The sequence below is a fragment of the Nyctereutes procyonoides genome, unplaced genomic scaffold, assembly GCF_905146905.1.
Source record: "Nyctereutes procyonoides isolate TBG_1078 unplaced genomic scaffold, NYPRO_anot_genome, whole genome shotgun sequence".
NCBI classification, from domain to species: Eukaryota; Metazoa; Chordata; class Mammalia; order Carnivora; family Canidae; genus Nyctereutes; species Nyctereutes procyonoides.
Window position 1 is genome coordinate 5,623,226 of NW_026575131.1, and position 271,347 is coordinate 5,894,572.

Genomic DNA, 271,347 nt, shown 5'->3' on the forward strand with positions numbered 1-271,347 from the left:
TTTTTAGAGAGACAGCAAGAACACACACGAGCAGGGAGGAGAGGCAGAGAGAGAGAGGGAAAAGCAGACTCCCCTGATGTGGGGCTCCATCCCAGGACCCTGGGATCATGACCTGAGCTGAAGGCAGACGCTTAACTGACCGAGCCACCCAGGCAACTTGAATGAGCAATTTTTAAGTAAGCTTACCTAGCAAAAACTCCATAAATTAGTAAAAAGGACAAAGAATATGAATAGATAATTCACCAGGAAGGCTGAAAACACAAGAAAATATTCTCAACCTACTTAGCGTTCAGGAAAATTCACACTGAAACAGTGATAAGATACTATTTTCCCATCAAATTAACTAAAATTGAAAGCCGTGTAGGCAGGGATGCAGGGAGCCCGGCCCTCAGGGCTTCCCGCAGGGAGGTAAATTGGGGTGCAGCCTGCTTTGAAAAGGTATTTCCTTGAACTCAGCAACTTTACTTCTCTGCCCTAGGAGTGCATTAGTCAGAAAAGAAACAATTGATGCATTATCTGGAAAAGAAAAAAAGAGAGAGAACTAACTTCCAAATGAATCCCTCAAGGCTTGGCTGAACTACTGCTTCGTGCAGAATAGTGTGCAGCCATTTGAAGTGTGAGGTGAATTAAACCAAACAGGAGGTGGCACTTCACACCTGGTAGAATGACAGATATTTAGATATCTACCGATGCTGGGTGTCCAGTACGTGAAGAAACACATAGCTGCTGGGAGAGTAAGCTGGAAGCCACTCTAGAAAGCAGTGCAGTGACATCTAATAGAACTAAAGACAGATTCGTGCCACATCGCACCCATAGCACTCTGGGGATAAATATGAGCGAAACTCTTACACTGATAGACAAGGATGCTCACTGCAATCCCACCAAAAATCCAAAACAACCTAAATACCCACCAGGAGAAAAGTGGACAAATAAACTGTGGTCTAGTCACATGGTGGCGTAGTATACAGCAGTGAAAATGAGTGAACCAGAGCGGCACCTGGCTGGCTCAGTCAGTGGAGCATGCGGCACTTGCTCTTGGGGTCATGAGTTCAAACCTCATACTGGGTGTGGAGTCTACTTTAAGTAAATAAACTAATTAATTTTCAAAATGAAAATGAATGAACCCAGAATGTGTCTGTGGAATATGCTGCCCCCCTTCTTTTTTTTTTTTTAAGATTTTATTTATTTATTCATGACAGACACAGAGAGAGAGCCAGAGGCACAGGCAGAGGGAGAAGCAGGCTCCATGGAAGGAGCCTGATGTGGGACCCGATCCCAGGACTCCAGGATCAGGCCCTGGGCCGAAGGCAGGCGCTAAACCACTGAGCCACCCAGGGATCCCTGTTCCTCCCCTTCTGAGAAGAGAGAATGCACGTGTGAGTGTGCGTATGTGTGGGTGTACACACATGTGTTTGTGTATAAGTGAAGGCACAGAAGAAGGTCTGAAAGGATTCATACCAAGGTAATAGCAGTGCTTACCTCTGAGGAGGATGTAGGATTTGGAGGGGACAGATTCAAACAGATCTGCATTCTTCTCCTGGTAGTCTCTTTGTTGGGATTTTTCCAGGGGACTCTCCATGACCAGATGTCTGGATTGAGGGAGGTGGTGGCCATCAAAGTGTTCTAAAGTGAAATCAGATATCGGTCCCCCACCTAGCACCCTTCATAGCTCCCCACTGCCTGTAAGTGGAAGCTTGACCTCTTGAATCTGCTTTATGGACCCCCTTTCTCCCTGGAACCCCACAGTCAACCACTGTGGCTCTTGGAATGGGCTAGATGCTAACAGCTGGGCTCTCTTTCTCCTTTGTGTTTCTTTTATGTGTGTGTTAGATGGATGCAAAAATAGCCCCAATTTCTCATCCCTGCCTGTCCATATCCATGTCCATTTGCATGTAACTTTGCAGCTCCTCTCATACTCCTTGTGACTTGCTTTGATCAACAGACCATGGTGGAAGTTCCATGTGAACAAGCCCTGGCTAGCCTGCTGGATGTTCAGAGGCCCACGGCATGGTCACTCCTGTCACCCAGCCCACAGCTGGTCCACCAGCCAAACCTCCAGTTGACCACAGATGTTTTCATGAGCCCAGCAGAGTTTGACCAAGCTGAGTCCAAATCAGAAGTCCAACCACTTGGTTGACCCACAGAATCACAAGCAACAATACATGATGTGTTGTTATAAGCCATCAGGTTTGCAGGTTGTTTGTCATGCAGCATAAGTTAACTGATAGAGTCTACCTACAAGGCCTTTCTTTACCCTCACTCACCTTCTCTGTATGGTTTTCCATTCATCCTTTTGGACTCAGTAGAGCTCTGAAAAGCCCCCCACCGACCCCTTAGGAGGTGAGGACCCCCTCCACTGGTTCCAGCAGCCCTCAGGACCTCTAGCACCCTGAGTTACAGCTCTCCCACACTAGCCCCTGAGTTTTGGAGGGCCCCAGGGGTGGTCAGGGCTGTCTCTGTCTTGTTCCTGGTGCCTAGTACAGTGCCTTGGCACACAGTAGGCACTCAGCACCCACTGCTGTGGAACCCCAGTGCCAGAGCCTGGCCTGGCCGAGCAGAAGAAGGCCTGAGAACCATCTGCAGGAACCATGTTAGAGCAGGAGACAAGATGAGGCAAAGAGGCACATGGTGCTGGCACAAACAGGGGCAGCAATTTTGATCACATTGTGGGGAATTTCCAAGAATTGAGAAATAGAGAAAGACTCAGAGATACAAACATTCCCACGAGCTTCATATGAAACCCTGCTCCTGGGCTGTGCCAGGATAGAGCTTTGCATTTGGAGGAAAGAAGTTCTAAAATGTGCTGCAGATCTAAAAATTCTTCTAGAGGATTGCCTTTTTACAGGGAAATGATAAGTGTGAGGATCAGACTGCTGGAGAGAAGAAGGGCTGCTCAGTGCACTTATGTGACTCCTACTGAGACCGGTAGGGGATTTAAGTCCTGCTGACAACTGTTTTACCATCGTCAAACATAGAGTGGGGGGTCTCCTCCAGGTGAACTTTCTCATAGGTCTAAAGATTACAGTTCTAGACTTTTAGGAGCAGCAATAAGGTGTTTGTTTTGTGTAACACTAGCCCCATGTAGCATCAGGGCATTTGTGACTTTAGTCAATAAATGCATAGAGGGCAGGGCAGAAATAGTAATAGCCATCATGTTCTATGTCCATGTTTTATATTCACTATTTTATTTATACATGAAGAAGCTAAAGTTCAGAGAGGACCTGGGCTGGAACCCAGAAACCCTCCGTGTTAGTGAAGAAACCAGCTTATGACTCCAAAACAAAAGCGGTTGAAACAAAAAAAAAAAAACCCATGAAATCATTCTCTCATGAGACTCTTCAAGTGTAAGTTGTGGAGGGTGGGAAGGCAGCATGGGAGATCCAGCCAGGCTCCTTCTTGCTTGATGCTGTGCTGTTCTCTGCCCACAGATTCCCCCTCAGGACACAAGATAGCTGTTGTGGCTCTGGTCATCATGACCACACTCCAGCCATTAGACAGGAAACAAGAGAAGGGGAAGATGCCTCCATTCTCTGAAACGTGCAACCCAGAACTGCACATACCATTTCCAGTTATACCCCCTCTGCCAGACCTTAATGTCATGCCACTGCAGATGCAAGGGAAGTGGGGGCAGATGCAGTCCTATGCTGAGTGGCTAGGAGCCCAGCTAGAACTCGGAGTGATATTACTAAAAGAAGGAAAGGAAATGAATATTGGGGGCTGTTAGCACTTGCTTCCACCTCTTCTGAGGCTCCTCCATTATTTTAATCTCTTGACCACCACTCCAGGGGCTGCTCCTTTGAACTTGGTTCACAATTCTGGGAAGGAAACTCACATTTATTGAGTGCCTACTGTGCACTGCAGTTTTCATAGCAATAATCTCATCAGTCTCTATAGACAATTCTACCAACTGGGATGAGTCTCCTTTTTAAAGCCGAGAGGCCTGAGACCTAATTAGGTTGGGGGACATGGTCTGAGGTTGCATGGCTGGGAAGAGCACCCACTGCCTCTCTGGGAGCACCCTGGGGGGGCAGGAGTGCATGTCTCTGCTGGGGGGCATGGGGTAGGCTGCCATCAGGTTTTGCTGACTTGGTGGTGCTGGAGTGGGAAGGTTGGTTCAATGCTCTCTCCTCCAAGAGGCAAGATCGAGGTGGGAAAGCTCTGTGTCCTTGAGGCTGACCAGGTCACAGACCAGAGACTTGCTCCCTCCCATCCATCTCTGAGTCCTCTGCGCACCCTGGCCTGGGGTCTGCTTCCTTAGACTGGGTTGAGTGGATAGATATGAGTGTATACAACAGGCATTCCATAAACCTGATGCTACCTGGAGCCTGGAGATGACGTGGGTCACACCCTCAACCCAACCTAACCTAAGTCGGCAGCTCTTTGCCTTTATACATGGCAAGTGCCCCAAAGTGGCTGTCACATCAATTATAAATTAAAAAGGGAAAGAGAATTTTCTCTCTACCAGGAAAAAAAGAGACTTTTCTGGTTTGAGAGTAAATTTTTTTCTCTGGATGTGAGGCTGAAACGAGCATATTGTTTCTCAGAATAAGTGGGCTGAGGTGGGGCAGTGTGGACACAGGGCTGACAGCCACTGTCCCTTCCACTGCCACGCCTGCCCAACACCCTTGACATGGAGAGCGAGACCTGGTGACCAGCCATGGGAATCTTCTCCTTGGCGTCCACACTGTGGGAAGGAGGCCTGGTGGAGCCGGACATCACCCACTTCGTGGCCAGCCCCTCTGGGCCACTGTTAGCTCTGCCCACCCTGTCTCCCGCCCTCCTCCTTTTGGCAGCCATACCCCCCAGGTATTTTTTGGGCTCTTTCCAGTCCCCACCCTCACTCAGACCATTTGGTTTATTTATAGTTGGGGGGATGATCAGGTGACCTAGGGCTGGCCAATCAGAGGATGAATCCCCCTTGTAGCCTGGTGATGGGTTTTGGGGTGAACAGCTGACCCTGGCCTGGCCAATCAGAGGATGAATCCCCCTTCTAGCCTGGTGATGGGTTTGGGGGTGACCAGCTGACCCTGGCTGGCCAATCAGAGGACAAATCCCCCTTCTAGCCTGGTGATGGGTTTAGAGGTGACCAGCTGACCCTGGCTTGGCCAATAAGAGACCTACCCAGGGAGCTTTGCCAGAACTGTGAGGAAAGAGCAGCTGACTTTGTGAGGTGCTTCCCGAGCCTAGGACTTGCTGGTAGCCCTTTCATGCCACCTCTTGGGAACAGTCAGCCTATGTGTGGAGCCAACACAGAGAAAAGCATAGCCGGAAGGGGGGATACAGAAGTCTGATAACATCTGAGTGCCTGCATCCAGCTGTGCCTGAAGCCCTGAGCTTTTTGTTTACAGAAGCCAATAATTTCTTCCTTTTGCTTCAGCCCTATTGGTTTAGAGTTCCTGTGACTTGTAGCTGAAGAAATCCTGACTGACATCCACTTAGGGAGGCAGAGTAAAGAGGGGTCACAGTAAAGAGCCCAGCTATTACCCACTCCAGCCCCACCATGACACTGAGGACCTTCCATCTCAGGCTCCAGCCACCCTTTGCCACTTTGGAGGTTGAGGGTAACTCTTAGCCCTATATCTCCATCCTTGTTCCCCTTGCAGATGATGTTCTCTCAGTAAGGCCTCCTTCAGACTGAGGCCCAGGAATGTCAGAAGTCTCCCACCAGCTGCAGTGCGCCAGGATGTAGGCTGGCCACATGAAGCTTGCAGTCCTCTTAAGCTCAGTGTAAGATTCCCCTTTTGCAGATAAGGAGACGCAGAGAGATGACAACTTGCTTGCAGTTTCACAGGCCACCTGGGTCTCTGTGACTCCAAAGTTGGGACTTTTCTCATGCCCAGGTCTGCTCCCTCTACCCCGCACCTCCAGGGGGCTCTGCCGGTTGCCCAAACCCAGCATCCTGGGGGTCAGGGTCAGGTGGATGCTACCAAATTTCAGTCCATCCTGCAGATAAAGAGCTTGAGAGCAACAAAAACCACCACCCTTAACACCAAGTATAGGAGCTGAGCTTTTAATGCCCCAATTTGCTTAGTCTCCAGGCTGAGCCAGGGAGAGCTAGAGCTTCATGTTTTGGTTATGTGGAGGACGGGCAGTTATGTAGGCAGCTCAATTCAGATGCCCAGAGTTCTGGCCAGCTTTGCACCAAGGACTCTCCAGAATGGAGAATGGAGTGGAGCTATTAAGACAGGCTCACCCAGCAAAGGAGCTGGAATCTGGGACCTGTGAACATCCCCAGGGAAGGTGAGTCCATCTGAATTTCCTACTTTTTGTTTCTAAGCTCTTTGAGACAAGGGTGACACTGGGGAATCAGCTCTTCATTAAATGTAGGCAGGTGAATATGGCTTCTAGAAGCTCCAAGCTGGCCCAGAGTTGCTGTGGCCTAGTTGCCGGGCAGGAGAGTGGGTGGTTTGCAGAAGCTGAAAGAAAGGCTTGTTTCTCCCTAGGCCGTATCGGGAAGGGGAAGCACCGGGCCTGCAGCTCCATGCCAGAGGTGAGACGCTGGGCCTTAGTCCAGACTCCAGTGCCCTGACATTTTTTCAATCCTGATGACTGCGTTTTGTGTTCCCTTGACTGTCCCTCCCTGCTGCCCAGCCATCAGCCCTGGTCTGGCCTTGACTCCTGGCTAATATTAAAAATTCTGCTCAGGCTGTATGCTCAGGGCTTTGCCCGATCTCAAAATGGTCACTATCAAGAGGAGATGATCATATTAATTAATTATATTGATATTCATAATGTTAACTACAATCTGTACAGCTCTTTACCATTTACAAAGTGCTTACACATGCATACACACTGGCACACACACACACACACACACACACACACACACAAAATCTTGTTTGATCTTCCACAGCAGCCATGTGTTGGCAGGGCCAGGGATTTGGGATTTCCATTTTTCGGGGAAAGAAAGTGTTTCCCAGGGAGGGAAACAACTGCTCAGGGTCATCAGCTGAGGGTGAGCTGCTGCTGCTAAGGTGTTTTCAGAGGATAGATATGCTCTCCCAGCCCACTCATTCCTCCATTCATTCCTCCATTCGTTCCGTCCCTCATCCAGCTAGCATTTATTAAGCACCTACTGTGTGCCCCACTCTGTGCTAGACACTTATCCCTAAGCTGGGACACTTTTCCAGAGAGCAAGAGTTCTTGTGTTCCTGAGAGATGAGTTGGGGGGAGGAGGGGCAGAGATCCCACTGGCCCCTGGGAACTCGACTCCAGATGGAGCATCCTTGCCGAGTGGGGAGCCTCATCTTTCTCTCATTAATTCTTTTTTTGTTTGTTTTCCAAACTCAGGGAGACTCTGTAACCTGGTTCCGACAGGACTGACTCCTGTGGGGCAGCTGTGGCTGGGGGTAGGTGTAGGGAATGGGAGACTCCTACAATCGGCCGTAGAGTCCTTGGCAGGGCTTAGGCCGGTGCCACCTGGCTGGTCTCCGTCTTGGAGGCGCTGGCAGAGGCCTCGTCGTCACCCAGTGGGTTCTTGCCACAGCAGAGGGTGGTGATCATGCAGTTCCGGAACTGGAAGGCAAGGGACATGAGTCAGGGTCAGGGTCCACTGAAAGTGTGTGTAGCAAACTGGGGTTTGCCTCCAACCCCTTCCAAATTTGCCTCCAACCCCTTCCCTGCTTCTGGCACTCACAGGGTTCCACTGCCCTCTCAAGCCTGGCTCCCTGGAGGGAACTTAGTAAAGCACATGTGGCCCCACCCCAGAGATGCCAGGGACAGAACCCAAGGGGGTGTTGCTACTGCTGACATTCCATGATGCCCTCTGTGTGCCAAGGGCTGTCTGTATCTTATTTAGCCCTAGAGTTTGGGATTTTGCCCTCTCTAGGCATGAAGGCACTGAAGGCCAGAGAAGGGAAGTGACTTGCCCAAGGGTCACAAAGCTAGAAAATAAGAACTGAGATTTGAACCTGATATGCCTAGCTCCAGAGATCATGTTTTCCCCACTGGATCATGTATTCTGCAGAGAAGTCACTGGTTGATGTTAAAGAACTGCTTTATCCCTTCATCCCTCAGATTAAGACTTAGCTCCTTGTTCAGCTTTGTGGAGACTGGCATCCCATTCCCAGGCTTAGGACTTAGTCTATTTGACTTTTAAAGTGGGCCTCCAGAACCATCTGGCCTGGCGCATCTCATCCTTGAGCCAGTCTCAGAGACACCTGGAGGGCTTGTTAGAAATGCCAATTCCTGGGCCTACCACGAGCTTCTGATTCAGCAGGAATCTGCATTTCTCCCATATGACTGATGCCCTGGGGGATGCCAGTTTCCCTGCCTGGTTTTGCCAGTGGAATGACTGAGGACACGGCTTGTCCTCCACAGGCAGTGCCTGAAGCCTGGGGCCCCTGGACCCGCCTGTCCCGCCAGCAGGCACCTGCTTGTTCATCATGATATAGATGACAGGGTTGTAGATGGAGGAGGACTTGGCGAAGAACGCCGGGAGGGTCATGAAGATGGGGCCAAAGTCGGAGCCCTGGTGGGTGAAGATGTAGAATGCCACACTGGCATAGGGCACCCAGCAGATCAGGAAAGCGATGACCATGATGATGACCATGCGGGTGACCTCCTTTTCAGCCTTCTGGGTGGTGGCCGATTCCTGCTGCTGGGCAGCTGCCTGCAAGGATACAGGGCCTGCTATCCAGACTCCTTTGGGACAGGAGCTGGGCTCAACCCAACCAGCACATGTGTCCCCAGCACCCAGCACAAGGATCATACCTCCTTGACTGTGAAGACGAGCTGTCCATAGCAGAAGAATATGACAATCATGGGGATGGTGAAGTGGACCACGAACATGTAGATGACGAAGGACTCATTGTTGATTTCTGGCTTGAGTGTGTAGTAGTCGATCCCACATGAGCACTGCATGCCCTCTGGGATGTACCTGAGCACCAGAGGGGGGTGAGACAGGAGAGGGTGTAAGGGAGACCCACGCGTGTAGGACCTGGGAACAGGCCGCAGTTGATCAGAGCCCCGGCTCTGCCAACACACCTGCTGTGTGGCTGGTCTTGCTCTGGGCCTGCTTTCCCTCTCTGTAAAATGGGTATGATAAAATATCTGCTTGGCTACATGACTGTGAGAATTAAATCAACGGAGATGAGAGATTCAAATGCCCTTTGTGAAAACAGTGTGCTTTGGTTGTACGGAGGCTGTGGTATCACAAGATGGCCCAGTCTTTCACCTAGCAGAGCTATACGCTGCTGACCTGCGTTGTGTTTCCCCACCAGACACGCTGCTCCCAATGGCCAGAGACTAGGCCTCAGGCTCTGCAGGGCAGAGGTTGGTGGGAGAAGGAAAAAGCTCCCAAGTTCTGTATCGGAGGCAGTTCGTACAAACCAAGTTCTTACTAACAGGGTAAAAGTATTTTCTAAGTCAAAGATGGGCACACAGAGTAACTAAGGGATCTTTGCACATTTCCTAGAAAAAAGAGGTCAGGATGTTTCAGTGATTTCAGAGGATGATGACAATGGTGTTCATTGGGTGTGCCTCTGTGGATGGGACTGGGCAGGACTGGAAAACATAGGGAAAGAGTCTGGAGGGGGTGGGCTCAGATTCAACAGGAACAAAAATTGACCTCGCAGGCTGAGAGAGGAGGGAGGGGAAGAGAGCTTTCCTGGAAGCAGAGGGACACCAGGCCTCCAGGAACCCACAGGGTCACCAGTCCAGTTTCCCAAACCACTGTCCTCCTATCTCCCATCTGAGCCCCATTTGGGAATGATGGACTAGAGGCTGGACAGGACCTAGTTCCCAGCCCAGCAGCTACAATGTCACCACCTGCACTAGGCAGGCTCGCCCTCCCTGGGTGCTGAGGCCCAAGGTCAGAGGGAACTGCCTATGGGGCAAAGAGGATTGGAATCTGGCCCTGGCTTAGTTGAGGATTAGGGGCACAGCCAAGGTGAAGGGTTGGGGCGTCTTGGATTCTCCTTGACATGGGGGCTCAGGAGATGGGACCAGCCCCCATAGCAACATTAGGGAGAGCAACATCTCTCTTCCCTTGCCCTAAACTCCTCCCTTGGGAGAGCTGTCAGGGTGGCCGTTTAGGGTAGGGGACATATAAGCTCGATGCCCAGAACCAGACAGCACCAGGTTTGAGTCCTGGGTGAGGGACCCTACAGAGGACCCCCCCCCCGCCCCGGGGGACCCTTCTCTTTTGCTCAGTGCCATTACCTGGACCAGCCAGCGAGGGGGGGTGCTGCACAGGCCAGCGCCATGACCCAGGTGAAGGCAACGCCCATGATGGCATGGTTCTCCCCAAAACGGAAGTTGCTCATGGGCTTACACACCACCACGTACCGCTCAATGGCCAGGACCACCAAAGACCACAGGGCAATTTCACCTGCAAGGCAGTCAGGGACCGATCAGTCAACACACCACCTACCTGGACCCCACTGCCTAAGGAGGGAGCACTCCTGGGTGGGAGAGGGCAGCCAGGAAGGCAGCCTGGGGCAGGGCTGGGGCCAGGACTTGGGATGGAGATGGCTTGGACTCTGGGAAGAGGGGTGAAGAACCAGTCTGTGAAGGAGAATGTGCGGAGTAGACTGGGGTGACAGGCAGAGTTCCTGTTGGAGTTGGACATCCTCCCTCCCTCTTAAGCAGTGGCCTCTCCCACCTGGGGAATGAAATAACCTGGGTCTATGGGTCCCGCATATCAGAGCCAGGAAGCTGGGGAATCATTTGCCCAGTGGAAGAAGCAGAAAAGAATGGGGAAATTTGGGGGTGCCTGGGTGGCTCAGCGGTAGAGCATCTGCCTTTGACTCAGGTTGTGATCCTAGGGTCTGGGGATTGAGTCCCACACTGGGCTCCCTGCTTGGAGCCTGCTTCTTCCTATGCCTGTGTCTCTGCCTCTCTCCCTCTGTGTCTCTCATGAATAAATAAATAAAATCTTAAAAAAGAAAAAGAATGGGGGTATTCAAACATTACCCCAAAACTCAATGGGGAGGTTGGCCATAGACTCTATCAACCGAACCAGGATGTTTCTGAGAGACAAAGTGAACACTAATAATTATTACTCCAAAATAATAATTGTAAACTGGTGCCAACCTTGCATGGAAGTGCCCACCTGTACATGGTACCCTCTCATCCCTGTCTTCCAGCCTTTTTGTGTGGGGAAGTTCTTCCCCTCTGAAGAAACTCCTTCCATAGGAAGGCATTACATTGTGTGGTGATCTGTAGCTTTGAAAGATGCTTTTGAGGGACGCCTGGGTGGCTCAGTGCTTGAGCATCTGCCTTCAGTTCAGGGCGTGATCCTGGGTCCTGGATCGAGTCCCACATCATCTCCCCACAGGGAGCCTGCTTCTCCCTCTACCTCTGCCTCTGCCTCTCTCTGTGTCTCTCATGAATAAATAAATAAAGTCTTTTAAAAAGAAAAAAAAAGATGATTTCGAATAGTTTCTTTGGAAAAGTGATGAGGGTGCTGGAGAGACAATAGATCCTGTTTAGCAGCTGAGGAAAGTGAGGCCAGGAGAAGGGAAGAAACACATTCAGGGATGTGGCAGGGCAGTGACCAGGGCCTGGGTCTTCCGGCTCAGATCCAGGACTGGCCCCCCTTCTCTGGGACACACAGCCTCTCAGGCAAGCAGGAGAGAGCCCGGGGTGGCTGCAGAGCCTAGCATCAGCCAAAGAACTGCTCTGTCGCCTTGTCTTCTCTTTGCTTCACATGTCCAGGGTGCTGTCTCAGCCCCATTCCCAGGGAATCTCCAGCCATCACTGGGTGTTTGTCACCCTCAGTGAACACAGATCACCCAGCTTCAGGCCACGAGACAGGGGTGACACAGGGGTACCACATATAGACAGACCCTTCTCTGCAGGGTCAGATGGATGCCAGTGGGGAGAGACTGAGCACATTGCCCAACACAGGCAGAGTCCAGTGGCTGGAGAACTGATCATCTGTGTGCCATCCTGGGCTGAGAACCCTGAGCTCAGGGATCCAACCTGTCCACCCCTATCCCCAGTGCCCGGCATGGGTCTGACCAGCACAGGTGCTCCAAGGAAAACAACATGGCCCGAGGGGCCACAGCGATGTGGAGTGGAAACTCCCCACCACAGTGTGGCCCCAGCAAGGCCATTGACTTCTCTCATGCTCAGATTCCTTGATGTAAAGGAAGAGAGCGACAGTGTCCAATGCCTGCCCTCAATAAACAGCCTAGCTTATCATCACTAACAGTGTGTGTTGATCAAGTGGACACTGCTGGTGAACATAGTGGGGAGCAGCCCTCTTAGACACCATCCCTAAGTACGGGCTGTCTCTCCAGATCCCTCCACTCCTCCTGGCTCCCGTATACGCCCCCCCATCCCACCACGGAGACCCCAGCTCATACCGCCCAGTGTGGCAAAGAAGCCCTCCAAATTGCATCCTGTGGGCCCGAAGACAAAGTATCCATGCAGAGAGGTGTAGAGGGTGGTGGTGAAGCCACCGAAGACCATGAAGAGGTCAGCCACAGCCAGGTTGAGCAGGATGTAGTTGAGAGGTGTACGCAGCTTCTTGTGCTGGACTGTGACGTAGAGCGTGAGGAAGTTGATGGGGAAGCCGAGCACGATCAGCAGAAACATGTAGGCAGCCAGCATGGAGAACTGCCATGGCTCAGCCAGGTAGTACTGTGGGTACTCGAAGGGGCTGCGCACCACACCCGTCTTGTTGGAGAAGGGCACGTAGAAGTTCGGGCCCTCCGTCCCGTTCATGGCTGTGGTCCTGGCGGCTGCCCCGTGGGCGGCTCAGTCCTAAGAGTGCTGCTGAGGCCTGAGCTTGGCCACCCAGGGCTCCGGCAGGACGACTTCAGGCTCTGAACCCCCCCAGGCCATTATAAAGTGACCTCCCCTCCCTAAGCTCCTGGCTGAATCAGCACCTGGGAGATTGGGGGCGTTATTAATCATAATAATCCCCACTGCCGCAACTAGGGGCCTAATTGGCTTCCAAGAGAGGCCAAGGTGACTCTAGACAGAAGCCTGGGGCCAGAGAGGGGAGGTGCTGGGGACCCTGGGAAAGGGCAGAAGGCCCGCCCCCAACTCTTCTGGTCCCCAGGAATCTCTGCCCAGATCAGTCTGGTGGCCTTGGACTGGCATTGGGACCTCTGGCTCCATGCCATGTCTCCCTCACTCATGTGAGCTGACTTTGTCTCCCCACTGGACAACGAGCTCCCAAAGGGTAGAGGCTCTGGTTATTCTCAGTCTCCTGACTCCCCACACAGCCCTTTACCAATTTCTTCCCCACAAGTCACCTCCTGGCTCATCCAGTTGCCAGGCTCTGAGCCTAGCCCACCTCACCAGATTATGAGCTCTGTGAGGGCAGGGGCCTCATCCTGCCAGCTGTCGCACTCTTCATGCCAGACACACAGCCTGCATAGCCCAGGAGCTCACTAGGTATTTGAGTTGGAATCCACTCGCTCTCTCGTTCATGAAACATTTATGTACAGACCATTGAGGATAGATACAAAGATCCAGAAAGGAGGAGGTTATGGACTGAGAAAGACTCTGACGTGGGAAGAGCAGATCCAAGTCCAGGGAGGGGCTTCCGTGAAGCTAAGGCAGGGGAGACTGTCTATGAAAGGGAGGTGTCTGGGAAGGTGGTGTTTGAGGAAGAGGAGTATATTGCTAGGTTGCCAAGTGGGAAAGACGGGAGACTGAAGACAAGAGCTGGCAGGGGCCTGAGGCAGGGGCCTGTTTGGGGGTGAGGCCGCACATGGGCTCTGATGGATCTTGATGCCAGGCTGAGGAGCCTGGTTTTATCTAAAGGGCAGTGGGCAGTGGCTTGGGCAGATCTCAGGGGCAGATTGGAGGAAATGAGGATAAAAAAGGAGACCAGGGCTTGCTGTGCTGGGCACCAGATTACTGACGTGAGCAAGGCAGGCTTGGTTGTGGCCTCCTGGGACTCCAATGTGAAGGCAAAGCCCAGCCTGGAAACAGAATTGGCTGGACACTGCAGCATTCAGGGCACATCTAGGGACGTCTGGTCAGACTGGGCTGGGTCAGTGGGCCTTGGAAGCTATGTGGCAGGTAACCCCATGAGAGGGAGTTCTGGGGGCAAATGGAGGCTCAGCATGTACAGGCTCCCCCCATCAGTGAAAGGAGCACCATGATGCTTCTGAGGAATGAAGTGGAGCAGACGGGAGTGCCCGGCACGAGGATGCTTTAGGACCACCCTCCAGTACATGTGTGTATGGAGCACCGACAAGATGCTCGGTTCTGACAAATGCAGTGCAGAAGGAGGATGCCTGCAGGAAGTATCGTTCTGTGGGGTTGGCAGGGCTTACAAATAAACAAGTATTGAAACAAATGAGATAGGAAAAGTTCAGCTTGTGACCCACTCCCAACACACTGTCATTTGGAGCAGCCTGGGAAGGTGGAGGTTTGAACTGGGAATTTGGTGACAGAAGGAGCCCATGGGGAAGTGTCCCTGTTTCTGAGACTTCCATCCCTAGTACTCTTCTGTGTGTAGTCTCTTCCCACTGAGATTCCCAGACCTGTTCACTCAGACCCCTTCCCTCCAGCCCCGGCTGGTCCCAGTGGTGTCAGGGCTCACACACAGAGGGCTGATGAAATGTATGCTGGTAGAATGAATGAGCGCAGGGGCAGGCATTGCGGGGCGGTGGTGGTGGGGGGTGACCTCTCGCTGTTTAAGAAGCCTGGCTCAGTGATTAGGCCCAACGCTAATGAGGTCAAGGTGGAGGGTTTGATTCTGACGTGGCCCTGGTAGCCAGACGGAGGGAGGAGCACTGGGCCCAGCAGCTGCCCTCCACACAGTAACCCTGTGTAGGCCAGGGGGAGCCTCAACCCTAGACCTCAGTGCCTTGCCTTCACCTCCTCCTAACACTTCTGACAGCCTGCAAGCTTTTATGTTCTGTTCACGTGTTTTCTGTCCATCTCCCAGGCTGTCATGTGAGCAGGTGGGGTGGTCCCAGAGCCGAGCACGGTGCTCAGCACGTAGCCGAACACTGTAAATCATTTCCCCTACACTGGAAAGAGCTGGGATCTCTGTGCTGTTCACTGATGTATTATCCTTAGGGTCTGGCACATAGTAGGTGCTCGGTATTTGTGGACCAAGTGAATAGATCTATGTTATCTCGGTCAGTGCTTCCTTTTCTAAGTCTCAGAGTTTAATGACCCTCCCTCAGAGGGCCATGGCCAGGGGAATTAAAGGCAGCACAGGGTGACACTGCATTGTATTCTGTGAGGCATGACAAAGAATCTTTTTTTAAACTAAAAATGCTTTTTGTTTAGAGCAACAGGCTCACAGGGAGCAGGAAGTCATTAGAAATTACCCACTCTGACCCTCCTAGCTACATTTCACAAGTGGAGAAACTGAGGCCCAGGGTTGGCAGTGAGTCAGTGGCCCAGGTCACATGACAAATCTGGGTTATCACCTGCCTGGCCTGCCTCCCACCCCACACCAAAGACAGCTCTCAGGAAAGATCTGCTAGCCTTTCATACCATGGTATAAATGACTAAAAAGAAAGGATTGTGCTGGGCTGATGGGAAAGCCACTAGCCTGAGTCACACAGGCCTGGGGCAGCAGGGGTGGCCCAGAGGGCAGGGGGTGGCACTGGACTCTCGCCTGGGGCCCTGAGTCACCCTGAGTAGTCCTACCTCCCCTCTCTAGCCTCAGTTTGTTGGAATTAGAAAATCTTGGGGGATCCACACCCATCTGCAGGGTAAATGTGACCTGCTTTCCCACTAGGGCCCAATCACAGACCTTCAGACCTTACAATTTAGGTGTGATGGTCCCTTTACCCTTGTATCTGGACTGAGACTCTGTAGCTACATTGCCTGGGCACAGCTATGCCCTGTGCCTCAGTTTCCTACTCTGCTGCCTGTAAGTGATCAATGACTATTGCTTACAGTGTTAGCCTCTTTGAGTCTAACTCAGGTTACAAAGCAGTCCTTGAAGAGGCCCCCAAATCTATAAACCAGCGCTCCTACTCCATCACATGGGTTTTCTACCCGGGACTTATCACTCTCAGCAATGGTCTTATTCATCTTCTTACTGATTCACTGCCCATCTCTCTCCAGAGTGCAAGGTTGGCCTGGCCTGTACTTTGTTTCATCTGAACTGGCAGCTTAGAGTAGCAACTACATAAATATTTGTCAAATTAATGAACAATTCCTGGCCTCTCGTGAGGAGGTCTCACTCCCTACCCTCTGACCACTGAGGAAATGGGCACAGAGGGTTAATGTTCGTTAGCAGAGCCGGAAGTGAACCAGCTAACTCCCTAGCCTGAGCTTTCTCCTCCCATTCCAGATGCTCCAGAGAGGGCCCGGGAACATACCAAAGAGACAAGCCCCAGTGTGGGTGACTTTCTGAGCCACTGGCCCCTTTTGGGGGTGACCTGTGGGGGTGGGGAGCTGGGGAAGGCTATCTCTGGAGATGGTGGCACCTATCTCCAGGCTTCCCTGAGCTGGCCTCCTGAGCTCAGGTGCGGGGCTCTGACTTGGCCATGGAGGATTAGGGGCTTAGCAGGTAGCACACAAATAGCTCTTAAGCCTCCGCATAGAGGTGCTGCTGGTTCAGCAGCTTCTTCCTCCCTTCTCCTTCTCCTCCTCCTCCCCCCTGCCTCCTCTCCCAGGCTTAGCTCCACCTGGCTGCATCACTATGGCTGAGTGAGGCTGAGCTGAGAATGCCAAAGGGAAGAAAGGAAGGAGACAGACTGACTCTCCTCCCCTTCCTTCCTCTTCTCTAGTCCCACTTCCTCCCTCCCCCTTCCCCCCACTTTCCTCTTACCCCAACATCTGCCAAACAGGCTCGGGGCTAGGTCCTGGGGACACTAAGATACGTTCCTTGCCCTCAGGAGCTCCCAGGCTCAGGGGCCAGCTGACAAGGGGAAAACCAATAACCATGGGAGGCAGGGCTCTGCTCCCAGGTCCAGTGCTATGGGACCCCAAGGATCGAGGTGTGGACCAGGAAGGAGGTGGGAGGCCTCAGCAGGGGGACAACTGGGCCAAGGCACAGGGAGCAATTGGCTAGGTGGCCCTGGGGCCTAGGGTGGGCAGGCTAGGGAGGACAAGCCTAGGAGTCTGGGTGCTAGCTGGCTAGCAGTGGGGAGGAGCATGATCAGGTTCTGATTCTAGGAAGATGTTCTGGAGTCTGAGTGGAGTATTGAGATTAGTGTATGACACAAAGTGAGAGCCCTGCCCAGTGCAGGTCTCTTTGCTGAGGCTCCCAGCTGCCCCAAGGGTGGGGCTGGGACCAGGGGAAGGTCACCTGGTATCTGCCACAGGCAGATGGGGTCTTGGAGACAGGGTATGTCTGTACCGGTGTGAGAGCCACAAGGGGCTTCTGGCTTCAGTAACCTCAACTCAGGGTACAGGGGGACACCCCTGAGGCCAGGTTAGAGCCAGGCCCACCTAAGGTCTGGCCTGGGGCTCTTTCTGAGCCACACAATCTCCCTCTTCCTTACTTTCTCCTTCCAGAGATGTGGATAGCGTTGGGGACTTGGAAGATCAAGTCACAACCTGACCAACCAAGTTGTGCAGCCTGTAGCAGCCATGCCTCTCTCTAGACCTCAATGTCCTCTCAGTGAAATGGGCATCTCAATAGTCCTACAGTGCCTTCCTTGTAGCATGTGAAGGGTTGTCAGGCTCATCGGACAGACACGGTGGCTAGAGCTTCAAGGTCAGAGCTGGAGTATGCCCTTTTGCACACATAAGGAAACTGAACCTTGGAGAAAAAAGGGTCAAGACAGAGGGACAAAGGCGATGGAGAACAGAATGCTTAGGTACAAAGGCTGTGCCTGGATGTGAATCCTGTCTTGGCTCAGTAGGTATTTGTTGAATGAAAGGAGAAAACGTTGTTGAGCCTCAGTTTCATCATCTGCATTACGGGCACTCTTGGAGGCTGTTGAGGATGATGCATGGAAAGTGCTTAGCACAATGTCTACTACTCATTGAGCATTTGATTTAAAGGGAGCTACAATGATTGTTTCTCAGACTCAGACTTCCAGAGCTCAGCCTCCCTGTGGCAGCAGAACTTGGCATGGCACACCCTGGTTTTTGTGTTATTCGGCTAAGAGGATGCATGCTGGAGTCTCAGGCTGGGCCCCCTCCCCCTGCCTCTAGCCATGGACCATCTGATCTGTCATTGTGATTGACGCCTGTTGGGTGGCTGGGGCTGTTTTCTCTCTCTCCTCTCTTCTTCCCAGCCATATGCAAATGATTTTAGTTCAAGTAATGCGCTAATGGAAATCCTAACACATTAATAAATGTTTAGCAAGAGAGAGAGCATGCATGATCGTAAGTAATTATACACTCAACGGAGGAGTTCTGTTGGCACAACTGTCTGGCTCTCTTTATTTTCCTCCATCATCTCCAAAGAGAAATGCAGAGAGAGGCAGGGGGGAAGGAGTAAGGTAGGGGGCCAGCTTCAGCACTCAAAGCCTAGTGGCATCTGCAGCCACTCCCTTCTCTAGGCCTCAGTCTTCATTCCTCACAATGGGGACATCTGTCCTGCTCTGCCCACTTCACAGATGAACTGTAAAGTATCAATATCTAATCACCAGGGCAGTTTTCCTAGCTGACAACCCAATTCTCTTTCCCCTGCTGCCAGGACTTTGCATAAAGCTCTGAATCGTTGCCATCTCTGGGACAGGTAGAGTGGAGGGCAAAGGGAGCAGGAGCTTCTAACCAGGGCTGGGTGAGCCCTTGGGCTCCAGTACCTCCACCCAACCCCAGGGCTACAGAATGGAAATCATAATCCTTCCATCACAAAAATGGTGTGAAAACGGAGACAACATATGAAACTCGGCTGGCACAGAGAAGGTCCCAATAAATGTCAACTCTCCCTCCCCAGCTTCCCACCCTTGCCCTTGAGCTGCTGAATCCGACATTGTTGAAGCTCAGGGACAGGGACCTTAGCAGAACCTCAAACAGGTTCACTGGCTTCAGGAGCTGGAGGGCAGGGCAAAGTGCAGTGGGGTGGAGCCTTTGTGGGGCTAGGGGAATAAAGTGAAGGGGAGGCAGGTGCTGGCCCTAGCCAGGAAGCAGAGGGTGGGCTCCAGAACCTCAGAAAGGTCCTCTTTGCCATCTTCTGTGGAGCCAGGAACCTTATATTCTGGTAAAGATGGAGCCCCACTAAACCAGAATAAATAAATACCCGTTCCCCTACCCATTCCCATATTGCCATTTCGATTAGATTAAATTTTAAGAGCAGGCAAACGTAATGTTCCTCTCAGATCAAATTAGAAACAGGTGCACTTTTGCATAAGGAAATTAAGTTGCAGACAATATGAAGATTTGCTAAAATGCAGACACTGATGAAAATAAGTAGCCCTTTTATTTGTAATTATTGAGGCAATCTGTTCGCAAAGTGTACATGTTAATGGTCTGACAGATCTGTGGACTCCAGCAGGCTGCCACGAACAACTCAGAGCCTTTCTGAAAGTAACAGATTTTTTTTTCTTAGAAAATATATGTACATTCTCTTCGCCATCTCCTGGTGCTATTTACAAGGCACGAATGCCATAAATAGGAATTCCGTGGTTACACAAGGCCCCTCCCTAAAATACACACTTGATCTGGGCAGAAGACACATTCTGACAGTTTAACTCTTTCTTCCTTTGACAGCCCAGCCAAATGTGAGGTGGCCCTGATGGGAGCGGTGGTCCTGAGGGGGCCGGTCATGGGCTGGGGTCATCGATGCGCCTCCGACAGTAGGGGCAGCAGGTGTGCTGAAGCACCAGGAGCTCGTAGTCCTCTGAGTGGAACATCTAAGGAGAAATGGTCATGATCCAGGGCTAAGCCCTGAGCCTGGCAGGGCCTGCTGCCCTTCCAAGGACACTTGACTGAGTCAGGGCTAGAAACACCAGATCCAGAACACCTTTGTCTGAGGACTCAAAGGGAGGGGCATGAGGGTCTGGAGTCTGAGGCCCCTTTTTTCTGAATGAAATTCAAAGGTGTATCAGTTTTGCCTGGCTCTCCCAAATGAAGGGCAGGTACAGAGAGCACGGGACCAGGGGCAAGCCCACTCCAGTATATGGAACACAAGTGAAAGGAGGGAGGGCCTAAGGATGGCTGAGTCTCTTCCCAACTTGGAGCCTTGCCCTTGGCCTTGGGATCACTGTGCTATTCTCAGATGCCAGGTGTCCCCAAGGGGACACCCCAAGGGGACACCTGGGAAATGGAAAAGCAGCAAGAAGAAATTGGTAACCACATGTGAGCTGTAGGCACAGTACCTGGAAGCAGGAGGGGCACATGGTGATGGAAGCATCAGGCAGGAGCGAGCGGAAGTACTGCCACTGCAGGGGCGGGGGCCAGCGCTTGATGAGGACGTCCCTTCGGCTCATAGAGCGCAGCACTGACCGGCTCACCACCACAGGCACAAACTCTGAGCCGCCTTGCTGCAGGGTGAGCAGGTGGGAAGAAGAGGGCACCGGTGCTCTCACACAGCCAGGGTGACATGACATCATGGGTCATGATCCCAGAATCTTTGGGACAACCAGGGAGGATCTAAGAGATTTCCCCTACTGAGTACCTTCATGGAACCCTGCCAGGTCATGTAGCTCCTCTAGCCATCTCTAGTGATAGGGAACCTATCACCTCAACTCTCCTGGCAGCACTGACAGGGAACTAGTCAGCTTCATGCTAAGAAGTGTATATAGGAGAAGGGACCTCCAACACCCCTCCCAACAGGTCTCACATGCCTCCACAGCCCATCACTCAGAGAGGCACCCTCACCTCAAAGCTTAGCTTTGCTGTGAATGGGTCATCATCTCCCCTGGAGTCCATGGTCTCGTCCAGCCTCAGAGTCTGGGAATCTGGAAGGGTCTGGTCAAGGACAGAACCTGAAGCTGAGTGGGAAACAGGCTCCACTCTCCACCCAATGCAAGATTCACAGGAGCTCTACATGGGCCTGGTGTGTTTCTCCATGACTGTCTGTGGAACAGGTTTCTAGATGGAGGAATGGAAGGAATGCAGGCCAGGCCCAGGAGGGGACAGCCCTGGTCACACAGAGGCTGGGACCAGGACCCAGTGCACAGGTAGGAAAGGGGCTACGATAGGACCTTTGCTGCCCCACATGGACCAGGACATGGCCCATGTAGGCCTGATCAGAAGCACCAAGTGAGCAGAAGCTATAAGATTGCTATGGGTGGGAGTAGAAATAATGGGCTAGCTGGAAACCATGGCCAGCAAACTTGGCAATTTCTGGAGAAACACTTAGCAATCAGCAGGTGGTTCTGTAGGCAACTGAGATGGACTCACAGGTCCTATTTCATGGAGAAGGTGATAAGAGCTCCTGCAAATCCGGCCAGCCAGACCAGGCTGAAGGTACCTAAGGAACTGCCCCCTCTGCCAGACAGTGGCAGAAGAGCTGATGTGAGGCCAGGGCAGGGGTTGCTCCCACAAGGAAGGGCCTCAAGGGAATGGAGGCTGCTGGTGCCAAATCAGGTATGAGACATGGTCCCACCAGGCAGCAACAACCCAAAGCATCTGAGAGCTGTGCAGAGGGCTGGTAGGCTGATAGGATTCCTGTCTCCCTTCTTCGGGAGGTAACTCCCTGGCTTTTCCTTTTTCCTCTGCTCCTCAAAATGTGGCCCATGGACCAGTAGCATTGACATTACCTGGAAACTTATGGAAACTCAGGCTCCCAGTCCACCCAGACCTGCTGATCCAGCTACTGTATGCCAGCAAGGTCCACAGGGGCAGAGTGTGCACAGTCACATGTAGAAGCCCCCACTCTTGTGTCTAGCTAGGACACTGAACACGGTCTTAGCCAGAGGGATAAGCTGAGGTGTGGCCTTTGGCCCAAGCTGTCCCAGTGAGGATGTGCCCTTAGGTTTTTTTGCTGTCATGCTAGGAGTATCAGCCCTTTCCAAGGATTTTAATGTTGATAGGATGCAGGGTTGGTACCGTTGGTGGAATGGGGTGGGTGCTGCCAAAGAGTGAAGCCACCCACAGGACAGCAGAGCCAAGAGGACAGGAGATAGCCTCCCACCAGTGCCAAATGAGCACCTGGATCCAGCTGAGTGTCCATCTATGGCTAGGCTTCCTTACACTCTTTTGTTTGCTCAACCTGATTGTGGTTTCTGTCTCTTGTACAGACACAAAAGAGACCTAATTGGAAAAGCTGATAGAGCCATCATATGTTGTGTTGGTTGCTCATCAACTGTGTATGGCCAGAAGCACAGACAGTACCTTTTAGGAGCCAGGGTAGGTGGGAGGCCCTCCTGGAAATGAGGCAAAGGTGAATATCAAGACCCCATCTCCTCCTCCACAAGCCTCTTCTGGGCCTGTGGATATGTACTGTTCCCTCCAGTATCTCTGCACATTGGCCAGCTCTCAGCCCATTTCCAGCCCCTGTCCCTGCCACCATGTGGGCCTCTCCAATCACTCAGCAGTGGCCTGCCACGCCCTTGCCTCCACCGGCCCAGCTATCCCCCGATGCCCTCCGCCTCCCATCTTATACCCAGGCCTTGTGCTTGGCTGACACACACAGAAGTCCAGCCCAGCATCCAGGATACTGTTGCTCGTGATCTCTTGCCATTTGTTCTCACGCTTATGTCTTGGTGCCTCCAGGTCAATGAGGGAGACAGCTTCTTCATCAGTGATCCCCTCTTCCAGGTAGAATTCAACCAGGTGCAGCACCTCTAGAGGGCACAGGGCATGGGGAGGGGCCATGGAGTGGCTGTCTCAGGGGGAGCTAGGGGCTGGGATGCTCTCACCAGGTAGCACGAGGGGTGGTGGGAGGATCAGAGTTCCTTCCCCACCCAGTAGCAAGCTTCTCTGTAAGCAATGAGACACAGCATGGCTGCCTCCTTTTGCTCACCACATGTCTGGAGGAAGCAGGCATGTATGCGTGTATGCATGTGTACGTGTGTGCATGAGAACCTTTAGCCCTTCTCTTCCCCATAATAGCTGATGGGCTCCTCTCCAAGAGAGGAGGAACAGCCTCTGCCCAGCTACCTGGAAGGGGCTTCTGATCCTTTGTCAACATAGAAGGAACCAGGACATAAGAGCTCATCTTAGCCTCCCAGACCAAATGCCTGACCAGTGGCACCTGGAGCATTTGTGTTATGCAAAGCCCCATGCCAGGTTCTGAGGGGTAGGTGCTTCAAGTCTGGGCAGCCCTGATCCTAGTTCTGGGAACCCTTAGTGACTGAGCGTCTGGTGGGGTGGGTGTCACACTGTCCCTAATTTACAAATGAGGACACGTGTGGCCAATCAGCAGTGGAGAGAGTACAGCCATCCATGGCTGCTCCATCTGCATGCCAGACTCACCATAGGAAGAGGCAGAGAAGACGAATGGCTGGCGGCAATTGATGCAAACATTGCCCAGGTTGTTCAGCAATGGGTTGTTGGTGGAGCAGCGGTAGCACAAGGGCACCAGCTCCTACAAAAGCACAAGAACCACAACTGCATGAGGATCAAACCCAGAGTGCGGAAATGCTCCCCGCTCTGATTTCAGTCCCCTGGGGCCTGGTTGCCAAGAAAAAAGGCCACCTGTGTGGGCTAAGGCAGGGGCTCATAGGACGAGGTGAAGGCAGAGTGACCTGGGCATGGAGGAGCAGAGGGAGGTTAAGGGCAGAGCAGTGCGGGCTGGACTGTAGCCAATTCAGAGCCTCAGAGGAGGGCTAGGCAGCAAGAAAAGGGAGGGTTCTGTGGCCCACGGGGACCAGGGACTGTGGCTGGAGCACAGCAGGCTGAGTAGAGAACAGAGGAAGCAGAGAGGAAAAAGCAGGAGCTAGCAAACCAGGGCTTGGGAAGGGGAGGAGGGCGCAGAACTCTGAGAGCATGGTAGCTATCTTTCAAACAGAACCCAGTCCAGGAAAGAAAGCATCAGGAGATGTCCAAGAAGAAAGGAAGCCTCCTGCCTGAGAAAGCTGTGCCCTTACCTCACTGTCATGGAAGGGCTTGGAACGGATGGTCAGGCTACCCAGCTCAATGGACTTCTGGAACCTGGCGGGGATCTGCAGGCCCTGCAGCTTGTCATAGGCATGCCGAGCCAGCTTGTAGGCACCCAGGGCTTTGCTTTGCTTGGCAAGAGTGAAGAGCGTGTTCCTGCAGATGACAAGGTTAAGGACAGCAGAGGCCACACTGGGCCCAAGAGCTGGCACTGATTACCCTCAGAGTGAGCCCTATACTGGAATGCAGCTTATTCTAGTGCCAAGAGGGCATGGGCAGGGCCTGAGGAGTGCTTTGCTCATTTGTGGGATGTAAGTGTACTTCTCAGATATCACGGCACAGGGATTTTTCCAGAGATAAAAACAGTGCAGTTTCCATTAATATTTTAAATTTGCTTAGGTTCTGCTGATGGCTCATCTTGTACCTTGACTAGGCCAAAATGACTCTTCCCAACTAGGCCAGCCTGCCAGCCAGGTCCTAGGATGCCTAGCACCAAATGCCATCCTGCTCTAGCTTCGCCAGGTGGGGCTGGTCCCAGATTGCCTGTGGAGCTCACTCGGAACCAGCTCACAGAGACCATGGGGTATAGAGCACTTCTTTCTGCCCATACTTCACCAGGAGCCACAGTGATTTCTGAGTGACAGGCCTCCCCTACTCTCTGAGACTCTCCTCTGAGCTCCTCAATCTCAGGCCACAAGCCTTTGCACTTGATCCCAGGTCATCTAAATATTAGCTGTGCCCGGGCCAAGCCTGACCTTTCTTCCTGGCCCTGCTTGTGAACTCTCTGCCCCACTTCTCCGTGGCAAGCCCCAAGTACCATGCCTCCTTCCCAGTCTCCTTCCCCCTGATGCTCCTGTTCCCCACAACCCCAGTGTGGCTCCTTCCACTCCAGAAGTTACATGGTGGTAAGTTTCCTTGTCTGTGTCTCCACTATCATTCCTCAAAGTCAGGTACCATGTTGGGATCCATTTCCAGGTCCCTAGTGAACAGTATAAGGTACAGCTTAGGGCAGGGGTTCAATCAAACTCTGTTGACTTGGGACGCCTGGGTGGCTCAGTGGTTGAGTGTCTGCCTTTGGCTCAGGGCGTGATTCCGGGATCGAGTCCCATGGTGGGCTTGCATGGAGCCTGCTTCTCCTCCCTCTGCCTGTGTCTCTGCTTTTCTCTGTGTGTCTCTCATAAACAAACAAACAAACAAACAAACAAACAAAAACCTCTGTTGACTCGAACAGAATTTGCTGGAAAGGTTGGGGACAGGTTCCAAGGCTCTGGCAGATGTGGCCTTGGCCACTCCTCTGCAAAGGTCTAGGTCAATGAAGGCATCATTCGATTCCCCTGAAATGTGAATGATGGGTCTGGAACCCTTTAAAGAAGCCATTTCTTTAAAGTGGTACTGATCCATCCACGACCTCTCCAGCCTGGCTCCAATTTCTCCTGTACACAGTATTTACTTCACCTCTATGCCTTCCCATGTGCTGGGTACTCCCCTGGAACATCTACTCTACTATCTTCCCTGGTAGTCTTATAGGATAGGCATCGGCTTCTCTAGGCAGCCTTCCCTGATCATGGGCCCAGCCTTGACTACATTCCACCCTTGATCATAGCATATATCCCACTGAACTAAGCCCTGACACTTGTTACCTCCTCTACTAGATGGCAGCTTTTTCACATACCACCAATGTCTGAGGTACAGCAGGTGCTCCATCTTCTGGGCTGAACAAATGCTCCCCACCCAGGGAAATGCCCAAGAGTCCAAGTGCTTCCTATATTTGTTATACCCTCATTTATGGGTTCCAGGAGGGCTTGGGCAGTGTGCTGCTTAGAGACCCACTGCTGGGCCAAGTCCAGAGAGCCCTGAAAACTAATCTTCTCTTGGCACTGGCCCCTTAGCCTTCCTGGCTGAGCCGCTTCTACATTGAAACAGTAGCAGCAGGACAAACTCTCTTTCTTCCCTGAGGGCTACGGGAGAGAGGGAAGGTTCTGCCAGTAAAGTGATCTGGAAAGAACTTCACAGGGGCCATTAGACAAGAGGGGTGGGACAGAGGATGGGGGGGTGAGAGAAAGGATACACTTTAGAGATGCCCAGGGGGGTGTCTTTGGTTAGGCTGTGCAGGAGGAATCTGGAGATGTTGAAGAGGGTTTCAGGAAGATGGAAACTGAAGGGCTCCTCCTGCAGTGAAAAAGCAAACAAGGATTGAATTCCCCAACTAAGCAGCTGCTAGACCAGGCCAAAAGGCAAATACCAATAATTCTGAAATATTCAATAAAAGAGCAGTCTCCCTTAATGAGCAGCTATTATGTGCTGGGCACTTTACAGCTGCTGTCTCATGTGGTCTTTATTTTTTTTTTTTAAGATTTTATTTATTTATTCACGAGAGACAGATTCTCGAGAAGCAGAGACATAGGCAGAGGGAGAAGCAGGCTCCATGCAGGGAGCTCGATGCAGGACTTAATCCTAGAACTCCAAGATCATGACCTGAGCCAAAGGCAGACACTCAACCACAGAGGCACCCAGGTGTCCCTTGTGTGGTCTTTAACACAATACTGTGAGGATGCATTTTCATCTTCACTGTACTGATAAGAAAACTGAGGCCCATAGAGATGACTTACCCAAGTCACTCAGCTAGAAAAGAGCTGAAGGAGGATTCAAACCCAGGTCTGATTCCAAAGCCTAAGAATGCCTCTCTCCCAAGTTGCACTGCCTCTGGGGTTAGTTATGATTCCATTTCCCTGAGCTCAAGTTGTCTCCAATTAGCTCTGAGAAAGAGGACCTTTTATGTAATTTAGGACATGACCAGACCTAAGCATGTCATTAAATTGAGGGAGTTAACTCTTTAGAGCCTGAAATTATGTGCTTCTTCTCAGCTCTCCAGCAACAGCCTGGCCGTCCAATGCCCACCAAATGCGCACATGTGCTGGAGCTCCTCAACTGCTTATCCTCGCACTCCTAGAACCTGGCACGGGCCCTAGCAGACCAGGCACTCACACACACAAATGGGTCTTCTGTACATAGAGGCTGCCAGAAGTTCAGCACAGTAGACCACATGGAATTTTCTACCAGGAGAGGGTCCGTAATAGGTTAAGAATACCATTTTGAAGGGATCTGGCACATTGTCTACAAACTAAGACTACTTTAGATGACAAGATGAAAGCAAGCCAGCTCCTACCCCCCCTCGAGCACTTACATGGTAATAAACTGACATTTCCTGAAGGGTCTTACTAAGCCGTACTTGTCACTGTGCCAACAGGACTTAGGCCCTAATTGGCCTAAATTTGTGAGAACTTACTTTATATTACTACTTGGATTTGGAGCCCAGTATTCTCTCTTTAGCTCTCATTTAAATTTCTAGAGCCTCTGTTAGTTCCAAGAACCCAGGAAAACCTGATACTGCATCCTTTTCTGGGTGAGAGCCAGGGAGAAGCTTGCCTTTGGTGTGGAAGCTAAGAAACGTCCCAGGAAGAACAGAATTGGTGGGCGGGGGAGGGGGGTCCTCAGGATTAGTACCTCTCCTCTGGGAAAGAAGCCATTACCTCAGGAGAGGACTGATGCTTCCCTTTCCAGTCTGCTCTGACTCAGAGCTGCTCTCTTGGGCCCTAATGCACCTGATAGAAATGAGGGGCCCTGAAAAGACTATAGGGAAGATGAGGTCCTTTGAAACCACACCATGGTGTAGGGAAGAGATGGAGATGAAGGACTGACAGCAGGTCCAGGTAGAGCCTAGCAGAGTCTTTCTTGCCAGACTTTCTTCAGAGACAAAGAACATGCTCAGTGCTCAGCAAAACTGCGAAATGCTCAGCCGGGGCGGGGGGGGGGGGGGGGGGCGGCGGCAGTGGTCAGAAGCCTCCACACAGGGCTGACACTCACCTGTGTCAGGCTGTCTTCCAAGTGCTCTTCCAATATTAACTCATTTAATCCTCACAAGCCCATCAAGTAGGTACTATTATAACCCCCACTTTATAGAGAAGAAAGCTGAAGCATAGAGGCAAGTAAACAATTTGCCAAGGTCACACAGTGCAGCTGGGGAGGCCAGTGGTTTGCCTTCTCCAATTTAAAGGATGTGGGCGATCAGAAGCTAAGAGCACAGGCTCCGGAGCCAGGCTGTCTGGGTTCTAGTACTGGTTCCCACTTACTAGCTATAGGATCTCTGTGTTTAGTGCCTCTGTTTCCTAATCTGTAAAATGAGGATGACAGTACTTATCTCACAGCATGATTGAAAGGATTAAATAAATTGATATAATAAAGCCTTCAGCACATTGCCTGGTAAATAATAAGTGCTCAAGGGATGCCAGGGTGGCTCAGTCAGTTAAGCATCTGCCTTTGGCTCAGGTCATGATCCCAGAATCCTGGGGTGGAGCCCCACATCAGCTCCCTCCTCTCACTCTACCCCTACCCCTGCTCATGTGCACATGCACTCTCCCTCAGATATATAAAATCTTTAAAAAATAAAACTGTAAATGCTCAATAAAGGTTGGTTATTGGTATTATCCTCCTAGCTTAGCACAGGATAAGCACACCCTGTAGGCGCTTAATCAACATTTGTTGAGTGATTAAAGATAATGCGAATTGAGGAGGCTGATAATAACCTATCACTTGTTCCTCATTGTCAGGAGATAGATTTAAAATGGTTTAATCAAAAAGAATCAGGGAGTAACTAAAAAGAACTATTTGGGTCTCTGGAGATCAAGCTGACCCTCCTTTTATAAAGAAAGAAACAGAGAGAAAATAAATTGCTCAAGGGCACCTAGCAATTTAGTGGCAGGGCCAAGGAGACCTTAGACCTTTGGTTAGAGCCAGGCTTTCACCCATCTAGAGTGGAACATCCACCTCTGAAGATTTTAGAGATAATCCTTTGTCTGGCTAACCCAGAGTCAGCCTGAGTTTTATAAATGTAAAGCAGGCAATTAGAAAAGCTGACTCTAGCTCTGGCTTGCCAATTCAAAAGCCCACATCTTGCAACAGGTCAAAAAGGTAGCTGAGGAAAATCAAAGTCCCAAACTTTGTCTCCCAGGAGCAGACCAGAATTTATTGGAAAGTCATCCTGTTGGCCATTTCCATCCAGACGTCTGCGGCTCTGTAAGACGTGCCCAAGGCCTAGCTCAGTACGCAGCACCCCCCACCAGGTCCCTGTCTCCTGGCCATCTTACCGTGTACCGCTGAATGGCATGGTAACCGTGGTACAGCTCAGCCAAGTGCTGGAAGTGGCGGAACTTGTCAAGCATCATGTCCTTCTGGGCAGGGTCTGAGGAGTGCAGCGGGAGCAGGGAGGGCAGGAGGGGGAAGATATGTCAAGCCATGTCTATAAGGAAAGGCAAGCCAATGGCAACATTGCCAATGTCAGCTCTCCCCCAATATCAGACCTGTGCCAGGGAAAGTGACAAGAGATGCAGTGATGGGAAAGGTGCTGTTGAGGAGCTGGGACCACCCCAAGACAGAGAAAATCTCAGCTGGGCAGAGCATGTGGCCATGGAAAGTCTGAGAATGTTTCTCACAGGTTATCCCAGATCTGACACTACAGCCTACCAGGTCATTCGGAGAGCGCCAGCTGCAGCATGACGATAGTGATCACTAGCCCCCGGTCATACCAGAGGAGCCTGGCGTAAGGGTGAGCAGATGTCTTCATCTCACCTCCAACCTCTTCCCTCTGAGCCATGCCTTATCCAAAGCACAGACCACTGGCCAGAACAGAAACATCCCACCTTACACCTGGACCCAACAGTTTCTAAACTGTAACCACAGCTTCTGTGAGGCTCACAGCAGCCTTATAAAGAAAGCAGGATAGAGAAAATTAAAAAAAAAAAAAAAAAAGAAAGAAAGCAGGATAGGATTACCCCCACGCCACAAAAGGGGGATATAAAGCTTAGGAAGAAATTGTGACTTATTACAAGTCACCTAGCTGCCTCCAATCCTAGTGTTTCTCCCACTCTGGCATGCTGGCCTTGGTCCAGTGAAGAACATTTTCCTGTCCCCTCTGCTTCCAGAACTCTCTCAGTGCATCATGGGAAGTCTCAAGAAAGCAACATTAAAACTGTTTTCCTGCCTGGGAGGAGTGAGAATCTGGAGTGTGTTATTGTAAAGTGATCTCTTTTTCATCTCTCCATTTAATTAAATTTTTTTTAAAGTGCTCACCTGGGTCCAGTTATAGACTCCCAGGTAGCAGGGGAGAGATATGTTCTGAATTAGCAACACAGGCCAGGACCTCCCAACCATAACCCCAGGATGGCCCTCATACCATCATTAAACTTATGGGCAAACTGGAAAAAGATGACACACCAGATTACGCCACTGCAAGACAGGGTTACGGACAATACACCCAATAAACAAGCCCAGGGCTTTAATTAAAACGTCCCGGCTCTTTCGATGTTTATCTTGCTGCCAGAGCAGGGCTTGGGGAAAACAAGCGGCCTGGCTGATGTTTACTTACCTTGAGCTATATCAAGGCACTGCATGGATAGCATCCAGTAATAATAGGCAGCGTCATTAAATCTGCTCTCTACCACGGCATTGTGTGTGAGCTGCTCCAGCACCCTGACCGCTTCTTGCTGCCGCCCGGCCTTGTGGAATGCTGAAGGGGCACAAAAACACACACAATTGGGGGAGTGGGATGAAATTCTGCAGGGCTTGAAAGGGGCTGCTGTAGAAGTAGGACACTCATTGGGAGCATCTGCAGCACTTCGTTGCTGGGATGCGCCTCTCAGGCCGAAGGCTATAAATAACTGAGGCTACATCCTGAAAAAAGTACAGTGAGCTTTATTCCTTTCTGGCTGGGAAAAGGCAACTGACTTCGGAAAAGCACGGCAGAAAGAAAAACCTAGGGGCCAAATTGCAGGGTGAAGTCTGAGGATGGCCCTGCTGCCCGTTACTCATGAGGTTTTACCCTCATCCCGTTCTAGGACAAAGCTTTGTGACATCTGGGGTGACACGAGTAGCACTCGACACTTTAACAGGTTTGGTGGTTTACAAAGTGTTTTTGTTGCTGATTCCACTTTGGATGGTCACAATAGACTTATGAAGGTGGAGGCAAAGTGGCATACTCAAGGTCACAGAACCTAGTCCAACTCAAGTCCTCCATCAGTTTTCAACTGTGTGCTTTTTAATGACAACCTTGAAAAACATGGCTCAGTTCTAGCAACCAAACATTTGTGAAAACATGCAAAAAAAATCTCTGAATAATTCCTATATCCATTTAACATAAATTTTCTGAATCCTCACTATGTGGCCAAACCCATACGATGCTGGGGGCTGCCAGGGAAGCACTTCTAGCTGTGACATTTGCCCACATGTGGGCACTCAGATGATCCAAATCCTCTGCTTTAGAGAAGGAAAAGGTCTGGCCTTTGTTCCAATCTCATCTTCAATCTCTTGTCTGAGTACCAAGTTACTATGGCGATGGATTCTTGGAAGGGCAGACACAGACAGATGGATAGGTTGATGTGTTTTGCCCAAACATGCACATACTTCAGCAACTGGGTGCTCTGGAAATGCTAAAGCAGAAGAGAACATGCTGTCTTTCAATGGGGGCTTTTAGCTGAGGAGCTCCAACAGGGAGACATTTGTTCCGCAATGTGTCCGGAGGTGGCAACTGTTACCATATAGAAGTGTAAATGAGATGCTATGGAATACGACACACCCAGCTTCAATTAGAAGACTTCCTAAGGAGGCAGCAAGACCTAGTCACAGGAATCACGCTCCCAGGCAGACAGAGCCTGGTCCAACCCTGGCTCTGCTACTCTCTCTGGCTTTGTGACTTTGCAGGGCACAGTCAGCCTCCGTGTCTCTGCAGGGCTGCTGGCTAGGTTGAGGATTATATAGTTAAGTGCCCAGCTGCTGCCTGACACAGAGAAGGTAGTCACATTTTAAAATTATTATTACCAGTTAAAGCTCTATGCTTCCTTTCGCTCCTATCTCAGATATTGCCATACTTGGGGTGCAGTCCATTTTACCAGTGGAAATGCCAAAGAACAGAGGACACTGCATTTATCTGAGCCAAGTTACTATTTGCAGTGGAGGAAAGTGGCAGGTGAGACCATGCTTGACACTCTGTGGGAGTCCTCATATTTTGTCCCCACCCCAGCCTGGCTCAAATTCCCTCTCTGCCACTTCCTTGCTGTGGGATTTGCAAATCCCTTTACCTCCTCCAATCTCAGCTTTCCCATCTAGAAAATAGTTCTGACATCATAGAGAGCTACTGTGAGGATTAAGAAAGAAGCTACATTTGAGTGCACAGTGCTTTGCTCAGGGAAGAGACAGGACCTGCCCGAGGTCTAAGGGTAAGTGAGTGATGGACCCCGGTGTGTCCAACTCCAAAGCCCATGTTCTTTCCACTGCTCCCCAGTCTTTCACCAGGAAACACATCTCATCCCCGGGATGAAGTTGTCCATCTTCAGACCTATGATGGGAGGGGCTTGGCAGCCTTCCTGAAATATAAGTCTTGGCAGTACCTTCTCCTCCTTCTGCAAGGTGCTAGTCTGTGTGGCCTACCTTTCTGGGCTTCCTCAAAACGATCATTCTCTGCTAGCCACTGTGCATAGGGCACATAGATGTCATCCTTAAACTCGGGATGCTTCTCGCCCAAAGCAAAGGCCTGGAGGAAGGAGCAAATGCAGTCTTAATAAAGCAGCCCCCACAGCCCCCATGAAAACATGGCACTTGGCTGAATCCATTAGGGATGTGTCATATTTTGCCAGCCTGACAACTCAGAGGGGGAGAGTGCCTCCCCCTACCACCACCCCCAGAAACGCAAAAACAAATCAGCTCTTTGAAAACAAAAGGCAATTAACAGCAATATGCAAGCGACTGGATTCAATAACAACACAGTCTGTTTCTGGACCACAGAAGCAGCACAGAATCGGAAACATTTTATTTTGAGGGTTTGCGTGGGCTCCTGTAGCGCTGCAAACAGATTTCTTTTAATTGCAGATGACACCTAAGGAAACAGAATTGACATTATCATCATCACTGCTTATTAGCTGTCAAAGATGACTGTGGACTTGGTGCTGAATGGGACCCAGTGATTGCTTTATCTAAACCCCAGAACCACCTGTCAGGCCAGGAGAACTGGAAATGAGTCATGGGGGACAGTATGTGACAACAGGGAGAAAGTTTGCCTGATGCACAGTGAGGACTGAGTGTTTCTAAGATGCTCTAATTTATGCTACTTGAGAAATCTCCCAATAAATTTATCTTGAGAAGCCATTATTGCCTCCATCCTTTGCCCCACTTCTTCGCATCAGTAACTTTGTTACCTCACCAAATGGAGCCACTCAGAGGGCAGACAAGAGTCAGACAGCTTTACTCAGAAAAGATCTTGCTATGGCTCTATAAACTAGACCTCAGTGGGTGGTGTGTGGGTGGGGTGGAGTGGGGACCGTGGGTGCAGCCCCTCATCCTCTCAGGAATGAATTTCAGTCCAGGGCACAGGTAGCCAGTGACCTGGGGGGTAGGAGTCAAGCCATGGAGTGGGCAGCTCATTGGCTACTTCGGCCAGCCTGGCCTTAGCCATCTTTCCCTTCAGGCCTGGCTAATTCTTCCCATCCACCCTTCACACCAGAGGAGTCCAGGTTAGGGGAAAAGGGGAGAAGGAGTTGCCTGTGAAATGGCTCTGGTAGCCTGCACTTGAGGAGTATGGGTGGCATTTTCTGTCAAATGGCACCCAGCAGATTTTGAATGCTACACAGGTGTGTCTCCATGTCAGAGATTCATCAGCCTGTGGTGCTTGTCAAAAGCAGCTCAGACCAACAGCAGGCACCGGGCTGTCCTATTAACTCTCACATCCCTGGTGTCTATCCCAGGGCTCCCCTGAAGCCAGCAGTGCATAAAGATTTTCTGAATGAATGAATGAATGAATGAATGAACGAACGAATAAATGGAGAGCTAATATTGAAAGGGCCTCTAAGACACTCTGGTTCAAAGAATTTGAGGGTAGGCTCCTGATTACCAGGCCAATGTTCACTCCCATGATGAGGGCAACTGCCCTCCAACCAAACCACAAAAAGCCCCTTGGGGTCCAGGGCTCAAGTGGGGCCCCCTTGCCCAGGAGGCATGCTATACCCTCACCTCATCCCAGCGCTGGGTTTCCACATGCAGCTGAACCAAGGACTTCAGGTCACCAATCTTCAAGTAGGTTTCAGCAGCATAGCCAGGGTTATCCAGCTTCTTAAAGTAGTAAGCACACATCAGCAGGGGCTCCCGCTCGGCCTTGTCCAGTTTACGGGCAATGTCGATTAACCTGGAGGTGAAAGCACAGGGAGGAGATGGATTCCTGTAATAGGAACCTAATGGAAGAAAGCAGATCTTCTTGGGTCTTCTTGAGGGCAGGCTCCATGTTGATTCATGTCGATGTCCCTAATGCTCGATATGGGGCCATGCCCCTGGTGCTTGACAGGTGGCTATTAAATGAGTAAATATATAATCCAGAAAACACTGCCCAGTGACCAGGAGAAGTCCCCCACTAAAGGACACCGTCTCCCTGACTTTGTGTGCCTTTCACAGAGTCACTATCTACCCAGGAATGTCTGGGGAGAGAAATGAACAGCTACAATCACCTACTGGTCCAAGCACAGTGTCATGAGCTTTCACATGTGTGATCTCACTGAATCCTCATTGCCCTGACAGGTACTATTCTTTTCCTTCTACAGATGAGAAGACTATATAGGCTAGGTAGAAGGTGAAGTGGCTGCTCAAGACTTTGCAGCCAGGAAGCGGCAGAGGCAGAATGCTTTTTACACACCATTTCAGGAATTCTCATGGGAAAGTAGAGGCAGAAGCAGGAGAGTCCTTCAGCCACCAGGACTTCAGAGGAAGAAGCATGTGTGGAACCTGCGCTGAGTTCTGGAAATCTTGGCTGTGCCTCTCCTGCCGGCCAAGGTGCTACCCACGGGTGAAGGGCCCCAGGGACCACTGGGGCTCAGCACTTCTTCCCAGGGGTAACTGGCCCTCCCACTATTTGTGGAGACCTGGGGGGTGGATGAAACATGCTTGTTCCCTCTGGTCAGGCTGAGGTTCAGAGTAAAACCAGCTCTCTACCCAGCTTGCTCTTTGTGAGAAAAGAAGGGGAAGCAGCTGTAACAGATCCCTGTCTCAGACACAGGCAAGCTCAGGGAGGCCTGTCAATCTGTACTTAGAATAATAATGGCATCTAAAAATAACATTTCTCAGCAGAGAAAGAACGCATTTTTAGGGAAAGGTGGCACAGCCAACCCTTTAGAGCCTCCCAACCCCACCCATCAAACCAAATGTCCCTGGAGAAGAGGCACCTTTTACAACCAGACCTGGAAAAAGGATGGAATATACTTAAATATCTCTTTCCTGAACTAGTTAGGCATCTCCAGAGTAACCTGATACATGTCAGTTGTAAATGAAAGTGACATGAAAAACCAGAGGGGAGAGCAGGGCCACAAATCTGCTTGGCTCTCTTCTGTACCACTCCTTTTGTGAAAAGAATAAACTGGTGGGGGAGGGCAAGATCTATGCCTCTACCTTTAAGAAACTTTATTCTTGCACCAGGGAAAGATGGGGTGGTAGGTCACATACGTATGGGGTGTATGTGAGGAGCATACACACTAACTACATGGTGGGGGCTCAGGGAGGTAACTTAGTCATTAACCAACCTCTCCTTACTCAGGTCCTGCCTAGGCCACCACTACCTATGGACCAGTGTGGCTTCCAGAATAACCAACAGCCTTTGGGGCTCAGACTGAGCCCCCTCAGGAGCTGCTCCCTCACCTATTCTTTACTAGCTGTGGCAGCATGCCCCTGTATGTGTACATGTACACACACATACATACACATGTGAATATGAAGTCTATCCTCCTTGACTATGGGAGGAGAAAGCCCTCCCTCTGGAGGTCTGGTGCTCTAGGAGTCTCAAAATTCTCTCTCTGGGCAGCCCCACTGCCTGCCTGCCCCTCTTCTGTTCTCTACCTTGGTGAAAGAACAGCTTTCAACTCCCTTGCCCAGCCAGCTCTGACACTTGCACCCAGCTGGGTCCTGTCAGTTGTGGCTCTTCCATGTCTCTTTCTTTCCTTCAGCCACATGTCCCCCTGGTGCACTGACTGGCCATTTACTTGGCCTCCCTCCCTCTCCTTTTCCCTCCTTCTACATCTACTACCTGTGTGAGCTTGCGGCAGCACAGCACCGATCAGGGTCCTTACCCCTACTGACAAATCTCAAGGCCTCCACGTGGCACCCAAGGCACTTCCAGGGTGGCTATCCCAGATCCCCCTGTCTGGAGCCACCCTCCTGCCCCTACACATGTATTCCATCCCCAGCCAACTCCTGGTTTGTGCTGTTCCTTTGGCCTCATACCCTTCTCCTTCCTACCCTACCTCTTAAAATTCAAGGCCCTTCACTTTACAAAGACCACATCCTAGAAGATGATGTCCACAGTTCCTCCCGTGAGAATTCATGTCTCCTTCCCTGGTGTGCTTAGAACTGTTCTTGTTCTTTAGTTACTACCATTACACATGCTAGGGGTACTGAAATCAGTCAGGTCAGTCTGAAGCTCAGTTAAATGGTTTCTCAGCTATTTTGCCTCCTGTGATCACTTGGTCCTTGAGCCTTGGTTTCCTCATTTGGAAGCTGGGCATGGAAACACCACAGCTTAGGGTGTTGGGGAGCATCAAATACCTGCAAGATATAGCAGTGCCTGGCTCCTAGGAAAGGCTCAGTGAATGGCAGTTCTAATGCTTGGATGTCTCCCCCTACTCTTCTTCCATCCCCCGACCCTTTCCCCAGGGACTCACTAAGCTCCTCAAAGGCAGTGATTGCTTTGTTCAATCTCTGTGTCTCCCAAAAACCTAGTCACTGTAACATTTGGATTATATATTTAGAAAAATACTGTATTTTCCCTTGTCAGTCAAAACCAAGAGATGACATGACATGACATGCTGCCAAATGCTTCTTGGGGCAGGAGCTGAAAACCCACATGTCAACCCAACCATGGTCACCGGTGATCTCTATGGCCTTGACGTGCTCTCCCGCTGAGATGTACATCTCCACGGCGGCTTTAGGCTCGTTGATATTTCTAGCCCAGTCAGCCTGTTTGGTGATTAGCATCTTTGTTTCTTTGGGGTCTCCAGATCCAAGGAAATCCTGAGGAAGCACAACAAACAAAAACACTCCGGATTAGAACTTCCTGCTGCCAGCATTACGTCAGGCTGCCGAAAGCTGGAGCAAGGAAGGGCTCTGTTTGGCTGAAGTAGGCAATCAGGATGCAGGCATGAGCCCATCCCTGCATGGCTGATTGGGGGGCAGTCCCAGGTGTCAGGGAGGAGTGCTCATAGGCCCCACAGGTGTTCCTCAGGGGTATGCGGACAGTGTCAAGGACTATGGCCCTGAACATTTCCTGTCCCTCCCACTAACAGACATTTGTTCTTCAGCTAAACAATACTTTCCGGACTCTTTGGAGTACTGTACACAAACTCTGCAGTGTTGAGGTTTTATGATCAGGTTACTTTCTCTCTCTATCTCTCTCTCATATAGAGTTGGATATATGTGTGACTATTCCCATATAGTGACTCTATAACCTGGTTGCCTGATTTCAAATATCCAGACCTACAATCTTCATTCAGATAATAGGGACGATACCACATGCCTCATAGTGAGGCTAAGCACATGGCCCCATAAACCTAAACAGACAAAATGATGTACAGAGTTCTGGGGGAACCCCTCCATGCCCCCTCTTCAACTACGCTAGAAGTACTTTTCACATCTGTTTTCTGATTCTGCTGCCTGAATTTAGGGCATCATCCCATTGGCTTCTCCCCCCAGTTATGTGCCTAGAGCAGATAAGAAGCACAAGTATTCTTGGTTAGTTACTTTTCAACTGGATGATATCAAACCCTGTTCTGATTATCAGATCTGTAGGGGTAGGGGCAGCAGGAGGCATGGGGTGGGGGGAGTGAGGGGAAAGGCCTAGAGAGAATCTGGAAGGAAGAGATATCCTTCAACCACAACATGTGGCCCTGAAGGTCTATGCCTGGTTTTCCTGGGTTCGCCCTGGAATGTATAAGAAACAGCCTCAAAAAATCACCTTTTTTTAGGATACAGTTAGCCCAAATATATACATGGGAGTTTGCCATAGTTGAGGAAGCTTTGGTGCTGGTATTTTTAAAGGTAGGGCTTTTCAAAAAGGGAAATTAAGAGTGCTTAGAGCCCAGATCTGCATTACTAGTAAGAAGTGGTTTATCTCAGGAATAATGTACCCTGCAGAGAGTGCACTGTGTCAACCTCACAAAGTATAAAAAAAGCATTCCTTTCCCCATGATTAGCACTCATTTGTCAAGAAAGTACAGTCAATGTATGCTAAAAACCCACTTGAACAATTAGCTCTCTCTCTTTTTTTTCCATTTGCTTTCAGGGTAATTGTGTAGTCCCTAAAATAATATATTAGATTGGCCTAAAACAACAGGAGGAAAGGGCATCATTTACCCTGATGCTGGGGAACCAATAAAAGACAGGCCTATCTCGCTGGCCTCTAGTCTCTCTGGAGTTCACACAGGGGAAGAAGCTAGGAAAGCATTCACTGACAATCTGAAGATGCCTAGTTTGGGCCTTTAAAGATATAGCCTTTACTCTTGGCAGCTACTGTAATACATAGTGGTTATGCCAGTACAAAGCTCGAAACTATGCTAACCTGGTTGGTTAAATGAGGTTAGCAGCTGGAGAAAACAGGCACCATAAGAGAACAGAAATGTCCTTCAAAGTGAGTGCTCCAGGGACTCAGGGTGACTAGTGAGGGTCAGAGGCCATGAGTGAGCCATAAATTTGGGTCATCAACAAGGAGACCAACCAGACATATAGCTCACAGGTTTGGAGGAGCCACCTCCAGCCCAACAGCCCAGCTCCGAGAGGTCTGACTTAATTGAAGCTGAGTCTAAATGATTCCTTCGAGGCTCAGCAAACTGGGTTTTCAAAGGTTCTTTGGTCCCATGAAGCTAATTTACATGTTATCTAGGGCCATGGCAAAGACTGTGTCCTAGAGTGGACAGAAAGAGGCCGTGCTGAGTGATGAATGAGACTAAACAGTGTTCTCATGCCTGGTGATTTTGATAAGGACATACTACATAAGAGTTAAGAGCATTATAATTCCCTTTATCACCATATAAACATGTCACTTATCCGGAAAGCATACAATTTATTTGTACGTGGGAATGTAATTTAAAAATTTTCTGAAAACCAGATTGAATCTTGGGAAGCAATTTTCAAGTAAACAAAAACATGCCATGTTAATAAGCACTGTATTTCCCCAACCCCCCAACATAATTTATATGTACACATTTCCTCAAAGTCAGACTATTGGGGGTGGGGGGGTTGAAACAGAACCAACTTACTTGGAATTTTGATCAAAAACTAAAACCAAAACAACCCCCAGAATATTTACCTTCATAGAGGCAAACCAGATGGAGTGTGTAAGTGGGCTGCATTTATGGATAGGAGACTGTGGGTGTATGAAGCCCACCTGAGGTGTGAGGAGGGGCCTCAGTGTAGGGAGAAGAGTGGGGCTGGCTGGGGAGAGGCCTGAAGAACAGCCACTCGGTGGTCACACTCAGCTCCTCTCATTTTCCCAACCTTTCTATAGTTTGGCCTTTGCAAAGGGCTTTCTCATATATTATTTTGTGCAATTCTCAGAAATGAGCTGAGCTGTAGCTATGGTACCCTATGAGAAGAAAATGGAAGCTCAACAAAGTGAAGAAGCTTTTCCTAGGTCACCCATGGGAAGGACCAGGACTCATAGCGGCTCTCCAAATGTCAAGGTGAGCATCACCACTGCCTACTAGGTTTCAGAGATTCTAGGAAAGGCTTCTGGTTCTGAAGAACAACTACAACCTGCTGTTCCTAATGCCTATATTCTACTCCTAGGGATTCAATCCTCTAGTTAAGGTTCTGTCCTCAGTTTAAATGTCATTATCTCCAGAAAAAGACATGATGATTTAGTTGTTCTCAGTATGAAGTTAGTGCTAAATAGTGTGTGTGTGTGTGTGTGTGTGTGTGTGTGTGTGTGTGTGTGGTGGGAGTGTAAGGAGAGGGTAAACAAGTGGAAGAGGACAAAGAGGAACCTCAAGCACTTGGATCTGGGGGATGGGGTGAAGGAACCATCAATGTGAAGAGATAGATTAGGACCCAGGTACTCATTCAGGGCAGAACCCCCTGGGCCACATCACAGTGACCAAGATGCAACCCTCACCTCCAGGATCTCACAGGTGTAAGATGAAAGAGCGTAGCCATCTTTGGAAACAAAAAAGGAGAAAAAAATGGGGAACATTTTCCATCTTGAATTTGTGAGCTAGATAATTACCATTAATAGCCACTAATTGGTTGTGGCTGATGACTCACTTAATAACATTGTGAAGCTTATTCTGACAGTACCAGGAAAGGCAGGTTAACAAAGGCAACTCTGCGGAAGGAAGAACCTGGTTGCTCAATGCACCCAAGGCTCTTTTACCTCGTATTAGCTCCCCAGTGGGACTTGTTCTCACATAAACCATCAGGAGCCTGCTCTCGGAAGACCCCTGTCATGTACCCAGACCTGCTGGGGACTAACCTTAATAGAGGACCTGCAGATGCAAGAGGAAATCTCCATCACTCATACAGATGTACCTCTGGGTGACAGAAAGCACACTGTGCTAGTACCAGAGGGCAAGGACTCTGTTATGGTATTTCCAAGGCCCAGTGCAAAGCCCAGTATCAATCAGAGATCAGACACTTAGGAAACCTTGGCTGAAGTGAACCATATTGTCCCATACGACAATGGTAGAACCAGCTTGTGCCTGAGGATGCTGATTCTCAGTGGCTTCTACAAAGAAAGGTTTGAGAGAATTTGTGGGAGAAAGATCTGAAGCCCTGGACCCTGAACACTTAATGAAGGGACCATGCTGGTTCAGACTCAGTCTACAGACAGTCCATCCAGTCCACTCTGTCACTGACAAAGCTCTGAACTATCATATTCTTGTCCCTTTGATCTCAGCCTTTAGCTTTAGGTCAGCTTAAACCAGTGGCCATCGATGGTTTCTTTGTTTGCCAATTTGCCCAAACTCTTTCTAATAAGGCCATTGCTATTTTTCCATCTGTGTCACTTCTTGAGGTAAACATCTTAGGCAGCACAGTATCAGAACGCAGGTGGGTTCCATGAATCTTGGGCCCGGGATATGGCTGGATTACCTTGGCATACTCAAACATGCGGAGGTCAGTGTACATGTCGAGTGCGAGGTTCTCGTGCCCACTCCTCTTGTACAGTTTGGCGGCTTCATGGAACTTCCCCTGGTAGGAAAATACATCTGCCAGAAACAGGTCATTGTTGGTCTCTCCCCGCTTCTTCCTCTCCTGGAAAAATTAGAAGCACAGGAAATAGCCTCTGCAACCATGGCAGGAAGCAGCCTTTACAAAGGTTAGATGTTGCTATTTCAAGTTAAGCCCCTGGGCCTTTCTACTGAAACCTCCACTTGGCTCCTGGGCTGTTGTGTCTCTCACCTAGGTTTCTGGTGGGAATGCTTGACAACAAAAGCAGATTTGTTTCCCCAGATGAGTAAAGATCAAAAGTAATGCAAACTTTTGTTTGTTTAACGGAAATTCCTCAGAGTGCTTTCTTGTATATTCTTCCAACTGTATAGTTAGGATGGTGTGTATTTTTTTTTAAAGACTTATTTATTTATTTGAGAGAGAGAGAGCATGCACACACACAAGTGAGGAGAGGCAGAAGGAGAGAGAGAATCTCAAGCAGACTGCCCACTGAGTGCAGAGCCAGACACAGGGCTCGATCTCACTACCCAGGAGACCATGAAATCATGACTTAAGCCAAAACCAGAAGTTGGATGCTTAACCAACTGAGCCACCCAGGCACCCCTAGGATGTGTATATTAACCACTTATTGGCAGCCCCCAAGATCCCAAGATTTCCCAAGTCCCCAGGGCTGGTTTGGCCAAGCTGTGACCCATGATGATGCAGATAAGTAAAAATTTAGTGTCTCTTCCCAAGAAAAAGACCAACAAAACAGGATAATGAGTCTTCAAATGTCTCTGTCTCTAAAGAGAAGCTGAGACACATGCTGAGCATCCACTAGGTGCTGGGTATGTACTTCCCACAAGGACCCAAGAGTGAGTGGTACCACCCAAGTTCACACTGAGGGAAGCTGAGATTCAGAAGAGGAGCAGGTGAGGGTCATATAGAGTTGGCCTTTGGACCCAGTCTGGCTGACTCCAGATGCTCTTTGTACCACATAATACCACCTTCGGAAACAAGTGACAGCCCCCAACAACACACCTGCATGCGCACATACACATATGAGCAGCACTGAGGATGAAGAGAAGTAACTGGCATATTCCTTCCTTCCATGTTAGGGAACATTCATTAGTCTACAGCTCAAGTATTTGTAAACACTCAATAGCGCCCAATCTCTCATCCCCAGCAGTTTGCTTTTGCTTGTTTTCTAGCAAGTGTATCACAGTGGAGGAAGATGAGACATTGAATCAAACTCCCAGACAAGCTGGTGAAGTTTTAACAGCTGGAGGCAACATGCTTTCCCACTGACAGAAAAAAATTTTAAAAACCAAAAAACCCCCCCAAAAACAATAACTAACCCCCCCACACACACACAGTTTAGGCTAATCAGTCAAATAAACTAACTCCTAATTGTAGGGAGTGAATCAAAATCTTGCAGTAGATTAAAAAAAATAGGTTTCGCTAGGCATGGAATTTAGGCCTAGGTCACAGAATATCACCATGATTAATAAAAATGATTTACATATATTCAATTTGAATATAGCCATATGAGCAGATTCTCTTCCTCTTGTTATCAGCATAGTTATATCTCCTCTGTTCCAAAGGAGCCTAGCAAGGAACCTTCGTTCTCTGGAATAGCGCCAAATGCCCAGAAGCAAGCTACTAAGGCCTCAGAGCAGCCAAAATGGATCATCACTTGAAAGCAATTTGCTCTTTTTTCAAAAGGCAATTCTTACAAGTTTAACCAACTGCCCAGCTCATAGCACACTAGAAGAGGCAGTAAGACAGGAATTCAGCAAAACATGATACATGGTGAAAGGTGGTCCTCACAAAGGTCAGTTACCTCTGCATAGAGAACACATTCATTCCATGATTCCAGGTTAAGGCTCCTAGATCCAGACCAAGTGTATTCCCAAATGCCAGCCCTGGAGAGTAAGCAGTACTGGGCATTATGAGTAGATGGCTCTGAACAAAGCCTTAACCATCTAGGTAATTAAGCAACGGACGATATGGATGCTTCCTATGACAATTCTTGGGGAAGGGTTAGGAGGGGAGGGGGTGCATCAGAAGCAACTTCTTAGATGGCAATAGGGCCTCAAGTAAAGATAGCCTGAGCTTGGGAATTAGAACTGGCTTTGAATTCCATCCAAGCTTTTGCTTGTGGACCCTTGGGGACGTGACATAGCCTTTCTGAGCCTTTCTGAGTTTCATTATTTATCAAACAGGAATAAGAACAGTATCTCATTAAGTCAGTATGAGGATTTAAAATACAGTTGAGACTTAGGCAACATCAGTGTTAGGAGCACTGATCCCCACAGAGTTGAAAATTGAGGTGTAACTTTGGGCTCCCCCAAATTTAACTACTAATAGCCTATTGTTGACTGGAAATCTTACTGATAAATAACATAAAGTTGATTAATACTGATTTGATGTGTTACATGTATTATATTATCATATGCTTCTGATAAAGTAAGCTAGAGGAAAGAAGATATAATTTTTAAAGATTTTATTTTTAAGTAATCACTACACCCAACGTGAGGTTTGAACTCAAGAGTCACATGCTCTACTAACTGAACCAGCCAGGCAACCCAAGAAAATATTATTAAGAAAATCATACAGAAAAGAAAATATATTTACAGTACTGCTGTATGTATCAAAAACAATCTGCGTGTAAGTGAACTTGTGCAGTTCAAACCCATGTTGTTCAAGGGTCAGATGTGGTATATGCACTGATCGGGCATGGGGCACTGAACAGGTACTCAGCAAGGGACAACTATTATTCGACTATACAGTCTATGAGCTCCTGCAGGCCTATCTTCTGCTAAGCATTTTGCCCACTGGGCTCAGCACAAGGCTTGACCCACAAGCCTTGTGATTATTATGCTGAACTGAATTTCAGGGACAAGATGTTTGCTGATTTCCTCCCTGCTTCCATATGGGAATTCAAATGTATCTCACATTCCCTTAGCCTCACAATAAATCTGTTCAGGAGAAAAAAATATGTATGCCTTTTTACAGACAGTCACAGGAATTAAGAGTATTGTCTACCGTTACCCAGCAAATGGTACCCATGGAGCCAGCCTCTTCAGCATACCCTGTCTACATGCTCCCTCCCCAGATCCCATTGCTGTGGGTAGGGAGCAGATCACGTGCATTTGGGAAATGCTTCCTACACTGGCACATTGTTGGAGTGCTAGAGGATGATAACTACCTAACAACCACTGCAGGAATGAAAACCAGTTACTGAGAACCTATTTAATCCTCCTAGAAACCCTGGGAAATCAACCCATTTCACAGACAGAAACCAAAGCTCAGAGAGACTAGGGACCCACCTGCCTTACCTCATGACCAAGTGACAGACTGCACTCCTTGCTCCCATGTGCCATCTCCCCACCCCATGGTACTCTGTACCCCCAGAGCAAATGGCTGTGGCTCAAATGCTCAGACACCAGTAGGCTCTGTTTATGTGCCCCTCAAGGTTCTTGCCTGCTAGAAGAGCTCCCTATAAGCCACTGACAGTGAGTCTGTGCTTTCTTGAGAAGGAAGAACATTTTGTCTTTTACCTCAATGCTGTTGATGAGCTCTAAATATCGGAGGTCTTGTACTCTGGTGAAGGCCTACAGGGGAAGAAATAAAAGAATGAAATCATCTGCCTTCTGAGCTTCAAAAGTGGGTGATTGGCTGGGGGTGGGAAGTCAAGCTTTAGAAATGAGCCAGTAAAGAGGCAAAAGAAGCAAGCATTGATTAATCGCCATGTGTTCAGAGGGGTTATACCACCCAGTGAGGCACGGCTTTATCCCTGGGATTAGTCCACACAAAGAACAGCAAAGAAGTCCTGGTTGCATCAATCACTTTGGGATTAGGTAAAACAAAACTGTGATACTGCAGTTTGTGATGGTGCCCACTTGGAGGAATCTCTATGCAAAAGAGAAGAACAGGGCGGTCTGATACTCTGAGGCAGTGTCATGGGAGTGGGAGTGGGGGAGATGTACTGACTGAGCAAAGACTGCTATACATCTTGGTGACTGGGATGGAAAGCAGGAGACAGCTTTGCTTACCAACAGTGCATAAATACAGGGCACCCAGAGCCCACAGTACCAGCACAGAGGAAGAGGAGGAGGGGAAAGTTGAGAAGGAATAAAGATGTTTTCTGGAAGGGGAGGGGAGGTTAGGGAATAAATCACTCCAAGTCCCTGGAAGGCAAACTCTTATGTAAATCCTAAAAGTGTAGCTCTTGCCTGGACTCACAGTAAAGCCAGAGACTTTAACCCATAGGCTGCTAGAAGTTTCTAGGCAACCTTCCTCAGGAAGATTGGTGTTAGCAAAGTCTCTTTTGGTGCCTTCTGATTCTGCAAGGGGTTTCAAGGAATATAAACTACCATGTCAGGCTGATCTTCATGTGGCTTTGCTGTCAACATTTATACTCAAGTGTGCTGCTTTAAAATGTCCCATTTGAAATCGGCTGACATACCTAAAGGAGGCAGCAGGTCCAGGAGACCTTAGAATATGAAATGAAGAAGAATCACCCTGACCACTTGCAGCTTCTACTTCGTTGCATGACATCCTCCATCCTCAAAATATTTGAGGAAATGAGCAAGTCATCTGGCCTCTGGCTGCCTTTATAGATGACCACAAGGTGACTTCATCTTTTTATCCTGCAGGGCCAGCCATCCTGTCAGGGACTGAGGATCCAGAGGTAAATATGACCTGTCCCCATCCCCATTCAGGAGCCCATGTTCTTAAAAGGGAGGCAGGTAGATTAAACAGATTATTGAATTTCCATGAGCTAAGAGCTATACAGGTAAGAACTAGATGCCCTGGAGAACACCGATTCACTGTCTGAGCACCAGCAGTGGCAGAGGCAGGATTAGGAAGAGGAACATGGCAAATGCATATTCCTGAAGAGAAATTCTTTGAAAGGGTAAAATAGGCATCACCTGAGCAGAAGAAGGCCAAGAGTATACCTGTGTTCCTTGCTGGAGGTCTTATAAGCTACCTTCTAGCTTATAAGATCTGGGCTTCCTTAAAGCAAAAGGAAAGGGAAAATCTGGAATGTCTAGCAAAGGGGCAGAAAGGAAAGGAGTATTCCAGATCTCAGTCCTAGTTCTGAGATTTTCCAGCTGAGGAGCCCCGAACTTACTACTTCTCTGCCTCTAGGCTCCCAATATCTGCCTTATAGAAAGAGACAAACTAGCAATACCTTCTCCAAGGTCTTTCTAGTTCTGCTCTGCTAGGATTCTAGGATTTGCCACGTTGAGAAATCTGTTTCTGAGTTCCTTCGACCCTCACACATTCTGCAGAGTCAGGGGTGCCCTGGTCGAGTGGTCAGAGTCATGAGGCCGGTGAATAACCTCAGCAGAGGGAAGTGTGGGAACAGGGAAGAATCTGCTGGGCTCTCAGGCAGTGTCCCGGGAGCTAGGCAGCTCTCCTCTGCCATCTACTGGAAACATCAGCCTATTGCTGGAACCACCCTCCACCTCCTCTGTGCCTGAGTGACTTGGCAAAGCAGAAAAAGAAAGGCCGGGAGGGTTGGGATTCAGATAAAATGATCAATCTCTAGTCTACAGTCAAAATCTTGTGCTTTAATACAATAATTTCGGTTCTCAGGGAGTGTTTGTGGAATACAGGCTGGGAGTTAATGGTAAACAAATGAAGGATTATTCCAGTTTTATTTCAATCCATTCAAATATTTGCTGAGTACCCAACCCCATGTTGGCTGAAGTAAGATGAGGTAGGTGTTTAGTTCTTAGGTGTAAGGAGATGACAATCTATAAGGAAGACTTTAAATTTCATTCCAGGCTGAAAACAAAACAGTCTAGGGTATACTTTGTTATTCTTTATCCCTCCTAGCATTTTGTTGAGGGAAGGGGTAGGAGAGGGAAGCTCCTTCCATGAGAATGTTTCCTCCCACCTCAGAATTCTTAAAGCCTTCCTCTATTACCGACACTCAGTCGATCTAAAGATATAATTAAATTGATAACAGCTAGCATTTGTATAACCACTTCTAGTTCTAGAAGCCCTTTTACAACGTGGTGGTTAAGTCTAATGACCCTGTGTCGGGAAGGCAGGGCAGTTAGCATTTTCACCATCCCCACTCAGACATAGGAGAATGGAGCGTATGAGAGAAGAAGCTGGCCTGGGGTCATCCAGCCTATAAACAGCAGAGCTAGTATCTGGCCTTGGTTCCTCTCTCCTTTCATGCCTACAAGTCTTGACCTAGCATGGAGCACGCATCACACACTCCTGTACTTCCTTCCCTATATGCTCAGTAGTAGGCACGAATGAGTATTTGATTAATTGGCCATGGGAAGATAAAGGGGAAAGGGAGGAATAGAGGAAAGACAGTTGAAGGTCATTCCTTTCCCCCACCTCAGGTTCTAGATGAAAACCCAACTCAGATAGAGCTGGGCTTTTTCTGATGTGTGGAAAGGGGGCAAATGTTGTCAGCCAGTTTCTGTAGTTTTAGTATACTGGCCAGGAAATGACACTATGATCAAGGCAATAAAGGTTATGTGGAGAGTGACACTGCTGTCACAATCAGAGAGCTCGACCATCTCTTTGACCATACCTAGCAGGATACAAAGAAAAAAAGCACTGAGTAATAAATGGCTAATACCAGTAAGTGTTTATACCAATAATAAAAGCTACCCTTAATTGTGTCCCTATTATGTACCAGGCTTTCAGCTGGGTGCTTTACATAAATGCTAGCTAATAAGAGTGACAGCTATAATCTATCAGATGTCTCTCCTGTATAAGGCTTTATAGACATTATCACATTAGACCCTTAGAACTTTGTGAGGATGAGGCCAATCATCACTCTAATTCTATAAATGAGCAACCTTAGAAATGAGTTACCTGTCCAGACTCAGAAGGTGACTGAGCTGAGATCTGAACCTAGGCCAGTCTATATCCAGAGATCACTATGGTATGTGTCTGACTCTTCATATGTCACCTGGAGTCCCTTTTGCCTCCTCAAGGGACCCTCTATGGGCAAGATTCCAGTTCAGGCTGACTAGATGCTTACCTTCTTTGCTGTTTCAAATTCTAACCCTTCTAAAGCTTCCATAGCCAGCTCATGCCAATCAGTGTCTGTCACGCCCAAGCAAGCAATCTGGTAGGCTTCTTTGAACATTTTCCTATCCAGGTACTGGTACATTGGAGCAGACTGCAGGATTTCATCAAAAGGAAAGAAGATTGTTTTCAGAGTAATGCAAAGAATCAGATTCATACAAAGCCTGACTTCAGATGTGTGCCACTGACTTAATTACAAATGCGCAGAGAGCAACACTATAAAGATTAATCAGTATACTTCCCATCCCATGTGCCTTCCATTCGCCACCACCTTTCATCACCAAAAGCATCATGTCTTGCCTGTCTTTCCCTCTACCACAGGCTTTCCCCACCTCCAGGTCTCCTTTACCACAAGATAATACCCTCATCTAGAATGCCCTTGCTCTTCCTTACCCTCTAGAAAGTACCTATTTGGTTTTGAAGATCCTGTTAAAATGTCACCTCTTCTGGAAAGTCTTCACTGACCCTTCAAGGAAAAAGAGTCTGAACTTTCTTTGCCCTTTATCCAGATCTCAGTTGTGTTGTAATTACAAGCCTATCTCCCCCACAAGTCTGGGCACAACTGAGGGCAGTGGTGGGGTTATACTTACCTCCCCTAGCAGGCCCTCAGTCTATGTTGAAGGAAGGAACATTACTGTGAGGAAAGGGTCCAGGATGGCCTCTTATAAAGAGGGCTGAGAAACCATCTTATCCAAGAAAGGTAAGTGATTTGCTCCAGGTTACCCAGAAAGGCACACTGTCCTAGTACCCTGGAGCTAGGAAACTTCCTGCCGTCTCTCCTTCCAAATTGGGCTGCCTCACTGTGATACCTGTGAATGGTTCCTAATAACTTCTCTTCTTAAGTTTACATAGTGCTTTTGGATCTGTTCCAACAGGTCTGTGTTGCAGGTTATCATTCACTCCTTGATTATAGTCTGAGGATACAGTACAGAAGTGGCACAGGGAAGAGCTGGGGCTGGAGCCTGGGATGACCTGATCATTTTCCTGGCTCTTGGGTGTGGGCTCTTTGTATGTGCGCATACATGAGAACAAGTCTGAGCTGGGTCTGGCGTCTTGAATAACAAAAGGCCCTGCCCTTGTTTTAGGCCAGTGTGCTGAAGGGAACTGAATCTCTCCTGGGCAGCAGAGATCAATCAGCCAGTACCTCATGCTAATGGTTCCCAAATGTGGACCTGGAAGTGCTGTTTTCTCCATTTGGGGCCTTTATCTTTGAACTTTCCTGTCTCATTTTCTCAGCTTTAGAGTTGAAGGATTTTTTTCTTCTTTTTAAGCCATTCTGCCCTCTGACAGCAAGATGTGACGACTTTGGCGTGCTCATCTTTTCTACCATACCATTCCACCTACCTTTCCTCCCTTCAGTGGGGTGGGCAGGGTATGGACAGGGGAGCAGGTGAGCCAGAATCCAGGCCTAGCTCAGCCATATCCTAGCTATGTATTTTTTGGGGTAAACTGATTGACTTCTGTTTAAATGCCCTGTCCAGGTCACAGGCTACCAGGGTAAAATAAGAGACAAGCTCAGTACACCTCTACAGTATTTTCTAAGCACCAGCTCCTCACCATCTCCCCAATGCTCCAGACTTGTTCCCACCCCTATCTTGCCCCCTATCTGAAACAACCTTACTGTTCCTCTCTGCCTTCCCAGGCCTTTCAGGGCTCAGATCAAGTGTTACCACCTCCTGAAAGCTTTCTCAAACTTCCCATGCACAGTGAGCTGTCCTTTCTAAAATCCTTTAGTCAGCTGTTCCAATTTCATCCTGTTTTGTAGTATTTACTACTTTAAGATTGCTAATAACAATAACAATAGGAATTGGGCCAGACCTGAGAGATAGGTATATTTTACCCCACTGCACAGAAAAGAAGTGAGTCCACAAGGAATGAAAGGAGTTGCTCAAGATCACAGCTGGTTCAGATCCAGAGTCAGAACTCAAAGCCATTGCTCTTTCCCCTAAATGGCACAACTTCTTGTCATGCTAAATGTCCCATGAAGCTGGGATAGGGACTTGGACAGGCACATCAGAATCGAGGATATGATGAATGGTTAACATTTGGGCTTGCCTGGGAGGCACAATCTGAGAGTGGGAGTTTTAAAAATATCCTAACTGAACAAATGCCCTCTGAGTTCTACTTTATCTCACTGTTGCATTCCAAGCATGAAGTCACCACCCGCCCCAAGAAGCCTGACTAGGGCTTACAGCCCTACTTGGCAGCCCTGACAAACCAGTTCTTGCACAAGATGATGTAAATTTCTAAAGGAAACCAGAAATCCCCAGAGTGGATCTGATGCTTTCTCCCTCCTCTCTAGGCCAAAACCACAGGATGGCTGGAGGCAGAGGCAACAGATAAATAGCCTTTGTCTTGAGACTGCCTTTCCTAACCCTTGGCAGTTCTGACCTGCTGCATCAGCAGGATGACCTTGGTAAAGCCATGGTGGGGAGGGGTTCTGGATGGGGACTCTGGCTTCTGAATCTTAAGGGCTTGGCAGAGGAAGCCCCAGGCCGCCCCTCCGGCTCCTCTTGGCCAGCCAAAGTCAGGGAGCAGCAAACTGCATTTATCCTTGAGGTCAGGATGGCAGTCTTGGGAGAAAAACTTTTAATCAGCATAGCTTGTTTGATTAAGGAAGATTGGGTTTCTGGTGGATGTGGTGCATGGGTTGGGATGGGGAGCAGATGAGGACTACAAGGAAACAGTCCAGCGGGGCCGGATCTTGCCCTTTCTCCTGCTGCCACTTCCACCCACTCCCTCTCTTCTTTCTTTCTCTTTCCTTTTCCTCAGGTATGAATTCAACTAACATTGACTGAATAACTGCTCTGTGTTAGGCACTAATAATTTCTGCACAATGAATAACAAGGGTACTATTAGCTAAGAGGGAGTGGATCCAGCCCCACCCTTTAAAAGAAGCCAAGTCAGGCTTTCCATAACTATGAAGATGGGGAGATCCTAGCTGGGCTGAGGACACAGGATCTCACTGTCCTTCCAGCCCTTCAACCCTCCTCTGAAGCCCCTCAATAAAATGGTTTGATGCCCTCTACCCCCACCCAGAGAGAGTAAGGAAAGTGTGTGGAGGGAACATAAAATGGATGCAGCTTTGCTGAAAGGCAATCCAGAAACATGTCTACAAGTCTTTCAATGTACATGGCCTTTTACCCAGCAACTTCACTTTCAAGGAATTCATCATACCAAGGGGCTAAGCTGGGATAGTTACAAAGACTTGGCAAGAAAGATACTATCTACAATAGCAAAAAAGCTGTAAGCAGCGTAAATGTCAAACAATAGGTACTGGTTAAGTTGTGGAACATCTATATGATAGGATAAAAAGCAGTCATTAAAAACAATGTGGAGGTGGGGACAGCAGGGACCTGGGTGTGGTTATAATAAAAGAGCAACCCAACATCGGAGATCTCATGGGTTGGTGGTGGTAGCTGCATGAACCTACACAGGTAATTCATTTATGCCGTAGTTTTATAAAATATTACTAGTGGGGAAGCTGGGCAAGTTGTACACGGGATCTTTGTATGATTTCTTACAACTATAGTTCAATCTACATTCATCTTAGTATTTTTTAAATGCTAGAAAAGTACATTTATGGATGTGGAACCATGCTTCTAGTAGATTGCGGAGAGAAAAAGCTACACTGCAAGTTGACAGCCAATAATTCATACAAAGTGATGGGTCTGCAATATGTAAATGTTAGGTTAAGTTGGAAGATGGTGACAAAGGACAGTGATGAAAAATCTCTCGTTTGTGGGTCCACATTCAGTAAAGGAATTACAGTAAATCTGAGGCTTCATCTATAGGAGTAATACTCATAGATAAACGTCACAAAACAGTATTTACAGTAGATTCCACTTTTGTTTAAAATGTTCATATAAAACAATGTTCCTATAAAACTGTCTACTCATAATTGTATATTCTGCATATATTACATATACATACAGAAAAGGCCTGGGACTTTGTTTAAGTTTGAGAGTGATTCCCTCTTGAGGATGGGATTCTGCGGGCTAAGTCTCTCCTTTGTGCTTGTCTATTTTATGGCAGTGAGCATGATTCACTTGGGGAGCCCACAGGCAGCCAGAACAGCTGGCACTGGGCTAGCCCTGACTTGCATTGCCAATCTCTGCCCTCCCATCAGTGTTTCTGTCCTCCCCCAGGAAGGGGGGCCCCAGGCCCCCATTTCTGTTCTGGCCTCCTAGTTTGAGGGACTTGTGCTGATAGTCCCATGCTCCTTTCTTGGCTCACAAGACCCCAGACTCCCTCCCCATCCCACTCATATTCTCTTTCTTTCATACATACCACCCTCCTCCTGCATCTGTGCATACACCCTGCTGGACTCCCAGTTTTGCTGGCTTACTCCACTCTGCGCTATGCATGGCTCTCAGGGAAACACACTCTGTCTCAAGACAGACAACTCTGAATACCCTCCCTGTCCCAACCAGGAAAGGGGGATCAGAAAGGAATGGAGGCTCAGTGAGGTAGAGCTGTTTGCCCAAAGACACACAGGTTGTACAGGGTAGAGACAAGGTTTCAGGTTCCAGTCCAGAGTACCTTTCATGACATCATAGTTGAAACTCATCTCTCTTCCCTCTCTCCTCATCATCCATCCCCCAACCCAATGCACCAATGAGGCACTTGGCTTTCCCGGTCTTGTCTGCCCTGCCACTGCTGAGAGCTGGCAAGCACCCCAATTACCTGTGGTACCTCCACAGCCGACATGGAGAAGACATGGAGACAGAAGATCTTGGAGCCATTGTAGCCTACCACAAAGCCCTGTAGCTTCTGCTGGTGCACAGGGAAGGTGCTGGCTTTGATGTTGAGGTAGCCTCCTCCTGAGAAGCAGAGCATGTCCTCACACTGGGTATTCCAGGCTACACTGTTGGCATTTGGTTCCTGAGGGACAGGGATAGTGAGGATACTGTGACAACCACCCTGGCCTTCAGCACCATTCCTGCATTCAATCAAGCACTCTTTTTAAAACCTAAATCACACTAAATTGCTAATAGTGGGATGGTAGGAAAGCAAGGAGAAGGGAACCAGAAGAAAAAGATAGAAGCATGGAGGCAAATCCTCTATGCACTTGTTTATGTTAGAATTGTCTTTAACAAGCAAACCATTACTTTTGAAAAAAATTATTACCCCAAATATTAACCATTACATAATGAGAAAATGAGCAGAGTGGCTTTACTTCTGTTAGAAAATGAGTATACACAACTATGTATAGAAGACTTAAAGGGATATGTCCCAAAGACTTAACAGTGATTGCTTCAGAGTGGGTAGAATTGTGGGTACTTTTTATTTACTATGTTTTTTGTTTGCCTGAAGTTTTCTTTTAGTCATGAACATCTACTGTTTTTATAATAAAAACAGGTGTTATTTTTTATATTAGAAAATAATATATTGTCTCTGCATTTAAAATTCTCACTGTAAAAAAATAAATAAATAAAATAAAATAAAATTCTCACTGTAGAGTCACCCTGGGAGGCACCCCCTTCCCACTACCTCCTCTCAAAGTTTTCTGCTTAGCTCTGGAGCCCCAGGGACCAGCAGATGTCCATACCTTTCTACCTAGAATCTTTTACAATGTCTGAATCTTTTATAATGAGCATGGATTATTTTTATAATGAGAAAAAACAATATAGCTGTTTTCATTTGCACAGGGCAGGGGCAGTAGAGAGGAGAAAAAGACAGCTGGGAATGTTTATGTCTCCTGGCAAGGTCTGAGAACCACCTTCCCTGGCCTACTACAGAACCCTCAGTGGGGATGGGGAAGGACACATGCCCTTCCATTCCTATATGGTTCTGGGCTCTGGTACAACTTCACAAACGGGGGCCTGCTAATTCACCCCCAGGAGGTGGTTTTGAGGCTGGGGAGAGGAGAAGTTAACATTTAGCGCCCTGTTTTGTACCAGGCACTGAGCTTGGTACTGTGGTACCTTGTGTAGTCTTATACCAATTCTGTGAAGGGGCATTTACTAGCTCCATTTCAGAGGTAAGGAGAAATTTAGGCTCAGACAACCATACTAACTTACTGGATATCACACAGTAAATGACGAAGGGCAGGACTGGAGCCCAGGTCTGTCTAAAGACAACACCTGTGCTCTTTTTTTACCCCTTAATCACTCTTCCTTGACAGAGATATAAGCAAGTTGTTATTTATTGGAGTCCTCTCTGGCTAGCAGTAGCCGGGCTGCGCTTCCAACTAACTGAGGTAGCTCCCTACACTCCAGCATCCCACTGCCCTGCTGACTACGCTCCCAAGGACAAAGAAGAGGCCTAAGAAGGGCATCTCGATCTGCCCATTAATACTGGGAGACCTGGGGATCCCTGGGTGGCGCAGCGGTTTGGCGCCTGCCTTTGGCCCAGGGCACAATCCTGGAGACCCGGGATCGAATCCCATATCGGGCTCCCAGTGCATGGAGCCTGCTTCTCCCTCTGCCTCTCTCTCTCTCTCTCTCTCTCTCTCTGACTATCATAAATAAATAAAAATTAAAAAAAAAAATACTGGGAGACCTGTTGTGGCTGACGAAGCCAGACAGGGGAGGTTTCAGCTTTGGGGGGACCTTGCTTCAGGCAAATGGGCCCTGACCCCTTACAAAGTCCTGAAGAACTGATGAATCACTAATCTCTACCTCTGAAACTAATAATACATTATATATTAATTAATTGAATTTAACTTTAAAAAACACCAAAAATGTAACTATTAACAGCCTACTGTTGACTGGAAGGAAGTCTTACCAATAACATAAATGGTTTATTAATACATATTTTGTATATTCTATGTATTATATACTATATCCTTAAGGTAAGCTAAAGAAAAGAAAATGTTATTAAGAAAATCATATGGGTGCCTATGATTGGGTGGCTCAGTCAATTAAGTGTCTGCCTTGGGCTCAGGTCATGATCCCAGGGTCCTTGGATCGAGTCCCACATCAGGCTCCCTGCTCAGTGAAGAGCCTACTTCTCCCTCTCCCTCTGCTACTCCTCCTGCTTGTGCTCTGTCAAATAAATAAATCTTAAAAAAAAAAAAAAAAGCATAAAGAAGAGGAGGAAAAAAGTCCTAAAGAGGCAAAGAGTGGCACTGAGTATGGCAGAAAGCCAGGTGCTGGGCATGAAGCCTTTGGGCTCTCTTCTCCAGTGACACACTTCTACCAGCCATAGGACCAAATGGTGTAAATACTGCTTATCCCCTAAATCAGTTTACATTTTGCTGGCTCTTATAGCATCCTTGTGAAATAACTAGCAGGAAGGACTTCCCCTCATCTCTTCCCTTCTTTCCAGATGACAAAACCGGTCCTATTTCTTTACTGTATCTTAGGTCACTTATAGGTATAGGCAGACCTCCAACTGGCAAGAAGCACTTTTGCAGAAGAATCATCATCACATTAACTAATGCACTGAGAGCCTATTACATGCCCCACTTAGATTTATTATTATTCACTTATTGTTAACAGAAAGAAAGGAATTACTTGCCAATCTTACCTGTGGGGAAAGCAAAGTTCAAAGAGGCTTACCCAGCTCCTGCTGCTTATGTGTGAGAGAGGTGGCCTCTTGGGCTCTGTGCCCCTGCTCAAAGCCTACACCCCTACATGTCACTGCTCTTTCCAGAGACCTGCCTGGGAACCAGAGGGTGACTACCATCTGTAGGGACTGGGAAGCTAGAAGAGGAGTCAAAGGACTGCGTCCTAGAAACTCTGTGGGATGTCACCTGAAAAAGCAACTCCTTGGTATGGATGTCATACACCAGGCACGTGTCATTTTCATCCACCACGGCCAGCTTGTTACGGGAGGCACTCATGTCCAAGCAGCGCACAGCTGTGGCCTGCTTCAGCAGGACAATGGCAAAGAGATTGTCCACAAAGATCTTTAGGATCTGGCGAAATTTCAGAGAAAAAAACAAAACAAAACAAAACAACAACAAAAAAAAAAAAAACGTGTGAGTCACCATGGCAACAAGACCCTGGAACTGTGCCAGGCTGTTGGAATCCCATGTGTTCTACAAGAACAACTCCCACTAACTTCAACAGAGGCTCCATGCAGAGAAAAGAACTTATCAAAAGAACGGGAGCGGGGGCTTATCCTTAGGAAATCAGAAGTGCAGTTCATCAGAGGTTGCCAAAGTAATGATGGGCCCAAGACACAACAAATTCACTTGAATATCTGCTTGACTGGGGATCCGTTAACATTACCCAAACTTCAAGATTAGGAGACACCATCAAGCGAGATCTGAATCACAAACTAACATAGGAAGAGGCTACTTTGAATGCTGATAAGACAATCTGGTATAACCACAGCAAAATAATGATGATGAAAAGGATGATGACAGCCATTAGTTATAGACTATTTCCGACAGCACTGAAACATGAGGCATTGTTCCCATGTGTAAAACCTAAGCCTCAGAGAGGCTAAGTGACCTGCCCATGGTCACAAAGCTAATGAGTAGCTAGGCATGAACATGACCCCAGGTCGACCTGCCCCCAAAGTTCACATTCTCAGGCCTCACACTGGAAGTGACAGCTGACTGTGAGAAAGAAGCAGACTTTTCACCCCTTTGGCATTGCTACTGTAAAGCCCCTACTAATTTCATACTCCATGACTTCTGTCCCCAGGAAAGGCCTGACAAGCTTCAGCCATCAGCCATCTGCTAGACAGCTTGGCTTTCAGGCTAATGTAGTTATATTTTCACTTTAAAATCTCCATGTATGTAGCTCACTTAGAACTTTTCTTATTTTGAGCAAAGAACACACACACAAATCTGTTTAACTTTGTATAACCTACATTTTCCACATTTATACAAGCAAAGGGCCCATTTTTCTTATAATATCTAGTAATAGCCTTACGACCGACGCCCTCTAAAACACAAGCTAGAACACACTGCCTTAATCCATTCATTGCCCTAAGAGGGATGTGACCTAAGAATGAGCTCTGCCTCCCTCCCTAGCAGGCCACTGAAACTATACCTCTAACAAATCTCCCATCTCTTAGGTGCCATTAAACCCACTACTCTACTCTATGGGCCGCCTAGAAGCCACAGTGCCAACCCTGCCAGAATGCAGCAAGCTCTAAGTCTAAGGGTCACTGCATCTTTGGCCTGAAGCTGTCCTCAAAAAAATAAAACTCTGGGTTGCCTTCCAATGTACCCATGGGGTGGAGGAAGACCTTTTTCCTGTCCCGGAGATACCATCTCAGGGTCATAATGACTCTAGTCCCTATGTGTGCATACAGTTTATCAGCCTGATGGGAGACATATGTGAGCACTCACCTGTCCATTCTTCAGGCCTACCAACAGACCTTCCCTTCCTGGAGGGCCACCAATCACCTTGATGTAGCGAATGAGAGACTCCATCTGCCACTCCCGTTCCTTCACTCCACTGAAGGACAAGCACTGTAGCCGTTTCTCCTAGAAAGCAAACCCAGCTCTTGTATGGATATTCAACAAAGTAAGTGTTCCCAGCCCTCCCAAGGACGTCTTCCTGCAAGTGAGGAATGAAAAATACCTACACAATCAGTGTCTGTTGAACCCTATCTAGTCCCCATGACTGGCATTATTCATTAATCCTTCACACAAGCCTTCACCACACAGCCCAGCTCAGTCTCACATCTTCTGTGCAGATCTCTGGGAAGCCACAGAGGCAGCATCCAAAAGCACACTTTTTTGCCACACCTATAACTTGTGATACCTCTAAACTGCTTGAAGTTCTAGACTTTCAGAGAGACTTTAATTGTATTTTCTATATAGTGATTTCTAAAGGGTTTCTTCCACTTTATCACTTCCAACAGGCCTACTTTTGTGAAACTAAATCCACCTCTACTTCCAAGAAAGATGCCGGGCTAGCTTTCCCTCAAAGTCTTTCCAAACTTCTCTCGGCATTGCCCTAGATGTTTTGTAGAAAGCTCTAAGTTGAGCTTAGAAACTCTTCAGAAAGTAAAACTTTCTTTACTATTTTTGAGTTGGTATTATACATTTTTTTGTTGTGTAACAGAAAGATATCATACACTTTTATGTGTATATGTTTAACAACAACAAAAATCAATCTTCATTTCTATCAGTGTATACTTTAAGTCATTAAAACATGTATAATCCTAGGATAACAAAGTGCTTTGCAATACAAAAAGGTATTCTCCAGGTTATGGTCCATGATTTTCCAGTAGAATCTAATTCTTCTAGATGTCAATAAAATGAAAGCAACGAACAGCTACTGAATTTGAAGGAAAGGGACTCGCTTCCTAGTGTTCAATTTTAAAATCATGAGTTGGGTACCCCATCCTTGGAGGAAACATGAAGAGGATTCAGCTCGATCCCTCCAACCTGCTGCCCACCTGGCAGAGGATGATGTGATCGGCACACACCACAAGGAGGTTGCATTCAAACTTCTTGACAATCTTCTCCTTCACCCGGTAATGCATATCTGACGAGTCGTCTGAATACAACTCATAGATGAGGATTTTCTCTGGCAGTTGGATAGCTAATCGATTTTTGTAAATGGCAATTTTCTTGACAAGCTCTTTGCATTTAATCCGAACTGTCAAAGAAAAAAACTTCAGCTCTAGCAAAAGATTGTTAAGTAAGGTAGAAGGCAGAGAAATTAAAAGCTGTCATTTACTTAATGTTACTGGCAATTAAAGGAGACACTCTTATCAAAAAATCTTTACAGAGTGTCTAATATGTACAATCAGCTCTACTAAACACTGGGATCCAAAGTCATACACAATCTTTGTGGTCCAAAGCTTACAACTGAGTACGGAAAGTGAAATTCTTAATACTACCATCACTTGCTGAATACAAGCTAAACTCTTCTGCATAGAATATATTGCCCCTGATGATCAGAAGTCCATCTGAACGATTATCTATGCCTCTAACCACTCCCCCGACCCACTACCCTCAACAACAGGGAATTGCATGTAGTTTCTGGTATATACTAGGCTCTCACACTCTAACTGCAGACTAGACGGAGAAAATGTCCCCAGAAGGGAAGTTGGGGAGCTGCCCAAGTGGCTATACCCTCACCAGCACAGCTGGAATCTTCAAACAGAGGTGGTCTCAGATGCCAGCTGAATCTGTAAGACAACACTCAATGTGTATCCCTACACACAGGCACTGGGCAGTGCGCTGTAGTCAGCGCATGTGTATGTGACTACACTTGAAATAAGTGGATCTTTAGCCCATTTTTTTTCTTCTTTTTTATGGGGGCGGGGGGGGGGCAGGCCTGCCTGCGGGCCCTCCTCACCCTGCCCCCGATCTTTAGCCCATTTAACCAGCATGGCAGGCAGCCCAGGTGGCTCAGCGGTTTAGCACCACCTTTGGCCCAGGGTGTGATCCTGGAGACCCAGGATCGAGTCCCACATCAGGCTCCCTGCATGGAGCCTGCTTCTCCCTCTGCCTGTGTCTCTGCCCCTCCCTCTCTCTCTCTCTCTCTCTCATCATCTTCTCAAAAATAAATATTTAAAAAATAAAATAAATAAATAAATAAATAAATAAATAAATCTTTAAAAAAATAATAACCAGCATGGCTACTTGGGTGGACAGTGGATGAAACTGAGGTTCAGATTGACTATGCTAGGCCTGGAGCTTGGATCTTCTGACTAAGCCTGTGGTGACCCACTGCTCCTGTTTACCCCTGGGGTAAGGACCCATCAGGAGGCAAGTGGAGATGAAATAGAGAGAAGCACACCAGTATATCCACACCAAAGGGGAAAGAAGTCCACAGGTCCTTTTTTTTTTTTTGGAGAGATAGTTTATTGCTTTCATTAGATTCTCAAAGACATCTACATCCTCCTCTTACTCTCAAAAAAAAAAAAAAAAGCAAGAACCAGTGGCCAGTGGTCCAACATATTTCCAAAACACTAAGGAGGAACATTTCCTATCATTTCGCTTGTCCTATCAGTAGCCCTCCCAATCTACTTCTCTTCCCAAAGGCCACAGGACAGAGGGGCCATACCTGCCTTTTACCTTTCTGTTCGGTGATCAGGTGCTGCACGATGACATCAGTCATGCTATCCCTGTATGCATACCGGTCCTTGTAGAGCCCATGGACAGTACTGAAAATAAGCTGGTAAAAGGAAATGGTGCCATCTTGGCAGCCTACGACCTGCAGGGAAAGAGAGTTGTTAATCCCCAGCTCGCTGAGAAGAAATAGTCTGCCCTCCTATTTGTGAGGAACAAATGTCAATGATCTGACTAGCTCTACATGGCTAATGTCTGTGCCTACTCAGGCAATGGCCCAACAGAATGAGCTTCCTCTTCTTACCACGTAGTTGGAGTCAGGTTTCACTTTACACGTCCACACCCAGGAGTTCTGCTCCCCAACAGTCCCAAGCCGCACTCCATCCTTGGTGAAAAGGGATACTTGCTTGTCTGACCCTCCCAGCAAAATGTACTCTCCTTTAGTGAAGTAGCTGAGGCAGCAGGGGTCAAAGTTCAGTGACCGATCCTTCCCAATCTGAGGAAAGAAAACACATACCAAGGGAAAAACCACTCCTGAATCCACAGTATTCAGAACACAATTTAGGGCTTTTCCTATCAACTTTATTTATTTATTTATTTATTTATTTGTTTATTTATTTATTTATTTATTTCCTATCAACTTTAATGAGGGATTGTCAAGAAGATAATCCCACCTCCTGTGGGATTCCATCATGAACACAGGCCAGCTTCCTCCCCTACACACAGCTGAATCCTCCACTACTAGGGTCGGCAGCATTTCCCCCAGGCCCACTAGCTGCTCCAGATATGTGTCTTAGATCCTCAGCAATCCAGATCCAGGGATTAGTCTTTCTCCCACAGGCCCTCCTCCATACACAGTCCTTGCAAGGGTTCAATGGTTCCCCTCAGCTTTCTTCTTCTCTTTTTTTTAAAGTATTTCATGAAGCCAAATATATCCAATTTAAAAAACTGTCCTTGGGGTGCCTGGGTAGCTCAGCAGTTAAGCATCTGCCTTTGGCTCAGGTTATGATCCCGGGTCCAGGGATCAAGTCCTGCATCAGGCTCACTGCAAGGAGCCTGCTTCTTCCTCTGCCTGTGTCTCTGCCTCTCTCTCTGTATCTCTCATGACTAAAGAAATAAAATCTTTAAATAAATAAATAACTCTCTATTCTGGAATTACAACCATCCTACTTCTCTTTATAACAACCTTATTGAAGTATTACATACTATGCAATCACTCATTTGAAGTATATAATTAATTGTGCAAACATTATCTCTAATTCAGAACATTTATATCATTCCAAAGAGAAACCACATACCTATTAGCTGTTGATCCCAATTCTCCTCTCTTTCCCTCCCCAGGCAACCACTAATCTGATTTCTCTTGTCTATAGATTTGCCTACTTTCAAGATTTCACATAAAAGGGACCACACAATTTGTGGCCTTTTGGGACCAATTCATTCACATTATAGCATATATCAAAAATTTCACTCCTTTTCATTGCTGAATAACATTCCATTACATGGATATAACACATTTTATTATCCATTCATCAGTTGGTGGCCACACCTAGTTTTTGACATTATGAATAATACTGCTATGGATATATGTGTATAAGTTTTTATGTGAACAGGTTTTCATCTCTCTTGGATATATATACCTAGGAGTGGAATTGCTGAATCTATAGTAACTTTATCTTTAACCTTCTGAGGAACTGCAGATTTTTTTCAAAGTAACTATGCCATTTTATATTTGTAACAGTAGTATATAAAGGTTCCAATTTCTCCATCCTAGTGGGTGTGGTTTTGATTTGCATTTCCCTGGTATCTAATAATGTTGAGAATCTTTTTATGTGCTTATTGGCACATGTATATCTTGTTTGGAGAAATGTCTATTCAAATCCTTTCTCCAATTTTGAATTGGGTTATCTCTTTATTACTGAATTGCAAGAGTTCTTTATATGTTCCAGATACATGTCCCTTATCAGATATATGATTTGTAAAAATTTCTCCAATTCTGTGAGTTGTCTTTTCAGTTTTGGGTGACACTAGGGTGAAGGTCAAACTCCTGAGATCAGCTCCCAAGAGCCTTTTCTCAGGCAAAATGAACATCTTATAGTTTGTTTGCCAAGCAGACCATGTTCTTTCAGGCCTCCACATCCTCACAAATGTTGTTCTCCACACCATCCCAGCCCCAGCCAAAAGTGTCTATCCTCTTCCTTCCTCTTCCCACCAAGTGTCATCTCCTACAAAAAAAAAAAAAAAAAAAAAAAAAAAAAATCCCCCAATCTCTCTGCCCCACCCAAGGCCATTTAGTGCCCGTTCCTCTGTGCTCCCCTGGCCCTGTGCTCACCTCTCCCACAGCACTTCTCTCACTGCTCTATAGTTACAGGTTTAATTTGATGTCCCCAACTCCCCTTACTACTCGTTAAAGCCCAAGCTCCTTATTGTCACTGAAGATTTTTTGCCACCCCTGAAGGAGCTTTTTGTGAATAAAAATATTATTTATGATTATCATTATTAAACTATAGTTTATTAAAGAATTCTAAAACCCTGGTTTCTCATTAAGTTTTTAAGTTCAATTTAGAAATATTTTCCTATTTATAAGTATGACAAAAGTAAACAACATTGAAAGGGGGAATTTATCATTTACTGAATTAAATTTTGAACAGACTTTAAAATCCCTTAGTATTGGGGCACCTGGGTGGCACAGTCGATTAAGCATCCTACTCTTGGTTTCGGCTCAGGTCTGATCTCAGGGTTGTTAGGCTCTGCACTCAGCCTGGAGTCTGCTTGGGTTTCTCTCTCCCTCGCCCTCTGACTCTACCCTTCCCCCTGCCCCATGCTTGCTCTCTCTGCTCTCTCTCTCTCAAATAAAGAAATAAACCTTTAAAAAATGAAAAGAAAATCCCTTAGTGTCATTTACAACTTAGTTGATTCCCTTAAATTAATTTAAACAATTATTCATTTCATAATTCAATTTTTCTTTATAAGAATTTTAAATGCCTAACAACCAAACTTCCCCTAGTACTTATAAAATGATAGTAAATCTAGTAAGAAAACTAAAAAAAAAATCCTATGAATCATGACATGGAAGGCTTGCAGGTTCTGGTAACAAACAGCTCACTAATTCCTATTGGGCCAACTTTCCTGCAGGTAATAACTATAAACTCTGGACTAACTATAAATGACAATCACGTGAAGGCACTAGAGAGCAACCATAAGCAGACAAAAACTGAAGACACGTGGGCATTTGGAACAATGGACTGGTACTAGGTGAATTTCTCACTTTTTAAGGGCTTTTTGCCTAAGGGCAGGCCCTATCAGCACCCTGCTGGATGAACACAGAATTTGGAGTGGCCACAACAGCCTGAAAATGAGGTGAAAAATCCCAGAAAAGAGACAGATGCAGAGGGAGGAAAGAAAGCCAAAATTCTGAACGTACACTCTGTTGAATATCTAGAACTCTTTGAATGACACACATGTGGGGTAGAATGCTAAGCAGCTTAGCAAGGCTAAAGAACTCAATAGAGATTTCAGTGGTTGCTCATACTGAAAAGATGGAGTTTGAACTCTGAACCCAGCAAAGTTAACTACCTGTTTTTTTTGTTTTTGTTTTTGTTTTTTTTTTAAACTACTACAGGAGTACCTGGGTGGTTCGGTCAGTTAAGCATCTGCCTTCAGCTCAGGTCATGATCTCACGGTCCTGGGACTGAGCCCCACATTGGGCTCTCTGCTCAGTGGTGAGTCTACTTCTCCCTCTCCCTCTGTGATCACTCTCACTCTCTCTCAAAAAAATAAAAAATAAAATAAAATCTTAAAAATAAATAAATAACCCAACTATAGTGCTTCTTCAGCAGTACACATACTAAAATTAGAACAATATAGAGAAGATTAGCATGGCCCCTGCACAAGGATGACACTCAAATTCATGAAGTATTCTGTATTTAAAAAAAAAGAAAAAAAAAACTACACAATAATCTTCAGAGGAACATGACAGAAATGAATCTCTATGATGTATCATTTAAAATGTCCAGAATACGGCAGCCCCGGTGGTGCAGCAGTTTGGTGCCGCCTGCAGTCCAGGGCGTGATCCTGGAGACTCTGGATCGAGTCCCACGTCAGGCTTCCTGTATGGAGCCTGCTTTTCCCTCTGCCTGTGTCTCTGCCTCTCTCTGTCTCTACGAATAAATAAAATCTTTAAAAAATAAAAAATAAATAAAAAATAAAATGTCCAGAATATAACCCTAAACTCCAAAAGGCAGAAAAATGTGAACCATATTCAAGAGAAAAGACAATTAGTAGACATTGACCCCCAAGATAATTCAGATAGGAATTAGCAGATGAATATTTTAAAATAGCTATTATAACTACAGTCAAGGACATAAAGGAAAATATTCCTATAATGAATAGACAAATAGGAAAAAAAGAACCAAATGGAAATCTAGAACTGAAAAATGCAATAACTGAAACAAAAATTCACTAAAAGGGCTTAACAGAAATATTACAGATGACAGAAGAGTCAATGCAACGGAAGACTGAAATAAAAGATTTAAGAAATGAACAGGGCCTCAGTGACTTGGAAAACAATACCAAAAGGTCTAACATGTAATTGGAGACCCAGAAGGATAGTAGAGAATGAAGAAGAAAAATTATTTGAATAACAAAAAAATTATTCCACATTTGGTGAAAGAATAAAGATATGTGTATAGATTCAAGAAGATCAGTAACTATCCCCCACTCTACCCTAAGCCAGAAAATATAATGAATCTCTTTAACATTCTAATATTACTTAGGTACTTACTAAAAATGTCTTATACTTTTCAATTAGAAATCGGATGTGTAAAATTAATTACTCAATTACATCTTTTAAATGGTCATCACAAGACTGATCTGATAGATATTCTAATATGGATTCCAGTACCAGTCTGCCTGGGTTCTAAACCAGAGCTAGCCACTACTCTGCATGGCTTTGGGCAGTTATTGAACCTCTCTGTGCCTCAATTTTTTAACATGTAAGGTGGTGATTATAATACATACCTCACAGAGTTATAACCAAGATTAAGAGTTAACCTTGTAGAGTCTATATAATGCCTAAAATTCAATAAATGTTAGTGATTATCATTAATCCAGATACCCTTAAACATTACAAACACTTAAAATGCCAAAATACACAAATTATGCCTAATTATACCTAATACAAAAGTATAGTCTTGATTTACTTCATCATATTTTTTTTGTATTTTTTTTATTGGAGTTCGATTTCCCAACATATAGTATAACACCCAGTGCTCATCCCATCAAGTGCCCCCCTCAGTGCCCATCACCCAGTCATCCCATCCTCCTGCCCACCTCTCCTTCCACTACCCCTTGTTCGTTTCCCAGAGTTAGGAGTCTCTCATGTTCTATCACCTTCTATCACCCTCTCTGATATTTCCCACTCATTTTTTCTCCTGTCCCCTTTAATCCCTTTCACTATTTTTTATATTATACTATATTTAATTCTAAATCTTCCCAGATTTAAAAGGCACCCAACTAAGGAAACAATTTTATTGTCCCAAACTAGTTGTCTTATCTCAGCAGAGTGAGATTGCTTATCATTCAAAAACTCTGGGCCACACTATGAACTTTAGTGCTATATATGTGCAAGATATTGCCATGGCACTGACCACCAGATCAGGTTCTTTTTCATTTTCACTATAGCAATAAGACTCCATTCCTTCCCTTATCGTGTGGTTATTTGTTTCCAAGAACTAGCAAGACCCATACCCAGTGCCTTGTACACAACAGATGTGCCAATAAGTGTTTGTTGAATGATGATATACACAAATTAAGTAAATGAACAGATAGGCCAGGGCTAGATACAAGAAAATTAAAAGTGCGAGCTTGGGGAAATCAGCCGTGGAAGGAAACTCAGAAGACATCTCACTATCTACCTTTATCTTTTCTTTACTCAGCTACACAAAAAAATGACCAATGAGGTAGAAAAGAAATGGCCTTAAAGCTGGGCTACACATAACTGAAACCCCTCCTTTCTAGCAGGACATGTTTTGAGAAATAAAGATATTGTTTTTTTTTTTTAATTTTTTTAATTTTTATTTATTTATGATAGTCACAGAGAGAGAGGGAGAGAGGCAGAGACATAGGCAGAGGGAGAAGCAGGCTCCATGCACCAGGAGCCTGACGTGGGACTCGATCCTGGATCTCCAGGATCACGCCCTGGGCCAAAGGCAGGCGCTAAACCACTGCGCCACCCAGGGATCCCAAATAAAGATATTGTTAAACAAAAGGCTCCACTGAACAGACTGTATTTCTCAGCTGCTTGCTATGGTACCTAAGCCATCCCCACCACCTTCACTTTAATACTTGGTGTCTCCTGCCTAGCAGGGTTTCCTCTACCAGGTTCTTTTTTTTTTTTTTTTTTTTTTTATGATAGTCACAGAGAGAGAGAGAGAGAGAGAGAGAGAGAGAGGCAGAGACACAGGCAGAGGGAGAAGCAGGCTCCATGCACCGGGAGCCCGACGTGGGATTCGATCCCGGATCTCCAGGATCGCGCCCTGGGCCAAAGGCAGGCGCCAAACCGCTGCGCCACCCAGGGATCCCCCTCTACCAGGTTCTATTTTAATCTACCCTCCATAGATACAAGGAATTTTTCTGAAACAGGAATCTGATTAAGTCACTCTCCGCCTAAATCGATGGCTCTTAAATACTTATAGTATATGAAGTTCAAACTCCTAATTCACACAACTCAGGTCCTTTAGAATCAAGTACCCATCCATCTTCCTTTCTAGTTCCATCTTTTGTCTATAATTCTTGGGATCCAGTCACTCTGAATAACCCACTGTTCCCTGACTTGACATGTATCTTCATTCTTCCCTGCCTTTGCAGATGCTGTTTCCTCTGCCTGAAACACTATTCCCAATGTCCTCTGCCTAGCAAACTCCAATTTATCTTGTTCAAAGGTCATCTCTACAAAATCTCCCACTTCTACCAAGCAGTGATGATATCCTCTTTTGTGTCCCTATAACAATCTACCTGTACATCTCCTTAAGATGCCATGTATCATGCTGCACTGGGGCTAATGGCTATCAACTGTGCCCCTACCAGCCTTTGAGCTTTCACACAGCAGAGGCATTAACAGCTCTGTCAGTAGCCCCTGGCATAGATGAAGTGCTGGCCTAAGTGGGTGCTCATTAATGTTTGTAGAATGCATAAAGCAAATAAAGGAAAACAAAGTCATAATGAAGACTAAGGCTTTAGAATCAGAACAGGCTGGGTTCCAATCTCAGGTGTCACTATTTACTAGCTGTGTAGGACCTTGGGTATAATTTTTATATCACTGCTCTGAGTCTTGCCTACTCATTTCTAAAAAGTTGATAACCAATATACCTACTTCACAGGATCTGTAAGAATTAAATGAGATAAAGTATGCAAAACACTGAGCACAGTACCTGGTACTAAGGGCTCAATAAACAGGGGCTAACAATTATAAAAGTATAATTACTAATAATCCCTGAAAGTGAAAAGAGATTATAAAAGACATGACCAAAACTGTATTTCCCACTAGGTTTGGATAGAGCTACATACCTGTTTTCCACTCAGTTGGTAGAAGGAGAGCTTCTGTCCCCAATCAGCTACAGCCAGGATGTCATTATGTTCCTCTCTAATCAACAGAAGACAAAAGAGGTTATGTGGAGTCATGGCCTACTGATAACTGCAGCCCTAAAGGTTTAACAAACAACAGGAAAAAGAAAGCACTAGCCATACTGTCAGATTGCCAAATATTATACAGCAATACTGTATTCCAAAGTTGTAATGTGGGCCAAAAGTTGTAATGTGGCCAAAAGTTGTAATGTGGGCCAACCCATCAATCAGTCCAGTGGAATGATACAAGGTGATCCTCCTGGGACCTTTTATTTCACTGAATACCCTACTATGGGGCTCTGCCACAGTGAAGAGGCTAAACCCCTCATTTCAAAGCTTCCTAAGAGCAGTGCTAAGAGCAAGGTTAGAGAAACAAGAGGGCTTTTTACTTTTGTACTATAAAATGTGGGGAGATGATGGATAAATAAGTCCAAAGCAGTGGAAAGCCATGAGTTGTCTGATTTTTTAACGGACAGAGGGGAAGCTGGCTTGCTCTTCCTGAAGAAGGAAAATCAACACCTCAAGCTAAGTTGTCTCACAGCTGGGGTTCTCAAACAGGTGAAATAGTTTCTGATTGGAATTAATAAAATATAATGGGCTCTCTGAAGACCAACAATAGTCTTTGAAACTGAGTACCTATCAGGATCAGTACCTTGGGACTAGGGCTTTAGGACTAGCACACAGGAGAAACCTCTTCAGCTGAGGCTGGGGATCAAGCAACTTGGGAATCTAGTTCAAGAGAGAGACATTCCCAGCCCTTGAGACCTGGTCTTACTCTACTTAATATTGCCTCCTCTTTCTTTATTAATTCAAGCTTTTCAAGCCCAGGGCCTATTGTCATCTGGTAACACCCATAAGATATGCAGGCAAGTCAGGCAGGGTGCAGCCTCTTCTGCAAAACACAGCCACAGGTGGACACTGGCAAATATAGGCACTAATTCACAACTAAGGGAAAAAGGACAAAGAGGGAGAGGGAGGGATATTAACAGGAAGAGACCTACAGGTGAACTCTGTATGATTTGCACTGAGGTCCAAACACAATCCACGAATCCAGCCCATGGTAAGCCTCCTAACGGAGGCCATATACATTAGCTGGATTGGTGGTTTTTTCCAACCTCTTTTTTCCCCTTTTCCTTTTTTATTCATGGCAGTGGGGCTCTTTACCAAAACAAAAACTCATGTCAAGCAATAAAAGGGACTGTTCTGGTTGAAGCACAGATATGGATCTGAGGCCTACCTTTTCCTACTATCCTTGTCCCCCACTTCCACCTCCTTCTTACAAGGAACCCCAGGCACCATAGAGCAGTTTGAAAATTCCCAAGCTGGATCATTTTTGCCCAATCAGAACATCCTGGCTCCCCCAGGTCTCCTCACTCCAGTCTGCCAACGTTTTCCTTATAAGTAAACTCAATCAAAAAGAAGAAAGAATGCCTAGGCAGCCAGGATTTGGGCGTGACAATTGTGTATAAGGCAAGGGCTTCCTCTCTGGTACATGTCCTATCAAATGCAAGGTAAAGTACAGGGGAATAATCTAAGAAAGGTGTCCAGTAACACAGAAAGTGTTCAATGAACTATGGTGTAGCCACACAGCATACTCTATGCAGGTATTAAAAATAATGTTTTTAAAGGACCACTAATGTTACCAGAAAGAATTCACTTTATGATGGTCAAGTGGGAAGAAAAGAAGGCTGGAGATATTTAGTTAATCATATGAACACACTAAAAGACTGAAGGGAAATACACTAAAATGCTAGCGATGGTTCCCTCATAGGATAGGGTTTTACAGAAAAGTTGAACTTTCTCCTTTAGACTTTTCAGCAATCCCTAAATTTCCCAAAGAATAATTGTATGACAAGCTATAAGGTGTTCCCCCTTGTTGGAGGAGCTTTCACCAACAATTCCCCCAACCCCACTTAGAATGGAGCTTCAGAGCAGTGTCTGCCCTGGCAGGTCTACGCTGGGGCCTGGACCCCTCCAAGGAGGGTTCTTGCTCCTCGGGACACACTCACGAGTTGTCGTCCCTGGGACTGTCGTCCTCTTCCTCTGGCTCTTCCTCCTCTGCCTCACTACCCTGACTACTGTACACTGCTGACTTCAGAGTGGAAGGGATTTCCTGAAAATATCTGTTGACAATGACTTCCTCGGCATCCTCATTTTCTCTGTTCATCCAGAAACTCTCCCATCGGCTGTAGACAGTAAGTGGTTGTTCACAATCACATTGCCTCGAACTGCACTAAAGCTATAATTTCAAAACCTGTCAAGGAGTCCCTGAACCCTGCCCGGAAGAGGATAGCAACCAGGTACATTGGGCATCCTGCTTCTCATGAATTAAAAATGGTACCCTGAAGCCACAGAGTCATCTTGTGGCCACAAAATCAAACAGCAGGAACTCTGGGGTAGGCTAATGGCCTTTGAAGGCATTAGACATGCATGGTATAGCCCTGGGCTGGACACAATTATTCAGGAAGAAGCATAATAATCTGGTGTAAGAAAGGCAATGGAATCAAATAATCTTCTAAATCAAGTAGGTACCACCTGTAAAATGACATTGGGCTGGTAAACAATTAAGTCCTTTACCTTCAGAGGACTCTGTGGGGGATACTAGAAATTTAGTATTAAAGGATTATACAAAGAGCACCGAAAGCTTTTAGTCTACCTTTAAAGTCACACAGGCAAAGGATGGAAATGTGTGTAAGGTTTGAGAAGGTAGATGCCAATTGTCTGAGGAACTAATAGGCTTTGGGGACATTTCTAGACTTAATTTTTACTTTTTTGGCAAGGGTGGCAAAAAAGGCTCATGAAATAGGTATTTATTATTCAGTGGGCACATGTTCTGCCCAGACTTGGAGGGAAGAAATGAAAAAAAAGACCAAAATAAATAGCAAAGAAGTGTGCTATTAACTCATAAAGAAATGGGCTCTCTATAGCACGCGTGCACGCGCACACACACACGCACGCGCATGCACACAGAGTTTGGGCTGACCTAGATAGTTCATCTGCTTAGCTAAAATCTCTGGGATTCATTCCAAAACTCAAGATGGGCTCTTAAAACATTCCATTCAAATGGAATGGGTTCCAAAACAGATCAGTCAAATGGAATGAGAAGGTTTTGAATGGAGGGAGACCTTAGGAAGACAGAAAGAACTCAGCCTGTGGAGAAAGCCCTTTTTCTCAGTAATATCTGTCCTAGAAGGAGGACAGCTATAAGATTACCTTGAAGGGCTCCAGCAGATGGACCATATCGGGGAGAGGGAGCCCCCGGGCCGCTCGATCTTCACTTTCTCCTCACCATTTTTATTCCGTATGCTGATGATCCCATTGAACATCCCCAGAGCCAAGTACTGGCCATCATTTGTCCAGCTATTCATACAACCAACAGAGGGCATAGGGAGAGGGAAAGGAACACACAGAAGATAAAACCAGTGAGGATGATGTGTTGTTGAAATACAGTCTGATGAGGCAGCAATGGCAGGCCCATCCTGATGCAAAAATCAGAGGACCAAACTTCAAACCCCATTTATTTTTAGAATCAACAGTGAGATGTGAAGGCAATAGTACTGTTTTCTGAGCTCCCACAGCTTTCCGTACATACTTCCATGGTAGCCCCTAGCTACCCACATCTGCTGCACCAGCCTCTATTCCCCACTCACCATTTCAACCTCCTCCCACTTCAAGTGTCTTGGTGTATTCCTAGCCTCTCAAATAGGTAGGTGCTTAATAGATATTGAATGAAAGAAAGGCCACATTCAGAAGCTGCACAGCCAGAATAGCTACCACTTATAGAATCTCTACGGTATGTCAGGCACTGTGCTGCTTGCTTTACACTCCTTAGTTTGTGTGTATTTCATAGCAGCCCTAACAAGTCAGTATTTTTATCCCCATTTATCAAATGAGGAAGCTCCTAAGGTCACAGAGCCCATCAGTGACTGAATTTGGATTCAGATCCAGGTCTAGTATCAAATCCTATGGTTTCTCTAGCATACATGCTGCCTAAACAAGGACAGCCTTGCACCTCCAGAAAACCTCCACTGAGTGCAGCTTCTGGCTGAGGAGGCTTGTTGCTAGATAATTGCAAGAAGGCAACCTGTAGCTCTCTTTTGCTTGATGGTCAAAGGCATGGATCCTTCCCATCAAGGAGACCAGAAAAGAAAATACAGGGGCCCAAGCCACCCAGATCACATAAGACCTTTTCCCACTGTGTAAATTAACTGGAGTTTGAGAGTCTATTTGGGAGGAGGGAACATAAAACCTACTTTCAGAGCTGCTCTTAACTCACCTGCAGCAGGTGATCTTGCTACTGGATTTGTGCTTGGAGACGGACTTCTGTTCAGGAGACCACAAGCCTTCAACACAAAATAATATAAAAGAAGATATACTGGATGGAGTATTACTCAGCAATAGAAAGGAATGAACTATTGAGAACCTCCAGGGCTTTATGCTGAGTGAAACAAGCCAATCTCAAAAAGTCATGTACTATATGATTCCATTTTATAACATTCCCAAAATGGCAAAATTCCATCAATATGGAGAACAGCTTAATGGTTACCAGATGCCACGGGTTAGGGAATAACAGGAGGAGGATGGTAATAAAGGAGTGTATGTACGGCTTTATGGTAATCTACACAAGTGATCAAAGGACAGAACTGAATATACACATTGTGCCAGTTTCCTGGTAGACTTCTCTACCATCTTTGCAACTGACAGAGAATCTATAATTATTTCAAAAGAAAAAAAAAAGGATAGATTGCTGAATTTCTAGCCAACTTTTCAGAGCATTAACTCAAAGAAATGGCAATTTCACAGTTCTTAACTATTACATTGCAACCAGAGTTCAAATGTATGAACTTAGCATTTGAAGTAATGATTGCTGCTTCTGGAAAATCAGTTTCCTCTCCCAGGCCTCACCCACAGCACATGATCCTGTCCAGGCTGTGCTTTGTCTAAGGCACACTAGCCACTTCTGGCTTGCTCCCTCCTGCTAGTGGCTCACTGCCCTACAACAGGTGTATGTCTAGGCAACATGAACAAATTCTACTCTTTGCCTGAGCCATGAAGTACGATCAAAAAGGTAAATCTAGGGCAATAATGTATTTACATAGCAAAGTGCAACATCAAGCAAGCTATTTGTTTCTCCCCTCCCCCTGGTCTAGAATGCCTCCCCTAAATATTTCAACCTGTGTATATCTTATCTATGCTCCACTGAGCCTGCCTGGAGCCTCCAGCAGAGGAAACCTCCCCCTCCTGGGTTTCCCTTAGCACTGTTTGCCAGATCATGCTCTAAATGCAATCCTATGGCCTAGGTCCAAGCCCTGGTTCCACCACTTATTGGCTGGGCAACCTCAAGTGAGTCACTGAACCACTCTAAGCTCCAGTTCTTTTTCATCAGTGGTATGAGAACAATACCTGACCTCAAAGGTGATCATAGAACTCAAATAGGAATTCATTTTAATCCTCAGCACAGTGCCTAGCACATCTTAAACAATTCAATGAATATTTTTATTATTACTTGATGTTATATTTTTACAAGTTTTACCTCCCCAATTGCCCCAAACCACAAGCTCTTTTGAGGACAGGGATTCGATTTTGTCCCTTTAATCACAAAGCTAAACACACAGACCAGTGCCTTACATGGAGAAAATAATAAAATTTTTAATGAATGACAGCTCCTTTCCCCTTCATTTATACAATGTGCTTACATATATATATATATATATAAAATATATATTTATATTTCATGAAATATGAAATTATATGAAATATATATATATATATATCTTTTTTTAACCTCAGAACTCTGTCAGTGAAAGGGTAGGAATGTGTTCATCTGAGATAAGGACACTGAAACACTGAGAGGGATTACATGGTCTCTCATTCCTCAGTAATGCCTATTCTGTTGTACTCAGCAAGGAAGACAGATGGATGGGCTGAAAACCACAATTCCCCTTGAATAGAGATAATCTACAGGCCTCTGCCCCTTCCCTCCCTGTCTCAATGGCCCTTTCACTGGCCTCTCTCTGTGCCAGCATCATGCCAATGTCATAAATGGGGGCACAGTGAGCTCCTCAGGGCGTCCAGCCCCTCTGGAAGGACAGCTAGTCACCAAACAAGTAACGGTGACACACTACACAAGCACAGTTGAAACAATGAAGAATTTCACATACATGGATATTAAGGAACACAGAGGCAGGAATAATGACCTACTCCTGACAGATGAGGTGGGAAGGCTTCCCAGAGGTGGCAACGCCAAGTTGTCTATGCTCTCCCACCCTTCTTACCATCTCCCTCCCTAGGGCCCTTCCTGCTGTCTCCCAGATTTCTTACCAGATTCAATGTTACCATTCACTCTCTTGGTTTCTACACAATTTAAAGAATAAGTGTCAGCCTCCCCTCAGCCACTGAAGAGAGGGAAGTAGCATTAACTCTCCCAGGATAAAACAACCACATTCTGGATGGGTGTCAGCAGATTTTCAGTAATTCCAGGACAAGACATCAGGAATCAAAACTTACCAAAGTCACTGGAGGAACAAGATGCCAGTTGGTGGGTAACAGGGTTGTAGGAGACACACTGGATAGAATCATTATGTCTAAGAAGTAAACAACTATAGATTATTATGCAGCAAACCACAAATGCTTCAGTGGCTACAACTGAAGATTTTATGATAAGCCCACAGTCTCTCTAACTACACACCACAAACTCTTATGCAAGTGACCAACAAAAAGCACAGGGATGAATTCTCCTCCCCTGGAGTGCCCCTCACCCACAATTTTCATCTCTTAGACATTACCCACCAGACTGGCCTAGCTTAAATGCTACCTCCTTCAGGACCAGCATGCTAGGTATCTAGCTAGGTATCTAGCATGCTGGTCCTGGAGGAGGTAGCATTTAAGCTAGGCCAGTTTGTTAACTGATAACGAAGTAATCAGTTTGTTAACTGATAACTGATAACAAAGTAATCAGTTTGTTAACTGATAACTGATATCAGTTTGTTAACTGATAACAAAGTAAAGCACCTAGCCTAGCACCATTTCTCCTACAACATAACTTCAAGTGCAATTGCAGAGGAAAAATTCTTCCTAATGTTATTTCTAAGGGGCTTTTGCTATAGTAGCTCAGTAAGAGTCAAACCAATAATACTGTACACCTAAACAGTTACTTACGTGTACTTCAAAATGCCCTCCAATTTTGAGGTCCAGATAATAACACTTTTGTCAGCTGATCCAGAAGCAAAGCGTTTGCCTAAAAGTGTTTTAAAAAGAAAACTGTCACATTTATTTAAAACCAGCATTTCCCAGAGTATTTCTTAGAAAACTAGTTCTTTAAGGTGAATAATAAGTGTCAGCTGCTTCTCTACTTCTTTTTATTTGTATTGGATGGCAGTCAGGAAGTTTGGGTTCAAATTTTGCTTTGTCTGGCACTGAGTAAATGACGATGTATTGAGGGCCTACTACATGCTAGGGATCATGTTCTGTGCTAAGGATTAAGTAGTGATTAAAGCACACATGATCCCTACCTTCACAGAGTTTAGTCTATTAAGAAAAGTAGGCATTAAATGAAATTAATCCAACACAAATATAATGTGCTAAGAAGTGAGTTCTAGGAAAGAGAATAACTGGGGGACCTAATTAGTTGAGGCAAAGGATTCTCAGGAGGAGAACCTTCAGAGCAAAGCTTAGCCAGGTGCAAAGAGAAACTAAAGACCAATCCACAAGGATAGAAAAGATATGCAAAGGCCCTGATTTAGGAAAAGCGTGGTATTTCTGAGGGACTGAGGCATACCAGCATGGAACACCAAGGACAAAGGGGGAGGTGGGTGGAGGATAGATCTCTAGGAGCTTCAGGGCTATCATCAAGATCTCGCTCTTTTTCCCAAAGAAAGGCTTCAAGCAAGAGCAACCAATGATATCTTCATTTCCACACTAGGTGGTTTTATGAAAGAATGGACTAGCGAGAGGCAACATAAAACAAGTAATTACTTCTTAATTACATTCTTGCCAGTTTACAAGTGTTTAGAAGTGGAGCAGGGTATCACGGCAGCAAACAACAGGGAGCCTTCACCTACTCTGGTGAGAGATGACAACAGAGAAATAACCATGGGCCAGATTTTCTAAACCTTGTTAAGGACTTTTAGACTTTGTTCTTAAGGCAAATAGAAGTTGACATTGGGAAAGTCACTGCTCTCTGAGCTTCTACATCTGAAACATAAAGGAATAATAACATCTTCCTCACAGGCTCTGTGTGGGGGACACCTAAGATAATATTTGTAAAACACCTTTCATGATGGCTGGAATAATAGATATTTGAGTAAGCCATATGACATTGCTGCATCTATTAAATACACAGAAGCTGCTTTTATTTGTTCTTATTTCTGTCACTCCTCCCTCCACATTGGCAGACAGCTGATAATGAAGAGTGTGGGCTATGGGCTCAAGAGTCTGAGTTGGAATTCCCAGTCATGGTACCAACTGCAGGACCCGGAACAAGTCCCTGAACATCTCTATGCTTTCATTTCCTCATTTGAAAAATGTGTGCAACAACAGTATTTACCTCATAGTTGTTGTAAAGATTAAAGAAGAATAAGTATTTGGGACAGTACCTGGAATAGAATCAATACTAAAAAAAAAAAAAAAAAAAAGAAAAAAAAAGCTATTATTATTACAATTATTTCTTTATATTGTCTTCTTTTTTCTCAAACCAAAAACTAGTTCTTTCATACCTTTGTGTCATGGTTGCTCATTGAATACTTATAAGACTAGAGGAGACACTGGAAACAAGAAAGCTTTAAGAGCAATACCAGGGCAGCCCCAGTGGCTCAGCGGTTTAGCACCTCCTTCAGCCCAGGGCATGATCCTGGGGTCCCGGGATCGAGTCCCATGTCAGGCTCCCTGCATGGAGCCTGCTTCTCCCTCTGCCTGTGTCTCTGTGTCTCTCATGAATAAATAAATAAAAATCTTAAAAAAAAAAAAGAGCAATACCATAATTAGAGTATTTCTATTTCTAGATCCAAGGGGAAAAGACCAGTTTAGAGGAATTAAAAGACCTCAGAATCATGATGTAATGTCCTGGAGAAGCAGCATGATCTACTGGAAGGAATGAGTACTCTACAGTTGGAGGACCTGAGACAGGTCCAGCTTTGCCACCCTCACCTGTTGTTCTCATCCTAGCCTGTTTTCTCATCCATGAGGAGAATTGAGAAGTCCTCTCTGCCTGGTTCAGAGGGTTGTTGAGAAGGTCATATTTGATGATGTGTGTGGCAGGACTCTGCAAAGTGCAACAACTGCCACTAATGATAGGCCACACTCTGACGCCACCAAAGGCCCTAATGGCATAGTAAGCCAAGGAGCCCCTAGGCTTATAAACTCCAGAGGCCCCAAAGGCCTCCCCACAGTATTACTCTGAATTTGAACTCAAGCATGCACATAAAAGAACAAAAAACAAAAGAACCATGACTACTGTGGCACAGCACACCTGACTATGAGGCAAGAAATAGTATTGTTTTTGCCACTAACTTGCTGCATGATCTTAGTGAGTCGCTTGACTTCTCCAGGTCTTTATGTAGGACTGAGATGAAGATACTGGGCTAGATCAGACTAAAACTATACTCACACAACTGTGTGTATATATAAAGAATATATATAAAGAATGTGTACTTTTCTACAAAGAAGTCTATAGTTTTCATATGATTCTCAAAGAGGCTCATCATCCAATAGCAGTTAAAAATCTGGAATGTAAATGATCTCCAAGGTTCGTTCAAGCACTGTAACATTCTGATTCTGGACCTTCTCAGCAGTAGTCACAGGATGTTATCTCTCATCCTACATCCATTTGACACATGAAAAAATTGAGACTCAGACTCAATAACTACCTCAAACTTACAGTGTCTTTGGGACTGGAACTAGGAGCCATCGCATGCCAAAGCCCATGTTCTTCTCACTAATCCCACACAGGATAGCATGGATTTATTTTTAATTCTCAATATCAATTTCATGCACCCATTCTCTGACTACCACCTCTCCTCTTTGTCACTTCACCACATCCAGTAATCCTTCAAATCTACCAGGACCTAGAATCTCTCCACTGCCCCACTTACTGTGGTACTGTAATCACCTCACGCTCCCCATTACACAGCCGACAGCTCAAAGTCAATGTATATAATCACTCCTTTGCATACATCCTCTACTCCCTTGCCCTCTTATTGCATCTTGCAAACCTACCAATCTGGTTAAATCTAACTCTCCACACCCCTGCATCTGTGCAGTTCAGAGTAGTGGAAAAAAAGACATAATCACACCAACTGATCTCACTGTCTATTGATGATCATTGTCAAGTGAGCCCTTCATGTTGCTTGCGATTTTACTGTACATTCTCTCAGCCATCCTCCTAAATGGCAACTTTCCATTTTTTTCCTTTCTCCTCAACTCTGACACCTCCCTCCCCAGCCTCACTCTCAGGTGATGTTGCTTCCTATTTCACTGAAAGAATGGAAGAGAATTTCTATTAGACTCCTAATACCACATGTCTCCACCTGCCAGCACCTGTGGCAACACCCTCTACCTTCCACCATGCCACATCTAGGTCCTAGATCCCATCTCCTCTTGCCCTCTCAATGACTCTATTCTGACAAGTCCTTCCCCTTTCTCCTATAGCATTATTTCTCAAATTCAACATATTGAAAACTGAACTCCTGATCTTCCACTGTATCTCTACCTGTAACTTTTCCCATCTTAGTGGAAAACAACTCCAACATTTTCAGCAGCTCAATTCAAAATCATTGCAGTCACCTCTGATTCCTTTCTTCACACTACACACACCAACTGTCAGGCAATCCTATTGCCCCCACCTTCAAACCATATACAGAGTTTGACCACTCCTTACTACTTGCTCTGTTCCCACCTCTCTCAGAGGCCTGAGCCACCATCACTAGTGTTAAAAAACTTGCATGAATGATGCTGCTTCACTGGTATTCCTGCCCCAACTCTCACCCCTTGCAGGCTGTTTCCAAAACATTAGCTAGAGGGATTCTTTTAAAATATAAATCAGATCAGATCTCTCCTCTGCTCATAAGTCTTTAGTGGTTCCCTGTTTTCACGGAGACTCTAAGTCAAAGTCCTTATGACAGCCAATGTGACCTGGCCACCCTACCCATACCTGTTACCTCTCTACCCTTATCCCTTACTGCTCCCCCTTACTCTCTCTGCCAAAGCCCCTGGAAGACACACTCTCACCTGAGGGCCTTTGCAATGGCTTTTCCTCTTACAAGGAGCTCTCTTCCCCTAGATGCCCACTACCAGAATCTCACTGCCTCTCCACCTTCAAGTCTTTGCTCAACTGTCCCAGTCTCAATAAGCCCACCTTCACCACCCTACTCATTCCCATAACCAATCCTCTGCCCCACCCAACATCCTCAACTTCCCTTATTCTGCTCTACTTCCAGCATACTTTAAATTTACTTAATTACTGGGCACCTGGGTGGCTCAGTGGCTGAGCATCTGCTTTTGGCTCAGGTTGTGATCCTGGGGTCCTGGGATCGAATCCTACATCAGGCTCCCCACAAGGGAGCCTGCTTCTCCCTCTGCCTATGTCTCTGCCTCTCTCCCTGTGTCTCATGAATAAATAAATAAATCTTTAAAAAAATTTTTCTTAATTATCTCAAGCACCTGGAACAGTGCCTGGCACATAGATGGCCCTCAATAAGTACTTGTTAACTTGGATTGAAGTCTAAGAGACTTAACTATCTTCTGCAACTGCAAGTTGTATGTTAGCTTCCTAATCATAATTAAGGAGTGACAAAGGAGAAAAATGAACAGCTATGACTCCATTTTATAGAGAGTGTAAAATCAGATCAGACTCTTACCATCCTTTGCATATGCCACACAATACACAGTATCTTTGTGTCCCTTTAGGGGCTGAAGTAAGGTGCCATCAGAGGTATCATAAACCTGGCAAAAAAGAGACAGAAGTATAGGTGGCTCAGCCAGTTAAGTATCAGACTCTTGATTCTAGCTCAGGTCATGATCTTAGGGTTGTAAGATCAAGCCCCACCTGCTACAGGCTTAAGATTCTCTCTCTCCGGGCAGCCCCAGTGGCGCAGCAGTTTAGCGCCACCTGCAGCCCAGGGCGTGATCCTGGAGACCTTGGATCGAGTCCACGTCAGGCTCTGTGTGGAGCCTGCTTCTCCCTCTGCCTGTATCTCTGCCTCTCTTTCTCTCTCTGTGTCTCTCTGAATAAATAAATAAAGTTAAAAAAAAAAAGATTCTCTCTTTCCTTCTCCCTCTGCCCTTGCCCCCCTGAAAAAAAAAAGAGAGAGAGAGAGAGAGAGAGACAAAGTACAGATTATCCACATGATATCCATTAGTTGGAATTCCTGCAGGTTGCTATTTTTGTTTATATAACAAAATATTTGTCAATATTCTAAATTTGTATCAATAAAAACTACACTGAGACATCAGAAAGAATGTGACTTAAAGTGGAGAAACCAAGGGACACCTGGTGGCTCAGTGGTTGAGCATCTGCCTTTGGCTCCGGTTGGCTCATGTCATGATCCCAGGGTCCTGGGATTGAGTCATGCATTGGGCTCCCAGCAGGGAGCCTGCTTCTCCCTCTGCCTATTACCTCTGCCACTCACTCTTTGTCTCTTATGAATAAATAAAGTCTTAAAAAAAAATTGGAGAAACTCAAAAAGTAGAGGTGCCAACTCTGAATTACATGGCCAGACACATGCCATTAATCCTTGTCACTCTGTGGATCTTGTCTACAAAGTTCAATCACCTTATATGAGTTTGGATATATGACCAGTCAAGCTAGGCCCTCTCAAATAAAGCCAGCTCACACAAAGAGCCAGCTACAACATGATTAAATTTTAGTACTAGCCCTGCCCCTAATATCAACGTCTGAGGAAGATGTTTCATATCTGCTATCAAGAGCTTAAAAATCATAGACCTTAACTCTGAATTTACAAATTAGAGGAAATATTATAAAATCTAGTTGCAACTTGGATGTAGGATATTTTGTAGCACTGTAACATCTCTAAATATGTGGAAATTTTAAAAACACACAATCTGAGTAATCAAGGCAAAACCCTCCAGAAACGGTTAGTGTTGGAGATGATAACCTTTGAGAAAAGGATTTGGATTGCTTACCCTGGCGAGAAGTCTGCAGAACAATTTAACCAGGGTTTTAAGATTATGTAGTTACCATACAGAGAATGGAGATCAGTCAGTCTGCATATCTTGAGACAACAGAGCAAGGGGAAGTGGACTTACGTAGGAAGAAGGAGAGCTCATACAAAGGTTTTTGGGTCAAACATAAAGAGTTCTCTGAAAATTACTTTTATATACTGGAATAGGTTCCAGAGGGAGCTTATATTCTTTGAAAATATGAAAAAAGGACAGCATCCATATGGAATTGTTTAGGTAGGCCAATGCCTAAAAGTTGGGGTCAAGCTTTCTGGCTTCTCAGGGAGGGGGCCCTTTCAGTCTTGTTGCTTGAATTTTTCAGGGGACAAAACGTGAACTGACACCAGTCCAGTTTCAAAGGCATTTTGATTAATTGTTTTCAACTTTTTTGTGGGTGTCTCAAAGTAAAGGGAAAGATTAATGACTCCAAAGAAGGTATTGTTCACAGGTTCCTATCTGATAGACAGTTTACTTACCTGTTTTAAATAGCCCATTTCCTTCCCTATTAAAAAGTAATGACTGGTTTTTCCGCCCTTGCCTTTTTTATCTTAAAAAAGGGGGGTCAAATTTCAGAGCATTTACTAGAGGGAGGGGGAAAAAGCACTTAAAAAGGAAACTCAGACAAAATCCTACCAGTAATCTGTTTCCTGCAGCCAAAATCAGTTGCGTTCCATCAGGCTTAAATGCGAGGTCATATATACTAAACAGGAGACAAGACAAGACAAAAGGACAATTAGGAACCAAAATGATGAGGTCTGCTAATGGCCAGGAAAGCAAACTTTATTTCCATTATGAAACACTGCTTGTGTATGAGGGAGAAAAATAATGGCTTAGGATTGCATTTGGTTGCAAATTCCATTCAACCACCACACCTTGGCAGCCCATTCAATCACGATTTACTCGACAGTTAGCTTTATGTCCCAATTTCCACTTGTCCAGAAGCCAGACGCCAGAGATGATTCAAAGGGTCAATGGTTGAAGGCACAGACTCTTTTATAAAGGCTGGACAAACTGAGGGCTACTAAATCCACATGTCTCTGAAAATTGGCCATTTATTAAAATATCATTACTATTTTCCAACCAATTGGACACTTTAATGAATGCCTCTCTTGTGCTAGGCAGTAACAGATACAAAATGAGTAAATCACAGTCCCTCCCTGCCCTCAAGGAAATCACCATCCAGTAGGAAGGTGTGACTCAGACATATTCACACACCATATGTCATCAACTCTGAAGCATATATGTTTTCACATTTTAACATCTCTGAGGTGGGGATGTGTCTTATAATTGATGATATATCAGCTTCATTGAAAGCATTTTTTGCTTTCTTAGTGGCATGTAAGATAACAGTATTTTACAATCAGTGACCTCTTAGATTAGATGAAATACAGAATAATATAGAATAAAGGTTTTAGGCAGGATTCAAAGGAGAAGGATCAGTGTTCTGATTTGGAGAAAGGATGAAAAAAAGCTTCACGAAGAAAACAGTATGTGGAAAAAGCAGGGCTTTTGAAACATGCAGGAGGAGATTTGGAGAGGGTAGCATTTCAGGCAGAGAAAAGAGAACAAGCGAAGACATGAGGGTGGGGAATAGCAAATAATCTAAATAATTGAATTTGACTGAAACATTTGGCTATGAGCAAGGCGGTAGAGAGAGATCAGGCTAGAAAAACAGACTACAGCCATATTACAATGATTCTTGAATGCCCCAGGCAGAGGATTTCATTAGTTCAGGTGACTCTCGTAAGAATGTGCTATACAGCACTGCCAGGAGAGCCTATTGTAAATGTGTAGCATAGGATACATTTACTGATACCTGCAGTAATCTAGACTTATAGACTCTGGGGAAGAGTACTTGGAGCATGTTCCAGAGATACTCTGTGCTGAGCTCTTCAAATGCGTTATTTTATTTCACCTTCACAATTCCATGAGGTAAGAATTATTACTCAGTTTTGTAGTTGAGGACACTTGTAGCTCAGAGAAGTCAAGTGTCTCACCCAAAGTCACACAACCAACAAATGGCAGGGCCAGAATTTTAACTTGGGTCTGACTCTGGAATCTGTGCTATACTGCCTTCCACTCTCTTGAACTATTATCAAATATGACAAATCTGTTATCCTTAGTACTTTAACAGTGATAGTGGCTAACATTAATTAAGCATATCTATTTACTGTGTGTGCTAAGTACAGTTTAAATGCTTTACATGTATTAGCTCACTTAATCCTCACAACCCTATACCTATTCAGTAGATGAGAAAAATTAAGACCCAGAGAAGTAACTTGCCCGAAAAGAAACTGCTGAGTGGAGGTGGCACCAGAATTCAAACCCAGGTAGTCTTAGGCTCAAAAGCCCAGGCTGTAACCACGATGATTTGTGGCCTTCATTTTCATTATTATTAGCATATGCTATAGCTGGCAAAAGAATTAGCAGTGGTTTTCACACTCTATCAATATGAAAAAAAAAGGCATTACATGGAGAATTCAGAAAGTTTTTTATTTGGTTTTATTGACCTTGGAAGCTTCCTTTAACAAAAATAATTCTTAAAAAATAATAATAACTCTTTACATATATTCAACAGCTGGCTAATGGAGAAGCTGGAACCAGTGTGGGCATCCCCCTTGATAGAAGCAAACACAGACAGAGTTCTTCAGCTTCCTCCCTATTACATGTAATAGATCTGGGCCTTACTGCTTCCTGGGCTTTCTTTCTCTGAGCCTAGGAAAAAAAGTACCTGGTGCATATCACATTCTGAAGAGACGCAGGGCAGTAAAGTGAAAATTAGAAGGGACCTGGATCCAGAAGAACCAACGTCCTGTCCGAGCTTTTGTGCTTACCTGCAAAACAAAGCTAGAGAGCTGCCCTCCCACCTCTGGCTGCACAGGTCACCTGAAACCTGTGGGTTGCTATGATGAGGTACCAGATTTTGGAGAACATCTGTACCTCTCTTTTAAAGTCATCCTTGGTCATGTAGCTTCCTTTTTTCACCTGGCTCAGCGGGTTAAGCATCTGACTCTTGATTTTGACTCAGGTCATGATCTTTGGGTTACAGGACTGAGCTCTGTATCAGGTCCACGCTCAGCATGGGGTCAGCTTGAGTTTCTCTTTCCCTCTCCCTCTGCCCCCCCCCACTGGTTCTCTCTCTCTCTCTCTAAAATGAATAAATAAGTCTTTTTTTTTTTTTTAAAGTGGTTCCCGTGGAAATCTTCTTCATAAAGGTCATTTGGGGTTGAATTCTCAGAAAATCATTTGAGTGTCTGATTTGGGCCAAGCTTTAAACTGCCTTCCTCTCAAATGTAAAAATTCATTGTCTCTAAATGTCTTGAAATTTCCCTTCCTAAAGTATAACATAATATTCAATTTATCCCAATCTAAACTCTTAATGTACTTAGGATCTGTATAATTCATTGTAGTTCTGAATTATTATTATTTTTTTAGCTCTGAATTATATTATCTTCTATATTTTACACTGTTTCAAATACAATCTTGTCTCCTTAATTATAGTCATGTGAAGTTCAAGGGCAAGGACCCAATTTTAGACATTTGTGGGTCCACCAGGCATGGCAGTGTCCTAGACACAAAATGAATATAATCGACAAACTGACAATATCTTAAACCTCTCAGACTTTTAATTACATCATGAGACCATGAAACTGAATAAAGGAAACCTCATTTAAAATGGAGTCGATAGGCCAGAAGGGGGAGCTCTCATGGTGTACTACTTGTTGCAGCCCTTTGAAGACTCAGCAGGAAGAAGCCTATACCTTACTTAGCTAAAGGAAGATTTTTCACCTGGTCCAGCAACAGCCCAAGCAATGAGAGACTGTCACAACTCAACCAATGAAAAGCCACGACACGACACTTTGAGCTCCTAGTTTACTCCAATGGACTTTTTGTTTATAATGGCCCCTCCCAACTTCCTCCTTTCCTCTAAGAGTGTTCCTCTCCCTTGTTTTCTGAGTGTGAGTGTTTCACCATAGCTTTCTTCCAAATTGCTATTCCTCTCCTATTCCTGAATGAACCCACTTTACTGGTAAAATAATTGGCTGTTTTGTTTTCAAGGTTGACAAGATCACAGAAACTCAGAATTGGGAAAGACCCTAAAACTTGTCAGGTAGTCCAGCTCCCCTATTGTGGCACTAATTCCCTAGAAGATGGCCATCCAACCTCTGAACACTCCCAGCGCTGGAGAGCTCACCAGTCTGCAGGCAGTTTATTGTATAAAGGATGGCTCTCTCTCTTTTAAGAGAAAGATACACTGTCAAATTCCATTGCAGAAAGGCAGAGGGCAAATACTGCAAATTGTCCTCTGCCAACCTTTTGTCCACCCTACTTTAAAAATTGAAGTCCCAAGGTGCCTCTCCAAACCCTACACAATTTGACCCAGCCACAGTTACTTGCTTTAAGTCTTAGGCAATTTATGTCACCTTTTTAAGTCTCATTTTCTTCATCTGTAAATGGGGGTAAACAATCCCAACCTGTTGTTGTGGAGATTAAATAAAATAATGGATATAAACGCTGTCTAGCCTATAGCAAGCACTCAGTAAATACTAGCTGATGTAACTGGAGGGTAATAGTAGATGCTGTCCTGACTAGAATAAGGTAGGCTATTCAAATAAGGCATCATAGTTGAGATAAACCTGGAGCAGTGCTTTTAAGGAGGGAAGGAGAGAGTTCAGGGAAGAATAAGAGCATTTGGAAAGAGTTTTGGATAGGAAAATGAGAGTTTTCAGCTGAAGGGGAAAGCATAAGTTAAATGTTAGTAAGCAGTGGGTGAGCAGGGAGGATGAGCAGGGCTACCTAGTTAAATACACAATCTTATGTGGAAGGGAACTGGGAGTCAATCTCGGATTATGAGGTAGAATAATGGATTAGAGAAGCAGGACTAAAAATGAGAAATCCTGATACCACATGAAGTTTAGACTGGAAATCAAAAAGCAGACCAGGAGACAGTGGCTGGTTTAGTGGTAGAGGACTAATCTTAGACATCTGGAGTCTCTCAGTTCTACTATCCCCTATTTTTAAATATTTTTTTTGTTTTGTTTTATCTTATTCTGGGCTTCCAGCTGGCATATGTAGCTGCCATCAGGATTGCTGGTCTATAGGACCCCTACAGTCCCTAATCTTATATGTTGTTTCAAACCCATAATGGGCCAAAACCTAAATAACCAATCTTCACTCATTATTCATTCACTCACTTATTCATGAATACATCTATCCATCAAATAGTCACACCGAACACTGATTTGTCTAGGATCTGGAGTATGACTTAGAAATGAATAAGCAGGGGCAGCCTGGGTGGCTCAGCGGTTTAGAGTCACCTTCAGCCCAGGGCGTGATCCTGGAGACCCAGGATCGAGTCCCATGTTGGGCTCCCTGCATGGAGCCTGCTCCTCCCTCTGCTTGTGTCTCTACCTGTCTTTCTCTATGGGTCTCATAAATAAATAAATAATCTTTTTTAAAAAAAAAGAAATGAATAAGTAGCAGCCATTGCTTTTAAGGGGTTTATAGACTTCTGGGATAAACAGATGCACAATAACTCTCAAACTAGACAGATTCTAAGTGCCACAAGAGAGGAATGAACAAAATTCTATGCCAGCGGTTGAAAACTGGGAGCAAATCAGGCTGTATCTGGCCAGCAAATGTTTTGTTTGGCCCACATGGTGTTTTATTTCGGTCTTAGATTAGTTGCCAACACTTAAAAATTAGGGCATTTCACATAAAAATCCAAATTCATAGCTATTGGTTAAACAGGAAGATCTGGGCACACTAGGCCAAATTCCTGCAGGATAGTAATTGACAGGAGCTGAGCAGAAGCTGCCCCTTTCCGGCAGAGCATGAGATCTTTAGTTTGCCATACTCCTTGCCACTCCTTCTTATTCTCTGACATCAAAGTCAAATGTTCAAGGTACTAGGTATCAGCAGCTTGTGGCGGGTACTTTCATAATAGAGTTAAGAAAAAAGTAAAAATAATTTTTTAATTTATTTTTTATTTTATTATTTCTTTTTAAGTAGGCTCCATGCCCAGCATGGAGTCTAACATGGGGCTTGAACTCAGGACCCTGAGATCAAGAACTGGGCTGAAATCAAGAGTCAGACACTAAACCAACTGAGCCACTCAGGTGCCCCAAAGAATTTTTTTAAACCCAAATTTCTATTAAAAGTAGAAGTGGGGCAGCCCAGGAGGCTCAGCGATTTAGTGCCACCTTCAGCCCAGGGTGTGATCCTGGAGACCCAGGATCGAGTCCCACCTCAGGCTCCCTGCATGGAGCCTGCTTCTCCCTCTGCCTGTGTCTCTGCCTCTCTCTTGTGCTCTGTGTCTCTCATGAATAAATAAATAAAATTTTTAATAATAAAAGTAGAAGTGAAAGATATACTGGTAGGGCTATTCGTTTCAAGAGAAGTGGGGTGTAGAATCGCAGAATACTCCTAGCACAGACAGACAATTCCTTGAGTTTAAGATGCAAATAAACAGGGGCAGCTAGGGTGACTCAGTGGTTTAGCACCGCCTTCAGCCCAGGGCCTGATCCTGGAGTCCTGGGATCGAGTCCCAGGATCAAATCCCCCATCGGGCTCCCGGCATGGAGCCTGCTTCTCCCTCTGCCTGTGTCTCTGCCCCTCTCTCTGCGTGTCTCTCATGAATAAATAAAATCTTAAAAAAAAAGATGCAAATAAACATGTTCCATTATATTGCCCGCCTGCTTCTTGCAGGCATTTGGGTTTGCAACCTCTGTAACATGAGGGAAAAAAAATTTTTAAGGATTTATTTTTGTTTATTTATAATAGAGAGAGAGGCAGAGACACAGGCAGAGGGAGAACTCTCGCGGGACTCAATCCCAGGACTCCAGGATCACGCCCTGGGCCAAAGGCAGGTGCGAAACCGCTGAGCCACCCAGGGATCCCCAACATGAGGAAAAATTAAGGCAGTAGCTAACAGTATTGGCTTTGGAGTGAGAAAAAAGCTGGCTCCACCACTTACTTGCTGTGTGTGTGACCTTGGCGAATTAGTTACCCTCTCTCTGTGCTTCAGTCTCTCTGTGCTTCAGTTTTTAAGTAAAATAGAGGAACAGTACCTACCTCAGAGGGCTGTTGTAGAATGACAATGGGATAAAAGACACGAGGTTCTTACCCAGGACCTGGCGTGTAGTAAGCATTAGCTATTACTAGTGCAGAGCACAGGCGAGAGAGAAACCATAATCGAAGGGAGCACTATTGAATATTCAGGATTTTAATGTGAGGAGAGGAGGAAAGAAGGCACGCTTTCTGCACGCAGAAATGACTAAGCAAAGGCAAGAGAGGGAATGGCAAAGGTCCCATTCCAGTGGCCAAAACAGAGGCTGCATCATGAAGCTTGTAAAGATCAGCTAGGAAGATTTTCAAGGTCAGGTTGAGAGGAACTATCCAATAAGAACTATCCAATTTCCTAAAAGGTTTCATTGTAGGATGGTTTTAGCTGATGAAAATCGAATAGGACATTAAAGGCACCCCGGGGGGCTCAGGGGTTGAGCTTCTGCCTTTGGCTCCAGTCATGATCCCCAGGTTCTGGGATCGAGTCCCACATCAGGTTCCCCGCAGGGAGCCTGCTTCGCCTTCTGCCTGTGTCTCCACCTCTCTCTCTCATGAATAAATAAATAAAATCTTAAAAAAAAAAAAAAAGACATAGGACATTAACATCGACTCCTGAGACGAGAAAGGCATTCTCTTTTGATTCTGGTTCCAAGCTTCTGATGCTTTTCACCTCAAGCACCCCTCGGACCTCGCCGGCTAAGCGCCCGGCTCTCCAGGACACACCAGAGGCCGAAAGGCGCCCCAGCCGCGGCCTCGCGCTACAACCTATCACCACCGTTTTTGTTTCTCCCAACTCTGACTGTCCATGTATCTCACAGCAAGTGATACTTTCAAATATGGAGCAATAAAGTTTCTTTCCTTGTAAAACCATAAAGTGTGCACAATCACAATTGAGTGAACATCGGTGATACGTGGGAGAAAAACGCCAGGTAACCAAGAATTTGGGTCCTACATGCATGTGGCAAAAAACTGTGACGCTTTTGAGAAACCTTGTCACGGGAAATAAGATGAAGCCGGGATGGATTCCGACAGGCCCAGACTGTGATTCTGTGTAAAATCGCCTCCACCGGCCACAGCCTCACGCGTCGTACAGCCCCCACCCCCACCCCCGCCGCTCCCTCTCCAGGCCTCAATTTCTCCATCCGCAAAGGGGTAGGAGGGCCACCCTGCAGTCGCTCAGACCCGAGGTTCAGGGCCCTCAGCCCAGGCCGCGGGCCCGTTGCCCCTGGCAACCACGGGGGTTCCCGCAATGGTTCCCGCCAACCCCGTCAGCGCTCAGCCTCCCGCTCCTCCCGGACTACCCCGCTCCTCACCACAGCTCGGCTTTATCCCTCCACGTCAACACGGCCCTCATCGCGGCTTCCCTCACGCCTCAGGCCCCTCCTCCCGCCTCAGCAACAGGCCCCACTCCACCAGCCCCTTTGGTTACCTGCGCTACCCCTAGCAACGCACATGCGCAGTGAGCCTCGTGGGCTCGGCCGAATTCCGAGTGCGCAGGCCTAAAAGGCAGGGCCAGGAAAGGAGCAAAAGCCGAGACCGCAAGGAGCGCAAGAGGAGTCTGCGCAGCGAGGGCGCGCGCGACTGGCCGGAGAGGGCGGGGAGCGGCACGTCATCCGCGACGAAGGATTTGATTGGCTGAACCGTGGAAATGGCGGCCTAGCCGTGGGGCGGCTGAGGAGCCGCGGTGGAGCCTGACAGGCTTCCCCGCCTTCCGCGCTTGGTTTCAGCCTAGTGCTCTGAACTGAAGGAGTTTTGCTTCTGAGTCCGCTGTGCTCCGAGGGCGTGGCAGCTTCTCGGCCTGTTGCTGCCGTTGAAGCCCCCTTGAAGGGCATGGCTGGGATGGAGAGTGCGAGCCTGGGGGACTGCGGAGCTGCCCCCTCGGTCACCTCCCCTGAGCGCTTGGCCCCAGACCGGCCCTGGGACCTCCGGCAAGTGATGGTCCCTTTCGGGACTCCTTTTCACCATCTGTAAAATGGGAGCGGGGGGAGGGTGGGTAGAAGGCGGGTGGGCCTCGACAGATCTTGAGATCTGTCCGGGTTAGTTACTCGGAGCTTTGGCTGTAGCTCAGGACCTCTTCCAGCGGGTTCAGCCCTGGAGTGCATCCTGCTTCGTTAGCCGGGATGACGAGGGAGCTTTTGTGCACGGGGAGCAAGGAGAGGCCAGCTTGGATTGGAGGATCCTGGGAAGACCTTGGAGATGTCATGTTACGCAGCCCATGGTGCCCACAAAATGGATCCTATAGGGAGTTACAGGGGCGCCCGGTGGCTCAGTTGGGGTCACGCGTCTGCCTTCAGCTCAGGGCATGATTCCTGAGTCCTGGGATCGAGCCCCGCATGGGGCTTCCTGCTCTGCTGTTGGCCCTGCTTGAGCTTCCCGTCCCCCCCCCCCCAAGTAAATAAATAGAAAAGTCTTTAAAAAGGGGGGGAAAAAGTTAAAGATAGCCACAGTCTTGTTTCAAATACAGTACTTGTATATGTGGGATAAGGGGCTGAGATGATTTATCTTTTTTTCAAAATTTAATCCTCAGAATTACCTTAAAAAAAAGTATTACCTCCTTTTTACAGATGCAACAAGAAGACATTTAGAGGTTAAGGAACTTGCTCTTGGACACATAGCTAGCAAATGATAGAGTTGCAATTTAAAACCAGTCTGTTGACTTTTAAAGTTTCTCCTGTTTTCAACAGGCTTCAGTTTCCTTGTTCCTAAAATGTGAACTACATAATTTCTTAAGATCCACCCAGTTCCCCCAAAATTAACCTCAAATTACTTCAGAAGAAGTAATTCTAGAATTAGAATCATTAGAAGTGATTCAAATTCTAGCCACTAGCTCTTGCTTAGTTTCCCTATTGATAGAAAAGAAGTTGGGTTAGATATCTCTATAGACCCATCCAACTTTTAAAATGTGATTTAGTGATTAGGATACATACTACTGAAGTTTTGAATGATATTACAGGGGGAGAAGTAGTCGACCAAGATTTAGTGGGGCCAGGTTCTGCTATCAATTTTGCAAGTAACTTAAATCTTCCTGTCACTCAATTTTGTCAATAAAATTAGAGTAACTTTTGTCCTACCTACCACACAAGGTTATCATGAGAGTAGAAGAGATTTGAAGACTCTTACCAGAAAGTATTTACCTTTTTGTTACAACCTCCAAAGAAGAAAGTAATAGACACTCTCCCCCAGAAGACTGCAGATATATATAAAATTTTTACCTCACTTATTTGGGGAGAAGGAGGGTGTCTCATTGACTTTTAAGCAGTTCTCTTGATCCCAGGTTATGAGCTCACCTATTGGTTCATATTTTTGAATTTATGCCAACTGTCACCAGAAATTTATGTATAATAGCCCTATTCAGTGATTAACAGCAACAAAAAGTTTCTAGGGAATAGCTTGAGCTTTTCATTGTGCAGAGACTTCCAACCCTAAATAAGCCATGTTGGAGGACAGGAAGATACATAGCATAAGACTGTACATGCTGACTTTAATCTCTCCTGTAGTCTAAATAGTCCATATGGTTCCTGCTCTGCCATGGGTTGAAATTGAATAAGTAGAGGAAAATAAATTTTAAATGAGCTAATCACTCCGACTTTGTTTTTTTCAGTGAAGAAGTTGGTGCTCTGGGATCAGAAAGAGTGGGAGAAGATGAGAAACAAGTGCTGATAAAAAGCAACAGTGAGCGAGCATCCATGGTTTCTGCTCAGACTGGTGATACTACAATAACCGAATGCCATAAGACTGTCCCATGTGGATGGGAAAGAGTTGTGAAGCAAAGGTTATCAGGGAAAACAGCAGGAAGATATGATGTGTATTTTATCAGGTGAGTATTGCAAGGTGGTACAGATAGTACAACCAAATCATTTTATCTAGATAGGTAGTAGGAAAGCATCACAGGAATCTTGGCTTTTTTCTATTCTTTTTTTTTTTTTTTTAAGAATAAAATCTTAAATAAAATTATTTATTCAGGAGAGACACACACAGAGAGAGAGAGATATGCAGAGACACAGGCAGAGGGAGAAGCAGGCCGGGATCAGGTGCTGGGCTGGAGGTGGTGCTAAATCCCTGAGCCACCCGGGCTGCCCTGACTTTTTTCTATTCTTACCAGAAAACTATTATAGAATCTATTTCTTGAGTGTTACTGGTTAGTTATATCAAGTAATTTGGGGACATGTATACATCTACTGCAAACGGTTGCCCTTAAATTTGTAAATTTGTAAATAATTGTAAAATTATTTTATACTATCACAGAGGAAACTATTTAAAAGTACCACTTTATCACTTTAAAAAAATTCAAATGACAAATACCCATGGAGACGTTTGGAAATTATTAATTAAAATCTGAAATGTGGTCCAATTCTTTTTAAAAGTCACTTTTATTTACTAGCAATAAGTTTTCTTTAATATCATTTTCTAGCCCACAAGGACTGAAGTTCAGATCCAAAAGTTCACTTGCTAAGTATCTTCACAAAAATGAAGAGACTTCTCTTACGCCAGAAGATTTTGATTTTAGTGTTCTTTCTAAAAGGGGCAGCATCAAGTCCAGATATAAAGACTGCAGGCTAGCACCCGTGACATGCCAAATGCAAAATGAAAGTAACAGTTCAAACCGGAACCTCAGGACACGAAGCAGGTGGAAAAAAGATGTCTTTCCTCTACCAAGTGGTAGTTTGGAATTGCAAAAGAGCAGAAGACTGTCTAATTCTAAAGAAGATGAAGGTGTTAATGATGTTGACTCCAGAAAAGTTAGAAAGTCCAAAGGAAAGGTGACTGTTTTGAAAGAAATTCAAATTAAGAAAACTAAAACAAAGTGCCGGAAGGGTCCTCCAGATTCTACTCAAAGTAATAAGAAAAGAAAATCTGAGTATAAAAAGGCAGATACTGAAAGTGAACCTGTTGCAGGAGAAAGTCGGCTTGATAAAACACTCTCCATTTCTGATGCTGGAGCAAGCAACAAGACCCTCAGTGTGACTAATGAAGAAAAGAGACTTGTAAAAGAACAATCATTGAGTTCAGGATCAAATTTTTGCTTTGAACAAATAACTTCTGGCTTTATAAACAAATTATGTTCAACCGAAGAAGCAGAACACAACAAGAAATGTCAGGAAACCTTTTTAGAATCTGAGGAAATAAAAGTAGAAGTTGGGGAAAGGAAGGAACATTTGCATACTGACATTTTAAAATGTGGCTCTGAAATGGACAACAGCTGTTCACAAACTGAGAAAGATTCTGTTCCTGTGAGAATATGTCAAGGTATTCAGAGCACTAAAGCTGCTAATGAACGTGTGATAAGTTTATACCTCCAGATACTAGGTTTTATGTCTGTACTGTTAGGATGTGGGAACAGAATGAAGAAATAGAACCAAATATCTAATACATTCTACCAATTGATCCTAGTACCTTATTTAACCAATCTTTAAACCCTTTGCTACAACATAGAGGGAATTGGCTGCCTACTACCTTGATACTCCCAGCTAAGGAGAAGTGTGCCATTTACAGCTGCTACCATCTCTCCCTGGTGTGACAGCTGGGACTCTCCTCAACAGTGCTTTCTCTTCCCATTTTCTTTCCAGCCAGTAATAATATTATGCCTTTAGGGAAAATAAAAGGCTTCACTTGTGAGAAGGTTTGAGGAAGACTCCTTTTAATGTGTAAACTGGTTGAGAATATTCAGTGTCTACTCTTTTGCACCACTCCCATTATTTATTCCTGATGTATGACTTCCAATTTCATTTTGTACATATCATAGTCATTTTTATCTTCTATTATAATGTAATGCTTCTCTAAAGTGTTTTAGAGCTCTAAATAATTCAAAACTGTAATCACATAGTTCATCTATTATTTGTAATATGCCCTTAAATACAGAGTTTGGAGCTTAGCAGTTTTGCCTTTATAATACCTCAGTGAATAAAAAATAAAAAGAAGTCCTTTGAGCAGCCCTGTATTAGTTATTCATTATGCCATTATGGTATAATGAATAACTCCTTTAAAAAAGAAGAAGAATTTTACTTAAAGTCATGTTGGGAGACAGCCAGGGAAAATTGGTGGAGCAAGGGGTTAGACTTGATTCCTGTTCTCTGTCCCACTCTAATTTTATGTTTTTGTTGTGACTGGAATTCCTTTCCCTTTAATGGAAGATGACCGTATATACCTAGGAACTGCTTAAGAACTCAAGTCTGTCCTTTAAATACTTTAAGCTTCTTAGAGCTTTGAGGTTTGTGTAGCTTTATAGTGGGCAAATAAAATATTAAAAACATACTTTTGTGACCAAAATGGAAGTATCCTATTCATCCTACACATAAAGAAGTTCTCAACACAAGATGAAGTACTCTTAGTTTTGTCTAGTGGAATTGTAAACACTTTCCCATTGGCTTAGTTGGAAATTGCCAGGGAAACTGAGCTTCAGTCTCCTAGTAACAAAAGACCCTAGTTAATAATTATTTATAGGAATCCACAGAAGAAATTATCAGGTAACTAGTAAGAGCAATTTCCTTTATTCTCTTCTTTTACTTTCTACTAGGCTTTGCCTGTTTGAACGAGAATAGCAAAAAAAAACAGCTGATTATCTGGAAAGCTGGATGCCTATCCCAATCTGTAGTCAGTCCCACTCTCATTTTGGGATTATTGTCTAATTTCTAAGCCTTAGTTTGTTTGTCTGTAAAATAGAGGTTATAATCCTCACCAGTCTAGTTTTTCATATCAAGAATATTGCAAAGTAAAATGAGAAGTGAAAAAGATGGTTTCACACTATACAAATGCAAGGTATTATTAACTGACATTCAAATTTAGAGGGTAAGACTTTGGAGGGTATTAAATGTGATTTTAGAAACTTGGGAAGCCCAATAATGCTGGTCAAATAGTCTTTGTTACATTAACTGAACTTCTGAGTAGATCATGTTCTCAGTATTCCAATGTCCAAATCTTAGGTTTTTTGGAAAGCTCTGTTTCGTCTGTGTCCTTTTTTGTTTTTTTGTTAAGTGTAGAAGCATTCACTGCAGAAATTTTGGAAAATATAGAAAATTTAAAAAATATATAGAAAATTAAGGGAGAAAAGAAAGATTAGCAACAACCATTATACCATTTTGGTTTATTTCACTCTGCATTTTTTTTTAGTTGGGATCATATATAGAATATTGTTTTTGCACTTAAAAGTTAAGTGGGAGAAAATATGCATGATGTACTCTCAAAATGTTTTAATGACCACATTGTACAAACGTGTCATAATTTAAAGTATTCCATATTATTTCTAATTTTTCAGTACTAGGAACTCTGAACATAAATCACAGAGTACTAGTGTAACAGAGTGGTTAAAGTTATGGACTCAGAAGCCTGGATTTGAATTTCAGCTCAGACACTAGCTGTGGAACCCTGGCCACGTTACTTAATTTTTTTTTTCCACGTTACTTAATTTATCTTGACTCAATGTCCTTATCTGTGAGGCGAAAGTAAACTGTACCTAGCTTGTAGGTCATTAGTAGGATTGAGCTGGTTAATTTTTTAAAGTGCTTAGAATAGTGCCTGGCAGGTACTAAACACTTTATAATAGTAGTGTGTTATTTGCACCCCTGAATATTTCTCTAGGCTAAGCCATAGCTTCTATAAACAATGTTCATTATTCTTTTTCAGAAGATACCATTCCACGGACACAAATAGAAAAAAGGAAAACAAGCCTATATTTTTCCAGCAAATATAACAAAGAAGGTATCCCTTTCCCAATCAGAAAATCAGATTTTAAATCTGTTTCAGGTGTGCAGCTCTGATGTGGTGTGTTTGTTTAGTTCTTAGCCCCCCACGACGCAAAGCTTTTAAGAAGTGGACACCTCCCCGGTCACCTTTTAATCTCGTGCAAGAAACACTTTTCCATGATCCATGGAAGCTCCTCATTGCTACCATATTCCTCAATCGGACCTCAGGTTTGTAGATTATTTTAATCTTTATTTCAGAGACAGTATAATGGGGAGAAAGAGCACTGGATTCATTAGGAGGTCTGAGTTCAAGTTTAAGTTTGAGTCTTTGTGACCTCAGGCAAGGACTTCTCCTTTCAGCGCTCAAACTCTTCACCTATGAAGAGGTTAAACTAAATACATCCAGAGCCTTTTTAGCAATATTGGCATTTATTTTCTACTTGCAAATTAGTTTCTTCGGTCAGCCGTGAAAACCAGTTACTTAACATTCCTCCACCCTCTGCCGTGTGTAAAAGCATTTCTTTTTCATTGAGTACTTTCTTTAATGCCATTGGCACTTTGTATTCTTTATACTTTTATACTAGTTATCTGATGACTGGATTATTTGAAAACTAATAATCAGGAAAAGCTAAGTATCTATATGATTTAGCCTATTAGCCAAATAACCAATAATGTTAGCTTTTGACTCTGAAGGTGGTCACCAATTCAGGTAATGGCTTCTCATCAGAGGTTTAAAAAGAAAACCCTCTATATGAGATTTCTAGATGAGGAAGTACCTGAACTTAAAAAACAATCCATCCGGAGGCTTGTAATCACAGTTATTTTTACTTCCCAGGCAAAATGGCAATCCCTGTGCTCTGGGAGTTTCTAGAGAAGTACCCTTCGGCTGAAGTAGCAAGAACTGCAGATTGGAGAGATGTATCAGAACTCCTTAAACCACTTGGTCTCTACGATCTTCGAGCAAAAACCATTATCAAGTTCTCAGGTACTTTTCCTTTATGCCCAAAGGAAAGAACATACACTATGCCTATTTAAGAGAGCCACACCTTAAACTTTAATGGCCTCGAATACTACATTAATAGAGGTTATTCAGCTCAAGCACTGAAGGCATTTAAAAACAGTCCACTTGCCCCAAACCACAGTCTTTCATTGACCCAAGCAATAAATCTTTGCCCAACACTGCGGCCATCTTGGCAGGATTAGGGGAAGCAGTGAAGGAGAAAGCCCCCTTGACCTTAGGTCTTTGCCTCTTGTCTAGTTAGCACAGCCCAAAATAATATTGGGTAATAAGTGGCAGGTGAGAGGTTCAGATGAGTGCTGCAGGAATTCAGAAGAAAGAACCATTAGAACTGGGGTTGTTAGGAAAGATTTTTTGCTGTCCCTTTCTGCTGTTGTCACCATCCAGCTCTGCATCTCCACATATTTAGGGAAAGTATCTTTCTAGAGGTTGACCTGCTACGTGAGGTGTTGTATTTTCAGATGAATATCTAACAAAGCAGTGGAGGTATCCGATTGAGCTTCATGGGATTGGCAAATACGGCAATGACTCTTACCGAATTTTTTGCATCAATGAGTGGAAGCAGGTAAGGCCTACTCTCAGCCGTATGTTCAACACATTTTGTCTGGGAGGCAAAACAAGTCCATCCTTATAAACTATTTCTTGGGCACATGTACTATCACCATCACAACAAGTTTTGTTCCAAGCTTGAGGGGCAAGTGGTGGCATGGGGCTATTGGCAACAGCGAGAGAGGATCCATAGACACTCCCAACTCCATAAAGACTCCTTGGTTTGGCCTCTGACTGACCTCCAGCCCTGTGCGGTTATTCTCATTCATGCATAATCTAAGCCTGACGTGGTTCTCCTGTCACAGTCCTACTAGCCTTCAGAAATATACCACTGAAGGAAAACAGCAGGTTTGGGTTTGGAATGTATGCTTGTTGTATTTCTCCTACTGGTCTCAGACTGGTTTTGTGGTCAATGGGCCCTACTTTAGCTACCCAGTCAATTGGGTATGCCATGCCCACGGATAACCAGGAGGTGTCCTGGCAGCTGGCGGGTACTGCCAGGTGGCCTGGTACACTGCCCTCTTGGTCCGTGACTTGCCCTAAAGCATTCAGCCAGCAGGTCTGGCGAAACCCATCCCTGCTCCACCATTTATTGTGACCTGAGTAATCCATGTAATTCTCAGGTCTATAACTTCCTTCTGGAAAGTGGTGTATTAATACCTGACTCATGTTATCACCACCCTGCGTGGTATGTCATGGTGAAGATCAGTACTGAATTGGAAAGTATTTTGTGAAAGATTACCTTAATGTAAGATACAATTTTAAGCATTCATGAATCCAGTTAGGTTGAAGGTTCTAATTTTCAGGTATGGGCTATCATATTGTTGATATATTGTTCCCCTCCCATACCTTTAAAAAATGTATTTCTGACAAACTTAGGTAAGGCCTCTATATCCTAATGTGTTATATTTCTTCCAGGTACACCCTGAAGACCATAAGTTAAATAAATATCATGACTGGCTTTGGGAAAATCATGAAAAATTAAGTCTGTCTTAAAATTCTCTGAAATTTTCAAACTCATTTTCTGTACGTTACTTTGCATTTGATTCTTAAGAGCTCCATTAAGCACAACCAACCGGATTTAATTAGTCCAACTGGAAACATAATGCAGGTTTTCTTAATGTCTATAAAGCTGCTAGATCTTTGCTACTGAACGTACTAGGACATGTTTTGAGTTTTTTTTTTTTAAATAAATTGTTAAAAATAAATAAATAAATAAATAAATAAATAAATAAATAAATAAATAAATAAATAAATAAATAAATATAAAAAATAAAAATAAATTGTTATTTGACAAAAATCCTAAAAATGTAAATGTCTTTTCCAATAATAAAATGTGATCTGATGTTGAAAAAAAACTTTCATAAACTCTCAATAATACAAAGCAGATTTCTATCAATGTTTCTTTTTTTTTTTTTTAAGATTTTTAATTTATTCACTCATGACAGACACAGAGAGAGAGGCAGAGACACAGGCAGAAGCCTCATTCAGGGAGCCCGACGTGGGACTTGATCCAGGGTCTCCAGGATCACACCCCGGGCTGAAGGTGGCCCTAAACCTCTGAGCCACCCGGGCTGCCCTCTATTGATGTTTCTTAAGGAAAGATTAGACTTTCTGTTCTCTTTCTATAAAAATCCAATAACACAGTTGTTACATAAGATGCAAAGAGTTTGCAGCCAAATATGTAGGAAAAGATATTACAGGGTATATTAGGCACTTAATATTTTTACTAAAAAAAGATGACAGGTTCTTTTGTCATCATGTGTACTTGATGGTTCTGTGCTGGCTTTTAGGAATTAGAGATTTGACCCCAGCATCCATTTAATAACCTGTGAATATCTACCTGCAGCTTTGTTTCAGAGTATCAGCTTCTGGCTCATGCATTTTACCTTGACCCTATTGTGAAAGCTCAAACATTTACCCATCTCTTATCTCCAACTGGAGGACAGGACATTTTAAGTTTTGTGCCCTTCCCCCCCCCCTTTTTTTTAAAGATTTTATTCATTTATTTGAGAGAGAACACGAATGAGTGGGAGGGGCAGAGGGAGAATGAGAAGCAGGCTCCCCACTGAGCAGGGAGCCCAATGTGGGGCTATATCCTGAGACCTCCAGATCTTGACCTGAGGCAAAGGCAGACACTTAACTGACTGAGCCACCCAGGCACCCCTTGTGCCATTTTTAATAGAGGTACTGTAATGTAGCTCAAATACTGAAACATTTATCTTAGAAAGAACTCACCAAATAACAAGAAATCCCAAGTTAAGTCTCAAGTACCAATTGCCATTTTAGGGTATAATTGGAAAATTAAATTGACTGTATAAATGAAAAACAAGTTGTTAGGGAAACTACCTTTGTTGTAGGGTGGAGTGTACTGTGGGGCTAGTTGGTTGTTTCCACTTTCACGAACTAGTTTCAGTTTTTAGAGAGAGAATGGATTTTGACCAGAGAATGGGAAAACTGGCCACATCCCCCCTCAAGGCAAACATCCACTTTATAACATCCCATCATGTCTTTATTTAACAATCCTCAAAATATTATTTACTAAATGCAAAGCTCCATTCTGGGGAGGGACACAAAGACAATACAATTCAGTGAAGGATGGTACCTTATGCAGAGTGAGCACTCAAGTGCCTGTTTTTTAAACTTCGCTTATTGGGACAAAATTCACAATGTAAAAATCATCATTCAATTATGTTTAAAGTATACAACTAAATGGTTTTTAGTACACTCACAGTGTTCTGCAGCCAACATCACTAACTCTAAAACATTTCCGACACGTTAAGAAACCCCATGCATGTTAGCAGTCAAACCCAAAGCCACACGACTCCCCTCTCTCCAGCCCCTGGCAATTAGCAATCTGCTCTCTACGTCTATAGATTTGCCTATTCTGGGCATATCTTTTGTGTCTGGCTTCTTTCGCTTAACGTTTTTAAGGTTCATCTGTGTGGTAGCATGCATCAGTACTTCACTCTTTTTTATGACATTCCATGGTGTGGACAGAGCACATTTTGTTTATCCATTTATCTGTTGATGGGCATCTCAAGTGTATATTATTAATATTCTTGTTATCAGGTTCTGTATTTCCAAACCATAGCACCCTGTCATTAGGGGGCAAAGCATACTGCCTCTATTTGGCCAAAACTCTTGGGTTCCTACAACCCCTCTGGAGGAGGCCGGGGTTGTTTCTTGGATGAAAATGAAAGATGTGGAGACCGGCTGAAGATCCTACAGTTTTCAGGAAAACCAGGGATTTATTACTCCAGATTCGGGAACTACTGGGCCATACTAAGATATCCTGTCTTTCGCCAAGCCAGGAATTCTGCACGGCTCCGACTGCCTCCCGGGACCCACAAAAGGAGCAGGGTTACGCGGCGTTTGGGAGTGGGAGGGTCCGTCCCTCAACCCTCCCCCTCCCTCGGACTATGAGAGCGTGGCAGCGCTCAGCCAATCAGCGCAGAGCGTCTGTAGTCTTGGCAACAGCTGCTTCCAAGCTTGCCATTTGAGTCTCCTGCAGAATTTGGAATTTGTTTTTTGGTAATCCCGATACGCCAGCGCAAGCAAGCACAAACACACACGCACACACATTCACGCACACTCTTCAGCACCTGCTCCCCACGTTGTGAGCATGGACTACGATTCCTATGAAACGTATGAGGCTCTGTTCCTGCCGCTGCTCGGTAAGCCCCCGGGAAGCAGCACCTTGCAGACGCGTGCAAGTGGGGCGAGGGCAAGGACGGGAATGAATATCTCATTGTGCCGTCCCCACTCTGGGTAAGAGGTTGTCAGGGAGTCAGGGGCAGGTCGTGCACATTTGTCAGATTTCCATGCCCAGGCTGGGGGAGTGGGCCAAGTTGCCTTGGTCTGAAATAAGAGGCCCAACCCTTGTGCCCAAGGAAAGACATCCACATTCTCTGGCCCGGCCTCTGCCCCATTTCTCCATTGGATATTAATGTGTTGGGTCCTGGAGAAGAATCATGGAGAAAACCATCAGTCTTCAAACCTTACACGATAGCCCTCTGCTGCAAAGCCCTCCAACTTCAGAGGTGAAGGGCAGGCAGATAAATGAATAATTACAGAAGAAGGGGTGGATGCCAGATCTGGGGCTGACACCCAAAACTAGGAGATCTGCTAGATGTAGAGGATGGGGATGAACAGTTCCAAGGTTCTGGAAGAGATCTTTATACTGGCATTTAAGGATAGAAGGAGTTCTCCATGCCAAAAGGGAGAGGAAAGGTGTTCCAGGCTAACAGAACCACATGCAGAGAGGCTCAGACATATGGTGTCTTCAGGAAACTGCTGGTAGTTTGAGTATTGCTGGGGATGAGAGGTGAGAAAGGTCAGAAGGGAGGAGATTGTGGAAGATCTTGTGAGCCAGGAGATGGAGGAGCCACTGGGGAATGGCATCAGCGAATGCAGAATGAATTGGCAGACTTGGAATGCTGGAAGCACAGAATGATGAGATATGGGGCTGTCCGAAATGTCCAGACCAAAGATACTGAGAGGTGAGGGACAGTGGCCAGGCTAGAGGGGACTAAAGGGATGTAGGGGCTGGTTGACAGGGAACACGGAAAGAACAATCAAAGATGATGCTCAGGTTGGTAGCTAGGGTGACCCAGAGATGGAGGTACCTTTCACAAAGATGAGGAACCTAACAGGAGGAACAAATTCAGTGGAGACGGGACATGGAGACCAGCGTAGTCTTAGTTGGTTGAGTCTGAGATATTTGTAGGCCATCTGAGTGGAGAGCCTTTAGGAGCAAATATATGTAGAAAGTTAGAGCTAATTTCAAGTCATAAATATTGGTACAGGTGTCCTCAGCATATAGAAGGCCACAGAAATATGAGAGTAGAGGACAGATTGTTTGGGGGAAGGAAGGAAGGAAGGAAGGAAGGAAGGAAGGAAGGAAGGAAGGAAGGAAGGAAGGAAGGGAGAAATAAAAAAGCAAGCCCAGGTGTAAACCTGGAAGGCACCAATTTTAAGGGGTGGGCAGGAAAAGAGGAGCCAAATAGCAAGTGGCTAGAGAAGTAGGATGGAACTTAGGGAGAGATTTGAATCAGAGCTAAGACAAACAATTTTGAGAGCACTGAATTGTCTCCAGATACCTAAAGGGCTGTCCCCACAAAGAGGGAACAAATGTGTTCTCTGGGGCACCAATGGGGAGAATTAGGACCAAGGGGTAGAAATTCCAGGAAAACAAATTTTGGGTCAATATAAGGAAGTCTTTTCTAGCAATCAGAATTAGGCATCCAGAAGGTAAAGTAGAGAACTCCCTGTCACCAGAGGTGTGTGCAAGTGAAGGCAAAATCTGCCAGGGTCATTGCAGAAAGAGTTCTCTGACCTAGGGAGGCAACAGGACTAGCTAGCCTCTGAAAGCTGTCCTCACAATCCCTTGGGGACATTCTTACAGTCTCTACTCACAACTATGTGGTGATCTCTTTCATTGTAAGAGCCCATCTATCTTTCCTATCAATGGACACAAGACCCCAAAGATCACTAGAATGGAAGTTCCATGGTGTGGTGGGCATGTGACCTTTGATAGAGTAGTCAGGGTGAATTTGAGGGGAGTGCACTTGGGCTAAGAACTATATGGTGAATATCTTGGGGAATCCCATGACCTTCTGAGGGCACAGCAAATGCCAAAACCAAGTTGGGATGGAGCTAGGAGAGTTGGACAAAGAGAGAGCAGACATGCACAGCTGGAGCAAAGTGAATAAGGGGGAGAGAGGTGGGGGAGATCAAGGAGAAGTAGGAGCAGGGCTGAAGTATATAGACTGGTGTAGGCCATTGTTTATTATAAGGGTACTGAGGAGCCATTTCAGTGAAGTCATTTAAGGGAGTCATTCTTCTGGCTAAGGGAAGATCATGAATTTGGGGGTCTAAGGAGGGCACAAGTGGCAGTGACAAGGCCAGGAAGTCGCGTATTTTGAGTATGTTCCCATAGTCAACATGATAAAGTTTAAACTCCTTAATCTGGCATCCAAGATGATTCCAACTTTACTTACCATTAACCTCCTCCTTCATCTACAACGTGCTTCCAACTTACAGAACTATTTAGTAACCCTAAAATCCCCAAACCCTACTCCTGACCATTCCCCACACAGGCCCCTCCACCCCTTGAAATCTGGCTTATTCTTGAAGGCACAAGCCAATGCCTCCTCCTTCATGATGACCTTCTGGGTCCCTCCATCAGCATTTCTCCCCCAACTGAAAGCATCTGGTTACCCTTCTGGTAACCCCACCTTGTCCCATGCCTGCACACTGTGGTTGAGCGTCCAGCCTCATTTGGATCTGCACCTGGCCATGCCAAGTACTGGATGATTCTCAGTGAATGCTGGTTTGATGAATGGCTACATTCTCAGTTGTAGCATCTTGTCCTCAAAGAAATGATAAATCGGTGCTAAGAAGCACTCACCTCTGTTCACATTGATGTAGACCCACTATTTCCTGACCATGAAAGAAACACATGGGCATTGTAAGGAGACTTAACAAATGTCCTGCATGTTCACTTTGTGCCAGGCTAGGCACCATGGATACATAGGAACTAAGACACATTCCTTACCATTGGAAAACTCACAGACTGTTGGGAGAGAAAGACTCAGAAAGCATCTTCATCCAGAAAAATATGGTAAATGCTATGATGGGGATGAGTATGGGCACTGTGAGAACCCAGAGAGGGCATGGCAGGGGAAGGATTCAGGGAATGGTGATGCCTAACCTAAGTCTCGTAGAGCATTCCAGAGAAAGGAAACGGCATGTGGTCAGGACAAGGGGGAACCAAGGAACCATAGTCAGCTCAGTTTGTGGCACAAAGACAGGGTGAGTCCAGAAGGAACAAAAGAAGGAGCCCATTAGAGGGGCTGGCAGAGGTGGATGGTCAGGTGGAGCTAGGTTAAGGAGATTGAATTTTATTTTGGAGGCAATGAAAGGGTTTTAAAGCAGGGGAGTTTGGGTTTTAGAAGGAAAATATGGTCATAATATTTTTAATAATAATGCTATATCCCTTCTGAATTTTAGAACATATCTGTTATTCATTTGCTCTACCCTAGCTCTGCTACTAATCAACTGTGTGACCTTGAGCCTCTCTGGGCCTTAGTCTGTAAAATGATATAATTATAGAGCTATTATGTCTGCCCATTTGACATCCACTCATTCACCAAATAATTCCTGAGCTCCCTCTATATGTTGGCAAGTAGAGGTGCTGGGGCTTCAGCAGGGAACACGATAGATGAGGTCCCAGTCCGTAGTCCGTAGTCTATTGAAAAACTAAACAACCAAGCAATTGCACCAGGAATTTCAAACACAAATGTCTGGTTGAAGCACGCACTTAATAAGTGACCTCATCTGCATGTGAGACAATAGAGAATGGTGGGGGTATGGCAGACTGGAGAGGACATGCCCCAGCCTAAAGTAACTCAAACTGGAAATTTTTAAGGAATATGTCAAACAAAACAAAGGACCCCAAGCCTCATTAGGCACAAGGGCCACCTATTTTACATACCTGTGATAAGTGGTCCAAAGGAAAAGTATAGGTTTATGCAGAGATAACATGAGGACATAACAGAGCTTGGGAGCTGGAGAGGTAGCATGTGGTCTAAGGATGAGGAGTAAGGAGGGGATGGATGGGGGAGGGAGCATTTCCAGCAGATGGAACAACACATGCAAAATCCTTAGGCAGGATGGAGCTTGGACCATTCAGGGATCACTAAGAGAAGGTCAAGGCATCTGGGATATAGTCAGGAAAGATAGGCAAGTGATGAGGTGGGAAGGGTTGGCAGAGCAGGGTCATGAGACTTTACTCTGAAAGTCATAGAAGGATTTCAAAACAGGTGAAGGATAAGTACATAAAAAAAAAAAAACACTGTGTACTTACTATGAACAAAGCACCTTTAAAATGGACTGATTCTAACCATCTCCACCACTTCAGTACAGTAGGTACCCTCTTTCTTCCCATTTTATCATGAAGAATTGAGACAGACATGCTAAGTAACTTGCCCAAGATACAGCCATGAAGCAAGTCATCATCTGCTCAATGATCAAACCAAATCACAGTGGCATTTTTTTAAAAGATTTAATTTATTTATTTGAGAGAGAGTGAGAGCATGCATGAGTGGGGGTAGGGGGCAGAGGGAGAGGGAGAAGCAGACTCTCTGCTGAGCCACTCAGACCCAAAGATTGTGATCTGAGCAGAAGTCAGGCACCTAACCAACTGAGCCACCCAGATGCCCCCAAAATGACATTTTAAAAAAAGATTTTATTTATTCATGAGAGGCACAGAGAGAGAGGCGGAGACATAGGCAGAGGGAGAAGCAGGCTCCACTCACGGAGTCCCTGATGTGGGACTGGATCCCAGGACCCTGGCATCATGACTTGAGCCAAAGGCAGATGCTCAACCACTGAGCCACCCAGGCATCCCCCCAGAATGGCAATTTTAAAAGATCATTCTGGTGGTGCCTGGGTGGCTCAGTCCACTAAGTGTCCAACTCTTGGCTTCGGCTCAGATCATAACCTCAGGGTTGTGAGACTGAGCCCCATATGGGGCTCACACTGGGCGTGGAGCCTACTTAAGATTCTCTCTCTCTCTCTCTCGCCTTCTGCCCCTCTCCCTACTCATTCTCTCTCTCTTTTTCTCTCTCTCAAATAAGTAAAAAATTTTTAAAAAGATCATTCTGATTGCCAATAAGGAGTACTGGGGTGGGGTTGGGGTGGGGAGGCATAACATCAAATAAGAAAAAGCACATAAAGTGCTTAGCATAATGCCTGCCATCAGGAATATGCGATCATATTATAGCAAACAATGAGAAAGCCATGCCTGGAACCCAGATGTCCTGTCACCCAGCCTGGTGCTGTAGCATTTTTCTTTTCCTGACTCTGTTAGTCCTCTTCCTGAAAGAAATTCACCTCTTAACACTATTCCCCCCACCCCCCAAGAGCTCTGCCATTCTAAGACCTCCAGTGATGATGAAAATGCCACCATGGACCCCATCTTCGATCCTGAACTGGTCATTGCTCACTGCTTCAAGCAGTTCAAGCAGAAGGACTTCCACCTGCCTCAGAGCCGCCGGAGGATCATCATCTTGCCTCAAAAAGAGGATCCGATACCCATCAATCTCATGGCCCAACCCCAGACCCCCCCACAGCCAATCTCCAGCTTCAAAGCCCTGGGAACTGGGGACATCCAAGGGCAGCCAGAGGATGCGAAGACCTGGCTCAGCCAGAGGTTGAAGCTTCGGAAGAATCTGGAGTCATTTGGCAACATAGAGAGGTGGCTGCAGAACAAGCCCTGCCTCACCCCTTCAGAGGCCAAGGTCTTATACATGATCCAGAAGGAGCATGAGGCCCAGTTGGTGGCCCATCTAACTCCTACCAGAGCCACCAAGGTAAGCAGCCCCATTTGCTGATGAAGACACTGAAGGCGTTAGGGGCATACTGTCATTTCATTCCCTCAGACTAGGCAGGGTAGGGATCATTCACCCCATTTCAAAGAGGAACATAGAGAAGTCCCAAAAAGTAAGTGTATTGGTTATTTGTTGCTGCATAACAAATGCCCCCAAGCATTAAAGCCACAAATGTTTATTATCCCATGGTTTCTGAGAGTTGGGAATCTAGGAGGAGCTTCACTGGTTTCTCTGGCTAAGTGTTTCATCTCAAGTTGCTGGCGTGCACCACAGACCTCTGAAGGCTTGACTGAGGCAGGAAGATCTGCTTCCAGACTAGCTCACTTACGCAGCTGTTGGCAGGGGGACCTCAGTTCCTGGCCACAAGGACCTCTCCATAGGATTGTTGAACAGCCTCACCACACAGCAGGCAGAGTCTCCCAGAGTGAATGGTCCAAGGGACAGAGCAAGGTAGAGAGCTGAAATGCCTTTTTGTGACCTCATCTCAGGAAATCTTAGTTTTAGGAGAATCACATGATCACTTTTACCATATTCTATTTGTCAGAAGCAATTCATTAAGTACTGTCCACACTCAAGGGGAGGGGAATCAGACTCTATCTCAGAAGGAAGGAGTTGAAGAATTTGCAACCATATCTTAAGACCACCCTAGGAGGGATCCTTCCTGGCATTTCATCTATGGGGCCTTTTAAAATACTCATTGTTCATTCATTTGTTCAAGACACGTATCTTGAGGGCCTATACATGCCAAGCAGGTGCTCCTAGAGCTACTGGGAGAATCACAGTTTTGAGGTTGGAAGAAAAAGGAAGAACTCTCTTTTATAAATACAGAAGCTCAGTGAGACCCATCAATTGTTCAGACCCATAGAGGTAGTCAATGGAAGTCAGTATCAAAGCCCTCATCCCCCAGTGCTTGCTCTCTGTGACATTTCCTTGTTATGTGAACATTTGAAATTTCTCCCCATTCGTATGAAGTGGGATAAGAGGTCAGATAACTTGGGTTTTTTTTTATGATAGTCACAGAGAGAGAGAGAGAGAGAGAGACAGGCAGAGACACAGGCAGAGGGAGAAGCAGGCTCATGCACCGGGAGCCCAAAGTGGGATTCGATCCCGAGTCTCCAGGATCGCACCCTGGGCCAAAGGCAGGCGCTAAACCGCTGCGCCACCCAGGGATCCCGATAACTTGGGTTTAAACCTAGCTCTTGCTACTTCCGAGCTCTATGATCTGGGCCTTAGTTTCCCAATCTATTAAATGGAAATAACCTTTGTACCTACTTCCTAGGGTTGCTGTGATGTCTAAATTGATGAATTTATATAAAGTACCTTGGACAGTGCCAGCCATAGAGAGAGCACTTGATATTGTTTGCCATTTTGATTACTACTGCCATCTCACTGATGTCAGAGTCAGTCCTTGGTGTAATCAGAGTCCAAACCCATATTTCATAGGTGAAACCCATATTTCACACCCTTCCTAACAGCAGCAGTGTCTATGAATATGTGCTGGATTTGGGTTAGAAATCCAGCCCTACTGCATAAGTGTTGTGTGCCCCTGGACACATCACTTCACTTCTCTGAACCTGTTTTCTCATTTGTAAAAAGGGGAAGCCATACCTAATACCTAATTTAAAGCATCATTCATCCGTTTAGCAGACAATGACTGCCTATCTGCCTAGAGCTGTAGGTGCTTTCTCAGTAGGCATACTGGGGAGGGGTAGGAGGGGTAAGGGTATGTATTTAAATAAGGCATCTTCTTGCTTTCAAGATTATTCACATGTTAATAGGGCAGGCAGACATATCAGTTTGAAGACCAGTTTTCTAAAGGCAATTAATAGAGGTAGATCCCAAACACAGATCTATAAACTAGGGAACAGAAAAGCCCTTTGTAAGCTGTCAGGTGCTGCACCAAGGTAAGAGAGCATTATTCTGAAATATCCCAAATTAACCTGGAATTAAAGAAAGACTAGGATTTGGACAGGTAGAGAAGGAAGGAAAGGTATTCTGGGCAGGAAGCCCAGCAGGAGCAAAGGCTGGGAGGTGGGAAGATCAGAGAGCCCCATGTGGCTCCAGACAGAGGCATGTGTTTGGTGCACTGAGATCCCAGTGGGAATATAACCCTGGCTTGCCTAACAGGAGAGATATGGGTAGGAATGAAATGTTAGCTCTCATAATGTCCAACCTTCTTGTATCTGATGGGAAAGTGTAGGGCCAGAGATGCAAAGTATCCCTGGCGAAATGCAATTGCCCTGAATCCAATGCTCCTTGCACTCCATTTTACTGTCACTGTGAAGCGGCTCAGCCCTCCCTTCTCCCTGTTTGGTCTAACTCCAGGCACCCCTTGCCAGCGGCCCGTCTCCCCTGAATTCTCCCCTCTGTGCCACTCTCTTGCCTCTTGCAGAAGAGCCACCGGCCTTCCTGCCGACTTGTGCCCCAGCTCCGACTACCCAAGCCCTCTGCCTTGTCAGCCTTGTACTCCTACCTGCACAGCCGGAAGATCAAGATTCTGGAGTTATTTAGCAAGGGGGACAGGAGCGAGAGCCAGAGGATCTCTAGGGAGGAGTTCATTGTGGCTCTGAAGGCGGTAAGTGCCTCCCGTGCTCCCTCTGGGCTGGCCCGAGTTGGGGAAGATGTCCATGCACCTGCCCCCACTGCTGCCTCCACCCAGGTCCTGGACCAGCTGAAAAGTAGGCATAGGGAGCTCAAACCATTGGCTTTGTTACTTGTTTGCTTTGTTTGTTTTTTTTTTTTTTTAAGATTTTATTTATTTATTTGGGAGAGATGGAGCAGAGCAAGACAGAGACAGAGAAATTGAGAGAGAGAAAGAGAGTAAGAGTGAGAGTGAAGGGCAGTGACAGATAGTGAAGGTCAGCGGGAGAGGGAAAAGCAGACTCCCCTCTGAGCAGGAAGCCCAGTGCAGGGTTCCATACCAGGACCCTGAGATCATGACCCGAGCCAAAGGCAGATGCTTAACTGGCTGACCCACCCAAGCACACTCAGCCTTATTACTTGTAAAGCCAGTTTGGAAAATGTGGCATAACTTGTGGCCATATCAGACCCCTAAAAGCACCTCTGCATGCATCTGACCTCAAAAGCCCTTACCTGAGTGAAAAGTCTCCAGAGCAAACCCCATAACCATAAGCAGTCAGCTGCATAAGGAATCACTGTCTTGCCCATTGGACCCCAGAACTGAGCACAGAGATTGCTGGGCCTCCAATCCTGCCTCTAGAAACTTCAAGACCTTCTCCAACTGTCACTGGCATATGATCACTTAGAGGTCTTGTTCTGACCTCAGCTTCTGACTCAGTACCTCTCTGCTGCATTCTAACAAGCTCCCAGCGATGTCTATGGCACTACTCTACGGGCCACACTTTCACTGGCTATCCAAAAATTTTAAATAATTATAAATAAATAAAATTCAAAAATCCAGTTCCTCAGTTGCACCAACCATGTTTCAAGTGCTCAGTAGTCACACGTGGTGAGCAGTTCCTCTATTGGATCACAGATATTGAACATTCCTATCAGTGCAGAAAGTTCTATTGGTCTAGTAGGGGGTCTGCTAACTATGGCCCAGAAGTCAGATCCAGTCAGCGTCTGTTGTTGTAAGTAAAGTTTTATTGGAATGCAGCTACACTCATTTGTATGTATTGTCATGGCTGCTTTCATGCTACAATGGCAGAGTTGAGTAGTTATGACAGAGATCGTATGGTTCATGGAGCCTGAAATATTTACCATCTGGCCCTTTGTAGAAAAAAGTTTGCTGGGTGGCTCAGTGGTTTAGTGCCGCCTGCAGCCCAGGGCGTGATCCTGGAGACCTGGGATCGAGTCCCACATTGGGCTCCCTGCATGGAGCCTGCTTCTCCCTCTGCCTGTGTCTCTGCCTCTCTCTCTTGCTCTGTATCTCTCATGATTAAATAAAATAAAATCTTAAAAAAAAAGAAAAAAGTTTGCTGACCTCTGGCCTGGATGAATTAAGCTTTTATATACTTTGAATACAAATTACCTTTACAGAACACTTTAGGAAGCGGACTGTTACATCTTTTACGGTTTTTGAATATTTTTTTAAAGATTTTATTTATGTATTTATCTATGAGAGACACACACAGAGAGAGGCGGAGACACAGGCAGAGAGAGAAGCAGGTTCCATCCAGGGGCCCAACGTGGGACTTGATCCTGGGGTCTCCAGGATTGCGCCCCGGGTCGAAAGCAGGCGCTAAACTGCTGAGCCACCCAGGGATCCCCCTCTTTTATGGTTTTAAATCATCACCAGTTTGCACACTATTGTTTCGTGACATGTACTTATATGAACATTTCAAAACATTTAAAAAAACAACAAGGGGTTTTTTTAACATTAAGCCCTTTCATAGCAGGAGAGTTCTGACCCTCTTTAAGGAAAGCTCAATGAACGATGACTGCGGTCTAAAGAAGCTACAGAACAAAATTATATTTCCTTTAAAACTCTTCTTGGGACGCCTGGGTAGCTCAGTGGTTGAGTGTCTGCCCTTAGCTCAGGGTGTGATCCTGGGGTCCTGGGATCGAGTCCTGCATCGGGCTCCCTGTGGGGAATCTGCTTTTTCCTCTGCCTGTATCTCTGCCTCTCTCTTTTAAAAGTGTTTTAAAAAAAAAACTCTTCTTCTTGAATATTTGGAATTGCTGGCAAGCATTATCCTCCTACAAAGATGCTCATGGTCCTTCAAAGAGTAACATGTATTGTATTTCTGATCCTGTCTTACTTCAGTTAAGGGAGGCTTATGCGTTTCTCATGGACAAGGATGGTAGATGTGAAACCCTTTTTCCAATCCAGTTTGGGAAAACTGTCATTGACATTGCTATGGAGTGGGGTGGTGGTCCAGAAGGAAGAAGTAGCAGGCTCTGCAAAGATGGTGGCTTATCTGGATTGGGTTTTCAAGGAGGGATAGGAGTTCTTCAGATAGAAGAAGGAAAGGCCTAACTAAAGGCAGAGTGTGAGAAAGTGCAGAGTGTGTTCAGGGCCTGGGAAAGGGCTATGAGCTCCTGCGGCAGAGGCCTTGGGCCTTGGGTGTGAGCTGGGAATGGCAATGATGAAACTAGAAACTAGATAGGAGAGGAGAGGTGGGGCCAGCTGGTATGGCTTTGGCCATACTGGCAGGATGTTTGGATTGGAGCCTGCCCACCTTGGTGGCTTCTCTTCTCTCCGCAGGTTGGAGTCCCTCTGAAAAACCAGGAAGTGGAAGATATAGTGATCTATCTCAGCTCTCTGGGAAAGCACAACAACATCACCACAGACATCTTGTTCAACACCTACAAGCAGTGGTCTTTAGCTCATCAAAGAAGCACCCTGTCAACTGGAAGGGAATGTATGTATCCCCTCCACCCGCATGCCTCCACTTCCCCATCCTGGGAGCAAGCATGGTAGAGGCAGACTTGACTTACTTCCTGAGTATGTTCTCCAACTTTGGCTTACCATAGGTGGGCCAAGCCTCTGGAATCCCCAGGCCTAGCAATCAACTGAGGAGTAGATATTCTCTTGAGTGCCCAGCTACCACGTCCATTCAAAGATGAATGAGGCCCAGCCCTTGTCCTTAAGGGAAAATTTTCAAAAGGTGGTTTCAGCCCACCAAAGCTTACCTAATAGACTGAGATCTGACCAGAACAGAAAGCCTCTCCATTGGAATGTGGGCCCAATGCCTTCTTACTATCAATCTATATTTTACTGATAAAAAGTTAACTAAAATTCAGAAACAAGAATTAACACGTTTAGAATTTACTGGAAAGTCTACTTTGATCATCTATTGGGGATATTAGCAGGGCTGCTGTGAATAGTTGTATGAGTTGTGCACAGCGCAAGTTCCACTTGCTAGGCCATGTGCTTATAGAACCACATCTGTCCAGATATAGTACAGAGGCAAATTGGAAATGGACTAGCCTTGGGATCCCTGGGTGGCGCAGTGGTTTAGTGCCTGCCTTTGGCCCAGGGCGTGATCCTGGAGACCCAGGATCAAATCCCACGTCGGGCTCCCGGTGCATGGAGCCTGCTTCTCCCTCTGCCTATGTCTCTGCCTCTCTCTCTCTCTCTCTCACTGTGTGCCTATCATAAATAAATAAAATTTAAAAAAAAAAAAAAAAAAAAGGAAATGGACTAGCCTTGGCACTGGCTATGAATTTACTCTACAGCACAAGGGTGCATCATGGTTCTTTATAGCTTAATGCCACTGTTGTTTAAAAAAAATTAAAATTGAACAACAGATAAAATTAAAGCCCTCCTTTAAACCTCCACCCACCATTCCAGAGCCTTCCCCAAATGTAACTAAATATAACATATAATAACAATTCTATAAAAAATAAAATAAATAAAAAATAAAATTAAAAAAAAACAATTCTAACAATATAATGTATCTCCAAATATAACCTCTTTCTTTTTCTAAATTAAATCTTGCTTTGCCCCCACCCATCAGGTTGGCAGGAGTTTCATTTCAGACATGTTGGGTGGGGCATTCTTCACCCTTTCTGGGGTCATGTGAGAGTCCTGGGGGTGAAGGTAGTGGAAGGGCTCCCTTGCCTCAGTGAAGATTTGGGGCAGGGCCTCTGGAGTTCAGGTACCACTGAGCTGGGAGCTCAGTGTCCTCACTGGTTGGCCCTTTTGGAGGCAGTGGGCAGCTGCCATAGAGAGCTTCACCCACTATACAGCCCAGATTTCCGCCCTCTAGTCTCAACGAGCTACTGGGCAGAAGCCCACAGACCCAGGCAGGGAACTTGAGCACCCCCCAGTCACCTCTTGCATATGTCATCACCCACAGTCATAATCTCTAGCACCCTCTGTGTCCAGCACATGCTCCTAGCTGCCTGGAGTTGGGCATGCTTTCCCATCCATGCTCTTTTTGCCTTTTCATTATAAATGATCAAAGTTCACCATTATCCATTCAGTTGTCTGTGAACCATTTAGTGAATGATCACAGTGCACCACAATGCATGTTTGCAGCAAAGGTATTTGGGGCCTATTATTTTCCAGTAAACAGGCTTGAAGCCAAGAGCAGGTATTTGTTTGCATGGTACCACTCAGTGTCATCGCTGAACCCCTACTCCTGGACAGCAGCAGTGGGCAGGGTAAGAAGACTTGGGTATCTTTAGCTTGTCTTAAAGGGGGAGCAGCATGAAGAATCTGGGTGCCCAGATCAAAGACAGAAAGCAGTTGCAAAAAAAATAAAAATAAAATAAAAAAAGAAAGTAGTTGCATTTGAGGCTGGCTAGCTTACCCACAGCAGTAGCTCAGATTATCCTTCAAGTCCCTGGAAATCAGAATATAAATAATAGTGAAAGGGAATATAAGGGAAGGGAGAGGAAATGTGTGGGAAATATCAGAAAGGGACAGAGAACATAAAGACTCCTAACTCTGGGAAACAAACTAGGGGCGGTGGAAGGGGAGGAGGGCGGGGGGTGGGGGTGAATGGGTGACAGGCACTGAGGGGGGCACTTGACGGGATGAGCACTGGGTGTTATTCTGTATGTTGGTAAATTGAACACCAATAAAAAATAAATTTATTAAAAAAAAAAGTCCCTGGAAATCAGAGCTCCATTTCACGCTCTACAAGGAGGAAGCTGAAGTTCAGAGACGCTGAGCCACTCGTCTATAGTCTCAAAACTAAAAGGTGCTGGGCCACTAGACGATGGCTGGGCCACGATTTCATTTCAGTCTGGGACATTTTGGTCCTGAACCAGACAAGGGCAATGAGAGGCTTTCATTCATTCAGATCTTTGTTGAGCACCTGCTACATGCCAGGCACACTCCTAGAAACTGGGATTAATGCTTTGAAGACAATAGGACAGAGTGAGGGAGTGGTGGTCAGGGAAGGCCTCTCTGCAAAGCGGCCCTTGGAGCTGACACTTGAATGACTGATGAGGAGTCATTCTGGTGGAGGGCATCCTAGCAGATTGGAACTGCAAAGGCAAAGGCCCTGATTCGGGGAAGTTTTCAGGGGGCAGAAAGAAGTCAGAGTGAGCAGAAGGAGATGGAGCTGGTGGATGTTGAACTGAGGCCAGATTCTGCAGAGCCTCGCAGACTAGGAAGAGGATTCTGGGTTTTAGTCCGAATGCTGTGAGAAGGCAGTAGAGGGTTTTTTTGTTGTTGTTGTTTTTAAGATTTCATGAGAGACACACAGAGAGAGGCAGAGACACAGGCAGAGGGAAAAGCAGGCTCCCTGCAGGGGAGCCCAATGTGGGACTCCATCCAGGACCCCAGAATCACACCCTGAGCTGAAGGCAGACGCTCAACTGCTGAGCCACCCAGGTGTCCCCCCAGTAGAGGGTTTTAAGCAGGGGAATGTGATTCTATTTTTTAAAGGTCCTATTTGCTATTTGATGGAAACAGGATGCTAGAGAATGAGAATGGCAATGGGAAGGCTGGGGCTGTGGTGCAGGTGAGGGAGCAGGCGGCCTTGCCCGAGGGAGGCCAATAGCAGCCGGAGACCTAGAGAAGGGATACCTTCAAGGTCCATCTCAGTTTGCGCTGACTGGCCGTGTGGGAAGTGAGCAGAGGGGTTGCCCGCACCTGTGTGGTCACATCAGTTAACTGCTCGGTGGGTTCCTGAGCTGGGCCTCCTCTCAGTCTCTCTTTCCTTTCAGATCACAGATCCACCAAGCACAGAATTTCCCCGCAGAGTCCAGCCAAGAAGCAGGTGGGTTTCGCCCCACAGCCTCCCAAGATGGACCTGCTGACTGTGCCTGAGGTTGACACCCAGATGGAGGCACGGCCGTTGACTCTGGAGGAGATGGAGGATGTTGGCAAGCGGTACCGTGAGAGGAAGCGGCAGCACAAGGTACCCCGGCCAACGGGAAGGGCATGGGGCATGGTGTCTGGACAGGATCGGGTTCGAGTCCACTGCACCTTGGGGCTGGGAAACTCCCGGCAGTAGGCTTCCTTACCTCTGTGTTCCCTCATCCGATCATGAGAACAACACCTACCTCATGAGATTTCTCTGAAGATGAAATGAGATCATGAGATTATGTTCCCCTCCTCCCATTCTTTAACTGTTACTTTGCATCCTGAGACCAGGGCTGAGGGCCATGTCTTCGCCACAGCTGGAATCCCTGTGCCAGGCCCAGGGCCTGCGACTGAGTGGGCACTCCAGAAATACATGACCAGTGAAGGAAGAATGGATGGCATGAATGAATTCACCCAACAAATATTTATTGAGAGACAGCAATGTGCCAGGCACTCTTCTAGGTGTTGCAGAGAACAAAACAGACCCCCTTCAGGGAGGCAGACAATCTTAATATTATACCATATATAAATATGTATTTTATTATATAGAATAAGTATAGAAATATATTATATTAAGTTTTAATAATATATCAATTATGTATTAAATATAATATTTTACTTATATATAATAAAATGTTAGGCATTATAAGTGCTCTTTCAACTAAGATCTGATTCATTTGCATAAGAAGGAAATCCCAACATATTTGGGCAGGGATCAGCAAACTTTGCCTGTCAAGAGCCAGGCAACAAATGGTTTAGATTTTGGGGCTTCACGTGGGTGGCCCCCAGATGAAGTGGTTGAGCATCTGCCTTTAGTTCAGGTTGTGATTCCAAGGTTCTGGGATTGAGTCCTGTATTGGGCTCCCCGGGACAGCCTGCTTCTCTCTCTGCCTATGTCTCTGCCTCTTTCTGTGTGTCTCTCATAAATGGATAAATAAAAATCTTAGACTTCAGGGCTTTATCATTTCTGTGGCAACTGGCACACAAGAGCAGCCACAGACTGCAACTACTAAGCAAATGAGTGGCTTTGTGTTCCAATAAAATTTTCTTTATAAAAACAGGTGCTGTGGCCTGTGAATTGTACCTTGCTGATTCTGGTGTTAGATGCTGCAAAAAAGATAGATTTGTATTTCCTCGTAAATAAATAAATAGGAAGGCCAAAAGTGGCTACACATTGCCCAGGCCTCTTCTACTTTGCTCTGCCATCCTTGGTGTTTGGCTTCCACCTCAAAGGCACAGATGTCTACACTAATTTAAATTGCAGTGCAGCCAAACGCATGGATGTAATATTTCATTGGGCATCCACATTGTACCTTACTGTACACATGATACAGTGATGTGTGCACATCCATGTATGGAGCTGTGCACACAGAACTGCATGCCTTAACCATTCAAGTGCTCTTCAGGTGTAATCTTGACCATGTGTGATTTTTCTCCCAAGTCCCTGACTTCAGGGTCTGAGCTTTGGTCCCACCCTGCATTCTTTGCCATTTCCCCTCATGGGGGAGAGGGAGATGAGGCTGCACATCTGCCTTCTGGTCAGGAAGAAAAAGACAAGGTGAAGGGAAAGTGTGTGCCAACAACCTCTATTCTCTTTGCAGCTCAAGATCCCCTCCATCCAGTACATGGAGCGGTGCCGCTTGGTGCGCAGTGGGAATAAGCACTTGGATGAGCATTGCCTCCCGTCCACCATCCGAGGGGAGATGGAAGAGCTCATCAACATGTCCCGCAGGGACAACTTTCTGGTCTACCTGCAGTGCTGCAAGCTCTGTGAGTACTACGGCATCCCGCTGACGGAGGATGTCCTCATGAAAGGTAAGGACTTTGGGAGCTGGCCCTTGGGAAGTGGCCAACAGGGCCCAGAACCCAGGCAAGGGTGGCATCTGCCTGAGGTTTATCCTTACCCAGTTGACTTTCATGCAGCTGAACTGCTGTGGCCTGTGGTGGGGCCATTGAAGGAAGGAGAGGAGAGGAGAGGGGCAACAGCCCAGTCTGTTTTGCTGGTAGATGGGATTTCTAGAATCCTGGAGGTACATAGGCCCCACAGGCCTAGAGGTCTGGGTTCCCCAACTGAGCTTACTGGGCCTTCTAAACAGGAGTCCTGAAGTTGAGCAAAAAGGAACAATCCTGGGCAGCCCCCGTGGCCCATTGGTTTAGCGCCGCCTTCAGCCCAGGGTCTCCAGGATCAAGTCCCATGTCAGGCTTTCTGCATGGAGCCTGCTTCTCCCTCTGCCTGTGTCTCTGCCTGTGTGTGTGTGTGTGATAATAAATGAATAAAATCTTTAGAGAAAAAAAAAGGAACAATCCAATTTCAAAGAGGAATATTTGATAGAAGTGATAACCTCTGTATTGGGCTTTCCAAAACCACTTCCCTAGGTCAGGTTTATTTCTTGGTTCTTCTGCAACATGGACGTAGGAATGCACCAGGGGACAAGTTCTGCTGAGGCCCTTTGCTCTCTGCTTGGACCACAGGACCAGGCCATGAGATTTCCACACTGGTCTCACCCCATGTGTGACGGAGAATCGTGTTTCCATATATCCAAGGTGATCTGAACCCTCCTCATGTGTGGGGAGAGCATGTGCCTCTGAGAAACAGGGATGGGGGAGTGCCCCATAAGCCCCCCAGTGACCACGCAGCAATGCTGGCCCCCCAAATTTGTGAATTTATAAATGTAAAAAGCAGGTCCCTATGTGTGCTTTAAAAACACAGAAGAGAGACACCTGGCTGGCTCAGTGGGTGAGCATCTGCCTTCGGCTCAGATTGTGATCCCCGGGTCCTAGGATCAAGTCTCACAACAGGCTCCCTGCAGGGAGCCTGCTTCTTCCTCTGCCTGTGTCTCTGCTTCTGTCTCTCTGTCTCTCATGAATAAATACATAAAATATTTTTTAAAAATAAAAATAAATAAAAACACAGAAGAGCAAGCTGTACTCCAGGGCAGAGGTTTCCCAATAGGAACTTCATAGGAAGGAGCCATAGCCAAACTGGGAAGTGTGGCTTTCAGAGACAGAGGGACACAGAGGTGGTGTGACTCACCCGAGAACAACTTAACAGTCACAACTGACTATTCTCCATCTTTTTCTGGAGAGAGAGGGAAACAAGTGTACAATGTATAGAACCCAGGCTCTTGCATTAATTTGCCACTATAAAATGCCACAGACCAGGTGGTTTAAGCAACAGAAATTTGTCTTCTCACTCTCTGGGAGGCTGGAAGTCCGAGATCAAGGTGCTGACAGGTCTGGTTTCTCCTGAGGCCTCTCTCCTCGGTTCATAAGATGGCCACGGTCTTGCTGCCTCATCACATGGTTTCTCCTCTATATGATGCCCTCATGCCCCGTATGCCTCTCTTATGTCCAAATCTCCTCTTAAAAGGACACCAGTCAGATCAAATTTGAGTCCACCTTCATTTTAGCTTGATCACCTCTTGAAAGGTCCTCTCTCCAAATACAAATTTTGAGGTTTTGGGGGGACGGAGGGTTAGGGCTTCAATATATGAATTTGGCAGGGTGGGGGGCAGGAGGGGGACATACCATTCAGCCCATAACAGGTCTGCCCAACAGCGTGTGGCCCAAAGCCTTCAGAAATATAGGCAAACCAACCTAAGTGGTCATTGTCTCCTGTGCATGCTGCACCTCCTCACTTGGGCGGCCACTTGCTGCCCACCTGGGCTGGAAATCCAGCAGCTCTGGACACTAACTCTTTGCCAAATTATCCTTCCTTCCTTCTTCCTCGGGGAGCCTCACCTTCCCTGGTTGTGTCGTCTTGGCTGGTGGTGGAGCTGCAGCTAACGGCAGGCAGGCTTGCCACCCATGCTCCCTGGACTGTGCTGTGGGTTAGGTCTTGCCTCTGCATGTGCCTCCTTTGTGCCCACCAGAACACTGAACCACTACTGATTCCCTCCACTGCTAGCTTTTGCTAGTTCCTGAGTCTGTGAACCTCACCTGCTGGCAGGATCTCACACTCCTGGGAACACAGGAGCATCTGTGGGTTTTAGTTGGACAAAACTCCAGTCCATGTCTGACCACTGTCCTGGCCACTATCTATTGGCTGTCTCTATGAGAGAAGCCTGCTTTGCTGTGACTAAAGAAATTCCAACATTGGGACTTCCATTGGGACTTCCGGGTCTGTGTTCTAGACTAGAGCTTGGTGGGTTCCGAATCCAGGTGTCAAGCTCAATGGCCAGAGTTCTAAAACTTTGGGGCACTTCCCTCTCCCCAGTGAATACAGTTTTATTGTTTTTCTCTGCAATCCCCCCCAATTTTATAGATAATACTTGCTAACTTAAGTTGTTTTGAAAACATAAAGACAAAAATGCTCCCCCGCTTGAGTTGACACCGTTAATATTTAAAGATTGTCCTTTCACAGACCTTTTTCATTTCCATTTACACAAAATCATTTATGCAAATTATTATGTAAATAACATCATGCAAATTATTAACTACCTTTAAATGCAGGGTTTTTTTTAAGATTTTATTTTTTATTCATGAGAGACACAGTGAGAAAGAGGCAGAGACACAGCAGAGGGAGAAGCAAGCTCTCTGCCGGCAGGATCCAATGTGGGGGACTCAATCCCGGACCCCGGGATCATGCCCTGAGTCAAAGGCAGATGCTCAACCACTGAGCCACCCAGGCATCCCTTTAAACGTAATTTTTTTTTTAAGGTTTTATTTCTTTATTCATGAGAGACACACAGAGAGAGGCAGAGACACAGGCAGAGGGAGAAGCAGGCTCCATGCAATCTGATGTGGGACTCCATTCCAGGTCTCCAGGATCATGCCCTGGGTCGAAGGCGGCGCTAAACCTCTGAGCCACCCGGGCTGCCCTAAATGTAGTTTTAAAAAAAAAAAAAAAAAAAAACCTAGATGCCTTTTTATTTTATTTTATTTTATTTTATTTTACTTTATTTTTGTATGCCTTTTTAAAATGATGATGTTGCATATCCCCCTTCCCTCTCCCTTCTTATCTGCACAGTCACTGCCCTCCTCCCAGATATCCAGCTTTAATAACCTGGAGTGTAACTTTCCATTACTTTTTCTAGAATATGAGCTAGTCATGTGTTACCATCTTGGCACAAGCACTGCTCAGTGGCTGCAGGAAGAGAGAGCCCCTTGCCCAGTGTTTTTTGTGCTCAGATTTCTTAAAGCGGTCTCCTGAGGATATCTGTGAGACTGATTCTAGGCAAGGAGAAAACTGCCCTGAACTAGGTCTAAGTTCACCTAGTGAAGACTTGGGTGACTCTCCCCTCCTGTGTGCTCCTGACCAGCACCACCCCTATGGAGTGGGGTGTGGGCCCTTCTGCTCCATCTTAACTGCACCCAGGCCTTGAGGCCATGGCTGACTTGGTTATAAACAAACTCCCATCTCTAGTCCAGACAGCAGCATGGTGCCCCCCCCCACTTCCTGACATTGCTCGGGGGTTCTATGCCACATCACCACTGGAGGACACTGGGGGAAGAGTCTAAGGGACCCTCTAACACTCCTTTTGCAACTTCCTGTGAATCTACAATTGTTTAAACATAAAATGTTTGAAATGTATATAAGAGGGCAGCCTCGGTGGCTCAGCGGTTTAACGGCTTCAGTCCAGGGTGTGATCCTGGAGACCTGGGATCGAGTCCCACGTCGGGCTCCCTGCATGGAGCCTGCTCCTTCCTCTGCCTGTGTCTCTGCCTCTCTCTCTCTTTCTCTCTCTCTCTCTCTGTGTGTGTGTGTGTATGTGTGTGTGTCTCGTGAATAAATAAGTTAAATCTTTAAAAAATAAAATAAAATGTATATAAGAAAAATCTTTCCAAATAAAAATGTTGATTAAAAAAAAAAAGCTTCCCTCTGCCCCAAAGGCTCAGGGCAGAGAGGGGTCTTCTTGGGCTGACAGGTCACATTTCTCTTGCTGCTTACAGCCCTGCTGTACCCGGGGGACAAGATCATTTTCCAGAAGGACCAGGTGCGCCCAATCCGACAGCCGGGAGGCTACTACTCAGACTTGAAGATCTTCAGTCCAAATCTGGCCCTGCTCAAACTCCAGGGCTTCAGCGAGGCTGGGGCTAAGAAGACTGACAAGCTGAGTGTCAGACCCCCTATCTCTCCTGCCATTTGCCTTCTATCCTGCTGCTGCTTTCTCTGCTCTGGGGGTGGGATGTACCATACCGGGGTGTCGTGTTATGCCAATGCCTGTGTCCAAGCATGCCCAGAACGTCCAACCCAACTGGTCACCAAGGACTGGCCAATTTCCAGTGTCACTCCTGGCACATGTTTGAGGGGAGCAGCCTCCTTGCCTCATCCCCATACAGCTACTCTCCCAACCACATCCTACATGATCTCATGTTCTCTAGAAGAGATTAAAAAGAGGGACTCCTCTGAGAAATAGGGAGGCCCCTTCATAAATCATGGGGCAGCTGTCAGGGGCTGTACAGAAGACAGGGGTGGCAGTGGGGCCCCTTCTTTGTCCTGTCTTCTCTGGCAAGAGGTGGGCTTGCAGCCCTTAGGCAGACAAAAGAACTCTGCACTGGGGCCTGTCTCTGAGCTTCAGACCAACCTGAGTCCTCTCTAAGGAAATGTCCTTCTTTGGAAGGAGGTGACCCATGGGCAGGTTATGAGGCAGCATCTATTGGTGACTGCAGATTGGAGAATGAGCAGCATCCTCCCCAAGGAGGGATGGGGCTAATGTGGGATGAGGAGGGGCCAGCTGATCACAGCAGGGAGGGGACAAGGAACTTGCCACATTCTGGAACACTGCCAGTTGCCCACTGGGGCAGTGTGGCCAGAACAACTGGGATAGGATGCAGCAGAGCCAAACAGAAATCAGACAGGCTGCAGGTTAAATAGACAAGATGCTTTTACTGTTTGAGCCTCAGCTCTTCTTCTGTTAAATGAGCACACCGGCGTCTACCACACACAGTGAGGATTAGATGAGAAATGTATATAACTTCCTAGCACAGTGTGTGGCTGCTAGCCCTTGGGAGCAATGATGGTTGTTGCTTTACCCTGCCCCATCAGGATGCTCTTGACTGAAGGACAGGCCTGCAGATGGGCCTGGCCACAACCCTGGTTAGGAAGAGCCAAGCATGAGCCAGGCAGGCGGTGGTCTAGAGGGTCCTTTCTGACCACTTAGTGACTGCCTTTCAGTCCCTGGGTGGCTTACACCCATTTCTGCTCCATGAAGCTAGGGAATGGGTGGGAACCTGAGAAAGGGACTCTCATCCATGCTTAGGTAGACCACAGCCCTAAAGGATAAAGGCCACAGCTCCCAAGGGTAGGGATGGAGATTTGTTTTATCTTGCTACGTGAACTGTGTTATCAAAGGTTCTGAGGCCAGATGCAGGCCTGCTGGGAAAGAGTGCTGCCTGTGGTCAATTAGTGACGTCTGCCAGGCCCAAGATCTGGGGAGTTAGTTTTTACCACCCTTGTTCCAAAAGCAGGATTCAGCCCTGGCAGGGGCAGGGGGAGTCAGGGACTCCCAAACAATTCAGATTATTGAGCATTTCTCAACTACCCTAGGACATCTCTGTTCTAGGTAATAAGAAACATGAGGCTCTGAAAAGAGAAGTGACCTGCCCGGAGTCACCATCCAGCCAGCCAGGTTATGAGCTCAGTCCTGGATGACCAAGCCCACTGTGTGTCCCACTGGAACATAGAGGACAGAGTCAGGGTCCCACCTCAGGCAGAAGAAATTCTCCTTTTGGAGCCAGCTCTCTAGAAATTCTCCCAGATAGGTCCACCCCCATGTACTATCTGAGGCTTCATTAACTTGGATTTCCCCTCTCATAACAAGATACCCATCTCTCTTATCCACTAGGAAAACATTGAAGAAAATCAGGAAGATACACTTTAAGGAGTTTGAGGAGTTCACCAGGTTTGTAGCAATCATCCAACTCTGGCAGGGGATGGGTGGGAGGAGGACTAGCCTCACTTTGGAGGAGGTGCCTGGGACTCTGTGTGTTGCATGGTGCACAGGATCTAGGGCTCAATGCCCAGGAACTGAGAAGCAGGAGACTACTTAGAGTGCCAGGCAGACTCTGCTGTGGTTTGTTCCATGTTTTAACTCATTTAAATCCTCTCAGCAACCCTATAGAGCTGCTCTTAGCATACCCATTTTACAGAAGAGGAAACTGAGGTACAGAAACAATTACTTATCTCATTCAAAATCACACATCTATTAAGGGGGGGAGCAGGGATTTGAACCCAGCAATGCTGACTCCAGAGGCTATACTCTGAACATCACATTAAAATGCCTCTAGAGGGCGATCCCTGGGTGGCTCAGCAGTTTCGCACCTGCCTTCAGCCCAGGGCATGATCCTGGGGTCCTGGGATCGAGTCCTGCATTGGGCTCCCTGCGTGGAGCCTGTGTCTCCCTCTGCCTGTGTCTCTGCCTCTCTCTGTGTGTGTCTCTTATGAATAAATAAATAAATAAAATCTTTTAAAAAATAAATAAAAAATAAAATGCCGGGCAGCCCCAGTGGCGCAGCGGTTTAGCGCCACCTGCAGCCCAGGGTGTGATCCTGGAGACCCGGGATCGAGTCCCATGTCGGGCTTCCTGCTTGGAGCCTGCTTCTCCCTCTGCCTGTGTCTCTGCCTCTCTCTCGCTCTCTCTGAATAAATAAATAAATAAATAAATAAATAAATAAATAAATAAATAAATAAATAAATCTTTAAAAAATAAAATAAAATAAAATAAAATGCCTCTAGAGCAGAGATGGTGTACACTTAAGAATTTGGGTTTTAGAGGCAGCAGATTGGGAGTCAAGCCTGTGCCCTGCCACTTGCTTGCTGTGTGGCTTTGGGGAAATGACTTATCCTCTCTAGGCCTTCAGGTCCTCATTGGTAAGGTAGACAGGATAACAGAACCTACCAGGTAGAAATGAAGTGCTTAGCAGTGGGCTACACCTCCACTCTGGCCACAGCTCGTTTGCTCTGCTGGGCAGGAGTCGGGGCCCTGGCTAGTCTGGCAGGACAAACTTCTGTCTTCTTCTTTTCCAGGAAGCTGGAAGTGAAGAGGCCCAGGGGTACACAGCGAACTCACCCCAATGTCTTCTGGCCGGGTCACCTCCTGGACAAGCTGCAGCTCTACTTGCCCACTGTGGCTGTGGACCGGAGCCTGGCACTCTTCAGTTGTGTCCAACCGCAGCCCTCTGCCTACTCAGCCACCTACCACCCCCACCACTGGTGGCCCATTGGGAACATGAACTATATGACCTGTGCCTATTACGATGCCCCCAAGGTCTACTACATCAACTAGAGTGGCCCAGGTGTTGTCGAACCTGGACATCCTGGGGCTGTGGCCAGTGCCGCTAGCAGCCCAGAGCCACACGCGCAGGGAGTATGGAGAGCCAGATAAAAGAAATCATTTCAGTGGAATGGCCTGGAGCCAGCTCTCTAGAGCCAAAGTATCCAGTGTCTCAGAGGGCAGATGTACCCGGGAAAGCTATGCAGTTTCTGAGTATTTCCCTGTCTTGACCTCTGCCCTTTTGAAATAAACTGAGTTGGAGTTTTTTTCATGTCACCTGTGATACAGCTGATGTGATTTCTTGCTCAGGAGCTGTGGCCAGAGGAATGTTTGGAAAATTGGGGTCCTGAGCCCAGGGGACTAAAGCAGGCATATTCCCTGGAATGTGGGCAGAGATGCTTGCATGGCACCTCCAGCTTTTTGTCCTGGGATCTCAGTGCTCATGGGAAAGCAGCTGGCAGTGTGTGTACCCTGTGCCCTTCTCCGTGAAATACCGGGGCAACAGGTCTCTCATCCCCTAACGGTGGAGCCGTTTTGGTTACTGCTTCTCAAATCTCATGGGTCTTTCACAGTTGGAGACATGCTCTGTGGTTCATAAGCTCTTTTTTGGGGGGGGGAGGGGTTAAAGATTTTATTTATTTATTCATGAGAGACACACAGAGAGAGGGGCAGAGACACAGGCAGAGGGAGAAGCAGGGAGCCTGTTGCAAGACTCAATCCCAGGATCCCAGGTTCGAGACCTGGGTCGAAGGCAGACCCTCAACCGCTGAGCCACCCAGATGCCCTGGTTCATGAGCTCTTTGCGTGATTAGCCCACCTGACCCCATCAAGACCTTTTCCTTCACGACTCACATAACGTGGGCTGCTGTAAGCTGAGTGATTCCCTGCTCTGCATCCCATCTGACTCCCGGAGCCTGCAGGATAAGCAGGATTCATGAGGTGTGGTATAGTCACATGCACAAATGGGTTCTAGACTCAACCTTATTGCTGACCAGCTGTGTGATCTCAGACAAGACATTTCACATGTCCACTCCTCTGGGTCTCCTTAAACTCCCCTACCCTTTACAGTCAAAATCTCACGAAGGAGTTGTCAACACTTTCTTCCCTTCTCACTTCTCATCCGGGGAACAACACAATCCAGTGTAGTTTCTGTCCCCATCTGTCCCCCGGAACTCTCAAGATCAGTGATGACATCTGTACTGTGTTCAAATTGTGGAATCAAGGCGCATTTTTTTATCCTGAAATGTGATTTATTACAATAATCTTAAAAACGAAATCTAAGTAAGACAATACCAAGAACAATTTAAAACTAAGCAGGTGAAAAAACTAAACTAAACTAAGCAGGTGAGCCTAATGCTTAGAAGTGTGGATTTTTGGATCGAAGCCCCAAACTTCACTTTCTACAGCTGTAAAATGGGGAAAATAATAGAAGTACAACCTCACAGAACTGTGGGAACGACAGTAAAACCCATGCAATGACAGCTCTTGGGGGTCTCACTGCTATTTCACTTTATACCCTCACGTGAAGGAATTAGGAAGTCTCGGTTTCGTTCCCTCCTGGCCACTAGGAGGCGCACTCAGTAGCAGGAGAAACGCGGGCGGAAATAATCCAAAAACTGGATTATTCTCGGGAGGAATGGCTTCAGTTTCTGGCGGAAGTGTACGCCCTCCCCCAGGTCTTAGAGGCTCAGAAAAAGTTCCAAATTTTCTACGTAGTCCCAACAGCAGGTCTGACAAACTTACAGCACTACTCCCAAATATTAATATCTAGGAAAACAAAGTTATCTCTGGACTTTTTTCCGTATTATTTCCCTGAAGTGTCCTTCTTTTCTTTGAGGGACCAAGAACCGGAAGCGCTCTTTTTTTCCCCTGCCAGGACCCAGGGGTTAAGTCCCATCAGGCCTCGCGCGCCACCTTCCCCTCTCTTCCTCGGCGCCGCCTGCGGAGGTGGCAGCCATCGATCGCCGGGTGAGTTTTAATCTCTAGCCATCCGCGTGTGTGCGGTGTTCGTCGGGTCCTGTCGCTTCCTGGTAGGGGGCCTGCCCTTCCGAGCTGCCGTCCTGGTGGGCTTTGTCCTTGTCGGTGGGCTGGAGTGCGTTCAGGAGCAGAGCGAAGCGGCCCAGCCGTTGGTGGAGGTTGGCCTCCCAGGGCCCCTTGCGGTCCCCCGGAGCCGCCTGAGGTCTCTGAGGGTCGCGGACAGCTTGTTTGAGCCCTGGGAGTGAAGGTCGTTCGTGTCTGGCCTAGGGGAGCGACCCGAGGGCTGCGGTGTGTGCCTGGGATACTCGAGTCCCCTTGGCCCGGGATGGGTGCCGCGTGCGTTTTCTCTTTCCGCTGGCCCACGCTCCCGCGCAGTTCTGTGGTCTTGGGGCTGCCGCTGCGGCCAGACCGCCACACGGGACAGCCGGCACCGCGAGCTGAGAGCCGGTTGGTTCGCGTTGACAGGACTGCGAGTAGCGGGTCGCGTCTCTGGGAATGTAAAGCCGCGTGGTCGTCCTCGAGGAGGTAATGCTGCGGGCCCGGGTGCGCTCGTTTACCGGCCACAGCGTTCGCTGAGCGCTTCACGGGGGCCAGACGAGGCCACAGAGGCGGTGACGGGAACGCGGTGCGCTGCCGCTTTGAGGAAGGTTTTTATTTTTTTTTATAAGATTTTACTTATTAATGAGAGAGAGAGAGAGAGGCAGAGACACAGGCAGAGGGAGAAGCAGGCTCCATGCAGGGAGCCCGACATGGGATTCGATCCTGGGTCTCCAGGATCAGGCCCTGGGCCGAAGGCGGCGCTAAACCGCTGAGCCACCCGGGCTGCCCATTGAGGAAGGTTTTTAATCGATCCTCGGATGATGTCCAGGTAAGACGGAGAGTTCGGGGGCCTAGGAACATCTTACAAGGGCATCGTGGTTTTGTAGGTCCCCTGAAGGGGAAACCCAGGTTCCTCTACACAGCTCGGGCGCCCCGTGTGCCGTATAGTTCCCATTTTACGGGGAGGGAACAAAGACTCCAGTGCGTGTACGTTGCCCAAGCTCTGCGTAACTGATGGGAACTGGACCGTGCGCGGTTGGTGGAAGTGGGATTTGCCCTGTGGCCGCCGAGAGCGTGTGAAGGACAGTCCGTCTCAGATCAGCTGTTAGCAGGCGTCCTTGACTTCAGCGGGGGCGGTGACCCCTGACCTCCCAGGATCGCGTCTGGAGAGTGGTTGGTATTCTGCCAGCTTCGGAGGCGGGAGGGACAGCAAGCCTGGCAGAGGTACCCATTCCATTCCCAGTTGGCTCAGTAGCTGGTGATTGGAAGACACTCTGCAACAGCGTTCAGGCCTTGAGCAGGAAAACCTCCTTCCGGGACTGCTTGACACCGTCTCTGCCTCTCTCTTGAAGGCATCATGGCTGCCCTCAGACCTCTGGTGAAGCCCAAGATCGTTAAAAAGAGGACCAAGAAGTTCATCCGGCACCAGTCAGACCGATATGTCAAAATTAAGGTGCATACATACCGTAACGGGATGGAAGGGTTCGTTGGGGGGTTGTTCCTAAATGGGCTGTCGGATTTCTGGCATCACCTGGTCAGATCGCCTTTGGCAGGTGGACCAGTCTGGTTGGTGGTAGAGCTCTCTAGAAGCCAGCTCTCCAAGTATTTCTTACTGGCACTCGGTCACTTGATTAAATGATTAGGGGCACTTGGCTATTTTCAGGCATCTATCTAGTGGCTTGAATCATTTTAGGTGGCCTTAGGCTGTTAGAAGTAGATCCTTATTTTATGATGAGAAAAGTTAACATCTTAAGTGCAGTGATGAAACCTATGCCATTCAGTTTTGTTTTGTTTTAAAATTTTCTTTATTCATGAGAGACAGAGGGAGGAGAAAATAGGCTCCATGCAGGGAGGGCAATGCAGGGACTCCTCAGGGACCACACCCTGAGCCAAAGGCAGCCGCTCAACCACTGAGCCACCCTGGCGTCCCTGCCACTCAGTCTTAACAGTGCACAGTTCCTTTTTTGTTCTGTCAGTTTGTAGTCCTCTATTCCTCTGTTTATTAGGAGTGTGGATGTGAGTCTTATTCCTGGTAGTCAAAGGCAGGAGCCCTATTTTTTTTCCACCAAGAAAAATCGAAAGATGTAGTGAAATACTTAAGGACAGCTACTATTTGGTATATTTACTTTTCATTGAGTCCCCTTTTCCTTTCAAAAGGAAGAGTTGTTAGCAAAGAAACTAACCCTCCCATGTTTTATTTCAGCGCAACTGGCGGAAACCCAGAGGCATTGACAATAGGGTACGCAGAAGATTCAAGGGCCAAATCTTGATGCCCAACATTGGTTACGGGAGCAACAAGAAAACAAAGCACATGCTGCCCAGTGGCTTCCGGAAGTTCCTAGTCCACAACGTCAAGGAGCTTGAAGTGCTGCTGATGTGCAACAAGTGAGTTGGGTCCCACCTCTGGGTTTAGGAATCAGTCTGCATCTGAGCATTTTTAGTAGGGACTCTAGACTTCATAGAATACATTTGGAAGAGGTGTGTTTTTCTCTCAGGAGCTTAAAGAATGGTTGTTGGGGCTTTGAAATGTTTCCTTTGCTGGAGCAGGGTAAGGGAACTTGTCCTGAAAAGTGTAGGCACCCAAGACCTGCAAAGAGAAGGACTTTGCCTAACAATAAAAACACCAAGGTATTTACTGTCCGTTTTTTTGCAGAATGTTGCTTTATGTGGAAGTGGGGGTGGGGGGAGTAACAGACCTAAGGGGCACCTTTATGCTGTGGCCACGAATGTCTTCCTTCGGAAAGCTATAGGAATATAGACGAGTTGCCTGATTCAGAGCTCTGTGATCTGAGGTGGAGGGAAGGAGGAAGACTTGGCAGAGGGTGACTTGCACAAAGTTGTAGAGATGCAAGAGTGTATGGAGGGTTCACATCATTACTTCCAGGTATTTTGAGAAAGACAATTATAAGCTCTGTGTGAGAGAAACTTGTAGTCTACTTGGGTCAAAACTATGTCAATGGGATGAGAAAACATTTAACACAGAAAGTGATTTAGTTGCTTTGAGTCTGGGTTAGAGGGAATGGTGTTTTTTGGTTAAGCAGAGGACAATTTGCTTTGCTTTCTATTAAACAAACTGAAGACTTGTGTTTTCCTAATTAGGACTTGGAAAGGGTGACTAATTGTAGCATCTCTGTGTGTGCTTACAAAGATCTTTTATCTATAGCAGTTGTAGACACAAGTAATAGAAATAAACGAAGCCATTATTCTCTCTTTGGTTGAGTTCTCTAGGTTGGGAATTTAACTGGATGTTAAAATACTGGAAAATTTCCTTAGGAAATCCTTGGGTGAGCATAGGAATTAGGGGTGGCTACCTGTTAGGTGGATCAGAATTGTGACAGAAAGCTGCAGTCCCCGTTGGGTAGCAGAAATGCTGCTGTGCAGATGTTGCTGGTTGCCAAAAAGATACTGGCTTGGCAGTTTGTGTCAGGAGCCATAGAAATATTTGGAATCTGTGACCTTTAATCCACAAGTTCATTTCTGGATATTTATCCCTAAATGAAAAGCAGGGAAACTTTGTGAAACTGATAATTGCAGCAGTAACTGAATTGTTGAAATATAATTTGTGAATGGTGGGATTGTGAGCACTGGGTGAATGTTACATGTACATTTCAAATTGATTGTTATGTGTGGAAAATGCCCAGGTAGAAACTAAAGTATTTAAGATGATATGTATAGTGACTGGAGTGTTAAATACACATGTGGACAAGGACCTGAGGAGTTTTTGAGAAAAAGATTTCGATGTTAGAAAAAAGATTATATCAGACTATTTCAAAGTATAGCTACTTTGAGCTTGAGTGGACTCTTATGGAAGACAAAAAAGTTCTTTGAGTTGCTTGTCTCACCTGTTAGGCTATTTTGCTAGAGTTGTTTTTGTTTTTGTTTTGTTTTGTTTTGTGACTTTATTTATTCATGAGAGACACAGGCAGAGGGAGAAGCAGGCTTCATGCAGGGAGCCTCATGTGGGACATGATCCCGGGTCTCCAGGATCGCCTGGGCTGAAGGCGGTGCTAAACCGCTGAGCCACCCAGGCTGCCCATTTTGCTAGAGTTCTTAAAAAGAACTATGTATGTCCATTGCCTAATTTAGTCATTCCTTACAGCTTGCTTTCTCTCTTTGCTGAAATTCCGCCAGGGGTAGAGAGTGCCCTATTTTATTTTAAGATTTTATTTGGGGGGCTCCTGGTTGGCTTAGTAGAGCAAGTGACTTTTGATCTCAAGAGTCGTGAGTTCAAGCCCCACGTTGGACATGGAGCTTACTTAAAAAGTAAATAAATACAAATTTTGTTTTTAATTTTTACATAATCTCTGTGCCCAGCATGGAGCTTGAGCTTGGGACCCTGAGCTAGGAGTCGCATGCTCTACTGAGTGAGCCAGCTAGGTGCCCCTAGATCATTTTCTTAATCTTTGATGGTGTCAAAAATTACTTCTTCCCTGAAATGTGCTCATTAGGCCAATTTGTCACCAAATCACACCAAACTGCCTGGTGCAGCTATGAGGAATGAGGTTAGAACAGTATATGGCACCCAGATACTCAGGAAATAAGTATACCTACTTGCTGGATGACTTCAGTCAATCTTCTCAATTGAATTTTGTCTGCGGCAGACAAGTAAAATGTTAATGTCTGGGGCAGGAAACCCTTGGTTTAATCAGACTGTTGGATTCCGCTCTTGGTTACTTAGAGAGTTTAAAAACTTCATGGGCAAGTCCAAGCTCCCTGAGACTGTGTTGGGCCGGTTGACTGAAAGGATTGGGAGAGAACCTTTGAACTTGAAATCTGGGACTGAGCCATCCTAGCCGTGTCCCATTTCTAAATACCGAACTTGGGAATTCACTTCCACCTGTAAGGGTCATGGTTTGTAAGATGGAGGCAATACCTGGATTACAAGGCTGCTGTTACGATTAAATGAGGGGACCATGAGAGTGCTTCTGTCACTGCCAGGGAAAACTTTAAGAGCCTTACTGCTGGTACCAAGGAATAGGAATTTGGGATTTGGGACTGTGTGGGTCTTGTATTAGCTTTGCCAGCGCCCTTGTTTCTCTGCTGTGGCTCTAGAGGTGATGTGACCAAAAACCACTGCCCTCCCAGGGAAACTCCGTGTGTGCTCACATCTGGCTTGCTCCTTACTAACTGCTTCTCTTCCAGATCTTATTGTGCAGAGATTGCTCACAATGTATCCTCCAAGAACCGCAAAGCCATTGTGGAAAGAGCAGCCCAGCTGGCCATCAGAGTCACCAATCCCAATGCCAGGCTGCGTAGCGAAGAAAATGAATAAACAGCTTATGTGTGTGTCATATTTGTGTTAATAAAACCATAAAACTACCATCTGGCATTTCCCTCTTTGAATTTACTTTTTAGTTTCTTAACTGACAATTCCTGGAAATTATTCTTTTCCCAGTTAATACTCTGAGGAATATTCCAGTTGGAGGGGATTTATAAAGGATACTTGATTCTTCATAGGGCACAGGCATATGGCTCCCAGAGCAACCTTGTCAGCACCTAAAGAGTTTTCTGAAGGTGTAGGATCCTTAACATGATCGTTGGGCCTCTATCAGTATTCAGGATTTAACAATCAAACTGCCTTTTCAACTATAGCCCTAAACCTGAGGCCACAATAGCTAGAATTTAACTGTGAATTACAGGCATCTCTAGAGACACCGAGGTTTGGTTTCAGACTACTGATAAAGCAAGTCAAACATTTAAACATACAAAAGTTAACGTTTACACACTGTGCAGTAGCATACACAATGCATCCCTTTAAAAATAAGTTTATTGCAGGGCAGCCCCGGTGGCCCAGCGGTTTAGTGCCGCCTGCAGCCCAGGGTGTGATCCTGGAGACCTGGGATCGAGTCCCACATTGGGCTCCCTGCATGGAGCCTGCTTCTCCCTCTGCCAGTGTCTCTGCCTCTCTCTCTCTGAATAAATAAATAAATAAATCTTTAAAAAAAATAAGTTTATTGCAAAAAAATGCTAAACATCTTTCTGTGAGTTGTAATCTTGGCTGGTGGAAAATCTTGCCTCTATATTGATGGCTGCTGACTGATCAGGGTGGTGGTTGCTGAAGGCTGGGATGGCTGTGGTGATGTCTTAAAATTAAGACCATAAAGTTTACTGCATTGACTGAGTCAAGAAAGATTACTCTGTGGCATGCAATACTGTTAGACAATACTACCCAGAGAACTTTCAAAATAGGGAGTCCATCCCCTCAGACCCTGCCCCTGCTTTATTAAGTTGATGTAATATTCTTCAGTTAAACAGTCTTTACCAGCATCTTCACCAGTAGATTCCATCTCAAACTTGTTCATAAGAACTCCATTTAAAGTTTTCTCATGAGATTGCAGCAGTTCACTTAGATCTTCAGGCACTAATAGTAACATCAAAGATCACAGATCACCATAACAAGTATAATGAAAATAAAATATTCAGAGAATTAACAAAACAAGAGGAAGTAAGCAAATGGTGTTGGTAGACTTGGCTCCACACAGTTGCCACAAACCTTCCATTTGTAAAAAAAAAAAAAAAAGGCACTATTTGAAAAGCACAATAAAGCGAGGCGTGTCTGTATGAGGTTATAATACTCTTTCCAAGAACTGGTAGTGAATGGCACTATGGTCAGGGGATATGGCATGTGGTACTCTAGAACAAGACCATTGCTTAAAGGGTATTTGTTTTTCCCTATCAACCTGGGTGACAAATACTACCCTGGTTATAATTTTCTTGGCATGCTAGCCATGAGTGGATTTAAGTCCCCTAAATTGGGTAGGTAAATTACAGGTTGCCTGCCTCCAGTTCAAAACATAGTCAGAAGCCTTTAAATTCCATGATTCCTTTAACTTGAGAAATATACGGACAGTGGTCTACTGAGTAGAGGAAGTGTGCAGAGAAAAAGTAACACTGCATGATCTCTCCTTTATTAACCTGGGATAGCACAGAAAACTCTTTAGCCTATCATTTAATATTTGTGTCTTCAATTATAAAAACCAGAAATAATATGTTCAAAACCTTCCTCAGAAAGACAAACCAACCGGTTACACCTAAGCAGGTGACATGAAAGGCGCTCTATACTTTCTGCTTATTTCCCAGTTGGCTACATAAGAGCTTTGAAATTAAAAACCACCCACATTGGATCTAATTGCTTATCCTGACCACCCCCTACAAAAGGCCAAATTTCTGATTTGTTACTCCCAATTAGAGGTTAAAGCATTTTGAATTCTAAAATGTGAACAGCTCAGAGAAGCTTAAGTTCTAAAATGCCCAGCCAAAGCACTAATGTTTGGCCTACTGGCGAGTGAAGTGAAAGTGGGAGAACTGAGTGACAAATATGGGACAAGTGGGAAGGAAGGCCAGCCAGCTGCCTCCTAAACTTTTGCAGCTGTGAGCACAAGAGGATTTCTAAACACGACTTAGTCCTTTGTGAGGCAGGGACCCCCTCAGTACAGACAGCCCAGTGTGAGGTCACACATCCATGTTTGTGCGGAAGGGCGTGGAAGATGTCCATGCCCTGTTTCTTTGAACGACCGTCCTGAGTTAAAGGGCCCAACTGTTGGCAGCCTTGCAGCTCCTGCTGGGGGCCTCGAGCTGGGGTCCCTGGAGAAGGCACTGTAAGCCCTGACCAGGAGCAGGAGGGCCCCCAGCGAGATGAGGAAAGAGCAAAAGCCTCAGGGGGCCTGGGGGAGCGGTGAGGCCTCAGGAGTGGGTCGGCCCTCATTCTCTTGAGGAAGGGCCCCCCTCCACCCCGGGGTGGCCGGGGGAGGACTAGCTGAGATCCATCGAGTCTGTGCTGGGGGCCGAAGCAGAATCCTTCTGGATGCTTTCAAAGAGAGCAGCAAGTTCGGGGTTGGATCGGATTTGAGAAGAGAAGTCAGCCATGATGGGGCTTTTCCCTACTTCTGGGATGGTCAGCAGGGCAGCCACTGCCCTCATCGCGGAGCGTTTCAGCTCGTCTTGCTTCTCAAATTCCTGCTTCACGGAACCGGCTTTGACCTAAGGTGGGAAACGAGCCATGCTTTATTGAGCCTGGCCTTGTGCCCCAGCCACCTCACTGGTTCCCGGATTCCTCTCAGCCACCTGTAATCCCTCCCAGTTTAAATCACAGCAGGGTCCCCTGCTTGCAGCCTCCAAACTGACGCATCTTTTGCGCTTTCACCCTTTTGTACTTTCACCCCATGGATTTCTCCAGAGAGGGATTCTTTGTCATTTGAACCAACTTCAAGGTCACAGGGGGCCTCTGACCAGCCAATCTAAGCTGCTCACCATTCAAAATAACTGGATGGTGACAGATGCTGGAAAGTGTTAATTATCTCCTTCCCCTGACAGGAGGATTCAGCCTATCTTTGCTTAAAACAGGTTCTTGGTACCATATGACTGAACTCAATGAATGGGTCACCATGACAGTCACCCAGCTGGCCTCATCCTCACCCCTGACTCCGGTGCCCACCGTGCTAGCTCTTCTGCACAGGCAACTGCATGGAAACACCCCCCAAACTGCCTTGCTTTCCTTGTTTCTTCATCCCCCACCCTTTGCTACTTAGAGAATCTCAGAATTCCCCCACTGCTTATGGAATAATATCCAAATTCCTCTCAAGGCCCCTGGCTGAGCCCAGACACAGACTCCTCCCCTTGAAGGGTCCAGTGTAGAGCTTAAGAGCTTGCCATCTGGATTAGACAGTATTGGGTTCAAATAGCTCTGCCCTGTAAGAGCTGTGACTTCAGGTAGTCACTGTGAGCTGCACTTCCCTTTCTAGGGTAAGAGCCTCTGTCCCACAGAGTTGCTCTGAGGGTTAAATCACTTAACACAGGTCCAGGCGCCCTGCTCCGAAACCCTCAGGGCTAGGTGTGCTTTTGGAATTGGGCATTTTGGGGAGTTTCAGAAAGGTGACTGTGCAGACAACATACTACAATATCCTGTAATCAAATACATTAATATTTCCCCTACTAAATGAAAAATGAAAGAATATTATGAATGTTGCAATGAGAGAAATAAAAGTCATAAATAGCCTCAGGTCAGTTCAAGTCACGTTTTGTGGCCAAACAAGTTATTATACAAAGCTTTGGTTTGGGCCTCCTGGGTGGTGGCTCAGTCAGTTAAGTGTCTGCCTTTGGCTCAGGTCATGATCCTGGGGTTCTGGGTTCGAGCCCCACATTGGGCTCCCTGCTCAGCGGGGAGTCTGCTTCCCCCTCTTCCTCTGCTATGTGTGTGGCCCCCCCACCTCTCTCTCTGGGGGAGGGGGGAGCTTTTGATTTCCAGAGCTTTGTAGGTTTCAGTGGATGAGGGATTGTGAGCACAGATGCAGCAAGTTCTCATCACAGAACCGGACAAACAGCATCCTCTGTGCAGCCGGACTGAGTGGCCTTTGTGTGGGCCTCAGATCAAATCTCCTCTTGCCATCTCAACTGAGTGAAGGGCTGTCCTGATGCTGCAACACCAATCTGCAGTCCTTCCCTGTGAACTGTGATTTTTCTCCATGCTGAATGGCTCAAAAGAAGCCTAGAAATGATCTGCCCACTGAAACTGTCAAGACTGCAATGGCCCCGCACAACCACTGCTTCCTTTGACTTCATACCAGGCATATGTTACAAACTGAAACTTCCAAGATAAGTTTCTATCTATTAAGAAATTCCCAATCTTGGGACATCAGTGGTTGAGCATCTGCCTTCGGCTCAGGTCATGATCCTGGGGTCCTGGGATCAAGTCTCACATTGGGCTCCCCACAGGGAGCCTGCTTCTCCCTCTGCCTTTATCTCTGCCTCCCTCTCTGTGTCTCTCATGAATAAATAAATGAAATCTTAAAAAAAAAAAAAAAAGAAATTTCCAATCTTACCTGTTTTATCCACAGAAGATTTCATTTTATTGGAAAAGGTTTTGTTACTTGAAAATCACTGTTCTATGGATATCTGTCCTCTTTAATGTCCAATCTGGAATACTCTGCCCTCTTTTTGGTTAATTTCTACCCTTTCAAAACCCAAGTTAGTTCTTTCAGTCAATAGGTAATTACTGGATACATACTGGGTGTGCCAGGCTCTGTTCCCAACACCAGCCCCCTAGGCCTTCCACTCCAGATCCCTCCCCTGGATCATTGAGGCACTCCAGCCTAGTAGCAACCCTGCCCTATATCAATCAACCAATCAATGGGTTTTAGCTTTCCAAGAGTCTGATTCAGCTTCCCAATTAGGATGTGGGAATAGGGAACCCACCACATTCAATGCTGTATTCCTGCTACCATGCAACAAGGCCCGGCAGCCAGGAAATGTTTAATGAATGCAAGAAAGAGCTGAGTTTGAATCCCAGTTCTGCAATTTACTAGCTGGGTAGCCTAGGTCAATAACTTTACCTCTCTGTTCCCCTGTGTATACAGTGGTGACAATAAGAAATACTTTACAGGATAATGACAACGAAGCACTTCATATGTCACCTACAAATGGTAACTGTAAACAATCTACAGGTGTGCCCAGGGCTAGGTGGGGTGGGGGTGGGGAGGTACCTTGGCGGTGCAGGTGGCTCTGAGTGGCTCAATGAGCCGGTCCACTCTCTGCAGAACAGGTGCAGGACACAGGGTAGCCAGTCGGGCTAGCATGATGAAGGTCAGCATCTGCCCAGGAGGAAGGAGGCAGAGTTCACAGTCAAATGGCCCAGAACCAAAAGGAACAGAGCCCAAGGAAGATCAGAGGCTCTGGTAGCAATGCCTAGAGCTCAGGTCCAAACGCTAGCACTAATGCCCACCAGGGCCCTGCTAGACTCTCTCCTGCTCTGGGCCTCAGTTTCCTTATCCATAAACTGAATGACAAGAGCTGCCAGGCCAACTACCCTTGGCTGACCTGAGGAGGATCAGATCAGATCAGAAGAGGCACCAGGGAAGGTGCGATTCTCCAGCTCAGATGCTCACAGGGCCAGGCAGGTATGTCCATGAGTGAAGAGGGCCAGAGGGTAACTGGGCAGGAGTAAGGAGTCCACGCTCCAGACAGCAGCTGTCAGCTCCAGCCAACTGTGGCTGTGGGAACGTGGCCCAGGGCTGACGGCCTGTGTGCTAAAGTGACTCTGATTTTCATGTAAGATCTCTCAACTTTTAAATGTAGGCACCCAGGTTAAAAAAAAAAAACAAAAAAAACAAAAAAAAAAAAAAAAAAACACAAGCTTCTGTGTGAGCCAGCTAAACACATCTATCTACAGGCCTGACTGCGGCCTACAGAATAATGGAGGCCTCTCTTGAAAATGTTAAGTTCCTACAAACAATACACAGCATAAAGGAGGGTTGTCTGGATTCTGCACGCCCTACCCACCTTCACCCGCTGTCCACAACCCACGGTAAAGGAGGGGGGCTGGGGCCAGAGTAGAAGAGAGCACAGCATCACACAGCACATGCCAGGACCCAGGGCTCCTCCACCCACCGACTGGTGCCCTTGAACTAGGCAGTTCTCTGGTCTCTCCCCTGAAAAGTGGGCATGATAAACCCACTGTCCAAGGACAGGATGCAGACTCAACGAGATAACTCTGGGGATGGGGTGCCTGGGTGGCTCAGTGGTCAGTGTCTGCCTTTGGCTCAGGTCGTGATCCCAGGGTCCTGAGATAGGGTCCCACATCAGGCTCCCTGCATGGAGCCTGCTTCTCCCTCTGCCTGTATCTCTGCCTCTCTCTGTGTGTCTCTCATGAATAAATGATAAAATCTTAAAAAAAAAAATAACTCTGGGGTCTCAAAAAATGTCATACCCACTCTCTTCAACACCAAGAGGAGCCCAGACATTGGGGTCAAAATATTACACTGATGCCCAGGCCCTGTCCTGTCCTGTGCTCCAGAAGGGCAGGCAAGAGGGCCATGTGGCCAGAACGTGTGAGAACAGAAAAGCATGGGAAAAATGCCTGTAAAAACAACTGGCTTTTATCAACGGACAGTGGGTCCTGGCCGTCTCTCACATTAGTGCCACAGGACCTGGCTCACTCTTCTTCGTGCAGCTAGCAATCCATGACCAGAGGTACCCTGTTTACTGAGTCACTTCTGATGGGTGGAGATTCAGGAAAATGCCAGCTGTCCGCAACTCCCACAGAGCTGCGAAGAACAATCTTGAACATAAAATTTCAGAGTGGGTTTAGGAGTGAGTTCAGAGGTTCTATTCATGGATCTGGAACTGCCAGATCAAAAGTGTGTCTGAGAATTCTAAAAGTTTCTAGTTACTGCTAAACCATCCTCCCAAGAGCTCACCCAGTGTAAACTCCCACTAAAGGTGTTTGAGAGGTTGGCTCTCTTTCTTATTGAAAAAGAACAAAGCAGTTATTTTCATGGGGGTGCCTGGGGTGGAGAGTAGAGGACAAACAAGCAGCGGGCCCCAGTGATGGCCTATCCCCTTGGTATGGAGTAGGCATAGGTCCGGCAGGGGGCTCATCCTACCCGGATATCATAGTGGTCCTTCAGGCCATCCTCCACGTGGTTCAGGAACTCGCAGATGTCCAGCTGGCCCAGGCAACTCTCAAGCAGCGAGTACATGCACTCAAAGGCTGCCTTCCGCACGTCCAGCCCATCGTCCACTGTGTGCTTAAAGGGCCCCATCTCCACCTGCAGGATGGAAGGATGACAAGTGTTATGGATGTGACTGTAGAGTGTAAGAATACTTCCCTTTGTCCTTGCTGCACACACCACCTCTCCTGTTCAGTACTGTGTTCTGTCCCTGAATCAAGCCTCAAGCTCTCAAATCTCTTGCCTTTATTCAGCCTTGCAACACCCTCTGATGATAATGGTAGCAGGGGCGCCTGGGTGGCTTAGTCGGCTAAGCATACAACTCTTGGTTTTGGCTCAGGTCAGGATCTCAGGGTCATGAGATCAAGCTCTGTGTCAGGCTCCATACTGAGCACAGAGTCTGCTTCAGATTCTTTTTCCCTCTCCCTCTGCTCCTCCACCCACTTGCTCGCCTCCCCCTTTCCCCCTCTCACTCTCAAATAAAATCTTTTTTAAAAATAGTAACAATAATTATTATGGTCTACTGAGCAGTGATAATGTGCCAGCCACTGTGCTGAGTGCTTGACAAATGACATTTTATTCAAGCATCACAACAGCCCTAGGAAGACGGTGTTACTATTAAATCCCCTTTAACATGTGAGGAAATTAAGGCTGAGAGGTTAATTAACTTGCCCAAGAATATACAGCTAGTAAGTGGCTGAACTAGAATTAAAAACCCAGGTCTCTGAAGCTTTTAACTACCAGGCTCAGTCTTAATGGTAAACTCCTCACCTCTCAAAGCCCAGATTAAATGCTCCCTCTTTTGGGAAACTTTCCTAACCTCTCTAAACAGTCACTTCCTTCTCAGCAATGCCAGGTATTTCAGATCTTTTTATTATATCACAGGATGACAGCTGTTAAGTCACCTTTAATCTCTGCCCCTTAAATCCTTACTATACCCAGTGGGCTCTAAATCAGTTAGATAATCAGCAGACTGGGTGTCTCTATCCTTGAGGAGGCCTTGAGCTCCCTGGTAGCAGAAACCATGTCTGGTCCAGCTCTGATCCTGGCACTCTGACACAGGGCTGGCACTCAGTGAACATCTGCTGAATGCTGAGTGATAATAAGACCACCAACATTCCCTGAGTGTTGACTGTGGGCCAGGAGCAGTTCTGCACACCTGCAGGACATAACTCATTGAATTTTCTCAACAACCCCATGATGCAGACACAAATTATTTTCTTCATTTTGCCCAATTAAGAAAAACTGAGGCTCAGAGCAGATTAAGTGGTCCTAGGCCAATGTGCCCAGGTCACACAACCAGCAAGCGGAGGAAGAGGACTTGACCCAGGTCACATGACCCACATGCTTATCTGCTCGGAGTTTACCAGAATCCTTGCCACAGCCCCACCAATCAGACCCAGGGCTTCCAATCTGTCCTTCACCAGCCTCACCTCTCGGATGAGGTCCCTGCGGATCTTCGTCTCCTGGTAGAGGAGGGGCAGGATGTCATCTAGCAGGTCCCGGACCAGTGAAGGCTTGTTATGCACAGCCGAGTTGAAGAAAGCCAGAGTGGCCCGGCGCACATTCAGGTCTGGGTCCTGTAGGCTTTCCATAAACTCTCCTGGTGGAAAGATGAGGGGAGGGCGGGAGGGATGGCTCAGCCAAGACACAAACCACCTCCACCCCCAACCTCGTTTATCTGGGTAATGTGAGCCGGGTAGACCTGGCTGAATGGGGCAAACATGTTCAGAGCATCTACTTTTTTACCAGGCACAACGGGCCCTCAAAGCCCAGATAAAAATGTGAACTAGAATCTGGTCTGGGTTCAAATCCAGATCCCACCACTTCCTATGGGACCTTGGATAGCCTGAATGTCTTCACCTATAAAATGGGAGTAATTGCAGTACCCACAGCATAGGACCGTGTTTAAGATTTAAAATGCAGTAAGGTGGGCAGGACAGGTGGCTCAGTGGTTTAGCACCACCTTCAGCCCAGGGTGTGATCCTGGAGACCTGGGATTGAGTCCCACATCGGGCTCCCTGCATCCATGCTTCTCCCTCTGCCTGTGTCTGTTCCTCTCCCTCGCCCTCTCTCTCTCTGTGTCTCTCATGAATAAATAAAATATTTTTTAAAAAATAAAATGCTGTGAGACATATATATCTCTATCTCTATATAGCTAGATATATCTCTATCTCTAGATATATATGTCCATATATATCTCTATAAAGATATCTACATAAAGATATAGATCTCTATTTCTATATATAGAGAGAGAGAAGAGAAAGAGAGAGAACAATAAATAAAATATATAGAGGGCCTGGCACAGAGCAAGTATTCTGTAAATGTTAACTTGATATTATTATAGATAAAACTCCTAAAGATCAGAGAAGTTAAAAAAAAAACTTCCACATTTACACAGCACTTCTAAGTACACCTTTTTGTATAGTTTAGATTTTTTTAATAACTGTGTTAATGTTCTATATGCTCTGTAAATGAAATCAAGAATGAGGGGAATCCCTAAAAAAACACAACAACAAAACCCCTAACTGTATTTCAAGTGATCAACATAACTACCAGGTTATGAAAGAGTAAAACAACTCATCCAAGTAACTTCCAAAGAATTTTGACTAGATGTCCTCAGGCTAAAGACAAAAGCCCTATAAAGAAATACTGTGTGTGTCTGTCTAGTACATACACTCATACATATGTATACTCCCTAGTTCTGCCTGCTGAGAGGGCCTCAGAGCAACAGCACCCCAGGAGCAATGAGAACACCTACTGTCTAGATCTTGGATTCTAAGTACCATTCTCCTCTAAATGGTACTCCCCTGAGTACCATTCTCTAGGGAATCCAAGCTCCCTAGAGAAATGGCTGATTCCTGAACTAGGGCAGGAAAGGTTCAAGGTGAGTCTAGAGCATCTTACTGTGCTAAAAAAGTAAGGATATGTTCAAAGGATGATGGAAACATGTCAACAGAACGTAGGAAATACAGGAACCAGCCTGAAGGGCCCCCACTGGCCACATCTGAGACAAGCTTGAGAATCAAAATAAATGGAGACAGTAATAAATTATAATTCTTTGAATGACACAGGAATTCTTGAGTCTTGAGTCTATAATGATATGAATAAATCAGTGAATAAATAAATATATGAGAGAGAAGGAAAAGTCCCTCCAGAGAGCAGAAGGCAAACTAACAAATATGAAAGGAATACTGGAGTTGAAAGTCACCATTTGGCAATTGTCAGAAATCACTGGGACAAGAAAGAAATCACAATCGATGCTAAATGTGGGCAGAAATTCGGTGAAGAGAATATTTCAACAGACTCGAAAATATTCATTCCAAAGGAAAAAGTAATTTGAAAGACCTTGTTTGAGAGAGACATGGGGGAGGGGCAGAGGGAAAGGGAGAGTCCCAAGCAGACTCCACTCTGAGCGCAGAGCCCAATGTGGGGCTCGATCCCATGACCCCGAAATCACTGCCAGAGCTGAAACCAAGAATCAGTCACTAAACCAATTGTGCCACCCAGGTGCCCCAGGAAAAGGTAATTTTAGAGTGGAAAAACCTGGAAGTCGCTATCTTAATCAGGTGATCAGAGTTACCATCACGCACCTCCCGATAGGACAGGCAACCTCTGCCCCTTGCACTGTGCTCTGCTGGTTCCTGGATTCCTCCATTCTCTCTGAGAACACAGCCATGGGAGAGCTGGCAAGACCCGAGTTCCAGCCTATCTTAGCCTGTTTCCTCCTCTGTAAGATGTGGCCAGTCCTACACACCATGCAGCGTGCCTTGAGAATGAACCATGGTGAGGTGTATTAAAGGATCTAGCTTTGTACGTGATACACAGTGAGAGCTCAAAAACTGGTTCAAACATACAACAAGAAGAACCAAACACCCAGGCATAGGTCCCTGGGGCTGCCAGCCATGGCAACTCAGGCAAGGTGAAGGAAACCAGGACTGGCAGCAGTGTGTGCCCACTGGGTCAGGGGATGGAATGAAGTTGCTACTGACATTGCTGTGGCTTCTGGACGTGTTCTTTAATCCAGAGTGTGGCCACCTCTGCTGACACCTGGTCTCACACAACAGTGCCCAGGCAAATGGGGATCAGCACCTTCATTTTATAGCTGGGGATAAGATGGTCTGTCCATGCTCACACAGCCCGAGGAGCAGAGCCAGGCTGCCAACCCAAGACCCTCCACACTCCATTAAGCTGCCTGGAGGAGGAGGACCAGACGCCAGTGTGGTCCAGTGACAGGCCTACATCCTCAGAGCCTTGAATGTCTGCCTTTTCTAGGAAGAGCCTGGTCCTGCAGAGCCCCGCAAAAGAAGGCTCACCAGTGAAGGCTACTTGGGCTCCTCCAGACAGAAGGCTCCTCAGACAAGAGATGAGCTGGGAAACCACTCTCCCCAACCACAGTCTGCCCAGCATGGTGCCCGCTGAGGTCAATGCATGTGAGAGGCTGGTGGTCCTCCACTTCTAAGAGCCTGCATGTCCAGGGAGGACCTTCCCCTCAGTAACCAATAGGGTCTCTGGAATAACCTTAGATCTTTCAGATAAGGGTTTCTTATCCCCCATTCTACAGAGGAGAAAACTGAGGCTCAGAGATGAGAAGTAGCAGGCTAGGCTCACCTAGCTATTCAATGCCAGCACAGGGATTTGCACCTGTGTCCTGCTGCCTGTCATGGGAGTGATGTAGCCTCTCGGGTTTCCAACTCCCCTTGGCTACTGTGTAAGGGAAATCAGCCCAGACTCCAAGGCTGGGAGCGGAAACTGAATGGGGCTGGGGGCAAAGGGAAGTGAATGCTCACCGATGAAGCTCTTCAGGAGGGGGTCGATGGGATGGGGCTGGTCAGAGATGAGGAACTTGACCGCTGTGATAACCGTGCTCCGTGTGTGTGGCTGACCTGCAGGACAAGAGGCATCAGCATGGTGAGTGGCAGACCTGATCTCGGACACCCGCGGGTAGGAAGGCACCAAGGCTCTCTGCCTCCCCAGGAAACAGAACTGCACCCCTCCCCATTCAAAGCATCCATGTTTGGCGAAATCAATGCTCCCATTTCCCTTGGCAGCCTAAAATTTATCCCCAAATTCTCTCTGCTGTGGCTGACAGGAAAACTGTCGGTTCTCAGGTCACCACACTGCAGGATGCAAGCAGAGAACCAAGAACCCAAGGCAGCGATCAATCCACAGGCCAGAGAAAGACCTCTGCTCAGGCCTTAGGGTGGCATTTTATTTTTCAGATGTGTTATCTCAATTAATCTTCAGGATGGTCCTATTGATTCATTAATTAAATGGTAATAGAAATCAAAATTTTATATTTGATTATTATTAAGGACCTTCCCCTCAGCAACTGATAGGGTCTATGAAATAACCCTAGATCCTTTAGATAAAGGTTTCTCACCTCCTTGGTCTCTGTCTAGTAGAGAAATTATCAATTTTTAAATATTAATTATATCAATTATAGATATATAGATTAAATAAACATTAATATGAACAATTAATTTAATATAAACAAATTATTAATAAGAATATTATTAAGCTCTATTTTACAGATGAGGAAAGAGACCCAGAAAGGTCAAGTTCGTATCTAAGGTCATACAGCAAATCCAGAATTCAATGGCTGATTCTGAGCCCTGGCTGAGCCCTTGTCCTAAGGCCTGCATTCTCTAAGCAGGGGACAGGTGTTGCTCCAGCTAGCCAAGGGCCAAGGGGAATCCAAGAGAATTCAGAACACCCCGGAAGCTTGGTAATGGAGAATTCACTTAATTTTAGTTTTCTGCTTGCTGAGTAGAAAAGGTGAAGAAAAGAAACGGAATACATCTCCCACCATGGTGGAAGAAACAAACCAGAGTTGCTTGCTCCTCTCCTCCCCCAGCACACAACAGTGACGGGTGAAGGTTATTCCCATCATGTAGACTTTACATTCAAGACTTGGGAAGAAATTAACATTTGGGTGCCAGGGTGTGAATAAGGGAAAGTTAGTGACTTCAGATTTGCAGTTTTTTCCTCTTTCTCTCTCTATCCTGGCTGGTTCCGGGTGGCTGATGAAGACATGGACAACAGAACAGGATTAAGTGACTCTAAAATGAGAAATATGATGGGGCATCTGGCTGGCACAGTTAAGTGTCCAACTCCCGGTTTCGGCTCAGGTCATGATTTCAGGGTCATGGGATTGAGGCCCCTGTCAGGCTCCACAACCAGGGCAGAGAGAATCCTTAAGACTTTCTCCCTCCCCCTCTGCCCCTTCCCCCTCATCTCTCTAAAAGATAAATCTTTTATAAAAATTAAATAAGAAAGATGAGGCTGAGGAAAAATACAGGCAGGAAGTGAGAGGAAGACTAGAGTGAGGGCAAGGAGGCCAAGTAGGAAGTTCCACAAACTTGCTAGAAGCAGGCCATGAATTGGGCTCCAAGGCAGCTAAAAAAGAAATGTGACCAGTTAGCTGGCTCAAGTGTGCATGAGGCAGAAACAAATCAGAGCTTGGAAATGGCAGGGGGCCTCCTCCTCCCAAGACTCTGGCCTCCCAAGGTTCCTCATGAAGAGCCCTGTGAGTGTCACAGGCCATGTCCTCAATATGTTCTTCTTGTTCACACAGCGGTGCGGGCCACAGAGCCGCTGTTGTTGTTGTTTTTAAGATTATTTATTTATTCATGAGAGACACAGAGAGAGAGAGAGGCAGAGACACAGGCAGAAGGAGAAGCAGGCTCCCTGCAGGAAGCCTGATATGGAACTCGAACCCAGGACCCCAGGATCACTCCCTGAGCCAAAGGCAGATCCTCAACCTTTGAGCCACCCAGGTGCACCAGAGCTGCTTCTTTTAAACTTGGCATCTAGTAACGGCTTAACTATAATCACTAACATAGCAATGATAGCAGTTACTCAGTATTAATTACATACCATGTACTCTACCAAGCACTTTGCCCACATTCTATCAATGACTACACCCACGGACCCTATATGGGGACCAGCTGACCAGCTCAAGACCTGGAGGCCTTTCTTTCTCAGAGGCTTTCACTTGCCCCGGAGCCCCACAGTCCTACCCATCTGCTTTCTTCCTCCCTGAGCTTCGGAATACCCTGACATGCCCTTACCTGGCCACACAAAACCTGCCCCTGGTTTTTGCTGAACCTTCCCCAAACCCGAGGAGTATAGCACCCAGTCTAGTCTACACTGACATTTGCTCCTGGCTCAAACTAGCCCAAGGGAGCTGCACTCTTCAGACAGAGAACTGCTTTTATTAACTTTTGCCCAGAGCATGAGGCTGCTGTCCATAACAAAAAGTACACAAGTGGCATCACAAAAAGCTTATTTTTTGAGGGGACATTTTAAAGAGTCTGTCTCCTCCATTCCAGAGTCTCCCAGGAGGAGCCTGCAAGTCTCAGGAAACACTGTTTTTAATGGCTCCTCCGCCTTTACCTCACCCACACCGTGCATCTCAGACCCAGTTGCTTGAATTAGCTCACTCTGAGTGGGCTGCTCAAATGCAAACTGCCTACTTCCGATGTGGACTGCCTTTGCCCACACCTGTGCCCCTACCTGCAGCAAGCTGTTTCCGGAATCGGGGCAGAAGGAATGGAGGGTTCACGAGGACCAGCTTGCCGATGCACTCAGCCACCACCCCCCGGGTGCCCTCCTCGGCTCCCTCACAGCGCTGGAAGAGCAGGGCCCAGATGTCCTCAGCATAGGGCTTCAGGCTGTCGGGCTGGGCGGCCCCCAGAGCCTCCCTGAGTGAGTGCAGCAGCAGGTACTGCCGCCGGGGCTCGGCCTCGATCTGCCCCAGTAGGAAGGGCAGGAAGTCGGGCAGGTTCCCAGCACCCACGCGGCCCAGTGCATAGGACGCGGCTGCCCTCACATCCTCACTGGGGGACCCCAAGGCTTCCAGGAGCACTGCTTTCAGCTCCCGCTGGGGGCCTGGCCCGGCCACCTGGCCCACCTCAGCCAGGGACAGGAACGCCAGGACCTTGACCCCTGTGCTTGAGTGCGGTGACCTGGCATCGCAGACCAGCCGGTTTGCTGTGCCTGCCGCCTCCTGGGGACAGGCAGCCGCGAGGGCTGCCACACACCGAGCCAAAGAGTGGAACACCTGCTTATGTAAGCCTGGCCCGCCATCCGCAGCCTGGTCATAAACAGGTGCTGTGAGCATGCTGATGAGCTCCTCGTAGTCCACACAAGGGGGGCGGGTCCCCACCAGGGCCTGCAGGAAGCCTTCAGCTGCTGCCAGCACGCTTGCTGGCAACAGGGGCGAGCGCAGCAACCGCAGCAGCTCTGAGAGCACAGGGCCGCTGACCTTGGCCAAAGAGGCCGGCTGGGCATGGGTCACTGTGGCAAGGAAGTCCACAGCCAGCTGGGCCACATGCATGTCGCTCTCACTGACCAGGGCAGGCAGCTCGGCCAGCACAGCCTGCACGGCACACGGCGGGAGGCTAAGTCCCTGGCTCTGGGCCAGGGCGTCCAGGGCAGCCAGTGTGGCCAGCCGCAGGGCCCGCTGGTTCTTTCGAAGGAACGAGGCCAGAATGGGCAGTGCCTCAGCCACAATGGGCTGTAGGTCAAGCCGCAATGGGGACACGGCCACCAGCGTCAGTGCTTTGACAGCAGGCAGCCGGGTGATCTCATTCCGCAGGCGGTCCAGGAGGAGCAAGAGTGATGGCTCTAGGTCAACCCCCAGCCGGTCCCCCAGGTGGGCCATGAGGTGGCCCATGCAAGCAATGGCACGCTCCTTCACCTCCTGGTCCAGGTCAGTGGCACGGAGTCGTGCCAGGGTGGCTGCAGACATCTCTCCAACATATGGCTCAGGGTCCAGTGTCCGAGGCCTGTCCAGTGGCCACAAGGCCCGCACGAGCTCCTGGAGCACCAGCAGGGCCTCCGCCGCGATCTTGTAGAAAGGGTCAGCCACACAGGCCATCACAGGTGGCAGGAGAGTCGGCAGGTGTGAGTGGAAGGCCTCAGCTGGCTCTGTGCCCAGCAGACCCTGTAGGAAGGCCAGGGCGTCCATCCGGATAGTGGAAGAGCTGGAACGGTCCGCCAGAGAGAAGACAATGCCTGTGGGATGGGTGCAAAGGTTACAGGGCCACAGGCAGTCCCTACTAATGGGGGTGGAGTACCTGCAGGCATCTGAGCTGGACCCAGACCCCTAGGCTCCTAGGCTGCAGATTCTGAAAGGCCAGGGCTTGGCCAGGGCTGAGGGACGCAAGGTCAGGAAAGCCCTCTGAAACCAGGAAGTAGGGCCAGTACCCCAGCTTTGTTCTCACTGTTGGCAGTGGCAAGCCACCACTGAACTGGGGCACCCATGGGGCTAGAGCCCTGGGGTCTGGGGTCTGGGTTCTAGAAGAGCCCAGGCAGCAAGTACCTGGTTGCAGTCCATCCTACCTGCTACCAGCACAGGCATGTGCTCTCCCAGGCTGCCAGGGAGGACACCCGCCAGCTCAGTGAGGAGGCTGAAGCAGCCCTGGCGGGCCCTGACACTCCGATCCTTAAGCTGCCGCTGCAGGGCCTTGATCACAAGAGGCACCTGTGGGCAGTTTGAAGGCGATCAGTGACCACCCAGGAAACCTGGTTGACCCACCCGGTACTGGGGGGCTTTGCCTAGCCAGGCATATGCCCATGGAGGCCCCCCCCCGGTGTAGGAGGACCACTCCATCCCAAGCTTTCCATGACATGCTCCATAGCAGGCACCTGATTCCATACGTGGACCCTCTGCAGTAGGTACTATTCCTGGGCCCTCTTTACAGATGGGGAATAGATCAGAGATTAAGTGAGTTGCTCAAGACCACCCAAGGCAGTCTGGCTCTCACCCCTACACTCCATGAGGGGGAAGTACAGAGGCCCCTTCCCTTCTCTGGCTAGATTGTCTCCCTAGATGAGCCCATCTATTCCCCAGGGGCTGCAGATTCCAGTGAAGCCAAGATTTCCAGCCTACATCTCCAACATCAGACTCGGCTGCTAACCACCCGCTGGACCTCCCAACGTGGGCATCCAAGGACCTCCAACATGAATGTCTAGAACAGAACTTCCCTCCTCTACTATGTCAAGGAACTACAGTTTCAGGCTTTAGCCAGAACCCAGAACTCACATGACACCTTCCTCTCCCTCACCCTTCACATCCAATCCATCAGCAAGACCCAGAAGCTACCCCTCCAGTCTGACCATTCCTCTTTTCCCTACTCACAGCCCACAGCACACCTCTTCCACTTGGACAACTACAAGGGCTTCCTGCTGGCCTCCAGAAGCTATTCCTTCCCGCCCTGTTATGGTTCATTTCCCATACAGCAGCCAGAGTGAACTCCTTCAAATGGGAATGGGATCCTGTAATTCCCTTCCTGTGTGGCTTCTAGGCTCTTAGAATAAAACTGAAACTCCTTCTCAGAAGACTAGGAATGCTATTTCTGTTGTCTATCTGCCCCTAGCCTGTGTGGTCCAGGGACTGGGACTTCATCTGCCCTGCTCCTCACGGTACTTTAGCCCCCAACACAGGGCCAGGTACGGTGCTCAGTGCACACACTTCCGTGGGTGGACAGATGGTGGGGCAGTGGAAGGATAAGAAGGTGGACAGAGGGGAGTGGGCAGGTGAGAGGGTGAGTAATGAGTCAGGGAGCAAGAATGGGAGACAGGAGGAGGCATGCCTACCTGGCCACGCAGCATATGGAGGTTGCTGCCTGTTTGGGTGGGCTCCTCCATAGACTCCAGCCACCCCTTTGGAGGTCGCGTCTGCCGCAACAGCACAATGTAAGCCCCGAAGACATCAGCCTTGACATTCTCCTCACGTTCCTTGAAGCGGCGGATGAGCGCAGGCGCCAGGGTGCAGTGGAAGTCAGGCAGCAGGTCAGGCCGAGAGCCAATTAAGGCTGCTATGCACTTGGCCGCTGCCCGGCGCACCTTCCAGCTCATGTCATCATCATCACTGTATTCATCCTCACTCTCTGGGGTGGGAACAGGACACCCATGGAGCCTTGCGCACTGCAGCCTGGTCCCACCCAGGCTATATCCCAGGAAGGGGAAGTGACAAGAAATGGGGTAGGGAGGAGGGAGCCAAGCCTGTTTCAACTTTCAATGATTATTTATAGGCTATTAGGAATGTTACCTGCCATTTAATGAACACCTATGTGCTAGGGGTGATGCCAAGCACTTCAGATCCACAACCTCACTTGAGCCTCACAATCACCTTGTGAGACAAGGCTTATTTTCCTCTGTAGAGATGTGGAAATTGGGGGGAATAGCTCACCCCAAGTTACATGAGCAGGGATATAGCTGGAGTTAAACCAGGATCCTCCCTTTGCTCCAGTCCCTTCACTGTTTTGCCTGCATCAGGGACAAAGCTAATTTCCAAGTTGTCAGTGAGGATTTCAAAGAATCCATTTGGGGCACAAAACCCACCCTTTGGTCAGAACTGACTGTGTGATGTTTCACTTACTGGGATTCCAGAAGGGAGAGGTGACAGGCCTCCGTTTGGCCTCTTCCCTCCCTCCACCCCCAGCCTCTCAAGCCCTGATTGGCTTCCAAGCAAGACTATTAACAAGGGAAAGCACTTATGTGGCTTTCTACTTTCTAAGCTCCCCTGAGAGGATGGAGCTTATCAAGTCTTCATCACACCCTAGATATGGGAGTGCCTTGAGCCTCATTTTATAGATGACAAGAATAATACTCAGGGCAAGACTCTCCTGAGGACACACAGGTAGAAAACAACAGAACTGAGATTCAGGCCCACGAGGCCCACCCATATATTTGGGGAGATACACAAGGGACCAAGAGGGGGATGGTCCCAACTAGGAACACCATCAGGCACAGCCACAGAGGCTAGTGCGTTCTTTCTACCCATGTCACTCTGTAGATGACTCAGACTTCCAGAGAACTGGCATCTGGAGAAGCCATAGGGGGCCATGTAGATGGTCCAGAGCAGATGCCAGAGCAGATGTCCTCTGATGGACTGTTCTTTGTTACCTCCATCTTATGCCACCCAGGGAGGAACATCCATAGCTCCAGGATACTGACAAGAAAATGCTCATTCTCCCTGACTAGGCATTCAAGACCCCAACACACCTCTCTGATCTCATCTCCTAACATCGCATTTTTTTAATAAAGATTTTTATTTATTTATTTATTCAATCATGAAAGACATAGGGAGAGAGAGAGACAGAGACACAGGCAGAGAGAGAAGCAGGCTCCATGCAGGGAGCCTGACGTGGGACTCGATCCCGGGTCTCCAGGATCAGGCCCTGGGCCGAAGGCGGCGCTAAACTGCTGAGCCACCCGGGCTGCCCCTAACATCCCATCTTATTCTGAGTATTCCCATCAGGCTCGAAGTCCCTCTCCTCCATCAACGTCCTGCTTCTAGGGCCCAGGGTCATCAGTCTGAGTGACAGGTAGGACCATGCCCACAGAAAGGAAGCAAGCCACTGCGTCCATTCTCCATCCAGGTATCTCTTTCCCTGTCAGTACCTATCATTCCACCAGCAGAGCTTCACTCTGCTGGGTTAAAGCATCATCTCTCGGAAGCCGTTACTAAGCAGGCATAGAGATGGCAGCATAGAGGTGAGGGCCCCAAGTCCCAGTTTTGCCACTTTCTAGTTGTGTTATCTCAGGCAAATCTCTAAGTCTGGGTTTCCTTGGAAATATGGGGATAACAAGCATCTGGTTTTCTCAGGTTATTGGAAGAAGCACAAAATGAGAATGCTCAGGAAACTAGTAGATGTTCAATAAATGACAGCAATTACCATGATCTAGGCACAGGGTGGAGACCTTGGGGAACCCAGATTACAGACGGTAGGGCTGAAGACTGAGGAGGAGTTAAGATCAGGATGGGGGTGAAAAAAAAAAAAGATCAGGATGGGGGTGGGGAGTCAGTACTGAGTAGCTCAGTCAGTTAAGCATCTGTCTTTGGCTCAGGTCATGATCCCAGGGTTCTCAGATCAGGCCCCACAGCAGGCTCCCTGCTCAGCGGGGAGTCTGCTGGTCCCTCTCCCTCTGCCCTTCCCCACTGCTCATTCTCTCTCTCTCTCAAATAAATATATAAAAAAAATATTTTAAAAAAATGTTCAGGATGGGGGTGCCAGATGTGGCTCTGTCTTTGGCTGGGGGGCGGGGGGTAAGGGAGTATCCCAGGAAAGCTGCACCCTTGGGATCCCTGGGTGGCTCAGCAGTTTAGCACCTGCCTTCTGCCCAGGGCATAATCCCGAAGTCCTGGGATCGAGTCCCGCATCGGGCTCCCTGCATGGAGCCTGCTTCTCCCTCTGCCTGTGTCTCTGCCTCTTTCTCTCTGTGTGTCTCTTGTGAATAAATAATAAAATAAAAATATTAAAAAAAAAAAAAGCTGCACCCATTTCTGCCTTCCAGCCTCAATGACAAAGTTGGCCACCCACCTTGCTCACTGAATTCATTATCTTCTGTCTCCATCTGCTCCTCATCCCCGTCACTGTCATAATTATAGTTGGGGTCATGCTTCATGTACTGGAGGCAGAGGCTGGTCACATTGGGCACGTGAGGACCCATCTCCTTGGGGCACCTGTAGGGCAGAATGAGGGAGGCTCTGCTGGACAGGCAAGAGAGGGGAGTGGGCCCACTGCTAAGTCCTGAGATCTTACTGCTTTGAGGCCAGTCCCCTGGGCCCCCCATTTCCCCAACAACTTCCCAAAGAAACCATGGGCCCCTGTCTCCTGGTACTGCACTTACTTCCTCAGGAAGGCCTCAAAAGCTTGGAGGCAGGACTCCCGCAGCTCATCATCATCCAGGTTGCAGAATTCCTCCACCAGGGGCACCAGGCGGTCTAGGTGGGCCCCTGTAGGGCCAGGTATATCACTAAGGGCAGGCCAGACGCTTTCCCAGGCTCCCTCAGCCCACAGCACCCACCCTGTCCCTGCACCTGCAGCCCTGACCACTGCAAACTCAACTTGGTGGCTTCAGAATCAAGCAGATGTTAAGGTTCTAGCCTTGTCTCTGCCACTCAGGAGCTATGTGACCTCAGACACACCACCACACTTCTAGGACCTCCATATACTCTTCTCTTTCCAGCAGTGATAACAATGCCTACCAGGCAGAGACTTGGGTTAAGATTAAAGACATGATGCATATAAAGAGCTCTGCTTAAGTCTTGGCACAGGGTAGGTACAGGTAGGCAAAGGGGCACAAGGAAACTTTTGGGGGGTGATGGAAATTTTCTGTATCTTGATTGCTGTAGTAGTTTCACAGGTGTACGCAAAGGTCAAAACACACTTTACCTATGCACTTTAAACAGTGCAGTTTATTATATGTACGTTATGCTCCAATAAAAATTTGTAAAAATCCAAACCTGGCTTATAGGTTGTTATTAAAGTGTATCTGTCAAAGTAAGAGGATAGAACATACTGTATTTAAGTTTGGTGGCATGATTTATAATTATCTGTGAGCCTCAGAATAGGTAGTTCAGGTCAGAAAAAAACGTCACACTCAGAGCCCACCCACTGCCTCTCCAGCTCCGCGTCCCGCTTTCAGGTGTGTCAGGCCACGTCCCCTTACCTGGGAGGTGGCTGACGCTCACGCCCCACCCGTCTGCCCCCAGCGCCACCCACCTTGTCACCAACCCCTTGCAGAGGCGCGACACCCCCTTACCGAGCCGGTGGCCAGCCTGCCGGCCTACGCTACCCAGACACTGGATCAGAGTGCGGACGGTGGCAGGGCTGGTGGGCGCACGCGGGCCCGGCAGCCGATCCAGCAGGTGGTCCGCGAGCTCCACGAAGAGGTCGGTGCTGCAAGCGGCTGCCAGGTGGCCAAGGGCCCCGACTGCCCGCTTGCGCACGGCCAGGCGGGGACTGCTGAGCTGAGGCAGCAGGCAGTGCAGGAGGCTGGCGTGGAAGGCACCCAGAGGGGCGCCCAGCCTGGGGAGTCAGAGGGGATGTCGGATGGGGCCTACCCACCCAGCGGGCAGCCTGGGCCAGGCACCTCTCTTCTCCCCATCCTCTCCAGGGCTCCACCCAGAATTATGACAACCCAACTCTTGGTAAATCGAAAGGTCCCCTGCAACTGTGTGGAGTAATTATTTATTATTACACACAAGAAAGCAGCAGAGAGAAGGGACTTTCTCAAGACCACTCAGCCAAGAAATACAAGGCCAGGACTTGAATCCAGACTTCCAGGTTGCCAGCCTGGAACCTGGCCTGATGGTAATGGGACGTGGGGCTGATTTCCTGGGAGTCTGGGTTTTGCTAGGCACGCTCTACACACACACACACACACACACACACACACACACACACACACACACACACACGCCCTGTTAGTCTATTCCCTTCACTGAGACCACAGTGGTCTCACTGACCTCTGACCCGGTCAACCCTCTGCCTAAACTCCTTCAATGGCTCTCCCATATCCAGCCCAGCTCTCTCCTGGATTTCATCTCTTTCTTTGTTCCCCTGCTATGTCACAGGGCCTGCACTGGAAGCTCCGGTGAGATTAGACTGACCCTGGAGCCTGCCCTCCTGGAGTCTTTGGTGGACTGGGTGCCTCCCAGATACCTCATATTCAACATGCCCAAAATGAATCCATCACCTTCCTCCCCACGCCCCTGCTCCTGCCTCCAGAGTGCACCCCAGCACAGCCAATGGCCCTGTGTCTGTGTCCCCGGTTAGTAAAGCCAGACCCTGGGGTCATCTTTGAGTCTTTGCCCTTCACCCACTCCCAAGTCCTGTTGAGTCTATCTCCTAAAGAGAACCTGAGTTTCTGCCTCCAGAAGCTTCCTAAGCAGTGTCCCTGACCATTCATCCCCTCCCATCTACCATGCATACTGCAGATAGGAAGAGGAGTCTGATACACACAGAGAGGCACAAGGCATTCCTGGACCCCTGCCCTGAACCCCATCCCCACTCCTCACACATCCAGTGTAATCTTTAGCCACCCACCCTCAGTTCTTGCTCAGCCCTTGGCCTCATCTCTCCACATTACAATCTAGCACCACACTGTCTCACACAACCCCCAGGATCCATGTCTTCCCCAGCCTGTATCTTCTGGGCTGAGGATATTCTCTCCCTCCAGTGTCACCCCTATGCCTACCCAACCTGGCCAAGTCCTGCCCATCCTTGAAGGCTTAGCTAGCAGGACCCTATCTAGGAAGGTTCCCTACCCCCAGCTGCTCCTCTGAGCTCCTAAAGGCTCTGTTCTTTTTGTTATTCTTATTCCACTTAGATTATGTATCTGTGAGCTCCTCCCTAGGAGGGCCCAAGATCCATCCAATTTCATATTCCCAGCACCAGTTCAGCACCTGATATTTTTCTGGGTCACAGAGCAGGTGTTCAAATCTTGGGAGGTTGAATGAATGGTTTTAAAATGTCCAGTGCAATTTAAAGCAAGGCCCAGCTATACTAGCCCAAAAGAAGAAAAAGAGAAAGAAGAGGGTGAAGGACAGGATGAACACCTACAGGCTTTGGGGCTTGGAGAGACCTGAATTCACACCCCAGGTTTTGCTATTTATTGTTAAGTGGGAAGGGCTTGGGTAGGACTCTGAGATGACAGAATTATGATGAAGGATTTCTCCTTCACAGCGATGCCAGGACAATCAAGGAGCACCAAGCACAGAGCCTGGTGTGCATTAAATGCTGGCTCTGAGGATTTGAATCCCTCTCTGTCCCCTTATCGCCCACCCTCAGTCCTCCTTGCCCAGGGTGGGCCTCCCCTACCTGCTCAGCATGTCAGAGAGGATGTCCAGGGCTTCCAACTGCACAGCCACGTCCTCTTGCTGCGCGATGGCACTGGTGAGCTGGCCGGTGATCTTCCGGCACACATTGGTAGCCAGGCCAGAGCCTATACAGAGCACAAGGATGGCACAGTGAGGACATAGGGCTGGCCTCCACCTGTGGTCAGCCTCTGCTCTCATAATACTTCTGAGCCTATATCCCTGAGAATCCAGCTGACCCTGGTCTCAAGTGGTCCAAGGTATGACCCAGAGTACATCTGAACTAGACAGATCAAGAGACTGAGGAACTGATGGCTGACTCAGCCCACACCCAGTCCCTCTGCCTTCCACCTTCTAACTAGGGAGGCAGGAAAAGCTCCTGTCCTAGACTCCCTTGCTGCTAGCAGGGGCCGGTGAAATATGTAGGTAGAAGTCTTCTGACAGCTTCTGGGGAAATATGTGCTTTTCTTATAAAGGACAAAAAGCATAAGCAGAGACCTCACCCCTCTCCTAACGGAGCTGCTACATGAATTGCTGCAAAAATGGAATGGCTGATCCCTTTGGAATTATACGAGGAAAGCAACCCTGTACTCCTTCAAGCTATCATTAATTAGATTTTGTTACTTACAACTCAAGCATTCCTGGCACAGAGCCTTGAACTTAAAGCGATCTGGGTCTGAATTCTCTGCCGCTTACTAGCCGGCTGGCCTTAGGTATGTCCCTTCACCTCTCTGAGCCCGTTTCTTTAATCATAAAGTAGCACAAATAATGATAGTGCCTAATCCCTGGGACCCGGGTACCTGTGGCTGCAGGGGGGAGCTCCGAGAGGACAGTCTTGAGGCCAATGCCAGCGATGTCTCGGAGCTGCTCCTTATCAGACCGCATGTTGGCACAGAGGGCATCCACGATGGTCTCCACCTGGTACTCCTTCACTTTGCCCACCAGAGGACCCAGGCTGAGCAGGGAGGGAAGGAGGGTGTCCAAAAGCCCCAGGCTCAACCTGAGTCATGATGCTCCTTACGTCTCCTCAGGCCCATGGAACCCACGTGTGCTGAGGAAAAGGCGCCATGTGGACAGGGGACTCTCTATTTTGCTAGAAAGAGAGGAACCCTCTGGCTCTGCCAACATCATTCCTGGCACCTCCCAAACCTGCACCTCCTCCTGGGTTTTGCATGTCAGTATATGGCCAAACCCTTGATCCCAGTAACCTCAGCTGGAAACCAAGGAATGCCTAAGAGCCTTGGTTCTCAAACTTGAACATGTACCAGAATCCTCTTGGAGGGCTTGTTAGAACAAACCTCTGGGCCCCACCCCAGATTTTCAGATTCAGAAGGCCTAAGAATTTAAATTTCTAGCAAGTTCTCAGTAGATGCTGATACTGGTGGTCCAGGGACCACACTTTGAGAACTTCTGATTTTAGTCACATATCCGCTTCATGAGTATCACCAGTATCACCTGGAACTTGTCAGAAATGCAGAATCTCATGTCCTACCCTAGAGCTACCAAACCAGAATCTTCAGTTCAACAAAGGCCCCAGATGATCTGAATCTACATTAAAGCTTAAAAATAGCTATTTTTAATAGCTAATTTTGTGCATTGCCATTACCTGGGTGCTAGCCCCAGAGACTCTGAGTTAATTGGTTTTCAGGTGTGGCCTGGACATTGGGAATTTTGTTTTTTGTTTCTAATTCCCTAGGTGATTCTAACATGCAGTTAAGGTTCTGAGATGTTGGTGTGCATTAGAATGCTGATTCCCAGGTGCTACCTTCTTATCTGCCCTCCACAGACTCCTCTCCACCCCTCCTGCTCCTCCTGAGTCTGAATCCCTGGTGGGAAATACAGAGCTATAACAAGGGTCCCAAGGAACCACAATGCATCCCATTTTGCAATCTATGGCTCTCTTTAGACGTTTTTTTCCATCAACTCTTCTAAGTACTCATGGGGTCCCCCTTTCTACCTCTTATAGTTCCTGAGTGGTGTGTAGTGCCCTCAGGAGAGTTCTGGAAATTTATGGAGGCCTTTTTTGGTCATAAATAATAAGATGTCACTTCTGGCTTTTATTTGGGGGCGGGAATGTGCATGGGGCTGGAAAAGACAATACTGCAAAACAAAATGTTCCATGTCTTGGGATTCACATAGGAAAAAAAAAATCTTTCCATAATTATCTGAGTCTAAAATCTAATTTCAATTTACACGTAAAAACAAAGTACTTTTTACACTATTTTATTATATGCTAAATTTTCCAAGAATGTAACTATCATGTAAATTGAAGGAAGATTGTACTTTGTTTTCTGGCAAACTACCATGAGATGTTCACCGTTTCAGAAAAATCTCATCACTAATTCAGAAAATCAGCACCAGGATGTCTGGGTGGCTCAGTGGTTGAGCGTTTGCCTTAGGCTCAGGTCATGATCCTGGGGTCCTGGGATAAGTCCTGCATCAGGCTCCCCACAGGGAGCCTGCTTCTTCCTCTGCCTATGTCTCTGCCTCTCTCTCTATGTGTTTTTCATGAATAAATAAATAAAATCTTGGAAAGAAAAGAAAATATAATCAGCACCACAGTGCTGCTTGTGGTAGCTGAGCCTCCATCATCCATACCTGCCTCTACCTCCAATTGCCACAGCACCCACAGTGAACCTACGTTTAGTGCAGGCATCTCATGACTTTATTATCACTTCAGTCAATGTTCCAATTACATACTAGAACACATACTACCATACTATTGGTTATGTTAGTGGGAAATCGCCATCTACTCTAGCTCTACTGCATGGCGAGACAGATGCTTCCAGACTACAAACATGACCATGTCACATCCCTGCATAAAACTCTACTGAATTCCCTCTGCTCTTAGGATCAAGTCGAAATTCATTAAGACAGCCCAGAATGCCTGGGCCCAGCTCACAGAGTACTGTTCCACAGGCAATGCCCCAATTCTGTTGACTGTTGACCCCTGCCATTCCTCAGTCCTCCAGCCTCCCACAGGTGTGTCCTGCACATACCTCACCTTGCTTATTTATTTATTTAAGATTTTATTTATTGGGGGTGCGTGGGTAGCTCAGTCAGTTTAGTGTCTGCCTTCAGCTCAGGTCATGATCTTGGGGTTCTGGGATCAGATTGAGCTCCATGGAGCCCTGTGTCGTATTGGGCACCGCTCAGTAGAGTCTGCTTCTCCCTCTCCCTTTGCACCTCCCCGCATTCATGCTCTTTCTCTCTCTCAAATAAATAAATTTTTAAAAAAAAATTTATTTACTGGGGCACCCAGGTGGCTCAGTGGTTCAGCATCTGCCTTTGGCTCAGGTCATGATCCTGGGGTCTTGGGATCGAGTCCTGCATCAAGCTCCCCTCAGGGGGTCTGTTTCTCCCTCTGCCTATGTCTCTGCCTCTCTCTGTGTGTCTCTCATGAATAGATGGATACAATCTTAAAAATTTTATTTATTTGTTTGTTTGTTTGTTTATTTATTTATTTATGAGACGGACCACATGCACGAGTGGGGGCAGACTCTCCACTGAGTGGGGAGCCCAGACATGTTGCGGGGGGTGGTCCCAGGATCCTGAGACCATGATTTCAGCCTAAGGCAGATGCTTAACCAACTGAGCCACCCAGACATCCCTCATCTTGCCTTTTTAGCTTTAAAGGTAACTGGCCAAGGTCTTAGGACTGCAACCTCATGGTAACCTCATGGTATCTAGAGCAAAGGCTTTTGGGGCCCTCCATCCCTTCAGCCCTCACCACTCCTTTTGCACACCAGCGTGACCTTCCAGCTGCCAGCACCTGCATCTACACCTGAAGGCTTTCTCTGGCTGGAGGGGTCATGAATACATAACCTTCCATCCTACCCTGGGAGCAGCCCTCAACCAGACTGGCAGCCTGCTGGTGGAACACTCCACAAGCCATGTCCTACGCTGTGCCCCAAAGGTCCCCAGTAGGATTAAGCTCCACTTGCCCACAGCAGTAACTTGCTTGATGTTTCACATGTCATTGGCTATCTTACTTCCCTATCTCATTGCTCAATTTTCCTACTGGAGCTCTTTGAGATCACTTCCCAAACTTATACTTGCATCCCTGTGACTGGGTCTACTTCTGAACGGATCCAGACCAAGGCACTAACTCCTCTGGGGCTTCAAGAGCTGCTCAGCAGCTACTCTCTCAGACACTGCACCCCAAAGGGGCAGGGGCCCCTGGGGTCCTCTCACACCTGGCCTTGCCCCGTCCCCACCAGGGCCAACACTCACCACTTGACGGCCAGGTTCTGCACTTCACCGTTCTTGTCCTCCAGGAGTCTGAGCAGCATCTTCACCACTTTGCGCTCACTGTCCTCGTCCAACTGGATGGAGTCCTTCTGCAGCTCCGACATCAGGTCACTGGTGGCCATGAACCTGGGCAGGAGGGCAGAGGAGGATTACTGAGCAGCTACTGGGCTCCTGTATTTTGGGCAGTATCTTAGAATTCCCCCAGAAGCAGACCTTGATACAAAGATTCAAGGGCAAGTAGATTATCTGGGCTGGAGGTGGGATCGGGCCATCACCAAGAGACCCACATGTGAGATACCAACTGCCACATCGTGGCAGGCTAGGAATAGTACAGCACACTGGCTAAAGGCTGAGCCTTTGAGTTTGGTGGCTCCTGCTTCCACCACTTATGGAAATGCCAACTTGGGCAAGTCGCTTCACCTCTCTGAGCCCTCATTTACTTGTCAGAAAAATGGGGATGAGAACAGCACCTGTGTTGGGGGGTTGCACAGAAGTTAAAATAATGTATGTGATGCGCTGAGCATACAGTGAGCACTCAGTAAGTAGCACCACCATTATTATAATGGCACGTTACGTCATTCACCTCTTGTCCATGCTAGAAGGTCAAATAGACACCTCTCTAACAGACAGGTGGAGTGGGGCTAGCCACCCCTACCTTAGAGAACCCATTCAGTCCCTGCCTTTAGACCAGTGGTTAAAGACCAGTGGTTAGACCAGTTTGGTTTGCCACCAAACTGTAGGTGGCATCAGAATCACCTACAGGGTTTATTAGACATTGCTGGGCCCCACCCCCCAAGGTTTCTGGAATCAGATCTGAGCCAGATGCCCTAGAATTTGCATTTCTAATAAGTTCCTGAGGGGCACGGACGATACCCTGAGAACTCCTGCCCTCGGCCATGCTGATGGGCCACAAGCATAACTTAGACACTGATGTCAACAGCTGACCAGTCCCCAACCATGGCTCCCTGACCCTGAGGTGGTCATCAGAGCCAAGTGCTGCCCATGACAGGTGGCCAGACCCATGTGGCTTGATCCATGTCCTGAGGATTGAAATTACGGTGGGATTATGAACAGGAAGGCCATGAGCTAGGGCTGCAGGAGCATGATGGTTCCTGCCAAGATTAAGAGGGCAGAGCAGCCTTAAACTGGCAGCCCTCAGCTGTGCCCACCTTGCAGGTGTTTTTCAAAAATTCAATTTATCAACATTTAGAAACTGGAAAAGTTGATGTAAAAGTTCTAATTCCCAGATTCTCTTGAAAATAGAATTTTTTAAAAAGATTTTATTTATTTATTTGAGAGAGAGTGCAAACGATGGGGGAAAGGCAGAGGGGGAAGAAGTAGGCTCCCCGATGAGCAGGGAACCCAACATGGGGCTCGATCCCAGGACCCCAGGATCATGACCTGAAGGCAGACGTTTAACCGACTGAGCCACCCAGGTGCCCTGAAAATAGTCTTTGAATACAACTGGGCCAACATCCCCTGGTGACAATAACTGGCTGGTCAAAGCATGGCTGCCCTCAGCAGGTAGGACACTATCTCCAATTGAGTAGGTTCCCATGAGGCCCACTGCACCCATTCACTGGGTCCTGTAGGGACTTGAGAGGAGAGACCGGAGGGGAATGCTGGAGCAGCAAGGAGAGATACGGCAAAGTTAGGGCCAGAGAGTGGCAGCCCCAGAGGAAGCCTCCAGGTTTTGCTGACCCACCAGGCCACCCTGCCTCCTCATACCAGCCTTGCTTTTGGGCTTGACCTCGCTCTACTAACAAGAGCCCTACCAGCTCCTCCCAAGCCTCCTGTGGCAAAGTCGATCACAGTCAGGAGTCCAGTCTCATCTCTGCAAGCTCAGACCTGCTGCTTGATGTCATGAGGAGACCCAAGCACCCTGGTACCAAGAGGGCACTTGTCGATGTCACTGCTGTTTATTTTTAACAGCTGGGATTAGCCTCACGCTGCTGAGAGAGGGAAGGAGACTGGGCTGGAGGTCAGGAGGGAATGGGGGCTGACTGTGCCCACCTCTGGGCCTGGTCATCACAGGAGAAGCAGCCAAGGTAAGGTGAAGGAGGAGGTTTGCATCTGAGCCAGGCCATGGCCTAGGTCTGCCCAGCTGCAGGGACATTCTGAGACAGCAGGCAGGGTCTCTAAACTGCATTTCTACGGCAGTTCATGGAGACCCAGCTCGGTCTGGTACTGTGTTCCTTTGACCAAGATGAGCTTCCTGTCACTGTCTTTCTTCTCTGTTGAACTCCTATTCAATTGTCAAGGACCCAGCTCAAATGTCCTAGCCTCAGGAATGACTCTTCTGACCACCTTGCCCTACCCCCAACCCACACTCTCTAATCACACCTGGTTCCCCTGGATAAGATTCTCTCAGAGCACTCTGCATTCCTCATCAGAACACTCTTCAAAGTGCACTGTCAGCTTGGTTAGCAGTGTGTCTCCTTATTAGAATATGAACTCACAGGGGCCCATCAGGTTCATCCCTGGGACTCCAGACCCAGCAAAGAACAGGTCTGGAGAGGGCCTGGAAGGTAGGGTGAGGGCAGGAGGAGAGGCAAGGGAAGAGCCAGCCCTTAACAGCCAAGCAGCTGTGGAAACCCAAACTCAGAAACCAGCCCCTCTGAGATATGCCTCAGCATTTCAGACACCCCCGAGTTCCTGCAAATAACCAGCTCTCAGAGAAAGAAAGCTGTATTATGCCTTTGTACGTGGTGGTGGCAGTGGGGGCAGTGGGGCAATTACAGCAAAGCATGTAATTTGGTAGATAAGACCTTGAGCACTAAGTTTGGCTTTTTTTTTTTTCCTTAAGATTTATTTATTTATTTTAGAGAGAGAGAGTACGAGCAGGGAGAGGGGCGGAAGGGGAGAGGGAGAGAGAATCTCAATCAGACTCTACACACAGCGCAGAACCTGACACAAAGCTCCATCCCCGTGACCCTGAGATCGTGACCTGAGCCGAAATCAAGAGTCTGATGCTTAATCGACTGAGCCACCCAGACGCCCCTGAAGTTTGGCTTTCAGTAAATATATAGGTCTTGCCACCTATGAACTGGGTGATCTTGGGCAACTGACGCCTGAGTCTCAGTTTTCCACCTATGAAATGAGAATTTTCTTTGCCCCACCTCATAATATCTTTGGGAGATTTCAATAGGACAACCAGGTCTTACCATGAGGCAGATGGGGAAACCAGGCCCAGAGGGGCTGCAGGAACTGCCCAAGGTCACACAGTAAGTTGGGAGGAGACTCAGCACACCAGTCAGGTCTCCTGGTTTCTCAACAATTACTACTGTGTTTTTGAAAAATGATTTCGGAATTCCTCGGAGAGCCCCCATTTATCCATATGGTTGCTGGAGTCTTGAGTGGGAACTGAGCAGCCTCCTACCCACAGAGAGACAACAGGGATCAACAGCTTTCTTGACCCTACCTGGGACCCCCACTTGCAGTCACCACCTGCCTCCGGAAGCCAGAGGGCATGGTTTCAGTTTCATTCCAGAGAAACCCTAGAGGCAACTCAGCTGAAACACTTAGCCACATGGGCACCTGGACAGTTGGTCAGCAGGACCCAGCCTTCCTGGTATTTGGACTTTAAAAATAGATACCATTCTCATATGCTTGGGGTGGTTTTAAGTGTTCTCCAGCAGAGCAGGCTGAAAGGGCTGCTCAGGCTCTAGTTGGCAGGACCAACTCCCTCTTCTGGAGACGTGGACCTGGGGACCAAGAGACAGGGGTGCAAATCCCCTCAGCCACTAACTGGCTATGTGACCTTGGGCAAGTCTCTCCGAGCCTCTGGAGAACAGGAAGGACAATCACTAGCACCCCAGCAGCTGGGTAGACTGAATAAGACTGCACAGCAGGGAATATGGCAGCCAGAAAACACTCACTGAGCACCTCCTGTGTACCCAGAACAGGCTCTGGGATGCAAAAAGGAAGCACACAGTTCTGCTGCTGGGGTTCTGAGGATCTCAGGGCTAGAAGTTAGATGCAGTTAGAAATATGAGGTGGGGGATGCCTGGGTGGCTCAGTGGTTGAGCGCCTGCCTTCGGCTCAGGTCATGATCCCAGAGTCCCAGGATTGAGTCCCACATCGGGCTCCCCGCGGGGATCCTGCCTCTCCCTCTGCCTATGTGTCTGCCTCTCTCTTTGTGTCTCTCACGAATAAATAAATAAAATCAAAAGAAAGAAAGAAAGAGAAAGAAAGAAAGGAAGAAGAAAGGAATAAGAAAGGAAGAAGGAAGGAAGGAGGAAGGAAGGAAGGAAGAAAGGAAAAGAAAGAAAAGAAAAGAAAAGAAAAGAAAAGAAAAGAGAAAAGAAAAGAAAAGAAAAGAAAAGAAAAGAAAAGAAAGAAAGAAAAGAAAAGAAAGAAAAGAAACAGGGGAGGTGCCCAACCCTGCCTGGATGTCAGGAGGCATCCCAAAGAGGTGACAAATGAGTAGGAGCTACCCAGGTGGAAGGAGGAAATGAAGAGGGGTGAGGGGTTGTAGTAAGGAATGGGGAAGAGGGCAGGGCAGATTTCTGATGTGCATGGAACCGAAAGTGTCAATTTATTAAGCACCTATCTGGTGCCAGCCGCTGATCTAAGCATCGCACTTGTATTACCTCTTTTCAAACTCGCACCAACCCCCTGAGGCCCGTTCTCTTATGAGCCCATCTTACAGAAACACGAACAGTAGGTGGTTGGGGGCGGCATCTGAATCCAGTGCAGTGGTTCTAAAGCTCTCCTAGAGGCTCCCCGGGGGTGCTGAGGACCAGGAGCGGGGAGTCTCCATCTCACTTGTCAGAGGGCTGGCTCAGATGGTCTCGCTAAGATCTCAGCCCCTGTGTTAAGACTGGCCTAGATTCGGACCCCACATCCTCCACGTCATAGCTCTGTGACTGCAACTGGCCCCTCGGTGACTCTGAGCCTTGCTTTCCCCATCTGTGAACTGGGGATGAAGTGCCAGGCTGTTTAGTAAGGGGGCTATGTTCGTTTCTGTGGGCTCCCAGGGGCCAGAGCTGGCGGTGTGACCAGAGCCAATCCCATCGCTGCCCCCCACACACCCCTCACACCGCAGGCCTCAGTCTCCCCCTGAGGATGACAGGGTTGGAGGAGAGGTTTCCTCCATCCTTTCCTGCTCTGTTCGGGTGTGGCTCAGAGGGGAACAAAGAGAAGGGGAGTGGTACCCAAAAGCTAAAAGCCCCCACCCCAACCAACCAGAGCCTACGGGTGCCTGAAAAGCCACTCGGCGGCGGCGGCGCAGCCCCTCCAGGGGAGGGCAGGGGAGAGGAAGGGAGGGGGGCGGGGGTCCCGACGGAGCGCGGGCTGGAGGCCGGAGGCGACTTTGAGGAGGGGGAGGGCGGAGCTGAGGGTGCAGAGGGCGCCGCGGGTAGCGGTGTCGGGGTCGTGGGCCCGGGAAGGGGCTGGGTTTCGGTGCCGGGAAGAAGAGGCGGGCGCTGGGATCCCCAAGGGGGGCCGAGGGCTTCACCGCGGGTTGGGGTGCGGGGCCCGGGCCAGGAGGAGAGAGGGAAGGCAGAGGGAGGCGGGAGGGGAGGGGCTGGGGCTCCGACCCGGCAAACTGAGGCCGGGCCGAGGAGCTCACCGCGGCAGGCGCGCAGGGCGGCGACGGGGGGCGCAGGGGGGCGCAGGGCGGCGACGGGGGGCGCGAGGAGCGCGGGGGCGAGGGGGTGCGGCCGGCCACGCCGAGGGGCAGGGGCGGCACGTGGGGGACGGGCGGGCGCGGCGGGGGGCGCGGGAGGCGCGGGCTCCGGTGGGAGGCGGGGACCCGGGCGGCGGCGGGGCGCACCTGAAGTCCTTGTCGCTGGACGTCATCTTCTCCAGGAGGCTGGAGACATGGAAGGCGGCGGTGCTCATGGTGGCTGCGCGCCGCGGGGCCGCCGGCGGGAGCGAATATGGCGGCGCGGGCGCCCCCTCCCCCGCCTCGCGGCGCGGGCTGCGCTCACCGGACAGAAATAGCAGCCCCCGCCCCGCCCGGGTGGCGCCGCGCTCGCGCCTCGGCCGGGGCCGCCGCGGGAGGCGGAAGGGGGCCTGCGAGAGGCTCTGCGCGCTCGCCCCGGGCCCGGCCGCCGGCCGCCGGCCTACGTTCGTGGCGCGGCGCCGGCTTGCACACCCCCGGGGACGGGGAGGTCACTACCTCTCACCGGGGACCGCCTCCCTGTGACTCCTGGGGGTCCCGACCCCGGCTGCGTGGCGCGCGCACGGGATCGGAGAGTCTCAGGTTCGAATCCCACTTCCCCGCGTTCCCCTGTGGCGTAGCCTGGGCCAAGGGGCTTTACGTCTCTGAGCCTCAGCGTTTTCATAGGTAGCGGTTCACGAAGCAGGAGCTGCTATTAGTGTAGGTCAAGCCAAAGCGCTTCCACCTCCACCCCACATCTCATGCTGGCCTGCCTCGGAGACGGGCAGGATCTGAAGACTGTACCCGGTCACCAGGCCCCCTGCTTGCCACCTCCAACCCTCGAGCCACGGGACCAGTTTCTTCATTTTACAGAGATGCAGCTGAGACCCAGAGAGGCAGAGACTTACTAAAAGTGGAACAGCCCAGGGGATCCGGGATGCAGTCAGGACTGACCCTAGATCCCTCAATGCCTTGGGCAACAATCCTTACGTGAAGCTCTCCACACCTTCTTCACAGGACTGGAAGATGTGTAGGAGCACAGAAGAGCCCTGTGCCTCTCTACGTAGCCAGGAAGCTCCTGGCTCTTAAGAAAGGGAATAGCATGTGCTTTGCGGCAAAACAATCCTGGATTCAAATCCCTACTAGGCTGATTCCTGGCTGTGTGACCTTGGGATAATAACACAACCTCTCTAGACTGTTTTCCTCACCCAAAGATGAAGATTAGAAATATCTTTATAACACACTTATTGGGTAGCCGGGTTCTAGACCGGTGCTGTCCAACAGAATTTTCTTCAATGTTGGAAATTTTCTTTTGTGAAGGCCAGTTAGCTCAATTGGTTAGAGCATAGTGCTCAGAAACCGAGATCTGGAGCTGGGCATGCTCATTGCTTGCCATGTCCTTTCTTCTAGGTGCTCTCTGCAGACAGAGTTGTGAAATATATGTATGTCTACTAATCCCCATATACACACATTGATCTATATGCTATGGTCTGAATGTTTGCATCTCCCCAAAATCATGTGTTGAAATCCTACCCCCCAAAGTGATGGTATAAGGAGGTAAGGACCTTAGGAGGTGATCAGGTCATGAAGGCAGAGCCCTCATGAATGAGATTAGTGTGCCTTATGAAAGAGACCCCAGTATGGAGTTGCTATGTTGTACACCTGAAACTAATGTAACATTGTATGTCAACTATATTTCAATAAAAAATAAAATAAAATAGGAGCACCTGGGTGGCTCAGTCAGTTGGGTGTCAGACTCTTGGTTTCAACTCAGGTCATGATCTCATGGGTTGTGGAGTCAAGCCCCATGTCTGAGCTCCATGCTCAGTAGGGAGTCTGTTTCAAACATTCTCCCCCTCTGAGTGCCCCTCTACCCACTCACCCTCTAACTCTCTCTAAAATAAATAAATCTTTAAAAAGATATATAGGGACACCTGGGTGGCACAGTACGTCTCTTGGTTTTGGCTCAGGTCGTGATCTCAGGGTCATGAAATGGAGCCCTACATCAGGCTCCATGCTCAGCGCTGAATCTGCTAGGACTCTCTCTCTCTCTCTCTCTCTCTCTCTCTCTCTCAAATAAATAAATAAATCTTTAGCAAACAGGGACACCTGGGTGGCTCAGCAGTTGACATCTGCCTCTGGCTCAGGGCATGATCCTGGTACCGGGATCCAGTCCCACGTCAGGCTCCCCACCGGGAGCCTGCTTCTCCCTCTGCCTATGTGTCTCTTCCTCTCTCTCTGTGTATCTCATGAATAAATAAATAAAATCTTAAAAAAAAAAACTCTTTAGCAAACAAATAAATAAAATCAATAAAAGAGACCTCAGAAAGATCCCTCACCCCTTCTACTGTAGGCGGACTCAGTGAATATGGCTGTCCCTGAACCAGGAAGCAGGCTCTCACCAGACACTAAATCTGCTAGTGCCTTGATCTTTGACTTCCCAGCCTCCAGAACTGTGAGAAATAAATTTCTCTTGTTTAGAAGCCACCCAGTGTATGGTATTTTGTTATAGCAACCCTAATGGACTAAGACATTGTATTTATAATAAACACCATGAGTTCATACTGATGTGATTTCAATCCATCACCACAGGCAGGGTTCATTCTAGCCTCCCTTTCCTTTTTTTTTCTTCTTTTTTAAAAAAATTTAGATTGAGGTATAATTGGCATATAACATGTTGATTTCAGGTGTAGAACATAATGATTCAATATTTGTTTACATTGCAAAATAAGCACCACAAGTCTTAACATCTGTCCCAATACATAGTTACAGAAAAAATTTTTTTCTCATGACAAGAACTCTTAAGATCTACTCTCTGAGCAATCTTCAAATATGCAATACAGTATTATTAACTGTGGTCACCAAGCTGTATGTTATATTCCCATGACGTATTTATTTTATAACCAGAAGTTTTTTATCTTTTGATCACCTTTGCTTGTTTCTCCTACCTCCCTAGGCACCCTGCCTCTGGCAACCACCAGTCTGTTCTCTGTATCTGTGAACTCAGTCTTCCAGGGCTAATGATTTCTGTGTGCGAACCCACTAAGCTGGTTATTCAGGAAAGTCAAAAGGCTGCTCCAGTGACAAACGCGTCATCCCCTGGGAGGCAGAGCTGACACCTAATAGAGTGAGCAGTACAATAGGTGCCTTCCCCCTTTCCCTATATGTAACTTCTTTCTTTGACAGTAATAAATGTTTCTCTTGGGATGCCTGGGTAGCTCAGTGGTTGAGCGTCTGCCTTTAGCTTAGGTCATGATCCCAGGGTCCCGGGATCGAGTCCTGCATCAGGCTCCCCGCAGGGAGCCTGTTTCTCTCTCTGTCTCTGCCTCTGTGTTTCTCATAAATAAATAAATAAATAAAATATTTTTTTTTAAATGTTGTTATTGGGGACCCCGGGTGGCCCAGCGGTTTAGTGCCTCCTTCAGCCCAGGGCCTGATCCTGGAGACCTAGGTTCGAGTCCCACGTCAGGCTCCCTGCATGGAGCCTGCTTCTCCCTCTGCCTGTGTCTCTGCCTCTCTCTCTCTTCTCTCTCTCTCTCTCTCTCTCTCTCTCTCTCTGTGTCTCTCGTGAATAAATAAAATCTTGAAAATAAAATTTTGCTCTTGGGGGATCCCTGGGTGGCTCAGCGGTTTAGTGCCTGCCTTCAGCCCAGGACATGATCCTGGAGTCCCAGGATCGAGTTCCACAACAGGTTCTCTGCTTCTCCCTCTGCCTGTGTCTCTGCCTCTGTGTGTGTGTGTCTCTCATGAATGAATAATAAAATCTTTAAAAGAAAATGTTGCTCTTGTTACCTATAATGCATTTACTTACTGGTTCAATCCTAGTGTTCTAAAGGAAAACTATTTCTCTACTCATAATACTTCTGACACCAAATGTGTACTTTTTTCCTCACACTATGCAATTCTGACACTACCCATAGTTAGCACAAATGCCAAATATTAAGAGCTTATCTGTACAACACTGTCACCATTTCAGATACCAATTGCAAGTCTGAGCCTCTCATATTTCTGGCCAACTGGCTACAAATCAGGGGTTCCCATGTCCCCCTCCTCAGGTTGACTAATTTACTAGAATGGCCCACAAAATTCAAGGGAAAGTTTACTTATGTTTACTGGTTTATTATAAATATATAAAGGATACAGATGAACAGCCAGATGAAGAGGTACCTAAGGTGAGGTCTAGAAGGGTCCCAAGTACAGAAATTATTGTCTCCATTGAGTTTCGGTCCACCATCCTCCAGGCAGATGGATGTGTTCATCAACCTGTAAGCTCTCCAAACCCCATAGTTTAGGGATTTTTATGGTAGCGTCATCACATAGGCTTATTGATTATTGATTATTGATTATCGACTCAATCTTCAACCTCTTTCCCCAACCCAGAGACTGCAAGTTTCAGGCTTCTACTCATGGCTTGGTCTTTCTGGTGACCAGCCACCATTCTGACACTATCCCAGAGCCCACCAAGACTCACCTCATGACAACAAATGACATTCCTGTCACCCAGGAAATGTCAAGGAATTTAGGAACTCTGTGAGATGCTCCTATCACCATCATGAACTCCAGAAATTATAAGGGTTTTAGGAGCTCTTTGTCGGGAACTGAGAGCAAAGATCAAATATTCATTTCTTATCATGCCATATATACATATACATATACATATCATACATATACATATGCATATACAGTATCTTCAGAATTGCTAACCTTTACTCCTGTGAGAAATTAATTTACTTTTTTCACCTGAGCCATAAATGAGTTCTAACTGGCTCACAAACACGCAAAAAAGCTCAAGAAGAAACAGGATTTAGAGCAAGACTGTAGGGAGTTATGCTCTACCTTCTTGAGGGTAGAGTATCTACTTTTATTATTTTAAATTCTTCTGCACTAGATATTTGTTTATTCTCTCCCATTTATTTATTTACCTAATGATTTATTTATATCAATATGGACCTACGGGTATTTATTTTATACTCTGGGTTATAATCTGGTACTACTTTATTTTGTTGCTCAAATTATTTTAGCTTTGGCCATGGAGAGTTTCAGTTGGTTCTTGTGTCCTTTTGACATACCTTCATCAGCATATGTGTGTGTCTTTAATTAATTGTAACCTACTCCAACAATGAGAAACCTGGCTCCCACCATCAGTCATCCATTTACCTAATTGTTCATTTCCAGTGTAGGTGTATATGTATAAAAATATTAGAATTGTTAACCTGGGGCAGCCAGGGTGGCTCAGCGGTTTAGCGCCACCTTCAGCCCAGGGCCTGATCCTGGAGACCTGGGATCGAGTCCTGCATCAGGCTCCCTGCATGGAACCTGCTTCTCCCTCTGCCTGTGTCTCTGCCTCTCTCTGTGTGTGTTTCTCATGAATAAATAAATAAAATCTTTTAAAAAAATTGTTAACCTGTATCTCCAGAGGAAACAATTTGATCAAGTAGAGTACTATGTATATCTTCTTTTGCCTTTAGTTTTGTGGCTTCCACTCACTTCCAAAGGATTTAGGTCAGCACCCTTCTCCCCCACTCTGTTGGTTGTTGCATACATTTATAATATGGTTAGATCACTTTGTCACATTCTGCATTCCATCCTCGAATCCCCTGACCCTCCTAAATGGTTTTATAAAATTTGAATATATTAAGATTCATCCTTTGTGCTATAAAGTACTGAGTTTCGAGAAATAGTGTCATGTATTCAGTATCATATAGAACAGTTTCATCATCCCAAAAAAAGTCTCTGTGCTCCACTCCTCTTCTTTCTCCTGGATCCATTGAAAGCCACTGATCCTTTTTACAGTATCTATAGCTATGCCTTTTCCAGAATGTCATTTAGGTGGAATTATACAGTGTGTAGCCTTTTCAGATTGGCTCTTTTTTTTTAATTTTAAGAATTTAAAATTCACCATGTCTTTTTGTGGCTCAATAGCTCATTTCTTTTTATTGCTGAACAATATTTGGTTGTATGGATGTACCATAGTTTGTCCATTCACCTATTAAAGGACATCTTTGTTGCTTCCAGCTTTTATTTTATTTTATTTATTTATTTAAAGATTTTACTCATTCATGAGAGACACAGGCAGAGGGAAAAGCAGGCTCCATGCAGGAAGCCCGATGTAGGACCTGATCTCGGGACCTTAGGATCATGCCCTGAGCCAAAGGCAGATGCTCAACCTCTGAGCCACCAAGGTGCCCCATGCTTTCAGTTTTTAGCAATTATGAAGAAAGCTGCTATAAACATTCACATGCAGGTTTTTGTGTGGACACGAGTTTTCAAATCAGTGTGTAGATACCTAGGAGTGGGGTTGCTGGATCATATGCTAAGCTATATATAACTTTATAGGAAATTTCCAAAATGTCTTCCAAAGTGCCTGAACCACTTTGCATTCTCACCAAAAATAAACGAGAGTTCCATTGCTCCACATCCTCACTAGTATCTGGTGGTGTTAGTTTTTGGACTTGGGCCATTCTAATAGTCACCTTGTGCTATATCGTTGTTCCAATTTGCAATCTCCTAATGACAACAATGATGAACATTTTTTATATGCTTATTTGCTATCTCTGTATCTTCCTCCGTGAGGTGTGCTCTTACTGTTGAGCTTTAAGAGTCTTAAATTTATATATGTTTGGATACAAGTCCCTTACCAGAAATGTGACTTGCAATTATTTACTCCCAGTCTGTGGTTTGTATTGTCATTCTCTAAATAGCATGTTTTGCAGAGCAGTAGGATTTTTTTGTTTGTTTGTTTGTTTTTAAAGATTTTATTTATTTATTCCTGAAAGACACAGACAGAGAGAGAGAGAGAGAGAGAGAGAGACACAGGCAAAGAAGAAACAGACTCTTCACAGGGAGCCCGATGCAGGACTGGATTCCCAGACCCAGGATTATGCCTTGAGCCGAAGGCAGACACTCAACCACTGAGGCACCCAGGTGTCCCATGGTTTTACTTTTAATAAAGTCCCACTTGGTAATTTTCTCTTTTGTAGATCATGGTTTTGGTGTTATATCAAATAACTTATCACTAAACCCAAGCTCATATTGATTTTCCTCCAATATTTTTTTCTAGATGTTTTATACTTTTATATGTAGGCCATGATTAATTTCAGGTTAATTGTTGTGAAAGGTATAAGGTCTGTATCTACATTTATTTTTTGCATGTGGGCACACCATTGTTCCAGTGCCATTTCTTGCAAAGACTATCCTTTCTCCATTGAATTGATTTTGCACCTTTGTCAAAGAACAGTTGACTATATTTATGTGTGTCTATTTCTGGGCTCTCAGTTCTGTTCCATTTGTTCTATTTGTCTGTTCTTTCGCCAATACCATACTCTCTTGACTACTGTAGCTTTATAGCAAGTGTTGAACTTGTGTAGGTAGGATCAGCCTTCTGACTTTGTTGATCTTTAGTACTGTTCTGTTTGAGGTCTTTTGCCTTTCCATACAAATGTTAGAATCAGTTTGCCAATGCCTGTAAAATAGTTTGCTGGGATTTTTATTAGGATTGTTTTGAACCGATAGATCAAATTGGTGAGAATTGACATCTGAACTGATTCTTTTTTCAGCCATGTCCAGTCTACTAATGAGCCCACCAAAATTATTCTTTACTTCTACCATAGTGTTTTTGATTTTAGTGTTTCTTTTTGATTCATTGTTACAAGCCCTTAACAATGTTAATCACATGTATTTTAAATACTCCGTCTGATATTTCCAACATCTGTGTCATATCTGTCTGGTCCTGAGGCTTGCTTTGTCTCTTCAAGCTGTTTTTTTTTTTTTTCTCATTTCTTAGCATGCATTTTGATTTTTTTGCTGTTGAAAGCCAGACATGATGTTTTGGTGAATAGGAACCAAGATAAGTAAGGGTCTAGTGTGGGAATTTATGTTAATTTGGCTAGGAGTTGGGCTTGCTTATTGTTATCTGTAGCTATAGCTGCTAGAGGCTTCAAATTCTTCTAGTGTCTTTGTTTTGATCTTCCCTGTTGACTTTGGGCTTCCCTAGATTCTCCTCCACAGAGAGAATCTGCATCATACAGCTCCTTCAATGATAATCTACTGTTATTATTCTGGTCCCTGTTGTGGCATTGTGAAGGGTGAAAGAAGAGAAGTGATTTATAATCATATGATTTTTAAAAAGATTTTATTTATTTGAGAGAGACAGATGTAGTGAGCAAGGAGGAGACAGAGAAGCAGGCACCCTGCTGAGCAGTGAGCCTGACTTAGGGCTCTATCCCTGAGATCATGACCTGAGCTGAAGGCAGACATTCAATTGACTTATAATTTAATCTCAGTATTTCAGTGCACCTGTGTCCCTGGGCTGTGAGTCTTGTGCATGTTTCTTAGCTTTATTCCTCCACTTTAGAACATCTAGCAAGATCTGTCCTTGCCCTGCTAGGTGGGAGAAATGTCTTTGCCCTAGATGGGATAAGGATTGGTAAAGTCTTTTTCCCTGGAGAGCAGGTGTTTGTTATGGAGAATACTCTGGGTGTATTTCACAGTGGTTACCCTTTGCCTCTTCTTGTCAGAACCAGAAAGAGAGCTCTCTTGGCCCTTCACTCTGAGAATTTAGTGAGATTCCCAGAGGTAAAACTCACAAAAGTATGGGGTACCCCTTAAGACCGTGGCCCTCAAAAGTTTCACACTCTTGTGCTAGTCCACACACAGCCTCTGGCAATTTTTTAAGATTACCATCTAAGGATTCCTATCAGTTTATGACTCCTAGTGGCTTTTGCTCTAGGTAAGCAGATCTCAGCTGTGACTTTTATTATTATTCTGTATGGTAGGAGATACAAGTCTAATTTTATGTTTTTTTCCCAAATGGTGACCCAGTTGCCCTAGCACCATTTATTAAAAAGTCCACAAATATAAAGGAGTAATACAAGGTAGTTTATTTGTAACTTATCTGTATCTTTATTATGGTGGTAGTTACATGATTTTTTAAAAATATTTTATTTATTTATTCATGAGAGACACACAGAGAGAGGCAGAGACACAGGCAGAGGGAGAAGCAGGCTTTCCTGAGGGAGCCTGATGTGGGACTTGATTCCAGGACCCCTGAGCCAAAGGCAGAAGCTCAACCACTGAGTCACCTAGGGGCCCCTAGTTACATGAATCTATACATGGGTTAAATGCATAGAAACCGTGCACACAACTCAACACATGTAAAGTATTATAAAAGCGGAATAAGATGTGTAGTCTAATTACTGGTATTGTACTGATGTCAATCTGGCTTTGCTATTGTACTACAGTTATATAAGATGTAAGCATTGGGAGAAACTGGGTGTATCTAGGGAAGCCCAAGCTGTATTATTTTTCCTGCTTCCTGTGAATCTATAATTTGTATCAAAATAAAGTTTTTAAAAATCCATCTCTGCCATTAAGATTCCTAGATTGAATTTCTTATAGCGCAATTTGTTCAAGTGGCAAAACTAGTCCATTTATATTCATTACGATTACTGATATGGTTGGTGTACCTTTATCCTCACTTATATTCTAGTTTGTGTAATATACCCTACATTTTCTTTGCTATTTCCTGCTTTATTGATCAAATTTTCTTTGTCCCTTCCTTTTTTCCCCTTTGATGGAAGTTGTGCATTCTATTTCACTAGTTTAGGGATTATCTTTAACATTTTAACAGATGAACTTGATTTACTGAAATCCAAATTTAATTTATAAGTTAATTAATAGGGCAGCCCGGGGGGTTCAGCAGTTTAGCACTGCCTTCAGCTCAGGGAGTGATCCTGGGGTCCCGGAATCGAGTCCCGCGTCGGGCTCCCTGCATGGAGCCCGCTTTTCCCTCTGCCTGTGTCTCTGCCTCTCTCTGTGTGTCTCTCATGAATAAATAAATAAAATCTTAAAAAAATAAGTTAATTAATACCTCTACTCACATCCTGAATAATACAAGTATCTTACAATATCTTAACTCCAATATCTTCAGGCTGCTGTGTATCATTGTTTATTATAAATTTGAATTCTACCTTGTATTTATACATCTCAAGTTATGTGCTATTTCAGAGAACACTTTTTGCCCATGTTAGATTTACCCATGTTTACCAATTCTTTTTTTTTTTTTTAAGATTTTATTTATTTATTTATGAGAGACAGGCCCTGGGCTGAAGGCGGCGCTAAACTGCTGAGCCACCCGGGCTGCCCACCAATTTCTTTACAACAATTTCTTCTTTGATTCTTTCCTTCCTTCTGTGTTCAATTTCTTTTTTTCTCTTATATTTTTTTAAGATTTTATTTATTTATTCATGAGATACACACAGAAAACAGAGAGACACAGAGAGAGAGGCAGAGGCAGAGGCAGAGGCAGAGGCAGAGGGAGAAGCAGGCTCCATGCAGGGAAGGGAGCCTGTCATCGCAGGACTCCATCCCAGGTCCCCAGGATCACTGTTTGGGCTGAAGGTGGCGCTAAACCGCTGAGCCACTCAGGCTGCCTTTCTTTTTTTCTTGATATAGGAAATCATGAAGTTTTTTTTCAGCCAAAATCTGGGAATGATAAATGTATTCATTCTGTCTGACAACGTCTTTGCCCTTAAATATTTAGATGGATTTAGAATTCCAAGTTGATAGTTACTTTCTTTCAGCACTTTGAAGATATGATTCATTATTTTTTTGGTTTATATTGTCTCAATTTACATGTCTGCTCTCATTGTAACTAACCTTTCCATTAGTACCTCATGGTCAAATGTTGCTACTCTGACTCCTGCCATCACCTCCACATTCTAATTGGAGTATATATTTTCATTTACAATCTATTGGCCACACACAGGTATTAGAGGACTAGAAAATGTAGTCTTTATTCTGGCAGCCATGTGCCAGGTATTACTCTAGAATAGGGGTCAGAACTGGTTCATTCCTGAACTTTCCACCAACAGGTACCCCATAGGTATCTGAAGATGGGTTTCGTCAACCAATCTTCCTCCTCATATGGGCCCATGGTCAGGGCTTAAAGTGTTGCCTGAGGAGAAGACCCAGGCAGCAGAACCAGCCTCTTTCCCCCAGACACAGCTCTCTGCCCAGAGGTTATTTCTCTTGGTCCTGTGAGGAGGTCAGGCTGCTCCCCCTAGGTCCCACTTCTGTTTGGATCTCAGCAGGGCTCTCTGCCCAGCTCCTGGCATTCCATGTTGTGAGATCCCAGGCCATTTCAGAGGGGACCTGGATGAATTCTTTCACCTTCTATTGCAGAATTAAAAAGAAACACTTACTAGAAATGCCTGGGTGGCTCAGTTGGTCAAATGTCTGCCTTTAGCTCAGGTCATGAGCTCAGAGTCCTGGCATTGAGTCTGGGCTCCCTGCTCAGCAGGGGAGTCTGCTTCTCCCTCAGCCTCGGCACCACCACTTCCTGCTTGTACTCCCCCCACCCCGCCCCGCAAATAAATAAAATCTTTTAAAAAATAAAATAAAAAACACTTATTGCACACTCCCACACACGTTGTCCTGTGGGTAGGTGACTCCTCCATTTGCCCTCTGAAGAAGATGAGGCTCAGAGAGGTTAAGCAATTTGACTAAAGTCACACAACCAGCACCAGGACTCAAATTGAGGTCTTCTAGCTCTCAGTTCTGGCCTATTTATAAGACTAAACATCTTTCTGAGATGGAGAAAGGTGTTTGTGGCTTGAAGAAAACAAGATTGAATTCTTGTTCCCTCACATAATTGAGGAGTAAGTGAGGCAGGCAGGTTTCTGGGAAAGGGTGTCAGACTCCCAACCGTGGGGGGGAAGCCAAGGACCAAAGGGAGTGTTCCTTGGAGTGTTTGCCAGGTAATCAAGCCATCTGCAGGGAATAGGAGGTTATAAAGGCAAGCTGATTAGAGATACAGCTTAGAGCAACTACTTTGGGGGAAGAAAGAGCTAAGTTTGAGTACCCTCTAGCTGTGTGAGCTTGAGGAGGTGACTCAATCTCTGTGCCTCAGTTTCTACATTTATCAAATGGAAATAATAGCACCCACCTTGGGAGGTAAAGATTTTAGTAGAATACCTGGCACATGGCAAGCCTGCACTAAATGGTGGGCTGTTAGTTTTTGCTGTTTTATTATCATGACACCTAGTAGGGGAGACAGACACTAATGTGTGATGGCTGAGGGAAGGATTATGGGGACACAGGAGAGAGGGGTCGGACGTCTGAATCAGGCCTTAAGGAGCCAAGTACATCCTCCAGGCAGACCACCAGGCTGCCATTCCAGACACGCAAGCTTGTACCTCCGCATCCTCAGACTTCATCATTGGCCATCCTGGGCCTGTCCCTCATGCCCACAGGACAGGTGCGTCGTGTGACCTCTGAGCTTGAGCTCAGTCCAGACAGTATTTGCAAGGGAGTCAGTTTCCAGAGTTCTTAGAATTCCGTGGCCGAAGGCACTGTCTCCTCCAGCAGACACAAGCTATTTGCAAACTCTTGGTCTTAGATCTCAAAATGCTCTCAAAGCTTCCTTTTTAAAAATCTTCCTCCCATGGGCAGCCTGGGTGGCTCAGCAGCTTAGCACCGCCTTCAGCCCAGGGCCTAATCCTGGAGACCCAGGATCAAGTCCCACATCGGGCTCCCTGCATGGAGCCTGCTTCTCCCTCTGCCTGTGTCTCTGCCTCTCTCTCCCTCTCTGTGCTTCTCATTAATAAATAAATACAATTAAAAAAAAAAAAACTAAAAATTTTCCTCCCTTCCTCTCTCCCTCCCTTTTCCTTTTCCTTCCTTTTGTCCTTTCTTCCCTTTCTTTCTCCTTTCTGCCTCTCTTCTTTACATTCTTTCTTTCTGTCATAGGGGTTAACAACTCACACTTTTCTATTTACAGAGATTGTTGAACCCCTCCTCGAGAACACGACTCTACTTGAGGGTCAGACAACACCGGGGTGGGTTCACAGTTCACAGCGGGAGGTTCCAGGATGGTGTCTCTCCCTAGCAGTCTCCCAGTATCTAACTGCTGAATGCCTCCACATGGGTTCAAACAAAGACATGGAAGCACAGTCCAGATACTATTGAAGAGCAGCATAGGGACGCCTGGGTGGCTCAGTGGTTGAGTGTCTGCCTTGGGCTCAGGTTGTAATCCAGGAGTCCTGGGATCAAGTCCTGTATCAGGCTCTCTGCAGGGAGCCTGCTTCTCCATCTGCCTATGTCTCTGCCTCTCTCTGTGTCTCTCATGAATAAATAAAATCTTTAAAAATAAAATAAAATAAAAGAACAGGATAACCTCTCTGATGCTGTGGAATGTGGGCCCAGTGACACACTGTATTCTTAAAGACTTTTATGATGGTGACTTCAAACACACACAGTAGAAAGGACTGTATAATGAACTCCCACCTACAAGTCACCCAGCTTCCACTCTTATCAACATTAGCCAATGGTGATTCCTCTCTCCCCCTCCCACATTTTACCCATTGCTGGAATGCTTTAAAGCACACCCCAGACACAGTGTCACATCACTGGTAATCACTTCACTCTGCATCACCAACAGATCACATTGTTTTTACATAACAGATGTGTTATCATCACACCTAACAAAAATAACAATGAATCTTTTATTTTTTTTAATTTTGTTTATTTATTCATAGAGACACACAGAGAGAGGCAGAGGTATAGGCAGAGACACCGGCAGAGGGAGAAGCAGGCCCCCTACAGGAAGCCCGACAGGGGACTAGATCCCGGGCCTCCAGAATCACACCCCAGGCTGCAGGTGGCGCTAAACCGCCGCGCCACTGGGGCTGCCCAAAATAACAATGAATCTTAAGTAATCGAATATTTAATTTGTATTCAAATTTCCCAGATTGTGTCAAAGATGTCCGTTTGCATTTAGTTTCTTAGAAAAGTATATTATCACTCTGCTGCTACAAATAGGGAAACTGAGGCTGCCCTCCCACAAAGTCACAGAGTTAGTAAATAACAGATCTATTTTATGTGGAAGACACTGTCTTAGATTTTTACTCTGTACTGCTGACTCAAAGCTTCAAAAGCCCTAAGAAAGAGAGAGAGGGGGGAATCCCTGGGTGGCTCAGCAGTTGAGCATCTGCCTTCAGCCCAGGGCGTGATCCTGGAGTCCTGGGATCGAGTCCCACATCAGGTTCCCTGCATGGAGCCTACTTCTTCCTCTGCCTATGTCTCTGCCTCTCTCTCTCTCTCTCTCTCTCTCTCTGTCTCTCTGTCTCTCTGTGGCTCTCATGAATAAATAAATAAATAATTTTAAAAATAATAAAAATAAAGAGAGAGTGAAAGGGAAGAGTGAGGGAGGGAAGGAAAGAGAGGAAAAAAGAAGGAAGGAGAAAGAGCAGCCACTGCCATCTGGAAGCTGGCCTGGTGCTCACAGTTGGGCCATGCTATTCTCTGCCAGGACACAAGCAATTTCATGGAATACCAACCTTGTATAAGATCCCTCTGGGGCCATGATAGAGACAAAGCAAGGCCATTTCACAATTGTGTCTCAACCCAGACAAAACAAGGTCCCTGTGCCACCCACAAAATACTAAGCACCCTTCTGTTGGCTAAAATCACTGTGACTGCTACATCTTTATGGATCATAGCTCCCCTCCCTGTAGATGAGATTTATCAAGATGTCTCATCATGGAATTGCCCCACCTTTCTGGCAGCATCCAATCTAGTGAACCCTTCCTACCTTAGGCCCTCCCCTAAACCATCCAGCCAAAGCACCAATTTTATAATGGGTTCTTTCTAGTACCCTCTATGAGGACACCACATGGTTGCCAAAGGCATGTTCTCCCTTGCCTCTGTGAGTAGCAGCAAACCCAACTTGTTTAACTACAGGTGGTTCCAGTAGCCTCTGGCTGGAACCCCAAATGGGGTTCCATTTGACTCTGAATTCTGCAACTGATATTTCCACAAGTTTTGTCTGCCAGACCACCTGTAAGGCAGAGAGACAGGAAATGCATCATATCCCTTTGTAAAAGCTCCAGCTGATGGGGACTGGGTGGCTGAATGGTTGAGCATCTGCCTTCAACTTAGGACAAGATCCCAGGTCTGGGGATTGAGTCCCGCATCTGGCTCCCTGCGAGGAGCCTACTTCTCCCTCTGCCTGTGTCTGCCTCTCTCTGTGTGTCTCTCATGAATAAATAAATAAAATCTTAGAAAAAAGTAAAAAAGCTCCAGCTGAGTGCTGGTCAGAAACTAGCTCCCAGTAGGCCCTCAAGATGAGACCAGATTCACCCCTAACCTCTGTACCGAATCCTGCCATCTTGGGTAGGGTCAGCCCCAGCTGTCCTGTTTCCCTGGAGGCCAGTTTCTGGGGCCCCTGCTCAGAGCAGCAGAGTTCCATTTTGCTTGTGTCCTTTCTATTCTGCAAATGAAGGGCATTGCTCTTTGGCCAGACCTGTGGGGACCCAGGGCCTGAATAAATCCCCATCTGATGGGAAGCTTTATTCATTTCTCTCCCTCCCCTGATTCTCTGACCTGCAGGAAAAACAAACCCTAAGGACTCCACGGCCCATACTCAGCCAGAGGACCCAAGGTCCCAAATCACTTCTCTCCCTTTCTTCTTCTTCTTCTTCTTCTTCTTCTTCTTCTTCTTCTTCTTCTTCTTTTTTAAGATTTTATTTATTTATTCATGACACACACACACACACACACACAGAGGCAGAGACACAGGCAGAGGGAGAAGCAGGCTCCACGCAGGGAGCCCGATGTGGGACCCAAACCCGGGTCTCCAGGATCAGGCCCTGGGCCAAAGGTGGTAATAAACTGCTGAGCAACCCGGGCTGCCCCTCTCCCTTTCTTCTAATGGCACCACAACCCCCCAGGAAAGAGGAGTCCCCTACCCCATCCACGATTGTTACTGATCACTTTTCTCCAAAGGAGTGTTGCTTCTTTCCTTACCTGAGGGCGGAATGTTTATTCCTATGGGATCCATTGAATACACCGGATTTCTCTCTTCCTTCCCTACATAAAGCCAGACTCAGGGCTGAAAGGAAGGTGCTGCCAGGAGTTTGGTAACTGCAGTTCAACCCCAAATCTCATCATTTCATCACTGTGTGACCCAAAGCAAGTTACTTAACCTCTCAGGGCCTTAGCTTCTCCCATGAAGCTCACTACGTAGTAGCTGCTCCAAGGTCAGACCCTTCTCTTGCCTGGAGGAAGGAGTACATTTTCTGAACACAGGGGCCTTTTGGGAGACTGGCTCATCTTCAGGAGCAGACATCCCTCTTCTTTGACTGACAACCTCAACTAGGGCACCAGCCCTAGACTGTGCTGTGAGCACCTGAGATGACAGTGGAGGGAAGAGGGGTGTCTCTTTTTTTTTAATTTTTTATTTATTTATGATAGTCACAGAGAGAGAGAGAGAGAGAGAGAGAGGCAGAGACACAGGCAGAGGGAGAAGCAGGATCCATGCACCGGGAGCCCGACGTGGGATTCGATCCCGGGTCTCCAGGATCGCGCCCTGGGCCAAAGGCAGGCGCCAAACCGCTGCGCCACCCAGGGATCCCGGGTGTCTCTTTTTCTACAAAGTGGTGTGATCACTGGGCTGAGGGTCAGGAGGTCTAGGTTCTAGTCCCACCTCTGCCCCCAAACTCCCTGTGCATTGGTGGTCAGGTCCTTTTAATCTCTGGATCTCAATTTCCTCATCAGTAAAATGTGTTGGAGAATGCTTGTTCAGGGCGTACCTGGGTGGCTTAGTGGATTAAATGTCTTCCTTTGACTCAGGTCATGATCTCAATGTCCTGGGATCCAGCCCCATGTTGGGCTTCCTGCTCAGCGAGGAGCTGGCTTCTCCCTCTCCCGCTCCCCGTGCTTATGTTCACTCTCTCTCTGTCAAATAAATAAATAAAATCTTAAAAAACAAAACAAAACAAAAAAAGAATGCTTGTTCAGTCTGCATCCTTGTTCAGCTAGGTCCTGAGAATTAGAAGAAAGACTGTTTGGCACTTTGAAGGGTAGCACTTGAATTGGGAAAAAACCATGTATCTGACAAAGGATTTGTATCCAGCATATGTAAAGAACTCTTACCACTCAACAGTAAAAATACAAACAATTGAATTAGAAAACGGGCAAAAGACTTGAATAAAAATTTCACCAAAGAGGGTATACACAGAAGAAAATAAGCACACGAAAAGGTGTCCAATGTTATTAACCATTAGGGAAAAGCACAATGAGACTCATCAGAAGGATTCAGATAAAACATGGCAAGAGGGGCACATGGGTGGCTCAGTGGCTTTGGCTTAGGTTGGGATCCTGGGGTCCTGGAATCGAGCCCCACATCAAGCTCCCTGCAGGGAACCTGCTTCTCCCTCTGCCTGTGTCTCTGCCTCTCTCTGTGTCTCTCATGAATAAATAGTTTAAATCTTAAAAACAAAAAACAAAAAAAACACAGCAACAGCATCAAATGCTGGCAAGGATCTGGAGAAACTGAATCACTCATACATGGCAGATGACAATGCAAAATGGTATGGCCACTCTAAAAAAGATTATAGCAATTTCTTAATATACTAAGTGTGTAATTACCATATAACTTAATAACTGCACTCATAGGCATTTATCCCCAGAGGAATGAAAATTTATTTTCATGCAAAAGCCTGTATATGAATGTTTGTAACAGCTTTCTTCATAACAGAACTGGAAACAACCAAGTGTCCTTCGGTGGGTGAATAACTAATGATCTGTGGCACATCTAAGCCATGGAATAGTTTCAGCAATAAAAAGGAATAAGCTATTGATACACATAACGACCTGAATGAATCTAGCAGAGAAGTATGCAGAATGAAAGAAGTTAATCCCCAAAGGTCACATACTATATGGTTCCCTTTATATAACTTTCTTGAAATAATGAAATTACAGAAATGGAAAAGAGATTAGTGGTTGCCAGGGATCAGAGAGGGGGAAAAGTGAGAAAAGTGGGGTGGTTCTCAAAAGGCAGCTTGAGGGATCCTTGTAGTAATAGAAATGTTCTGTTTTTTAACAGTATCAATTACAATATCCCTGTTGTGAAATTGTCCTGTAGTTTTTCAAGTGTTTCCAGTGGGGGAAGCTAGATAAAGGGTAAATGGGATCTCTGTATTATTTCTTAAAACTGTGTGCAATTATCTCAAATAAATAATTATCTCAAGTATATTATAAAAAGTTTAATTAAAAAACAACAACCACAACAACAAACATGGTCAGACCGAGGTAGTTTTTTCTAGAAATCAAAGGGACCATTTTCTGGATCTGTTTGTTCCCCTCAAAGAGATTTCTAGAGACGGTTTGTACTGTCACCCTCCAGTGTTTGTCAGACTGGGTTCCCTGGGGCCCTTGGGTTCTAGTGGGCACTCCAGGGGCTGCCTGCTAGGCCAACAGGGATGCCAAGCAGGTGTTCCCATCAACAGCCCCACAGCCCCTACTTCAACTAGAAAGAAATCCACCCTGGTCTGGTAGTTTGTGTTGAATTTTATTTGTCAAAAGGATATTTCAGCTTAAATGAAAAAAGAGAAAGTTTGAAAGCCACTTAAATTGAGTCCAAATCCTTCATTTTACATTTATCAGAAGGAGCTTGGGTTAACTCCCCATCACCCCCCCAATACCACTCTCTCTTTATTAATTTTTAAAATTTAACTTTAGTCTTCATTCTTTAAAGCAGGCGAAGGGACCCTGGAATCTGAGAGTTAAGAGTGCTGTCAGGGTCACCAGATCCAACCTCTGCCTTCAGGTGAGGCTGGTTTTCATCCTGCTCATTTTACTGGCGAAACAACTGAGGCCCAGAGGCTAGTGTGAATCATGCTTAATCTGGATTTAGGAATATTTTAAACTCCATCTCAAACAGCATCAGCTTCAGCTGTTTCTCAAAGAATATGGAGTTGCAAAGATTCCAGTCTAGGCCAGAGGCTGATTCTTCAAACATGGATTTCAATGACATATAGAGTGGCTTCTAAACCAGAAGTTTATTTTATTTTTTAAATTTTTATTTATTTATGATAGTCACAGAGAGAGAGAGAGAGAGAGAAAGAGAGGCAGAGACATAGGCAGAGGGAGAAGCAGGCTCCATGCACCAGGAGCCCGACATGGGATTCGATCCCGGGTCTCCAGGATCACGCCCTGGGCCAAAGGCAGGCGCCAAACCGCTGTGCCACCCAGGGATCCCTAAACCAGAAGTTTAGGTTGAGGTTTGTGCATGGAAGAGTGGGAAAAGTCCCAGCTTTGAAGTCAGGGAAACCGGGCTTTGAATCCTGACCCAGCCACTCTCTGGTTAGTTATGTGACTCAGAATAAACCATTTCAGTTCTCTGACCCTCCATTTTCTCATCTATGAAATGGGGCCAATGCTCCTCAATTTAGAGGATCCATTTAAAATGTTTCAAGGTGGGGATCCCTGGGTGGCGCAGCGGTTTGGCGCTTGCCTTTGGCCCAGGATGCGATCCTGGAGACCCGGGATTGAATCCCACGTCAGGCTCCCAGTGCATGGAACCTGCTTCTCCCTCTGCCTATGTCTCTGCCTCTCTCTCTCACTGTGTGACTATCATAAATAAATAAAAATTAAAAAAAAATTTAAAATGTTTCAAGGTGATCAAAACAGGCCCGTCCTCACAGACATCCATTTGGTGACTAAGCAAACACTCATGGAGAGAAGCAGGTTTCTGAGTATTCCTAGTAGGAGCACATTCCTTCCCCCCTACGCCTGCATGGCATAACTCTCAGACCTAAGAAGTCACTGGGAAGTTGCCATCTGCTTGAGGGATCCCAGTGGTCTCATCATCGGAATGCTGAGGCATCCTGAAGACTGATTGTGTGTAGGCACTGCTCCGAGCACTTTATACAAATAATGTCACCAGTGATGGGGACTGCCATCTCCCCATGTTTATGGATGTGGAGAGGGAGGCTGAGCTTTCTGTTGCTCCCAGAGTCACGTGCTTTGCTGAGTCAGGTGGGCCCCCCAGCTGGCAGTTCTGGAATGTAGGGAAGCCTGATGCCACGCTCATCTGCTGAGCTGGCTTCCCTGGGGCTGTCAGCTGTGCCCACAGGACGGGGGGAGGTTGCCTTCTGAATCACCACGCCTCCCATGGGCAATGAGTTTACCTCAGGAGGGGGCTGAGCTGGGGCCTCCTTCTGCCTCCAGCTGCCTTGTCTGCAGCCCTGGCGACCTGCCTGTGTCAGAGATAGGAAATGCCCTGAGATTGTGCCTCCATCCTGGGTCAGGTTCATACCACCTCGTGTTACAGGTGAGGCAGGAAGTAAACTCTTCATTTGCTCAGAGAGAAGAATCTTCCTCTGGGATTAGAAAGCAAACAGAAGGTGAAGACCCCGTTTTTTTTTGAGCACTTACCATGTGCCAGTCATTGAAAACTTTAAATGATACAAAGTATTCTTCAGTCCAGTGATTCTTTTTTTCTTTTTAAAGATTTTATTTATTTATTCATGAGAGACACAGAGGGAGGCAGAGACATAGGCAGAGGGAGAAGCAGGCTCCCTCTGGGGAGCTTGATGTAGGATTCAATCCCAGGATCCTGGGATCACACCCTGAGCCAAAGGCACTCAACCACTGAGCCACCCAAGTGCCCCTAGTCCAGTGGTTCTTTTTATTTTTTTTTAAGATTATTTATTTATTTATTCATGAAAGACAGAGAAAGAGAGAGAGACAGAGACACAGGCTGAGAGAGAAGCAGGCTCCCCATAGGGAGCCCAATGCAGAACTTGATCCCAGGTCCCCGGGATCATGCCCTGAGCCAAAGGCAGACCCTCAACCACTGAGCCACCCAGGTGACCCTTGTTTTTTGTTTTTTAAAGATCATTTATTTATTGATTGAGAGAGCATGAGCTGGGGGGAGGGGTAGAGGCAGAAGTAGACTCCCCACTCAGCAGGGAGGCTGATGCAGGACTCTATGGCAGGACCCGGGATCATGACCTGAGCCAAAGATAGACACTCAACCGACTGAGCCACCCAGGAGCCCAGGGACCACATTTTGAAAGTAACTAATCAGTTCAACTTCCTTTCCCCTGCTTAATGGTGGTCTTCAACTTTCTTCTTACATACTTCCGGGGATGGAAGATCCATTGTCTATTCTATCAACCTATTTCATTTCTGGGTAGTTCTTACTGTAAAGACAGGAATTTTTGTGTGTGTGCTTGTGTTGAGATGAAAACTAACTCTGTGTCTCTCCCCTGCAGCCCATTCTTTCTGCCTCTGGACTACATGGTCTCATCAGACAGGAGCAGCTGGAAGGCAGAGGAGACCTATAACTAGACTGAGGGTCTCCCTTACTCTCACAGTCCATCAACCTAGCCCCGCCTGTTCTACCTTCTAAATCAGGGCTGTCCAATAGGAATATATTGTGAGTTCTATGTACCTACAAAAATTTTTAAATTTTCCAGTAACTACATCAAAAATAGCAAAAAGAAGTAGGTGGAACTATTTTTTTGGAACTAATTTTAATAACATATTTTCTTTAACCTAGTACATCCAAAATATCAACGTAACAGGTAACTAATATAAAAATTATTAGTGAACTATTATATATTCTGGTTTTTCATAGCAAGTCTTGGAAATCCAGTGTGTGTGTTACACTTAAAGCACATCTCAATTTTGACCAGCCACATTTTAAGGGCTCCATAGCCATACGTGGCTGGTGGCTACTGTTTGGGACAGTGCAGTGACCCTGTCCCTGGTCCTTATCTCTCCTGTTATGGCTCGTGCTCACCTGGATGCCTGCCCCTCACAGCTTCACCAATCTATAACACAGCAGCCACCTAGTTGTCTAAAATGTAGATTTGATCATATTCCTCTTTTATGGCTCCCCATCACTCTCAGGATAACATCCAGTCTCCTTGGTCTAGCTCTCCAGGCCCTGCCTCTAGATGCTTTCTGTTCTCCCCTCCTCCAGCCCCTGACTCTCCTGCTGTTCTGAGTTATTTCCAGATCCTCAATACAAGCAGTGCCTCTTCCCTCTAAGCCTTTGCACACGTGGTTCCCTCTGCCTGGAATGCCCTTGCCTTACTTCTTGGGCTTCCCTTTCAGATCATTCATTCAACAAAATTTATTGAGCACCTACCATGTGTCAGACACCGTCCCTAGGTCCTGAAGCAAACAATACATAATGGGGAAATGCACATAACAAAAAACATATAGTATGTAAGATGGCGATCGATAAAGCAGGATGATGGGGAAAGGTGGTGCCACCCCTACTTTGTACAGGGTGGTCAGGAAGGCCTCTCAGAGAAGGTGACATTTGAATCGAGACTTGAAGAAGTGAGGAAAGGAGCCAGGTGGCTATTTGGGAAAAAGCATTCTAGGCAGAGGGAACAGCCAGTGCAAAGGCCCTGAGGGTGGAACCTAACTAGAGTGTTGGGGCATGTTCCTGGTCGTAGAGGGGCAGAGCGAGAAAGGGAGTCATTGAAATTCAGGCAGGTCATAGAGAACAAAAGGTGGGTCCCAGATGGTAGACTGCTCTGTAAGAACTTGAGTTTTATCCTGAGTGAGGTGGGAGCCCTGGAAGAGTGCTGAGCAGAGGAGGAACATGAGCTGACTTAGGTTTGTTTTTTTTTTTTTAAGATTTTATTTATTTATTCATTAGAGAGAGAGAGAGAGGCAGAGACACAGGCAGAGGGAGAAGCAGGCTCCATGCAGGGAGTCTGATGTGGGACTGGATCCTGGGACTCCAGGATCATGCCCTGGGCCAAAGGCAGGTGCTAAACCACTGAGCCCCACTGAGTCAGGGATCCCCACTGACTTAGGTTCTAACTGGATCCCTCTGGTTGCCATGATTAGGACAGTTACTAGGCTGAGGGCAGAAGCAGACTAGTGATCATATTGGCTGGACCAGGGTGGTTGCCATGGAAGTGGAGACAAGAGGTTGGCTTTGGGATATGTTGAAGGTGGGGCCAACAGGGTTTTCCAGATATGCCAGATACAGAGTATGAGAGCGCAGAGTCAGGGATGACTGAGATTTTGGCCTGAGCTTAAGATGCAAATGACTCTTCCAGGAAGCCCTCCTGGGAACCCACAGCTCCCTGGGCCTTGCCCTGTTGGGGCCTGTCATGGCCTGTCTCTAGCTGGCCTGGGTGCTCCCCAGGACAGTGTAGGACTTGTTTACTGTCCTACTTCCAAATTGATCAGTAAGCAGCAGAGGCAGGCTGAGCTGGGGTTATTCTTGGGCTCACTGTAGGTCAGTCCCCCCCACACACCCCCTTGGGACCTGTGTTTTTCCTGTCTCCACAAGGCAATGGATATTCTAGCCTTTGCCCAGTTTCCTCACCAGGAGAGGGCACCGCCAGTCCCATTCACAGGAGTCCCCCAGTCCTCTGAGCCCTGGGGCCTCCCGTCCTGCTGCCTGCCCGGCTCACCCCTTGGGAAAGCACTGGGTTGGCCCACACGGCTGGGTCCTGAGTCAGACTCACCAACGAGGTGGGAATCTGGAACACACCCCACCTTCTCTGTGCCCAGAGCGTGGCCCAGCCGAGGGCGCTGCGACTACCCCCTCCATCGCTCCCTCCTGAGTCAGCAGTCATGGCCCTGCCCAGGGCGCGGGTCTGAGGGTTTAGCCGCCCCATCTGCGGTGCCTGGGGTGTCAGGAGGAAGACTCCAGTCAGACAGGAAGGCCTGGGGCCGATAGCACCAGCAGGAAGGAATGCCACCCGGGTGAGCGAGGGGGGCCCCGGGCAACTCACGCGCCGCCCCTCCCGGTCACGGGGGCGTGGCCTGGCCGCGGCCGCGCTCTTCCCTGCCCGCCTGGCATCTGCTCTGCGCACACGGCTCCGCGGGCGGCCCACACCGGCCTCCGGACCACAGGTAATGGGACGTGCCGGGTGAGGGGCGAGTGGAGTGCTGATCTTTAGGAGGACAGGCTCTTCCACCGGCCTGACATTTTGGGGTTCCTCGGTGGGCCTGGATTGGATCCCAGCTCTGCGCCTACCTAGCTGGCTGAGCACCTGCCTCCTCCTCTAGAAGTATCGGGGGAGGATGACAAATATGCACCTCCCTGGGGTGCCTTGAGGCTGCGGCCAGGCCAGGTCCTGCCACAGCAGGTGACCCAACTCCTGTTTCTGTCGCTGACCTGCTGCAGGACCTTCAGAAAAAACCTTTGATGGCTCAGTTTCCCCTTTTGTAAAATGAAGAGCCAAACTAGGGCTCTGAAGGCTTCGCCCACTCTGCCTTTGTGGAACCAAACGCTTGGGAAGACGAAGGTGTTTCCCGTCAAAACGTCCCAGTCTCTGTGCTTGACCAACAAGCGAAGGCGCTGCCTTCCCGGCCCCTCCGAAGGCGCCCTCCTGCCCGGCCTGGTGGGCTGGAGAGGATGAGGAAGCCAGCCGTCTCCTCAGCTTTGGGCTCAAAGGCACTTTTGGGGAGAAAATGCTGAAGAGGCAGAGCCAGGCCTTGGGGGAGGGGAGCCCCACCCCTCCCTGTCCCGCTCCCACCCCCCCACCTGCATCAGGAGCCCCACCCCACCCCCACCCCGCGCTCCGAGGGGGCATCCCAACCCCTCTCCTCTCAATTGGCCTTCAGGCCTCCAGCCAATCCGATTTCTTTTTAAGGGGGGTAAGAAAGATGATAGGCACGTGCTGGTTATTTTATACTGCTTTGTTTAGAAACTGCCAGAAAACTGTTGAGTCAGGAGTGCGTGTTGGTGGGGAGTTGCGGTGAGGGAAGTGTGCGGTGTTTTGTTTTGGGTCCAAACCAAACAGATCTATAAGTAATGGGATCCCTCTTGTCTCTGAAACTCGTGGAACTGGGGCCGGCGTAGCCCTCTAAAACGCCCGGGTACCTGTGCTCTCAAATCCTCTCCAGGCCACTGTAAAAGAGCGCTCTCTCTCCCGCATGGGCTCCACCCTGGGGATGTGCTGGGCATCCTGTTGCCAGAGGCCTCACTCCACTTTCATAGAAACCTTATGGGGGGTAGGGGGGAAGGCCTCATTCTTTTTTTTTTTTTCAGTAACAACTTTATTGAGATCTCATTCACATGCCATCAGATTCACACTTTTAAAGTGTCCAAGTCAGTGTTTTTTACTAACTCTATATTCACAGAGTGGTACAACCATTACCACTATCTAATTTAGAATTTTTGTCAAGCCCAAATAAACCCCAGACCCTTTAGCAGTCACCCTGCATTTCCTCCTTCCCCTGGCAACCACTAACCTACTTTGTGGATTTTATCTGTAAGGATTTGCTTATTCTGGACATTTTATATAAATGGGATTATATCATACTTTTGGCTGGCTTATTTCACTTAGCATCATGCTTTCAAGGTTTACCCATGTTGTAGTCTGTTATCAGCATTTCTTCCCTCTTTCTGGCTGAATGGTGTTGTACGATTGTATCATATTTTGTTTATTCATTCATCAGCTTGGGTTGTTTCCACTTTGTGGCCATTATGAATAAAGCGGCCAAGGACATTGGTGTATGAATTTTTGTGTGGACATAGGTCTTCACTTCTTTTGAGTGTATACCTAGGAGTGAACTTGCAGGGTCATATGGTGAATCTACGTTTGACATTTTGAGAAATCACTAAACTTTCCCAAAGTGGCTGTATCATTCTACAATCCCACCAGTTGTGCATGAAGGCTTGAAATTTTCCACATCCTTGTCTGCCCTTGTTATTATCTGGATTTCTTATTGTAGCCATCCTAGAGGGTATGAAATGGTATTTCATTGCAGTTTTGTTTTGTTTTTCAAGTTTTATTTATTTAAGTAATCTCTACACCCAACATAGGGCTCAAACTCATAACCCCAAGATTAAGACTCATATGCTCTTCCAACTGAGGCAGCCAGGTGCCCTCTCATTGTGGTTTTGATTTGTATTTCTCTTAATAAAAAGATGTTGAACATCATTCCAAGTGCTACTGCCCATTTCTTCAGAGAAATGTCTGTTCAAATTCTTTGACCATTTTAAAAGTAGGTTGTCATTTTATTGTTGAGTTGCAGGCATGCGTTTTTTTCCAGGGGAGGATTCTGAGGCTCTGAGAATGAATGTAGCTGCCATGCAATGATCTCAGTCTGTGGAGGATAGCGGTGGGAACTGAATCCAGGTCTGTCTGACATTAAAGACCGAGCAATCTCCTTCTCTTAAACTGGATGCCTCTTTTCTGGTTTTTGCTGTTGTCAATTGCATATGTGTTGGTGGGGAGGGAGGGAGAGAGAGAGACCAGAGAAAAAGATGGAAAAGAGAGAGGAGACAGACAGAGAAACTTAGATGACAGAATGAGAAAGGAGGCTGGACTGGCTCTGGCTGTTTAAATAGGCACCCACCTTGGAGAGTCAGAGCTGGGGAAAACCTTTTAAGAGCTTTTGGTTTCAAAAAAAAAAAAAAGAGCTTTTGGTTTCTTTCCATTAATCTCCAAATGTTGTGGGGGGAGAGGCTCAACAATTTTTATTGGGGGGCACACTCCCCCCTAGTTTTTCTTAGTTCCTAAATCTGAAACAAATCTGATTCAGCCCCAAAACCCAAACAGGGACCAGCATCCCAGCATCCTCTAGTATCTAACTGGGTCTAAGGATCTGGAGTAATGGTTGTCACACTTTTTTTTTTTTTAATTTTTTTAGAGAGAGGAAGAGAGAGAGCTAGAAAACTGGGCAGGGAAGGGAGTGGTGCAGAGGGAAAGGGATAGAGATAATCCTAAGTGGGTTCCATAACCAGCATGCAGAGCCTGACACAGGGCTCTGCCCCACGACCCTGAGATCACAGCTTGCACCAAAATCAAGAGTCAGACACCCAGGCAACTGAACTACCCAGGTGCTCCTGCCACACTTTTTTTTTTTTAAATTTTAAAGATTTTATTTATTTATTCATGAGAGACAGAGAAAGAGGCAGGGACCTAGGCAGAGGGAGAGGCAGGCTCCCCGCAGGAAGCCTGAGGCAGACCAGACCGATTCTGGGACTCCACGATCCTGACCTGAGTCAAAGGCAGGTGCTCAACCACTGAGCCACCCAGGCACCCCTCCTGCCACACTTTTTGATTGTACATGCTTCTCAAGAAAAATGGTTTAGGGACATCTGGGTGGCTCAGTCAGTTAAGTATCTGCCTTTGGCTCAGGTCATGATCCCGGGGTGTCCTGGGATCGAGTCCTGCATTGAGCTTCCTGTTCAGTGGGGAATCTTCTTCTCCATCTGCCTCTCCCCACCGCTTGTGTGCTGTGCTCTCTCTCTCTCTCTCTCTCTCTCTCTCTCTCTCCCTCTCCCACCCCTCTCTCAAATAAATAAATAAAATCTTTTTAAAAAAAGAAAAATGCTTTAGGCACCCCCAACAGATGCATATTTATAGATTTAGAAATGATATACAAATACTGTGATGATTAGCTAATGTCCAAAGGTCCAATATACACTCAGTGTGAATTTAATCACCAACAACAGTGGATGGAAGTCCACCTTGCCAGTAGTTCTATTATTATTTCAGTAAGCCATACCGTGTGTATGAGATCCCATTCATCATTGTTTTCAGCATAGTAAGGTGGCTGATGATGGCCTCGAGTGGGGAGCACTTTTGTCTGTCCAGCACTTTTCCTGCTGCTCGCTTGCACTCTCTGGATTAGAGTTATCTACATCCGTGGTTCTTTGCAGGGACTCTTTGAAGCCACTCATACACTCTGCAGGAGCTGATTCAGTTAAAACGCATTGTTCAATGCTCAGATCCACCCAACCTGGCACCAGGGTGCCGCAATACATTGCAGTAGGCTGACCATAGAGAAATGAAAGACAGGACCACAGCAGACCTGTCTGTTGTGGAGCTTCCCCTTGGCCTTGGGAACCCCACTTAGTAGGCATGACATTCAGTGCCTGAGTGCACATCAGGGTTGAACTAGATACTGTTAGTGATTTTTAGTTAAAAGTTAAGTAGGAATATGGGACGCCTGGGTGGCTCAGTGGTTGAGCGTCTGCCTTTGGCTCAGGGCATGGTCCCGGTCCTGGGATTGAATCTCACATCCCTGCAGGGAGCCCAACATGGGACTCCATCCCTGCACTCTGAGATCAGGCCCCAAGCTGAAGGCAGACACCCAAACACTGAGCCACCCAGGCATCCTGGGGTCCCGGGATCAAGTCCCATATTGGGCTCCTTGCAGGGAGCCTCCTTCTCCCTCTGCCTATGGCTCTGCCTCTGTGTGTGTGTGTGTCTCTCATGAATAAATAAATAAAATCTTTTTTTAAAAAGGAATTTTATAAAATTATTTTATATCTTGAGCTGGAATCTGCCCTGGTGACATCCCGAGGTCCTGACCTCTGGAGCTCAATAGCCCTATCTAGTCCCTCTGTCCTGCAGGAAGCCCTGTGAACACTTGGGGATGGTGACCAGGTCTGTCCATGCAATGCTTATCCTTACCTAGGCTTAGTGCCCTACTCCTCCAGACATTTCTCTTGGGTTTGATCTTAATATCCCACATGTCCCCTGGATTATCTCTGTCCAGACTCTATTCTGTTCAGAACCCAGGATTGAACCTAGGTTGGGAGATGGTGAGATATGGATCACCTTCTTCACTACATACTGTCCTTCTGTTGATACGACCTAAAACTGTTAGCTTTGCTCTGTAGCTTTATCACCTTGTTGGCTCATATTACACTTTAACAAACATTGCTTATGCACCTACCATGTGCTAGACACCAAGTTAGATGATTGTGCTGACATTTATTTACCTTTCAGAGGGTCTTTTAGAACTCCTAGGTCTTTCTGTATGAACAGCCTTCAACCAATCCTCTCTCAGCACAGACTTGATTTTGTCCCTTTTTAGTTCAGCCTAGGTGCCACCCTGCACTGCTCAGAGGCAACCTCAGGCCCTGGCTACTTTGTGGGGTGTCCTGTGGCCAAAAGGGTCATATACATTCATAACAGGTCCATCTGGTGTGTGGTCAGCTGGCTAGGCAGTGTGGGTTGTTATCTCACCATTAAACTGCCTGGATGGACTGGGGATAAGATGGTGGAGGAGGTGGAAACTGAAGCATCTTCCTTCTTTCCCTCTGTGAGGTTCCCCTCACGCTTGACTTCATTTTTTTTTAATTTATTTATGATAGTCACACAGAGAGAGAGAGAGAGAGAGAGAGAGAGAGGCAGAGACACAGGCAGAGGGAGAAGCAGGCTCCATGCACTGGGAGCCCGATGTGGAATTCGATCCCAGGTCTCCAGGATTGCGCCCTGGGCCAAAGGCAGGCGCCAAACCGCTGCGCCACCCAGGGATCCCTCACGCTTGACTTCAGACTCCGATCTGAGTTCATATCTAGACGTCTTGCTGTGTGACCCTGGGCAAGTCCCTTTCCCTTTCTGGGCCTCAGTTTTGGTCTCCTGGCTACAACTCTGTGGACCTGTAGCTTGGAGAAAGGGAGAGGTCGCCAAACCTGGGGAGCTGAGGTGGGGGTGGGGTGGGGTGAGCATGGGGCAGGAAAGGGGAGAGTGTGGAAGAAGAAGGGGTATGAACAAGTAGTATAAAGTGAAGAGGGAGCTGCTAAAGAAACTCTGTTAGGCTAGCATGTCTCTAAGCTCTTAATTTCAGTACTTTATGACTTGTTTTTATGACTATGAAGCACTTTGTCTAAGCCAGGGGCTAGAATGTAAGAGAGAGCAAGAAAAACACGATTCCTATTCCCAGGGAGCTCAGAAGTAAAGTCCTTTTAATTTCAATCTTCACAGCAACCCTGCAAGACAATGACACTGATCCCTATTTTACAGACAAGGAAACTGAGTCTCAGAGAAGTGATTTACTTAAATTCGTGAAGCTGAGAAGTAAAGTGATAAAGCATGAATTCAAAAGGCTCTGTCAGCCCCCATTGAAGCAGTGACTTAATCAAGATACCTCTCAGTATGGGATCCCTGGGTGGCTCAGCGGTTTAGCACCTGCCTTCGGCACAGAGTGTGATCCTGGAGACCCGGGATCCAGTCCTGCATCAGGCTCCCTGCATGGAGCCTGTTTCTCCCTCTGCCTGTGTCTGCCTCACTCTGTCTCTCATGAATAAATAAATAAAATCTTTTTTTTTAATTTTTATTTTTTTTAAATCTTAAAAAAAAAAAACATACCTCTCAGTATAACGTTCTGGCAAAAGGGCATGGTAATTTTACCATGTACTTTCCTACCCACAACCCCATACATGCATTCCAAGATATAAATAACATAAATGACATTATTCTCTGTCTTGTAGATGAGAATAAGAACCTAGAAGGGAGAGTGCTGTGCCCGAGGGCCCAGGGTGAGTTGGAAACAGGGCCAGGACCATGTTCTTGATCTCATGACAGCTGACTCAGTTTCTTCCCCCACCCCCACCCCGAGCCCTGCCTGGGGTTGTTGGGAGGATTTACCACCCACACCTTGGGATCCCAAAGCTGGTGAAAAGACCATTTCTGTTCCATGCCCCTCGTTTCCGAGGGTCTGTTTCTGATTTATTCCCCTCCCCAACTGTCCTGATGGAGGTGGAGGAACTCCGGATGAGGGAATTGGCACTGCAGCAGTGCCCAGGCTGGGACTCTAGGATGGAAAGGCTGACCTAGAGAACGTCAAGGATTGAAGCCGACGGCATTTCCCAAAGCTGCGTCAGACTATACTGAACCACGTTCTGGAGTAAAGGACTGTGCACTTGCATGTTTTGGGGAAGGGTTGGAATTAATAGTGTGAAAGAGCTTTTTCTCCTGCAGCCCTTCTCAGAGTCTTTATTTTATTATTATTTTTAAGATTTTATTTATTTATCTGACAGAGAAAGGGAGATGGTGAGCACAAGCAGGGGGAGCAGCAGAGGTAGAGAGAAAGCAGGCTCTTCATTGAGCAGGTAGCCTGATATAGGGTTCGATCCCAGAATCCTGGGATCATCATTCAAGCCAAAGGCAGATGCTCAGCCAACTGAGCCACCCAGGTGCTCCTTTTCAGAGCCTTTAATACACAATCATACAATCATACATTTTTTTAAAGATTTTATTTATTTATTCATGAGAGAGACACACAGAGAGAGGCAGAGACACAGGCAGAGGGAAAAGCAGGCTCCATGCAGGGAGCCCGACATGGGACTTGATCCCAGGTCTTCAGGATCACTCCCTGGGCTGAAGGCAGTGCTAAACCACTGAGCCACCCAGGCTGCCCGCACAGTCATACATTTTGGAGCTGCAATAAGGTGGGTATGGAAAGCAGTGATGGAAAGCAGTGTTGAACCAACTTCTTTGAATACAAAATCTCCTTTTTTCTTGGAGCATTCCAAGGGCCTCTGTTCCCTACAAGATACCATATACCATATGTATCTTATTATTAGAACATGCTCTTCTGGGCTTTCCTGCAGGTCTCATAAACCCTGAGTTCCAAAGTTCTTTGCTGACCAGATGAATCATGAAAACCAGGGGACCACTATTTTCCTAGAATGTCAAAGCTGGAAGAAACTTGTAGAGGACAGCCCAACTTCTACACACGGGGAAACTAAAGGCCAGGGCATTCCAGCAATGTGTTTGGAAGGGCAAGGCCAGAGGCAGGCAGGGAGACTATTTTAACACTTAGGGGAAAAGTTCTAGTGGTCTGAGTGGACCACACGCTGCCTAGCAGATGTTGCCTTTGTTAATAATGCAGACTTCCCCTAGCCATATCCTAACCCTAACTTGGCTCCTAACACCAGCCCCCGAGCAGGAACCTCCAAAGGAAAGAATCCTGGGAATCTGCCCTGTCAACTGTGCTCCTAAGGGAAATTGGATCATCAACAAATGAGGAAGACATTGAGCATGAGCAAGGGGAGGGGATACTCTTATTTATTAAGTGCCAGTATTCTAGGCACAGTATTATTTAATCTCCACAACACTCGTGGGGACATATATTAATACTCCATTTTATAGAGGAGCCAGGCATCTAAGGGACAGGAATAAGAACACAGTTATAACCAACTCCAAAACCCTCAGTCTCCTTATCAGATCTCTTGGGAGGGAAGCAGTAGGAACAGAAAAGCCAGGCCTTCTTGAAGGAAAAATGGGATAAACTGAGGCTTTGGCTATTTGGGAGAAAGGAGCCAGGGCATCCTTCTATCTTTGAAGTTTGGGGGGTTCCCGGGAGCATGGTGGAGCCAGAGAGGGAACCTGGTTTAAGAAGGAAGATGTGGGGGCAGCCTGGGTGGCTCAGCTGTTTAGCGCCGCCTTCAGCCCAGGGTGTGATCCTGGAGACCCGGGATCAAGTCCCACATCGGGCTCCCTGCATGGAGCCTGCTTCTCTGCCTGCTTCTCTGTCTATCTCTCTCTCTCTCTCGGTCTCTCTCTCTCTCTCTCTCTCTCTCTCTGTGTGTGTCTGTGTGTGTGTGTGTCTCATGAATAAATAAATAAAATCTTAAAAAAAAAAAAAAAGGAAGATGTGGGGCACCCAAGTGGCTTAGTTGTTTAGCATCTGGCTTCAGCTCAGGTCATGGTCCCAGGGTCCTGGGATTGAGTCCTACATCAAGTTCCCCTCAGGGAGCCTGCCTCTCCCTCCTACTATGTCTCTGCCTCTCTCAGTGTGTCTCTAATGAATAAGAAGGAAGACATTTAGCCCCTGCAGGGCTCCAGGCTGTGGCAGGCACTAGGGTTAGAGACTGTGACAACCTGAGTAACCGCCCCCAAAGATATCTGCATCCTAATCCCTGGAAACTAAGGTTACCTGGCAAAGGAGAATTAACAATCCAGGTGGAAGTAAGGTTGCTCATCAGCTAACCTTAATTTAGGAGGATGATCCTGGACAACCTGGGTGGGCCCAATGTCACAATGACACAAGGGTCCTTAAAAGTGGAAGAGGGGTGGGGCACCTGGATGGCTTAGTCAGTAGAGCATGAGGCTCTTGATCATGGAGTGGTGAGTTCGAGCCCCACGTTGGGTGTAAAGATTATTTGAGGGCAGCCCAAGAGGCTTAGCAGTTTAGCGCCGCCTTCGGCCCCAGGGCCTGATCCTGGGGACCCGGGATCAAGTCCCATGTCAGGCTTCCTGCATGGAGCCTGCTTCTCCCTCTGCCTGTGTCTCTGCCTCTCTCTCTCTGTGCCACCCAGCTCACTTGCTCCTCATGTAGAGTGGGTATTATCTGAGCTGGGCGGCGAAATCACTGTTGACGCTGTGACAGCTTGGTGTCCCCGAGTATCCAACCATGGGCCCAGTCCCTTGTGACAGTAGGAGCTTAGAAAATGTAGGCTGAACCAAAGGGGAAATCCAGTTTAGCAAGACCTGTGGGTACAGAGGCCCTGGCACCACCAGTGACTCAGCAGGGCCGGGTCTTTGGGAGAAACATGCTAGGAAGTCAGGCATCCATTTCCTTGTAGGATGAGCCTCAGATGGGGGGGGAGCACCTGCAAGAGGGGGCTTTAGGAGCCTCTAACCAGGGTCAGGGAATGGGGTTCTTTGCTGGAGCAGGGTTTTGATTCGAGACCACCTGTCAGCTGGGAGACCTAGAACAAGTCACTTGTCTATATGAAACTCAGCTTCTTGCTGCATAATATAAGCCTTGCACTCATGAAATAAGATCTTGGGGAACATACTGTGTTCTCTTTCCTCCTTCTGCTTTCTTCACTTCTCCTGTCTCAACACCCCACCATCCATCTTGCTCCAGAGGAGGTTGCACATGGTGAACTTGAGCTTTGAAACCTGTCCCAGACATCCCTCTGCTAGTGGCTGATGCTCCACTGTGAGTGCTGTCCTTTTGAGTTATGCATTGCCCTGTGCACTAATTCTTTTTTTTTTAAGATTTTATTTTTTTATTCATGAGAGACACACACAGAGAGAGAGGCAGAGACATAGGCAGAGGGAGAAGCAGGCGCCATGCAGAGAGCCCGATGTGGGACTTGATTCTGGGTCTCCAGGATCACGCCCTGAGCTGAAGGCAGATGCTCAACTGCTAAGCTACCCAGGCATCCCATGTGCACTGATTCTTGAGCTTTAACTTTTTTAAATTCCATTTATCCTTTCTTATAATACAAATGTGGGTAGAGGAGGGATGGGGTGAGGACACTAAAAGGAGAAAGAGGGCTCCCTCAGGTCCAATCTTCACAAAAGCTCCATTTTCCTCCCTTCTGCTGGATGAGTTTCCTGAGGAAGTTCCCCTGGCCTTAAGGACACTGCTCAGGGCCCCACCAATGTCTGACTACAAGCCATCATCATTTGCATAGCACTCCCATGACTTAGTGGCTTCATTCCAGTGCTAATGACAGGGGCCTGAGTAGAGGTGACAGCTTCACTCCTTCCACCTCCCAACACAGACAGAGCAACTACCTTTGCTCAACCACTTACTAGCTACAGCCCTGAGAAAGTTCCTTAGTCTCCCCACGCCATCTCTAAAGTGGGCAACACCATAGCGAGCTGTCCCAGAGTTGTGGTGAGGAGTATATGAAAGGACACCTGTAATGTGCTCAGATGGTTGCTTGGCAGTTGGGAAGTACTTGTTGATGTCATTGTCATCATCATCATCATCATCATTTCTGCTTTTTGCCAGGTCCTGTGCAGGCCTCAGGGGACCCAGAAATGAATCAGTCTTAGTCTCTGTCCCTACCCCCCTGGCTGGGTTCAGGCTCTAGTGGAGGGGATGCATCCTGCTGAGCCCTTAGCAGAGATCTGTGTGTGACTAAGAATAGTGGTCCTTGGAGTTGTGCAACAAGGTGCCCTACTCTAAGAAAGTCAAGTCTGGCACAAGGCAGAATTGACTAGGCTCAGGAGAGCAGCATGCCCAGAGACAAGGTGGGGGTGCTCCCTGGGCCTCCCCCCAACCTCCTTCTTCTTTAGAGTTGCTTCCTGCCACTGTTTCCCATGTGGGACAAGGCCTCTTGCCTCTATGCCTTTGCATATTGTCCCCTCTGGCTCTTCTTTTTTTTTTTTTTTTTTTAAGATTTTTATTTATTTACTCATGAAAGACACACAGAGAGAGAAGAGAGGCGGAGACATAGGCAGAGGGAGAAGCAGGCTCCATGCAGGGAGCCGGCCATGGGTCTTGATCCTGGGACTCCAGGATCATGCCCTGGGCCAAAGGCAGGCACCAAACCACTGAGCCACCCAGGGATCCCCCCTCTGGCCCTTCTAAACTCACCCCAGCATTCCCTCCTTCAGGAAATTTCCCTGACTGACCCTGGTCTGATTTGGCCCCTGGGTTCCCACAGGCTCCTGATCCATCAAGAAATTCCTTGAGGACAAGGATGCAACTTGTTCACCATATATCCCCAGTTCTAGCACACAGTAGGTGATCAATTAACAGACATATTGTAAGAGAAGGAAAGTTCATATCAAAAATCTTGACTATAAAGTTTTATTTTCCTTAAATAACAAGAAAGCAGGCAGCTGCTGGCAAGGGCTTGGCAGCTCAACAACATCTCTGCAATTACTTTGGCTTTTCCTCATGGTCATAAGGTGGCCACTGTTGCTCCTGCCATCACATTTATGTTCAAGGAAGGAAGGAGAGGCAAGACACAGCACCAGCACTGTTGGCTTCTTTTGTCAGGAAAAGCAAAACCCTTCCCAGAACCCCAGCCAACTTCAGCTACAAGGGAGGCTGACAAAACAAGTAACTAACTGGAGCTGGAAAAACAAATCTGCAGTTTTGTTAGCAAGAAAACAGGGCTGATGGGGGGTGGAGGAGGATTAAGAGGGTGGAGAAGGGAAGATGAGGACTGGTCAGGCAACTAACATAGGGCTTTGTAAAGGAGGTGATATTTTAGCTGTGTCTAAAAGGTCAGATACAATTTTGACGGGGCATGGGCTGGGCTGAGGCTGGACACCGAATGTCTGAGGGTAAGAGGAGGTCTGTAGAAGAAGAAACTTTCATTTACTGAGTACTGCTAAGGGCAGGCATTAGCTACCTTTCCTCCTTAAGGTACTACCATTCCTCGTTCACAATTGAGGTAACCAGAACTAAGAGAAGGTGACTGCTATGCTCAAGGTCATCCTGTGCACAGGTGACAGGAATGTGGTTGGATCCTGGTGTGTCTGACCCCAAAGCACATGCTCTTGCCACTATACAAATACTGTCTTGTTGCCACTCCTGATGTAACGATGTCCTGATGAACAAAACTACAGTTTTGTTAGCAAGAAAGAAGGGCAGGGGTTCTGGGGGAAGGAGGATTAAGGGAGTGGGGGAAGGAGGGTGGGAATTGGTAAGGCAACTAGCACAGGGCTTCATAAAGAAAATGGCATTTGAGGGCAGCCCGGGTGGCTCAGCGGTTTGGCACCACCTTCAGCCCAGGATGTTATCCTGGAGACCCCTGGATCGAGTCCCATGTCGGGCTCCCTGCATGGAGCCTGCTTCTCCCTTTGCCCGTGTCTCTGCCTCACTCTCTCTCTCTCTATGTCTCTCATGAATAAATAAATACAATCTTTCAAAAAAAAAAAAAAAAGAAAATGGCACTTGAGCTGTGCTTGGAAGGTCAGATACACTTTTGACAATAAGAAAGAATGGCCTAGGTCTGGAGGCCTGAAATCATCTCAGCTGGCATTTATTCCATGCCTGCTCTATACCAAGCATTGGTCTAATTGCCTTACATGTTTTAATTCATGCCATTTTCACAACAACACTATGAGATAAGCACTATTATTGTTCTCATACGACAAAGGAGGAAACTGAGCCAATAAGAGATTGTCATTTGCTCAAGATCCCACAAACCAATGTGTCAGGATCCAAACCTAGGTGGTCCACCTCTGAGGCACAGGGAAGGCTGTTGTCTTGCCAAGGTCTTGGTAGATTGAGAGTAGATTCTGTACCAAAAACAAACAAATTTACAAAGAACCCAAACTCACAGATACAGAGAATGGATTGGTGGTTGCCAGAGGTGGGGATGGGGAATGGATGAAATGGGCAGTCAAAAGGTATGAACTTCCAGTAATAAAATAAATAAGTCATAGGGATGTAATGTTCAACATAGTGACTATAATTAATAATAATATGGTATTGCAGGGGGCTCCTGGGTGGCTCAGTCATTTAAGGGTCTGCTCATTTGGGCACATGACCAAATGTGCCCTAGACCAACATTTTGGGGTGTATTAGATAGACTATGGGTTCTGGTGCCTCTATAAAACAGGAATAATAAAACATACCTTGCAGGGTTATTGTAATTTGGTTTGGGTCATCATGAGCTCAGGGTGATGGATCAAACCCTCACAGAGCTTGGTGCTCAGTGTAGAGTCTGCTTGAGATTCTCCCTTCTGCCTCTGCTCCTCCCACTTCTCATGCACTTTCTCTCTCAAATAAATAAATAAATCTTTAAATAATAATAACAATATGGTATTACATATTCGAAAGTTAAAAGAACAGATTTGCTTTTTTAAAAGATTTTATTTATTTACTCATGAGAGACACAGAGAGACAGAGACATAGAGGGAGAAGCAGGTTCCCTGCAGGGAGCCCGATGTGGGACTGGATCCCAGGACTCTGGGATCACGCCCTGAGCCAAAGGCAGTTGCTCAACCACTGAGCCACCCAGGTGCCTCTTAAAGAATAGATCTTAAAAGTTCTCATTATAAGAAAAAGAATTTGTGGGGCACCACAATAGTTTGGGGCAATAGTTTGCCTCAAACAAATGCCTTAGTTGATTCACTTTTGTCTTGTTAATGTGAAAGAAAACAGCAGCTAACATTCACATGGGAAGTACTCCTGTTCTATCATTGATATTGGCAACTTTTTTGCTGAACCTGGTAGTAATCAAAAATTCATCAATAGTCTGATTTTGTGACACTGTTGTTGGCAGTGGACTTATAAAAACTGAGGGTGGGTTTTGCAAGAAATTCCAAAGCCCACTGAAATTCCAGGTATGTGGAATTTGCAATAAAGAGTACTGTATATTTTATTATTTGGAACTGTATGCTATACATTTTTTATATCAGCAAAATATATAACAAATGTGTGTGTGTGTGCATGTATGTGTACTTTTTTCTTTTTTCTGGAGAACCATTAAACACTTCTGGGCTCACCACCATGCATATCCTATCCACCCACATTCCATTGGCAGGATTCCATTGTAGTCAAATGGCCACACTCAGCTTCAAGGGATGCTGGTAGTCTCTAGCTGGCTGGCCATGTGCCCAACTAAAATAAAGGTTTTGGAGGGGAGCTCCACTTCATGTATTTTCCCCAGGGGAGAGCACTAGCTGACGGAAGTTGGCCATTTGGATTTTCCAAGGCCACGGTTAGGGCCTTCTTGTAGCCTCACCTGGAGGCCAGCCTCCATAGTTGCCTCTAGCTCCTCTCACAATTTTGGGAAGGTACATACAGAGTGTAGTGTCCTGAAGGGACAGGTTCCCAAATTTTGCTCTTCACCTTCAAGTGCCTGCTTCCTGCCCTTACCTTCACTGCTTGCATCCCTAATCCTGACAGGCATTCCAGCAGGGCTGAACGCCAGGGTGGCCTTTTTTTTGTTTTGTTTTGTGCCCTAGACCAACATCTTGGGGTGTATTAGATAGACTATGAGTTCTGGTGCCTCTATAAAACAGGAATAATAAAACATACCTTGCAGGGTTATTGTAATTGTCAAATAAGACAATCTTTGGGGAAATTTCGTTGTCTAGAAATTATAATTCAACTGTGAGGAGCAGGTAATCCCAATTCCTACTTAACTGGTTTATGACCAGGTTCAGATAAATCCTTGGAAAGACCATCAATGATGTAGTTTTGAAACATAGGTGAGGTTTCGTGGGGTGAGGTCTGGAGCCGATGACCAAGAAAGAATTCTTGAGATGTCTTTTGTTCAAAATGGTGGTTTTATTAAAGCCCCAGACAGGACCCTTGGGCAGGAAGAGCTACTGCCCCAAACTTGTGAGGGGTGGCTGATTATATACTTGGAAGTTAGGGGAGGTAGGGAAAAGAGAGATTTCAGAAGGATTTTCAGATGCTAAGGAAGACTCACAGGATTTGGAGGCTTTGCCATTGTCATGTTGTTTTTCCCTCTTAGCAAGGCATTAACATTAAGACAGTTGGGAACTTCCTGGAGGAATGTCACTCATATCCCACCCAGGAGTGGCCAGGGTGGGAGTGGGGAGGATCTTGCAGGGTATCAGCTGGTGCTTTGTCCCCAGCTGGCCTTCTGCTCCCTCATCAATGAAGTACTACACTGAAACAAGATATTGGCATATTACATTTTTAAGTACATAAGGAAAAATTATTGGCGATTTTATTACAATGAGAACAATACTGTTAAAAATTTAGAAAATGTAAAATGAAAATAAGAAGCTAAATATACCCATAATACCACCACTCAGAGATAGCCACTATTTATATTTTGATATAGCTCCAGTAACTATTAACTCATGGTATGTGTTTATTTGGATCTCTACCTATGACCTCAGTCTCCTCAGCAAGGTTATGTTGAAGAAAGTGCCAGACATCATGTAATTTCATCATAAAAATCACAGTATCCTTACATTTAAGGACACTTTATTTTTTTATTTTTTTAAAGATTTTATTTACTTATTTGAGAGACAGAGCACACACACACACAAACAAACACACACACACACACACACACGCATGAGACAGGGGCAGTGAGGAAGGGCAGAGGGAGAGGGAGAAGGAGAAGCAGACTCGCCACTGAGCACTGAACACAATACTGTCTTGCTGTCTGTATCCCAGGACCCTGGGATCATAACCTGAGCAGAAGGCAGATGCTTAACTGAATGAGCCACCCACTTGTTATTTTCTTCTTTCTTTGCCAATCTTTTTCTATGTTAAGGGGATTAACTAAGGTGACATTCATTAATTACTTATTATTGTTATTCCTCCAGGGAAAATCATGGAAACTTCAGGACCTTCCTCCCAGACTCAAGATGACAGTCGAGTCCATGCAGAAACAGAAGACCTAGACTGTATGTTCGCCTTCTCTCACCCTCTGGGCAAAGCCACATGGGAGGTAGAGTCCAGCAGTGGGTGGAACTGAAGAAGATCTGTTCCTCTCATGTGGCATAATGGCTCAAGTCACAGTTGAATCCTCTGGAGAAGTAATGTTTTCCTCACACACATACACATATGCTTGGTTCAGTCCATCCCCTAGAACTTTATAGCTTTGGGGACCTTCATTTGCTCCCCAAATCTCAAGAGGGCTCTGGAGGTTTGGGTTGGCACTAGTGAGGGTCCTCAGAAGGCAGGAAGGTTCCTGTGCTACTCCAGAATGGTTAATGAGAAGATTCACTTGACCAGATCATCCCTGCCCTATAATTTATACTGCATCCTAAATTGACAACTATTGTACACAATTTAGTGGCCTCTGGGCAGAATAGGGGGCTTAGAAGGCTCTCCGGTCTCTATATTCAGAGAAATTTGTGCCTTGGAGCTTCCTAGAGCCTCTAGGGCCTCTGAGAGCTCTGATCTTCTGTACCTTCCATTGGCCCTACGAGTTTAGGGAAAGTGTCCAGAGAATCTGGTCATTCCTGACCTCCAAGTCCAAGTAGATACCTGGGGAGCTCTTGGTGGTCACTGGGGTGGGAAGGGAAAGAACACTCATCGTTTTCTATATGTGCTTCCTAGATGAAGAGACGGATTTCTACAAGCCAGACAGGGAGGCTGGACTCCTTTCCCAAGAACAACCTAAGAGACACAAGTCTTCTACCTCTTCCTCCTCCTCATCTTCCTCCTCCTCCTCATCATCCTCTTCCTCAGGTATAGTAATATTTATATATATGTATATATGTGTGTGTATATATATATATATATATGTTCACAGTATTATTCAAGAAAAGCATTTACATGGAAAAACAATGCCCCATAATCTCCCACCTTGATACTTTAATTCTCTTTTTCTGTATCCCCTTCCAGACCCCACCTATCAGTACACATGATTTGTACACAGTTATAACTGACCATATAGACAACTTTGTCCTCTGTTTAAAATTTTTCCTCTTGGGATGCCTGGGTGGCTCATCTGCCTTAGGCTCGGGGTGTGATCCTGGAGTCCCAGGATCGAGTCCCACATCAGGCTCCCCACAGGGAGGCTGCTTCTCCCTCTGCCTGTGTCTCTGCCTCTCTCTCTCTGTCTCTAATGAATAAATAAATAAAATCTTTTTTAAAAAATGAATAAAATAAAATGTTTTGCTCTCATATCCTGGGCATTCTGACATGTTATTCTGTAATATCTCTGCAGCTAAGATTCATGCTTACCAAAAAGCCTCGAGTGGCTGCATCTCATATAAAGTAACATTCAGGTTTATCAGGAGCACTCTGGTGTTGAACTCAATGCACCTGTCTATTCAAGCAGCCTACCTGGTCTCAATCCTTTCTTTGCTACTCCCTAGCTATGTGTCCTTGGGTAAATTGCTAAACCCTATATGCCTTGGGGTCCTCCTCTGTAAATTGGGGATGGTAACAGAAGTTACTACCTCACGGGATTATTGTGAGGATTACATTTACACATGTAAACTTTCAGCATTTAGCACATAGTAAAAGCTCTAAAAAACAACTGTTAGGATTATCCACCAACCTTACCACCAGTTTACCATGCTCATAAGCATCCTTGCTCAAAGGCTTTTTTGCTTTTTGAATTTTTCACACAAATTGTGTCTTTAGCATCAATTCCCCCATGAGTCCTTCAGGAAGGTACATCTTCCATTGGGTCTTGATTGCAAATTGCCACATTGTTCTCCAAGAGAAAGAATGTCCTTTCATTTTTATTCTTTTAATTCAAAATGAGAGGCTGAATTGGTAGTAGCAGCAGCAACATCATGGCTAGCATTTACTGAACATGTACTATGTGCCAGGTACTGTTTCAAGCACTTTACATGTAATAACTCTGTTAATTCTCATAGAGACCCACTGAGGAAGGTGCTATTATTCCCATTTTACAGGTGAGGAAATTGAGGCATGTGGAGGCTAATTGACCTGCTGTCAGAGGGCTCAGTAACCAATTCGGGGTCCCTGGAGGTCTTCCTAGGACTCAGGGGTTCTAAGGGGTAGGCTCTGGTCTACTCTTCCGTCAGAATGCCTGCACTAAGATCTGCTTTACAGAGTGGGCTTGGGCCTAAGGTTTTATATGAAGAAAGAATTCTCAGGCTAAATCCTAAAAAATGCTTGCAGAGCCCTGGCATCACATCCTCACATTCAAATCATGAGACTGAGGCTCAAGACCATAAAATCTATGCTTATTTCTCTAGACAGAGGAAAGAGAGTGGTTGGTGGGCCCAGTGGGTTTATCTGTAGCCAACCTCCTCATGGACTGGAAAGGAAGCCACTGCCTTCATTAAAAAGTACAATTGAGGGCAGCCCAGGTGGCTGAGTGGTTTGGCATTGCCTTCAGCCCAGAGCATGATCCCAGAGACCTGGGATCGAGTCCCATGTCGGGCTCCCTCTATGGAGCCTGTTTCTGTCTCTGCCTCTCTCTCTCTCTCTCTGGTCTCTTATGAATAAATAAATAAAATCTTTAAAAAAATAAATAAAAAGTATAATTGACCCCTGAACAACACAAGGGCTAAGGACCCTGACTCCCCACACAGTTGAAATCTGCCTGTAACTTTGGACTCCTTCAACCCTTAGCTACTAAAGCCTACTGTTCACTGGATGCTTTACTGAAAACATAAACAGTGATTGATACATATTCTGTATCTCGTTTTCTTACAATAAAGTAAGTTAGAGAAAAGAAAATGTTATTAAGAAAAGGAAGAGAGGGGTACCTCAGTGGCTCAGTTGGATGAGTGTCTGACTCTTGGTTTTGGCTCAGGTCATGATCTCAGGGTCATAAGATTGAGCCCCGAGATGGGCTCCTTGCTTGGCATAGGGTCTGCTTGAAGATCTTCTCTCTCTCTCTCCCTTTGCCCCTTCCCCTGCTTACAGACTTTCTAAAAAAAACAAACTTTTGATTGTGGAAGATTACACATAAAAATACTGTAGAAAATATGGAGCATATAAGGAAGTAGAAAGAAGAAGAAAATCATCCTTTCCTCTGTCACCCAGAGATAACCACTAAATACATATATTAGTGTATTTCCTTACATTTATTCAATAAATATTTATTGAGCACCAACTATGTGCCAGGCTTTGGGATGGATACTGGGGGCATGAGCAACAAACTATGACTCTTTCTGCCAAGCTTAATTTTTTAAGTAATTGAATTAGAGAGTATATACAAAAGTTGTCCTCTTTTTATACAGCCTATAATTCTGTAATACCTTTCATAAAAAGTAATTTTGATCTCAGCTCAGTCCTTGATCTCAGGGTCATGAGTACAAGTGCCTCATAGGGGCCATACTGGGCATAGAGCCTACTTTAAAAAAATTATGTATTATGAATATGTCCTAGAGAAAGCTAAAATAATGTTCATTTGCATGTTGATGGGAGTTGTCCCTGGCAGATAGAATTTGGAGCAATTTTTGCTTTCATTTTCTGTATTGTTTGATATTTTGCAAAATGCAATGAAAAAGCCTTTTTTTTTTAACATTGATTAATCTTATAAAATACAGAAAAGAAGAAAACAGGAGTGAACCAAAATCCTCTATCTCCTGAGATAAACACTGCTGTTGTAATCTTGATGTACTTCTTGATACTTTTTTCTCTGTATCTAGCCGAGATCACATATGCACAGATTTTAAAGCACAGTTAATCTGACTTCCTGGAAATTTAAAGTTTATCCACAACTGAGCAAGAGCTTCCCAAGTACACTGAGGGACCTAGGCATTGCCAGAGCCATCTTGATCATTCTAAGGAAAAGGGAGTCCTCTGGACCTGAAACCAGGAATTTCTTGCAATGCTGACCGGTCCAAGAGTGCAAACAAGACTGTCATTCTTCAAGTCTTGATCAGGCTCCTCCTCCAGGCACTCTTAGAACAGTAAGGACCCAGGCCTTGTCCATCAGGAGCTCAAGATGATTGGAGAGATGGACACCACCACCACTGACCCTCATGTCCACAGTATCAAGCACAGTTAATGCTATATAACTCCAGATGAGGGAGGCCAAAGATGAGTGTGACCTGGGGCAGTTGGAAAAGCCTTTCTACCTCTTAAGATTCAAGATAAAAGAGACAAATGGGAAGAGCCTTCCAGGTGGGAGCAAACAGTCAGCATGATGTTGTGGGAACACTGAGATGACACAGCCTTGTGCTTATAATATGATACCTTGGATGATCTTGTCTTACTTCATGAAAGCAGCAGTGGAAATATTAAATGATTTGTCCAAGATGACACAGAAAGTTTGTGGCAGCTCTCCTATGCCTCCCATCCCCCAAAGAGCTCTCTTTCCTCCAGGTCACACTCCTCACATAAGCTAAATTCTGAGAACCCCAGAACCAATGTATTTCAGGCTTGTTCCAGACCTAGGTTCTCCTATAGCTTCTATTTGTTCCCTGCAGAGAGCAGTGATGAGGATCAGCACTCAGAAGTAACTGGAAAATGTCAGCCAACTCAGGGGGGCTGGACACCCACCCCAGGGACAGCTAGCCCGGTAGACAAGAGGCCTCACCATTTCTCCTTTGCCCACTCAGCTCACTGTTGAGTTTCTCAGTGGGATTGAGCATGCCTATGTGTGGATGTTCCTCACAGCATGGTTATTTATTTTTTATTTATTTATTTATTTATTTATTTATTTATTTATTTATTTAATTTTTTAAAAGTTTTGTTTATTTATTCATAGAGACACAGAGAGAGAGAGGTGCAGAAACACAGGCAGAGACACAGGCAGAGAGAGAAGCAGGCTCCATACAGGAAGCCTGACGTGGGACTTGATCCCAGGTCTCCAGGATCGCACCCCAGGCTGCAGGTGGCGCTAAACCGCTGCGCCACCGGGGCTGCCCCTATTTTTTATTTTTTTAAATATTTTATTTATTCATGAGACACACACACACACACACACACAAAGAGAGAGGGGGGGGGACAGAGACATAGGCAGAGGGAGAAGCAAGCTCCCTGTGAGGAACCCGACGTAGAACTCGATCCCAGGACTCCAGGATCACACCCGGAGCCACAGACAGACACTGAACCACTGGGCCACCCAGGCGCCCCTAACAGCATGGTTTATAGTGAGGCATCAGTAGCAAGCAGCCTAGTGTCCAATAACAGCAAAGTACACCCTCTCTTGGCTACAGCTCTGTTATTCACATATCTCTGAAGTGAAAAAGAAAGATGTCAAATCTTATAATTCGTCTGATCTCATGTATACCCTGTAAAAATTCACACATATGTGGTTATAAATAAGGCTGGAAGGGAAAATAGCAAAATGTTGGTAGTGGTTATTTCTGGATGGTTAAATTATGGGTGATTTTTATTTTCACTTTTTTGATCTGTCCTATACTATAAATATTATACAATGGGCATGTTCTATTTTTACAACCAGGAGAAAATTTTGGCAAAAATAAAAATTTTTAAGTAAATTTTGGCCTAAATGCATTTTAGGAAGAAAAGAGCATGGGGAAAGAGCCTGGATTAATGCCTAGGACAGAACCTAGCACACATGACATGCTTAATAAATGCTGACCTTGAAGCTGAAGTTGAGTTCTGGGTTCTATTTCTGAAGATAAAAGTGATTAGGGGGAGCCTGGGTGGCTCAGTCAGTTAAGCATCGGATTCTTGGTGTCAGCTCTGGTCATCATCTCATGGATTATGTGATGGAGCCCCTAGTCAGTCTCCTTGCTCAGTGGGGAATCAGCTCAAAGATTATCTCCTTCTGCCCCTCCCACTACTCATGCATGTGCTCATGCTCTTGTGGTTTCCCTCAAATAAATAAATAATTTTTTAAAAAAGTGATTAGGATTGTAGACTTTGGTGACAGATCTATCTGGGCTTTGGAATTGCTACTTACTGGCTGTGTGACCTTCAGGGAATAATTTAATTTTGTGAGCTTTAGTTTCCTTACCCATAAAATTGGGAGGGAGAGATACTAATAACTTCTGCACAAGATTTCCATAAGGATCTAATGAAATATTAAATATAGTTTAATATAGTTCTTGGAGTGCCTGGGTGGCTCAGTCAGTTAGGCATCTCCCTTTGGCTCAGATCATGATTCCCAAGTCCTGGGATGGAGCCCCATGTCAGGCTCCCTGCTGAGCAGGGAGTCTGCTTCTCCCTCTCCTTTACCCTCTCCGTCTGTGCATGCTCTCTCTCTCTAATAAATAAATCTTTAAAATAGGGACGCCTAGGTGGCTCAGTGGTTGAGCGTCTGCCTTCAGCTCAGGCCGTGATCCTGCGGTCCTGTGTTGGAGTGCCACATTGGGCACACCGCATGGAGCCTACTTCTCCCTCCTCCTGTGTCTCTGACTCTCTCTGTCTCTCATGAATAAATAAATAATTTTTTAAAAAAATCTTTAAAATAAATAAATAATAAATAACTTAGTTCTATATAGATACCTAGTAAGTGCTCAATAAATGACAACTCTTACTATTGACTTTGAAGGAGGCCCAGGTCCACTCAGACCCTCAATTCTTTGTCAGGAAACCAACCACAGTCACCTTTGGGTGTGTGGGGGGAGTCAGACAAGGTAAAGAGAAAGTACTCATAAGGCTGTCTTGCCTCTTGAAGAACTGCCCGGCTCACCTCCAGCACAAACAAGGACTGTGCTTACTTTTTAAGGCTTTGGCTAGGTGGGAGATGGAAGCTGCCCTGGGGTGCTGTGACGGGATAGCTAACTAAAGGGGGGTTATCTCCACTCAGGTACTGAGCATGAGGAACCTGACCTCTTGAAGGATGAGCTTCAGCTCTACGGAGGTAAGTCATTGTCCAGTGGCTTTGGAGAAAAGAACTACACAAAGTACATGAGGCCTTTGGGCTTTGTTGGACAGAAACAAGTTTATGAGGGTGTTTCATAACTGAGAAATGCTAGAAAAATATCAGAGTTATGACAAGATGAATGGTTAGAACACTGGTGGATGGTGATGGGGGCAAGCATTTTCTACCATGGTGAGGCTGTCCCAGATTCTCTTCCAAACTATAACCTTGACTTGTAGGGTGACTTAGGTCAGTCACCCAATCTTTCTGCGCCTGAACTTCCAGCCAGCAAAATGGAACATGATTAGTACCCAGTGTCTTGGAATAGTGGGCTGTTTACAGGGGTACAGGAAAATTAAGGATCCGATTTCTAAAAAACTCATGTTATGGAATAATGATCTCCAGGCATCATGATTATTACAGCAAGGAGATACAAACATTATGGCACTTGGCTTGGTAGCACTTTGATGAAATGAGAACAATTTGTAAGAATGAACCAGTTTGCCAAAAAGCCTAAAAACTGCATACTGCAGACAAGAAAACCCATTTAACTTTGTTTAATCCATGGGGCGCCTGCCTGCCTCAGTTAGTACAGTACATGACTTGTGATCTTGGGGTTGTGATTTTAAGCCCCATATTGGGTGTAGAGATTACTTAAAAAAAATCTTGATTTTCTTTAATCCAATATTTCTATGCCCCTACCTATGTAGTCTCCTAACACCTGATAATAACCCAAGAAAACCAACAAGAAACACATACACCTTCTAAGAAATGTAAATGAAATATTTTAATTTCTGCATCAAGATATTACCCATGGCTGCCTCTGGGTGGTAGCATTGTGAGTAATAGTTACACTGTTTTATTTGCTTAACTGGATTTTCTAATTTTCTTTCCTTCCTTTTTTTTTTCTCACAAAAACAAGTATTACTTGGTTTAGAAAAATGTTTTTATTACTCAGGTAGTATAAGAATAGTTTCACTGGGTGTAAAATGAGAGAGAGAAACTGTTACGTTTACAAATATTTAAAAATGTTTTTGGGGGTGCCTGGGTGACACAGTCAGTTAAGCATCCAAATCTTGATTAGGACTCAGGTCATGCTCTTAAGGCCCTAAGATCGAGCCCTGCATCAAGTTCCGTGGTCACTGAGGAGCCTGCTTGAGAGTCTCTCTCCCTCCACGCCACTCTCAAATAAATAAATAAATAAATATTTTTAAAAAATGTTTCTTGAGTGCCTGGCTCATTCAGTCAATGGAGCATGTGACTTGATCTCAAGGTGAGTTCAAACTCCACATTGGGTGTAGAGATTACTTAAAAACAAAATCTTTAAAAATACGTTTTTCTCATCATAAAAGTAATTCATATTTACTGTAGAAAACATAGATATCATCACAGATTTGTGAATTACTCCCTCCCCCCCCCAAGACACTGGAGCTTCTTAGTAAATTACATTCTTGGAGTTGGTCTCATTTCATCTTTTTCTAGTAGGTATGTACCCTTCATACCGTCCACCCTTAAGTAACTTGCAGATAATGTTTTCTATTTGCATAGTAGCCCTAAAACAGTTCAGCATGCTTATTGTCATGTGCTGAGTGCCCCCTTCTGGTACTATGTCCTGGGGCTGACCTGAAGGATGGAAAGTGTGCAGGCATGATGACTGCTGCTGGTAGTGGCTATATGGGGTCCTGCCTGCCCTTGAGTGGAAGGATTGGACAGGCCAGGAGAGAGGCCACCAGGAAATAGAATAGTCACCAAGAATCAGGATAAATGGGGTGGGTAGGCCACTGTAGACAAGATTAATGGGGAAGCTGCAGCTTGGGACAGCTACATAAGGCTCACATCAGCCTCAGCAGCCCAGACAAGGTCAACACTCAGGGTATGGGGCTGGGGTTCCCAGTGTGCAACCCATCTGGGCTTCCACCAACTCAGAGCCTAGTGGGCTTGGGTCCACGTGCCTGGGTGTCATCACCTGTATCTTGCATAGTCAAGAACAGGCACAGGTTGTAAACTGGTGACCACATGTGTGCAGATGTGTTTTATGTCCCATAGCGTCATCTTATTATTATTGTTGTTGTTACATTTCATCAACTCATACTTTTTCACATTTAGACATCTCAGAAATCAGGATGCATCTTAAAATCACTGGCAACCTATAATTAAAATTGGCAGTGTCTTTTCCTTACATAGTGATATGTGAAATAATGTCATGTCTCACAAACAATGACATCTTGATTCCATGGACTACAAGAGTTGCCAGCCTTTCTTATAATCAAGATGTTGATGTAAAAACCTGGATTTCTGGCTTCTTGTGGGAATTTGAATGACCTATAAACACTAGACAAGCATTCCTACAGTGCCTGGTGGGTGGTGGCTGCCTTGCTCCAGTCACCCCAGTCACACGTAAAGTCTCTGAGTGAGATCCACCTTCCCCACAGTGTAACTTATCTCCACCCAGAGGATAAGGGATATGTACATGATAACTGATTTTCCTCCCATGTAGGTGCCCCTAGAGAGGTGGTGCCCTCTGGAGAATCAGGTAAGTGTCCACTTAGGGGAAGTGGGTTGTCAGTGCTGATGATGGGCAGTCTGGGCACTGTTAAGGCACTAATTTTGGATTTCTAATTTCCAGGACTCCGAAGAAAAGGCTCTGACCCTGCGAGTGGTAAATACACAAACTCCAAGAGGAGAGGGGGAGGTGGCCTGGATTCCAGGGGGTTAGGACAGGATCAGACAGCCTGAGAGGGCAGGTCAGTCACAGCAGAAATGACAGCACCAACCAGAGCATCACCTTGATTCTGGAAAGATATCTCCAAGGAAAGGAAACAGAATGCAGACTTGGGCCTGTGTAGTGAGGAGAGGAGTGAGTGGAGGTCCCAACGACAGATACCCCTACCTTCACAGCTTTGCTCTGACTGGTCCTGCGGTGAGGGCCCTCTGTCCTGGGAAGAAGAACCCAGGAGAGCCAGTCTCAGGGAAGCAGGGAAGAGAAAACCCCACCTGTCCTCCTTCATCAATTTCAATACTCGTCTCTCTCTTGTTCTTAAGGAGAAGTAGAGGCCTCTGAGTTGAGAAGACTGAATATAAAGAAAGATGGTAAGGAAATAAGTTCCCCAAAACTGCTTCTCTTTGGTCAGATTTCTACAGGGAGAAAGTCCTCTGGTGGCCTAGAAAAACAATGATCATAGCCCACCTCTGTCGTGTGCCCTACTTGCAAACTCCTCCATTTAGAATCACCTCAGGAAGGTGATACAATGCTCGCTTTGTGTAGATATGGAAACGAAGGCCCAGGGATGGAGTGTGACCTTTCAACTAGCGACTGGCATAACCTGGCCTCGAACCCTGGTCCTGTGTCTCTTCTGCTATACAGTCACAGGGATGATAAATGCTCCCCTCTAGCCCTCTGGCCATGATGGGGAGTTGGAAGTGGGGTGAGGAAGCCTGAGGTTAGATTAGCCTGGACTCTAGGGAAGGAGCCATGAGAACTGGAAGGAGCTCCATTGTTTTAAGCCTGGAGTCCATGAGGGCTTCACGGGGGAGGACGGGAAAGGGACAGGAGACCAGGGTGTTTTATGAAACAAATGGCAGTTGTCCTAGAAACATCTGGGGTTGTTGCAAAGGTTCACCTTCAGGGAGTGGGAGACCTTGGTGTGAGTCCCTGACTCTGCCTCTGTCCAGCTAAATGAACCAGGTTTTTTATTTTTTAAATATTTTATTTATTGATTTATGACAGACATAGAGAGAGAGGCAGAGACACAGGCAGAGGGAGAAGCAGGCTCCTCGCAGGGAGCCCAATGTGGGACTCAATCCCAGGACCCCAGGATCACGCCCTGGGCGAAAGGCAGGCACTAAACTGTTGAGCCACTCAAGGTTCCATGAACTAGGGTTTTACAACTTTCCTGGGCCTGTTCTTTTTGATGGCTGCATAGTGTTCCATGGTATAAACTTATTTGTCCAGTCACCCACTGATGAACCTAGATGTGTCTGATTTTTTGCTGTTACTGTTGTTGCACCAAATACCACTACATTGGTATAAGATGGAGATTCCCAAAGTACAGGACATGACATTATACTCCAAAGCAAGAAGGTGATTTCCTTTTCTGTCTCCTTCCTACTGCAAAATCTTAGTCCAGAACCCCTGCATCTTTTTTTTTAAGATTTTATTTATTTATTTATTCATGAGAGACACAGAGGGAGAGAGAGAGAGGCAGAGACACAGGCAGAGGGAGAAGCAGGCTCCACGCAGGGAGCCCAACGTGAGACTCCATCCTGGGTCCCCAGGATCACACCCCGGGCTGAAGGTGGTGCTAAACCACTGAGCCACCCAGGCTGCCCCCAACCCCTGCGTCTTTTTTTAAATTTTTTATTTATTTGTGATAGTCACAGAGAGAGAGAGAGAGAGAGAGAGAGAGAGAGAGGCAGAGACATAGGCAGAGGGAGAAGCAGGCTCCATGCACCAGGAGCCCGACGTAGGACTCGATCCCGGGTCTCCAGGATCGCGCCCTGGGCCAAAGGCAGGCGCCAAACCACTGCGCCACCCAGGAATCCCAACCCCTGTGTCTTTAATGCTACCCTGACCCTTGCTCATTGCCCTTCAGACACAGACAGCAGAGCCTTCTGTAATCACAACTCCGTGGCCGAGTCAAGGGCCCTGTGTTCTCTCCACAGTGACTGGCCCAGTGCCTGGCAAAGTGCAGGAGGGCCTTAGTCACAGAGCACACCTGAACACCTGCCCAAGTCACAGAACCTGCCCTCAGCTCCTCACCATACTTCTGTGAGCAATGAGAACCCACCAAGGCACTTCTGGCCATTGGGCCCACAGAGATATGTGCACAGAGATTCATGTGTAGTGTTATTTGGTGCAGCAACAGTAACAGCAAAAAAATCAGACATCCGTAGGACAAATAAATTAAGTTTATACTATGGAACACTATGCAGCCATCAAAAAAACCAGGGCAGATCTACATATGTTCTGAGATGGAAAAATGGCCCTGATCTATCCATGAGAGGAAGAAAGCAAATGATAGAGCTGCAGCTGAACAAACTGGTCCTGCTTTTCTTAAAAATTCAAGTACAGTTAACAGATAGTGTTATATTAGTTTCAGGTGTACAATATAATGATTCAAGAATCCCACACATTTCTCAATGCTCATCATAACTTACTCTTTATCCCTTTCACCTGTTTCACCCCCCACCCCACACCTCTCCTCTGGTGACTATCAGTGTGTTCTATTTAAGAATCTAGGTTTTTTGTTTGTCTCCTTTTTTTCTTTGTTTGTATGTTTGTTTTGTTCCTTAAATTCATGTATGAGTGAAGTCATATGATGTTTATCTTTCTCTGACTGACTTGGTTCACATAGCATTATACCCTCTAAGTCCATCCATGTTGTTGCAAATGGCAAGATCTCATTATTTTTATGACTGGGTAATATTCCATAATATATACATACCACTTTTTTCTTTATCCATTCATTCATCAATGGACATGTGCGTTGCTTCCATAATCTGAATGTTATAAACAATGCTACAATAGACACAGGGGTGCATATATCTTTTCAAATTAGTGTTTTCTTTTTCTTTGAGTAAACACCCAGTAGTGGAATTACTGGATTGTATGGTAATACTATTTTAAATTTTTTGAGGAACCTCCATAGTTGGTTTGCCACAATGGCTACAACACTTTTCATTCCCACCAAGAGTACATGAGGGTTCCTTTTTCTCTACATCCTTGCCAGCACTTGTTATTTCTTGTCTTTTTTATTTTATTTTATTTTATTTTTTATTTTTTTTTTAATTTTTTTTTTTATTTATTTATGATAGTCACACAGAGAGAGAGAGAGAGAGAGGCAGAGACACAGGCAGAGGGAGAAGCAGGCTCCATGCACCAGGAGCCCGACATGGGATTCGATCCCGGGTCTCCAGGATCACGCCCCGGGCCAAAGGCAGGCGCCAAACCGCTGCGCCACCCAGGGATCCCTTGTCTTTTTTATTTTAGTCATTCTGACAGGAATGAGGTGATATCTCATTTTGTTTTTCATTTGCGTTTCCCTGATGATGAGTGATGTTGAGCATCTTTTCATGCATCTATTGGCCATCTGTATGTCTTCTTTGGAAAAATGTCTCTTTATGTTTCTGCCCATTTTTATTCGGATTGTTATTATTATTGTTGTTGTTAAGTTATATAAATTCTGGGGCACCTGGGTGGCTCAGTTGTTTAAGCATCTGCATTCAGTTCAAGTTGTGATCCCTGGGTCCTGAGATCGAGCCCCCCACCAGGCTCCCTGCTCAGTGGGGGGTCTGGTTCTCTCTCTCCCTCTGCTGCTCCCTCTGCTTGAGCTCTCTCTATTTCTCTGTCAAATGAATAAATAAATAGATAAAAGTTATATAAATTCTTTATATACTTTGGATATTAACCTCTTATCAGATATGTCATTTGCAAATGTCTCCTCCCATTCCAAAGGTTGCCTTTATGTTTTGTTGATGGTTTCCTTCACTGTGCAGAAGCTTGTATTTTGGTGTCGTCCCATTTGTTTATTTATTTATTTATTTTTTATTTATGATAGTCGCACAGAGAGAGAGAGAGAGAGAGGCACAGACATAGGCAGAGGGAGAAGCAGGCTCCATGCACCGGGAGCCCGACGTGGGACTCGATCCCGGGTCCCCAGGATCACGCCCCGGGCCAAAGGCAGGCGCCAAATTGCTGTGCCACCCAGGGATCCCCTGTCCCATTTGTTTAATTTTGCTTTTGTTTCCCTTGCCTCAGGAGACATATCTAGAAAGAAGTTGCTATGGCTGATGTCAAAGGAATTGCTGTCTATGTTTTCTGCAAGGAATTTTGTAGTTTCCTGTCTCACATATAGGTCTTTCATCCATTTTGAATTTATTTTTGTGTACACTGTAAGAAAGCGGTCCAGTTTCATTCTTTGGCATGTCGCTGTCCCGGTTTCCCAATACTATTTGTTGAAGAGACTCTCTTTTTTCCATTGAATATTCTTGCCTCCTTTGTTGATGATTAATTGACCATAAAAGCATGGCTTTCTTTCTGGATTCTCTATTCTGTTCTATTGACCTATGTGTCTATTTTTATGCCAGTACCATACTGTTTTGATTACTATAGCTTTATAGTATATCTTTAAATCTGGGTTTGTGATACCTCCCTGCTTTTGGTTTTTTAAATGTGCCTATATATGCCTAGAAAGGTTTTGACAATCATTGCTTGCTTTTAAGGAGGGGGATTAGGGAGAGAAAATGGGGCCTTGTAAAACTTGTAGGCTTGACATATTTGCATTTTTTACAATTGCATGTAATATTCATTTGACAAACAAAATACTGGGCAGTCCTACATGCCTGGCAGTGCTTTAGTCTCTGAGCAAAATTCCTACCCACCAACCTACTGAGGGGAACAGAGAATAAATCTGTTTCACATTTTTTCTTTTCTTTTCTTTTCTTTTTTTTTTTTTTTGAGAATAAGTGTAGTAATAAAGATATAACAAGTTGAGTTGTGTCAGTGTTAGAAAAATAATAAAATGAGATAAAGCCTGGAAAGGAATGGGGCTGGGGTGCTTTCTTAGTTGGGCCATTCAGGAGCGGTGTGTCTGAATAAAGTCACACTGGAGCAGAGACAGGAATACTTTTAGTAACAAAAAAAGAGAGAGAGAGAGAGAAAGAAGCAAATAGTAATTCCCCACCTCTGCCTTTACAGATGAGTTTTTCCATTTTGTCCTGCTCTGCTTTGCCATTGGGACCTTGCTGGTGTGTTATCACTATTATGCAGGTAAGGGCCGTGGGAACAGGTCGGGGGATAGGAGGATTCAGACTTGCAGGCTGACTGTTCTCTCCCCTGCTGCCCTGGCAGACTGGTTCATGTCCCTTGGGGTCGGCCTACTCACCTTCGCCTCCCTGGAGACTGTGGGCATCTACTTTGGGCTGGGTAAGCTCCCCGCAACCCCCCACACACAGACTTTTTAGGGGGAGTGGCTGGACTCCCACTGATGCTCACCGGGGGCCAGAAAGCCACAACCTAAACATTTTTTTAAAGCTTTCCTTATGCTCATGTTTTCTTCCTGACCACTTTCGAGGTCACTGTGAGGTCGTTGGCAAAACCCTGTGGAAAAAAATGGGCAGCTCCACAAAAATGCAACAAAAACAGTTTAAAGCGGCAAACAAACAGAATTAGCTAGCTATGGAAAACAAGGCAGTTCATGGAGTGGGATCCTGAATTCACTGAGTTTCCTGGCACTGTTATTGCTGTTCGAGGTCATTGTTTTTAATAATAATAACTCCAGTACTATTATCTAAGCTTAACCTGGCTGCCTGAAATTCCACCATTAATCCTTGTTTGTGTGGGTGAGGCCTTTGTAAGGGGTGGCAAGGGGGGCGGGGCGGAGGTAGAGTAGGTGGGTGGCCCTGGATCCCTTGCTGGAGCAAAAAGCTCAAGCTCCTTTCTCTTTGTTTGTGAGCAGTGTACCGGATCCACAGTGTCCTGCATGGCTTCATCCCCCTCTTTCAGAAGCTTAGGCTGATGGGTAATGTTTGCCTACTTCCTATGTTCACCTTCTTCCTCCCTATCAAAGTCTTCCGTTGCAATCGAGGCTTATTAGCCTATGGGAAACAGCACGGGGCCTGGAGTCAGGGGCCTGGGTTCAAGGTCTACCCCTGCCGATTGACCAGCGCTGGGGCCCAGGATCATCTTTTAGCCTCCATTTCCTCCACTGGATCATGTGTGTAATAATACCCACTGCACAAGTATGTGATGCAAACCACGTGAGGAGGAATGGATGCAGAAGTCCTTAAGTGTGGGACACAGTGGAAAAGTGAAGGGAATCTGGGTGTTCCTCATTCTCTCATAGAACTAACCCAAATGCTATTTTTGCCATAATTTTATTTGCCTACTAGGTGTGCTTCAGTCATGTTGCAGTTGACTGATGAGGGAGCCGAGGCCCAGAGAGGTGGAGTGACTTGCTGAGGGTCACACAGCTAGTGTGGCTGGGCTGTGCTAAAGGAGATCTCTTTGTTTCTGACCAGCAGCTCTGTGCCTACCGTTGCATCTCAAAACTGAGAGGCCAGGGGGCTGTGTGGCTCTGTGCTGGGGATATCTGTCTCCTCTAACCCATTTAATTCATAAAGGGGAAATTAGTTGCAGTGGCTGTGGGTCATGGAGACCCATGGCTTCTAGGGTGACCACATGATCCCAGCTGTGAGGACTATTTGGGCATGTGGGGATGATGGTGGAAAGGAGGCCTGGCTGCCTTCAGAATCCCATGCCATCCTGTGGGCTTTCTTTTCCAGGGTTCAGGAAGACTGACTGAGGCCAGTGCTGGGCTGGCAGCCACGCTGGGCCCCAACATGACCACCACTGCATCTCCTGAGTGCACGAGGGCAGAGCCACATCCTGGGAGACACGCAGGCAGGCCAGTCTAGAGCAATAAAGAGAGCACTTTTCCTTCCATGTTGTCTGAACGTTGGCACCAGCCTGGACCCAGGTATCATTTGGGCAGCACTGGTGTGCAATCCAGCTGTCAGGATGGAAGGCAGAGGCAAGGTGCTAGGCCTATGCCCTTCATGGTTTCCTGGATCAGCAGGAGGATTCTAGGATGTCACTACTGTCGGGAGACAGTACGAGACCCCTGGGCCCCACAAGCCGTAATCCGCGTGGGCTCCTGATTCCTTTCAAATCCCCAGGCCATCCAGGTGAGCTCTAAATCTTGCAGAGTTATTCGAGGAAACAAAGCCCACTGCCCCGAGGCAGGGAGTCATCATGCCAGGCCTCTAGGGTGAACCTGATACAGGCGAGATGTTGAAGACGAAACATCAAGGCATCTTCTCTAGCCCCATCACCTACTCCCAGCCCTGCTGCCTTGGATTTCATCAAGATTCAAATAAAGGTTTTCTTTCCTGGACTAGGAGTCAGCTAAATGTTCCTTCAGGTTTCTTGAGCATGACAACACATTTGGAGTGTCCTTTGACCCCATCTAGGCAGGGAGTGCACCTTGTCTATTGGGTAAAGTTTAAAAGAGAATAAAAGTATAACCCCTCACTTTCGGTCCAAGATTCAAATTGTACAGGTTCAGAAACAGGGTTTTGCAAGCATTCCTTGAAAAGATCTGGGGCCATTCGGTACTCTAAGCCAAACAAATACCAAAGGGGTGAAATAGGAGCATACATATACAGAAACCCATTGCAAACTTGGGTTGCATAAATGGATGTATAGCATCTAAAGGAGGTGACAGTAGATCCTACTTTATTTTTTTTTTTTAATTTTTATTTATTTATGGTAGTCACAGAGAGAGAGAGGCAGAGACACAGGCAGAGGGAGAAGCACGCTCCATGCACCGGGAGCCTGACGTGGGACTCGATCCCAGGTCCTCAGGATCGCACCCTGGGCCAAAGGCAGGCGCCAAACCGCTGCGCCATCCAGGAATCCCCTAGATCCTACTTTATACAGCTAGTCCACATCAACAGCATGTATTCAATTCCAGATTCACATATTAAGAGCAATAGTGACACAGTAGAGAACATACAGAAGAGACCAGAGGGGAAATATAAAGAATGATTGAAGGAATGAGAACTCTTCAATTTGCAGAAGAGAAAAGTGGGGCCTTTGCTGAGCTCACAGATTCTTGGAGGATACTTCCTTTTTTTTTTTTTAAGATTTTATTTATTTATTCATGAGAGAGAGAGAGAGAGAGAGAGAGAGAGAGAGGAAGAGACACAGGCAGAGGGAGAAGCAGGCTCCATGCAGAGCCCAACCTCAAACTCGATCTTGGGGCTCCAGGATCACACCCTGGGCTGCAGGCTGCACTACACTGCTGTGCCACCAGGGCTGCTCCCTGGAGGATACTTTCTTAAGTATAAGATGGTCCAAGTACAGTCACATTTGTTATCTGATTTAATTCTCACAGCAGCCTTGAGAGGTGTCAATCATCTTCATTTTGCAGATGGAGAAACAGAGACTCAAAGAGCTTTAGTAACTTGCTCGAGTTCCCACAGTAAGTGGCAGAGCTGCCATTTGAACCCAAGCATGTGCTCTCCTTATGCTAAGCTGCCTTATAGAGCGTGGCTAGTCTAGGCCTCCACCCCAGGCAAAGCAGTCAGGAGGCACCTGCAGTTTTCCCTAGTGTTTCCAGACTTTGGGATTTCTGAATTAGAGAATATTTTTCTAAAAAATGAGTGGAGGGGGGTGTCTGGCTGGCTCAGTTGGTGGAGCATGCCAGTCTTGATCGTGGGATTTTAAGTTCGAGCCCCATGTTGGATATAGAGATTACTTAAAAATAAAATCTTTAAAAATAAATAAATAAAATTGATTTTATTTATAATAAATAAAGGCACCTCAGTGGCTCAGTCAGATAAGCAGCCAACTCTTGGTTTCGGCTCAGGTCATGATCTCAGGGTCCTAAGATCAAGCCCTGCATCCAGTTCCACACTGGATGTGAAGCCTGCTTGAGATTCTCTCTCCCTCTCCCCTGCTCTTCCCCCACCTCCACTTGCATACGTGCTCTCTCTCAAGTAAATAAGTAAATATATAAAAAAGTCAGAGGAGGGTGGCCAACTCTTTCCCTTGCTAATTGAAGACCATAAAAACAACAAAGGACATCAACCATCAGCATCATTTTATAAAAGAAAGAATAGTTTTACATCAAAAAAGCAAGCATTAGAAAGAAAAGGTTCTAAATGAATAAATGAAACTTTCTGAAAATTTTACTGTGTGTCCTTTTTCCTCAAATGACCGTGGTCTGGTGAAAAAATCATCTTTCAGAAACAGTGAAACTGGAGAATTTACAAGCACTTTTGCATTCTCTTTTTTCTACTCTGGTTCTAAGGCACCTCTCTCAGTGAAGCTTACTTCATTTCAGAAGAATAGTGACCTCCGAGCAGGGAATGTTCTTGATACTCACAACTGTGCTGTCTCAACATCTGGCTCTGAGCCCAGCCTTGACATGGATGTCCTGGGCAAAGTTCACCTTTACTCCCCTTCCTCAAGACTGTTTTGTTGTTCTGGGTCCCTTGCATTTCCACATGAGTTTTAGAAGCAGCTCCTCAGGGATCCCTGGGTGGCTCAGCGGTTCAGCGCCTGCCTTCGGACCAGGGTGTGATCCTGGAGACCCGGGATCGAGTCCCACGTCGAGCTCCCGGCATGGAGCCTGCTTCTCCCTCTGCCTTTCTCTCTCTCTCTCTCTCTCTCTCTCTCTCTCTCTCTCTGTTTATCATGAATAAACAAATAAATATTATATATATAAAAAAAGAAGCAGCTCCTCAACTTCACAAAGAAGCCAGTGGGAATTGTAGTAGGATTGTATTATATCTGAAGATAAATTTGAAGAGTACAGTGCTTCCTTTTTAACATTTACATTAGAAAAAAAAATTGCCCCAAATCCCAGTACCCAAAATCAACTACAATTAATATTTGGGTGTGTTTCCTGTGAGTCTTTAGTGCAGGAGTTATTTTTTTTTTATTTGGGCCCTTTTCTCTTGCTCATAGAATAAGGATTTTTCCACTATAACAAGGATTTTTCCATAAGCAGCATTTCCAGCCACTGTGCTTTTCATGCTTTGCATAGTAATCCCTCCAGATCTAGGTAGTAATATCAATGGCTAACATCTGTTCAATACTTCTTACTTGCTGGCTGTGGAGCTAAGCTCTTGATAGACATCATATCATTTCATCTTCATTGAAACCCTGTGAGGTAGCATGTGTCATGATCTCCATTTTAGAGATGAGAAAACGAAGAGACAGGAAGCTAGATCTGGTATTTATCAAACATGAAGAGAATGAAAGTTTTTTTTTTTTTTTTGAGAATGAAAGTTTTCATGATAGAAATACAGAATTGAGGACGATGTGGTTAACCTCATTTTGTGAGATGCTGGGTCCTTGTGGCTGGCTCGGCTGCTGCCCAGCTGGGATTTTGGCCAAGTTCTTCTCTGCTCTGGCCTCACTATCCTCATCTGTACAGTGGGGATCACAGCAGTGCCCACCTCACAGTGTTGCAGCAAGCAGTACATGAGATAATTGCATAAGGTCTTTATTTTTAAAGGATCATCCATACAGATTTTTATTAGATGCCTAGTTTTATGACTCATATATTATAATAATTAATTTTATTAAAACCCTGTTATGGAGATTTTTTTTCAGGTTTATATTCTCATATTTGAAGATAATCCTTTTTGTTTTTGTGTCTGCTTTTATTATTTGAGTATAGTTGATACATAAAGTCTTATGCACAGTCTCTGGCACATAGTAGGTGCTCAATAAAAGCATCTTTAAAAAAATTTACTTGTCAGAAAGAGAGAGCACAAGCAGAGTGTGCAGCAGGCTCCTCACTGAGCAGGGAGCCTGAGGTGGGGCTCGACCCTGGGATCATCACCTGAGCCAAAGGCAGATGCTTAACCACCTGAGCCTCCCAGGGGTCCCTCAATAAGAGCATTTCATTGGAAGGTACTTGATTAGAGCAGGGGCATACATCTGCTCTCTTAAGTCAGGCAAGCCAAGTCAGCCAGTTGCAGAAAAACAAGGAGCCTGGGAGAGGAGGTCAGGAAAGCCGATAACCTGGCAGAAGATGTCAGCTGCTGTCCGGCACTGCCAGCCAGGAACAACAGCTGAGTGGTATCCAGAGCCAGCAGGAAAATGGGACCACACCAGGTTCAAGAGAGAGAGCTAATATAGGGGATATGTTAACAGGCACAGGAGGGTTGAAAAGACAAAAGGGGCCACTGAGGTATCACAGTGCTTAACGGAGCAAAGCAGCTACCACCTAGGGTGAGGAACAAAGGAAAGAGGTTGGAGTAATGACAACCAAGAAGCTCAGGAGAGGGCCCCACAGAGCGACATCCCAGACCTCTGAGGAGGGGGCACTGCCTGGCAGGGCTGCTGTCTCTCCTGGGGGCTCAATGAGGCTGGTTCAGGACCAGTGATGTTAGACCTCTGATCTCAACAGAAGCCAGATTTTTTTTTTTTTATTGTTGGCAACTAACTTTTTTTTATTTTTATTTTTTTTAAGATTTATTTATTTATTTATTTATTTATTTATTTATTTATTTATGAGAGAGAGAGAGAGAGAGAGAGAGAGAGAGAGAGGCAGAGACACAGGAGGAGGGAGAAGCAGGCTCCATGCAGGGATCCCGATGTGGGACTTGATTCCGGAACTCCAGGATAGCGCCCTGGGCCAAAGGCAGGCGCTAAACCGCTGAGCCACCCAGAGATCCCCTAACTTTTTTTTTATTTTCAAATTCTGCTGTGGAAAATGATTCCTTAAAAAGTTAGAAGAGGTGCCTGGATGGCTCAGTGAGTTAAGCACGTGCTGTCTGCTCAGGTCTGATCCCAGGGCTCCCTGCTTAGTAGGGAGTCTGTTTCTCCCCCTTCCACTCTCCCTCCCCCTGCTTGTGCTCTTTCTCTTTCTTTCTCATAAATAAAATCTCTTTTAAAAATTAAAAGTAGGGCAGCCCGGGTGGTTCAGGGGTTTAGCGCCGCCTTCAGCCCAGGGCGTGATCCTGGAGTCTCAGGATCGAGGCCCGGGTCGGGTTCTCCGCATGGAGCCTGCTTCTCCCCTCTGCCTGTGTCTCTGCCTCTCTCTGTGTCTCTCATGAATAAATAAATAAAATATTTAAAAAATTAAAAGTACAATTACTATTTGCTCCAGTAAATCCACTTTTGGGCCTATTACCCCAAATAATTTTTTTAAGTATTTTATGTATTTATTCATGAGAGATACAGAGAGAGAGGCAGAGACACAGGCAAAGGGAGAAGCAGGCTCTCTGACAGGAGCCGGATGCAGGACTCAATCCTAGGACCCCAGGATCATGACCTGAGCTGAAGGCAGATGCTCAACCACCCAGCCACCCAGGTGTCCCTATCCCAAAAAATTGAAAGCAGAGATTCAAAGAGATACTTGCACACCCTTGTTCATAGCAACATTATTCACAATTCTAAAAGCTAGAGGGAACCCAAGTGTCCATCAGTGGATGAATGGATAAACAAAATGTGGTCTTTCCATAAATGGAATATTATTCAGCCTTAAAAAGGAAGGAAATTCTGTCATGTGCTACCACATGGATGAACTTCGAGGACATTATCCTCAGTGAAATCAACCAGTCGTAAAAGAACAAATACTATGTGATTCTACCTATATGAGGTCTCTAGAGTAGCCTGATTTATAGAGACAGGAAGTAGAAAGGCCAATGCCAGGGGCTGGCTGGGGGAGGGGAATGGGAAGTTTTTGTTTGGTGGGTATAGTTTCTGTTGGGGAAGATGAGAAAGTTCTGGGGATGGTTGGTGGGGATGGTTGTGCAACATGCAAAAGCATTCAATGTCACTGAACTGTACACTTAAAATGGCTAAGATGGTAAATTATATGTAATGTGTATATTACCACAATTTTTTTAAAAAATGCAAATTATCTGTGGCTAAACAAAACTGTATCTGGCCTGCAGGCCATCTGTGCAAGGGGGCTTTCCATAGTGTTAAGCTGGAGGTACACACAGAATGGGAGAGAAAGAGCAAGGACACAATCATTGTCCAATTTGGGGGCAGCCTGACTACAGTGTGGGAACAGGATTTGAGTCCCAGGTCTGCCTCTGCTAACCTTGGCTTCTCTGAGCCCCCGTTGTCAAAGGAGGGGCTTGGGTGGGTTGTTGGAGCCCCCCCAGGTACTGGGAGAAAGCCCCCACTCTCTGGATTTTAGCGTAGGGTACATCTGCCTTAGTATGCTGCCTCCCTGGGGCCCCAGCCCCCAGCACTGCCATTGGCCCTTCTCACTGCTCCTCTGCCCAGCTAGAGCTCAAGGCCAGCACCAGCCCAGGGTCTGGTTACACCTCAGGCGTCAAGCAGATTCCCAGTCCAATGTGTGGTCTAAAAATAAAGTATTAAATCCTAAGACCAGGAAGGCAGGATTGCAAGCGGAGGAGGGAGGGAGAAAGCACTTGGATCAGGATGGGCTTCTATCTCTGGTTGCCCTGGAATCTGTGTAGTGGATTTCTGTTGTAACCACTGGAGAGATGATGGGAATATGAGAATATTTTGAGGCCATAGACGCCAGCTTGCTCTGGGAAGATAGGAGAGAAGCCCGAGAGGACAGTGGCAGTTGTTTGCCTCCTTCTTCTGACACAGCCACAGGAATCCTCTGTCTATTCCAGAGGATGTGGGCCTAAACCAGAGATAGAGCCAAGGATGCTGCTGACTGAACCTGGGAAGCTGGGGAAAGCACTTGACATTGAGCTAGGCTTTGATGGAGAGGCATAAGGAAAGGTTTCTAGGCAGAGGGTGCAGTGTGGGCAAAGGCATATGGGAATAAAAGAGGATATACATCTAGAAAGCAGCAGGTAGTCAGTCTGGTATGGTTGAGGCATATAGGCTGTGCATAAGAGTGAGGATTAGTGGGCCATGGAGCACACAAGGGAAACTGTCCCTTTTTTCCCCGACAGGACTTTAAGAGCCAGGATAAGGATTTAGGGATTTTAAGGATTTAGGCTGAGGACACTGGGGAGCCATGGAAGGTGTTTGAGCTAGAAATGGCACAGTGAGATTGTATTTTAGAAAGATCCCTCAGTGGGGGTCATGGGGTTCAAGAAAATGAGCTTCACAGACCTTGACTCCAGGGGTTGTAACTGACAAAGGTCTGTTGTCCTCTTTGTTTGCATCCAGGCCATGCTTCCCATGGGATGCTCCCAGCCGATGACTTAACACAAGGGGTTTGCAGAGACACAGGACCACCTGATATCTACCAGACCTTCCTTAGACAACTTGGCACACCAGAACCTTCCACCCAACCTTCCTTCTTCACCTGGGGCTAGATGTACATCACAACCTGACAGCTCTTCCAGCCTTTCACTCCCTCCTCGTGTTCTCTAGCCCAGGTGTTTCGCCTAATAAAATCCTTCCATAGTTTATCCACTCCCGTGCTAGCTTCTCAGAAGGCCAAGATAAACAGGGTGAGACTAGAGGCAGGGGTATCAGTGGCCACAGGATCAGAGAGGAAGGGTGACTCTGAAGACATTTTAGAGGTCTAAGCTACAATATGTCTTCAACTCTACACCCACCTCCAGCACCCCTGGGGTTGTGGCTCTTGACACCCAGGATGAGGATTATCTATGTCCATATTTGTCTCCCCCACTAGCTTCTGAGTTTGTCCAATAAATAAGTGAATGAGTGAATGAGTGAATGAATGAATGAAGTAAAGGGAAAAGAAGAATCTAGGATGATCCTCGAGCTCTACTTGGGGCCCCTTAGTGGCAGCTGCTCAACCCACTGAGTCACTCAGGTGCCCCTGAGCTTTCTTAGTATAAACAACACTCTTTTCCAAAGTAGGTTGACTCATTACCCTCTGGCACATCCAGGGGCACTATCAGCTCACCAACACTTGGTACTAACAGTTTTTTATTTTAGCTCATTTCATTTTTTAAAGATTTTTTAAAGTTTATTTAAGCAATCTCTATACCCAGTGAGGGGCTTGAGTTTATGACCCTGAGATCAAGGGCCACATGCTCCACCTACTGAGCCAGCCAGTTGCCCCATAGATGGCCTTTTAATTTGACTCAATATGTTAGGCATACAATGTTATCCAATTGTGTTTAATTTGCATTTCCCATTTACTAATGAAATTGAGCACTTTTTTACATATTTAGTATCTTTTGGGGAAGAGCTGGATCAAGTTTTAATCAATTTTTTCTCTTGCTTGTCTGCCTTCTTCCTGTTGATTGTAAAAAATTATTTCTTTTTTTTTCTTTCTTTCTTTGTTTTGTTTTGTTTTGTTTTTGGTGGGCAGCAAAGCAAGGTTTATTGGGCGATAGCAAAGTAAAAGTACAAAGCTCCCAAAGAGTGAGGGGACCTGAGGGAGTTGCCCGATAGTAAGAATTCTTGATATATCTTTGAGTCTATCCTAGGTTTAATATTTGATGTCTAAATGTGTATGTTTTGGTGATATTCTCTCACTCCATGGCTCATCTTTTCACTTTTTACGATGTTAAAATCCCTAATCTTATATTCAACAGTCTCTTGTCTCTAAAGGAATAAGTGAACAATGTATTAGATTGATTTTGGGATTTAAAACGATGCTTTGGAAAAAAAACATCACTTCTGTGATATTCCTGCCTAAGTACATAAACTGAATCTCATCATAGGAAATATCTGACAAACCAGATAGAGGGATATCTTACAAAATAACTGATCCACATTCTTCAAAAGTGTCAATGTTTACAAGACAGAGAAAGGAGCTTTCAGAGATTAATCAAAGCTGAAGAGATATAAAAAATGAATAAAAACATGATCTTGAATTTTCTTCAGTTATAGGGGGCATGATTGGGACAACTGGCAAAATCTGAATAAGATTTGCAGATAAAACATTATTAATGTGCCACTATTAAGACATTATTAATGTATCATTGTCAGTTTCTTGGCTTTGATCATTGTATTGTGGTTATGTAGGGAAACATCCTTGTTTTCAGTAAACACACACGGAAGGATTTAGGATAAAGAGGCATCACCTCTGCAAGTTGCTCTTAAATTCAGGAAAGAAAAGTACTTACAGAGAGAAAGATGAAATAAACGTGATAATTGTTAACATCTGAGAATCTTTTTTTTTTTTTTTTTTTTAAATTTTTATTTATTTATGATAGTCACACACACAGAGAGAGAGAGGCAGAGACACAGGCAGAGGGAGAAGCAGGCTCCATGCACCGGGAGCCCGACGTGGGATTCGATCCCGGGTCTCCAGGATCGCGCCCTGGGCCAAAGGCAAGCGCCAAACCGCTGCGCCACCCAGGGATCCCAACATCTGAGAATCTAATGAAGGGGATATTCTTGCAACTTCTCTTTATGTCTGAAATTATGTCAAAATTTAAAAAAAAAAAAAAATCTGATCACCACAATGGCTGCTGAAATCAGAGATTAGCCAAGATCAGGAACTAGAGATTTCTGCTACAAACACAAACAACCCAAAAGTAAATGGACAAAAATAAAATTTGTTTTAAGATTTCATTTTGCATTCATCTGACAGATAGCACAAGCAGGGGGAAGGGCAGGCAGAGGGAGAAGTAAGCATCCTCCTGAGCAAGGACCCCTATGACCTGAGCTGAAGGCAGACACATAACCATTTAACTGACTGAGCCACCCAGGGGGCCCCCAACAAAAAAACTTTAGTAGACATGTTGAGTAAGAGGAAATGCACCTGGCCAATAAAAATATGAAAACATGCTTTATCTCATTAATTATCAGGAAATAAATTAAACAAATTAAACTAAATATAAATGAAGAAAAAAAATAAATTAAACAAAACAACAATGAGATACCACTCCACACCCACCAGATTGGTAAAAATGAATTATCTGATGATACTAACTGTAGCCCCACAAGCATTGGGAATGAACATTTATTGGTTCACTCCCTTTGGGAAGTCGTTTGGCATTGTCTAATAAAGCCAGATATAGACATTCTGTAGTCCAACAACTTCACTCTTAGATATGTAACCAGAGAAATGCTGGCGTGTATGTGGCAAGACACATGTACAAGAATGGACACAGCAGCACTATCTAAGCTGGAATCTAAGCACTATCTAAGCTATCCAGGCTGGAAACAGCCCAAATATCCATGAACAGGAGAACGGACCAAGTGTAGTAATAGTCATATCCTGGAATGTTATACACCAATGAAAATGAACACACTACATCTGCATGAAACAACATAGATGGCCCTCAGAAATACAAAAATGATATATCTTTACAAATATAACATTGAATAAAGTCATATGGTTTTGCTTACTTACATCAAGTTTCCAAGTAGACAAAACTAAAGCTATATTGATTACAGATACACACACAGTAATAGAACTATGAACAGATCCCTAAGCGTGGAGAGTGTTTAATCTATAGGAGGAGTGTGATTGAGCAGGGGAAGGGGGGGCATGCAGAGGCCTGAGGTGCTGGCAGTGTTCTATTTTTTTTTTTTTTTAGTGTTCTATTTTTTAACCTGGGTCGTGGTTGTTACACGAGAGTTTACTTTGTAACTACTTTTCAACCTGTGTGTCTATCTTGGATACTTTTCTCTGTATTATATTCCACAATAACAACGCTTTAAATCGACTACTGTGCTAGAAACAAAAGCAACCTTTGCTCCTTGCTCCACTGCAGGTGCTATTGCAGCATGTGGACACAAGAGGGAGCGCTAACCAGCAGGCCGCGGCGACGAGAGGTTTCCTAGCAACGGGAAAAACATCGCGGAGGAAAACTTGCTGAGAGTCCTTAACTGATGTGTTCTGGCTCCTGCACCTGCCAGGCCGGCCCTGGGTCGGCTTCTGGTACCTGAAGCGTCTCTGTTGGGTCTAAGAGCGCCTCTGACCTTTCCGAACGGGCTCTTCTCCCAGACGCGAGGTTGAGCCTGGGGAGGCTGCGCTCTCGTCCGCGAACTTGGTTTTCTCACCAGTGTCAGATAAGGACACCCTCAGGCCCTGACCAAGGGCCCTTCTCCTAAGGCTGCAAACGCATCCCAGTGTTCTCCAGAAAAGAAAGAAATTAAGAGGGGGATTTGCCCACAGCCTTCTAAGGCACCAGGCCACAAAGGAAGAAGGCTTTCAAGATTTGGGTTGTGGTGAAGGTTTTCTGGATTGCTGACAAAACGTAACGTTTTATAATGAAGACATAAATCTCATGCTAAGTGGGGTAATGGTGACACGCATATGCAGAATACATTGTGGGAGAGAGCTTTCCCATACCTCATCTTACTTAATTTCAAAATCATTCTGGTATCATTCCATGTAGCACATGAAGAAGCTGAGACTCAAGGACGTTACTGGGATGAAGTTCAGAGCTTTCCTCCCCAACCCAATTTACGAAAGGATAAATATGAGTTTATTCTGAAAGAGGAGAAACTGTTGTCTCAAACAAAGACATGAAAATTTAAACAAGTAACTTATTTTCTCCATTAATTAGCCATACTACTTCAAATCATATAAATCATATGTCTCACTGTTGGGAAACGGGCAGTCTTGCACAGTGGGAGTCTTTAAAATGCTTCTATCCTTCCCTTGATCCACCAACCTCACTTCTTTTCTTTTCCTTAAAGATTTATTTATTCATGAGAGACACAGAGAGAGGCAAAGACACAGGCAGAGGGAGAAGCAGGCTCCATGCAGGGAGCCGGATGTGGGACTCGATCCATGGGGGTCTCCAGGATCACCCCCTGAGCGGAAAGCAGGCACTAAACCACTGAGCCACCCAGAGATCCCCCAACCTCACTTCTAAGAACCTATCCTAAGAACATAATTTGGAAATCTGGGAAGAGGTGTATGTGCCTATATTGGTGACAGCATTATTTATGATGGCAAAAACTGAAAACAACACAGGGAGGGGCACCTCAGTGGCTTGGTCAATTAACTGTCTGCTTTTGGCTCAGGTCATAATCTCAGAATCCTGGGATCTATCCCAAGATCCTGGGATGGAGCCCAGAGATGGACTCCCTTCTTGTTGGGAAGTCTTCCTCTTCCTCTGCCCATGCTCGCTCACTCTCTCTCAAATAAATAAATAAAAATCTTAAAAAAAAAAAAAACAACACACACACAAGGAAACAGATGACCAGGGGAACAAAGTAAAATTAATGCCTCCATTTTAAAAAATGATACCGATGCCTATGACATCATCAGAAAGCTCCTGTGACATATTAAATGAGAAAAAAAAAATAAAGCAGCTGCAAAATGTCCTGGACACTAATCAAGTCTAAATAAATACCATCCCATTGGTGTAGGGGTAAAAATAAAGGGGGGAGGGAGAAGAAAAAAACATTGGAGAGGTAGGAGTGCTTTTTTTTCTGTTCCATTTTTTTTGTTCCATTTTTTAATTTTTTCCCTCTTATCAGTTTACTTTTCTTCTTTTATTTTTTTTTCTTGTTTTGGGTATCTTTCTTCTATTAGTTGGCAATGTAATGCTTACTTCAGAGAATATAAGAACATTAAAATACTCCCACTCACAAAGAAACAATTTCTAGTAACACCTTAGAGCAGTGATTCTTAAACTTGAACATGTAAACAGCATCACCCGGAAGACTTGTTAAAACCCAGATTGCTGGGCCCCAGTCCAGAATTTCTGTAAGTGTGAGATGGGGCTCAAGAATTTACATTTTAAATAAGTTACAGGTAGGATGCCTGGGTGGCTTAGCAGTTGAACGTCTGCCTTTGGCTCAGGTTGTGATCCTGAGGTCCTGGGATTGAGTCCTGGATCGGGCTCCCTTCAGGGAGCCTGCTTCTCCCTCTGCCTATGTCTCTGCCTCTGTGTCTCTCATGAATAAGTGAATAAAATCTGTAAAACATTAAAAATTAAAAAATAAATAAGTTCCCAGGTGATACTGATTCTGCTGGCCCACAAGCCACACTTAGAGGACCACTGCTTTAGTGTATAACCTTATAAAGTCTGTCTATGTGTCACACATAGAGATTCCTTGCCAAAATATGATGGACATTTAGGTGGTTTTTCCAGGAGCAATCTCATATGCTAAATCTCTGGTGTATCTTTAATTACTATCTAAGTAAGATCGCCACTATTATTAATCAATTATCTTAATTATTAAAATTATTCAGGGATCCCTGGGTGGCGCAGTGGTTTGGTGCCTGCCTTTGGCCCGGGGCGCGATCCTGGAGAACCCGGGATCGAATCCCACATCAGGCTCCCGGTGCATGGAGCCTGCTTCTTCCTCTGCGTATGTCTTTGCCTCTCTCTCTCTCTCCCTCTCTCTCTCTCTCTCTGTGACTATCATAAATCAATAAAATAAAATAAAATAATTCAGATTAAGTGTCCAATTCTAGAAGCAGAATCATTGAGTCAAAAAACCTGTGTGTTTTAAGGTTTAAAAAAATGTATTTATTTGAGAGAGAAAGAACTGGAGAAGGGGGAGGGGCAGAGGGAGAAGCAGACTCCCCACCAAGCAGAGAGCCAGGCATGGGGCTTGATTCCAGGACCCTGAGATTATGACCTGAACTGAAGGCAGACACTTAACCTACTGAGCCACCCAGGAGACCCTTAAGGTTTTAATATACATTGTCAAATTACCACTATAGAATCTAATGTTTGCCATGTGCTGTGCAAATGTGTTATCTCATTTAGTCTTCACAATTTACTCATTGATTCTGCATATATTCATTGAATGCTACTTAAAAAAAAAAAAGCATGGAGCCCAAAGTGGGGCTTGAACTCATGACCCTGAGACCAAGACCTGAGATTAAGAGCCAGATGCCTAACTGGCTGAGCCAGCCAGGCAGCCTTCATTGAATGCTACTTTGTGTCAGGTATTTTAGGGACTCATGATTGAGCAAGACCCTGCAATCTTTTGAGGTAGAAACTATTATTATAACCATTGTAGAGCTGAGGAAACTGAGATCCTTGCGATGACTTGCCTAAGAAGACAAGTAGCGTATTCTGGGGCTGGCTGTTTCAGTCATTTGCACAAAGAAAATCACTGCCTGCTCCAGGCAGCCTCATGCTGCATTGTTCCAAAGCAAAGGGAATAGTTTAATTTTGGGTGGCAACTCTTTTCCCTCTTTTTTTTTTTTTCCATCATGATCCTGGAAAAGTCAAATGAGGAAACATCCTGGCATACAGCATTTGGAAATAAAGCTCATGTGTAAAGCTGCCAGGAATAAAAACTAACAAAACTTTCTCAACTAAGTTTGATTTCCCACTCTTAAGAAATTAGGCAGAATTGGCCCCATCTGATCCCAAAGTTAGGCTTGTTAGAAAAACCTCTTACAAAAAGCATGGTAGATGTGCATGGACATTTAGCAATCCAGTCAGATCTTGTTTTTTACTTTCCTAAATTAACTAATTACAACCGTGGGCTGGGTCTCTCATAGGGTTAAGTGCAAAAGCTTGTGAGCCAAACAGATTTGACAAAGCAGGAGGTTTTATTTATTTATTTTTATTTTTAAAAATATTTTATTTATTTATTCATTCATGAGAGACCCAGAGAGAGAGAGGGGCAGAGACACAGGCAGAGGTTGAAGCAGGCTCCATGCAGGGAGCCTGATGTGGGACCCGATCCTGGGACTCCAGGATCACGCCCTGGGCTGAAGGCGGCACACCGCTGAGCCACCCAGGGATCCCCAGCAGAAGGTTTTACAATAAATTATTATAACCCTGGAAGCTTCAATTTCTTAATTTAAAAATGGGCCTGAGAATACTCTCTTGGTAAGTCTCTATATAAGATCTAAATGATTCAGGGGTAGTGGTCACCATCTATCCCCCTTTTAATCCACTAATCTACCCCATGCAAAAACCAAACAGTAACCCAAAGTGTAGTTGCTGTGTTGGGTGAGGCAGCTTTGCTAGACAGAGTAATATCACTTTAAGTTCATGGTATTCAACTGTTGATCTAGCTTATACATCCATTTCCATTTCTAACATGAAAAAGGCCAGAAACAGTTCACTCTTATGTAGGGCAGACAACGATACACATTTATGATCTGCCTGAGGGCTGTGTTCGCTCTCGTGCTCTCTGTCATAATAAAGGCTGAAGGGACTGGACCATCAGACATCCTGCAAAACATCACATTGGTTCACTCTATTAGTGAAACAGTGTTTATAGGACTGGATGAATATGCACGTCTCTGGAGAGTAGGAGATAAACTCTACATGAATTCAAGGAATCTAGAGGATAGGCAAGCAATTCACCCTATTAAGTTTTAGGGGCTCACCACATCAGTGTAGTTTTTGGAGAGCGGTCTGGGGCATGCTGGGACAGCCCCTTCAAAGTACAGAACATGTGATTGCATCTTGTTACCTCCCACCATTCAGAAGGAAGCACAATACCTGGTAGATTTCTGCAGGCTGGAGTCAGTGTATTTTATACTTGAGAATAGGAATCCAATCTATTTTTTGAATGACATGGAAGACTGTCATCTTTTGAGCAGGTCCTGGCCAGAAAAGAGTTTTGCAATAGATCCAGGCTGGACTGCAGGCTTTTCTTCCTCCAGGGTCATATGGCCCAGAAGACCTTATGGTATTCGATGTATCTGTGGTGGGAAAAGGTACCATGTGTTTACAGCAAGCCCAGTGAAATAAACACAATCTAGACCCATAGCATTCTGGAGCAAGGCCATTCAATCTGCAACAGAGAATTATCGCCATTTGAGAAACACCTCCTGGGGTGGGCACTGGTAGAGATGAAGCACCTGACCATGGAGCATTGAGGGATCTTATAGCTGGAACAACCATTACAAGCTGGGATCTGTGAGACCTACCAAGGCGTAAGGTCAGGTGGGCTTGACAGTAATCCAAAGTAAGATGGTGCATCTGGGGTCAGGCACAAGAGGTAAGCTGCACAGGTGGGTGGCCTAGACTCCCACGTCATCCACCAACATTGCACCAACACTTCTCCTTTAACTCACACTGAAGGCTGCATGGGGCTCCCTATGACCACCTGATAAGAAGGGAGAAGGCTAAGCCTGATTCACAAATAGATCTATTTAGTAGGTGGGCATAAGCTGAAAGTGGAGGACAGCTACATTTCAGTGTCACCTGGAGGTGACCTTTAAAGACAATAAATGAGGTGGAATCTTACCAATGGGTAGGGCTTTGGGCACCCACTCTGTGGACAGGAGAAGTAGCCTGAGGTAAGAATAAATACAGACTATGGGCAGTGGCAAAAACAGGAAGGATAAATATTGAAAGACTGGGGACAAGGCGGTCTGGGAAAGAAGGTTATGTGTGGACTCATGGGAATGGGCACAAAGTGTGAAGATCTTGCATCATATGTTGACATCCAACAGAGAGCATCCATCATGAAAGAGGTGCTAAATAACCAAGCAGGCAGAGTGACTCAGCCAGGTCAGCAGTCTGCCACCCCAGTTTTGGCTTAAAAGACTCATAATGAAGAATCTATGTAGCAGGAATAAAGGTCCTGCATTCACTAAGAATGATCTACGTATTACTGCTGCTGGATGTCCACTTTTCCAGCAACAAAGATCAACATGGAGCCATCAGTGTGGTACTATCCTTCAGAGAGCCCCACCAGCCATTTATGGCAAGTTAATTAAGTTGGACCTCTTCGACCTGGAAGAAGAAGCAATTCATCTTGACTGGGACAACTCTTCCTAGTATGAGTTTACCTTTCCTGGGTACTGGGTCTCAGCCAATCTGAAGACTTGCAGAGGGGAACCTGGGTTCCTCAGTTAAGTGTCTACCTTCAGCTCGGGTCATGATCTTGGGGTCCTGGGATCAAGCCCCGCACTGGACTCCCCACTCAGCGAGGAGTAAGCTTCTCTCTTTCCTGCTCCCATTCCTGCTCCCCCTTCTTGTGCTCAATCTCTCTCTCTCTCTGTGTGTGTGTGTGTGAAATAAAATCTTTAAAAAAAAAAAAAAAAGACTTGCAGAGTGATCTATTAACATTTGGTCTTAGATAACATCACATTGGACCAAAGGACTAACTTTATAGAAAGAGAGGTGCAGTAATGGCCATATGATCACGAGATCCCCCAGACTTAATGACAGACCACATTGCCCAGAAGCTGCTGGCCTTTGGAGGACTTTGGACTTTGGAGGACTTTGGGCCTGCAATCTACATCCAAGCCAGTCAAACTGGAGCTCAAGGAGAGAACAGGTTTGGGGTCTGTCCCCAGTCCCAGCCCAGGAGTATCTCATTTCTATCCCACAGACCTCTAAGAAGCAGGTTCTTTAGTTCTTAATTCTTTCTGACTTCTATTCTTTCTCTCTTGCACATTTGCAATAAATTCTGCCTAAAAGCCATTGTACCATCATACTCTCTTGAGTACCACTGCCATAAACTGTTTCCCACAGACCTCCCTGGCCTGCCTGGAGGCTTTCTTGGTCAATAGCTGGCAAGGCTTCATTTGTGTTGGTCCAAAGACTCTGTCATCTCTTCCCTTTCCCAAACATCTAAGCAGATCCACAATTCCAGCTTTCTAGAGTCATAGGCAAGGAATCTTGGTAGGAGGTAGGCTCAGATTCAATTTCTGTTCTTTTCCCAGATGCGTTTAGCTCTTGCCAATCTAACAATCTCTAGAAAACTCTATTTTATGCCCAAAATTTGTGATAAACAGAATCCTGAAGAATGATGTTTATTTTCTGTAAAACCACCTTCCTATTGTCTTCCAACTGGATCCAGCAATGGATCTACAGGTGGTGATATTATGTTATAGGGACCTTCTGAACTGAAGCCACATTAGAGTGGGCTCTAAGGCCTCTGTGCTTTTGGCTGCCCTGACTTGTCCTCTGCTAAGACTGTGTTCTCACAGGCAACATGGGGGATTGTGGGTGAGGGGAGCAATTAGGAACCTGAAAACCTACTCTCCCTCCCCTTGAGCCAGCTCTCACTGTCCTGTGAATGCTGTTGCAATCACTGTTTGTATATTAAAGAATTCTAGGGGATGCCTGGGTGGCTCAGTGGTTTGAGCACCTGCCTTCAGCTCAGGTCATGATTCCGAGGTCCCAGGATCGAGTGCTACATTGGGCTCTCTGCTCAGTGGGGAGTTGGCTTCTCCTTCTCCCTCTATGCTCTCCCTTACTCTCTCTCAAGTAAATAAATCTTTTTTAAAAAAGAATTTTATATTTAAAATGTTTGGTAGGCCTAAAAATAAAAAGTATTTTAGCTCCAAAAAAAAAAAAAAAAAAGAGAGAGAGAGATGCAACTGAGGCACCAATTTGGAAATGATACTCTGCAAGGAAAGATACTCTGCAAGGAGGCAGCATTCACCCTCGACCAATACCATGGATGGTTGCTATCTATAAGCAGAATAAACAGATTTGGGGATCAGGGGGTAGAAATAAGAGTGACTCCTCTCACTGTACTCCCAGTGAGCCAATGAGAGAATTTGGGCTTCTCATTCTCACAACTCTGGGCTCTGTAAGTCTAGAGGTCCTGATTCCCAGGGGTGGGGGTAACAGATGCTTCCACCAGGAGAGAGCATTCCATTGAACTTCAAGGTATAGCTGTTACCTGATCATTTCAGGTGCCTCCTGGTGTTAAGAGACCAGCAGGCAAGAAGAGGAATCACCCTCCTGGCAAGTGAATTGACTACAACATCAGGAGGAAGCAGAGCTATTGTTACACAAAGGACAGAGAAATGCACTTGACACTCCACTTGTGTGTTTCTTGATGGTAAATAGACAGATGGTACACACAAAATCAGGAACCGTGACTAAGATAAGCCACATTGGTGACAAAGGCCTCAAACCCTTAGAGATGAAGGTCTGGACCATCTGGCTGGGTAATCCCCTTAGACCAGTAGAGGTATGAGCTGAGGTTTAGGGACCCTAGAACAGGAGGGAGCTAACCACTATACTAGCTGCAGCACAAGAGCTGTAGCTTATTCTACTCACATTTCCCCAGGGGAAAAAAAAAAAAGAGAGAGAAGTATCAGAATCCTGGAAGAATCATTCTCAGATGGTGTTAACTTATTTTTACAAAGCAAGGGATCCAAACGATACAGAAGTGTAGTGAATGCTGTGGTATGTGCCCACATCTCCTCCTTCAGAACCCACATGCCCACTCTCCAGCTGCCAGGAGTCTTGCCCTTTTATGGACGGGGCTACCTCATCCAAGGTTATGACCCCTCTTTGGAGATAGTTCCCACCAGTGACTGGCCAATGTAGGAGTACAAAGGTCTGCCCCTCTTCCAGCAATTCGGGACACTTATAAAAAGACATCCCATTTTCTGAGCTCCCAGTGCCTGAGATCTCTGTTATAATTCCCTGCAGTTCATCTCCTGTGTGAAATTCTGCTGTCCTCACCCCCTCTCAAGTGTTGATCCCGAGAGCACTCCCTTAAATCTCCTGCAGGCAAACCTCCTCCTCCAAGTCTGTTTCCCAGGGAACCTGGCCCAGCAAGCTATGCACATCCTCAACCACACTAGTTAATGTCAAACCATTCCCAAGATGGTTGTACCAACTTACATTCCTACCAACAATGCATGAGAGCTCTGTTTGTTCAACATCCTCTCCAAATCCTGGTATTGTTAGGCTTTTTATTTTTAGCAGATCTGGTGGGTGTGAAATGGAATCTCATTGTGGTTTGAATTTACATTTCCCTGATGACTAATGAGGTTGGGTACCTCATGGGTTTACTGGCCACTTGGGTTCACTCTTTGGGAACAGCCACAACTCCCTTGCCATTTCCAGGTCCATAGACCCGCTCAGGTAATGCTGTCTAATAGGGGAGTGAGGCCACCAATCTCAGTGAAGCCTTCTGCCCTCTTCTGACTTGACATCTGAGCAGTGTGACATTTGGTGGACCACTTGATCCACCCATCACTCTCTCTTCTTGGCTTCTTTCACATTGCACTGCCCTCATTTTCCTCTCTGTCACTGGTTGCCCCTTGTCTGTCTCCTTGGCAGGCAAAGGAATGACTGTTGCTTTTGGGGGTCCTCAGGGTATAGTCTGTGCTGTCTTCTCATCTCACTCTGACCCCCTCGGAGGCACATTCACAGGCACCCTCAGCTGCTGTTACCATCATCATACACCAAGGATTCCCACATTCCTCTCCATTGACACTTCCACATGAATGTCTCAAAGCCCCTCCATCTACATCTACACAAAATAGAAATCATTGACTTTCCCTCCCAAACCTTGTTGTTGGCCAGCATTTCCTGCTTCAGTAAAGGTGAAGAATCTTCCTGATTCCAAACACCCAGAAATCTCTCTCTCTCTCTCTCACTCCATTCAAGCCATCATGTTCAAATTGGTTATCTTCGGTTTACCCCTCCAGATCTACTCTCCATCCTTCTTCATTCTACTCTCTGCTTCAGGAAGTTGATTATATGGCCACCAAGAATGAGCCTCCTTGATCTTTAGTTTCTTTTTTTTTTTTTTTTAAAGATTTTATTTATTTATTCATGAGACACACAGAGAGAGAGGCAGAGACACAGGCAAAGGAGAAGCAGGCTCTGTGCCGGGAGCCTGATGTGGAATTCAATCCCAGGACTCCAGGGTCACGCCCTGGGCTGAAGGCGGCGCTAAACCACTGAGCCACCCAGGCTGCCCTCATTTCAACAATCTTCACAGCATCTCCACCAGGAGTAGGTTCCATCTCAAGGAACCACTTTCTTTGCTCATTCCTGAGCCACTCATGGATCCCCTGATCTTTAGTTTCTGATTGGGTTGGGCCAATGGTGTTTTAGTTATTGTGGTATAACAAGCTATCTCGCAACTTGGTGGCTTAAAAATACAACTACTTTATTGTCTCTCATGAATCTATGGGTTGACTGGGGTCATCTGGGGTTAGTTCTACTCCACCTGATGTCAGCAGTGGTGGCAGTCTGTTGGGGACTCAATTCTGCTGGAACATCCACGATGGAGCTCTCATGTCTGGCCACTTGGTGGGAATGGCTAGAAGTCTGGACTCAACAGGAAAGGGAAGCTTGAAGTTCTTTCCAAGTCATTTCAGGCCTCTTCCTCTCCCTATTGCCTTTCCCTGTGGTCTTTCCAGCACAAGGTAGACAGACTTCTAATAAGGCAGCTCAGGTTCCCCTGACTGCAAAAGCTGAAACTGCCAGGCCCTCTTAATCCACAGACCCAGAGCTGACACAGTATCACTTCTGCTGCCTTCTGTTGGTTAAAGTAGGTCACAGGACCAGCCCAGATACAACATGGGAAGGGAATACACAAAGGTATGAACAACAGGAGGCATGATTCATCAGGGGCCATCCTTAGAGGCTAGCCATCCTAGTCTACTATCTGGTCCCCCAAGGTCCCCTAGCATGCAAAATAAAATTGCCCCTCTTCCCATAATCCCCCAAATCTTATCCATTATAGCCTCAGACTTAGTCCAGTTTTTCATCAACTAAATCTCATCATTGTTGAGGAGGCACTTGGACATGGTTTCTCTTGATCGGAAGACCTGTGGACCAAAGGGAAAAGTTATCTGGTCCCACATACTCAATTTACAATGAGACAGGAACTGAGCATCACAATATACACTCCCATTCTAAAAGGGGAAACACAGAGGTGTCAGGTCCATCGCAATTATGAAATTCCTCCCTTTCCTCCTCTCCTCGACAATTCCTTCTCTCCGGAGTTAAGAAATATATGCTGATTAAGGCTCAGGCCTGCTTCCTGGGATTAGTTCTTATAGACACATCTCATTTTATTGCACTTTATTCCATTTAGCAGATACTGCATTTTTTACAAATTGAAGGCTCAAGACTTCCGTGGTGGGAGTCACTGCAGATGTGTTGAAAATAGTGAGGATCAGAAGTGGGGCCTAAAGGTGTGACTGAATTGCCGTGATCTCACCATCAAACTTGAACGGGTGAGTTGCTTCTTATGGATGAGCAAAGAAAGTGGCTCCTTGAGATGGAACCTACTCCTGGTGGAGATGCTGTGAAGATTGTTGAAATGAGGGCAGCCTGGGTGGCTCAGCGGTTTAGCGCCACCTTCAGCCCAGGGCGTGATCCTGGAGACCCGGGATCGATTCCCACATCGGGCTCCCTGCATGGAGCCTGCTCCTCTCTCTGCCTGTGTCTCTGCTTCTCTCTGTGTGTGTCTCTCATGAATAAATAAATAAAAGCTTTAAAAAAAAAGATTGTTGAAATGACAACAGAGGATTTAGAACATGACTTAAACTCAGTTTGATAAAGCAGTTGAGGAGTTTGAGAGGATAGGGTCCACTTTTGAAAGAAGTTCTGCTGTGGGTAGAAAGCTATCAAACAGCATCACATGCTACAGAGAAATTCTGAAAGAGTGTCAGTGTGGCAAATTTTATCGTATTATTTCGAGAAACTACTGCAGCCACCCCAGTCTTCAGCAACCAGCACCCCAGCAGTCAGCAGCCAAAAACATGGAGGCAACACCCTCTACCAGCAAAAAGATTACAACTTTGCTGAAAGCACAGGTGATGGTTGGCATTTTTTAGCAATAAAGCATTTTTTAATTAATGTACATCTTTTTTAGACATAGTGCTATTGCATACTCAATACTATAGTATAGGATAAACATAACTTATATGTGCACTGGGAAACCAAAAAATGCACTTGAGTCGTGTTATTGAGATACTCACTTTATTGCGGTGGTCTCAAACAGAATCCACGTTACCTCTGAAGATGAATGCTTACGTGTGGCTCTGGGCTCCACCCTCTGAGTCATACCTTCTTTTCCATAAGAAACGCCCCATGTTGGCCTCTTTCCTGCCCTTAAGATGTTGGGGTCTTGAAGGCTGCTTTTTGTTTTATAATGTCTCTGTTCTTTTCAGTCCAAATTGGTAAAATAAAAAAAATGTGTGAATTTCCTATGTAGCAAATCACCTGCTCCATTAGAAGCCAGACTTACATTTCTTCCCAAAACAGGTCCTTTTCTACTTTGGGGCCCTAGGAAAGCTGCTAAGCTAATTCAGGGATTCTCAGAAGCCTTTTGTCTAGCTGAGACGATCTACCTGATAGACCCTTTAATCCAGCGGAAGTCCCAACACAGGGTTGTGTGGCGGCACACTTGATCTAACCTTCACCCCGAAGCCACATTTTAGTGGCAGCACCCTAGATTTGATTTCTTTTTAAGATTTTATTTATTTAATGGAGCACCTGGGTGGCTCAGTGCTTGAGCATCTGCTTTTGGCTGAGGTTGTGATCCCAGGGTCCTGGGATGAAGTCCCGCATCATCTCCCTGCAGGGAGCCTGCTTCTCCCTCTGCCTATGCCTCTATCTCTCATGAATAAATAAATAATATCTTTTTTAAAAAATATTTTTTAAATTAATTAATTAGAGAGAGAGAGAGCATCTGAGCCAGCACACAACCAAGGGTAGGAACAGAGGGAGAGGAACAGAGGAGGGAGGAGAAAGAAAGGGAGATGATCTCTAATAGATTCAGCGCTGAGCACAGAGCCCAACTTGGGGCAGGCTCCAACGACCCTGAGATCATGACCTGACCCTAAACCGAGAGCCACTCAGGTGCCCCCATAGATTTGATTTTTGTCACCAGGTTCCCTCCTTCCCCCTAGGTTTTTCTTTTCTTTGAGAATCTTTACTGGGCTACACAAGGTAGGAATGAGATGATTTTCCAACCCAGCAAGCTTGAGGTGAGAAGCTTTTCCTTTAGATTTGCTTGAATAGCAAACAGTTCTTAGCCCCTTCTCTCTCTGTCCATACCTCAGCTACAATGAACCATTGGCTCTTTCAACATTCTGCCTTGAAATCTTCTTAGCCAAATCAACAAGTTCATGAACTAAATTTTCTATTTTCCACATTATGAAAAGGAACAGTTTAACTAAATTGTTCTGTCAATACGTAAGTTGGGTTCCCTTTCCTCAGCCTTTTATAACAATTTCCTCACAGCCCTTCCAGGTTCCAATAACAACCTCATCAAGACTCTCTGAGCCTCTGCCCACTGCCCTTCCTTCAGCCAATGTCCCATGCTCTTGGTGGTGGTTATTGAAACTCTCCACTTCTCAACAGCAATTCCTGTTTTGGCTAAAGTTTAAAACAACAAACATTTATGATCTTTCACGATTCTGTGGATTTACTGGGCTCAGCTCCAGCAGTCATCTGGAAGCCCAGCTGGGCTGGACCATCCACGATGGCTCACCCCTAATGGCTGTACCCTGTGGGGACAGCTTGAAGGCTGGCTCAGCTGGGGCACTGGGACCCTGGGCCTCTCTCTTTTCATGTCTCTCTCTTGTTCTCTTAACTTGGCTTCTCTATGTGGTCTGTCCTGGTGGTCTCAACAGGGCAGGAAGACCTAGGACAAGTTTCATAAAGTCTCTAGCTGTTAGCTATGCTTATTCCTCATCTGTCCCTGATCCCCCAGGAAGGCTCTGACTCTACCCTTCTGACAGAGCAGAAGTCTTATTTGAGCCTTCATTTGCTGATCACTTGGGATTGTTTGCTCTTTTGCTGAGCTCTGTGCTAGGGATTTGACATGTATTGTTTCCATGAAGTGTCAAGTCAACCCCTGTGAGGTAAACATTACTTTCTCATTTAATAAATCAGAAATGTTCTGTAGGGCACCCCAGGTGATTCAGCGGTTTAGCGCCGCCTTCAGCCCAGGGCGTGATCCTGGACACCTGGGATGGAATCCCGCGTTGGGCTCCCTGCGTGGAGCCTGCTTCTCCCTCTGCTTGTGTCTCTGCTTCTCTCTCTCTCTGTGTCTCTCATGAATAAATAAATAATATCTTTAAAAAAAAAAAATAAAAGAAAGAAATGTTCTGTGACTTTCCCAAGACCACAGGACTAGATAAAGGACAAAACTGGAGTGGAATCCAGGTCCATCTAACTGCACAGTCTGACCTCTTCAGCTCACTGCCTATGGGTCCAGGGTCAGTCATTAAACCCTAGGACTAGGCCACTGTTAGCGGAGGAGCTTCTGGATTGTTTTTAAGGTATAATGTACACATGGTGAAGTACATAAAGTTCACTAACCCTCCATGTACAGTTCAGTGATCTTTACATATGTACACACCCATGCAACAACTATCAAGATCAAGATATATACATAATACCTCTGGCAACTTAACAGGCTCCCTCATGCCTCTTCCCACTCTATATTCTTCTGACTTCTATCATCATCAATTAGTTTTGCATGCTTTTGAACCTCATAGAAATGGCATCATAGAGTATGGGGTCTTTTTTTTTTTTTGAGTATGGGGTCTTTTCTCTGGCTTCTTTTACTCAACATAGTATCAGCATATCAGATTCATTCTTGATAGGCAGGAAACAGCAGCTCCTCTTCATTGCTGTGTCTATTCTGTTGTTTGGGTAAACTATAATTTCGTTATCCGGTCTTCTATTGATGGACAGTTGGGTTGTCTTCAGTTGGGGGCTATTATGCATAAAACTTCTTTGAACATCCACGTACATGTGTTTGCAAGGACTTAAGCACTCGTTTATTTGTGGGATATAGGCAGGAATGGAGCAGCTGTTTCATAGGGTAAGTATGGAAAGTACCAGTTTTCTAAACCAATTGCTACCTTTTATGCTCCCATCAGAAATGTATGAGCACACAAGACATGTATGAACACTCCAGTTAGCAGATTAAGATATAATTCATGTACCCTAGAATTCACCCTTTTTTAAAAAGATTTTATTTATTTTTTCATGAGAGACAGAGAGAGAGAGCGAAAGAGAGAGGCAGAGGGAGAAGCAGGCTCCATGCAGGAGCCTGACATGGGACTCGATCCCAGGTCTCTAGGATCACGCCCTGGGCCAAAGATGGCCCTAAACCACTGAGCCATCCAGGCTGCCCAGAATTCACCTTTTAAGATATACAATTCAATAGTTTTAGTATACTTACACAGTGGTATGACTGTCTTTGCTAATTCCATTATGTATTATCACTCCAAAAGAAGTCCCATGTTCATTAGTAATCACTCCCCATTCCTCTCTTCTGCCTCCAGCTTCGCCTGCACAGGCAACCACCAATCCCCTTTTTCTCTACATAGATTTGGCTGTTCTAGACATTTCATGCAAAGGGAATCATATAAGGGCACCTGGGTGGCTTACTCGGTTAAATGTCTGACTCTTGATTTTGGCTCAGGTCATGGTCTTAGGGTTGTGAGATGGAGCCCTGCACTGGGCTCCATGCTCAGCGTGGAGTCTGCTTGAAATTCTCTCCTTCTCTCTCTGCCCTTCCCTTGACTTGCGTGTGTGCGCATGCGCATGTGTGCTCTCTCTCAAATAAATATTTTTTCAAAAGGGGAATCAGACAATCTGTGGCCTTTCGTGTCTGACTTCTCTCACTTTGCATAATGTTTTCAAGGTTCATCCATGTTGTGGCATGTGTCACTACTTCATTCTTTTTGATTGCCAAATGATAGTGAATTATATGCCAATACCACATTTTGTTTATCCACTTATCTGTTGATGGATATTTGAGTTGTTTCCACATCGTGGCTCTTATAAACAATGCTGCTATGAATATTTACATGCAAGTCTCTGTGGGGACATTCATTTTCAATTCTCTTGTGTCTGCACTTAGGAGAGGAATTACTGGATCCACCTGGGTCTTATAGATCTAGGGAAAGAATTCTGTTGCAGAAATTTCCAGCATGAAGACAGTCCATCCATACATCTGGGCCTCATCATCCACTCTGCAGAAGATGACTCACAGCTGGAAGGCATCCAGAGTCTTTTCATGATCAGTGGCAGAGTTAAAATCTAGATTTCTCTTGGAGATAGTGTGAAGAGCAACCTCCTGGGGTTATAAAGGATGACAGACCTGAAATCCCACAGTTCACTACTTCCTAGTTATGTGAACTTGGGCAAGTTACTTAATTTCTCTGAGCCTCATTGTTCTTATCTGTATAATGGGCACAAATAACTCCTACTTTACAGATAACACAGCTTCTAGCATTTTGCTGCTGACCAGCAAGAGAAGCATGGATCCAGTAAGCACTAGTTCCACCCCTTTTTGCCTTCCTTCAGTTAATTCTTCATGTGTCTGAAAATGTGCTATTCAGAGCAAAAAATAATTTCAGGTAGGAGCACTGGCTCTCAATTCTGGCTGTGCCTTAAAATCACATGAGGATTTAAAAAAAAATACCAGTGCCCAGCTCCTGGCCCCAGGTGTACTGAATCAATTCACCTGGGTTAGTGAGTGGGCTTCTATTTTTCTTTTATTTTTCACTGAAGCTCCCAGGTGATTCTAAGGTGTAGCCAGGGCTGAAAACTACTTGCTAAGTAATGAGTTAACTGTGATTGAGAGGCTGAAGGAAGGTTCTAGGGACCAATGATCTGGTTTGCCCAGGACCATCCAAATTTTAGCACTACAATTTCTGCCTCCTAAGAAACCTCTCAATTCTGGGCACATTGGGATATTTGGCTACCCATCAGGAAGGTGATATACAAATGTTGACATGTAGTAGATATTTAGGATTTCAAGTTTCAGGTTTGAAGCTAAAAGTCTTTTGAATTTAGAGAATAAAGACAATAAAACTGCTTACTGCACCCCAGCTCATCTGTGGCATCACAGCATAGTTTGAAATGCACAGGGAAGATACCAGCTCTGCAGCTCCACCACAAGCAATGGGAAGGAGACAAAGGTCAGGAGGGAAGGGACTCATTAGGACAGCACTTCCCACACTTTAGTGTGTATAAAAATCATCAGAGGGTCCTATAAAATGTAGCTTCTGATCCAGCAGGCCTGAGGTAGGCTTGGGATTATGCTTTCCTAACATGCTCCCATGTGACTCCAATGCTGCTAGACCAGAGACCACACTTGGAAGCTCTGGTCCAGGGATAACTTGTGAAGCATAAGCATTGGGTGAAAGGTGTAACTTCTCTCTTAAAATCCACATGACTCTGGAGGAATTCCTTCTTTATTTTCTTCTTTCTTCTTACGTTTTATTAGCTCTGAAATGGGGAGAAGAATATCTACATCACTAGGAACATCCAGAAGTTTCACGGTAGTTTAGAAAGCAGGTGAGGGGCACCTGAGTGGCTCAGTGGTTGAGCATCTATCTGCCTTTGGCTCAGGTCATGATCCTGGGGTCCCGGGATGGAGTCCCACATCAGGCTCCCTGCAGGGAGCCTGCTTTTCCCTTTGCCTGTGTCTCTGCCTCTCTCTGTCTCTCATGAATAAATAAATAAAATCTTAAAAAAAAAGCAGGTCGTTGAGAAGATCCCATGTGCCTGGCATATATTAAGGGCTGACTAAATATTCTCTTTCCATCCCCATCTCGGACCAATTTTAACCTGTTACCTTGAAGGGCTCTGATCAATTTCTTTTTCTTTCCTTTTTTTTTTTTTTTTTAAGAGATGAAGTGGGGGAGGGGCAAAGGGTGAGGGAGAGAGAATCTCAAGCCGGTTCCACTCCAGTATGGAGCCCAACTTGGGGCTCGATCTCACAACCCTGAGATCATAACCTGAGTTGAGATCAAGAATTGGGACATTTAACTGACTAAGCCACCCAGATGCCCTTCTGATCAGTTTCTTTCTTTTTTATTTTTTCATTTTCATTTTCAATTTTGTATTACCTTCTGATCAGTTTCTTTAACAGCACAGTCCTTCATGTAGTGGTGGGCCTTGTATTGCCCAATGAGGAGCAGGCATTGCATTTCCCACTAAAAAACTTGCTGAATTGTTCAGAGATGCTGAGTAGAAGCATGTGACTGCAAACCAGTGCCAGGATTGTGTGGCCAGCCACACCTTTAACTTAACCATTTGTGTGCCATGCAGAGAAAAACCTTTTAGATAAGATGTTGGTAGTCAACAGTTTTTAACTCAAGACAAAAAAGAGAGAGATTGAGAAAGACCATGGGAGGACATTTTTTTTTCTTACTTAGCAGTCTCACCATGCTGAGGTTGAAAGAACTGAGGGAAAGTACTAGATTCATAGCCCTAGAAGCAATATGTTTGGAATTAGAAATTCCTGAGTTTGAGGAAGTCCGAGTAGCTCAGTGGTTTTAGCACCGCCTTTGGTCCGGGGTGTGATCCTGGGGACCCAGGATCGATTCCCACGTCGGGCTCCCTGGTTGAAGCCTGCTTTGCTTCTCCCTCTGCCTATGTCTCTGCCTCTCTCTCTCTCCCTCTGTGTCAATAAAATCTTAAAAAAAATTCCTGAGTTTAAATCCTGACTCCATCAGTCAGTATGCTGTCTGACCTTAGGCAAATCACCACCTCGCTTTGAGCCTCAGTTACCTCACCTGTAAAATGAAGAGGATGATCCCTACCTGGTTCCTAGTGCCACTTCCCTCCAAAACAGGCATCTGTGACTCCTGACTTTCACCAGTCAGCTGCTGGATGTCAGGGTTCTTCTGGGGGAGCAGGGCCACTGTGGCAGGAGGCCAGAGGGAGTCAGGCTGCAGGCTGGCAGCCTGGGGCCAAAGGGCTCTGCATCTTTTGTTGTTCAATTTGAGCCAATATTAAACCTTAAGGGACTTTTTTTTTTTTTAGATTTTATTTATTTATCCATGAGAGACACAGAGGCAGGGACACAGGCAGTGGGAGAAGCAGGCTCCCCACAGGGACTCGATCCCAGGACCCAGGAATCACAACCTGAGCCGAAGGCAGACGCTCAACACTAAGCCACCAGATGTCCCACCTTAAGGGACTTCTAGCATCCTAGAACAACAGCTCCTGCACTGGATCTAAAAACATTGCCACCAAAAAAAATAATAATACAAAAATAAAAACATTGCCACCCCTTCCAGCCATAATTTTACAGTCTCCAGTTTGCTACAAGCCTTACTTATCCTTTCGAGTACTGACAGCTGTGGCTGCTCTACTGCCTGCCCACGCCTGCCTTTCCTCTACAGTCTGAGGTATCAGATGGTGGCAGATTCTCATGCAGTCCTGACTGTGAGTTAGGCATTGCCAAGAACACTTTTTACATGGTAATCCTCATGCCCATGGGCTGAGGTAGATGCTATTATTAGTCTCCATTCCATGAGTGAGGAACAGAGGAGCTGAGATGCTAAATAAACCACCCAAGATCACACAGCTAGGAAGTGACAGTGCTAGGACTTAAATTCAGACAGCCTGCCTCCCAAGTAAGTGTGTGTGTTAACCACTACCCCACACTGCCTATGCCAGAGCAGTTGAGTGCTTGCTTCAATTTATTTTTCTCAACTAGCATTTGTTTTTGTTGCTAATAAAACAGATATGTGCTCATAAAAATATACAGGAAGCTTTTAAAGAAGCAAGTGAGAAGAAAGGATCAAACTTTCACTCCCCATCCCTCCCCAGAACTGGCATTTGGAGGGCATCTCTGCAGATGTACATAAATATATGTTAAACAAAATTGGATGATATCCCTACAAAGCAAAAACTTATAATGATGAGATAATGATCCAGAACTCACACTTGGGACCCATTCAGCCACTGTTCAGCTGTCCCAGGTCATCCTCTGCCTGTGTGACCCTGGGCAGTTCATCTAAATTTCATTTTTCCTTCTGTAAAATGGGGCTGACCATAGTCCAATCTCATAGAACAATCCTTCAAATTCAATGATAATACACGAGAAATACTTAGCATAGTTCCTAAAATTCAGTGAGTGCTCAATAAAAATTTAGCTTCAATTATGATTATTCATGGCTGATGTAAGCTCCTTAGGTCAGGGAGCCTCCAGCCCAAGGAAGATCTAGATTCTGGCCACAGAGAGAAGCAAAAAGGGAAGGCTGGCTGCACAGGGCCTGGGGGCTAAGGTGAGGCATGAGCACGAAAGCCTGTGGTCAGGACCTGAAGGTCCAGGAGCAGTTTAGAAAGTGAGGTGCATGGGGGGAGAGGGGGCGGTCAAGATAGGGATTATGTACTGCAAGTAGGAAGAAAGGCTGGAGATGCTTCTGGAATAAAGGCCATAGCTGGACCCGCTCTCCCGGGTCTGGAATAATCACTCAGCACTGAAACTCGCCTGCAGCCTCTCCCTACAAGTAAATAGGTGTTGCTATTCCAGGCCAAGCCTGTGATAAAAATACTTGCTTTGCTTTGGAGGGATTTTTTTTTTTTTTAAGCCATGAAAATAACAGGGCAGTAGGCTGTCTATTTTAGGTTGAGGCCTTTGGCTCGCTTTCAAAGTCATGGCCCAAATGAGATCTATTTAGAAACAGGTCACTGCACACTCTGCACGCGTTGATCGTCCGGTAGAACAAGCCTGGATGGATGCACCTAAGAGACTCTGGGGCCTGTACCCGAGGGGCAGAGTTGGAGCGAATTGCATTGCGAGCCATTGTTTCTGCCCCAGCGTAACAGCGAGGCCAGGCGTCTCCCCTGGGGGCCCCAGAGCCGTCCCCACGCCCGCCCCCGACTTGTCAGGAGGCGGAGCCGCCAGTCAGCCTCTCCTCCGCTGAAGACTCCTGGGTCAGGGTGGGGCTGGGATGTGGGAATGTTCTCCACCTTCTCTATAAATCTGCGGGGCATGCAGCAGCGCCTGAGCCGGGCAGGCTCTCCACTTGGGCCCGGCCATCTGGAAAGGACTGAAAATTTTCCATCCTTTGTGGACCAAAGGGTGCCTTTGGGGACTGAGAAAGACACTCTGGAGGGGATGGCCTGAGGTGGGAGTGGAAAGACCCTGGGCAGATTTAAGTTTGAATCTTGGTCCTGGCCCTCACAAGCCGTGTGACTTTGGGGGGGTAGAGTCACCTCTCTGATCCCTTGTTTTCTTAATAGTGAAACAGAGGTGATAAAGCAAACCTTACAAGACTGTTGAGAGGATTAAAAAGATTAACGTATTTTAAAGCATGTAGTATGTGTGGAGTGGCCATCAAGTCTGACAGCACAGAGGAATTTTCAGAATAACTGGTTTATTGGCACTACATAACAAAATTCTCTGTATTTCCAGATTTTAGGGTTCCTTTTTGGTAATAATGATAATTGCTGGCACTGATACTGTACTTGTCATGTGCCAGGTACTGTACTAAATGCTTTCATATATCAGCTAATAATGCTTTTTTATTTTTATTTATTTTTATTTTTAAAATTTTATTTATTTATTCATGAGAGACACACAAAGAGAGGCAGAGACAGGCAGGCAGAGGGAGAAGCAGGCTCCACGCAGGAAGCCGGATGTGGGACTCAATCCCAGGACTCCAGGATCATGCCCTGAGCCGAAGACAGAGGCTTAACTGCTGAGCCACTCAGGTGTCCCTAATTAATTTTTTTAATTAAAAAAATTAAATTTAAACTCAAGTTAGCATCAACTCATTAATTCTTTTTTTTTTTTAAAGATTTATTTATTTGGAGGGAGAAGCAGAGGGAGAGGGAGAGTCTTAAGCAGACTCGGTGAGGAGCCTCAGGCAGGGCTTGATCTCAAGACTCTGAGATCATGACCTGAGCCCAAATCAAGAGTCGGGTGCTGTACCACCCAGGTGTCCAACTCACTAATTCTTAATAGCCCTAGGAAATAGGCACTCATCTCCATTTTACAGGTGAGGAAACTGAGGCTCAACAGTCAAATGACTTACCCAAGGCCACACAACTAGCAAATGGCATAACCAAGAATCAAACCTGGGCAGTCAGCCATTGCACTACAGCTAACCATTATGCTGTACTTGCTTTTTCTACTACGATTAATGTCTTCACACTTAGATGATGCTAATAGGTAAAAATAATAACAGCAAATTATGGGTTGCAGAGAGTTCCAGCAAAGAATCTTAAGAGGGGGGGATCCCTGGGTGGCGCAGCAGTTTAGCACCTGCCTTTGGCCCAGGGTGCGATCCTGGAGACCTGGGATTGAGTCCCATGTCGGGCTCCCGGTGCATGGAGCCTGCCTCTCCCTCTGCCTATGTCTCTGCCTCTCTCTCTCTGTGTGTGACCATCATAAAAAAAAAAAAAAAAGAATCTTAAGAGGTCACCCAGTGAGGATGCCTGGGTAGCTCGATCAGATGAGTGCCTGGCTCTTGGTTTTGGCTTTGGGAATGGTCTCAGAGTCCTAGGATCGAACCCCATGGTCGGCTCCCTGGGGGTTCTGATTGAGGATTCTCTTCCTCTCTCTCTGCCTCTCTTCCTGCCACACTGGTATGCCCACTCTCTCTCTTTCTCGCAGATGAATGGATAAATCTTAAAAAAAAAAAAAAAAAAAGAGGGGTGCCTGGGTGGCTCAGTCTGTTGAGCCTCTACCTTTGGCTCAGGTGGTGACCCCGGAGTCCTGGGATGGAATCTTGCTCAGTGAGGAGTCTGCTTCTCCCTCTCTCTCTGCCCCTTCCCCCTACCTGTGCTCCCTCTTGCTCTCTCTCCCAAATAAATAAATAAAATATTTTAAAAAAGGGACACCTGGGTGGCTCAGCAGTTGAGCATCTGCCTTTGGCCCTGGGTGTGATCCTAGAGTTCTGGGATCGAGTCCTGCATCAGGCTCCCTGCGAGGAGCCTGCTTCTCCCTCTGCCTGTGTCTCTGCCTCTCTCTGAGCCTCTCATGAATAAATAAATAAAATCTTTAAAAAAAAAAAATCTTAAAGAGGTCACCCAGTGATTGTGGTTTTAGCCTTCTGCTTTTCCAGTCAAAAATACACTGAAAATATTTGGGAGGTAATTAATAAATGATTTTTGGTTTTGCCCAATCTGATAGGTGAGAAATGATCTTTCAGTGTAGTTTCTCTTAGGGATGCCTGGGTGGCTCAGTGGTTGAGCATCTGCCTTTGGCTCAGGGCCTTATCCCGGATTCCTGGAATCAAGTCCCATATCAGGCTCCTTGTATGGAGCCTACTTCTCCTTCTGCCTTTGTCTCTGCCTCTTTTTCTGTGTCTCTCATGAATAAATTAAAAAAAAAATCTTTTTTAAAAATGTAGTTTCTCTCATTATGATGGTCGCTATCTTTCTATGTTTGATTTATTTGCATGTTCCTTTTTGTGAATTGTCTGTTCATATCTTCTATTTTTCTTTTGGGTACTTGGCCTTTTCTTATTGATTTTTGGAGCTCTTTTTATGGTAGAGAAACCAATTCGTTGTGAATTGAATTGCAAGTATTTTTTTCCCCAGTGTGCCGCTTGACCTTTGATCTTGCTTAAGTTATTTATTACCATGCAGAAACTTGACTTTATTGTGGTTGGATTTATTAATCTTCTCCTTTACAGCTTCTGGCATCTGTATCATCCTTAGAAATCTGTCTCCCCTATGCTGAAAAAAAAATGTTGTTTTTTTTTTAAACTTACACATGTTTTCCTCTGGAATGTCTATGGTTTCATTTTTATATTTAAATCTTTCAGTCATTTTGAGTTTCATTTTGGTCTTTTTGTATTTTCCTAAGTTTGAGGAAAACAGCACTTTGGGTACCATTCTTCTCTACGCCTGGCACTTCCCTGTTCCATGTGAGATCATTTCTATCCAATTCTCCTTGGTTCCAATTTTGATAGGAAAATTTGGCCTTAACTTGTTGTCTGTATTAGTTTCTAGGGTTGCCATAACAAAGTCCCACAAACTGGGTGGCTTAAACAATTAGACATTTATTCTCTCCCGGTTCTAGAGGCCAAAAGTATGTAATCAAGGTGTTGGCTGGCTTGTGCCCCTCTGGGACTCTCCGTGCAATCCATCCCTGCTTTTCTCTTAGCTCCTGGTGGTATTCGGCAGGACTGGGTGTTCCGTGGCTTGCTGCCTCCTCACTCCAGTGTCTGCCTCTGTCATCAGGTGGCCTTCTCCCTGTGTGTCTGTCTTCTTCTCTCCTAATGAGGACACCAGTCCTATTTGTCTAGTGTGCACCCTAGTGAAGTATGACTTCATTTCCCCTTGGTCACATCTGCAAAGACTCTATTTCCAAATAAGCCCACATTACCAGGTGCTGGGAATTAGGACCTCAACCTAGCCTTTGGGAGGACACAATTCAACCTATATACCATTTGGTTCCTCAATATAATCTAGCCTCCAGAAAGACAGCTTAAAAGTTATAGAATATTTTGTAAAGAAAAACATCAAAATACAGATGAAAGACACCCATCGCTTAAAACCCTCCCAAACTGGCACAACAGTAATAACTATAACTACATAATCACTACAAATAAATGAAATAGCTCTAAAATAAAAAGGAAAGAAAAATAAAGACTAGGAACAAACATTTGCCATCAATAGTTAAGAAGTGAATAATTCACAGATGTTGATAAGAAAAAAAATGCCAATACCTCCACAGTCAAGGGTCATGAACATATAAGTCATATACATATACGTGGGAAAATATTCACCTGCATGATTAATGGAAGAGATGAAACTTAAAGCAGTGGTAAAGTACTTTTCTTTTTCTAATAATCAACAGAAAAAAAATTCTATTTTTGTGCTGGCCATGTGATGGTGAACCTGGCAATCTCACATGCTGCCAGTGGCAGCGCCCTTTTAGAAAACAAGCTGGCAATATAGATCAAGGGCCATAAAAATTTTTATTCCAGTTGATCCAGTAATTCTACTTCTGGGACTCTATTCTAGAGAAATAATCTGAAGTGTGGAAGCTATTTGAAAAGGCAGAGCAAAGGGATGTTTATTGGATCCCTGCTTGATGCCAAGCTCTTTACATATCTTATCTCAATTCTTTCAATAACTTTGTGAGGTCAGTATTATTTGCTCCATTTATAGATAAGGAAACTAAGGTTCTGTGAGGTTAGGCCCCTGTCCAAGGTCACACAGTTTTGTTTTTTTTTTTTTTAAAGATTTATTTTAGAGAGAGACAGAATGAGAGCTTGCACTGGAGGGAGGAGCAGAAGGAGAGGGAGGGAGAATCTCAAGCAGACATCTCAGTTGAGCCTGGAGCCTGAAGTGTGGCTTGATGTCATGACCCTGAGATCATGACCTGAGCTGAAATCAAGAGAGTAAGACACTTAATTGACTGAGCCATCCAGGAGCCCCAGGGTCACACAGCTTTTAAGTGACACAGCCAGGCTTTGATTTTAATTCTTTTCTTTTATTTTTTTTAAGATTTTATTTTTGGGGTCCCTGGGTGGCGCAGCGGTTTGGCGCCTGCCTTTGGCCCAGGGCGCGATCCTGGGGACCCGGGATCGAATCCCACATCGGGCTCCCGGTGCATGGAGCCTGCTTCTCCCTCTGCCTGTGTTGTGTCTCTGCCTCTCTCTCTCTGTGTGTGACTATCATAAATAAATAAAAATTAAAAAAAAAAACAAGAAACAAAATAAAAAGCTTTAAAAAAAAGAATTAAAAAAAAGATTTTATTTTTAAGTGATCTCTGCACTCAACGTGGGGCTTGAGTTCACAATTCAAAAATCAAGAGTCACATGTTCCATTGACTGAGCCAGCTGTGCTCCCCTGATTTGTTCTCTCTCTCTCTTTTTTTTTTTTTATTTTTAAGATTTATTTATTCATGAGAGACAGAGAGAAGCAGAGGGGCAGGGCATGGGCAGAGAGAGAAGCAGGCGCCTCGTAGGGAGCCTGATGTGGGACTTGACATCAGGACTCCAGGATTACGCCCTGGGCCGAAGGCAGACACTCAACCACTGAGCCACCAGGCGCGCCCTGATTTGAGTTCTAAAGCCCCCGGGCTCTCAGCCCCTCCAGGCTGATTGGGAGGAAGAGCACCTTGCTCCTCCTTCAGGTCAGCTCACTCACTCACCTGCCAAATAGAAGAGTCATGGAGGTTCAGAGGTTCGTGCTGAGGGTCTCTAAGATTTCTCTGGGCTCTGAGGTTTTGTGAATGTATTTATTGCTGTAAGAAAACCTCAGGAAGGATAAATACAGAAATGAGTAAGAATTATGCAGAAAATACTAGACACACTTTGTTTCCCCTTTCAGCTTTGGGACTTTCAGTCAAGATTGATCTTCGTCTTGGATTTTCATCTTGGGTATATTGATGTTTTTTTTCATAATGAAGATTAATTATTTACTATCTTTGGGTGCCTGTTTTTTGAACAAATCTATTCTAGTGATTAGAAGTACAGATTCTGGGGTCCCTGGGTGGCGCAGCGGTTTGGCGCCTGCCTTTGGCCCAGGGCGAGATCCTGGAGACCCGGGATCGAATCCCACGTCGGGCTCCCGGTGCATGGAGCCTGCTTCTCCCTCTGCCTGTGTCTCTGCCTCTCTCTCTCTCTGATGACTATCATAAATAAATAAAAAATTAAAAAAAAAAAAAAAGTACAGATTCTATATATGTGAGCTCATTATAGTACTAATACAAATTTTCTTTCTTTTTTTTTTTTTTTAAAGATTTGTTATTCATGAGAGACAGAGAGAGAGAGAGGCAGAGACACAGGCAGAGGGAAAAGCTGGCTCCAATGCAGGGAACCCGATGTGGGACTTGATCCCAGGTCTCCAGATCACACCCCAGGCTAAAGGCGGTGCTAAACTGCTGAGCCCTGAAATTATTTCTTAAAAAAAACCTTAATCTCTCTCTCTCAGATAAATAAATAAATAAATAAATAAATAAATAAATAAATAAATAAATAATATTTTTTTAAAAAGCTGGCTTTTTAAAGGCTGGCTTAGACTGAGTGGCTTAGTCAGTTATGTGTCTGACTCTTGATGTCAGGTCAGGTCATGATCTCAGAGTCTCAGGATCAGGCCCTACATTGGGCTCCAAGTTGTGCTCCATGCTCAGCATGGAGTCTGCTTGGGATTCTCTCTCTCCAATAAATAAATGAATAAATAAAATAAAAAAATAAAATAAAAATAAAAGAAAAAGAAAAAAGGGGATCCCTGGGTGGCTCAGCGGTTTAGCAACTGCCTTTGGCCCAGCGTGTGATCCTGGAGTCCCGGGATCGAGTCCCACATCAGGGTCCCTGCCCCAGCCTGCTTCTTCCTCTGCCTGTGGTGTGTGTGTGTGTCTCATGAATAAATAAATAAAATATTAAAAAAAAAGAAAAAAAAACAATGACTTTCCTGATAGAGCGAATGTGGATAGGACACCAACATTACTGAAAGGAATCTGAGGAGGAAGATAAAAACTAAAGTTACTCAGAACCATAATGAGGAAATGAACTAAGAGAAAACAATGTAGAATTTTAAATGTGCAATTCATATCCAAGGCTGAGAAAAAGGCTGTACAGATGGGCCCAATTTCTTTTAAACTGGTATCAGCAGACTGACCTCTTGTATCATTCCTCTAAATTCTTCCCTTCTAGAGAGGTAGGTGAAGGGGTACAAATTTAAGCTGGTTACCAGAGGATCCACCCACACCTCCTGAACAAACAAAACTCCTCAGTTCTCACCCATTCAAAGCAATGGGGACTAACGTCTACTTGTAAAGGATGCAAATATTGCTAATAACATAATACCCAAATTCTCACAATGTGCTTATCCTAGTGCGGTGAAGGTGGAGAAGCCAATACCCAAAACTCTAAATCCACAGGAGCCTCAGAGTCTGGCAGGGTGAAGCAGGCCATTTAAGGGCACAGAGTAGCAGAAGGAAGGCTGCAAGGTGCAAGGTCCTTCAGTGGTCTTTGGGGCCTGGAACACTCATCAGTTCAAAGATGCTCTTCTCTCTGGAAGCGTGTGCAGAGCACCCCCACCCCCACCCCTAGTAATTTCCATGGTTTAGGAGCTCGCTTTTCAGAAGAAAAAGAAATGATCCTAACTAAATGTCACTATTGTCAGCAGAAATCAACAGGTAATCACTGGAGCATCTATGAGGACTCTGTTACAAGGGATAGAAAAACTAATTCAATGGTTTTAAGTTCAGAAAAGGGGAATGAATGTAATGTGCATGGAACTGAAAAGCCCAGATTTGGCTGGTTGCAGGTCCGGTTGGTTTTAGTACTCAACAGATGTCAGCAGGACCCTGTAAAACTCAGCTCTCATTGTGCAAAGGCAGCCCCAGCCCTGCCACAGTTCAAGTCCATGGGAAAATTCAAGAGACTCATTTAAGAGCGCCTTCAAAAATCTGCGGATTCACTTTGATTGGATCTGGTTGGATCACGTGCCCATCCCTGAACCAATCACAGCGACCAGAGCTATGTGCCACCTAGGTTGGCCAGCCCTGAATCCCATGCTCGGTGTATCACTGAGCTCTGAGTGCACAGGCTGTTGTGTTTGAGTTCCTTGCACGTGGTTCTGTTTAATTTGTTCCTCACCCCCGTCCCTGCTCAGTAAGGCCCTGGAAGGCAGGGACCATGCTGGGCATCTTTACATCTCCAGTGGCAGGCTCAGTATTTGGTTCCCAGCTTGCAGTATGTGCTCAGCAAATGTTCATTGAAATAAACTGTATTGCAGATAATGGAGAGTGAACTGGGAAACTGAGGTGTTTGTCCATAGGTTCATGCAAAACAAAGCAACATAAGCACACCTCTAGCCCTGATTATCAGGCTTTCATTCTCCCTTTGGAATCAGCCAACTCAAGCCAATGAAGGAAACCACACCCATTTTAGACTCTGGACATTGGTGACAATGAAATAACCCGAAATTAAAGTTTTAGTTGTTGGGGCGCCTGGGTGGCTCAGCAGTTAAGTGTCTGCCTTCAGCTGAGGGCCTCATCCTGGAGACCCGGGATCGAGTCCTGCATCTGGCTCCCTGCATGGAGCCTGCTTCTCCCTCTGCCTATGTCTCTGCCTCTCTCTCTCTCTCTCATGAATAAATAAATCTAAAAAATAAATAAATAAAAAGGATTAAAGTTTTAGTTGTTCAATAAGCCTTAGGATTTGCTTCCAAAGGGAAGCCACAGTTTCTCTTCTCCCTCAGGGAATAGTAAAGTAAGTGTATATTAAGTACCAACTGTATGCTCAGTGGTACGTGCCGGGGGATCAGGGTGGTAAAATATTTACTAAAATGAATAATATGGCCCTCATTCCAGAGCCTGGGAGGGGCCTGAACCACTTCCATCTTTTGACAATCCTGGTATATTTTTTTCACGTGCAAGTGCCAAAGCCGATATTAAAAAGTGGTCATGGTGTATTTTAAATGCTTATATTCAACAAATTAATGTATTTCAACCATAACCCCCCATTTCCATCATGACACAAGTTAATACTGCTCTTTACAAGGTAATGACAGCATTTATTTTGGAAACTTAATTCATAGTTTTGGCTGAAGGTACTTTTCTTTTTTTTTTTTAATATTTATTTATTTATGATAGTCACACACAGAGAGAGAGAGGCAGAGACACAGGCAGAGGGAGAAACAGGCTCCATGCACCGGGAGCCCGATGTGGGATTCGATCCCGAGTCTCCAGGATCGCGCCCTGGGCCAAAGGCAGGCGCCAAACTGCTGCGCCACCCAGGGATCCCTGAAGGTACTTTTCACAGAAGGCTGTATCCCACATGAGTTTCTGTATCCTTCCTTGCCAGTCCCCAGGCAGTCCATCAAGAGATAGAGTCCGTGTTCCCTGTATTCAAATCTGGGCAAGATTGTGACTGCTTCAACCAGCAGGATACACTGGCAAGTGACACTAGGTGACTGAGTCATAAGGGACTGTGCAGCTTCTGCATTGTTTACTGGTTCTCTGCAATGCCATGTAGGAATTCTGACTGCCCCGAGGCCACCATGCTGGAAAGGCCAGCTGGAGGTGCATTGGCAGACAGGCCTGGCTAACCACTCCTCATTCCCCCACACATACCTTCCAGCCATCTCCACGGAGGTGCCAGACTCAGGAGTGAAAAACTGTCTTGGAAGTGGACCCTCCAGCCCTAGCTCTTCGGGTCACCTCCAGCCATCAGAGTCTTGACACCTGACACCAGAGTCCTGATGGCCCCAGACATCAAGGAGCAAGTCATCCCTGCCAGGCCCTGTCTGCATTCCTGACCCACAGGATCTGTGAGCATAACACAATGGTTACTGTTTTACATCCCTACGTTCAGAGTGGCTTGTTACGCAAGGGACGACTGGAATCACAGTCTACCACAGACAATGTGGTCCACTGATCAGGCTTCAGGCTCAGTTGCAGTGCTGTCTTTTATTCTTGTCAGTGCAACCTCTATGACTTTATTTAGGGGGGAGAACTGGCAAATTTTAACAAGCTTCCAGGGCTCTATGGCCCTCCTGGCCCCTCTCCAGTGTCATCTGGATAATTTGTGGGACCAAGCACAAAAATGAAAGTGTAGGGCACTTTGTTCATAAAGTAGGAAAAAGTGACTTTAAAGGTATTAAAATGTAGAACTTTTTCCTTTCTCTGTCTCACTTTGTGCTATTTAATGTGGGGTTCCCTGGGCTCAGGGATACTCACAGGGTGATTGTGGACTCAGAGAGCTGTGTGTGTTTTCTGGCTGCTGGACTGCTCTGGGCTGGCTGCCAGACTCAAAGGCTGGATCTGGGCTAGAGGCAGGAAAGTCAATCTCCCCTTCCCGTGGACCAACCATCTCAACTCCTAGTGGATAGTGACCCTCAAGGGATTGCAACCTCTGTGCCAGGTTGGGCTCAGCACCTGGATCAGAGGTGAATGTGAGGCCCCCACGACGATGCCTGTCAAATGTACAGTGGTAACTGCCACACTGCAGCGAGCACATCAAAATCCAACATACCCTCTCCCTCGCCTGCGCCTAGGCCTCCCCAGGGCCACAGGACAGCAAAGGTTGCTGGGTGGAAGTAGAGTCAGTGAGGCTTGGTAGGACCTGGCTTAGGTTAGAGGTGGAGGGAAGTGCCAGAAAGAAAGGCGAACAAGCAACTGAAACACCCTCCCACCCCAGGCAGGAGGCAGGTCCACTTGTGAGCAGAACTTCCAAGCCTCTGGGGTATATGTTCCATTGTCCCATCAGACTTCACTTAATAAAACACAATTTTAGGGCACCTGGGTGGCTCAGTGGTTGAGCATCTGCCTTTGGCTCACATCGTGATCCTTGGGTCCTGGGATCGAGTTCCAAATCAGGCTCCCCGTGGGGACCCTGCTTCTCCCTCTGCCTATGTCTCTGCCTCTCTCTGTGTGACTCTCATGAATAAATAAATAACATTTTAAACACACACACACACACAAATTCAAAGATAAAATTATGCATTTCAAAACAGAGACCACAAAGCATAAACCCCAAGAGCTGGGCTGAGTGCAGGGACCCTGTGTGACTGCATTGATCTCATGCCCACGAAGCCCACTCTGGCTCTCCCCAACACAAGATGCTTTTTTATTTTTTTATTTTTATTTATTTTTCTTTTTAAAGATTTTATATATTTATTCATGAGAGACACACACAGAGAGAGGCAGAGACACAGGCAGAGGGAGAAGCAGGCTCCCTGCAGGGAGCCTGATGTGGGACTCCATCCTGGAACTCCAGGATCACACCTAGGGCTGAAGGCAGACACTCAACCGCTGAGCCACCCAGGCATCCCTCAAGATGCTTTTTTAAAAAAGATCTTTATTTTTAAGTAATTCCAAATCCAGTGTGGGGCTCAAACTCACAACCCTGAGATCAAGTGTCATGTATTTCACTGACTGAGCCAGCCAGGTGCTCCTCCCCAAACACGAAATGCTCTTTCTTTCTTTTCTTTCTTTCTTTCTTTCTTTCTTTCTTTCTTTCTTTCTTTCTTTCTTTCTTTCTTTCTTTCTTTCCTTTCTCTCTTTCTCTCTTTTCTTTCAAGATTTTTATTTATTTACTCATGAGAGACACAGAGAGAGAGGCAGAGACACAGGCAGAGGGAGAACCAGGCTCCCCTCAGGGAGCCCGATGCAAGACTCGATCCCTGAACCCCAGGATCATACCCTGAGCTGAAAGCAGAGCTCAACTGCTGAGCCATCCAGGCGTCCCACGAAATGCTTTCATAAAGATCTCAGCTTCACCAAAGTCTTGTGAGGTGGGCGTATTATCCCCATGTCACAGATATGAAAGCCTCTCAGACAAATGTAGTAGCTTATTTGTCTGGCCTGGGGTTGCACAGCTAATAGAACCAGGAGATGGAAATTCAATGTCTGCTTCCAAAGATTGTACCTTGCCTGCCAGCTGAAGCAATGAGAGGCCAAGTAAAGGCTCCATAATAAGGTGTGGGTTAGAGCAGGAGATACATGGAAATTCAGAGAAAGGTCAGAACCCTGTAGGTTGCAGCTGCCAGAGGAGACTCTGTGGAGACATAGCCGTTGGGCTGGAATTAAAAATAGGGAAGAGCATTTCCAGCAGAGGGAATAGCTCGAGCTGCCTCACCTCGTGTGCCGGGTTCCACAGGCCTGAGAGGAGAATGGGTATCATTCCCGGGACGGGAGGAGTCAGACCAGTGAGATGGGAGAGAATTTCCACAGGAAGAAGATGCCCTTTACCAAATGTCACGAAGGGCACTCAGTCCTGGGCTTGACAAACTCTCCTGGAGGGATGTTTCAGGGAGGAGGGAGGCATTTTGAAGGCAGCTGTGGAAGGCAAGTGTTGGGGCTTAGTGGAGGGATGGGTGAGAGAATTGAGCCTGAGTCTAGACCATTTTTGGACAAATTTGGCCCTAAAAATTTAGAGGGGAAGGGAAGAAAGATTTAAGGTCATCACTGGAAGGAGGAAAAGGACATTTGAAAGTGCTGGTGTTTCTCTTCATCAAGATTGGCAGACTTGCCAAGTTAGAGCAGAAAGTAGGAAGTCAGGGAGAGGCACGGGAAAGGGAAAGGAGGAGAAGGAGTGCTCCCTCCCTGAGCACCTACTGCGTGCCAGGGCCTGTGCTTTCCTGTTTCATTTCCTTCCAATAACCTCTGATGGCGAGTCTTCCTACTCCTGCACCACCCGAGGAAGAGGCCAAGAACCCAAGCCATGAGGGCAGGGCTGGGATATGATCTCCTACTTGCCTGACTTCAGAGCCCCGGCCCACCCCTCTGTGCAGGGGAGAGATGAAGGGTTGGGTTTATCAAGGAAAAAAGTGTGTGTTCTCAGCAACTCTACAGTGGGAATCTGATGGAAGGCAGGCAGAAAACAGGGGCCCCTGTTGGGGGTGGGTGGTCAGCCCTGAGATGTGCAGTCTGACACCAGGAGAACGCCGGCAGAGGTTAGCCAAGGAAGTGGTGGGAAGGGCTGTGCACTGGGCATGCCCCAAGGCAGGTGGGCCACCTCAGTTGCTGCATGTGGGGCTGCCTAGGCAGGGGCAGGGCGCCTTTTATTTCGGGACTCTGTAGCTGAGGAGCTGGCCTGGGAAAGGGATGTGGTTCTGGACAGTGGGAAGAGGTGGTCCAGGTACCGGAGGGCATTGCCTGAGGCCTAGCCCTTAGAGTCCTGGGGGGCTAGTGTCCTGGTGAAGGTCACACTGAGTTGGGGACTGGGGTAGGTAAGTATATGTGGAGTGTGAAGGATGGAGAAGGTGGGAGGGCTGTGGGACAGAATGTTGAGCCTTCTCTCCTTCTGTTTTTTTTTTTTTTTTTAATTTACTTGACAGAGTGATTGAGCACAGCAGGGGGAGAAGCAGGCTCCCCACTGAGTAGGAAGCCCCACGCGGGGGATCAATGCTAGGACCTTGGGATTACAACCCAAACCAAAGGCAGACACTTAACCTACTGAGCCACCCAGGCACCCCTCCCTTCTGTCTCTTATTTCCCCAGTCTGTCTGTCTGTCTCTCTTTTTTTTTTTTTTTTTTTTTTAAATTTTTATTTATTTATGATAGGCACACAGTGAGAGAGAGAGGCAGAGACACAGGCAGAGGGAGAAGCAGGCTCCATGCACCGGGAGCCCGACGTGGGATTCGATCCCGGGTCTCCAGGATCGCGCCCTGGGCCAAAGGCAGGCGCCAAACCACTGCGCCACCCAGGGATCCCTGTCTCTCTTTTTTTTAAGATTTTATTTATTTATTCATGAGAGACAGAGACAGAGAGAGAGAGAGAGAGAGAGAGAGAGAGGCAGAGACACAGGCAGAGGGAGAAGCAAGCTCCCTGTGGGGAGCCTGATGCGGGACTTGATCCCAAGACTCCAGGATCAGGACTGGTGCCAAAGGCAGACGCTCAACCACTGAGCCACCCAGGTGCCCCTATTCCCCATTCTCAATTTTTATTTATTTATTTATTTATTTATTTATTTATTTATTTATTTCACTTAAATTCAATTTGCCAACCCAGTGCTCATGTCATCACTTGCCCTCCTTGGTTGCCTGTCACTTGGTTACCCTACCCCCCCCTCCACTTCCACTTCTGCAACCCTTTGTTTCCTAGAGTTAGGAGTCTCTCATGGTTTGTCTCAATCTCCATTTCCAGTGTGGACCATTTCATTCCTTCTCCAGGCTTGTTTTTGTTTTGTTTTAATTACATTTTTGGGGATGGCCGGGTAGCTCAGTGGTTGAGTGTCTGCCTTTGGTTCAGGTTGTGATCCCAGGGTCCTGGGATTGAGTCCTGAATCTGGCTCCCTGCAGGGTGCCTGTTTCTCCCTCTGCCTGTGTCTCTACCTCTCTCTTGGTGTCTCTCATGAATAAATAAAATCTTTTAAAAAAATAAAAATAAATTAAATCTTTGAGTGGGTAAGGCCTTCAGATGGTTCTGCAACTAAAAATTATTAAACGTTTAGGAAAAGGAAAAAAGAAAAAAGCTAAATGAATACAAATAAGATATAAAAATGTTTAAAAATTAAAAAGGAAAGAAAACAAAAGAAACAGAAAAGAAAAAAGTAAATAAAAATTATAAAAGGTAAGGCAATGCAAACTATTTTCCCCTCCTATACTCCATATGCCCAGCTTCCACCTTCCCCTTTTCCTGTGATCACCATTAGTAGCATTTTGTGTGTCCTTCCGACTTAATTTAAGCAAATGTTTTTCTTCCTTTTCCCAAAAAGTAGCATACTGTTCACACTGTTTTGTCTCTTGGTTGGTTTTCTTTTTTCCTTCAACAGTATTTCTTGGCTATCTTTCTGTATCAGTACAGAGCGAGTTCAGAAGAGTTCAGAGTACAGTAAGAGAGTTCATCTTTCACCTAACTGCATGACATTTCTTTGTTTAGATTGCAAGCAATGCAGCAAGGAATAACCTTGTACATACATCATCTCATACACAAGTGTATCTGGAGGATACATTCCCAGGAGACTTTCTTTGACAAAAAGTATACACATTTATAATTTTGATATTACGAACTTGACTTCCATAGAGATTGTTCCAGTGTGTGAGCCTTAAGTAATTTTTGAGAGAGCCCAGGTATTAATTTTGACTTAGTTTCCAAGATGACTGCACTAGTCTTTCCTGTATATGACACAACATGTATCCTGGTTGACACCCCACTAGCTAGCCCCTTAATCACTTCCCCACCTCCATTAAGGACTGCCTCATTATGGCTTAAGAGAGACTGACCCTCCGGGAGGTGTCTTTTACCCCTCCAAACCTTTCTCTTCTGCCTCCAACTGAGAACTACTTGCTGTTTCCCAACTTTTCTGCAAAGTTACATCTCGATGCCTTTGCCCATGTTGTTCCCACCTCCTTCCCACCTTTCTCAGTCTGGAAATTCTGACTCTTCCTTTAAGACTTAGCTGAAGTGTTGCCTCTGGGGAGGCCTCTGACAGACCAGTCACTCCCTCCCTTCTCTGGTGTGGTACCACATAACTCCGGTCAGCTTGCCCTTAGAGCACATTTGGATCACCAGGTGGGGTAACTGTTTACAGGGCTCTGTCTCTCCAAGCACCCAGCCCAGGTCAGGCCCACACTTCAAACTCCTCTGTAACTAAAATTAAACTCACTGGAGAGGCAGGGTGGCATGGAAAGACATGGAAGTTGTGGGAGTCAGACTGGATAGGACTCTGTCCTTTGTCCTCTTCCCACCTCGCCTTCCCTCATTCTCTGTGCTCTGACCACACTGGCCCACACTCCTTTCCCACTTGATGTTCTTTCACGTGCTCTTCCTCTGGTTTTCTCATCCTTCATTGCCTAGCTTAAGTCTTACTCCCTAAGAGGCCTTCCATGGCTGCTGAGCCTAAAAGCACACCCTCTTCCCATTTTATCATTCTCTAATCATTTCCTTTTTTTTTCTTTAAAGATTTATTTATTTATTTATTTATTTATTTATTTATTTATTTATTTATTTATTTATTTATTTATTTATTTATTTATTTATTTATTTATGATAGACACAGAGAGAGAGAGGCAGAGACACAGGCACAGGCAGAGGGAGAAGCAGGCTCCGTGCAGGGAGGCCGACATGGGACTCAATCCCGGGTCTCCAGGATCAGGTCCTGGGCTGAAGGTGGCGCTAAACCGCTGAGCCACCAGGCCTGCCCTGATCCTAGTTCTTAAGTCAGTTTGTTTACCAGTTTGCCACATGTCCTCTCCCTCTAGACCTTCAAGTCATTGAGGGCAAAGACCTTGGATTATTCACTGCCATAGGTCCAGGGCTAATACAGGACCTGGCACATGTTAGGCACAACAGAAATCTTTATCAACTGAATGATGAATGAATGAACAAACGAACAAGTCCAAATCCCTTCTCCATCACTTCCCAGCTTTGTCCTTGGATTAATTACTCTCTGAAGGGTTCCTCATTTGAAGACCAGACATTTCAGGTAGTAATGTTTACTGGCAATTGTATAAAATGCCTGATAAATGAAAAGCCTCCAGAAATGGTAGCTATCACTTGTTTTTTTTTTTCTTCACCTGAAAAATTCATCTTTGTCAGGTTTAAAGATTTATTATACATCTTTTGTTGTTGCTGTTTTTGTTTATGTTTGTATTTAACATCTTTACAAAGAATTTTTTATTGAGGTGTAACAAATGTATAGAAAGAACACATATCAATTTCTACACACACACACATATATACACACCCAGGTAACCACCTCCTAAATTAAGTAGAACATTCCAACACCCAGGTAAGTTTCCATATTAGCCTCCCCCAACCAATGACTCCTATTCTTTCCTCTTCTGTTTGAGATCACGGCATGACCATTCTTCCTTCAAACTATTTCCTCTTTCTTTTCTAAAAATCTAGCTCTTTTGATCTTTCCTACCACCAAACCAGAGGTTTTTAGAAGACATAAAAGCCAGTGGGGTGCAAGATGATGCCTGCAATTCTACTCTTAGGTATATGCCTGAAAGAAAATAGGTACTCCAACAGTCTATGTATATGCATGCTCTCAGCAATACTATTATTCACAATAGTCTAAAGAGGGAAACAGCCCAAATGCCCATCAACCAATTGTGGTATATACTTATGGTGGAATATTATTTAGTCATAAAAATGAAGTACTGATACATGCTGCCACATGGATGAACCTTGAAAACCTCATGCTAAGTAAAAAGAACTAGATACAAATGGTCATATCTTGTATGATTCCATTTATATCAAATATCCAGAAAAGATAAATCCTCAGTTATAGAATGCATCTTCATGGTTCTCAGGGACTGGGTGGGAATGGGATGGGAAGAAACTTCTTAATGGGTAGTCGGTTTTACTTCAGAGTGATGGAAATATTTTGTAATTGGAAGCGATTAAATGCTACTGATTTGTTCACTTTAAAATGGTTATGTTTGTGTTTTGCCTTGACAAACTATTTTTGAAAAAATTGAAATAGCTACTCTTGTCAGCTGAGAGGTGTGAATGAAGCACAGGCTCCCTAAGCTTTCTCAGCTGTGAAGTGCTGGGCAAACACCAGCTGGGGGCTACTGAAGGAAAAAATGGCCCCAGGGGTCAGCAAGTGTGCGTGGTTTTGCTGCTCTACTCTACATAGTAATATTATGAGAAGAGATAGCTATAATAATTACAGCTAACACTTCTATGTTTAATATAAGCCAGGCACTGTTCCAAATGCCTTATATCTTAAACTCACAAAATCCTTGTGACTCTAAAGAGGTGGATACTATTATACTTTCTTTACAGATGTGAAAACTGAGGAACCAAGGTTTATTTTTCTAAAAATTTTTAAAAAGATTCTATTTATTCATTCATGAGAGACACACAGAGAGAGGCAGAGACACAGGCAGAGGGAGAAGCAGGCTTCACGCAGGGAGCCGGATGCAGGACTCGATTCCAGGACTCCAGGATCATGTCCTGAGCCAAAGGCAGAGGGTCAACCACTGAGCGCCCCAGGAATCGAGGATTAAATGACTGAGTCACAGATGGGGGAAGCGGCAGTCCAAATTCGAAACTAGGCAGTCAGACTCCAGGTACTCAGAGTCTCATCCCCCTGGCTCTGGGCTCAGTGCTTTCCAAATTTTATTTCACTTAATCCTGTGAGGTAGGCATATTACTCTTAAAAGACAAAAAAAAAAAACCAACCAACCAACCACTCTCATGGACCTTCTATATTCAATGCCCTCTGCTCTTTCCTCTGTATTTATTCTCCTGTCGGTCCTCACAGAGTTGTCTTTATCTCACATTGCTTCACCTTCATTTTTCTGTATACTGCACGTTATTACTATGTGAATTTATTATTTTTACTTTCGGTCTCTGTTATAAACTAGAAGGTAGGGCTTCTGATTGTGGCTTTCCCAATGCCCAGAACAATGTGTGGTATACAACGGGCTCTCATAGAACATTTAAACAAATGAACGTCGCACACGGCATTGGGTAGTTTTGTGTGCCTGTGTTGGAACGAGTAAGAACGTACCATACAAAACGTTCTACTCACACACACAAAAAATGTAATGTTTTGGATTAAAAAAAAAAATCAGTGCATAGATCCTGCTCCTTCCTTCCTTCCTCCTTTCTTTCTCTTCTCCTCTTCTTTCTCTCTTCTTTCTCTTTCTCTCTCTCCTCCCTTTCCTTTCTCTTTCCTTCTTTCTTTCTCTTTCTTTCCTTTTCTTTCTTTCTCTTTCTCTCTTTTCTTTCTTTATTTCTCTCTCTCTCCTCCCTTTCCTCTCTTTTCTTTTTCTTTCTTTCCTTTTCTTTCTCTTTTTCTTTCTTTCTCTCTCTCTCTCTCTCCTCCCTTTCCTCTCTTTTCTTTTTCTTTTCTTCAGAGATTCATTTGAGAGAGAGCACAAGCTGGGGGGAGAGTCAGACTCCCGGCGGCGCAGGGCGCCCCAGGCGAGGCTCCATTCCAGGACTCCGGGATCCCGACCCGAGCCCAGGCGGGCGCCCCGCCTCACCCCCCCGCCCCTGCCCCTGCCCCCCGTGCTGTGGATGTAGCGCTGCTTAGTTATTCCGCTCCATCAACTCACATCTTTTCCAGTGTCGTGTCTAATGCAAACAATAGGGCAACAAACATCTTAGCACATGCCTGCGTGTCTCTAAAATTAGTATCTTAGAAAAGCGAAGTTGCTAGAAACTGAGGCTCAGACAACTCCTCTGGTCGGGATGCCTGGCTGGTTCCGAGCATGGGACTCCGGATCGCGGAGACTCGCGTTCGCCTCCCACGCAGGCTGTAGAGATTACTTACTTATATAAAGAAACTTTAAAAAAAAAAAAAAAAAGGAGACTTTAGGGACTTTCCCCCATAACCGAGGAGTGGCTGAGTGGCGATTCAAATTCCGACGTGCCTA

General features: G+C 46.1%; 7 protein-coding genes and 2 non-coding genes across 14 annotated transcripts; 6 read left to right on the forward strand and 3 right to left on the reverse strand.

The window, feature by feature from the left end:
• Window positions 1-7,404: 7,404 nt before the first annotated feature.
• Window positions 7,405-12,672, reverse strand: RHO (rhodopsin). Its single transcript, XM_055344341.1, has 5 exons — window positions 12,312-12,672; window positions 10,162-10,330; window positions 8,713-8,878; window positions 8,372-8,611; window positions 7,405-7,515 (listed from the first exon to the last, which is right to left on the reverse strand). The coding sequence occupies exons 1-5, from the start codon at window positions 12,670-12,672 to the stop codon at window positions 7,405-7,407; spliced, it is 1,047 nt and encodes a 348-aa protein (XP_055200316.1).
• Window positions 12,673-19,233: 6,561 nt separating this feature from the next.
• On the reverse strand, window positions 19,234-89,327 carry IFT122 (intraflagellar transport 122). Of its 3 annotated transcripts, XM_055343017.1 has the most exons (29): window positions 89,212-89,327; window positions 81,467-81,533; window positions 79,513-79,597; window positions 74,819-74,897; window positions 74,168-74,244; window positions 71,937-72,003; window positions 70,874-71,020; window positions 67,604-67,679; window positions 60,342-60,533; window positions 60,044-60,182; window positions 58,414-58,616; window positions 57,356-57,493; window positions 55,802-55,966; window positions 52,789-52,986; window positions 48,056-48,196; window positions 44,595-44,648; window positions 40,975-41,136; window positions 36,740-36,906; window positions 33,871-34,042; window positions 32,296-32,398; window positions 30,239-30,379; window positions 28,962-29,056; window positions 25,886-25,986; window positions 23,808-23,973; window positions 23,194-23,305; window positions 22,437-22,562; window positions 20,653-20,732; window positions 20,151-20,315; window positions 19,234-19,685 (listed from the first exon to the last, which is right to left on the reverse strand). In XM_055343017.1, exons 1-29 carry the CDS (start codon window positions 89,250-89,252, stop codon window positions 19,596-19,598), a joined length of 3,549 nt encoding a protein of 1,182 aa, XP_055198992.1. In that variant the 5' UTR covers window positions 89,253-89,327; the 3' UTR covers window positions 19,234-19,595. The 3 variants fall into 3 exon arrangements, with proteins under 3 accessions (XP_055198992.1, XP_055198995.1, XP_055198996.1); XM_055343020.1 differs by lacking the exon at window positions 55,802-55,966; XM_055343021.1 differs by lacking the exon at window positions 19,234-19,685 and having other exon boundaries at window positions 20,177-20,402.
• On the forward strand, window positions 63,862-63,967 carry LOC129522633 (U6 spliceosomal RNA). Its single transcript, XR_008666933.1, has one exon. It is a non-coding gene; the product is annotated as a U6 spliceosomal RNA (small nuclear RNA).
• Window positions 89,328-89,507: 180 nt separating the features above from the next.
• Window positions 89,508-98,339, forward strand: MBD4 (methyl-CpG binding domain 4, DNA glycosylase). Of its 3 annotated transcripts, none has more exons than XM_055343022.1 (8): window positions 89,508-89,826; window positions 91,500-91,715; window positions 92,310-93,145; window positions 95,519-95,593; window positions 95,671-95,805; window positions 96,413-96,562; window positions 97,057-97,160; window positions 98,063-98,339. In XM_055343022.1, the coding sequence occupies exons 1-8, from the start codon at window positions 89,729-89,731 to the stop codon at window positions 98,138-98,140; spliced, it is 1,692 nt and encodes a 563-aa protein (XP_055198997.1). In that variant the 5' UTR covers window positions 89,508-89,728; the 3' UTR covers window positions 98,141-98,339. The 3 variants fall into 3 exon arrangements, with proteins under 3 accessions (XP_055198997.1, XP_055198998.1, XP_055198999.1); XM_055343023.1 differs by having other exon boundaries at window positions 89,513-89,826; window positions 91,505-91,715; window positions 98,063-98,336; XM_055343024.1 differs by lacking the exons at window positions 89,508-89,826; window positions 92,310-93,145 and having other exon boundaries at window positions 91,548-91,715; window positions 98,063-98,336.
• Window positions 98,340-100,769: 2,430 nt separating this feature from the next.
• On the forward strand, window positions 100,770-124,610 carry EFCAB12 (EF-hand calcium binding domain 12). Its single transcript, XM_055344618.1, has 10 exons — window positions 100,770-100,821; window positions 106,073-106,521; window positions 106,949-106,963; window positions 108,935-109,114; window positions 111,710-111,866; window positions 115,129-115,322; window positions 116,869-117,082; window positions 121,160-121,319; window positions 123,055-123,111; window positions 124,236-124,610. The coding sequence occupies exons 1-10, from the start codon at window positions 100,770-100,772 to the stop codon at window positions 124,492-124,494; spliced, it is 1,737 nt and encodes a 578-aa protein (XP_055200593.1). The 3' UTR covers window positions 124,495-124,610.
• Window positions 124,611-126,354: 1,744 nt separating this feature from the next.
• Window positions 126,355-131,827, forward strand: RPL32 (ribosomal protein L32). Its single transcript, XM_055343542.1, has 4 exons — window positions 126,355-126,450; window positions 127,851-127,951; window positions 128,702-128,883; window positions 131,641-131,827. The coding sequence occupies exons 2-4, from the start codon at window positions 127,856-127,858 to the stop codon at window positions 131,768-131,770; spliced, it is 408 nt and encodes a 135-aa protein (XP_055199517.1). The 5' UTR covers window positions 126,355-126,450; window positions 127,851-127,855; the 3' UTR covers window positions 131,771-131,827.
• Window positions 127,644-127,783, forward strand: LOC129522665 (small nucleolar RNA SNORA7). Its single transcript, XR_008666957.1, has one exon. It is a non-coding gene; the product is annotated as a small nucleolar RNA SNORA7 (small nucleolar RNA).
• Window positions 131,828-132,700: 873 nt separating the features above from the next.
• CAND2 (cullin associated and neddylation dissociated 2 (putative)) lies at window positions 132,701-165,702 on the reverse strand. Its single transcript, XM_055343541.1, has 15 exons — window positions 165,584-165,702; window positions 159,790-159,933; window positions 156,357-156,511; window positions 155,561-155,684; window positions 153,501-153,766; window positions 152,586-152,691; window positions 152,276-152,418; window positions 149,547-149,839; window positions 148,290-148,431; window positions 146,460-147,962; window positions 143,732-143,827; window positions 140,375-140,544; window positions 138,876-139,040; window positions 136,977-137,084; window positions 132,701-134,478 (listed from the first exon to the last, which is right to left on the reverse strand). Exons 1-15 carry the CDS (start codon window positions 165,649-165,651, stop codon window positions 134,251-134,253), a joined length of 3,711 nt encoding a protein of 1,236 aa, XP_055199516.1. The 5' UTR covers window positions 165,652-165,702; the 3' UTR covers window positions 132,701-134,250.
• A 23,083-nt stretch (window positions 165,703-188,785) lies between these two features.
• On the forward strand, window positions 188,786-221,728 carry TMEM40 (transmembrane protein 40). Of its 2 annotated transcripts, XM_055343834.1 has the most exons (11): window positions 188,790-189,088; window positions 204,943-205,023; window positions 205,682-205,813; window positions 211,782-211,835; window positions 214,333-214,368; window positions 214,462-214,494; window positions 214,878-214,925; window positions 219,532-219,603; window positions 219,685-219,759; window positions 220,292-220,354; window positions 221,118-221,728. In XM_055343834.1, the coding sequence occupies exons 2-11, from the start codon at window positions 204,951-204,953 to the stop codon at window positions 221,135-221,137; spliced, it is 606 nt and encodes a 201-aa protein (XP_055199809.1). In that variant the 5' UTR covers window positions 188,790-189,088; window positions 204,943-204,950; the 3' UTR covers window positions 221,138-221,728. The 2 variants fall into 2 exon arrangements, with proteins under 2 accessions (XP_055199810.1, XP_055199809.1); XM_055343835.1 differs by lacking the exon at window positions 214,333-214,368 and having other exon boundaries at window positions 188,786-189,088.
• Window positions 221,729-271,347: the final 49,619 nt, after the last annotated feature.

Excerpts from the sequence above, each read along its gene's own strand:
- RHO (XM_055344341.1), bottom strand. The coding sequence starts at position 12,672 with ATGAACGGGACGGAGGGCCCGAACTTCTACGTGCCCTTCTCCAACAAG. Across the intron at positions 10,331-12,311 it reads CTTCTTTGCCACACTGGGCG|GTGAAATTGCCCTGTGGTCT; the intron begins GTATGAGCTGGG and ends ACTGCCTTGCAG. Across the intron at positions 8,612-8,712 it reads TCGTCTTCACAGTCAAGGAG|GCAGCTGCCCAGCAGCAGGA; the intron begins GTATGATCCTTG and ends GTATCCTTGCAG.
- IFT122 (XM_055343017.1), bottom strand. The coding sequence starts at position 89,252 with ATGAGGGCCGTGTTGACGTGGAGGGATAAAGCCGAGCTGTG. Across the intron at positions 81,534-89,211 it reads AGGGATAAAGCCGAGCTGTG|TATATATGACCTCGCATTTA; the intron begins GTGAGGAGCGGG and ends TCTCCTGTTTAG. Across the intron at positions 48,197-52,788 it reads CGGCTGTGGAGGTACCACAG|TCTGCTCCAATGTACCAGTA; the intron begins GTAATTGGGGTG and ends GAAATCCTGCAG.
- MBD4 (XM_055343022.1), top strand. The coding sequence starts at position 89,729 with ATGGCTGGGATGGAGAGTGCGAGCCTGGGGGACTGCGGAGCTGCCCCC. Across the intron at positions 93,146-95,518 it reads TCCTGTGAGAATATGTCAAG|AAGATACCATTCCACGGACA; the intron begins GTATTCAGAGCA and ends ATTCTTTTTCAG. Across the intron at positions 95,806-96,412 it reads ATTCCTCAATCGGACCTCAG|GCAAAATGGCAATCCCTGTG; the intron begins GTTTGTAGATTA and ends TTTACTTCCCAG.
- EFCAB12 (XM_055344618.1), top strand. The coding sequence starts at position 100,770 with ATGGACTACGATTCCTATGAAACGTATGAGGCTCTGTTCCTGCCGCTG. Across the intron at positions 109,115-111,709 it reads TCATTGTGGCTCTGAAGGCG|GTTGGAGTCCCTCTGAAAAA; the intron begins GTAAGTGCCTCC and ends TTCTCTCCGCAG. Across the intron at positions 115,323-116,868 it reads AGAGGAAGCGGCAGCACAAG|CTCAAGATCCCCTCCATCCA; the intron begins GTACCCCGGCCA and ends TTCTCTTTGCAG.
- RPL32 (XM_055343542.1), top strand. The coding sequence starts at position 127,856 with ATGGCTGCCCTCAGACCTCTGGTGAAGCCCAAGATCGTTAAAAAGAGG. Across the intron at positions 127,952-128,701 it reads ACCGATATGTCAAAATTAAG|CGCAACTGGCGGAAACCCAG; the intron begins GTGCATACATAC and ends GTTTTATTTCAG. Across the intron at positions 128,884-131,640 it reads GTGCTGCTGATGTGCAACAA|ATCTTATTGTGCAGAGATTG; the intron begins GTGAGTTGGGTC and ends CTTCTCTTCCAG.
- CAND2 (XM_055343541.1), bottom strand. The coding sequence starts at position 165,651 with ATGAGCACCGCCGCCTTCCATGTCTCCAGCCTCCTGGAGAAGATGACG. Across the intron at positions 148,432-149,546 it reads TCCATATGCTGCGTGGCCAG|GTGCCTCTTGTGATCAAGGC; the intron begins GTAGGCATGCCT and ends AACTGCCCACAG. Across the intron at positions 143,828-146,459 it reads CCGGAAACAGCTTGCTGCAG|GTCAGCCACACACACGGAGC; the intron begins GTAGGGGCACAG and ends CTTGTCCTGCAG.
- TMEM40 (XM_055343834.1), top strand. The coding sequence starts at position 204,951 with ATGGAAACTTCAGGACCTTCCTCCCAGACTCAAGATGACAGTCGAGTC. Across the intron at positions 205,024-205,681 it reads AGAAACAGAAGACCTAGACT|ATGAAGAGACGGATTTCTAC; the intron begins GTATGTTCGCCT and ends TGTGCTTCCTAG. Across the intron at positions 214,369-214,461 it reads GGTGCCCTCTGGAGAATCAG|GACTCCGAAGAAAAGGCTCT; the intron begins GTAAGTGTCCAC and ends TCTAATTTCCAG.